The sequence below is a fragment of the Tiliqua scincoides genome, chromosome 5 (assembly GCF_035046505.1).
Source record: "Tiliqua scincoides isolate rTilSci1 chromosome 5, rTilSci1.hap2, whole genome shotgun sequence".
Classification (NCBI taxonomy): Eukaryota; Metazoa; Chordata; class Lepidosauria; order Squamata; family Scincidae; genus Tiliqua; species Tiliqua scincoides.
The window spans coordinates 60,920,054-61,163,846 of NC_089825.1; the positions used below are offsets into that span (position 1 = coordinate 60,920,054).

The window sequence follows — 243,793 nt, forward strand, 5'->3', positions numbered from 1 at the left end:
CAGGGTAAGGGCTGCTGGCCCCAATGGGTCTCCTCGGACCTGTGCCACCTCTGGAGGTGGCGCAAGTCAGAGGAGAGCGGAGCAGCTTGAAGCTGCTCTGTTCTCCACGGGGATGGGGGTTGGGATCGGGGATAACTGCTGGGCCCCAGCCCCGCCCGCGGCTCCCTGCACGCCCACCCCTGGGGGCATCCATCGCCTGCTCTCCCCCCACCCAGAAATGCCCCCTCCTGCCTCCTCTCCACCCCCATGCCTACCTTTGCTGCTAGTGTCCGTGCAGGCACGCCAACACAAGCAGTGGCAAGGAAGCCACCGCAGAGGCTTCTGCCGGTCGATGCAGTTTCCTCCCACGGAGGCGCAAACGTGCTTTATGGCACGTTTGCGACCCTCCTGTGCCAGCCCGAGGGACTTGGGCCGGCATAAGATGCAGTTAGGATTGCGCCCATAGTGACTCAAAGCAAAATGGGAAGAGATTTCAGTATAATTTGATGGAATACTGACCACTTCTTATATCAGCCCAGGTCACATTAAATACATGGTATCCAAGAGGTTAAGTGATGGTATTCTCATAGTACTTCAACCTTCATGTGGTTATGACAGCATGCACTGGGCAAAAGTATTTGTCCCCAAGAGAGATGTCCAGTTTTGTCAATTCCACTATAAAGGTAAATCATCAGCTGGCAAGAGATTCTGCAGCTGTTAATGACATTTTGCTTCCTCTTGTGCTTGTTTCAGCACCAATTTGAACAAAGATGTCTCAGTGCTATCAAACACTGTTGTTGGTCCACAACAAAATTTACAGGAAATGCACTCTGAAAAGAGATTGGAGAGTGGTGGACCATATCCTGCTCAATTCCCAAAGTGGACTGCCAAAAAATTTCATTGCTCAATAATTACTCTTGCCAACTAGATGCAAGAGAAAAGTATGGAAACTGTGGGAGGAGGAGACCTGTGCAGTGCAATCCTGAGCTCCTTGTGAGTTGGAGACGCGCCAGCCTGTGGAGGCTGGAATAAACCTCCATGCTGACGAAGGCTCCGAGTCTTGCTTCAGCTGAGCTCGGCCAACGCAAGACTCTGGGGTGGGTGAGGAGGAGGTGGGAGAAAGGGCGGGGAGAGGGTGGGTGGTGTGTGGCCCCAGAGACAGATAGGTGAGGAGCAGGAGGTGGGGCTGGGATCCAGCAGTTATGCCAGATACCAACCCCTGTTCCCAGGGAGTTCAGAGCGGTTTCAGGCTGCTCCGCTCTCCTTGGACTTGTGCCGCCTCAGGAGGTGGCACAAGTCTGAGAAGACCCATAGGTGCCAGGGTGGCTTAACCCAAGGTGGCTGAGCCGCTTTGGGACCCTATCCTGCACTGGCTTGCCTGTTCCACTGCAGGATAGGATTATGCCCTAGTTGCTTAATATATTGTAAACCAGAGTTTCCCAAACTGTGGGCCACACTCACTGGTGGCTCTTGAGTACGAGTGTGGGCTGTCAAATATAAATATTCTATGAACTAGAGTTCAAAAATCTTCCTGTAGCTTATTGCCAAGCCCCTTGGTTTATAAGTCAAACGCTGACGTATCCCCAGCACCCATATACATACCTACCTGCTTGCAAGTAGTTAGGGGTTTATTATTCAATATAATAGGAATATACTACAAGTGCTTCTGAGCACATGAAGAGTGCCATTTCCTTTCCAACGAGGATGTATAGCCTGCCCCTCCTCACTCAGTCTCAGGGAGAAATGCTTGTTGGCCGCCCCTTTCCATAACGGAAAACAACACATAGGGAATTGGTGCAAGATCTGAGTTTTTGTCCCCCTTTCTAGGAATCTTTGCTACACTGAACCCAGTTCTCATACAGGAACACAGAAGTTCTCATATCATACAGAAGAAAAACCTTGCTACCCTGTGAAGTTTGGCTTTCTATGAAGTCATTTTATCCACTTGTGTTGCTTTTGTGCTTTTTGAGAGAGAGAGAGAGAGAGAGAGAAAGAGAGAACGCCTGGCAACTTTAGAGTGAAAGAGAGTGGAGGAACACTTAAATATGAAACCTGTTCACACATCCTGTTCACACATTTGCTGTCATAAGCAGGAGAGAGAGAATTGCTCCAGCACAGACCATGCGTGTTCTTGGTGCTCAGATCATGCATGGGCTTGATGTGCACACACACAATTGGAGCAAATTCTTTTAGTCATGCTAAGCAAGGAAAGCTACCTCGCTTTTCCTTCCCCAAGTTGTCTGAGAAGAAAAGGAGAGATGGGTTCTTTTTTCTTAAGGCTAGACTTTTCAAAGAGAACACGGATTCTTCCCCCCCACCCCCAAACCTAGCCCTGGTTTTTGCAGCTCTCATCTAGCACAGCAAATTTCATTTGTCAGAGAGTTCCTCTCACTGATCACCACTTTTGTTGGAATCTGTCTATGAAGCCACATTTATGCAGACGCTTGAAGAATTGACTTACTGTCTACTTAATACAAATGCCTTTAAAATGGACTTTTAATAATTACCGTTATTTTAATTACATTCTTAAAAATTGTAATTGTAGGCTGACCCAGGGGTTCAAGGATAAAGCCCAACAAGAATGATTGTTCAGTGATTTGCTCACTTTTCTAGAAACTAGCATAACGTTGGGAAACTGTAACAATTAATTACAGCTTTTAAAACATTTCATTGTTTCACAGTAACAGCTAACTTTGTTTTTGTAATTTGCATAATTATCAAACCTGATGAAGATTAACTTTTTTTTTTTAATTGAATTATCTGTTCAAAGGAAACATATATTTTAAAGATGCTTGGCAATATCTCACCAGTTGACCAAATCTTTTCGTACTGGTTAGATGCCAATCCCAGAAAAAAAATAATGTTCCAGCTAGAGAGGTACTATGACAAAAGATGACAAAATAAGATGTTTTGTCTTGGATCCGAAAGTCAAAGAGAGGCCTTGGAACAAATGAGTGTTTGAAGCGAAGAAGATATGAACAGTGATGGGCAAAGGCTTCTGAGCTCAGTTTGGAATTGGGCTCAGAAATAATCAAGCTGTTTTCCTTTTTTTTTTTTTTAACTATGTTGCTCGCTGAAATTTCATCACTGAAATTCTTCAGATGCTTTTACTTAAGCAGGATCCTTCTCTCCAGTTTGCTTCACTATTTCTCTATTGGCCAGTGCTTCCCAAACTTCTGCAAAGGAGTTGGGAGTACTGTAACTTTGGGGGGGGGGGGGGAGAAGCTATGGCAGTCTCCAGGATCATGCTGCTGCCGGGGTGGGAGGTGCTTTTTCACCTTAACTTAGTGACTGCCATCTTCCACAGGAAGGGGTACAGGGAGCCTCTGTAATATTAAAAAGCTCAATTGAAAGCCACTTCTGGTTTTCGACTGAGAACAGGAAATGGCTTTCAATCAAGTTTTTTTTTTTTTACTGTTTTACTGCCCCTTAAGGGGTAAGAGCTAAGTGGGTTGCAACCCACCATTTTGGGAACCACTGCCTTAGGCAGATATGCAGCTCTCCATGGACTAGAACTTGTCTGCTGACGTGTTTCTTAAATGGGTTCTTATATCTTAAAGGATTTTTGCACAGTTTTTTTTCTGGGAGCTTCCTATGTTCCCAAAGCAGCTTTTATTTTTGGAATCTTAAGCCTGAGAAATAGAATGTCTCAGTGTAGAAGTCTAAACAAAGACAACAGAATCTCTGGGTCTGGGGACGCAGTTCATACAAACATAGACATTTGTAGATTTGACACTCAGAATTACGCTTTTGTAGGCTTGTCATTTTGTATGCTTTTTGTAGGCTTACAATGGAGTAAGATAGGGATGAAGCACTGACATAGTACAGAAGCAGCAAACATACATCTAGAACTTTGGCTAGTTAGCAGTCTTCCCAGTAGTTTAGCATACAGGGACGACAGTTGTTAGCAGATATGTTGATCGGGGCGTGGTAAATGAATTGATGGTGTGAACTGTTAGGAGCCCTTGTCCGTTTGAGCATAGGCTGCTGCCAGAAGCCTGTAAGAAAAAGCCTGGGTGCCTGCTCAAAAATACCAGTTCTCTATAGTCGCCAACTGAAGAATAATTAGAGCCAATAACAATTTATGATATGTACTGTATGGGTTCAGGATCTACAGATGCCATACAGTGTGTGGTTATTTCAGAAAGTTTAATCAGGCAAATTGAATATCCTTCCTACAGTGTAGAATCAGCACCATGAGTCAGCAATAACGCACTTATATACTGAGTCACAGTGGTGCCCTGAAGCCAAGATAGGAGGTGTATTCTTAAGGAGTCTAATCCCATGGCTCTGATGTGAGCCAGACTTTTATTGATGTTGGTGTATATACTAAATAGAGATTGGGGGTGTTGGTATCTACAGGCATTTTTGCACCAGTGACAGTTTAGTTGCTAAACCTCATGAATTACTTGCTGTTTTATAAGCTACAGCTAGTAAGGTTACTTTTGAACTGTTAAAATATTTTTGGTCTCTGCTCCAGCCTATACAAGATGAGGTGATGGTCTCATGTTGAAGGCCTAGTATAGCGTTCCTTAAAAAAATGTTTCATACCTTCCCTTATTCACAAACTGCAATTTTCCCTTGTTTTTTGAAAGCAGTAGTACAAAGGATGCACTGTCCCAAGACAGCACTGCCCAGATTTGTTTCTAAAGTACTGCTAAGGTTCCACTCCTGAGATTTTCCTTGAAGCTGACACATCATTCTCTATTCTGTTAATAGCTTCAATAAAGGAAAAAAAAAAATCAGTGGGTAATTGGAAAGTGTCACAGTTATCTGCAGCTCAGTCCATTATAAAAGTGGCAATTCTAGGTCACAGAATTTTCTTTATGTTCCAGACAATGAGAACACAAATTAATAATTTTCTTAAAATAACATATAGTCTTTTAACACTGCCTAATATGATGCAGGCAAAAAGCATAATGGAGATAGCTGGACAATTACATGAACACAGTAACATTTTTTTCTCTCAGAAGATACTATTGCAGCGAAGTGGAATGAATGGTAAAACACCTATATCTGGATATGTGTATCTTAGTGGCTTGGGGCTAGAATACCAGGAGGCCCGCCTTCTCTTGTATAGGCTGGTTCATCCCCCTAAGATCCTCAAAGGGGGCCTTCTTGTGTGCCACCCTAGGTTGAAGCAAGGAGGCAGCAGTGAGAGGAAGTTTTTTCTTGGTAGTGGCCCCCTGAATGTGGAATTCTCCCTTGAACGAATTCTGATCAGCCCCTTCCCTGGACACTTTCAGGAAGGGTTTGAAGACTCTTGTATCTCAGACGGCTTTTGGTGATGTCACACATGCAGCTGCAGATTATTAAACTGTATAGCATGTTGACATACCTGTGCGTGGGCTGGTGGGCTAGTAATGTATATTGTGGACTTTAAGGAAATGTGGGCTCTTCAAATGAAGGAAGACATGCAAGGGACCCTGAAATATTTGTATGCAAATATTGTATTGAAGGCACATCTACAAACTATGAAGGCACTTATCCAAATGATGGGGAAGTTCTGAAGATTCATGTCTTTTTGACCTCAGCCTCTGTATTTAAAAGTCCTTTTAGTTGAAACAGTTTTTCTTCAAACTGTTTCAGTGGCGTGGCTCAAGCACTGCTGGCATAATTTTGATATTTGGATTTTAAATATTGAAAAGGGTTGGATAGATAGGAGTCGGTCTCTCTCCAGTGGTGGAGCCAACAATAATAACAGCTAGCAAAGATACTTTGTTGCTGGGCAGCCCATTCCTGAGCATGCCGGCGGCCGCTGGAGCAGCAGTACCAAAGTGGCTACCCTTGGAGCAGTGGCTTCAAAGCGGCTACTGCTGTTTCCAGTTAGTCACCAGGAAGCCGCCGGAGGCCACCTCAGGGAAGGGGACTTTTGGCCCCTTCCCTGGGGAAAGCCCCAAGCTCCACAGTGGGGCTTCTCAAGTCTGTGCCAGCTGTTTTGCCAGTGCAGACTTGAGTGACTCCATGTCAGGCATTCCAGCCCTACACAGAATTCAGGATCACCACTGCCCAGCCTTGGTGGCAGTGCATCCTTCTGCTGGCGCTGGGCCCAGTGCTTGACTGGTTCAGGTTCAGGGCCAGCTCTCGCTAGTTGCCGGGTGCTGTAAACTTGCATTAAGGCACATTTACGGCTACCAGCACTGGTTCTAAAGCTCAGTGCCAGTGCTGAAGGAGCTCAGGTTTGGGCCCTAAGTCCACAAATAAATTCTGAATATATCTTGAAAAAAGTATAATAGACTTGCTGAGTTAAAAAGAGCTGTTTTAAACAGTCCCTTTTTAGTAGTTGACTCCTTTAGTGCATGCAAGAGAAGAAGTAGTATTTGTGTTTCAGATCTTCTAAAGATAATGCCTTTTATCATATAAGGGTAACTTTCTTCAGTTATTTTGCTTTGGGTTTTTTCCTATGTTGGCTGATTTCATTCATATTTTGGTAAGCTCAGTTTTCTTACTACTGCTGTCTAATGCTCGCATTTGACCTACCATTTTGTTTACACTTCCAAACACTGTTTTCAGTGGCTTTGGTAGTAGTAGGGTTGGTGCTGAATTCTGACCCAGCTGGAATTCGGGCCAGATTCCTGGGTTCTGATTAGGCAGGATTGAATGTTGAATCTGGAATCTGCCAATTTGTGTTGTGTGTGCAGTCCAGAAATAGCACAGTAGGTGCTTTCTCTACAGTTTTTTTTAACCAATTCTGGTATACGCCATTATTCATACATTCAGTTGTAGATTCTGTAACCAGATCCAAAGAGAACAGCTGCTTATGCATGTGAAGACTTGATTGTAGCACCCTGCAAGCCTTCAATACCCTAATAAATTTCTCCTGCAAGTTAGGAGTGGTCAGGAGCATCCTCTAATGCAGCATGAAGAGTTGCGGTTAGAGGGAAAAGGTTGGAAGTACCAGCTTATGGTATTGAGTGCTTATATACCTGAGTGGCTTTGAGGAACCTGGCTTGTATCACTTAACTCTTTCGGGACCCATTACACATTGGTCTGTTTCCCATAGAATTTCATATGCCTACCACAGAACATTTGCATGATGGGGAGAATTCTGGAGAGTGGTGGGTAAATCAGGTTGTTCTCCAACTAAGAGTTCATACTTGTGGGTCCACCTCCTGATCCTTCATTCACATATTCCTTCAGTCACATATTCCGTTCCCCCGATTTGCTGATGTGAAACGTGAGAAGAGCCACACTTGCAGTTGCCACTTGTTGCTCACCACTGGTAAGCTGGGTGTGTGTGTGTGAAGCACTGCAAGGTTGTTTCCCAGAGTCTTTAGCAACCTTGTGTTGATGCACGAGCGCCTTGGATCCTGCGGAGCTCAGCTCCGTGGATCTGCCTCTCTCCCTCCCCCACCTCCCCTATGCCCCTGGCCATGCCTCCCCCCTCCCTGGAACGCCTCCCCATGCCCTCACCTCCTGTTCTGCAGCCCGGCGGTCCAGGAGACCGTAGAGCTGTGGAACCTGGGTGACACCCGCTAGCGCTGGGCTAGCTTAGGCAGGAGCCCAGTTGTGAGCCCCACAGATGTGCCTTACGGCATGTTTGCGACTGAGGTCCGTGGCACAGAGCCGTGCCATGGATCTCAGGATTGGGCTCTAAGAGTGCAGCCTACAGAACTGTATTTAGCACTTCCCTGAGCCATATATTTCAGGAGAAGGTTGGTAATGATGAGCAAACATTTTAGAAAGCTTATCTGCCCTTACCGATTATTGTAAATAATGTGTATCACTTTTCAACAACAAAAAATTAACATGGTTTACATAGCAAAGTGATTCCCTATTGCAAAAGAGCTCACAATCAAAAAACAACGTACACACACACCCTAGTGGTGGACCTCGTCTCGAGGTGCACTGGGACAAAGGTCTGTGTCTACTCAAAAGTAAGTCCAATTGAGTTAAAGTGGGCTTGTTCCCAGATAAGTGTGTATAGGATTGCAGCCTCAAGGTCCTGGCTCATAGGGTAGCACTTAGCAGAGGCAAGTATACATATACACAATTGCTACTTATTGAGAACAATTCACAGAAACACAGTTAAGTAGCAGCATGCCTTATTAATACATCTTGGTGTCCAGAATTATAGCAGAAAAAGAGTTCCATCAAATAGGACTGAAGCACCTCAGTATCAAGTGTTGGAGGGGCACTGGAATGTTTTGTTACAGACCACCTCAAGTCTCATTAAATGTTCCATGCTAAGAACCCAGTTTGGAAATTGCAAAGTTATATAACCATCTGGTGGGTATTTATCAGCTGCTCAGCTTTGGGGGTTACGATTATTGAGATCTTAAGAGGATGTATAGCATAGTTCAATGAACCCATGAAGCATTTTTTAAAATACTCAAAGTGCTTTATGTACATGCAAACTGTATGCAGGGGAACTGTATTTAATCACTGTATTTAATCACATGAATGTGTATAATTCTGCTAGAACCACTGGAAATTCTTTGAAATCTTGACGTATATTTAGCATAGGATGTTTAAAAGAATTGGTGAACTGATTTGTGTTAATGAATGTCTTTTCAGTTCATTAATCAGATTCAAGTGCTTGTTGCCTCTGACTTAAGAATAACTTAATTGATCTTAATTTTCACTTAATGCAGCCTTGCGAAAGCTATGCCCAGACTCTTTGCTTTTTTTATATATATAAGCTTTCTTGTAGGCACCAGCTCTGGTTTTATTTGTTTCGTTGATGTTGATATTTTTATAGGCGTTGTTCTCTAGTCTTCAACATGTCTCATAAGGGAAATACCAAAACCAAAGCTCTTCACCATTACCTGGGCAGCATTATAGTGGCCTTTCAAGAGTGGTTGTGATACTGTGGGTATAGGACAAGAAACATCATAGTGAGACTTTCATGGCTAGGACAGGAATAATAGTTGTGAAATGTCAGCATTTCTTCTTCCCCCCCCCCCACACGTTTCATGACTGTCAGAACTACTTCTGACACTATAAAATTCAAGTTCCTCAAAGAAAATTCTCACCCAAGTCTACTTGCAAGCATATACTGTACAGCCAGAGTCTCTTTTGGTAGAGATACGTTAATATGCTGCCATCTTCACGTTGTTTTAACATTCAGCCACTCTAGTACATGTCTCTTTGTGCTTTTGTTCTTTTGCTTTAAATTGATTTTTATATGAGATTTTTATTGCTGCATTTTGAAAGTCCCATTGTACCGATGTGTTGTGGAAAAGGTAAGCTGTCTACAAGGGAGTGTTCGAAATCAAGTTGATCAAGAAAGAAATGTATTATTTGGACTTCTCATTTCCCTGGAAAGTACAAGCCAGAATTCATTACAGTGAAAAGGAGAATGATGGCAGTTCTTTGCTAGAACATCCATTTATAGAACCGCCTTTTCCCTTTTATTTCTGAACTTGTATATAAATAAATATATAAATAACATTCCAAGCTGAGGAGTTATTTAACTGTTCTTCCAAGAATGCAGACATCAGCAGGGAGCCTTGATGTTAATTCTCATGGTGCTGAAATATTTGGTATGTCCAAAGCTCTGAAAAATGCATGTCTTTGGGATGGGACAGGTGCAAGAGCCTTGGGTCGTGTAAGGTCTGAATTTTCAGACCTATCTATATATGAAAAAATTTGCATATTGTGTGTGTGTGTATATAAAAACATGCAAATATTCTATATGTATAATATGCAAGTATCAGTGGGCTGATATTCTTTTTACATTATTGTGAGCAACCATTGACATGGCTGAATCTGTTGAAACTTTGAGGCAGAGTGATGCATATTTTTCATAGGAGGTTTGTTTGTTGAGTCATTCATTCATGTAGTTAGGGGATTGTTATGGAAATATTTTCTGTAATAGGTGACAAGGTTGCAGTTAAAGGCTTTTATATGAAAATGTTTCAAGAAGGCAAAATTGACTGACTTTATGTAGTTAGTACACAACAGTGTTTCAGAAGCAGAAAATAGGCGTATCTGCATTTTTTTCAGAAATATGTTAATTCTTCCAGGTTTTGTCTTCTTTGTTTTCACAGTACTGCATAGGATGAGAGAATGGCTCTTAAGAACATGTTCCTTTCACCCATCTGCTAACAGACATCAAGAAAGTTCCCCACCACCTACCTTCATAGCTTGCTATGTACTTTCAGTATGTTATTTTTTTTATCCTTGCAAAATATGTATAAAATCTTTTTAACCATTTTAAAAAACTTCATTCAGATTTTTTGTTTAATTCCTTGTCCACTCTCTAACTCTTTCCTTGGGCAGTCAGTCCATACTTATTTCAGTGACTGTACTGATTCTCTTTCATCAGCTTAATCAAACTGGCATCTTCAGTTGTGCCTTGGTGCATAGAAATCATGGTAGGTTAAACATGATACAAGTGATGCACAGTGTACCTGGCTTTTTTACTTCTTTCTTTTCACCCCTGCTGACAAATGTACTAGTCAGTATTGCTCATTACTGATCTCAACAACACATAATCCTCTAACACAGCGCTTTTCAACCACTGTAACGTGGTGCACTGGCGTGCCGCAAGGCTGCCTCAGGTGTGCCACGGGATCAGAGGAGGCAGGCAGCAGCTGTGTGCCCGCGTGTGGGAGTGGCGGCCGCTTTGAGCCTCCTGCGGCAGGGAAAACAAGCAAGGGAGCAGCCAGGGAAAGGGCTGGTTTGCATCCCACGCAGCAGCTGAAGAGTCCGCTTGGAGCTTGCTGCTGTTACTGAGCACAACTCAGGCTGCAACCTGATCGTCACTTTCCTGGGAATAAGCCCCATTGGCTACTATGGGGCTTACTTCTGAGTAGACATGCATAGGGTTGGGCACAAAGGCGGTTGTTGCCTGCCTGTGTGCTGATTGCCCAACCAGAGAAGCCCGGAGGAGCCAGGAGGTGGGAGCTGCGGAGTGAGTGAGAAGAGGGAGCCAGAAGCTGCAAGCAGGTACACAGAGAGCAAGACTTTTGAGGCCCCTGACCTAAAGACTGGCTGGCTGAAAAGGGTTCCTGAAAGTCCCTTTTCCTTGCCAGTTTGCCTGCAATTCCCCAAAGCGACCCTCCCTGCACTTTGGGGCATTTAGAGGAAGGGCGCTGGGCCACAAGCCTATCCACACTTACCTAGGAGTAAGCCCCATTGACTATAATGGGGCTTACTTCTGAGCAGGCATGCATAGGATTGGGCTCTGGGGGTGCTATCCCATCCACACTTCACTGGGAGTAAGTCCCGTTGACTATAATGGGGCTTACTTCTGAGCAGGCATGCATAGGATTGGGCTTTTGGTTGCACTCTTTTTTTTCTTCTCAAATACGCAAGCAGGCAAAGTTTCAAAATAAAGTAAAAACAGAACCTAAGACTAAGACTTCCCTGACTTTAAGCTTCCATTTACAATAGAATCACCATCCTGGCACCAGATGGAAATATCTCCATAGGAGAACTCCTTCCTAGCTATCAGCATCATGACTTGCTTGTGTCTTGGCTGAGCTGGCATCTTGTAAAGCCCAACTCATGTCTTGCTATTTCTGACTGTGGCTTCCATCTGCTTGGACTCTGGATCTGGATCTGGGTGTAGTCTAGATCTGGATCTGTCTACCTTTCCTGGCAGTTCTCTTTTATCCTCATTTTAGGGAGCCTATCCCCTCACGATCCAATAGGCCAGTTTTAAGTTAATTGATATTCAAATTTCCTGATTCCAAGTCAGGTGGACTAGGTGTAACTAGGTTTCGGTCGCAGCTGTTGTCTAGAGATATCAGACAGTTATGGAACTCTATGAGGCTCTAATTTACTTATGAAGAGGAATGCTATGTGTGATACGTAACGTACAGCTCTAGTCAGAATGGAGTCATTCTGCTTCCTAGATCTGCTTTCTGGATCAGCCCCAATGTGTGCGGAGAGGTATGTGTGTGAAAGAGTTTTCTCAGGAGAGGGTCACTTGTTCATGACAGGCCCTAAATGATGATGGTTTGAGGATTGTGTGTGGAATATTGTGTAGGGGGTAGTTTAGTAATGAATTCGCTGTCATTGTCTTTTCAAAAGCACTGTTCTTTGAAACTTAATCATTTAGGGGGCAGGAGGAATATTCTAAAAGGAAGGAAGTACAGACGTGCTCTCTGCCTGGCCTGCTTGCTGTGAAATATTAAATGAAATATTCAAATGGAAATAATCCCCAGTGATGTTGCCTCTGGGAAGAGTTAATTAAGGGGATGAAATTGAATTAAAAATGACCCTTTGTGGACTGCCAGGAAGTCAACTCAAAATTTAGAAATATTCCAGTGATGTCTGGGCTTTTTTTTTTTTTTTTTAAAAGTAGACAAGGAGGAGAGAAGGATTGGCATTTCAGGTGAAATTATTTAGATGATGCAGAAGATTTCTAAACTGTTGAGGTAAAGAGAATGGATACCCTTCAAGGCTAAACTACAAAAGCCATCAAATTTTGGATGAGTAGGAATTTTGCATTCCCAAGATTTGGATGATTAAAGTGGTAATACTTAAATGTTGAACAGTTCCATATGTTGAAATGTTCCAAATGTTGAAAATCCAGTTTTAACTGTGGCACATTTTATGACTTGTGTATGTCTTAAGTGAGTCATATGGACAATAAGGCCTCATCCATTCAGACCATTATTGGGCTGATGACTCCCATATGTGCAATGGACTAGAGGGAGAATTCACCATGCTCCCCTCCTTGCCTGATGGAATGTGTGACAGAGATGTACCATAGAAAGACCTGTGTACATGATGGCCCAATACATATGATCTTTCCCCACTTTTTGAAAAGTGATTTATTGTGAAAATTGAGCCTTTCTGTGTACCTCTATGTGAATTGCCCATGTTGTGTTTTGCGCAAGGTGGAGGGAGGGATATGTACCTGATGCTGTGTGATGTGAGTTGGAGCCCCAGCCCTGTGAATTTCTAAGTGTGTTCCAAGGCGCCATAGTTGGTGTTGGATATGCTGACATACAGTGAGTACTACACTGTGCTACCAGATACATGCGTGATGTTACATCATCAGCAATCACTGTTAAAAAGAAAATTCTGAATCTACTTACCCTCTTAGAATTCAGGTTACCTTCACTAAGTGTGCATTTTTGTTTCTGGATTGTGTATCTATGAATTTGTTGTTCTTGTTGTTGCTATTACAACAGTGTTTTCTGTTTTCACTTGTCTTTTATTGGCTGCACAGATATCACATGGCTCTGGAAAGCACTGTAGGCTTGTCGTTCTCCCTTTTCTCATCCTAGCTTACTGAAATGCGCCATTTTGTGTAAATGACAGAATCAGGTTTTTCTTTAGAAAAAGCAAGTGCTATGCTCCTCAAAGTGATCCATCATTGTGTCTCTTACTACTTGAAGTGTTGTAAGTTTAAATATTTAATCTGTTATATCTTTCGTAAGGAAGCCAGTGGGTAATGGTGTTGTACTTGGACCTGGTTTCAAAACCCTATACTCAGGGAGAACTCTTGGGATAATTCTTGTCTTGTGGGCTTGGTGAATCATCTGAAAAATGGAAACGGTGGTCCACCTTGGAGGAAATGGAACCATAGCTCAGCAGTAGAGCGCACGGTTTGTGTACAGAATCATCCCAAGTTCAGTTCTTGGTATTTTCATGCTGGGAAAGATCCCTGTCTGAAACCTTGATGCTTCCAGTCAGTGTAAACAATCCTGAGGCAGATAGACTAATGCTCTGACTCAATATAAGGGCAACTTCATAAGTTCCAGGTAGCTGTGAAAGTAAATTGGTATTGGGTATAACTGAACGTTTTGTCAGACTGAGTAATTGTGTACATTACTACATTTGAGATTAGCATTTCTCAGGCTTTATGGAAAATTTTCCATGCCCTACCTCAGCTGAGAAATCTCAATGAGTATGACTGCACACCTCATGTACTGTTGCACCTTCATGTGTCCAGTTCTCTTTTCCTCTTCTCACCACCTTGCCTCCCTCCTGTGAACCTTCCTGCTCCATCCCTTTCTCCTTTTTCCCAGTTTCTCTGTACCTCATATCACTTCATCTCCAGTCTGAGGTAACTGGCCCTGAGCAGTTAGTGCCTCCCCCAGCCCCACATTCTTTTTCAACCATGTGTTGGAAAATCCTGAGCTTTCGTTGTTTATAGGCCAGTGGTTTCCAAAGTCCTTTTTGGATTTTGGGAACTCTGTAAATATTTGTGGGAGAGGGGACAGTAGCACCATCAGGATGATTCTGGGGAAGGAAGGTTATTTAAACTTACCTGGGAGTTGCCAAGGCTCTCCAGAAGGTCTGGGGAAGCTGCGACCCCCTCTGCAGCCTCCTGGCAACTTCAAACTCCTGTTTAAAAAAAAAAAAATCCTTCCTGTTTTTGTTGTGAAACTGGAAGTGGTTTTTTCTTTTTTACAGGAGTCTGAAGCTGCCAGGAGGGCTGCAGAGGGGGTCGCAGGCTCCCCAGACTCTCCAGAGAGCATTAACAACCCCCAGGTAAGTCTGAAAAACCTTCCTTCCCCAGCAGTAGCATCGATCATGTTGGTGCTGATTTCTGGGCCATTTCTCCTTAAAGGGTAATAGCCCTTTTCCTGTTCCCTTGGTGGGTTGTGTCCCACCATTTTGGGAACCATTGTTATAGACTCATTTGAATTAAGACATGTAGAACTGTTTGTACCGTGGATGGTGTGCCCTTTGTCACACGCTCAGATTGTGGAACACTGTATTTAGTGCATAAGATAGTGGTCTTCCAAAGTAAAGAAGGTGCCACAGAAAACAGTTACATATTTTTAAAAAATTATCTAATTTTTATCGACATCACATGCTATTTAAATGTAATTTCATAGCCCCCAAAGTGGATTCTGAAATACATTGGATTTATCTTGTTATAGCAAAACTGGAATTTAAGAGCTACGTGTGGAGTGAGAGCTAAAATACCCATTCAATGAAAGTTTCTGTATTTGAACTTCCTGACTCTTAAGTCACTTTCACTTGTAGTTTGGCCTTTGTAGTTTGTGTCTTTAAATATGGATCTGCCTGAATCACATTTAGAACAGTTTGAGAGGGGCAATTTAGCACAAAAAAGATTTAGAACAAAAGTCGAGGAGACTTGTGGCCCAGTCATATGGGGGACTTGCGCTACCAGAACTAGCATTCTGGCAGTGCAAGGTCCTTGACAGCTGTTGCAAATGGTGATATGCCATTCAGCGCAGCTGGGCTGCCACTGCGAGCAACTACAGCTGCATACCAACAGCATGCAGTTGGCATGTCAATGACCCCCAATGCCAGTAAGTCAGTGCAGGGGGGAGGAGAGAGGCAGGGTGGTCAGAACAGAGCAGGGAGAATTAGGTGAGAGTGGGGCAGATTGAAGCTGGGAAGGGGCAGTTTTGGCAGGAGCAGTGCCACGGATATCCTATTCCCCTTCCTAGACGGGGATTGCCTCCCTGGATTTATTTGGACTTGCTAGGGCAGGTCTGAATGGACCCAGCAGGTTAACTCCTGGGCAAGGGAACAAATGTTCCCTTACATGTTGGAGACCTTTGGGACTGCCTCTGCTACAAGATGCAGCATGTCCTCTGTCGGCCCAGCTGCATCTGTTAGGGGAATTTAGGTAGGATTGGGCTGTTAAACTCCACTCCTTCCTGCCACTTTCTCAGCATTCCCTACCTATGTGCTCCTTTTTGTGCTTTAAAATGCACCTCTCTCTCCATGTTAGTTGTTATTGGAACAGAAGTGTATTTGAAGAGACAGGGCTGCCATCATCATGTGTATTTTGGTCCTTAGAACCTATTCGCATATGACATTTTGCCTAAACTGGGAGACTGTAACATATGTACATTATATTAGCTTCACAAACAATACACAAAGGAGCAATTGGCAGAAAATTCCTAATATATTAACTATGTCAAAATAAACTCATACATGATCTTCACACATGGTAGTGCATTTTTTTCTCCCATGCACCCAATGTAGGTCATATATGAAAAGCCCCATAGGATTTGTCAATAAATCTCTATGAAGATTTGTATTTCAACAAGAAGCTGTTAACTTGCTGACTTGATCCTGTTGTGAAGATGTAATTCTGAATTGGACATAGTAATTTCCATGGCAACCCATATTCGTTTCCATGGCAACATAAGACTTTCACAACCAAGAGATTACAACTTTACACTACACTGTCAAACAATGGGTAAGCCAAGGTAGAGGAAAGTAGGTTTCAGCCATGTGTATTGTTTGAGCTGATGGGAAAAGATTAATTAAAGAACTTATTTCCCAAATGTAATTCCCTTTTAAAAGATCACGTTGGTCTTCAGATGCCTCTTTAGAAGCAATGATTCTATACATTGCAGGAAGCTGCTTTGCTAACAAGCCATAGCTAGTCATAATGCCTTGCCCCACATGTAAAGCATATTTCAATAGCTCAGAGGGTGCTTAATCATGGTGGGCTTCTTTGTTTCCATTATTCCTTGGCTAAAGCTTGTTGAGAGGTAGATATGGATGGAATCTGAGCGATAGGATAGCTGGCGCTGAAAGTACATCATTTGAAATCTCCAGTTTAATCTCTTGTCTGTGACCAGTGCTTTATGTACAGTGTGTTTAAAAAAAATTATGATTCTGTGTCATTGAAATCCAAATTCTCTGTCAAGAAAAACTGAATTCTGCAACCTATATAAATTATTCAAATTGAGTATATTTGCATTTTTAAAATGTTGCATACATTGTGATTTCACATTCTGCATCATTTAATAAAGAACTATGCAGGACACTGAATCTCTGCCATCAACCTCTGAATGTTTTATTCTGCCTCCCCTGCAAACTTCCAAGATTTTGACAGGTTCTTAACATATATTTTCAATAATATCTTTTCAGCCATAAAGGTTAGAAATGTGCTTTTTGGAAGAGGAAAAAAAGCTGAGATGCTCGTGATTATTTGTCTAGTACCACATTCTGTGCTTGTCCTGTAGCCCTATGGAATTGTTGCATACATGCAGAGCTGTAACAATGGAATATTTATTTAATATTTATTTAACGTTGACTATATACTAGGTACTTCATGGAACACAAAACTAATTTGGCCATACAGCTATCAGGGCTTACTGTGTACATTCACAATGATGGGGATAGGGAAATGTTAACTGACAGTGCATTAAAGAGAGTCCAGGAAAGGGAAAGAAATGGCTTTTGAAGGAAGATTGAGAGGGGGTGGCTTGAAAGAGAGAGGGGGTGAGGCTGTACTAAGCACACAGAGCCATATGGCAGAAGGCGTGAAGATGAGAGTTGGAGAATGGTTGCCAAAATTACATGAATTTGGAGCAGGCTGAGTGAGAAAGGGAAGATGAAAGAGGAGGGGTGCTACAAGAAGCTTACCCATTTTATTCTCTCCTCAACCCTGCTAGGTAGGTGAGACTGAAAGACAGTGACTTGCTCAAGGCAACCCAGGAGCTTTATGACTGAGGAAGCATTTGAACCCAGGTCTACCCTCTTCCAGAACATGGCCAGCGATCTATCTGTCTCCTGTCCCATACTGGCATATTTGTATTTCTGTTCTATCACTAGTGTTTGCACACATGTGCATATGTATAGTTGATCCTTGAAAAATGTTGTTTTGACTGTAGCTCTGCCCATTTCTCCTGATAGTTGTGCCTTGAGGTCATTGATGCATGCAACATGGACGGCACTTGGCTGAATTCAGATACGAGTTTGAAAAAATGTAATGGCAGATATAGTGCTCTTCTCAGAAGAGCAAAGGACCCTTAGAGAGAGCCTGTTGTTAGTGGTAGAGCACATGCATTGCTTTTACTTTTAAAAGGTTCCAGTCCAGTACTTTCTACTAATAAAATCCTGGGCAGGGCAGGGAAGAACTCTACTGAAAAACCCGGAGAGTTTCTTTCAGTTTGGGCCAAAGTACACATATTGCGAAGTGCATCTTTGTTTAGGTAAAGCCTCTTTTACTCATGAGTAGGAGCTGCACTGGACTGATTTGACTGGGAGTGCAGTACAGAAGTAGAGGATATTTAACTCTGTACCTCCACTCTGTTTTCTTGCTGAGAATATCTGCTTTTTAACCTTAAAAATACATAGTAGACTGACCTGGGTTAGATGGAGAGATTAACTGACTTGGTATATGTCAGCTTTATAAATTCATAAGAAAGCTAATGCAGCTCTGGAGCCCAATTTTTGCTTGGAAGAACAAATTATTCTAAGCATTGTCTCTTCTTATTTTGTGTGTGTGTGTGTGTGTGTGTGTGTGTGTGTGTGTGTGTGTGTGTGATTGCTACTTTTTTCTGTGTTGAAGTTGCATGTGGGTTGAATGTTATAGACCGAAAAGTTGTCAATAGATCTGTTGGAACGAAAGCTGTGATTCAGTGTTTCCATGTGTTGTGAGACAGCAAAGTCTCTAGAAGAACAATGAAGGGAGATCACTCATCAAGACTTTCAGTAATTTATTGCTCTGCTTCTAATTGCCGCCAGTGTCTCATTGGTTTTTCTTGCTCTTGTTCCTTGTGTGTGTATAGTGATGCTTCTATGATGGCTAATATTTTGTCAGTTTTAAAAAGGCAGAAAGGTACTATGTGGCTTCTCAAAAAGAGCTTTTAATGCATTCAGTGAGGCACTGACTTGCTCCATTGACTGCTAAGGGATATTGCAAAGGAGCAGACAGGTGACAGATACTCTGTGCTAAAACAGTAATACTGCTAGTGAAATCTGCACCCAGGCATGACAGATTGTGTGACAAGAAAAGCTGAGTTCTATGAAAATTGAGATTTGCTATTTTACATAGACTATTCTGTAACTTTTTCTGTTTTGTTTGTTTGGCTGGTTACGAGGTGTGGTTCTGAAAGCCTGAGCAGTTGAAATCTTATTCAGTCACGCCTTTGGTTTCAGCAGGCATTTTCTGTGCAGTGTAGTTTCTCTTTGCAGCCATAAGCACTAGAAACTTGCTTTGCTTAAAAGCTAAAGTAAAAATACTTTAATTCTTTGGAAGCTGAATTACGCACCCAATCTCACATCCTGAGATTTTTTCTATGCTCCCATGGAATTCCAGCATAATACTATACTGTGCCGCAGCCACACCTGCACTTCCCATGCATGGTCTGTGGTGTGATATCTGTAGTCACAGCTAAAAGATCAGTTTGAGATCCATTACTCTATTTCATAAAGTAGGATGAGGATTCAAAAGTGAACTGTTGCACCTATGTTGTTTTAAAAGGGATTTCAGAAAGAACTTTTTTTTTGAGGGGGTGTTAAAAAAATTCACTTCAGTTTGTAGAACTAAAAATATTATATTTTCCAGCCTTTTGCCACTCCTGGACACTTTAAATAGGAAAGAAGATGGGAGTAAGTTACTGTGTTTGTGTTTTGTCATTATTTCTGCTTATGTCCACCCACTCATACCAACCCTTCTCCTAGCTCCATTGTCCACCTTCTAGTTCCCGAGTGCTTGATTACATGTACCTCCTACTTGCACTAACATATAGGAACTAACAGAAGTGGTACAAGATGATCAGGTGTCCAGGTAGCTTCACATTTTACTGATTCTGGTATGGAGGTGCTGAACTGTGCTCCCACCAAATTAAGTCATCCTTCCACTGGCATGTGAGCGTGAACACCAGAACCCCTCTGCCAGCCACTCCCTCTCAACATCATGCACCAACCAGCATCCTTTATTCCCCTTCAGTGCTCCTTCTTCTATATTGGTGTTGGGGAAGATCCTGGAAGCAGAACCTCTCTGCTTCCAGCAAAAGCTGACAACAACCTGAGCCCCATGCCCACCTAGCTCCTTTTTTGTTTCATCTCCTGCTTGCTTGCTTTCTTGGACCTTTCTTCATGAAGAAATGAAGAGGGAGCTGATGGAACAGGGACTGATCCAGTGTTTCTGTTTTGGGGGGGGGCATGATAAGCACCAACCCTAGAGCCCAAGTCAATCAGGTGGGTAGACCTGGCCTCCCGATTTAACTTATAGCTTCCACAGCCAAGGTTTGCTGGGCGGGTAGACCTGGGCTCCCGCTTGGACTTTGAACCATTGGCTGGAATAGGAGTCCAGGTCTACCAAGTCGGTAGATTTGGACTCCAAGTCCAGGCAGTAGTCCAGGTCTACCCAGCTGGTAGACCTGAGCTCCCACCTGGTTTTGGAGCCCAGATCTACCAGCTGTGTAGACCTGGGTTCCCATTCTTGCCAGCACCCTGTCCAGTGGGCATTCCCCTGGTGCCTGATTTTACTCCTCAGCCTGGCGGGCACACTTCCCTGCTGGCAGACAGTTTGGGCCCCCCTTGGATCCACTCCTGCCCCGGGAGATAAACTCGGGAATACAACCCGTTCACACTTGGAACATTATAAAAAAAGTGGTTTATTCATTTAATTAATAAATGATAAAATAATGCTTAACAAAATAAAATGTTTCAGTGGGAAACAAAAAGCATAGAGATGTTTTCTAATATTATGGGGATCATGCCCAAATGTTACAATCACAGTTGGAATGACTTTATTCCTCTTAGATCTTTTGTTTAATAAAAACTCTAAGAAATGAAGGTGTACTACTGGTGGAGATTCTTCTATTACAGTGTAGCAATATGAAGAAAACTATATAACTGAACATTTACTGTTGCAGAGCTGTTCAGAAGACAAAAGCACTGTCTCATCTGAGATTGGGTCACCTTAGTCTGAGGATCTAGCTTTTATTTTTATGCCAGAAATTCAGGTGGTCAGCAATTTCACAGCAGTTTTGAATCGCGTCTGTTTGCCAGAAGTCTATATTGGTAAAGACTATGGTATAAGCCTACAGCACCTGGTATTCCCAGGCGGTCTCCCATCCAAGTACTAACCAGGCCTGACCCTGCTTAGCTTCCGAGATCAGACAAGATCAGGCATGTGCAGGGTAACAGTTGCTGTAACAGTTCCCCTGGGGGCTGGGGATAAGAATAGGCCCTCAGTTTGGCTGTACTTGTCGTAAGAGGCGACTAAACAGCCACCGGGTAGATGGGGCTCGTCAGCCTGGGAAGGCAGCTCATCTGAGAGAAGGAAAACTCTGATCCCAAACCTCCACTGCCTTGTGACTATATCCAGTTATGGAAAAGGCTTCAGGAGTCAACCTCGAGGCAAAATCCGGAGCCGGAGTCCCTGAGGCAGTTCATGGCTGAACACAGTCACGTTCTGGCAACTCCTGCGACGCCGCTGGAACCAACCGTATTGGCCTCTGCCTTTCCATTGGACCATTTCAGCGACGTGGAGAGGGGGGATTTGCTGCATGGGTAACAGCCTATCCTCCATACCTACTTTACCCAGGCTTCGCGCACTGGAGAGGACACTCTGTTCCAGAACCACCATTCAGAGTGTGACACCATAGTCTTCCGAGACTGAAGGATGCCAACTCAATATTGGTAAATCAGAACTCCAATGTTCCTTTAATTTCTGTCCTTTCACCACTCATATTAGTTGAGGGAAAGCTGAAACATAGTTATTTTTTAGCAATAAATTGTGCTGCTGGAAAACCCTTTTACCTGCTTTGAAAGTAGTCTCAGGCTAATCTTGTGATGTGTAGTAGTCAGTCGGAAAGCTGTATTGTAGCCAAAGAGTTATTTAGTTCTTTGCAAGAAACCTTCACGATTCCTGTCTGAAGGTTTTTTTCATGTGGAGTTCAAATGTATAGCTGTTATTTACAATTCAACACAACCTACACTATTCAATAACTTAAACTGATGTCTCTCAGACCTGACTCCTTCCTTCCTTCCTGACCTGTATGTATAACGGTATCTATGTGTATAAACTTTCTTCATCTTGACCTAGATAGTTCTTATTTGTATTTTTAACAGCTGTTATATACTAATGGAAATATCTATCATGTTGATCTTTCATTCCAGATTTTGATGTAGTTCATTTTTTTCTTTTACTGTATACAAAAAATCCACTCACAGTTACAAAAATAATCCATGGATACCAATCTTTATCCTTAGATATTTCAAATAAAAATGGAAGCATTAGCTGAGTAAGCTTATAGAATCAGCTGTATTTGAACTGCCTAAGCCAGGGGTGCTCACACTTTTTTGGCTAGAGAGCTACTTTGAAACCCAGCAAGGCCCGGAGATCTACCAGAGTTTTTTTTACAATAATAGCATTTGCCATAACAGAATTATCCTAGTTTCTCTCTCCCCCCCCCCCCCCAATCCTGTAGGAAAACAAGTGAGCAAATTGAAAGAATGGGGGCTTTGCTTTTGGATCTCCAGGGAAAATATTTGTTAAGGGGTGGGGAAAAGAACATTACTCTTTAGTTCTGTATGTGAGCAGGCATGTATGAGGAGGAAACTGGGGGCCCAATCCTATCCACATTTTCCTGGGAGTAAGTCCCATTGACTCTAATGGGACTTACTTCTGAGTAGGCATGCTTAGGATTAGGCTGCCAATTGAAATATTTTTTAAATGTAAAAAAAACAACAACCTTGTTAGGTTTGCAAGCCACCTTTTCCAGAAGTCACACAGCAATCCAAAGCCCCTCCAGCAAGTGGCTGTCTGGATCAGAGCCTCTGCACAACTTTGATGTACAAGCCTTGGGCTTTGGAGAAAGCAGCACTGGCTCCCCCCCCCCAGAGGAGAGAAAGGCAGCAGTCTGTTCGCCCTGCTGCTTGCTGAAAGGGCAGCAGGCAGAGAAGGGGAGAGACCAGCCTGGAGAGCTGATCTGAGAGGCAGCCCTCTTTCTCGGGAGGGGAGGGGCTTCTCCCCGCTCAGCCAGTGATGAGCGCCTGCCTGTGCCTTTGAAGTGCAGCGCTGCAAGCGCGCTATAAATAAAGTTAGTGGGCAAGAGGCGGGCGGGCAGGCACTGAGCTGGGCAGGCAGCCAGGGACAAGGCTTGCCCTGTGTCGGAAACATTGCGTGCGTGGAGTGGACACCCGCAGGCAAGGCAGCATCCTCACTAGGCAAAATGAGTCGATCGCAGAGCCCTTAGTCTAGTCTAGACTCTAGTAGTCTATAGACTCTATAGACTACTAGAGTCTAGACTAGACTAAGGGCTCCGCGATCGACTCATTTTGGCTCATGATCTACCAGTCGATCGGGATCGACGTGCTGAGCACCCCTGGCCTAAGCTGTATCAGACCAAGGATCCATCCAAGTGGTCAGCTAAATGCCCCTAGGAAGCTTATAAGCAGAGCATGATGGTGGCATGACCTCTATCCACTTCCTCTGGGACAAATGTTCTTCACCCTTCTCTCCACCAGCTAGCTTCCCTTCCTTTCACATGCTGTTGTTACATTGGCACCTACATTAACTGTGGTGAACACTAACAGGATTTGCTAACTAACCTCACTCTGGTTTCACATCCTGGTCAAGGGGGAATAATTGTTAGCCTTATCCATGATTATCAGAGGAGCTGATTTAGTGCTTAATTGCTGTTTATGCCAGTTGGAAAAAGGGGAGGGAAGTTTGAGCTAGAGAGGGAACGTGGGGTCCACAGTCTCTTCCTGTTCTTGTAACCATTGTGAAAATACTATCATTACTGCTTGTTATCTGTGCTGACCCAACAGAAATTCAGTAGTACAGGGTATTTGTCTTCTATGTTAAAAAAGAAGTGAGTCTTGAAGTCCCTTAAAGACTAATCAATTATTTCAGCACAGTCTTTCTTAGACTACAGTTTACTTCATCAAATGTATTATGTGCTTAGCTGGCAGGAATTATATACATGATATATAATGTCATCAAATAATGCCTATCAACTGAGATTAACATTTGATGCATCTGATGAAGTGAACTATAGCCGGCTGAAATCTTGTGTTGTAATGAATGTTTAAGGGCTCAGTCCTATCCAACTTTCTAGCACTGATGCAGCCATGTTAACGGGGTGTGCACTGCAACCTGGGGTCAGAGGGCAGTCACGGAGGCCTTCTTCCTTGAGGCTGCATTGCAACTACTTTCGTTCTGGAAAGTTGGATATGATTGAGCCTGGGCAACCCAATCCTATGCTTCATGGTGCCCACTGGAGCAGTGGAGCCAAAGCAGTTACCGCTGTATCTGGCAGGTGTCAGAAAGCCTCCAGGAATCTCCTTGGGGTAAGAGGACTTTCATCTCCTTCCCCCCAGGGAAAGCCCCACGCCCCACAATGGGGCTTCTCAAGTCTGTGCTGCCTGTTCTGCTGGCGCAGACCTGAGAGACACCATGTCAGGCTTCTCAGCCTGATGCAGAGTTCAGGATCCAGCAGAGCTCCGCTAGTCCCCTCCCCTCCCACACCAGTTCCTCCCCCCGCCCTGCCCTTGTTCCACCCTCCCTTCACCCCCCAGAGGCTGCACCGCCACCTGGAGGTTTCATTTAACCCTGTGGTGGTGTGTCTGCCTCCTGCTGGTGCTTGGCCCAATGCCTGATTAGCACAGACCCAGCGCCAGTGCTCCCTACTCGCCCAGTGCCATAAAAGTGCTTTATGGTACATTTACGGTATCCAGCACCGGTGCTAAGGCTCAGCATTGGTGCCGGGAGGGTTCAGGTTTCAGGCTTTAAGTTTTTAATGTGTTTCAAATGTATTTGCTACAACAGACTAACCTGGCTGCTCATATGGAAGTGAACTTGTATGTGGCTCATTTCATAGGTTTGGGATTGTGGAGAGGAAGGAGTGCTCTAGGGGGTTTAAGACACCAAACAGATGTCCTCCAAACTTTTTATCCCTGGCCTTGTACTGTGCAGTAGCCAACTGGAGCTGTTAATGTTTTTAGCTATCACTTTTGAAAACGCCATCAAAATGTTTTCTTTAACTGTAGGGATACACAATGGGACTTTTTTTTTTCTCCCTTAAAAGTTAACAATGCCCCAGAGAGATATTATTGGTGTACATTTTTGGGAGACAGCCCGTCTACAAAATGATAACATGCCCTGGGAGGGCAGTATATAGTGTGTCAGCAAAAAGAGACAACTAAAGCAATGTGTTTCAGACTATCACACAAGGTCCCGCCAGGTCAAGAGAAAACTCTCTCCAAATGCAAAAAGAAGGTAAAACCAGGCAATGCTCACTCTTGTTCCTGACTGACAGAAAGGTGGGTGCAGGGCACCAGGTGTGGATGGGTCTCAAACCTTCAATAGCCAGGCCCAGGCTTTCAGATAGAGGAAATATTTGACTTACCTTTATGAAACTAAAGTTTCTCATGTCCAGAAAGGTACTGCTGCTAATGAACCCAGTCAGGCAAGATCATCTAAGGAACTAATAAGAACTTGGTCGCTGTGACTTCAGGCTTGGTTGCTCAGTCTGAGCACCTTAAGTCACTATATAGACTACCTTGCTTTGTATTCTGGGCTGCCATCTTTGGGAATCTGACCTTGACTATGTACAGAAGTACAAGGACTCTGTACTTGCCTCTGCCCTTCCCCTTGGATCTCCATTCATGATTTCTGCCTAACCTGACTGCGGGCCCAGTAACCCAGCGCTGGCTGGTATTGGGCTTCTGCTGGGCAGCCACCGGAGCTTGTGTGGACTGGCGAACAGCAGAGAGGTAAGTGGGGGCGTGGAGGGAGGCGGAGAGAGGGTAGAGAGGAGGCGTTCTGGGAGGAGGGAGGGAGGTGGGACCAGTGGAGCAAAGCTCCACCGGATCCAGAGACTCGTCATCAGGCTCACCACCCGGTTCTTGATTTACCGCCGACCTTTGAGCTGGTGGTGAATCGAGTGGCCCCATTGCGGGGCTACTCGCTTTACCTGGCAGAAGGGGACAAAAGTCCCCTTCTCCCGAGGAGCTGTCAGCAGTTGTCCAGAGTGTGCAGGATGCGGTGGCAGCCATAATCGGCACTGCTGAAGCCCCACGCTCTGGGCAGCTCCAGATTGGGCTGAGCACCATCTGCATCCAACACCACTGTCTACTGATCTGGAAACTGATCTGACCTTCACTATTTATATCTGAACCGAGCTGGGGCCTGAGAGCAGATTGAAAAAGAATTAAGGTGATAGGGTCTACTGTTCTAAAGGGCTAGAGCAGTGGTTCCCAAACATTTTTGACGAATGGCTCCGTTGACCTACTGGGCCACTGGACTTGGCTCCCCATTAGGGCTACAATCCTATATACTGTATAGGGCAGTGGGCTTTTCATAAGAATTCTTTGTCTCCCCTGGCTGGTTTCCATGGCTGCCCGGGGAGCCCTGGCTCACAGTTTGGGAACCACTGGGCTGGAGCAAAAAACCTTTGGGAAAAGTATGTAGTTGCTACAGTGAATTAATTGCTTCTTCCCCAGGAGTTGCAACTCTGATCCCTGGTCAGTCAATACACCATATAGTCAAATACCTGGTACTGGAGCCTCCTCTGGATATTGATGACACTTCCCCAAGGTGATCTTCTTAGTACTTAGAGGACCATTGAACTATTATAGGAGTTGAGAGGAGGAAGAAGTTGAACCAACCTGCCCAAAAATCTCAGGTTCAGGTCACCTTCTAAATAGGGCTGTTGATTAATTAAGGAAGTTTTATTGATTAATCACATGGCATTTAGCTGATTAATTTTAATTAATTTGCATATTACCAAGACCTCCACATAGGCACCTTCTTGAGCTGTAGAAGGAAGCATGTGAGAACTTGAAATTTAATACATAAACGCCAAGGGATCAGAAGAAAAGGCCATCCTCACTTTTCACTTGATAAGCTTCAACTAAGTGCGTGACTGGTTTTCCCTGGAAAGCAAGTTTGAGATGATGCTGGCTGACATGTAAATCATCTGTGGCATTTTTTAAAATTTTTTTAAATCGACATTAAATATTAAACAAGGCCCTGTTGGCCATCTAAAGCCATGTAGCAGAATATAAATATAAAGAAATTCTAAAATAACAGAACCTCAGGTGGCTCTAAATTAATTGTCTGGATATTTTTAAAGACATTGGGAGAAAGGGGTGCAGTGAATTGCTTCTAATTGGCAAGCAGCCATAGAGTTGCTATCTTAGGGCTCAATTCTATGAACCTCTAGAGCAGGGGCGTCCAAAGTTTTTGGCAGGAGGGCCACATCATCTCTCTGACACTGTGTCGGGGAAAAAAGAATTAATTTACATTTAAAATTTGAATAAATACATAAGCTTACATAAATGAATATATTAAAGATGAACTTATATGCATGAATGCAGGTCTTGCAATAGCTCAAGGCCTATAAAAGGCCTTGCACAAAGCAAGGTTGGCCTTTCCTTTGCTGCTGCTACTGCATCACAGACATGAAACAGCAAGCAGTGGAGGGAGCCCTTGGCCTGCAGCTCACGCGAGAGGTCAGTCACCCTCATGCTGAGAGTAGTTGCGTCAGGCAAGTGCAGGCCCTTGCAAGTCTCCAGAGGGCCAGAGGCTCATTGGAGACTGGGGGCTCCCTGAGGGCCGCATTGGGTGTCCTCGAGGGCCACAAGTGGCCCCAGGGCCGGGGTTTGGGCACCTCTGCTCTAGAGGCATCACTGAGTGGAGTGAATGTGGAGTGGATGAATGCTGGGAAGAGCTTAGGGCAGCAGTAAGAACTTTTTTTTTTGGGGGGGGGAGGTGTTCCAGGTCATGAGAGGGTGGAGTGGGGGAGGAACTGTGGTAGGAGGAGGGTGGGACTGGTGGAGTCTTCTCCCCCCCCAGGAGACCTGTGGCAGCCCCAGCAATGCTATTGGTTACAGCAGTAGTCATTTTGGTGCCACTGTACCTGTGGCACCATCCAAGTATAGAACTGGGCTGCCCATTATCTGCAAATCCCAGGAATATGTTATGTTCGTGCTTAGTATTATCATTAGAAGAAAAAGTCTGTGTCACTATTACTCAAACATACCGTAAGTATGAAGTTCTGTCTTCCCACAAACTTTTAACCCTCTTTTATTGTACTGGATATCTAAGGGTAGTGCTGCAGGTTTCCACAAATTTTCTGCATTTCCACCTTGTTCTTTGGCAGTTGCATGTTCTCTGAAGCATGGGCACACATTTCTTAGCAGTATTAGGTCAGTGAGTTTAATATCTACTGTGAATGCAACAAATATTTCTCTTCTGCTAGAGGCCAATCACAAGATGTCAGCAGCTTACTAAATTGAGAACATAGGTCAAAATATTGGACATTGTGAAGCACTCTTGAAATGCATATTGGGTCAGTGGACTGGCTAAATATTGACCAATTTCTGCCCGGCCCACACATTTGATCCCTGTAGAGCAGGGGTGCCCAAACCCCGGCCCTGGGGCCACTTGTGGCCCTCGAGGACACCCAATGCGGCCCTCAGGGAGCCCCCAGTCTCCAATGAGCCTCTGGCCCTCTGGAGACTTGCAAGGGCCTGCACTGGCCTGACGCAACTGCTCTCAGCATGAGGGTGACTGTTTGACCTCTCGCGTGAGCTGCAGGCCAAGGGCTCCCTCCACTGCTTGCTGTTTCATGTCTGTGATGCAGTAGCAGCAGCAAAGGAAAGGCCAACCTTGCTTTGTGCAAGGCCTTTTATAGGTCTTGAGCTATTGCAAGACCTGCATTCATTCATATAAGTTCATCTTTAATATATTCATTTATGCAAACTTATGTAAATTTATTCAAATTTGAAATGCAAAGTAATTATTTTCTTCCCTGGCCCCCAACACAGTGTCAGAGAGATGATGTGGCCCTCCTGCCAAAAACTTTGGACACCCCTGCTGTAGAGTATATTCAGCGTTGGGCAGAAGTGGCTTAAGAGTACCAAATTCCACATCTCAGTCTACAAGATGATCCAGGCTGCTCAGTGGAAAGACTAGAGCAGTGGTATTCAAATTGGGGCGTGGCGATGCCCCAGCCTGTGGGTCCTGGCCTCTGCCCCCTTAAGGGGCGGGGGCAACCAGGAGACAGAGGGAAGGCAGCGACGCGATCCATAGGATCGCGCCGCTCAGGGGGGCTGCAGGGGCTTGGGTGCACTTGCCCAAGCCTCCTGCAGCCTCCCATGGGTGCGGGGAGCCCTGTGCAACCGGCAGGGCTCCCCAGGGCAGGAAAAGTGAGCACGATCACTCCGCTTTCCCTTCTGAGGGGGCTGCAGGGACTGGGGTGCACACTCCAGTCCCTGCAGCAGCCATCCCTGTGTGCGGGGAGCCCTGTGCGAGCACCTGCAGGGTGCCCCAGGTCAGGGAAAGGGAGAGTGGGCGATCGTGCTCCGCTTCCGGAGTGAGAGAGCCTGAAAGCCAGGGTGGTGTAGTGGTTTGGGAGGTGGACTTAGACCTGGATGATCCAGGTTCAAATCCGCCCTCAGCCACAAAGCTTCCTGGGTGACCTTGGGCCAGTCACTTTCTCTCAGCCTCACCTACCTCACAGAGTTGTTGTGAGGACAAGAAAGAGGGGAGGAGCAGCTGTGTAAACCGCCCTGAGCTCTTTGGAGGAAGGGCGGTATAAAAATGTGAAATAAATAAATAAATAAATAAATAAACAAGTATAGCATCAGGAAGAAGGCTAAGCTAGACCTCTTCTCCAAGATACACAGCTTTTTCTAGGTAGTGAGTCTTGATGTGGAGGAACGTTTAATCATGCAGTATCCCCACTGCATTTTGAAATGGTACAGCGAGGAGATTGTGTTATGTGCCTTTTCTGAGTGCTTACCTGATTAAAATGAATATCACTGATGGTCTTTGGAATGTATTTCTGACATAGCATCATAAACAAGGACAAAAGTTGCATTTTCTCAAGATCATGACATAAAACAGGCTGTGATTGTTTATGTTTATGATTAGTCTCTGCTTTTCTATTTGTTCCTCTGAGAAATCTTCATAATTTAACTTATTAAAGGGAAACACAGCAAAAGGGTTTTCTCTTTTGTTGAAATGTAAACAAAGTGTGCAAGGAATTCCATAGAGTGGGTTCAGCCACAGGAAAAATCCTGATCCATGTTCCTATCAGTCTCCCCTCCATGAAGGAAAATACATGAAGTAAGACAGTATCTTCAGTTCGCAGGGACTAGGGAGGGACATGCACTGTTTTCAACTGGAAGGCAGGGTATAAATTCTTAACAGAAAAATAAAAATGCATGTTACATTGAAAGAGGCAATGTGCACCCAGAAACAGTTGTGCGCACAGGTCAGTATGTAAGTATTGATTCCTTGAAAACTAGGAAAAAGAGATCAGTATATTATCCTGAGAAGGCATTGGCGAGTATACAGGATTTTTCTGTATACATAATACTGACGTAATGCATTTTTAAGCTCTAGTATTTCAGCTTTTCATTCTGAAAAGACTGTCATAGAAGAAGGCATTAGGGTGTTCAAAAGGAACAGATGCTGTTGGAATAGGAATGCGAATGGAAGTGAAAAGCATAAACTGAAGCTATCTTTGGAACAGATCTGAGCACTGCCATTTGGAGACACAAATTCATACCATCTAGGAAAGCAGTGAAGAAATTTGCACACTTTTTCCAATTCTATGACATGTTCTGAAGTGCAGGGTAGTGAACTACCTGAAGAAGACACAGCTTATGAAAGATGCACCATTCTGTTAAACAAATGTCAAACTACACATTGCAAGTGCACAACTGATACTTGTGTGAGCATTTTTATGCTTAATAACCATATGGACTGTGATCTGGATTAGGATCATGGTGAGTGGGGGAAGAGATATTTTAATGCTTGGACTTCATGCAACTCTGCTTTTTTCTTCCACTATTAGTGCCAGTTGGAGCTTTTTTGCTAGCAACTAGGGGAATTTTCAGCCATGGGAGAGTACTCCAGATTCAGACCACTGCAGAAAGTTGAAATCCTCCTTCCCTCTATCACAGTCCCAGATTGGATAGCTGTTGTGCAGCATAAAATGAAATACGTGCATGGCTAATCACGTGCTTGTCATAATGTATAGTTTGAACCAAAGAAGCCAGAATAACTTTCTAGTTTGCAGCAGTCTGATGCAGTGGCTTTCAGAGTTCCTCACTGTAGGGAAACTGTTCTACATCCACTCTTCCACTGATGACCCTGTGTGTTGCAAAGGATTCTGGAACATGTGCTAGGGCACATACTTAGTAAGGCAATATGAGTTTCCCTCCATTGACTCCTGGGTCCCCTATTTGATTCTGGGTCCAGGTATCCCCTGTGGCCCCCTCTCATGGGCCCTGGAGAGATCAGAAAATATAAGATCCCAGAAAATTTTGAGGGCTCCTCCTTTGGCTCTCAGACCCCCCTTTTGACCTTAGGCCAAGTATTTTTACTTTCTGGAATGCCCCCAAGAACAAAGGGCATTTACCCTTGCAAGATGTAATGTCATTCCATCTGAGCAATTATTTGGCAGATATAGGGGCATCCCATTTGCAGATAGAGTCTGTCCTTGCAGGCAGGGGAATATAGAAACACTCCCGCACATGTTATTACACTGTCCAGTATACCAGGATCTTCGCTTAAGTTACTTATTGCTAGTCTTGGCCACTCTCTTGGAGTGACCAGAATAAAATTGCCTACATACTCAGTGGGGCAAGTGAAGAGCTTGCTGGGGTGGTAGCTAAATATATAAATATGATGATCAAGAGACATGTCTCTATGATGGTCACAAATGGTTGAGCCTATGTAGTAAGATCTGGTTGGTTAAGGCTGAAGGTGAACTGTCTGATTCATACATCCCTCCATCCTATCTTTTGTTTTACATTGTTTGTATTTTAAATATGCCAATAAAGGTTTCTTGTACTTGACCTTGTACTCTGCTGTTACCCTGCACATGCTGGATTTCATCTGATCTCGGAAGCTAAGCAGGGTCAGGCCTGGTTAGTACTTGGATGGGAGACCGCCTGGAAATACTGGGTGCTGTAGGCTTATACTATAGTCTTTCAAGACAGAAGGTTGTCAACCAACCATTTGACCTTAGGCCTTGGGAACAATTTACCACCTCATTCTCCTCTCATGGGCCTTGGTAAGAGTAGTATATATTTTTAATAGGTTCAAATGTCCAAATATTTTCAACAGATAATTTTAGAGATAGTTCAGCATGCAATCATTGTGCGTGTTATGCTGGCATATAACTTGCAATTTCATTTTTTAAATGCTTTTAAAAATATTTAAATATTTGAGCTTTCATACCTTATGTTCTGTGATGCAATCAAAGGTACACTTTGATATTAATGGAATACAATGTTTGGCTATGAATGCATGCTGATCTTTCCTTTTATCATAAAACTGACTGCTAGAAGGTACAGTGTGTTCTGGATCAAAGTATCTAGTATCTTCTACTCTGCCTTTCCCATGAAATCAAGCTGACAGATATGTTCAAAATATTCTGTATATATCACTCATGGCAGGTACTTGAATGTGCTACTCTCCATTTTATACCTCCATTGACTTTCCTTATTATTTTTCCTCGGAATTACACAGTATTCTAAACTAAACTTTAGAATGGCATGCTACAGTTCAGCTACTTTTCTAACTCCAGTTGTGTATATAGGTCATGCCTTTTGGAAGATTCCATGCATGGAGGAATCTTCTTAGAAGACTGGAAGATTACATGCTTAGCAGAACATAACATAGGAACTAACTCCTTTGCAGTAGATCTGCAAATACAATAACATTTGTATTTTCCACTTATGTTTAAGGAGAAAATAGTATCATGATATACTATCATGAGCATTTTTCTTTGCCCCTCTGCGAAAGCCTATGTGTGTGTGCTACTTGTTTTGGACCTGTCAAATTTAGCTTGAAAGATAAAAGTTGCTCTTAACAACTGTATTGAGAAAGGGAATGATGGAGCTTTTCTAAAGGGCTGAAATCTGCATTCTCACTTTTATGCAGGAAGGTGTATCAAATATGCTGAGTACCCCAGTTCAGTATGGTAGTCACAGTGCTAGTGTGACATCACTATTTTTACAACCATAACTTGAAGTGCATCTGTGACCAGGTTCATGATGACTGCGGAGTCATGTGGTGAGTTGTAGGAAGCATCATAGATTAAAAAACTGCAAAGAGAGCATTCAGGTTTTCTCACATCAACTGCTTTTCAGGGAAGTTAGTTCAAGTGATGACAGATGCAGTGATATACAGGTGTGTGTGAACCAGTCCTGTGATCAGGAACTTATAGGGTGACCAGATACAATGGAGGACACCATGTATATACCTTTAAACATTGTATAGAAGAGGGAATTTTGGCAGGTGCAGTTCAACAGGGAAGGGTTTAAAAAGCTGCACCTGCCAAAGCTCCCTCTTCTATTCAGTGGTTAAAAGCAGGGGTCTCTAAACTTCTTTACCAGAGAGCCATATCAAATATCTGGCATGGTGTCAAGGGCCAGAAAAAAATTAATACATTTTAAATATAAAATTTAAATAAATACATTAGAAAGCCTCAGAAAACCTAAGGCCCTCAGGCGGCCCAAAAACGCCACTTATGGTTTTTCAGGAAAACCAGGAAGTGATTTTTTAGGCCTTTAGAAGACATTCTGAAGGGAGGCGCACGACCTCCGCAGCCCTCAGAACTCCCTTGGGACACAACTGAAGCATAGTTCTGGTCATATTTGGTTTAGCACACCCGAGGTTTGCGAGAGACCAGAGGCTTACCACGAGCTGGATAGAGGCTTGTTGCAGGCCCCTGGGCCAGGGTTTGGAGATCCCTGGTTAAAAGTATAGGCATGGTGTTCTCTATCTGCTCACCCTGGGCACATGATATCTGATGATAGGCACAGATTGGCAGGTGGATGCTTCACTGTATAGACATCCCTAAAGTCATTATGCCCCTTTCTTCTTACTTGGGAAAAGATGAGGTACATATCTGGCACTTCTCTGTAGCAGTGGTCTGCATCAAGCTACAAAAGAGTAATTTTTTCCCATGCATCAGCCTTGGTTCCTCATAACTTTTTTCCAATGGGACATCACCATAAGGCAGCGGTTTGCAAACTCTCACGGAGAGCTTGCACCACTGTAAGTTCTTGCGGGGGGGGGGGGAGGAGGAGGCTAGTGGGGCTGCAGGGACTGAGATGCACTCACCAGTCCCTGCAGCAGCCGTCCTGGGGTGCAGGGAGCCCTGCACAAACATCTGCAGGGCTTCCCAGGCTTCTAAAAGTGAAAATGGAGCTATTGCATTCCACTTCTGGTTTTGCGGAGTCAGAGCATGATCGCTCCACTTTCACTTTCTGCAGGCTGGGGGGGCCCTGCAGATGCTTGCACAGGGCTCTCCCCATCCCCAGAACGTGAGTGCATCCCAGTCCTTGCAGCCCTGTTAGCGACACGATCCCCAGGATCCCTGCCTCCTTGCTACCCCCCCTTAAGGGTCGCAACGCCCCAGTTTGAAAACCACTGCCATAAGGTGATGTTTCAGATACACTGCTCCTGTTGAGTCATCTTCTCTGACACTTCTCAGCTGCCTTTGTCTTCGCATGTTCCCTTTTCATATCCTTCCTTAGCTCTGCTAAGAGCCATGAGAATTGTCTTTTGTTCTGGGACATCCAAGAAATCTACATTACAACAAACGGCTTTGGGATTTTGTTTTGTAGAGTAGCAGGCATAGTGGCTAATCAGCCTAGTTGCTGAAGAGAGACATATCTATGAAATTAAAAAAAAATTTAGAAGATGCTTGTGATGTGCTAGTTTATATCTGTCCCCTCTGCAGGAAAAGAGTGCATGTTGAGAACTGGCCTCTGTAGCCAGAGCTGAGTTCATGTTTTCAACTGTTAATTGGTACAAGCTAGCTTGCCATCTTTGATTACAAAATAGCATCATCGCTATCAGGTACTGCATAAGGGGAAAAGTAATTAAGTAAATCTGTTCGGAAGAGCATGACTATCTATAAGTATGTTCTTTTTCTAATTTGCACAGTTTCTCCCAAAGATCATAGAATGTTATTTTTCTGTTGAGGAGGGAAAAAAATTCCTGATTATATGTTGTATGTAAATAAAGTTGATCGCAATGAAATAAGAGTAAACAATCTTCTCCTTTGATAAAATGGTCTTATTGTACAATCCTTGCATGTATTTTCAGAAGTAAGGCCCATTAAATTCAATGGAATTTACTTCTGGGACAGTGTGTATACAGTGTTGATGTGCTTGTTTTCTGAGAAGATTCCTTTTCCATGAAATAAGTTACAGCTAAATCTAATTTGGCTGCCCCACTGGCGGAAACAGCATTCCACTAGAGCTGGCTACTTCAAAGCAACCATAAAGCATTCTCCGGCAGTGCACAGAGTAGTGTGCTGTTAATAAGGCCAGCAGAGTGTTCCCACACACACACCACTGGATTGCTGGCCATCTGCTGGAGTTGGGAAGCCAGTGGGGAAGGGGATGGGAGAGGATGGAACAGGATAGGAGGGAGCAAAACTTGGTGGGGAGAGGAAGGAATGGGGCGAGGAGGCTGTGGGAGGGGGTGAATCCAGTGGCAACGGCACATGCCTGATTCTATCACCTCAAGCAGCAGGTTCCCTATCCCCTTTCTCTCCTCAGACTTGTGCCAGCTAGAGTTGGCACAGGTCCATGAATACCCATTGTGGAGTGGGTTAGAGATGTAAAGAGTTTTATATCCCCTTTCCTTTCCAAAGTCTTCTGGTCGCCTCCCCCACCCCCACTGCATACAGCATGTTCCTTTTTGATCTGGCTGCACCAGCAGGGGTAGAGGAGAAGGATAGGATTGGACTGTTAATCTATGATGTAGCAGCCAACTGTAAAAATGAATTTTTTAAGATCTTGTTTTGTTGTGGCCTACCTTGGACTCAATTGAAAAGATGCATGCTTGGCAAGTAAAGCAAATTAATGATGACCTAATATCATATTTATCCCTTTGAGATAGTGAAGATTCTAAACTTTGTAATTATTTTAATGTGTCTGTGAGACAGGGACATAGCCTGGTTATTGAACTTTGTCTCTGTTAAGGTTGAACTCGTTGCATAGCCAATTATTTACCCGTTTTAAAAGTTATATTCCACGTTTCAGACAAAATGATTCACCAGGCCAGGACTTTTCAAACCAGCCTGAAGGCACTGGCCTCTGCCCCCTTAAGGAGCAGGGGCAATGAGGAAGCAGGGAGGAGGCAGCAACGCAATCCCCAGGAACGCGGCGCTAAGGGGACTGCAGGGGCTTGGCTGGACTTACCAGAGCCTCCTGCAGCCTCCCAGGGGTTCCGGGAGCCCTGCGTGAGCATCTGCAGGGCTTCCCATGTCTTCAAAAGTGAAAGCACAGCGATCGCGTTCCACTTCCAGTTTTGCGGAGGTGGAGTGCGATCGCTCTGCTTTCACTTTTGAAGATCTGGGGAGCCCTGCAGACACTTGTGCAGGGCTCCCCGCACCCCTGGGAGGCTGCAGGAGGCTCTGGTAAGTCTAGCCAAGCTCCTGCAGGCCGCTTAGCGACGCGATCCTGGGGATTGTGTTGCTGCCTCCAGGGCTCAAACTCCCTTGGAGTTTGAGAACCGCTGCCCCAGGCCATTAATAATAACAAAATGGCAGCCAGGGGGTGCCTTCACTCATTTCTTGAGTCCCAGGACAACTAGGAATTGGCGCAGAATTCTTTGGCAGCAGGAAGAGAGCTCCTGGAAGCTGCTCCGTTTTCTGGCCACTGGTGGGCATCAGGCCGATCTTCCTATTGCCATGGTGTTCATTCTGGGAGGCAGTGGGAGCAACCAATTATAGGTTCATGGGGTGAGTGAGGGTATCTGAATCTTTGTTTTTGCTACAATAGGCTAACATGCTTTCTGGGGGAAACTAAGCAGATACAAAAGAAATAAAAATCCTGTAGCTACATGATAGATCTCGCAACAGCTGTGTGATAGATCATGATAGATACACATGTGTACTTTTTATTTTCTATTTCTGGCTGAAGACGATTTATTTCACTCCATCTTAATCTAATTCAGAGTACAAGAAGAATTGGGTTTTTAGCTGTCAGTGTTGATAGATATTTCAAGCACACAGAAAGCTTTATAGAATTTTCATTCATTGAAGTGTACAAAGAGGAAGTGTATGCAAATAGATTTGCAGTTACTAGAACAATATATAGGAATGCAGTTTTCTTTAGGAAACTTGCAGTGCAATTCTATGCTCATTTACTCAGAAGTAGGTATCACTGTGTCCAATGGGGCTTACTCTCAAGTAAGTTTGCATAGGATTTCATCCTTTGCATATTTGTAAGTACAAACATTAATTCTGAAAATTGGTTATAGATTCAGGGAGCAATCCTAACCTCTTATGTCAGTGCTTTCCAGCACTGACTTAAGGGCAATGCAGCTCTGAGATAAGGGAACAAACATTTCCTTACTCTGAGGAGGCCTCCGTGAGTGACACCCAACTGCAGGATGCAGCACATGTCCCATTGGCATCGCTATGCCAGTGCTGGAAAGCACTGACATAAGGGGTTAGGATTGCCCCCTCAGGCAGTTTCAAGCAGGGGTCTTTCACAATCCTTTCTTGGGGGAATTCCAAAGGTTCTTCGCATTCAAAATTTCTAAAACCCACTGAGCAACTATTTCGCAAGCAATTGGGAGTGTGGAGGACTGAACCCAGCCTGCTGCTCCCATCCCAAACAGCTAATAGTCATAATTTTAGCAGTTTTGAAAGAACTTTTTATTAGTTTGAGATGGGGACCACATGTGTAAGACCCAGTGAGCATGAGATTTGCCATCCAGCTAGGGATATATATGTTTGCACAAACTTTCATTTGCCCTACGTAGGTTGGGAGGAAACATGCAAGTTGTAAAAGTACTGCCTCAAATGTTGCTTTTTTCCGTAGAGCAAAAATATGTACATGTTAATGCATGCATGAAAATCATATGAGTGCCTGCCTTGTTGTGCTTTTGCACATCTTGTTTTGTTATTATAATTTGAGTAACTAACATTCTCCAGTCAGTATTAATTTTAATTGTGGTCCAATTGTCACATATAGCTGACTGTGGCAGCACAAATATGTCTCAACAATAAAAATGGAGAGATACCAGTCACTTTGGTTCATTTCTCATTCAAGTCAGAGTCACAACACATTAGCTGTAGTCATTGTTTACGAAAATGGGTTAATCAGATGGGATGGGATTAATCAGATGGGTTGTTTCTGAAAATGTTCAGAGCTGCCTGTATGAGATTCCCACTGGTTTCCCATCCAGGCACTAATCTGACCCTGTCTGCTTAGGTTCACTCGGGGCCCAATCCTATGGACCACGGCGCCAATGCTGCTGACCTGGGCTGTTGCAAAAAGTGCTGTAAGGCACTTCTGCGTCAGTCCTAAGAACACACCACCAGTGGGCTTTTTGGGGCGTGGGGGGGAGGGCAGGAAGGGGCAGAACTGGGCAGGGGAGGAGCAGGAGCAGGTCCAGGAGAGGGCAGAGATGGCAGCAGGCTTTGCCACCATATCCTAACCCCCCTCCCGGGCCAAGAAACACAACATGGGTCTCCACTGTTCTGCGCTAGCTCAATAGCAGGCACAGATAGGAGGAAACCCATTGGGGTCACCTGGGTGTTAAGGGAATGTTTGTTCCCTTATCCTGAAGAGACCTGTTCTGCTTCTCTGGCCCCATAGGATATAGCAGTCACCATTTTGGAGCTGCTGTAGCCCTAGGTACTAGGGAAGCTTAGGTTTGGGCTGTCAAGTGCTACAACTTCAGCTGTCCTCAGACCATTAATGTTTTTGGCTGTATATCTTTATAAATAAGTTTCATACAGATCAGTCACATGTTATATCACGAGTGGATTTTGCCTTTTGAAATATTTCTAGATGATGATTAAGGATACAATCCCACCCTGCGCTGGAGCAGGCAAGCCAAGAGGCTTGCGCTGTATCCAGCGCAGGATAGGGGCCCAAGGCAGCTTAGCCAGAGGCAAGGGAAAACTTCTCCTCTTACCACTGGGTAAGGCGCCTTTGCCCCAATGGGTCTCCTCAGACTTGCGCCACCTCCTGAGGTGGCACAAGTCTGAGGAGAGCGGAGCGGCTTCACGCCACTCCAGACACCCTGGGAATGAGGGTTGAGATCCAGCATTAGTGCTGGATTCCCAGCCCCACCTCCCACTCCCCCCACCTTTCCCTGGGGCTGCCCACTGCCTGCCCTCCCCCTGCCCCGAAACGCCCCCCCACCTTCTCCCCGCCCACCCCAGAGTCTTGCGTTGGCCCAGCCAGGCTACCGCGGCTTGTGTCAGCCTCCACAGGCCGGCGCATTTCTGAGCACCGGCCTGGCTTTCTCCCAGAGGAACATTTCTCTCAAAGAGGAACATTTCTTTCTCCTTACGGCTCGTTTGCAACCCTCCTGGGCCAGCGTAAAGGACTTATGTTGGCCCATGGGCCCCTCAGGATTGTGCCCTAGTAATTATATAAAACTTGCTTTATAGTGCAAAATTAAGTCTTTCAGTAGATTAACAAAAATAACAGTAACATTACAATAAAATGCATAAAGACACAATTAAATCATAAAATATAAAACACTAAAGCAATCATCAAAATAATTGGGTACAGAAAAAATTGAAGCTGCAACTACAGTAGCCCTTGGTTTTCCCAAAGCTCTAGTAAAGAGTGTGTGTGTTTGCATTTGTATATATAGACAGACATATACATGCACTGCCGCTTAGCAACCGTTCACTTAACAATAGACCGCGTATATGATGGTGATCAAAGCACAATAAAGATGCCCTTAATGAGGCAATTGCATCTCCCATAGCCTGCAGCAGAGTGTCTCTTTACACAACAGAAAAGCTCTTAATGCAAAGAAGAGACAATCTTTCTCCAGTAGCCTGTGTGGCCAGCTAGTGTCTGGTCAGGACTGTCTGTTTACACAACAAAGGCAATAGATTGGACTGAATGTTCACTAAATAACCTAATCGCATAGCAATAGGAGTCAGAGAATATCCCTGTAGTTAAGTGGTGCACAGCTCTATATGAAAATACACACCCATACATCTTCCTGAATGCCACTAGAGAGCAGGCTTAAGCACATCTCTTGAGGTTAATGAGATAAAACACCGACCATTATTGCAGATCTGTGAGTTCTTTCTGTTCAGTGCTGTAACATAGTAGCTGTAACATCAGAGAAGTCTGAAGGTCAGAGCTTGAGCTTCATTTTATTGAAATAAGGCTGCAATCCTAACCTATTTTCCAGCACTGACAAAAGGGCAATGCAGCTCCGAGGTAAGGGAACAAACATTCTCTGGAATGGGAAGGGGGGATATTTTTCACTGTGTGGGTATGCCCCTCTCACCCCATGAGACAGGGCTGGATTTGATTGGTGCTTCCTCCTCTGGTGGGAGGGCATCCCAACCCAGTCTGGTCCTGGCTCCCATAGGGACAGGTTGGGTTTTTGCAGTGTTCCAGAGGGCTCTGCTAGTTTGCTTCTCCTACTCTAGGCCTCTCTGCTTCCATGAAGCAGAACCAGTAGGCCTCAGTTGCGCAGTGGCCACCTGTCTCTGGTGTGCAAGCTGCCCGCCTGCAGCGCCATCGACGCAAGAGGCCTTGGAGCAGAGAGGAGGTTGCAGCACCCAGGTGAGTGCCCCCTGGCCCGGGCACACCCCCCGCTGCGCTCCCCCTCTCGCCTGCAGCCATTGACAAGCCTCACAGTCTGAGTGGCAGTAACAGCATGTGGGCGAGTGTTCCCCCACCCGGGAACACTCCCGCAGCTCTCCCCCCTTGTGCCTGAAGCCTCAGTGGGCCTCTGGAGTGGCCTTGAGCCCTGGAGCGTTTGGCGGAGCGGTGCAAGTCTCTTGTGCTGGCCCAGAGGTGACACGAAAGTGCTGTAAAGCTCTTTTGCACCACGGCTTGAAGAGGGAAGCTGTTGCATGGACGTGCACCAGTCTCCAGAGGCTGCTGACGCAAGGCCCAAAGCGTTAAGAACTTAAGAACATAAGAACAGCCCCACTGGATCAGGCAATAGGCCCATCTAGTCCAGCTTCCTGTATCTCACAGCGGCCCACCAAATGCCCCTTACGTTGGCAACTGTAAGGCCGCACTGGCCGAATCATGCTGGCGCGGGGCCTGGGGAGGAGGGGGAGGGCAGAAACGAGGCATTCTGGAGTGGGGGAGGGCAGGTGGCGGGTGGGCCCATGGGCAGGCCATGGCTGAATGGGGGGTGGTGCCAGGATCCAACACCTGTGGACACTAGTCCAGGGCGACCCAGAACAGCTCTGGGTTGCTTGGATCTGCACCACCTCCTGAGGTGGCGCAGATAGATTCGAGTAGCCCCATTGGGGCTGCTGCGGTGTTACCCGGGTAAGGGGAATGAATTCTCCTTGCCCTGGGCTGAGTGGCAACCAGCTCCAATCCTGTATTGGATGTGAGGCTGGCCAGCCAGCCTCCCTATTCCATTGTGGGTTAGGATTGGACTGCCTGTCCTCTTGCAAATACAGGTATTTTATACCATTGTGCAAAGAAAGAGGGAAGGTTATGACTGCTTTCTGGTTTTTCAGTCTTTCTTGCTCCTTTCCAGTTGTAGCAATTTTAGTATTGTATATCACTTTGTGCATTTTGTATAGAAAGGGGATATAAAAATTTTAAAAATTGCACTATTGTTTTTTAAACTGCTTTACATGTAGTAGTATAAAGAATAGTTGATGCAAGTGCAAAAAACATTTGGGCAAGTGGGTACAGCTACACAGCTCTACTATTTACTGGACAAAATGCCCATCAACCTTTGCTGTTGCCTGAAGATGGTGCCGTTTTGAATTGGCTCTCTCATTAGGACCAAATGCACCTAAGACGGCACTTAGTGTTTTGAACCATAGTGTTTTGAACCCAGCCTATTCCCTGCAAGATACTGGTGCACTGTGATCAGCACTGAGGGCTTTTGCTGGCTCAGCAGAGTTGCCAGCTGCTGTCGAGTCAGTGCTGGTTTTAGGATTGAGTCCAGCAACTGGCCCACTGCCACTGATGGTAGCATTGTACCAGCAAAGAGACCATTGTTCCTAATCCAGTGACAGAGCATTCACTTCCACAGGATTAGCCTAAACAGTCCTGCCTCTGCATTCTGCAATTATTTTCCATATTCAAAGTATTGAATTTTTTTAATTGGATAACAGATTTTGGGTAAGTGAAGATTTTTGCAGTGACAGCAGAGAAAGAAAACACTAAACTTAGAAACAAAAGACTTTGACACAAATCATAGTCATATTGTCTATCATAATTATTTTTATTGGTTTTGTTATTTTTAGAATTGTTAGTATTTTATATACAAGGTTGATATACAGGTAAACATTGCTTAGCGACGTTCTGATCAACGACGGACCGCATATACAATGGTCTGTCGTCAATCCTGGCTTTCCCAGCATAGGCTTCAGAATGCCTTAGAGGGTGTAAAAACATCTGAAAACCGGAAGTTGCATTTTTCTGGCTGAAACAGCCATTCTGAGCCCCACAGAGGCCGTGAGCAGATGTGCACAGGCTCTGCAGGGCTCAGAAAAACCTCCACAGGCAAGGGGAGCACAGCTTCTCTCACCTATGGAGGTTTCACCAGTGACATCTTTTAACGACAGAAGTTGGAAAACACACCCATGCCATTAAGTGACGCTCACCTGTATTATTGTTATAAAATGTGTGTATGTACATTTGCCTATTAAAAATGTATTAAGAATTATTTTCATTTGCTTATTGCTATTCCTGCCTTTCAGGAGATCATTGAATTCTGAACACTAATTATTGATTAGTGCTAGCTGGCAACCTTTTTTAAATAGCTGATGGGTCAAAGATGTACCAACTCAGTCTGCAATCCAATGCACACTTTCCTGGGAGTAAGTCCCACTGAACCCAATCTTCTGAGGAGATGTGCGTTGGATTGTGTTCTCAGTTACCCTATCAGACTGAAAGGGAACTGGCTGGCCTATGGTTTATAGTGCAGAAAAACTGTTGACACATTACACAAAACTCAGGTATGAATTGCACCTGTGTCGAATGTAAGAGATGAGGTCTGTTTCCAGTCCACTTTCTTACTGAGTTTGCCTTCTAACGACAGGGTAATGTAATATATAATTTGGTCCTAAACTACAGATTAGAAACTGGGGCTTCCCCTGTTTGAACCTTGCCTCTGCCATGAACTCAGTAGATGACGTTAGGCAAGTCACTCCCTCTCAGCCTCAGTTCCCCAGCTGCAATAAGGGAATGAATAATAATAATTCCCTTACGGCAGTGATTTTCAAACTGGGGCGTCATGACGCCCCAGCCTGAAGGCCCTGGCCTCTTCCCCCTTAAGGGGCGGGGGCAGCGGGGAGGCAGGGAGGAGGCAGCAACACGATCCCCAGGATCACATTGCTCAGGGGAGCTGCAGGGACTGGAATGCACTCACCAGTCCCTGCAACCTCTCTTAGCGACACGATCCTGGGGATCGTGTCGCTGCCTTCCCCCCGCCCCCACCAAGACTTACTGTGGTTCAAACAATCCCCAAGAGTTTGTAAACCGCTGCCTTATGGTGTAGTTGTAAGGGCAACATCAAGATGCATATGAAGTGCTTTGAAGGCTCAATAATAGCATAGTACAGTATTATTTTTCTAATGGGATAGTGTGAAACCTAGTTCTTCTGAAACAGTCAATAAAGTTCTGTACAACTAGAAAAATGACTTGGTCATGGTTGAATAAATGTTCTGGTCCTTAAGAATCTGGTGTGTCATGTCTCTGTGTACAGTTGGCACTTGACCTCTTGTCTGGAACAAGGAATCCTAGATATGCACAAGGCTACTAAGCTGATACACTCTTCAGTTGGAAATGAGGCTTTTCAGAGAAGTTTAGTAGAGAAGATAGTAAAAACTGTGAACATGGTATTTATTAACAGCCTTAGGAGGGATCAAAATGCTGCATTTTTCTTATTGTACAATCTTATTATGTCATTGAACTATGTGGAAATTTCATAACCCACCAATGCTGATGCAACGTCTGTCATATCCTAAGCCTGCCAGGGAATGCCATGCTGGCACTACCTTCCCAATATTGCTGGCACAGCTCTTCATAGGAAGGCTGACAACATCCATTGAAACCCCAGCACAGCCTGTCATCTACACAGCAGTATCCTAATAGTACATCATCAGTACATCATCTCAACATCCGCAGGGATTCTGTTCCCAGAACCCTTGCAGATGTTGAAAATCACCTTAAATGAAATCAATTTTTTAAAAAATGTTCCTTTACTCAGCTGCTTAAAAATAGCCTCAGTTACCACTGTAATGCAGGAGAGTGGTAGCAGGGGCAGGAAATCAATCTCTCTCTCTCTCTCTCCCCCCCCCCCCCCCAAGGGCTTAGAACAGCTGAAGCAAGTGAAAGAATGCAAAAAGAATGTGAAGTGGAGGTGGTGATAATCACTTTGCATTTTCTTGCATGCTTTCCAGGGGGAAGGGAGAGGTCACTTGTCTTGGAGTGAATTGAAATTTAGCTGTTCTAAGCCCCTGGAGAGAGTTTGATTGATTGCCTGCCTGCTGTCCCTCTCCTGCATTACAACAATAAGTGAGGCTGAGTAAAGGGACATTTTTTTGCCTTTAACTTGCAGTGCCCTTCTCATCGAGTTGAGATGAAACCATGGGTGAAAAATCTGTGGATAATTAGGTTATTCCTGTATACAAGTCCTACCTCCGTACACATCCCAGCCATCCCAGCATTATGTGCTGGCTAGTTATACAAGAGTGCATTTTTGTGAGTACCAGAAGTAGGGGCCTGAAAGGGCTGTTATGTGACTTAAGAAAGCTTTTCTCTTCTATGCCAGCACATAGGTGAGTGACAACGTCACATACTAGACATCGCTCTTGGTATCAGCCTAGACAAGCAACACAACTCCTCTCCCCACAACCTCTGCCGTTATGCTCTCTTCATTTTTGTCAACTTTTTCCATGGTTTTATTTTATTTTTAACTGTGAAAATTCACAGAAAAGCCCAATTTCCCTTCCCTTATGGTTCTTTCAATAGCAAAGAGATGAACTAGGATGTTGCCAAAAGGGTACTTTGGGAGAAGAACTGGGATGTAAGGCATTAACCCAGTTCCCCCTCTCATTGCAGTTGTTTTTCTCCTGCCCTCCGCTGCCAGACTTATTCCACATATCTGCAACCATTGCCCACCGTGGTTTGGGATGGACATTCTAATTCCCACTATTTTTTTCCACTAGTAGGGTCTACTTCCCTCTCTCCCCTTCTGTTCCAAAGACTCAATAGTTGGTTCTGTTGAATTACCCAGAGCAGGGACAGGTGCAAGATAGATGGTGACCAGTGGGGGGGGGGCTAACTGTTCATTAATCACCTTTTGCCTTCTGTTTGCTGGTGTTCTTGGAATGAATGCTCACCTTGGTGAATTTTAATTTGACCCAGTTTAATGCCTTCTGTTCTTAAGCAAAAGTACATACTTGGGATAATATAACACGGATTACTTATGCCTTAACAGTTAAGAAGCCATGCACACGCACACTTCTTTGAAAATGTAATATGGTTTGGTGGACCATGGGGATTTTAGCAATAATTAGACAATTCAAGACTGATACCAGCTCACTCCCAATTTAGAAGACTCACTCATTTCTCCTAGCTGAATTGAACTTATTTTTGCTGACAGCTGTCAGAACAGTCATTGCTAACAAATGGTGGTCTGGTGAATGTCAATGACTCTCAAAATTACAGAATTTTTTTTGTGAGGATGTTGTTATGCCAATAATTAAAGCTCTAGTGGCCCAATCCTATAATTGGACTACACTGCCGGAACTCGCATTCCAACAGCACAGCTCATAAGAAGAGCCCAGCTGGATCAGGCCGTAGGCCCATCTAGTTCAGCTTCCTGTATCTCTCTGTGGCCCACGAAATGCCCCAGGGAGCACACAAGACAACAAGAGATCTGCATCATGGTGCCCTCCCTTGCATCTGGCATTCTGAAATAGCCCTTTTCTAAAATTAGGAGGTTGCACATGCATATCATGGCTTGTAACCTGTGATGAATTTTTCTTCTAGAAATTTGTCCAATCCCCTTTTAAAGGCATCTAGGCTAGATGCCATCACCACACCCTGTGGCAAGGAGTTCCACAGACTAACTACGTGGAGTAAAGCAATACTTTCTTTTGACTTACAGCATCGCAAAGCATGACACACTGCTGCATTTTTGGCCCCTGCCAGAAACAGAAAATGGTTCTGGTTGCATGGCAGTGGATCTCCTGGATCCCCCAGCTCTGGTCAGTCAGCAGCGGAGGCAGGCTGTGGATGGGGAGGGAGAGGAATGGAACATTTTGGAGAGGAATCAGGAGAGGAGAGGGGGAGGGGGGTTGTGGATTCAGTGGCAGTAATATGCAGCAGAGCTAATCCCCATATTTAAAATCCTCCTTGCCCGTTTTCCGTCCTCAGACATACACCACCAAAATAGGTGGCGTATGTCCAGGGTTAGCTGGCTTTAGGGCTTGCATGGAGGTAAGGAGTGATATGGCAGAAGGTAAGCTGGAGTGCCTGGCGACAACTGTGTGGCTGGGGCTAAATGGAATTATATGTATTTAAACCTGAAGCATTGGCCTTGCCTTTCTGATCTTCTTGTTAGTTTAGGTTACTTGGTAGCACAGCAGTGGCTCCTCAACATATTTGAAAGCTACAGTCAGTCTGTTTTGGTGCGGCTACTTGTTATGGGGGGAAAAGAATGGGATTGGGATGTTGGTGATATTAGCGCCAGAGAGTAAAACTGCAGATGCAGTGACACTACATGTAGTGTAGCCATGTGGCTATACAGTTCTTCAGATCTTAGATGTTAGATCTTCATCCGATAGAAAGTAATAACTTCTTTAATCTGTTCAAAGAATGGGTACTTCAGCTAGTTTCTATCCAAGATAATTGGAAAAGGCCAGGCAATGTATTCAAATCCAGGTGGCTTCTCATACTTGACATTTTCTTGTATTCGTTTCATTTTTCCATTCCATTTCCTTCCAGCATTTTTTAAAATCTCTCTGCCTCCTAAACAGTTTCTCCCTTTTAATGGCATCCTCCTTTTCTTCATTCTCCTCACATTCCCCCCCACCCACCCTCTCATTACATAGTTTTATTTTCACCTTGGTTTTACCCAAGGTCTCATAAAAATCTTCTCTCAGAATGGCAATTCAATAAGTCACAGGAACTTAGGGCTTAGACCAGAACATACAGTCATGGCCTGAAGCTTAGGAGTCAACCTCAGCCTAAGGCTCAGGATGAGGTCTTGGACACAAAATCCTTAATGAACTGAACTGGGAATCTTTTCCTTAGGATAAAAGGTTTTCTGTAATCTTGATACTTTGGCCTTTAAGACTTCATAGCTAATTGGATGTTGAAGACATCAATACCTGCTGTGAAATGACATATTTCAAAAGAATAACTGAGAAGTGTCAGAACCCCTAGAGATTATACTGACTCATTTTTATTTTATTTGGAATTGTATCTATTTTTTAAGGCTCTCCAATATTGAGTGAATGTGCTTGGATTTATTTTTATGCCACAGCATTTCAGATCAATGCAACTCACTTCATCTTTCTTCTTTCTTTCTGCTTAGGTCTTGCCATTTCATGATTTGCCAAATTGTTACTCTGCAGTAACTAGAGGTACTAGCTGCAGTCCACTAGGTATGCTAATGCCTGTTGAGAAAGGGCGATGTGACTGGGTCTGCCACTGCTGCTGCAATACACTGCAAAATAAAAATAAAAAAAGCTTTTTAACCAAGCTCTATTGCATGGTTTTCTCAAAACCAGCAGTGAAGGACTTCGAGTTTTATTTAAAGTAAATAAAGCTGTAAATAAAGCTGGAAGCCCTGCACTTCCAGATTTTCAAAAACCATGTGATGAAGCACGCTAAGGAAGCAAATGCAGCTTTGCACTTGTTTTTAGTGAGCAGGAAAGGATAATCTGCAGAAGTCTGGAGGGAGGCAGCGGCAGATTTGGAATGAAGAGATCCACAAATCTGCTACATACTGGTATTGTGAGGAAATTCTGCGGACCAAGAAGAGGTTTTGTTGTTGTTATCAGCCCACCAGGAAAGAGATACATTCTGTACTTCTTGATGTGAGAGGGGTTGAGTCAAGATGGATTAAAGTCTTAAATCAAGTGGAAAATGGTCATAGTTGTTTGATGTCAATGTCTTGAAAGTTGCATCTGTGTTTTAGTTCCAATTGATCACTGTTCTCTGTAATTGTTGCACTTTTCAAAAGTGTGCTATGGGCATATTGTGCTGTAATTGTGGTTTATTCTTAATTGTATCTTAAGGAGTAGCTTCTTCATAAGAGTGCCCCTACCTATCCCCCTAATTTAACATCATTTGGTAATATATGCTAAGTGGCGGTTAAATTGAGTCAGGCAAAGCACAAAACCCTTTTTCATCCAGTCATTATAGAATACTCTCTCAAAAGAAGCTAATGAGAACCAAAAATTGAGAAAGTTCAAACGGTCAAAATGACATATTTTTTTGAGTGTTTTACTATGTGTATAGTGTCATATACATTGATGGTGCTATATTAAACAAACACACACAATAATTTGGGCACATAAATCTGTCTTCTTTCTGTCTTTTGTTTTATGATATATGTTGAACGTAACTGTTGACTATATTTTAATAAATTAATGTTTATAAGAAAAACTTTTCAGTCTCGTCCCTAAAGAAGGAAAGTCAGGTTATAAAATTGAGAAAAAAAGCAAACATAGGTAGTTAAATGTGCTGCATTTCATAGTCAGCTGTGATTAAAAGTTTTTGGTTTTTCTATCTGGGCTAACTATCTGTGAGTGCAATCCTAATGGTACAGCTTTACATGCTGTAAAGCACATTTGTGCCTCCTTGGGTGCTGTCTGGGCCAGCACAGGGATGTGTGCCGGCCCAAGGAGGCTGCATCCAGCCTCTGTTGTGCTGACAAAAGGTAAGTTTGCACTGGCCAAGCTCGGCTGGTGCGGAGGTCGGGAGGGCATGGGGAGGGCGGAGGCTTTTTGTGATGGGGGAGGGTGGGTGGCAGAAGAGCAGGGAGGGTGGGGCCAGGACCCGGCTCTTGTGCCAGATCTTGACCCCATTCCCTGGCAGTGCAGCGTGGCTGCAGGCTGCTCAGATTTGCACCACCTCTTGAGGTGTGCAGATCCAACTAGACCCATTGGGGCAGCTGTGGCTCTCCCCAGGGTAAGGAGAAACATTCCCCTTGCCCCCGGGCTGAACTGCCTGCTGCTCGAAACTCACACTGGGAACGGGGCAGGCCTGCCGGCCGCCCTGTTCCAACACAAGTTAGGATTGTGCTGTGTGTTTCGTACAAAACACATTTTCCATAGTTCAGATTAAATAGGAATCTGGTTTCTGACAAACCAGGAATGTAAGCTCTAAATTTTCTCCCCGTGCACATGCAAAGTGAAGGTGGTTTGCATGAACCTTAGGTTTATGCTACCTTGTCATGCAGTCCAGTTGCATCTGTACTGTACTGATGATATAGGGAATCTCAGTGGTGTACTGAAAATATATATTCACCCCAATGCATTTTGAGTCAGTGGTTCTTTTCAGGAACACTGGTTTAAGCCATTTCTGCCCAATATTGCATATATGCAACAGGGACCAAATGTGTTCACCTGTGGGTCAGGCAAAAATGGGTTAAACAAAGCAGTGTTCTGAGTTACTCTACGACAAGACAGAAGACTGCTTTTTTTTTTTTTTATCAAAGCCACTAAATTAAAAATCACTGACTTGAACTGCATTGGGCCTAAATTAAAATGTATTTCCAGTGACTATTTCAGGGATCTCCCCCTTGTTTCCGTGTTGGTGCAGAAATACTTTACATGTTCTGCTGATGTGGGTGGTTCATGCTGGGAGATGCCATATTGTCAACACCTTCATGCTTGCAGATTGAGTTGCTACTTCCACCACCACAACCCCCTGACAGTTGTTGGCAAGGATTAACTTTACCCTCTTCCCCTGTGATCGCCCTGCAGCAACAAAATCACTTGTAAACCCTTTCACCGGCTGCTGCTGAATGTGATTGTGAACATGCCCTATAAACAGGTGAACAGATAAAATCCCCAGAAAGTTTGGTTGATCTAAATCCTATTGATTCTACTTAAGCTGAAAAACACCTTATTTTCTCTGAATTGCATCCCTAATCAGATGTGAAGTTTGATAAGATTTCAGAAATATTGGTTTAAATGAAAACTGTATTCTGATGCAGTCAGACTAATCTCTGTCATTGCATCTTTTAATTAGGCCTATAAATAAATAATACTTGATATTGATAACAGTCATTTAGGGCCCAATCCTATCCAACTTTCCAGCAGCTGTGCCAGTGGGGTGCGTGCTGCATCCTGCAATGGGGGTGCAGTCATGGAGGCCTCCTCAAGCTCAGGGAACATTTGTTCCCGTACCTCAGGGTGCATTGCGGCTGCATCAGTGCTGGAGAGTTGGATAGGATTGGGCTGCCTGTTAAGTCTTTCTTGGGTCAGCTGAAGCATATTTAACTGTATATTTTTCACTATTTAAAACTTTTCTTTTTAACACTGCAGGTTTTATTGCATCACAATCAGCACCAATATGTAACTAGGAAAAGAATAAAAAGTTTAGAAATGGTTTTTCAGAACTGACAATGTAACTATATGCACATTGGCTCAGATAAGGTCTGTTTGAAAACAAAACACAATGTTCTGGTTTTTTTTTCATATATATTTATATATATATTTGTTTCTGTATTTATATGTCACTTTGGGATACATACTGAGTTAACCTCATTGAACTTTTCCCCAGGAATTGATGCACTTACAATTGGCGACTCATTATGCTGCTCCACCTGTGTAGTGTTAAGGTCAGTGTGTTTTTCTGATTATAAAAACCATCCATGTCATTCCATTATTAATCCACAACCATTCATAATGGAATGTGCCCTTAACCCAGAGCTGGTTACAGGTACCTCAGGAACAGACTGCTCAAAGGTTTGATAGAAACACCCAGATTGGGCATTTTGGATCTGTTAGAAAAGTGATAGGGAGCCTCAGACTTCAGGGACAACTTTAGCCTTCTCCCAGTTACACTCTGGCTCATAGCAGTTCCCCTATGGTTCCTGTTAATTAGGCCCCACCTCTGATTCATTTAATTTCAGCCCTCTTTGCATGTGGAGTAGGGTGGGGGCTTCTGAGGGAAGTCTTGGGGTAGTGGGTTCCAAGTACAGTATATATTAGCTGCATACTGAAGCATTTGTTTTCCGATCAAAGAATGTTTATTTAAATGATTTCTGCTATACAGTGGGCCCTGGATATCCATGGAGATCCATTCCAGGATCCCCTGTGGATACCAAATTCTGCAGATAGTGAAATCCACAGGAGAGGGGAAACAAAAGTGCCTTTCAGAAAACAGAAGTGTTTTAAAAAATAGAAGTGGGTTTTTTTTTCTGCAAACCAGAAGTGCCTTTCAGAAGCCCTCATGTTGGCTTCTGAGGCATGGGGAGGCTGTGTGTGACCACCCGCGCCTCAGAAGACCTCCTGGATGGCACTTCTGGTTGTGTCCAGGAGGTCTCTGAGGCCCACCAACTGCGGGCTCAACATACATGGATATTCAGATTCACAGATGCCAAGCCCATGCATAAGGACAGTCCACTGTACTTGGAATGTCTCTTTTTACTCTCGTTTGCTATGCCCCACCCTCTGAAGTCCACTTCAGTTTGTGAGTTCTTTTGCAAGCAAAATAGACTCCATTCTTATAGCATGGGAGCACTGTGACTGTCTTCCAAACCTCAGAGTCCACGTTAGCTGTGCATTTTGCCCTGGGCAGGTTATGCAAAACCCAGTGTAACATGTTACCTTTCTGTTTCAAGAGCCACTTCTGCTAAATCGGCAGATTGACTGCTCTAGGTACATCTAACAGCACAATCAAATGCATTTCTACTCAGAAGTAAGTTTCAATGAATTCAGTGGGACTTGGTCCCAGGAAAATGTGCATATGACTGTAGCCTGACAGGCCTGTGTGAAAGAGAGGACAGTGTGTGTGAGAGTGTGAGTGAAAATCCTTGTACAAGTGCTTATAAGAGTTCTTTTTTAAAAAATGTAGCCTAACTGATTTTATAATTGGCTCAGTGGGTGGCCTTTACACCAAAGATTCCCTATCCTTACATTATAGGGAGACTTTAAAAAGCATTCATTCTGAAAATGCAATTTTAAGTCTTAAATATATAAATGTCCTTTTTCAGTGTCCTCTCACAAATACATTAAAAAATTTTTTTTTGTTGTGACACTTATTATGCAAGGAACAGTGAGCAGCTTGAAAACTGCAGTTGCTCATATTCATACTGAGCCAAATAGAGAGAATGCACCTGCCACTCATGTCCATGTGGCATTTGTGAAAATTCACACATTTGTTAACCTTGACTTGCTTCAAAGTCATCACAGTGCATAAATCAGCCATCACAGTGTGCACGATGCATGAGTTCTGAAGTGTGTCAAGCAATTGGAATGAGTAGTGTATTTCTGAGAACCTGGGAGATGCTGAGCATGCAATAGATTTCTGCTGTGTACAGATTTTTTGCAGAGCTTGGTGCTTCTAAATTACTAAGTGTTTGTACAAACTCAGAACATGTGGTGGTGTTTTCCCTGGTGCTATTTCTGTCTCTGAAATAAAGTATTTTCAGATTTGTTTCTCACTGCATTCTCCTTCATTGCTGAATCCACAAAACCCTTTCCTAGAAAATACACACTTCCAAGAACTGCCTTGTGTTTTATACATATGAGTAGATTGTTATGTTCCCCAATATCATGGTGGTCTGTCTTCTGTGCACATGAACTTTTGGAGTTTGACAGTAATTTTTTGTTTTGCAATACCTCTCTTGTTTAGAGGTTATTTGCAGCTTGTCTGTTTGTGTGAACAAAACACTGCCATAATTGTTGAAGAAATATATGCAATCACTCTGCAGTAATTGCATCCGTATTTGCCCTACATTCTCCACCTTACGCATAGATGTTAATAAGGCACAGTCCCCTCTTGACCTTTAGAACATACACAGAAATGGGTAATCTTCATGGGTATGACAACAGTTACAGTTTAGTGGGGAATTTTCTGGTGCTGTTTTGCATCTTTGCTGCTGTGTTGTCCTCTGGTAGTGGCCAATGCAGTGTGCACTGAGAAGGAAGTTGTTGCTGCTGAGTGCTGACTGAGGGGAACTCAGCACCCTTAACCAGTGGCTGTTGTGAGGCATGTTCACTGCTAGGTCATCATTATTATTATCACTATCATTATTAATAAGTACTTTATTATTATTATTAACAGTATTTATATACTGCTTTTCAATAAAAGTTCACAAAGCGGTTTACAGAGAAAAATTAAATAACTAATGGCTCCGTGTCCCAAAAGGGCTCACAATCGAAAAAGTGTCACAACAGCTAAAAAGAAAAACATCAAACAGAGCATTAAAAAACATTAATTTTGACATTAGACAGTGGAACATAAAACAAAAAAGCAAAGAAAACACTAAGACATACCATTGAGCCATTGGGGGAACAAATTAGACCAGAGAAGCAGTCAAGTCACAACAGAATTTCAGAGGTGCAGAGGGCAAATATCCTCTTGTGAACCAAATGCCAGATGAAACAGGTATGTTTTGAGTCCTCGTCGAAAAGCCATGAGAGAGCGAATAGTTCTCAATTCTCCTGGAAGGAAATTCCATAGCTGTGGCACCACTACAGAGTAGGTTTGCCCCTGAGTGGCCACCCCATTCACTTGGGACACAGGCAGCACTTGTAGAAGAGCCCTCTCAGATTACCTAAGGGGGTGGGTTGGAACGTATGAAAGAAAGTGGTTTTTCAGATAGCCTGGACCTCTTTCAACATTCCGTGACAATTTGTTACTTCTTCTCCCCTGCTGCTATCCTTATCTGCATTCCAGACTCCCCTCACAATACATCTTGCCCACTCCCCACTAATACTTCAGTATTATTTCACTTGATATACTTGCACCTGCCCCTCTTCCTCAGAAATCCTGCCATTTTCTAGCAACCCCAACTGTTCTTAATATTACCCAGCTGGTTTTTGTTTTCCTTCCAACATCTTCCTGAAAGCCTAATTTGCCCTTCTGACTCCAGGTGAGCATCTCATTCTCTCTTTGCTGTTTCCATTAGCACACTGTAATACAAAGCAGTGTGGTCTAATGATCTAACTCAACAAAAGGCATCTGCGTGTGTTCAGTATAGAGTTATTGTCACCTTTCAGCAATTTCACAATCCTTTCAAAGAAACAGTTAAAATCGCTTTCAAATCAGTGTAGGTGTGGCCCAAGTTGTATTCTCCACTTACATAGATGCAATGCTAGCAAATGAGTTGGAGGCGAGAGACCAAAGATGTATTAGCATCCAGTTTGGCTCTAAGTCAGGAAAAACACTCAAATAATATGTAGGTCTTGATCTATGCACATCTTGATACATAGCAGCCTCCGCTCCAGTCTCTAACTGGCAAGATAATAACCTTTCTGTTTAGAAAGCCAGTTAAAAATGTAGCAGTGCAGCTCCTTAACACATACTTAGAAAATCCCAAACTCAAGCATTTAAAGCTAGGAAATGAAGTGCTAAGGACATCATAAATCATCTCCTGCCACCACAAAAAGCCAAAGCGTTGCTATTTATCAAGCATAAAGGGAAACATCTCCTTTATCACAACAGAACATGGCTGTCGAAAGAGGACATTCTTCAGTGCTGAGCTCTCTGATGTAAATTGGGTTGCCACCTATCAAGGTAATACACATCAGCTCAGAGAGCATTGCAAAGATCAAGAAATGTCTCTGTGTGGTTATGCTACACAAGAGCACTTGACTTCCCTCCCTGCTCTGGAGAGGGAGAGAGTGCTGATTTGAATACTTACTACTGCAGCATATGAGAAGCCAGATGCCCTGGAGTGAAGAGAAGGATTTATGTCACCTTGCCCTTCCTTCCATTTGGTCTTCCTTATAACATACTGTTCAAGATTCCTCAGGGAAAGGGCATGAGTGGACCACGGCTGCCTTCTACTCTTTGATGTGGCATTGATATCACAGAGTCAGAATATTTATTTATTTTAAAAAGTTGTCCCACCTTTCCAGATTTTTTTAAACTACTAAAGCTGTCTTACAATCTAAAAAACAATTACAGTAAACATAACATGAATTAGAACTTGACCCCAGCATAACCCACCAGGCAGTCAATAAAAATCCATATATTATACATAAAAGCATAACAGTGGATAGACCAATAGCAGCAATAAAAGCAGCAAAACAAACAAAACAGTAATTCTAGGCAAAAGAGGTGGAAATCTAATCCTTCTATCCACACTTGCAAGCCAACTGAAGCAGAAAGATCTTCAGACCTGACTGGAAAAGGGCTGTTCTTAATTTCTCTAGAAGAGGATTCCAGAGATGTGGTGCCACAACAGAAAAAGCTCTGATTTTTTTGTCACCACCCATTTCACCTCTGACAGTGGTGGAACTCTCAACATGGCCTTATCTGATAACCTAAGCGAACAAGCTGAACTATATGGAAGCAGGTGGTGGTGCCCAAGAAACCTCAGTGTTGGGTCTTATAGATCTTTTAAAGATTGACACAAGCACCTTGAATTGGGCTTGAAAGCAAATGGGCAGCCAGTGCAGCCACCTGGGCTGTCACATTCTGCACTAATTGTAGTTTCCAAACTGTTTTTAAGGGTAGCCCCACATGGAGCATGTTACAGTAATCCAGCTGAGATGTCACTAAGGCATGGACCAGTATAGCCAGGTCTGACTGACTCTGGTTTGACTGCAGTCAGCACACCAGGTGAAGCTGGACAAAAACCCGCCAGGCCACAGCCATCCTTCTTGTGATCTAGGAGTAGCTGTAGATGCAGTAGGACCTCCATGCTGTGCACCTGTTTCTTCAGTGGGATTGCAACTCCATTCAGAACAAGTCAATAATTAGTGCCTACATCATGATTTTCCTCACAGTAAGAACCTCTGTGTTGTCAGGATTCAATTTCAGTTTATTAACCTCCATCTAAGCCCTTACTGTGTCCGAGCAGTGCTCCAAGACCTCAGCTGGCCCTTTGTATGTGATGGAAAGGAGAGATAAACCTGCATATCAACATCGTATTGGTGTATTGGCGACACCCCACTCCATTTCCCTGGATGACTTCTCCCAGCAGTTTCGTGTAGATGTTAAATAGCATGGGAGACAAGATAGGTTTTTGTGGCCAGAGTGCTGAACAGGCATTCTACAGCACCACTTTCTGAGCCTGATCAACCAGGAAGGAGCAGAACCACTGCAAAACAATGCCTCCAAATTCCAACTCAATCAACCATCCCAAGGATGGCATCATCGTCAGTGGTGTGCCAGGCTGCACTCGTCCTGTTCAGTCACTGGCGAAGGTACCATAGATACTCACCTATAGTACTTAAAATTTTTGCCAAGTAATCAAGCTCCAATTATCACTGCGCGTTATCTCTGGTTCAATCTGAGGGCTGAGCTTTTCAACTCTGAAAAGTGTTTGTCTCTCAAGTAGCAAGGCTCATAGAAGAGATACAGAGATTGTTTCTACAGCAACTTCACTGGGAAATTCCAGACAGAGTTAACCTTTTATTCTCCTTCCTTCGTTCCCTTTTGCAAATGCTGCTGCTGCAGCCTGGTTCTGCTCTGCAAATGCTTGCAAAGCAGGTCTGGTTTTTTTCAACACCAGGATGGGATCCTCCTTTCCATTTGAAACAAAGTCCCAGGCTACAATTTAGTGCACTATTATTTAAGAATAACACCCATGGAAAGCAATGGGTCTACTTCTGAGTAAAAAGGGTTGCAAATATCTCATCTTCCTGCTATAAATTGAATTGCACACTCTCAGTTATGTGTTATGGGTTGTATGTTGTATGTAGAGCTTCTGGCTTAACACACTACACACCTTAAAGGTGGATTTGATTCACAGATCTCCTGCAGTGGTTCCTAACCTTTTTCACTTGCATATCCCTTGGCAGCCCATTTCAATAAATTGTACCATTCATATTAGCAAAATGCCTGTCATAATACAAGCCCTCATCTCCTCTCAGACTTCATGTATTCATTACATACTTTCTCTTTTCATCTGTTTGAAGAACACAAGACTTTGTCTTTGTACTGTTTTGCACCAGAAGTGTCATAAGAACATCCCCACTGGATGAGGCCATAGGCCCATCTAGTCCAGCTTCTTGTATCTCATAGCGGCCCACCAAATGCCCCAGGGAGCACACCAGATAACAAGAGACCTGAATCCTGGTGCCCTCCCTTGCATCTGACATAGCCCATTTCTAAATTCAGGAGGTTGCACATGCAAATCATGGCTTGTAACCCATAATGGATTGTAATGGATTTTAATTGTAACCCATAATGTCCTGAGAAATTCTGGGTGATTGATCACTTTCCATATTATATTTCAGCTTTTTTACTGTGCTGGTTTTCAATCACTGGATGAATTGATGACCGAAAACTAGCTATTGGTGGGGCTTTCAAAGCCAACTTTGAATTGCAAGTGCACCAAACTTCCTTCCTGCCTTGCAAGGCATTCTGGAGCACAACCTGCCTTTTTTTTTTTTTGCCATTATTCCATTTTTTTTCAAGTACCCCTAAAGGTCTTGTTGAATATCCTTGGGAGTACATGAATACCAGGTTGGGAGCCACTGTTTTACTGGTATGTTGTTTACAGTGCACTTACTCTGATAGCGTTTACAAAAAGGTGGTGAAGACCAGAATTTAAAAAGAATAAAAATGTATCTTATGATCTTTTACTATGTTTTTAATAAATTAGAGACTACAGTTCTTAGGTAACAATTAGTGGTAGGTTTTTCAGGATCTGGTCTCGGGTAAAATCAGACAAAACTATAGTCAGACACCCCCCTCAGTTTAACCCCCGACTTATCTGAGGGTCATAGAAAATTCCGTGATTGTTGGCTCAAAACCTTTACGAGCCATGCTGGGCAAGGGTCGGGGGGCAATTGGATGGTCTCATGAGCCAAAGATCTTGTCCACATTATCATAATAAAGGCATCACTTTCTGCCCCTACTATGAATTGTTGGTGATGATTCCACATAGTCAGTCATCTAACAATGTAATATGTTTGTCAACCCTCTCCAAAATGTTGTATGAGGAAAGTGTTTCTGTAGGATGCAAAAGTGCTTGGGAAAAGTGTTTTCCAGTTTTGGCTCAACCCCATCCTCTATATAACTGGAGAAAAAATTATGTAGGATACATTGAGCTCACAAGTAGAATATTTTCTGTACAAGCTACTAGCTAGGAGTTTATAAACCCAGAGTCCCTCATCTGTTCTATAGTCTGTTGCTCTGATTTTATGAGATGGTTCAGTTCATCTTGTGAAACTTCTTGATTCCCCTTGTGTTTGAATTGTGTCTCAACTTGATAGAATCTGCAGATTGAAACATAATATTCTGACATTTTCCAAAGCCTCTAGTGGAAAATATTGAATAAAATCATTCCCAAAAGAACTTTATGGAATGCTTCTGTCCACTTTGAAATTGGCCTTTTTCTGAACCATTTGTCTTCTTCCCTTTAACCAGTTTTTTAAAAACCATTTTAATGTGTTGATAGCATCTTTCCCTGTGTAATTTTCTGTGAGCTACTAATGGAGATTATTTGCCAATCCTAGATTTCAATTTAGTGAGTCTTATAAGCTTTTTCTTAACCTTGGATGCAATAACTTTATTTTTTTCATTGTATTTAGTTTTAATCATTTTTTAAAATCATGGAACTGTTCAACAATCATCTAACTATATTTTCTTCTGTATATATGTTTCCTTCCGCACCACACTGCTTTCCTTTCCTTACAGACTCTCTGATTTTACCCAAAATTCTGTTTAGTGGCACAATCCTAGGGTCATTTTTTTGTTTCAGTAAAATTGATCTATTGAATTGGGATACTTGACTACTGTGAAATGCATATGAAACTATTTTCTATGGAGTCAAACCATTATTGTCTATTGCAGTATTCTGCACTGATTGAGAGCAACTTTCCAGTGTCTCATTCAGGGGACTCTCTCAGCCCTATCAAGAGATTCCAGGAACTGAATGTGAGACCTTCTTCATACAACACTCGTGCTCTTTTAAGGAATTGCAAGTGGCCCAATAATGGTTATTTATCAAATTAGATCTGGACATCTCCTGCAATATTTTGACACTCTTGAACAGGCAGATCAATAATCTACATGTATATCAATATGGGGATAATACCCATATAATTATCTGATGTTTGACTGGCAGTGATGCATGAGAGGACCTTAGTCTCCTGTGAGGTGGGGCTGACTTCCTCTCTGCTACTATTTTGCTGCTAGTGCAAGACTATCTATTTCAACAAGTCTTCTCTGATATTTGATTCTTTTTTGTTGTTAATTTTTCCAACACTACCTAGGTCTCTTCTTTCATCTTTTTCTTTTTGACTGGTGGTGTTCTTGTTATTTGTTGCTGTTGTTTTAAATTGACTGCAGTAAGTTGCTTTTGGTCCCCTGTAGAGAAAAGTAGGGTATAAATTTTCAAATAAATAAGTAAATATTGTAGGTCCTTGCAGAGTTGTTGTGAGGATTACAGCAATAATATATGTCAAGGGCTTTGAACACTCCAAAGTGATACATAAATGCTGATTTTTAGTAGGTTATTGGATTTGGACCAGACAAAGCTGAGTTCACTCCCTGCTTGGCAGTGCAGAGGTGAGGTGACCTTGATAAGTCTCTATTGCTCTACTAAACCTGCCTCGCAGGTTTGTTAGAAGAAAATAACACCACCTGTGTCCTCCCGAGTTCCTTGGTGGGAGTTTAATCTGACAAATTGTCATAACTTTCTGATTTTTCAACCTTGAAGTGCAGTTAATGAATCTCATGGATCAATTCATTTTTACACTGGACTATTTGTTGAACCCCTTCAGTCTGTTCTTACTCATTGCTGAAGAATGATATTCCAACATGTTTCCCTTTGATTGGCTATGATTGGTTTTTTGTAAAGTTAGTTTCATACTCTTTGTTTTCTTTTCCTTGCACACACATAAATGTCATTCTTGTTTTTTCTCAGGAAACAAACCTTTGTTGCCTTTTATTCTGGTTGGACACTTTCAGTTCTATAGGCTTAAAGTAGGCTTTAAAAGTTTGCGGATAAATTCAGAGTTTATTCATTTAAAAGATTTTTACCCCTGCCTTTCCTCTGCCAAACTGGATTCCCAAGCAGCTTACAATTTCCAATTAAATATACAACATATTAAAACAATAAATAAAATCACAAAAATAAATAAAACCATTTAGAGGAGGGCATTTACAATCAAGGTGCTTCTGCAGAGGCACAGGAGGCAGACAACCCATCACCCAAGTGCCAGATGGAACAAAAACATTTTGAGCCCTCACCAAAATGCCACGAGGAAGGAGGTAGATCTTAATTCCCCCAGTAGGGTGTTCCGTAATTGTGACCCCACTTCTGAAAAGACTCACCCTTGTGCCACCATCCCCCTAACTTGGGAAAAAGGCAGCATTTGCGGGAAAGCCCCCTAAGAGAGACCTAAGAGAACAGGCCGGAATATATGGGAGAAGGTGGTCCCTCAAATAACTTGGCTCCAAGCGTTGAAGGGCTTTAAAGGTCAGTACCAGCACCTTGTATTGAGACTGGAAATGAATGGGCAGCCAGTGCAGTTGCCAAAGCAGTGGTCCAACGGAATCAAACTTCCTAGCTCCGGTAACCACCCTGGCCTCCTCATTCTGCACTAATTACAGCTTCTGAACAGTTTTCAAGGGCAGTCCCACGTAGAGTGCATTACAGTAATTCAATTTTGAAGTCACTAGGGCATGGACCACCGTGGTCAGGTTCAACTGACTCAAGTACAGCTGCAGCTGGTGTACCATCTTGGCCACTGCTGCTACCTGGCTGTCCAGGGAGAGCTGTGAGCCCAGCAGCACTCCCAAACTGCATACCTGCTCTTGCAGGGAGAGTGCAGCCCCATTCAGAGGGAGCAGATGACTCAGTACCTGCATCAAGGATTTCCTAACCAGGAGGACCTCTGTCTTTTCTGGATTTAATCTCAACCTACTGGCCCTCATCCAGACCCTAACCACCTCCAGACATTGCTCCAAGACTTCCACAGCCTTCCTGAAATGGGATGGTAAGGAGAGATAGAGTTCGGTCTCATCAGCATATTGGTGACACCCCTCTCCAAGAGTTGGTTATAAGAGTTTGACTGTATATAGCACTTGCCATGAATGCAGGCCAACCACATAAGATCTCTACCTTGAGAGGATTCTGATAGCTCCCAACCGACAGGCTGAGAACATTGAAGGGAATAAAAGTCTCACAGACACACATAGAGTGTAAAGACAGCAAAAAGTCTTGTGGCACTGTAAAGATTAAGAAGTTTGTTGTAGCATAAGCTCTCATGGAATGTAACTTAATCAGATGCATGAAGTTTTATCCATATGTATCTTTCTCTGTTAGCATTCCAAATCATACAGAGGAACTCTCCCCATACAAATCGATGGTAAGGCCACACCTGGAATATTGTGTCCAGTCCTGGTAGCCACATCTCAAAAAAGACATAGTGGAAATGGAAAAGGTGCAAAAGAGAGCGACTAAGATGATTACGGGGCTGGGGCACCTTCCTTATGAGGAAAGGCTACGGCGTTTGGGCCTCTTCAGCCTAGAAAAGAGGCACCTGAGGGGGGACATGATTGAGACATACAAAATTATGCACGGGAATGACAGAGTGGATAAAGAGATGCTCTTTACACTCTCACATAACACCAGAACCAGGGGACATCCACTAAAATTGAGTGTTGGGAGAGTTAGAACAGACAAAAGAAAATATTTATTTACTCAGCACGTGGTTGGTCTGTGGAACTCCTTGCCACAGGATGTGGTGATGGCGTCTGGCCTGGATGCCTTTAAAAGGGATTGGACAAGTTTCTGGAGGAAAAATCCATTACGGGTTACAAGCCATGATGTGTATGTACAACATCCTGATTTTAGAAATGGGCTATGTCAGAATGCCAGATGCAAGGGAGGGCACCAGCATGAGGTCTCTTGTTATCTGGTGTGCTCCCTAGGGCATTTGGTGGGCTGCTGTGAGATACAGGAAGCTGGACTAGATGGGTCTATGGCCTGATCCAGTGGGGCTGTTCTTATGTTCTTAGTGTTGCTCTTTGCAGACAAGAGCTGAATGTGTGGATCGTGGGGATGGTTTGGCTACCTTGCACACTTTCATTTTCCCCTCCACATATTTAGTGAATGCAGGGGAAATTCCAACCTTTGGAACAGGGTTATAGTCTGTGACAATTCTATGTAAAGCTTAAGATGAGACAGTTCACAGCAATAGTAACTATAGGTAACGAAAGCACCCAAGGCTTTACAGAGGATCAAACTGGATGTTATGTGTAATGTGTCCTAGAGTGTGTGGGATTTTAGAGTATTAAGGAGGCTGGAATGGATTGGGGGGGGCACGCTGAGGACCTTAGTACTTAGTACTTTGTTTTTGCTGTGGGTCTGAACTGATTGTTGCCCTGTACTATTCTAATTGAATTAGCTTCCATTGGCTTTCAGTGGAAAGTTTTTTTCAATTAAAATAGCACAGGGGGATCACAATCAGAAACATGGCAGGCACAAAGTAAAAAAGTCACATCCCCCTTTGTAGGGGGAAATATATCCCCCTATTTCCACCCCCTATGAACTATTTCTAGGGATGTGCTCAAGTCACTGAACCCGAGTCTTGAGTTGAGTTCTGAGTCAGCAACCCCTAGACTCAACTCACAAGTCATAGCATGTGGCTGTTGTGACTCAACCTGTGAGAAATTTAGAATCTCTCAAGTCGAGTCATTAGTCATTTCAAGAAACAAGTCTTGTGCAGCCCTCCCCCCCCCCCCCCCCGAAAAATTTAAGCCATCCTCCTCTCAGCCCTCCCAGACTCTCCTCCTGGAACTAACCTTCTCTGCTGTCTGGATTGCTCACATGGTCTTTTGGCACAATTCAGAAGCAGCGGGAAAAAATGTAAGCAATAACACACACACACACACACACACACACACGAGTCAGGGACTCAAAATAGGGACTTGAGTCATTTTGACTTTCAACTTGCTTTTAGAATCACTGGCCCCGAGTAGCGAGTAGCTAGTTGAGTCGGGGTCAGCAGTGTCGACACAAGTCAACACAAGTAATCCAAAAACATGTTTTTGGGCAACTTGAGTTGAGTCACCATGAGTAGAGTGCCCGCCCCTGACTGTTTCCAAAACTCGCCATCAGAGTACAAGACCATGTTACACATTTGGCCTACCAACTAGTTCAGCACTTAGTTAATTAACTGTGGAATCTGTGTCTTGAATTGAGCCTGAACAAAGAGAATCAAACTACCTGATAAAAACCAATTCAGCAGTCCCTCTGATGTGCTCTTGTTAAAGAATGACGATCTCCACGTCAACAGCAGCTGGCTGCCTTTCTCTGTCCATTGTTTATTTTCCCTTCTCTCTTTTGTTAGCAACCAATATTCCCTTGGAGTTGGGTGGGTAAGGAATAGAGAAAATTGGCTGTTGCAGAGAAAGAAATAAACTGTAGTGAAAACCAATCATGCCTCTAGCTATATTCTTGCTTTCTCTGCACCCTTAAAACTGGGTAGAAACATGATTGTGCACTTCGACCCTCACTCTAACATCCATACTTTCACACAACGGTGATAATGGATTCTGTCTGTGTTAAAACTCTATGTGCGTATCGTCTGTACTTTGGTATCATGCTGAAGGTCCCAATTGCGTATCTACACCCTGCTCATATAGTTATATGTGTGTAGATCCTGTTCTTCTGAGGAATGCTCAGGGATTAGGGGTGGGACCAGCAGGCATGATCCCATTCCTCCTCTGTACATTCAATCTTTGCGTGATATATGAGGATAGGAACAGAACTTCTCTGTGTGAATTTTTCCCCCTCCAGCATTCGGGTGGGGAAGCTTTCATAAGCCTTAAGAGATAGTACTGGTCTCTGAAAGACACTCTGGTTTTTCAGCAAACTGGAGGTACCTCTCAGAATGTCTGGGAGGCCTTCTGATAGGCGCTTCTAGTTTGCCCACAGCTACCCCCCTCCCCGTGGATTTGATTATCAGTGGAAATCGGTATCTTTGGGGTGTGTGTGTCCTGGAACGGATTCCTCATAGATACAGAGGGCGGGCTGTATCACATATAGTATATGTGAATTTGGACCTACCCAGAGCCCCTGAGAGTAAATTTGAGCCATGAGGTTTACCTGTAATGACTGAAAAGTCAGTGTCAGTCCTGATAATTTTAAGAATAAGTCTAATACAAATACCTAATCTGACATTAATTTTAAAAATTGCCTTTAAGTGAGGAATTGCCTTTAAGTGAGGAATAATAGAGGAAAATTCAGTTGACTATTAAATGAATATAACATGATTAGAGTCGTAAAAAGTACCAGAAGAATTAATGAGTAGGTCATTATCACAACACACTGTTAAAGCAATAGAAGTGTCAGATTTGGTCCAAATCTGGATTGGGCTCAGGCACCTTCTCCCTGCAACTATTTTTCCCTCCTGGAAGAAAGCTGCCATTGGTACCAATGTGAACTTTCGTCCTGTGGGAAATAGCAACTGCAGGGGTGGGAATGATGAGTTAGATTTTGGTTTGGACCATGGGGGAAAGTTTAAAGACCTTTTCCTCCACACTGTGGTCCTGATTGGATTCTCCCCAAGGCTGCTGTTTTTTGGTGGAGGGGGAAGAAATAAACTCGGAAGACTATTCAGTGCAGTTAACGTAATGGGTAGTTTGGGCCTTAGAAGTGGTTTAGTTTAGCTCAGTCCTCACTAGAAAACTGTTGGAGTTTTGTCCCATATTGCATGTTATGTGGAATGGATTGCTGAAGATCTGCATGATGGTTGGCTTTTGATGAAAATCTCTTACAGTTGTGCAAATGATTAGTTGAATACTGATCCCTGCATTTTTCCAAGCGAGTTGCTTTGGACTTTCTTTCAGCAGTCTTTAGATTTTGGGCCCTCAGTCAATATACAGTCAGCCTGCATCTAATAAAAGAGTTATGTTCCAAGGTCATGTGTAAAGCCAAAATCACATATACTGGTCCAGCTTTTTTATCCATGGATTTGGGAACCACAGATTCAGCTCACTGCAGGTTCCAAACTTGCAGTGGAAGGCTGGATCTGAGCTCCCGGTTGCGACCGGAGGTGTTCTCTGGTCTTGTCCGGGAACCTTTCTGAGACCCGCGGTCTCCTGAGATGCCAGAAAGGCCTCCAGAGATGCCCGAAAGGCACTTACAGTTTTTACAAAAACTGGAAGTGCCACCTCCAGAGGCCCGTAGAGGCCTTTGCAGGCCTCAGAACACTCTTGGAAAAGATCTCTGGTCACGTCTGGAGGTCCTGTGGACCGGATTCATGGATTTGCTTATCTGTGCATTTTGGTATCTGCAGGAAATCTGAGAACAAATACCAAGGTCCAATTGTAGTTGAAACGCCCTTGAGTCCAACAAATACTTACTGTCTCTTTAAGAACTAAACGCGCAGTACAATGGACATGCAGGAACTGTGATGACTCAATTTGCTTTCCAAATCTCCATTTGCTTTCTAACAGGAAGGTCAAGGAATTGTACCCTCCCACTTCCTGCTGCTCAGGAGCAAGGTTCCTTTGAGCAAGGTTATCACTAAGCTAAGGCGACCATAGAAATTCATGCATTAGAAATTTTGTATTACAGTTGGAGCCTATTTATCCGAATTAGTTCCGTTCCGTGACTCGGCGTGATTAACAAAAAACGCGTTGTGCTAAATTCCATAGCGTTATGCAAATACACTGTAGCCTGACACTTCCGGATGGAAGGAAACTAAGGCAGCCGTTATCAATCCCCTCCCCTCCGCCTTCCCCTCCTTCCCCTTTCACAGGTTTTAAGTGTCCAGTCCTACGTGTTTCTACTCAGAAGTAAGCCCCATTGTAGTCAATGGGGCTCACTCCCAGGAAAGTGTGGAGAAGATTGTAACCTAAATCTCATGCTTTGCTTGCTGGGAAGGCTTACTTGCTGGGCTGTTTTGTTTGTGTTGGCTGGAGCAGGAGAGCCTGCAGCATCTCAGTGGGAGGTGGGGGAATTTGGCAAACACTCCCTGGGTTTTTTAAAGCAATCCCCCCTGTTGCTACCGCACTTGCCCCTGTGTGTGTGTGAGTGAGAGAGACAGCGCTCCACGTTGCTGCACGTGTTCTGGTTACATAGGGTTTTCTGCCCCCCTCTTCAGCCTCTTTGCTGGCTCAGGGGCTCCAAGAGTGTTACTGTTCCTTTGCAAGGGGAACCTCTTCCAGGGCTCCAGGGCTATTTCCTTGCCTGTGCCAGGCAGAGCATTTTTGCAGTGTTTTGGGCTGCCTGGAAATGGATCAGCGCAGGGCAAAGGAAGCAAAGGTGTGTGTGACTTTTGGTTCCCCCACCCCATTCTCATTGAGACAAATCCAAAGATAAAAAATCCATAGATAAATAGGTTGCACCTGTATAAGTACCAGCTATCTATAGAATGAATGCTCCTTGCACTCTCTTCCTTTCACATGCATACAGGCACCCACAAGCCAGCCCTCTCCTCTGAATTTTCTGTAAAGACTCTTGTTAATGAAAACCTTTGAACTTTACACCTGCATGCATGTAAACAGGCTTTTGGCTGTCAGATATTTCTGAGCACCTAAATGGAATAGGGATACACTTTTGCTTATAGGTTGATCTATGTTTTTATCTACCTTTTTACGCCTGACATTTGTGTAGGAGTGAAAGAGGGGCAAGAGTGGGTAGAGGCAATACTACACATGACTATGAGCCAAATAGGTCAGTTTCTGCTCTCATGTACACCCACGCAATGCCTTGGCTTGCAGGGATACACGCTTCATCTGTAGGGTTTTGATTAAAATTATAAACGTAGCTTTTGATATCTGGGCTGATTTTTTTCCCTTTAGATTTAGAGCATTATAAATAATAAACGATGCCTGAGCACATCTTGCATGCTTATAACATCTCTATTCACACTGCAGGGCTTGCAGACTGGGATGTACAACACCCATCGCTTGAGCTTTGTTCTTGATCAAGGAAGTTGTCAAGAAGAGAATTTAGAGTTGCCAAATGAACTTTGAAGTGTCAGAGGAAATGCACTTAAGATTCTGCTGCACTGACACCTCCCATAATAAACTTGTTTTTCCACAATTTACAAAAACAGGACAACTGTCACTGTTAGCACATAGAAAGCTTTGGGCTGATGGAATTTTGCTTCACCTTGCATATTTTCTATTTCAATGGGTCTCAAACCACCTGCATAGAATCCTTTCTGTGTTGACTCATTTCCAAGAAACCTCTACAAGGCACAGAACTTCTCCATTTTGTAGAAGACTCAGGTCATGACCTGGAGCACATGCTCCTATTATGTTGGGCCCTGCCAAGGGCTCACTATTGTAAACCCAGAAGATGGCCAATAATGCACCCAACGCTTTCCTGGAGCTGTGTATTGCAGGAAAAGATAATCATGGTGGAAAGCTTATCTACCTTTATTGATACTCTCACTGAGAAACTCCTGATATGGTTTTTTGATCCATGGTTTCCTGATCCAGAGTTTGAAAACCACTGCTTTATTTCATGGTTGGCAACCTTCAGTCTCGAAAGACTATGGTATAAGCCTACAGCACCCGGTATTCCCAGGCGGTCTTCCATCCAAGTACTAACCAGGCCTGACCCTGCTTAGCTTCCAAGATCAGACAAGATCAGGCATGTGCAGGGTATTTCATAGGTGGCCTGCATCTGCCATGAGTGGCACAGGCACTATCCTTGGAGAGGTAGCTCTGCATAGAACAGGGATCTCCAAACTATAGCCTGTAGCTCACACCTGGCCCACCAACATGTTTTGACCTTCCTGCTGAGCTCAGTGACATTATAATGATGTATGCCCTCCAGTCCTTCACCTTTTCCCTCCACCTGTCACCATATGCCTTTTTTTCTCCAGCTGGATGGAGTGACTGCTGTGCTGGGTTGCTCTAATTGAGAATCCAACTGAGAGGCAGAGACTGCACGCAGCCCCACAGCTGCAAATAGTGCCAGTATTTTTTCCTGTTGCAAAAAATTCTTACAGTTTTGTATAAAATGTATATATTATCAGGGGAGACGCAACTTGGAGTGCTGCCTGACACCGGTTTGGGTCCATTGCCCCTGTACTAAACAACCCCCAAACCAAAAGCCTTCTTGTCTCCTTGTTCTTTGCCTTGCAACCCAGAAGTGTGGAACTTCTGGTGGCCAGATGTCTTGCACTTCCAGGTTGATTAAGGAGTGCACTAAGTAGGGGAGACTCATAAACTCTTCTTTCTGTGCCATTTCCCCAGTTAAAATCTCCTCATCCACCCTGAATGCTGCTGTTTGCCCCATGAGGAAGATATAGCTAATACATGTATATTTTCTATTGTCATACAAATAGCAGCTTCAGAGGATCAGATCTGATTATAATATTGGCACAAGAAAAAGAGTTAACCTTCCCATTCTCATCCCAGTGCTGTGGTCCCAGTCAGATCTTCCTTTGCAATCTTTAATATCTTTTAAAAATTGTATGGAGATCCTGCCATGGATTTCTCACGTGTGTGTGTTCGGTATAGAATAGGTAGAGAACATTGGGCTATTGGGATTTCTCACGTGTGTGTGTGTTCGGTATAGAATAGGTAGAGAACATTGGGCTATCACCTTCTTATATGGTCCTTTTAAAACCATATTGTTACATTTTCAGTATGGTATTATATAGTCATTAATACTTACAGCACAATCCTATGCTTGTCCAATGCATTAATACTTGTCCAATGCATTAATACTTACAGCACAATCCTATGCACAATAAATCTCATTGTGTACAGTGGGCCTTACTCCCAGGAAAGTGTGAATAGGATTTCAGCCTTAGGGCCTAATCCTAATAGTGATTGTGCCAAATGGAACCAATTTGAACCCATTTATGCCTGGCCCACAGGTGTACACATTTGGTCCTTGTTGCATATAGGCATCATTGGGCTGAAATGGCTTAATTTAACTTCTAGCTGATTGTGGAAATTCAGTGCCTTAACAGCATGAAAGGGCCTAGGTGTGAGGAAAAATCCCTTAATAGTCATGTTGCTTCTTGTAGAATATTCACCCATTCACACATAGATGGGCATTGCTTTTCAGCTTATCATTCAGTGGCTTGCTTGTTAATTGTTTCCTCTGAAAACAATTTTGTTTTAGGCGATGTGAGGGGATATGAAAGTTCTGTTTGACCTGAGATGGCTCTTCTACACAGTTCATCACTTGGGTTTATCACTAAGATTCCAATCTTATGCCTGTCTACTCAGACGTAAACCCCATGATAGTCAATGGAGCTTACTCACAGGAAAGTGTGTTTAGGATTGCAGCTTGAATGTTGCAGTTATTACATGATTTGTGAATTACAGGTGTGTGCCGCTTAACAGTTCACTTAATGATGGACTGCATGTATGACGATGGTCAAAGCACAGTAAAGATGCTCTTAATGAGGCAGTCGCATCTCCCATAGGCTGCAGCAGGGTGTCTCTTTACAAAGCAGAGAGGCTCTTAATGCAAAGAAGAGGCAATCTATTCCCAGTAGCCTGTGCAGCCAGCTAGTGTCAGATAGTGTCTGTCAGCTGGTGGCAGGGAGTGTCTGTTTACATAACAAAGGCAATAGATTGGACCGAATGTTCACTTTGGGCGCAATCTTATCCTGTGCTGGAACAGGCAAGCCACTTGTATCATGATGGAGGCCACTTAAAACTGCAACCTTATGAAGGCTCCATGTATTTGTGTAATGTGCATGATGGCTCAGCACATGGGTCAGCTATTGTATGGTTTCCTTCTCACTGTTCCAAACTATCAACTGGAATGTTTTGCTGTAGCATGGAGACATACCGCATTGCAGACAGATGTGGCTACCTGCTGCACACGAACAACTTATTGTGGGAAGTTACCACATAGTAATAGATAATTTTAAGCAGTCTAAGTATTAGAAGAAGGTCTGAAATTCTTAAACCCTTTTTGCCCTGACTGCCTCCCTCCCTCCCTCCTGTATGTGGCCGTGTCTCAAAGCTATTCAGAAAAAAATCTCCATGTAGAAGCAAGTGGCGTAGAATCAGCTATGGCAAGGTAGTTCAGCGTTTGGTCCAAAGAGGATTCAACTGAGATTTTCTGGCAAAGTTTAATACTGAGCACAGAATTTCATTGTGAATAGTTGCAGCTCAGGAGTATCAAGTATCACGAAAAGAGCTCAGCTGGCAAACACCAGTAATTTTCATGAAGGTGACTCTGCATCTTTTTGCAGAAGCAGATGGTGCATTTGGGCCAGGCAGTGAAAGCAAAGATGACTGCAATAGGACACAGTCTGGCTTGGTTGCCAAAGGCTGCTTATGGGCCAGTGAGAAGAGTTAAACAGGAATTTATTTTGCTGATGAAAGTTCTGTATCTTGTTCAATTCTAATGTACTTTTTGCAGAATGAATTCTACTTACACAAGACATGTTGGTACAAACTTATGTTGCCTCACAGAGATGGACAATACAACCAGTAACCTTAATAATTACTAGTCAATGGCAAATGCACGCCAATCTATAATAATTGTAAGCAGCTCTCTGTAGTATTCATGCCATGAATAGTATACGTGCCATGCTACCTTTGAACATTTTAAAGAGGTTTTCTGCCGTCTTGTACTCATGCATGGAGATTGCATTTGTTCACTTCCTTGTTTTTCTATTTTTTTAAATACTAATATAGCCACAATAACAGATTTCACAAAAATGGTTTCTGAATTTCTGTGACTCCTCTCTTTCATTTTGACAGAATCTGTACCAAAACAGGTTCCTGGGCCTGGCAGCCATGGCATCTCCATCTAGAAACTCACAGAATCGGCGCCGGTGCAAAGAACCTCTGAGGTACAGCTACAACCCAGACCAGTTCCACAACATGGAGATTGGGAATGGCCCCCATGAGACAGTCACTATCCCACGCTCTACCAGTGACACAGACTTGGTCACCTCAGACAGTCGGTCTACACTCATGGTCAGCAGTTCCTATTATTCCATAGGACACTCACAGGATCTAGTGATTTATTGGGATATAAAAGAAGAAGTGGATGCGGGAGACTGGATTGGCATGTATCTCATTGGTAAGTCAACCTTACCCTTATGATAACCTTACCCTGAAGATATAAAATGTAGTATAAGAATAATACTTTTATTCTGCCTTTCCTCCAAAGTGCTGGTAGCCCAAACTCACTTTTTTCCTTACAAAAATCCTGTGAAACAGGTTAGGCTGAGAGGCAGCGGTTTTCTCAAGGTCGCTCAGTACCTTTTTGGTTGCATAGGGGTTTAAACCTTTGTCTCCCTGGCCTTTTAAAAAAGAGACCAAAATTTGTGATATAACAAATTTTTTGTGATACGAATAAATTGTGATACAACAAACTAACCAGCCGTATGTCTTGTGGTTACAAGATGTTTGACAGCCACTCCACCACACACTTGCAGACCAAGACAGGAAATAAAAGTGAACAGTTTATTGAATTCCTGTGGAGCAACAAGACATGGCTGATGTGTTTGTATTCAGCTTAGTCAGTGAATGTCTTCTTACTTGTAATTCAGCTGTAAATATAGAACTTTGTTCGGTTGAATTCAGTGAGATTTACAACCCAAGCCTAAGCTGCACTGGTGTAGCCAGGCTGTGTGGCCTCCGCTGCATCCAACAGTGGAGGAGACTTGAAGTCTCCTCAGGGTAAGGGAATATATTTCCTCTTAACCTGATTAAAGCCCCAGCCATCCCCATGGGGCTTCTTGGATCTATGCTAGCTATTTAGCTGGCACAAATCTGGGAAGCCCCATGTAGGGCTCTCCGGTTGGGGAAGGCGGTTTGGATGCAGTGTGCACTGCCACCGCTGATCCCATCCCCCTCCCGGGCTTGATCCCCTGTTCTACCCTCCCCATCCAAAACCGCCTCCCTCCTTGCCTCCACAACGCTCTCCCGCCACCCTAACCACACCCCTGCACTGCCCAGTGCAAATTTACCTGTGCAGGGTCCGAATGTGGCTCTGTTTAGCTGGCTCAGGCCTTCATGCCAACCCAGCCAACTCCTGAGTAGCTGCAAAAGTGCCTTACGGCATGTTTGTGACACCCTGAGCTGGCATCGGGATAGCTACACCAGCTCAAGTAAAAATTAGGATTGTGCTTTTACAGTATATGCTATAAGTATAAGTACTTGTGAGAAGGCAGTCAAAGATTGGTTGTCCTGCTAAATCAGGCCAACAGGCTAAATCAGGCCTGCAGGCCAGTACAAGCCCCCTTCCTAGGCCTGAGATAGTGCAGTGCTTTACTACTGTCAGTGTTGCCCAGATAACCCCCCTTCCATGCACACAAAGGAACCCTTCCTCTCTTGTCTTCCATCTCCTTTCTCACTCTCATATCTTTAAAAAGGCAGAGGTTCTAGGTAACCTCTCTTATTTCCTCTACACATACTTCCTCTTCTGTTCCCCTTCCCTGTTCCCCTAAAGGCTTTTTAAAAAGTCACAGAGGTGGAGGTGGTAAAGAAGCCGGTGGTGGCAGGTAACACTAGCCCAGGCAATATAGGCTGGCAGTGGGTACAAGGATCCCCCCACCAATTTGTTTCTTTCTGCCAATCTGTCACTTGAGGTGTTACCTCATTAGCAGGCTGGTTGTATGCATCTGTTCTCCTTGGTGTGCCTGATTCAGACTTCGACCAGCAACAGCCGTGAATTGCACCCGTAGATACTCTTTACAGATCCCCATTCCTTATCACTTGCAACAGCCTTTCGAGGATCAGAGCTTTTTCCCTGCTTTTAGTCACCAAAACAGCGGAGAGTTTGATATCACATACTTCCTTCATAGGAAGGCTTCACAAGAAAGCTCTTCGTCTATTCTCAAATACATGTAGTAACTACGATAAAGCACATAAAAATCAGAAGCGGCCATGGTGTGATTGTTTCACAGAGTACTTCCTTGCCTTTCTTTTTCTTACTCCTACATGGCTACACATTCATCTTCAAAATATAATAAAAACATTTGAAGTGTAGATTGCCACAGTGATCTGTCACTGTACCTTTACCTCTGTACCTCTGATATCAGTGCAAACTACTAGTGTTGCTTCATGTGTCCCCAGAAGATTTAGTGAGTCAACTTGCAGAAAATTATACTTACCGTTTTCTACTGCATCTGCATAAACTTGTGAGATTGTGAGATTCTGGACTGTTGTGTGGCCCTTCCCATTGGTCAATTCTTAAATGCTCGTATTTTTTGAAAAGGATCAAGGGATGGTGAATGGTATAAAATCCTAGACACTTCAAAAACTGAGGAAAGTAAACATATATCAGACATTGACAGGAAGCAGGGACAACTGAACTGGATCCTGCTGCACCTGATGCCAGATCTGCTGTCAATGCCCAACAAACTGCAGTTACTTACCAGGTTCTTTTCTGTACCATTATTTTAGTCCAAACAGGAAGTGCAGGACAAGCTTTCTTGGGAACTCCCCGTGTGCACCACACATTCTGGTTTCTTCAGTGGGCCTGTAAGGAAGGATCCAGATAAGTGGCTGCTTTCCCACCTGCACTACATCTCTCCTTCCTCACACAATCCCTTTTAATATAAAAAAATTGTATGTGGAAGTAATCAAGAGAGTGAGGCAGATTGCCACCGCCCCCACATGGTATGATCCACTTTTCCTACCCACTCATCTCACACCTTTCTCATGTGGACCTTTTAAGTTTAAAGGGACTGTGTGAGGGAAGGAGTGAGGTTCTCACAAAAAGCAAGAGGGCAGTGGATTGATGTGACTCTGCAGTGAGCTGGAGGGAGGTGGTGGCAGACTCAGGGTGAAAGACCTCCTGAATCTGCTGCTGCGCCTGGCACCTGCAACTGAGTTGCATTATTTGCTTCATGGCTGAGCTTACCCTGACAGGGGGACCAAAATGAGGCTGTTTTGAATCAGTAATTGATTGTTGGTTATAACTTTCTAGAATTTTTCTAATGATATTGCATCTCTTCTTGGTGTGAGATATAAGATATAAAGTTCCCTCAATACCAATCATATCATATACCATGTTATACACAGGGGGACCCCAGTATCCACTGGGGGTGCTGCAGATACCTGAAACCATGGATACATGGGACCCCCAACCTGCAACCTGGACCCTCTGGAGCCTTGTCCACCCGGAGGGTCCAGCAACCCCCGCAGCCTGTACCCTCTGGAGGCAAGGGGAGCTGTGCTTCCCTTGCCTCTGGAGGCTCTTCTGAGCAGCACACAGACTGCATGTTGTTTTTTAGCCCAAAAAACAGTCACTTCCAGTTTTTCGACAAAATCAGAAGTGATTTTTTTTTTTTTGGCCTTAAATGGCCTTTCTGAGCCCTGCAGACAAGTGCAGCCTCTGCGGGTCTCAGAAGAGTCTCCAGAGGGGAGGGTGCACGGGGGAGGGGGCTGCATTCGTGGAACTGAAATTGCAGATACTGGATCAATGGACATGAGGGGCCTCCTGTACCAATTTCTGTGTGGTACGCATACTGTTTGGTGTGTATTACTTCCTTTTCAAAAAGGCCTGTGTGTCATAGGTATGCTCAGGCCTGGAACATACCTGGTGCAAACCAGCAAGGAGAAGTCAGGTGGCTGAGGGGTTTTGGGAGTGAACATGATGCCAGGTGTGTTATAACAACAGTAGCATACCTATGTGGGTTTCCCACATAGTATCATGTTTAAATCTGGTCACCAATGCAGCATACACCCTTACCATGAATTTCTGGTCTGCTAACACTGTACATGTGGGCATTGGTTACCATATCTAAATATGATTCCAAACATGTGAAATGACACGTGTTTACTTAAAAAAAAACACATTTGGCATTATGTTTAAACTGCAATTCAGATGGCAGACTTCTTTTGGAGACAAAGGCTTTCAAAGCTGGTTTGTCATATGGCATGGTGGTGTATGCTTGAACTTGCTGAAAGTTGGCGCTCTGACTCCCACCCATACAAACTGCTTTATAATGGCTTTTTTGTATGGCTGGGAGTCAGAGCGCTACACATATACAGCCATGCAATCTCTCTCTCTCTCTCTCTCTCTCTCTCTCATATATATGAGAACAGAACAGTGTCCGGAACAGTGTCCTTTCCAGTGCGTGAAACCTGGGTAAAGTAGATATGGAGGATAGACTGCTACCCATGCAGCAAATCCCCCCTCTCCACGTTGCTGAAATGGTCCAATGGAAAGGCAGAGGCCAATACGGTTGATTCCAGTTGCATCGCAGGAGTTGCCAGAACGTCACTGTGTTCTGCCATGAACTGCCTCAGGGACTCCGGCTCCAGATTTTGCCTTGAGGTTGACTCCTGACTCTCATATATATATATATATATATATATATATATATATATATATATATATATATATATATATATATATATATATATATGAGAGAGAATATATATTCTACCTCTATGTATATATAAGGTCAAATTTATATTCTACCTTTTCCAGCAGAGAAATACACAAGGAGGCTCAGAGCACTTAAAAATAACAATATAAAGTACAATCTAAAAGGAACAAAAGAGAGGTAGAACTGAAGCTGTCATATCAATAAAAGACCTATTGCTCAAAAGCTTTTCAGAATAAAAATGCCTGCCCCCCCCCCACTCCATGACAGGTCCACATCAAGTGGCCCAGGCTGCATCTGGCTTTGCATTTGCGTTGCTTGGGTACAGTCAGGGAACTTAACAGGTCACAATGGCTGTTCTTGAATAAAACAACAAGGAGTGCAGGGCACAAGCTTCCCTTTCATGTCCATTTGTCTATTGTTGCATGTGAGAGTAAAAGTGGTCTTCCTTGTTTCAATATCATTCTGGTAAAACCAAAACATTTTTAAAAATCTGATAAAAGTTCATTATGCACAAAACCTCTAGGGTTCAATTTCTAGGCTGTATTTGTTCTTTTTTATTATTCAGCCATTTCTTTCAAGTTTATATCAGAAATATTCTTGACCTAATTAGCTGCTGAAACTTTGCTTTTAAAACCATGTGCTTTTTTTCTCCTCTCTTTTGCCTTTAATTTTATTTTTGCCCTAAAAGGCAAATCTCTCTGAAGTTATGTGTAATTCCAAATATATTCTAATTAGTGAGGATTTTCTTGATGTACTTTAGAATGTATTTCTTGCATAAAGTCCTGATCCTGAATCCACAGAAGTTCATTGTAAAAGCAAGTGGATGAAAGATGAGCTTTGGATCAAGCTTTATATGTTGTGATTAGGCACAGTATTTATACTTTCTAACACCAGTGTGCAGCAGTGATGGTTGTGGAAAATTTTTTCCTTCAATTCTCCTGTCATAATAATTGTGCATTTGAGAGGCATGCTCTAAAGTACATTTAGTTTGTACAGGGCATGACCATGTCTGTTTAATTCACCTTTATTCTACATGAATTGAGAGTATGGGCACAATCCTAATCCCTTATGTCTTTGCTTTCCAGCACTGGCATAGCGGTGCCAATGGGACATGTGCTGCATCCTGCAGTTGGGTGTCACTCACGGAGGTTTCCTCAAAGTAAGGGAATGTTTGTCCCCTTACGTCAGAGCTGCATTGCTGTTATGTGAGTGCTAGAAAGCACTGACATAAGGGGTTAGGATTGTGCCCTATGTTGTAGAACAGCGTTTGTCATCATTTGTCCTCTGCAGTACCACTTCACATGGTACACATTTTCGAAGTATCACCAGAAGTAACTGGTAGTGACATCATTAAGAGTTACTTCTGGGTAGGGAGGCCAGATGCAGCACGACAAACACCTGTAAGAAGCTCATGGTGGACGGGAGGGCTTTTTCAAGTGCAGAAAAACATGCTTTGGAGCCTCCTACAACTGTTGTTGTGTCACACTCCTGGTCTTGCTGCCGGGTAGCAGGTGTCCAGAGGTTCCGCGAATACCACTAGCTGCCACTTCAAGTACCACTGGTTAAAAAACACTGCTGTAGAACAGACCACTGTGATTGTGCATTGGAAGGGGAGATTGACAGTGGTAGTCAGTGTGTCTGTCTGTGTATGATCATTGATTTTCTTATTGCAACACACTTGATATGGGGCTGCTCCTGAAGACCCTCAGAAAGTTTGAGCTGGTACTGAATGTTGCTGTGAGGTTGTTAATGGGGCAAGATACTGTGATCCTGTTATTCCAACTGCTGTATGAAAGTCCTGTATGATTTTCAAAATGTGTTTAGCAGCACTGATGCCTCTAAATCAGCAATTTTCAATCTTTTTCAGCTCATGGCACACTGACACTAAAATTGTTGAAGCACACTACCAGTTTTTTTAATTACATTAAATTATTTCATTTCAATTAATAAGTACAACTAGATTAAATTAATTAATAATTCAGTGTTAATAATTTAATTAAATCAGTACATGACAATTAAAGAAATCCGCAACATGCTGAAATAAAACTTCTCTGAACTTGAATAGATCTTTCTCATAAAGTTACCTTGAGGAACTCTATAATTGGAGAGGGAAGTGTATGTAGTTTCTGGAAAGGAGGAAAACATGTTTGTAAGTAAGGTAGTCACATTTTTATCAGAAGTGTTGGCAAAGAGATCAGACTGAGCACATGGTGTACTGGAGAAATGTGGGGTGAGGGGCAATGATCAGGCAAGATCAAAATGTTGGGGATTTAACAGGGGCGGGGGGTGAGAATGTGAGGCAAATGATTATGGACCTTTGGAAAGTGGGGATGATTGAGGGGAGGGACAGGAAGGGAGCTGCTTACTATGATTAAGAGATTTTAGGATGGGGGAAGGAATGAGTTGTGCATGTGGGAGGGAGTGGGCTGAGGTAGAAGAGGAGAGAGATGTGCCAGTTGCCTGCTTGTGTGTATGAGAAAGAGTAATACCTACTATAATGGCCAAAAAGTGTCCTGTCAATGGAGGCAATGCAGGGAGGGTCACTTTGGGGTTTTGTAGGCAAACTGTGGTGAGTCACCAGGATTAAAGCTGCATTTGATGGGAACATTCCATTGTTTGCATTCAGTGAAAGTTCTCTGCCCTCCCCCAGCTGAACAACTCTGAAAATTGAATAAAACAACAACAGGCAACTTGTGGCATGTGCCGAATTTGAGAGGGGGGCAGACAATTCACCAGACAATTTGCCTGTTCAAGCCTCACTGAAGAACTGAAAATATGTCAACTGTTCTGATTTCTTTGGGAGTGAAAAGCCAGCCAGTAGCCCTGGGCAGACTCCCACTTCATTTGCTTGCTTCTTACCTGCTGCCTGCCTTCTGGCTTGCTCACTCACTCGCTCTCACTCTCAGTGTGGCTCCTGCCTGGAGCTCCTTCATGCTTCTCCGGCTGTCCAGTCAGTGTGCAGGAGAGGCAACAGCCACATCATTCTTGCATGATAGCATGCGCTTCAAAGTGGCAGGTTCCACTTTTTGCTGACCTCTCTTTGCTGGTCTCTTTGCTGGCCACTTCTTTTACTTGTGCTGTTGTGTGAGGCTCAGGGCAGCTGCTTCTTCTCTTGTGCTGCAGCTGTCTGTCTTCTCTGGTCCTGCGGCACACTTGAGGCCCATTTGTGGAACACCAGTGTGCCATGGCACAGCAGTTGAAAACCACTGCTCTAAATCATGTCTCCGGGTATTGTTTTAGTTGGCATTATGCCCATAAGCAACTTCAATAACTATTATTTTTCTCTGCTTGAAAGTATTTTCTACTTCCCTCAGATATGTGAAATTTACCCTTTCAAAATTATCTTGCACAGGCGAGATTCAGTATCTCTTTTGCTTTGAAAATAAGGTAGGTTTAGAATTTAATAGAGCACATGTTCTATTAAATCCTGCTATTAAATCCTGCTATCCATACATCCTGCTATGTAGCAAAAATGATAGCTGAAGCTTGTTCTTAGGGACTAGCAGCTTCCCCTGAGGAGAGACCTTCCTCCTTATATTGCATTTCTGAAAGCACTGGAAGAATTTGTGAAGCAAATACTATTAGAAGGGAATATTAGGTGAACAATTTTTATTCAGTCATTGACTGGTGGACTTGTGTGTCCCACAGGGTGCAAAATGGAAATACATTGTGGCAGGAGGACCTCTTTTGTATGCACAGAGTAGTGAAATTGACACGTAACATGATCCTAACCTTGTCACCCATGTTTGTTAATATCTACCCCAAACTGCTTTGGGAAGCAAAGCAAACATGGGCAGTGTCATGTCATGCAGGTTAGGTTGAGGGTCCACAAGCCCCTGAAGGCCCACAAATCCATTTGACCCCTGAAGCACTTCAGAACCCATCTTTTATTGGTGTCTGTGTATGGGGGAACAGCAGCAGAGCAGTGAGACTGAATTTCTCTGTCATTGTTTTCTCCTCCTCTCCCTACTTGCAAATTGCTTATTTGAAAGCCCTTTGATGATACAGAAGCCTGCAAAAGGCCCAGTTGCAGATGTATGCCCTGAGCAGGGGATGACAGCAGAGTGACTTGCTTCATTTAATGAGTTGCAGTGTCATCTGTGAGAGGTTGAAAAGAGAGGTCCCTTTTCACCATTCTAGGGAATGGTTAGCAGTGAAAGAAGGGACAAGGATCATGCTCTTCAAGGCCTCCCCATTTCTCTGGCTGTGGGTGCAATCCTATCCTGCATTGGAACAGACAAGCTGTATCCAGCGCAGGACAGGGGCCATAAGTGGCTCAGTCAGAGGTAAGGGCCGCTGACCCCTATGGGTCTCTTCTGACTTGCACCACTTCTTGAGGTGGCACAAGTTCGTGGAGAGCGGAGCAGCTTGGAGCCACTTTGTTCTCCCCAGGAACGGGGGTTGGGATCAGGCATAACTGCTGGGTCCCAGCCCTGCCTCCTGCTCCCCCTGCCTACCCCCGGGGCCGCCCACCACCCACCCAGGAACACCTCCCCCCTCCTCCTCTCGGCCCCCCTCGCCTACCTCAGAGCCTTGTGTCGGCGCAGCCATGCCGATGCAAGGCACTCTGAAGAAGCTGGTACAGAGGCTTCCATCAGCCTCCGTAGGCCGGCACTTCTCTGAGTGCCGGCCCGGCTTCCTCCCGAGGAGGCGCGAATGTGCTTTATAGCACTTTTGCCACCCTGCTGGGCTGGCACGGGACTTGCCCTGGCCCAAGTCAAGGGCTGGATTACGCCCTGTGACCCTTTATTGACGTTAATCAAAGATTTGGGCTGAGTAGTCAATAGCACCATGATGACCCATCACCCAGCTGTATTGCTCATTTTTATATCTCTTAGGGAGGTAATGAAAACTCTGAACAGCTGGTTTTCAGCTTTGGGAATTGGATGGAGGAGATGGAAGTGCTCTTAGTTGGAAATTTGGCTGCTCTGGTAACCGTTGATCAATCTGTTCAGCACAAGGCAGTGTTCACCCTGAAGGATCACAGCTTGGGGAGTTCTCGTTAATCTGGAGCTTCTTTTGGAACGCCTTTTACCAGCTTTGTTTGGTGCATCTGCTGTGAATATTACTTGAAAAGTCAGACCTGGCCACAGTTACCCATGCCCTGCTCACTTCCACATTTGTCAACAATGTGCTCTATGTGGGACTGCCCTTGAAGAGCGTTTGGAAACTTTGGTTTAAAATGCTGCTGTGTGTCTGCTGGTCAGGGTTGCTAGTTGGAAACATTAATGTGTTCTGCATTGGCTCCTTGTTTCCAAGTCCTGTTCAAGGTACTGATGTTTACCTTTGAAGCCCAAAATGGCTTTGGGCCTGAATATCTGAAGGACCTCCTTCAGCGGTATGTGCCTCTCTGTACTCCACTCAGTATCTGAGGCCCTGCTCCATAGATCTTCTGGGACTCAATCAGCCTCCTCAAGGAACAGGACCTGTTCAGTGGTGATGGCAGCATTGTGGAATTCCCTCCCTGTAAAGATCCATTTGACCCCTGTTCTATTCCTTTCCGTATGCCCAGCAAATACTTTTGCAGAAAGCTTTGTCTGCTGGTTAATTTTTGTTATGCTGTTTTGTGTTCTCTCCAGAGATTGGTTCACAAATACATTGTTGACAGTTTTGCTGCTGTTCTTTTCAGTCATTAAGAGCCCAATCCTGAACTCTGAGTGCCAGTCCAGCACCGGTTCTAGCTCAGCACCAGCCACTACTAGGCTAGTGCCATTGGACTGCTGCTGCTTTGCAGTTGCCTGAATCATGGGGCAGCGGAGAGTTAGGTGGGGGTGTGGGGGAAGCGGGAAGGAGGCATTATGGAGCGGGGAAGGTGGGGGGAGGACAGAGAGAGGATGGGGAGGAGACGTGCTGGGGGGAAGGAGTGGGGCAGGAGGGAAACGGGACCCGCATCTAGAGCCTCCCTGTTGGGTTACCTGCCTGACTCAGAGGCTTTTGATTCTGTAGCAATCCAAGAGCTGCTGCAGAATCGAGTAGCCCTGTTGTGGGGATACTTCTCCCAAGGAGCCAGCAGCAGCTGCCCTGTTGTGTGCACATTGCCGCAGCAGCTGTTTTGGTGCTGCAGCAGTTCCGGCGCAACGGGCAGCTCAGGATTGGGCTGCCCAACATAGTTCTTGTAAACAGCAGATCACGCAGTAAGCTTGTTTTGAGTGTATTGTGTCAAACTGCAGATTTCAATTGTTGTAATTAATACATCCGGGGGGGGGGGGGTGATAATTCTTCCCCATTAAAAGAATAATGTCAGTGTCCAGAGAAAGCTAGGCTAGAATCCTTTGCCTGTGCATGGTAGTTTGATAAGTGCAAACATTTTTTTTTGTAGAGCAGGGGTGTCCAAAGTTTTTGGCAGGAGGGCCACATCATCTCTCTGACACTGTGTCAGGGGCCAGGGAAAAAAAGAATTAATTTACATTTAAAATTTGAATACATTTACATAAATGAATATATTACAGATGAATTTATATAAATGAATGAAGGTCTTGCAATAGCTCAAGGCCTATAAAAGGCCTTGTACAAAGCAAAGCTGGCCTTTCCTTTGTTGCCACTACTGCATCACAGACATGAAACAACAAGCAGTGGAGGGAGCTCTCATCCCACAGCTCATGCGAGAGGTCAAACAGTTGCCCTCACACTGAGAGCAGTTGCGTCTGGCCAGTGTGGACTCCAACAAATCTCTGGAGGGCCAGAGGCTCATTGGAGACTGGGGGCTTCCTGAGGGCCGCATTGAGAGGCCTCGAGGGCTGCAAGTGGCCCCAGGGCCGGGGTTTGGGCACCCCTGTTGTAGAGGGAGGAATATTCAGTCATGGGAGTGTATTCAGTTCTGAATTGTACAAGTCAGACCCAGGATTAACTCATTGCTATGAGTGAGAGCTAAGGTCTCTGGGAAATGCTTTCTTAAATACCAATGGTGCTAATATATCTACTTTCTTGCATTATGTAATTCTCTGAGAGCACCTTTGTATAAAACCAAAGATTCAACCCTAACAGCTGCCTTCTGGGATAGTCTATGGCAGGGGTCTCCAAACCCTGGCCCAGGGGCCAGATGCGGTCCGTGGCCAGCCTCTATATCTAGCTCATGGCCAGCCTCTTGTTCCCTGAAAGCCTCTGGCCCACTTGGCCGAACATGATTGGAGCTGTGCTCTGGAGGGTGTTCTAAGGACCAGAGAGGTTGAATGAATGAGCCCATTCATTCACTTATTCACTCATCTAAGTTCCATCTCTAATTTATTTATATAAATTTTATATTTAAATTTTTTTTCTGACCCTGTACACCTCGCCAGACATATGATGCGGTCCTCTGGCCAAAACGTTTGGAGACCCCTGGTCTGTGGTAAAATTTCAGTTTTCTTTCTAGTCTCAACAAAAGGCTAATCTAAAGCTTAACCTCCTCAGAATAAGTGTAAATATTTATCTTTGCATCTTTCTTTGCAGTATAAAATCAATGGATAATAGTCATCATGATTTTTAAAAGAGGGAGATTGTGTCAAGACACTTTCCATGATGAAACAGCTATTGACAAGCATTTTCTCCATTTTAGGGGCCAGCTTTGCTTTTGTTGTTACTTTTCTATTGAGCTGAGTCTTTTACAAGAGAAGCATTTTTTTAACATATTGGTTCTTTTCAGAATTCTTCTTCGTGACCGTTTTGATTTCTCTGAAAATAGTGGCTTTGTGTTCACAAGAGGAAAATCCATGACCTTGTTACTTTTGCAACTAATGTTGGCTATATTATGCCCATAAAGCATAACTAACATTCCAGGGTGATTCTTTGGAATTTTACTGTTTGATTTAATTTTAATGCTGTTGTTTCTCTGAACTAGGCAGGAGATATAGTATAGATAAATGGTATCTTTTAGTGGGCCAGCTTAGGTTGAGTTAGGTCTATACCACCTCTAGAATTCTGTTCAATAAAGAGTTGTGTGAAATTTGGAAATCTTCATATTCCTTATGTTTAAAGAGCAACACAATAGTCACTACTGAACTCTGAATTGGAAAAGGCATACTTTTAAAAACCTTGGGTATTTAAAAAAAATGCAGTGTCAGTGCTAGAGACTCATCCTTATAGAAAAGAGAAATAATTAAATATAATTTTTTTAAAAAGTAAACAAACTTTTGTTCCTCCATTGGCAGTGTCATCCAGAGACAGATTATACAAAAGATATACTGTGTTTTCAGCTCTTTTAGCTCTCAAATAATTGAATTTCTTTTACTAACTTTGCAGATGAGGTTTTGTCTGAAAATTTTCTGGACTATAAAAATCGTGGGGTGAATGGCTCTCACCGAGGTCAAATTATCTGGAAGATTGATGCCAGCTCTTACTTTGTAGAGGGTAAGTATTTTAGAGTGCTATTGCTCCATAATTCAGTGAAAATAGGAAGAGCTTACAGTCTGCATGTTCTTTTGGGAATTTCATGTGTGCAACTAAAAAAACCTGAATGTATGCTTTAACTTAAACTGTGCTTTGTGAACTATAGCAGCTAATGGTGCGTGAATGCGTGAATGCAGTGGGTGGAATTGCACCCATAACTCTTTATGTGGAAGTAATTAAGCATGAACACAATATCATACAAGGAGAGAATTTCATGATGGGTGCTAGATGTTTCAATGTTTGTAAGTGAGCTGATTCTCATGTGTGCTTATTTGACATCAGGATAATTAAATCAACTAGTTGATTTATGACTGAGCAGGTCTGCAGTTCAGTTGCTTATAGGATTGTATGATTTTCCTTTCTATCTCTTTTAAAGCCTTCTTACTTCTTCTTACTTTGGAAGTATCAATGTTGAATTAAGCATCTTTCCCTGTTTCTCCTTCCTGTTATTTCCATCTCTGTCAAAATTTAGATAAGCTGACCCTTTTGCTTATCTTATGGCCTAATCCTATTCAAGCGGAGCACTGGTGCTAGATAGATACTGTAAATGTGCAGTAAAGCATGTTTGTGGCACAGAGCGAGTAAGGAATGCTGGCAGGAAGGCCTGCACCATCCTGCCAACACCAGATCTGGAACTGTGGCTGCCAGCACTGGTGAGTGCAGCGCCGAATAGTGCAGAGTTGGGGAAGGGTGGGATGGAGGCAAAGAGGGGTTGTTTTGGGAAGGGCAGGGAGGGGACAGGATTAGCCGAGGAAGCCTACATTGAATACTTTTCCCCCTTCTGGGAAAGCCTATCACAGAGCTTATCAGGCTTGTCCCAATGATTTTACTGGTGGCGATCTGAGTAGCCCCATTGGGCAGGCTGGGGCTTGAAGGAGCGCAAATGTTTCCTTACTGTGAGGAGACCTCCAGCCTGCTTAAACCCAGCACTGGATACAGAGTGGGCTATGTGGCCCTGCTGCACCAGCGCTGGATAGGATTGGACTGCCCAACATGTTATTCTATAATGTTTATATTGCTGGTGCTGCACACTAGTATTAATGGTTTTCTAGTAGATTAGTATTGCTGCTGCTGCTGCTGCTGCTGCTGCTACTACTACTACTACTACTACTACTAGTAGTAGTAGTAGTAGTAGTAGTAGTAGTAGAATTCATATTAATTCTGCTTTTTGAGATTTTCTTTATCTTACACTCTGAAGAGTGACGTCACGTATGTACAAGATCAGGGGAAAGCTTTGAAAACTAGTTTCTTCAGATGCGGTAAAGTTTCTTCAGATGCCCTCTTTCCACATGAGGGCGCATTCATATTAAATATTAATTATATAGAAATGATGCCATAAAGTAACCTTTTTGTAGTTACTTTTTATAATTGAATATTTACTTGAGTATCAGGCTGAAATTAAAGCAGTTTACGTCTTTGACGTAGTTGTCTGTTTTGGCGTCAAATTCTAAATTTGGAAGTGTAACCCTTCAGTCATGAGATATAAACCATATATTTTATGTATCTGAGACAAAGTAACTTTCATTTACATCATGACGGAGCAGCAGAGAAAGAATAATACAATTTTAGATTCTTTTAGATTCAGTTTCTGAAATTGCTTCTAAATTAGGGGCTTAGAAAGATATGAGAGCTGATATTGTGGAAAAGAGAGTAAGATGTGTTTCAGTTAGCCTCCGTTTGAAATCAGTGTTATTTATTTTACTCAGAAGTAAGTCCATTCTGTTCAGTAAGGCTTAGGGCACAATCCTATCCTGGAACAGGCAAGCCAAGAGGCTTGCGCTGTATCCAGTGCAGGATAGGGTCCCAAAGCGGCTCAGCCAGAGGCAAAGGGAAACTTTTCCCCCTACCTACGAGTAAGGACTGCTGGCCCCTATGGGTCTCCTTGGACTTGCGCCACCTCCTGAGATGGCGCAAGTCCAAGGAGAGTGGAGTGGCTTGAAGCTGCTCCAAACTCCCAGGGTTTCGGATCTAGCATAACTGCTGGATCCCAGCTCCGTCTCCCACTCCCCACTGGCATGCCCGTGGGGCTGCCCACCATTCGCCCTTCCCCCGCCCAGGAACGCCTCCTCCCCACCTCCTCCCCGCCCACCCCAGAGGCTTGCGTTGGCCCATCCAGGCTGTCGCAAGCCTTACCGAGGAGGCTTGTGTCAGCCTTCATAGGCTGACGCACCTCCGTGTGCCAGTGCGGCTTACTCTCAAGGAGGTGCAAACATGCTTTACCACATGTTTGTGACCTCCTGGGCTGGTGCAAGGGACTTGTGCCGGCCCAAGAAGTTTTCAGGATTGCGCCCCATGTCTGTTAATACCTCACTGGTTGGCCTTGACAAAACCACTTGCTCTGCTGCAATATATTATTACCTCTTTACAGTGCAATCCTATGCATGTCTATTTAGTAATACATCCCATTATGTTCAATGGAACTTACTTCCAGGTAAGTGTGTATCATTGTATTCGAATACGCTCAGTCAGTAAGGGTCATGGCTGGTAAGCCAGTCTAAAATTATGAAACTGCAAAATCCTTTAGCCATAACGCAGCTGCCTAATACCTAGGAAGGCCATGATAGCCCTTTCAGCCTCAGTGAACCAAATTTTGAGAGTTTGGGAGATGTTTTCATAACTAATCTGCAGTAACTATTTTCTCAAAGATTCCTGAGACACTGGCTTTCCTGAGACACTGGCCAATTGCAGGAAGGAAAACAGCTACTTTGTAAGACTGCCTCCATCTCTCCTAGCGGAAGTGTATGAGCCTGTGTAAGTAAACACACATGCTCCTTGAGATATGCGGGCTAACCATATTTAAAGCTTTGTTCCCAAGACACTGGACCCAACAATGTGAGAGGACAAGGCTGTAAATATTGAATGGTATATATCAGTGTTTCTTTGGTTGCTACCTAGTGGTCAAACACAGCTGGGCTAATTTATTTAAGTTTGTTAAGACTGAGCATGCTCAGTCTTGCATGTGTTTGAAAAGTAGCTCCAGGATGAATACAAGACTCAGAACTGGCTTAAAGAACACATGCATACAGGCTTCCTTGAGGCAAACAGGCAAACTTTCAACATTATCTGTATTGAAGGCCTCCCTCAGTGTAGGTACTGGATGTAATGTTGTATCAGGGCAGAACATTGCAAATCTTGGCTGGTGCATGTCATATATGTTCCTGTGGTTGCCACCTAGTCGCTGCTTCCTTGTCACTTGCCCCCTCGCCATGAGAGTGTAGGGTAAAACACTGACAACTTGGAAGTGTTTTGGTTGGCCACATTTCTTTAAGAATCTTGGATTTTTCTCTAGATTCATGAATGTTTTCCAAATATATAGTTGGTATATTTTCAGTAAAAACAGCACACTAGCTGGTGGCACCTTAAATAGTTCAGGCATGAACGCTTTTAGATAAGAGCCTATAAAAGCTCATGCCACAATCAGTTTGATAGACTTTAAAGTATCACTGGATTCTATTGTTTTTGCTTTATGTTTTTCTTTTTTGGGATTACTTTGGAGGAAACAACTTCAGAGTTTGTTGATGTTAATTTTGATCTTTTCTTGGAATTATTAAACTGTCGAAAATGAAGCCACGCTTTCTGGGACTATGGAGAAATCAACTATATTTTCTAGAGTATAGGGTAGGAAGTGCAAGAGAAAGGCAATATTCTTGCTAAACTGGGGCAAGTTAGTGTCGTTGGATCAAATTTGGCTGCGCTTTTTCTATTTAGTGTACATTTTAGAATTAGAAGAAAATAGATCTTCACCTATCCAGCTTTTTTTTGGAAGTGAATTATTTCTGTGAGTCCCTGAATGTAGTAGGGACAGAGAAAAGTGGGTTAAGGAGTAAAAGCAAGGGAATCAAAGAAAGGAGGTGATCTCGAAGGCAAATGATCATGCAATCCTGTTATGGTCATTACTTTGGATACACAAAGATGGATGGAGTTCACAAAATATAATCACAGTGATTTGGGAGTGCCCAAGATGAAAGTGGCTTAGAGCACATTCACATGACAAGTCCCTGTACTGTTGGTTCAGCACTATAGTTAAAATCCAGGCAGGGATGGGGAGCCAGACAAACTGAGACCATCTGGAGACATAGCCCCACAGTGCAATCAACTCAGGCTTTTATTGCAAAGCTTGCCAGATTCTCAGAAGATGTGCTAGGTAGGCCTAGCAACCAATCCAGTTGTAGCTGGTCAACAAGCAATTGGTGGGGCCAAGGCATGAAAAACTGTCAAGATCAATAAAATCAATCCAAAAGATTCAATCCTGACAGATGTATCCTAAAATATATTCTTAGATTCTTTGCTCATGTAACTGTACATTCTGCATAATCACTTCAGCAGCAACATCCAGTATCTCTGAGCATGTATCTGAATTCCCTGTACAGTTTTAAAATGGAAATAAATTGCATATTGCATGTGTCTGTTTCACTCTGCTCAGTTCATTTGTTATGCTTAGTGGGCTCTGGGCTTGTGAAAAATTACTTCAATTTGTTTCTTTGCTCCCGCATAGTAAAAGCAAAGCTTTTGTTACTGCATCTGTGCTTGATGACATCATGTTACACATCATTGTTTGTTTCTTGCAGCACATGTGCTACAGCTTTTATGGGGCTACCATAGGGAGTTCTGAATGGATACTTAATATTCTGATATACTGGAGACTCATACTGGTAGTGAAATGTTATATTGCTCAGATTGACTGAAAGATAAAATGAAATGTTATTAAAGGCGAAGCATTTCTTGATAGGAAGTTTGCTGTGATGTTTTGAATAGTGTTTGGTGCAATCCTATCCCTCTTTTGCACAGTGGAGCGCACACTCTGCTGGCAAAGACTGTCACAAACGTATAATAAAACACACTGCTACAGTGCAGTTTCCAGACCTTTCAATTGGAAGGCCTGTGCCTTCCCACTAGCATCAGCACAGGGAGCAGAGCATGCTGGAGGAGGTAAGTTTCCACTGGACAGCACAGGGGAGGAAAGGGGGTGGAACAGGGTGGTGGGAGGGCAGCAATGGGGGTAGAGGTGGGAAGAATGGGGCCAGGAGGGGTTGGGACCAGCATGTGCTGCATCATATCCCAGTTCCCAGGTCTAATCTGTCAACCTGGACCAACTCGAGCTTGCACCAGTGACTTTGCTGGTGTGGGTGCAAGTAGACCTATTGTGCCAGCTGATGCTTTCCCAAGGGCAAGGGGATGAACAGAATGTCCCCTTACCTTGGGAGACCTCCAGCATGCAGAATTCATGTGTATTTGCCACTGCATTAGCCTGAGGAAATTTGCGCTGGATTGGGCTGTTGCTGAATTTGAGAAGCTTTCTGTGAAAGAGTTTGCAGGCCCTATAACAGAAGAGTGAGAGCTTTCCCATTTAGTAAGAACCTTGACATTCTTTGAAGGCTGACAAAGTTTCTTCTGTACCAGAAACCCAAATGAGATTTCTGCACCAAGCCTAAGGAGCCTAAAATGCAAAACTGTATCCCAGCAGCACTGATGTTGCATCATGGCTGGTGATGTTCCATTCTTCTAAAAGCATTGATGGAACAGTAAATCATGGGATTGAGCTTCTAGTCTGTTAAGTAAGCTACGTAGACAAATCCTTTACTGTGTAGAAAATGTACTTGCATGCATTTTATGAACCAAGAAATGTGTAAGGGCTGGTTAAAACAGTGTTGTTGTCTAACTATACTGTACTGTACTGTACTATACTATAGCACTTTGTTTCTGTGATGAAGGGGTACCAGCCATTATTTTAAAACAAATCTACTTTTTTAAAACCTGAAGTTAATGAACTCATCATTCTGAGCAATCATTTGTTGTGTTCTGCATTAATTAAAAATAGCATCTTCTGTGGCAAACAAACCTGCAAAAATGAATATTTATTTGTTGTGCTCATCTGCAGAGATTTTAATTTGTATGTTCAGATATGTTCAGTTACTACCCTGTTTTGGTCTAATCTATAACACAGCTAATTCCAGTTATTCTTTTTTCTGCTAATCCTTATGATCTTGCTGCAGTAAGTGCACAAGCTCTGGCTTCCATATGCACATATCTTGTTCCCAGATAGACTAATGGATATTTAGTTCTATCTTATCCAGTGTTATCAGTCACCTTGTTGCAATTTACTTCTGAGGAGAGAGCTTCTTTCTGGCTCATTGAACAAGGGGGCTGTGGGATGTCCTTGACAACTCCCATATGGCCTGGCTTTGAATCTGTTCAGGTAATTCCCTCTGAAGTCAGTCACAAGCACTCATCTGCACCAGCTTGAATATTAAAGCTGTTGGGTCCAGTGGGCAGTCAAGTGTAGTGCTGGCAGGTGCAGTTGACCCAGGTGGCCAACTGTGAAAACAAAGGATAAAACAACAAAGGTACAGCAAAGTCTTTGGAAGATAAACAGGAAGACTGACTGTGATTTTAGTGGCATTATTAATCATTAAAGAAAACAAAAGATCTCAGTTCACAAATGTAAGAAAAAAAATCTTCCTGTTATCTTAGACCTGATTTCAATGTGAAGCTATTCTTGTGAATCCCACAGGAAAGCACTTGTATGGTGGCAGTATTCCATGATGGATGTAAAATTTAAATCGGTATGTGTAAGCCAGCTGTAATTTTTGAACAGTCTTCATGGACAGTTACATATAAAACACATACAACAATCTAATGTTAAGTGGTCAGGTCTTTATGTAGTCCCAGGTAGCACTAGTGCAGAGATTCAGAGATAATGTGGCATGTTCTCCCCTGCCCATTCTTACCATGCTTGTTCCAGAACTACGAATATGCAGACATCCATTTTAACATGAAGGTCAATTCATTCTGCTTCTCCATCAGTTTATTTGTACATTTGGATTATTATGGGTAAAAGGATAATTGATGAGACTTTGTACTTGTTGACAATGTATAAGTACCAGTTAACTTCCAGTGGTGGGGGTAGTGGTGTTATTTAGGACTGCTTCCAAAGCTGTCTCATAGATATTCACCCCTGCACTCAGGCTGAGTGTTGGAATTGGGGGAACAGCCCCCTGCACTGACACACTCCATAGCCATGATCCTTTCTCTCGCTGCATTCAGAACTTGTCTACAGAGCAGTGCTTCACAAACTCCTACAAGGGTTTCAATGTGTGTAAGTGTGTGCAGGAAAAGGGCTATGGCAGCAACGAGATCCCCAAGATTGTGCTGCTGTCGGGGTGTGTATCCGTGTTTTCGCTTACCTAAGGGAATGCTGGCCTCCAGGGGTGTGTGTGTGTGGAACCCGACAGATGCCTCTGCAGGGCTCCCCAAGCCTCCAAAACAGTAAAAAAAATGAGATCACAAACCACTTCCTGTTTTCGATCAAGAACCAGAAGTGGTTTTCGAACACATTTTTTTTTTTTTACTTTTGGAGGCTTGGGGAGCCCTGCAGTGGTGTCTGTTGGGCTCCCCACACCCCCCAGAGGCCTGCACATCCTTAGGTAAGTGAAAACACCCCCCATTGCATTGCTGCTTTTTCCCCTCCCCATCTCTTAAAGGGGCGTAGGCCATTGCTTCCCAGGCAGGTGGGTCATGATCCAGCAGTTTGGGAACCACTGCTCTAGTGTCAAGTGCTGAGCCTTAAGAATGGTTCACTCCTTTCTAGAACTTTGGCTGGGCAAGATTCTAGAATGCAAAACTCTCCCTGTGTTCAGTCTTCCATCTGCAGATAAAACTTGAATGTGGGAGGAGCCCCAGGTGAGGCTGGCTGGTGCACATCACATGTTTAGGACTGAATACTTGAAGAGGGCGCAACTGGAAACTGTTTCCCCGCATAAGTACATCTGAGATCTTAGATGTCAATAACTTGTGCCCCCCACCCATAAAACCCCTAGTGTCCACTAGACCATGTCTTCCAAAAGTAGAAAATATGCTTTTGTTCAAAGCATTTTCAATATGTATATGTATTATGAGATAGATCACTGGCAGACCTGGGGTGGCAGGCGGGGCAAAAGCCCCAGGCGCTGGCCAGGTAGCCTGGAGAGGGGCGTTGAAGCTGCTCCCCCCCCCCCGTTTCACTTTAAAAGAAATTGTCACGTTGGCACCTCTTTTTTTAGAGCCTTGGTGTGGGGAGGGTGGATGGGGTTTCCTCTGCCCGCTGAGCTCACTGACCGCCCCCTAGCCACTGCCCTCCTATCCTGTCCTCCTATCCTATCCTGACACCCCACCTGCTCCTGTCTTTGTTCTTTTTGTTCCTTTTCAATTTTGTGGGCTCTGCTGAAGTCTTTGTTTTCTTTCCCTTTTCTAAGTCTCCAGCTGGCTCAGCCAATTACCATCCAGCAAGCTCCTGGTCTCTTTCTCTTGGAATGGCTCCGGGCACTTCATTGGCTGATCATCAGCGAATCATGAGCTGCCCTTCTTCTCCAGCCTCCCCCCTCACCCATTCATTCTCTATTCCCATCATGCTGGCTGGTTGCTCCTGACTTTCTGAGTCAGCAGAGATTTTGGGCACAATCCTAGCCAGGTCTACTCAGAAGTAAGTCCTATTTTGTTCAAAAGGGGCTTACTCTCAGGAAAGTGTGGGCAGGATTGCAGCCTTTGTTGCCACCATCTGGTGGAGGGTAGTTTAAAAGAAAACCTTCCTGTTGTAAGTACTGCTTTGCTCAATGACAATGGGGGGGGGGAAAGAGAATTGAATTATTAAACTTTTTCATAAAAACCACACTTATTTATATATATTAATTTTCTTGTTTGAGAAGTGAGTAATATAGCACCTGCTGGCCATTAGTATAGACCACTGAGCATTTATAATTTGGGGAGGAGGGATGCAGAACTGGATTATTTAGCTTTTTTTAAAAAAAAAATTATTTTATTGTAGAAAATTTTCTTATAGAAAATGAGCAGTGGCAAGGTCTTGCAGTCACCCCCCTGCCAATATTTCTTTACCCAGTGTGTAATTAGTCTGTGGAACTCTTTGCCACAGGAAGTAGTGATGGCATCTTGCCAGGATGGCTTTAAGAGATGATTGGACAAATTTCTGGAGGAAAAGTTCATTACAGGTTAGAAGTCATAGTAGGTATGTGCAAGCTCTTGGTTTTAGAGGCAGGCTGCCTCTGATTGTCAGATGCAGGGCACCAGGATGCAGGTTGTGCTGTTGTCTTGTGTGCTCCCTGAAGCATTTGGTGGGCCACTGTGAGATACAGGAAGCTGGACTAGATTGGCCTGATCCAGATCTTGGGGCTCTTCTTATGTTCTTAATAATAGAAGCCACTAAACATTCATAATCTGCTAAGAGGCAGGGAATTGGGTGTCTATTATTACTCTGTTGTTCTGAGCTACTGTTAATATTATTATTAACATAAAAATATATTTATATTATTATATTATATAATAATAATAATAATAATTAATAATAATAAACATATATGCAGTAAAAAATGAAGACCTGAACTTAATGAGTACTACTACTGATCAGGACCTAGGAGGGGGGGGTAAAGGGGGTAATTTGTTCCCGGGCCCAGGTTCAGAAAGGGGGCCCAGGAACCAGGGGCCCAGATAGTTCTTGGGATATTATGTTTTCCAGTCTCACCCAAACTCACTGCCTACACATGATGCTCGGGGCACAACCACAGGCATGAAGTGGCAACTGCTACTACAAGCCATACACACCGGGTCCAGGAATGCATCCATGACCCTCCCTAACAGAATCAAATCTGGGAGGAAACTGGCATGCTACAGTAGCTTTTTGGCTTGCCGGTCTGGAGAGATCCTTCTGGAGCTCCTCACAATCACTTCTGGTCTTCACCACTTGGAAAAGTTTGGTGTCATCTGCAAACTTAGCCACCTCACTGCTCACCCCTGTCTCCAGGTCATTTATGAAGAGGTTGAAAAGCACCGGTCCCAGGACAGGTCCTTGGGGCACACCACTTTGCACTTTTCTCCACTGTGAAAATTGCCCATTGACACCCACTCTCCGTTTCCTGGCCTTCAACCAGTTCGCAATCCATGAGAGGACCTGTCCTCTAATTCCTAAGAGGCACTAAGAGGCAATGGTGGAACAAGCATTCCACCAGCTCTAACTGCCTTAAGAAAGTTGTGAAAGGCAAGGTGCAAAGTCATGTACTGCTGAACATCCGATGGGAAGTCTGAAGCCTTCCAGTGTGTGTGTCAGAGGATACTCCAAGATGTACTGAGGCAGGTAGGATGGTGAAGGAGGTGGGGGGGGGGGTTGGAACAAGGTGGCAATGGGAGCAGGGGAGAGCAAAACGGGGCAGTGATGGGAACAGGGGGAGGACAGATCAGGGCCCAGGAAGAGGGCAGGTTTGGCAGAAGCAGCAGAATTCTTGCATCTTTCCTGGACCAAATCCTACACCAGCTAATTCAAGTAGACCCCTTGTGCTGCAGAGGCTTTGTTTCCTTATCTAGAATAGACCTGTGCAACTACTCCCCCCCTCTGGAATTCAGTGGTAGCCGCTTTGGCATCACTGCATCAGTGGGGGGGGGGAATAGGATTGGGCTGTAAATTATACAGTGTGATTTCATTATGCCACTTTCCCAAATGGACCCTTCATGTTTTGATCTGACTCTTGAATGTGCTGCCAAGCAACCTCTGATTTTTTAAAACCCATTTTTGCCAGGCTCACAGGTGTACCTATTTGGTCCCTGTTGCATATATACAATGTTGGGCAGAAATGGCTTAAAGTACACCTTCCCTCCAATTATTTTCTTACTCATGCTAGCAGGATCAGCATAGAACTGGTGTGGCAGTTACCTGCTCTGTTCAGAAAATTATCTTTGCGCTACACACTGAATGATACACAGCTGTGACCCTGTGGTTTGAATGGTTTTATTCTTCTCCACTTCATAGAGATGTAAACTTTCTGTTGATCTTCAACCTTTTGAGATTGGAGTTATCATCTTTTTTTTTCCTTCTTCCTAACAGAGGTTCTCTGTTTTTTAACAGTTGCATGATGGGGGGAAATTCAGCAGGAACAGCTTCCATCCATTACTGTGTTTCCCTGCTTGGAGTAACTGCATCTGTTGAGCAAATGCCTGTCAGAAAAGATAGCTGTATCAGGAAAGAAAAGGTGGAAGTCCTATTTGAATGTATGTGCGCATACCTGCAATTGTTCACACTCTGTGTATTGATTTCACTGAGCACTTCAGTCATTCTCACCTGATTCTGCAGTTCGAATTGCATATGTGGCTTTGTTGGATTTCTCAGATTCAAAACCCCCTGATTTAAGTGAACCTGATTTGCATAATCATAATTTTGATTATCTGTGTGGCACTACGGCCTTGTAGATCACTTGAGTATCATGAGAAAACATGGTGTTCCATCACTCTGAGCAGCCATTCTCAATGGGAGCCATATGGCCCCCTGCAGAGCCCAGGCTGATTTGAAGGAGGCCACAGACGGAAAACTGTAAGAAGTGAATTTTATGTTCATCTGTTCATGTTGTATCTTTGTTGGATGGGGTGGGAGGCTGGAACCTGAGAAGAGCACCTAAGGGGCAGTTGCCAAAAAAGGTTGCAAATGGCTGCTCTAGAAGATATTGAGTATTTCTTGGTCGGCAATATTCTGCATTCAGATCAGAATGGAAATATTTTCATCAGCTTTTTGTATGTTCATATGTGAACTTTGAATACCTTTATTTTGTATGAAAAATATTCTCTCTTTTACTGGAGTTATTAATGATTTACAGAGATTCAAACAGCTGGGCAAATGAACTCAGTATCCACTGTTGGAATAGAGGACACCAGAATAAGAAGTTTTGAGCTGGCTTTAAACTTTTAACAACCCATGCATAACATTTTCTTATGCATAATGAGGCAGGCTCACTGCCATGCTCTGACACGCAAAGAAATCTACACTGTATACTGGATTGCCTTCCAAATGTTTCTTCTTCCACTTACGAAAACTTATAAGAATTTGGATAAAGAATAAGATGGTTTCTCTTTTTTATATTTCCATAACTTAGGTGGCTTGGGGTAGAGATTCAGAACAGAACAAGGGAGGAAAATATGCTTTTGGTGTGAAATTTTTTATGCTGGCATGAAAGCTAGCATGCACGCATATTTTGTGACTAAGTTAGAAAACCATGAAAAGTGGGTTAATAAAGGAATCCCTGACAGCTGTAGACGCTTCCATAATTACTGCCTCACTGGAGACTGTAATGATGTTCCGTAGTATTCAAACTTAAGTAGTAGATGGAAAATTTCACAAATTGGTTCTTAAAAAATAGCTGTTGAAAATCACATTTTAAACTGTGCAATGAATGCCAGTAGATTTTTGATTAACCTATTTCACTAGTAGACTAGTCCCAACTGGGAGTCAGATTTGTGATGGAGGTGGTAATCAACAACCTCCAAATCAAAGATTGTTACCTGGTAGGTAAATGGATAGATGCAGCTTCCATGGTTACCGTGAGCTATCATCTCCTTATGCCAGGATGTTATTTGATTCATTCAGTTTTCAGGGAGCTTTTCACAATCTGGTACTCTGTGGGAGAAAAAAAATATATAGTAGGAGTGTTCTATTTTTCCACAGGCTAATTGCTGCTAATAGGAGTTGCACAGGTAAGCTGCTAGCATACTGTTGGAGTACTCTTAGAATACCATGTTCTGGGAACAAATAAAGTACAAAATTCCTGAGAATACTTATTGTGCAATAATTATACATGATGACTGCAGCAATCCAAACTAAAGATGTTGGAATTTCTTTTACTGTGTATGATCGATATCTTTTTCTTTAGTTTAGTCAGTTTAGCATCCCATTAATTGCCAGCCATCAGAAGGTGAATAAGCATTTTGTTTCATTTTTAATTTGTGTAGTACTTCTGTACATTGTACATTGCTGTACTTCAAGTGCCACGTTGCCATACATCAACAGCAGTTATTGCACACATGAACTGACCAGTAGAATGAGAGTAACAAGACTCTGTAAGAGCAAGACTTTGTTACTGCATCTCCGCTCTTCTTTTGTCCATGCTATGAGTGTTTCTAGCCAGTCGTGCAAATGGTGAGAGTCTTGCTAGTTAGGGCAAGTCCCTTGACTGGGTTCGAACCCATCTTACCTGGTTCTCAGCAGTGAGCTGAGCAGTCTTTGTGCAGTGAGCCACCGCCGAACCGCTTTGCCTAAGTAGTGTGGAGGCTCCCTTTGTGACTAATCCTTGCCCCTGGCAAAAAGTTCCTTCTAACTGGTGGAAGTCCCCACACAGAGTCAAACCCTTGCCATGGAGAGAGTTGTATGTTTCACATGGCTGTCCTCTAACCAGGGAGATATTATATTCTTGCTGTGTTCAGAAAGGCATTTTGTGAATGTGTGTGTTTGTGTGAATGGAATGAGGGAACTTGAGTGCAGGGTTTCCTAGCAGTTATTTGCTTTTGATACTTTGCTGCTGATGCTATGTCACCACCTATAGGTGGTGAGAAGGGCTGTAGTATCTTTGTGTCATGTGTTTGTGTGTGTCAGGTTGGGCTCTGTTGCTGTGTTGCTTATTCCTAGTGGCTAGCAAGGTGGTGTCCCCCCAATATTGGCTGCTTTTTCCCTGCACCTTCCCCTGCCCCCTGCATAGTTCATCCTGGTGATGCTTCTCTGGCCGTCAGTGTGGTGCTGATTGAATGTGGTGACTGGCTCCTTGAACATCACACTGATATCACATGGATGTCCCACTGATGACATGCTAGTATCATGGTGTTGGCACACAAATGTCACACTAATGACATGCTGACATCACACCAAAGACACACAGACAGCACACAAATTGCACGATAATCTCATGGTGACGATGCGCAGATGATGTGCTGACATCACACAAATGAAATGCTGGCATCAGGGTGCTGCTCCATGAATAACAAGCTGTATTGCTGTTTCCATGGATGCCAGGGGGGTGGTTTACTGGGAAGGGTTGTGCCAGTGTTGCTTTTCCAGGAAAGGCTTGGCATATGGCCCTTGTTGTGTGTCTTAGTGGCATTGCCAGGACATGTCTAGGATTGGTTTAGAATATGACAGATGTGCCAACTTCTGTGCACCATTGGTGTGGAATCCAAATAGAATTGGGCCATTAGTTTCTTTGAATATTTGAGGAACTCTGAGGTGAGATTTCTTGAGGCAAGCCTGTTTTTCATTCTGATGTGTATTGTCCAAGACAAGTGAATAAGTTGAGACATTTTTCATTACTGGTGCTCATGGTAGAAGTTATAACATGGAAAGTATTCATGCCCTATACCAGTGGTTCTCACACTTTTAACACCAGGACCCACTTTTTAGAATGAGTATCTGTCACAACCCACCGGAAGTGATGTCATGACTGGAAGTGACAGCATCAAGCAGGAAAATTTTTAACAATACAATCCTAGGCTGCAATCCTGCCCACACTTACCCAAGAGTAAATCCCATTTACTATCATTGTTAAAAGCGTATAGAGCAGTGATTTTCAACATTTTTCATCTCGCAGCACACTGACAAGGCACTAAAATGGTCAAGGCACACCACCAGGTTGTTGACAATTGGCAAGGCACACCATGCTGCCAGTGGGGCTCACATCTCCCATTGGGCCTATTAATAAATGACCTTCCCCCAAATTCCTGTGGCACACCTGTGGACCACTCATGGCACACCAGTGTGCCACGGCACAGTGGTTGGAAATGGCTGGTATAGAGAGTAACCTGTTCTATGTACATGTCTGTAACAGTTTCCCAAATGCAATCATGGACCACAGTAGCATCAAATCTAATATATTAAAAATAAAATATTGAAATGAATGGGGACCCACCTGAAATTGGCTTGCAACCCACCTAGTGTGTCCTGACCCACAGTTTGAGAAACACTGCCCTATACTGTCAGAAATCAATATTCAGAAAATTCAGGAGTTGCCATGCTTGGCTTGCCACTAGAAACAGACATAAATCTGTCCTTCATTAAATCTTTTGCCATTAATTTATTTCTGTGAACAAAAAGCATAACATGAGAAGTGACTTGTAACCCAAACGCATCTATCTTTAATGAGAAGGAACGAGTGCCACCAAATGATATGACAGAAGACTAGAAGATGCACTAAGTGCTGGGAAACAGCTTAGACCACTCTTTTGAATTCCCCAGCTACAGAGCTCTGTCACATCTCTTCTCAAATGGACTATTCCCTGCCTTGTTGCCATGGAAATATTAGGCTAAAAATATCATAAGATCTGTAGTTAAAATAAAAGATAAAAGAAATGCATGCATATTGATTCTGAAGGGTGATGAATATACAGTGATTAATAGAGCTGGCCTCTTTCTTCCCCCTTTGGTGAGGTTTTAAATGGAAATATTCACACTTGCACAAATCTGAGAGTGCATAATGTTGGCTTTAGTGAACATAGCTTCTGTCATGGTATGCACAAGTGCAAAGCGACCCTCAGCTAAAACATCTGTCCTTGACAAATCTGTCCAGTGTCCAAATCAATAAAAGAGAACATTCTTCTAGTCCCAGTACACGGTGCTAAAAAAATTGTGCCTAGAGCCAGGTTCACTCTGGTGACATATGCTTTAAATAGATTTCAGTTATTCCATTCTCCCTTGCCCAAAGCCTGGAAATGATAGAGTGATGCCCGCTGTTCTTTTAGTTTTCTCTCTAATCAACGATGTGCAAACAATGTACTCCCATGATTCATAACAAAGAACAAACACAAGCATGAGAGAAACATAGGCATGTGTGTTAACAGTTCTATTTTAGGCAACAAATGCATCTGCTTTTCAGCAATTTTTTGGGTCTTCTTTAAAAAAGTGTTTAAGTTGCACTCAATCTCAGTTGATGACAAGTGGGTCAGATAAAGGGCTGTGATAGTATTCCATCCAATACGTTATTTCTGGTTGGATGGAATATCTCTTGGGCCCAACCCAGAGAGGTACAAGACAGCCAGCAAGGAAAAGTGTGCCACTCAAACAGCAGCAAGGGGAGACAGTGGGGCCAGACAGTACAGAATGTTCACATGTTTTAAATGGTGGAATTAAAAAAAAAAATTCTACTCTACTAAAATCTTTTTATTTTTTTTTTCAACCTACTCCCCCATACCAGAAGTGGTGAAAATTCTAGACTGTCTCTTGTTTGAACTTATTTGGTGACAATTGTTTTGTGATGGTTCCTTGCTGTGAAGTGCTCTGAGCAGTGGTGGCACCAGGAAAAATATTGGAGCGGGGTACAGAAAGGGCAAATTGCTTTGGGAAGTGAAGTTGTCCCCTATGTTAGATTTCTGAAGAAAAATAATGGTGTATAGGACATTTGTGGTTGTACCCTAAACATCAATAGTAGGGAGCCCATGGGGAACTGTGCTGTTCTGATGCTTTTTAAAGAAAAGCACTCTGTGTGTGTAAAAAGTGCCTTTCTAAGTTACACAGGGGTACAATAATGGGGTTGGTGATAGCAACGAAGCAAGCTACTTATATGAGGTACTCACCCCACTCTCTGGTGTTATCCATGTCTCAGGAGAGGGGAGTATATTTTTTCTAGTTCATGTATAATAGATATGAAAAAACAAATATACGGGTATTTTACATTTTGAGAATGTGAGTTTCACGTGTCATTGTGATGGCAGCACACAATGCAGACATGTTGTCCAAGGCAGGATTTGAATAGAACTTCAAGTGGACTTTACCCTCCACACACTCTTCCTAATCATTGAATAAATTTTAGCTCTGAAATAAATTAAGAAATGATGAGCAATCATTTAAGAATTGGACAGAAAGGAAGCAGTAATTTAATCACATAGCAGTGATCGGTATCAGTGTCCACTGTAATTAAGGAATATGAAATAGTAATCTGATCATCCTGTATTACCACAAGGTTGGGTACAGTGCTGATTTAATTTATAGGACTTCCTTACAGAGCAACTGTCAAGCTGAAATGCAGCAATTTTCGGTCCATTTTGTTCAATTTGTTTGCACGTATATGCAAGCCACACTGTTAGTTGTCCTCTCGTCATTTTTTAAATTATATGGATACTCCATGCATGATCTTTGCTTACAAATCCAAATGCAACTCAATCTTTTGCCTCCAAAATATACAAAATTGATCATATGGAGGTGATGATATGGCATATTTCTCTGTATTTACAAGGAAATGCTTAGCTAAGGATCGCTCAGCATGTTTGTTAATTGAAACAGACAGTGCTATTAAGTAAGTTGGAACATTATTATAATACTAGTCTGTCCATCAAATCTCCCTTGAGGGATCATAGGAAAACACTGAATTGTAAATATGTTGGATGTGTTTCAAATAGAACAGGTTTTAGATGTCCTGTGTATTAGAGATTTGAGAGGATTTGATAATTCAGGAGGGGGAACTGCCTTAATCTTGGCATTGTTGCTTTTTATATCCAAGATAATAAATTTCCCATTCCAGTGAAAGTTAAGTCATAAGGCCAAGCTGACCTTTAAGCAAAAGAAGAGTAGGGAAGATTATAAAGAGCAAGTGGAGAAAGAAAAGAAGTGGGAGATGATATAAACAGGGTTCTGTGGCACAGTGATTCTGGGAAATAACAGTCAGTTCTCGTTATCCGCTAGGGTTGGGTTCCTGGAAACACTTGTGGTTAGCCAATTCACAGTTAACAAACCATTGATCCTATGGGATCAATGGGGTTAGGTACAAGGGGTACCTGAGGGAGGACAAGAGTACCTTCCCTGCCAACAGAAGAATCAGCAGAGACCCTCAAGGAAGCCTACAGAGTGCAGCAGGAAGGGCCAAAATGTCTCGGAATGTTGCAGAGACCTTCCAGAGGCTGCAGGGACCGTCAGGGACCCGCAACCAGTGCAGACCCCTTTAAAATGACAATTGAAAGCTTCTGCTGACCATTTTTAAGGGGTCTGCACTGATCACAAGCACCATTCTGGAGGTTCCTGAAGCCTCCATAAGGTCTCTGCATAGCATAGAGAACAGAGGTACAGATAATGAGAGAAGGTAGCGATTCTGCACCTCACAGATAAGTGTATTTGCAGATAGAGAATTTGCAAATAAAGAACTGACTGTAGTTATAAATGGGGGAAATTTTTATCTTGTGTCATGGAGAAGGACTACAAGTTGATCATTCTGCGTATTTCAAATAAAAGATCATTCACTATGCTCACCTGCATCATTTTTCTTATTTCTAGCAGAAAAAAATATAAAAGTACAAAGTACATCTCTGAAAGTCTGTGTCCCTGTGTTTCAGCAGAGGTTGAGACAATCGAGCATGTCATGTTCTGTGGCCCATTTTATCAGGGGATGCGAGATAAGTTTGTTATTCCCCTGAGCAGAAAATTCTTGGGTTTCTCACAAACAGAAATGGCCAAGAAACTTCTTACAGGTGCTAATTCTCAGCTTACAAGATCAATTGCAATTTTTTTGGCTGCTGCTGACAAAACCCGGATGGGCATTATTATTAATGAGAGGAAATTTTAATAGCTACTCCTTCTTATTTGTTCGTAACACTATGATGGCTATTTTATTGTATTTTAATGTTGAATGTATTGTAATGTTGAAATTTTAAATTCCGCCTGCTGTAGGGTGGTATTGTGTGTTTGTTTTTGCTGGTCTTTGACCATAACAATAAATACATACAGACACGGAAGGTGCTTTTCAAGTAACATAAGAAGAAGAAAAAAAACCTGATGAACTTACACAATGTAAATGTTGACAATGAGGGAGGCATGAGAGGGATGGAAGGGAAAAAACCAGAAAGGACAGATATGAATACATGCACCTACATACACAGGTTTCATTTCAGATCTGTTAGCTACATTCATGCCAGCAACTTACTGATGTATCCATCTCTACCGCTTGTGAAGTGTTTGCGCTTCACAAGTGGTTCTTCACTGTTTAATGCAGTTGGTTTATTGTCAGAAGATCCAACCTGAAGCACCCCAAGGAAAATAATACTCATGTCCGCAAGTCCTCCTCCAGATTCAAGTTATCCATTTTTCCTTGCATTTTTTTTGTTGATATAAAATGTGTTAAAGGCTGTAAAATGGTTTGATATGGCTGCAAATTGGAATTCATTTGCTTTGCCCTTGATACTGTAGAAATTGTCAGGCTAGTATGATAGCTGATATGCACACAAGTGCTTTGAACATTACATCATCTCCAGGGAAATGAATGGATTTGCCAACACAACTTTCTATCAGCGTTAATTGAAAGGAGACAATGACCTTGGCTACCTGATCTAGTGAACTCTTCTGGAGAAGAGAAACCATGACAGCAATAAGTTTCTGTACAATGACTGAACTATTTTTTTCAGGGATTCCAGGAACTTCAGAGTCTCACAGCCCAATCTTACTATAGCCGAAGCAAGTGTTCTGGCAGTAGTAGCTGCTTTATGGCAGTTGCAAATGGTGCTTCAGCAGCATGTGAAACCAAGAGCTTCCAGAATGCTGCCAGCAGGCCCAATGTGCAGAGATGGGGTGAGGAAGGCTTGCTGGCCCAGGCATGTCAGTTGAAAGGGTGGAATGGCTGGGCAGAATGGAGTGGAACAGGTGGAAGACTGGGGACATGACAGGCAAGAGGGTGCGGCACTCAGCGTGGGCAACTTGCGCTGGATCCTGTCCCCTCCAGGAGCAAACAACATGCCCCCTTTCTCTCCAAGGAGATTCATTGACAATTGGAAGGCTTACGGAAGGCTTCCCAAGCCTCCTAATCTTCTCACCCATATCATACAATGCAGCCCGTTTTGGTGCAGCTGCATGCTGTGGTGGGGTTAAAGATAAGATTGCGCTCTGATAATGGGATCCAGTTTGGTGAGTGACCGTGAAGTATCCCTTAGCATTTAAGGGAATAGAAATGAGCAGCACTAGTCATTGTGATTGACAGACAGAATGAAGCCTGTGGATTGGTTAGCCCTGGTTAGGCCTGGCATAAATATTGGAGCCTGGGTGCTAGCTTTAACTGATCAGCCTCTTCTTTGCTACATTTTAGACTCCATTTTCTAGTTAGGCCGTGAACCTTAGGAACTGTGAGCTGGAGCACACGCTGCACACCATTAGATATGGGTATGGCTGCGCCTGGTACAGCCCAGATAGGAGCCATGTTTATTAGTGACTTAGAAATTTTTAAGTTAAAATGAGTGATAGCACAAACATAATTTTTTTCCTTATATTCAAAGAATGGCTAGCAGCAATAATGTCTGGCATACAGATAGTTTTCTTGCTGAACTTAACGGGATCCAGGATGCTCCCACTATTGCAGAAACACTTGGTGGATTCTTTCAATTCATCATGGATTAAACCCATGCTGTTTCCAGGTCTGGGTAGTCAGCTCATGTGAAATTTCTCACAGGCGTGCCTTTTCTGCCATTTCAAACTTCAGGTTTAAGTTTTGTTTGGATTTTTTGGATGCTCTATTGAACAGAAGTAGTCTAATCCTAGGACAATACTTTAACATGTCTTTTTTGTAGTAGTTGTACCTCTCATTTTTATTGACATCTTCAAGTATATTCATATTATTTGGCATGTCTTGTAGCGCTTCATTAGCACTTCATAGTGCTTTGCAACCCTATGCCAGAATCCAGACAACTAGCTCTGCATGCCTAAGGGGTTTTTGGATTTCTGTTTCTGAAGTACAGCGTGAGATTGTGCTCTTCAAAGTAAAATGCATCTGCCCTGCCACAGGGCAGATGCAAGCTCTTGGGTTTGCCTAAGGCCTTTGGATCCAGGCCTTCATGTTAGTTATATTCACAGTACCACTATGAGATGGATTATTAGTATCATCCTACCTCATAGTGGCCAAGATCCAAAGGGCTACTTTAGGCATGCCTGAGGGCTTATGTGTGCCTATGGGAACTTATTTGCTTTGAACAGCGCATTATTTGCTATCCTGTGTCTCAAAATGTTTTTGAAACTGCCCTCAGTTTGCCACATGGAATGGGTAGTTGCCTCTTCAGCAGTGCATCCAGAGTCTCCTTGGAATAACTTATTTGAGGAGAAATCTTCTGAACACTTTTCTACCTTTTGTGACAATTGAGCTCCCCTTGTTCTCTCCGCCGCCCCCCCCTCCACATTCCCCTTAAGGGAAAGCCCAGTGTGAGGTTACCAAGAGAAGAAGATTCATGGAGACACTTAGGCTGCAATCCTAAAAGAAGAAGATTAATGGAGACACTTAGGCTGCAATCCTAACTTCGCTTTCCTGGGAATAAGTCCCATTGTACACAATAGGACTTACTTCTGAGTAGACCTGGTTAGGATTGTGCCCTTAGATATTTTTGCTACTGAAGAAAAACTGTGTGGTCAAGAAAACAAGTCTTTTTGTGTATTGCTCCTCTTTCTTGACTTGTTGCCAAAGAACACTAGATCCGAGCCAGCCCACCTGCTCAGATTGGCAAGAACCAGCCCATTGGGAACTCTAGCCCACCTGACCATGTCAGAGGTCAGGTAGGGATGTTCAAGTGCTTGTAAAACATCCAATCAGTTGGAGTCATGACCTTATCTAACAAAGGTTACTGAAGGTCAAGCCCAATTATTCTCCTGTGTGTTCTGATCTGACTCCTTCAAAGACAGTACCTGTGTATGGCTAGATCCAGGGCCTACCTTGGGGCGTTTGGGTGGCTGGGGCCCCCCACAATGGGGTGGCAAAAGGTGTCCTGCATTTTCAGCTAAAGCTGCCACCTTACTCTGTGGCTGATGCTCTGGCATAGAATTTTCCATGCTGACGCATCATGAATAGAGCGCGACAAATGAAGCTTTGCTGCCATGTGGCCCTCCCGCTTGCCTCTTGGTCCAATTGACCTCCGGAAGCATTTGACGGTGATGTTGTCACGTCACACCACCTAGTTCCAGGTTCCGTGCTTTGAGTGGGGTGCCATCAGCCCTAGGCTTGTCTCTGCTGCTTGTCCTGATGAGCGGAGTGAGGGGCCACAGGAGGGTGGCAGCCCAGTGAATATGTTTTGCATTGGACCCTGCAGCTCCCAAGGATGACCCTGTCTGAATCCAGAATCCTGTCTTCCAGAGTTTGAAAAAGTGTTATGGAGTCCAGAAAACCAGTTCCTGGAGTTAGACCCATTAGGGATCAGTGAGCTAGATGGGTCAGAGAATTAATTTGATTTGTTTGCCTGTAATCACCTAGCATTGTTTGTTAAGGTTTGTGCCTGGACACTTCCAAAATCCAAACCATTTTTTGAAAGTGTGCTTGTTCTTTTTCTTTCTCCTTTTGTATTTTTTTCCTTTTTATCAGCTCTTTTTATGTTTCAGCCTTTTACGTTTCAGCTCGACAACCTGTTGTCGGTTGTCAGTTAGTGCTTAGTCCATGTTTGCCTGGGCCACTGGCTATATACTACCATATTGGCTTTTGGGGATTCTTCTCATGACCGAGAGGTAGAGTTTCAAAGACTGTCTTTTTTTGGCTGGCTTTTATCTTCATAGTGGAAGCATAAATTATAGTCTTTGGCTCTGGCATAGAAGATCTAGTAGCAAAAGTAACACATCATTGTATGTTCACCAGCCAGTTTGATGGCCATGGGGGCAAATGAATCCAAAGACTGTGAGGGCAAAGAAGGACCAGTATGCCGTGACACATTAGTGTGCCGCAAATGATCCACAGGTGTGCTGTGGGAAATTGGGAGAGGATCATTTATTAGTAGAGTCATCGGAGGATGTGAGCCCCCAACTGGCAACACAGTGCGCCTTGTCAGTTTCCAAAAAACTGATGGTGTGCCTTGAGCATTTTCGAGCCTTGTCAGCATGCCATGAGATGAAAAAGGTTGAAGATCACCATGAAGTATCAGTTTTAAAAACCTTTTTAACTCTAACTTCAATGTTGTCACACACCTTGTCTCCTTTTTACTAAATGTGCCATTCCTTCTCGGTCACTTTGCTAGTCTCTTTAATGGGTGACAATATCCAGGGATGTCTCCACTTGTAAAATATCTTGAAGACAAAAGAAGCAGGCAAAATGCCTGCCAGTAGACTCGCTATTACTCTTCTTGTTTCCTATTATCATTTTTAACACATTATTGAGTTCTATTTACAACAGCAGAAATGTATTTTAAAAAACCCAACAATGTTCTAAGATATGATTATTTGTGGTATGGTTGTTCTGATATGTGAAGCAAACTTTGTGGCAACATGAATGGCAACATATGTTCCCACGGGGCTGCATTGTGGCTACACCAGAGTTGGAAAATTGGATAGGATTGGACCCTAAATCCATGGCCCCTTCACAGTACACATATGATAACACTGCAGAGTTAAACTAACAGCCCAATCCAGCTTAATTCCCCACATGGTGATTCAGCAGCTCCAACATGGCACCTGGGGAGTTTCAGGCTTGTCAGGTTAAGCCAGGGGTGCCCAAACCCCGGCCCGGGGGCCACTTGCGGCCCTCAAGGCCTCTCTATGTGGCCCTCAGGGAGCCCCTAGCCTCCAGTGAGCCTCTGGCCCTCCGGAGATATGTTGGAGCCCACACTGGCCCGATGCAACTGCTCTCAGCGTGAGGGCAACTGTTTGGCCTCTCGAGTGAGCTGTGGGATGAGGGCTTCCTCCACTGCTCGTTGTTTCACGTCTGTGATGCAGTAGCAGCAGGAAAGGGAAGGCCAGCCTTGCTTTGTGCAAGGCCTTTTATAGGCCTTGAACTACTGCAAGACCTTCATTCCTATAAGTTCATCTTTAATATATTCATTTATGTAAATTTATTCAAATTTGAAATGTAAATTAATTCAGCCCCCGACACGGTGTCAGAGAGATGATGTGGCCCTCCTGCCAAAAACTTTGGACACTCCTGGGTTAAGCAGATACTTGTTGGCTCAATGGGTCTACTCAGACCTGCACCAGCTCTGTAGTTGGTGCAAGTACATGTGGATCCCGGTTGGGGGACCAAGGCCAAGAAGGGTTTAGGATATTGGTGTATGCAGCTTCTGTTGATTCTGCTCCTTTCCTGCCCCAGCCAACCTCCTCCCTGCCTCATCTCCTTCCCATTCCTCCCCTCCCTGCTTCATTCCACCCCTCCCCGCATCCTTCCATCCCCCTGTGTGAACTTATCAGTGCCAGCAGGCGTCCTCAGTTTGTTGGTGCGCAGACCCGTATACTCTTCACTCGCAAATGGCTTGTTGCCTTTTGCAACAGCTACAAGGGGCCTTATGTTCAGTGGTGCAAGGCTTGATTAGGATTAGGCCATAAATTTGACAGCCAAGTAATGAAAACAAGAAAAAAAACTCAAATGATGTCTGGAATATGTTGCATGTGCCTTAGTCTAATGGGGCTCCAAATTTCTCCATTCAGGGAATGCATTCCATGTGGACCTCTAGTGAGAAATCCCCTGAACATCTGTTATGGATCCCCTCTCAGTCTCATTCTTCAGGACAACCTGTTGGCAGCTAAAGGGGTTTATTTGAGCACTGGAGAGGAAGTATTTATTTTTAAATGAGAATGTCTGAAGTAGCTCACAATCCAAAGTTAAAACTACAATGAATAGCAAAATCAGACTGACAATACAGTACTGTCAGACAAATAGCAGTAGAAGAAAGATAACATTTTTTTTCAACCACAGTAAACATGGAGATCCAAAGCAAAATATCCAACAGAGAACATGAAAATCAACAGCAAATCAGTGATGAGATTATGGAAACAAAAAGTCCTTAAGCTCCTACAAAAAATCAACTTCAAACAGGCCATCCTGATTTCATGTGGGAGAGAGTTCCATAGGCTGGATGTCACAATAGAAAGGTCTTTGTGCAAGCTGCCACCAGTCATGCTGTTTTCAAAATTCCTGTAAGATGTTCTTGGAGGGCAGGCAGACTCACATGGGAGGAGGCAGTCTTTCAAGCATCTAGGTGTCAAGCCATTTAGACAGTGTTTCACAAACATTTTAGTATAGGGACCCACTTTTTAAAATGAAAACGCATCAGGATCTACCTCCCTTTACAAACCTAAAAAAAAAGTGTTTCTCTTTACCAGCAGCTCAAGCCTCTGTTTTTATCCTTTTACTATACAAATGGGGCCTTATTATCTGCTGGGGAATCTGTTCTCATACTCCCCCTGCTGTTACCGAAAATTGCGGATTATGAAATCACGATGTTTGCCCTCTTAAGCTTCCGAAGCGTGCCGGTCTGATCCCCTCCAGAGGGCTTTTTGAAACCCAGAAACGCGTCTGCCTGCTGCTTCTATGGGCTTCAGAATGGCTCTTAGGGCTGAAAAAAAAAACACTACTTCCGGTTTCCCTTGGGAAAACCGGGGGACTCCAAGAGACTCGCTTTGAGCCAGTTCTGTGGATGTAAAATCTGTGGATAAACAGGCTCCACCTGTAGGGGGGCAGGGAACCACCTTCTGGAGCATTTGTTGAGCTCCACAGTCTTTTGATAGGGACCATTGTGGTGGCCTTGTGTTCCTCTTCACCTGGCCTTTGATAAGTGGTGAGGCCTCTTTCTGTACTTGTGAGTAAACACGCTTGTGTGACTCAGTTTCGCTTTCCATAGGGTTCAATATATTTTCCTTGTCAGCTTGGTGGGGGGGGGGGCTTCATTGTTTAGAATCTGTTGGAGCCTTCATTCCTTGGATCAGGACCATTCTGGTGGCGTTGCATTCCCCTTGGCCTTCTCTTCGATGCGGACCAGGGCTGTAAATGATGCCTGATTTATGAATGCCAAGGGGTGTGGCTATAGTGGTGACTGGGCAGCAGCGCTTCCCCCCAAGTAGCAGCTTGTTTAACCCATGATGCACATAATGCAATCTGCCTTGCCAGTTTCACGACCCACCAAAAATTGTTTGGGAATTGTCCCACAGTTTAGGAACCACTGATTTAGGGCATTAACTTGGTTTATTTAAGAACGTTATTCCATCTTTGACTGCCCTATATTACTGTTCAGGCGGGAGGAGTAAAAGACAGACTCGGATCTGATTAATTTGGAGAGCCAGTCTCATCTCTATTGTATGTGTTGCAGTTATTTTGATGTCATCAGCTTTTTATTGTGCCTGGTAAGTGAGTAAAAGGCTTGGCTGCTGAGCTGTTAAAATTCTTGTCGAGAAAATTACAAAATGAGAATTCAGTCTGAGCTTGCGGTTCAGCTGCTGCATGGCATGATCACCCAACTTGATTGCATTCCGGAATAGACACAACTCCTGCACGTGCACTTGATTGATAATTCTGCACCTAAGCTGCCCCTGTTTGAATGCTGTTTCAATAGGGGTGATTCTAGAGTGTTTCGTATTCCTTTTTCATCAGTGTTCAAAAGTAGCTCTCACTTTTGGCAGTTTCTTAGCAACTGATTGTCAACACGTTTGGGCTTGTTTTGAAGCTTCTTTTGGAGTTGTATTCCTCCTCCTTTTTAATCCTCTCATGCCTTGGGAGGGACCATAACTAGCGGTAAAGCACATGCTTTACATGCCAAAGATTCTAGGTTCAATCCTTGGCATCAGGGCCTCTGAGAGTAATTTTATCAGTGGGTACAAAGTTTTTTGGGGTGCCCTTTGCAAAGGAGAGACAAACAGGGTGGGGGGAGGTTAGAGACTGCTGGAAAAGTCTTTGGAGCCTAGGTCTACCAACCCATGTGGCATCAGTAGTGTCCCCAGCATCCCATGCAGGCAACAAGTCTGAGTAGACAGGAAAAGGTAAGATTCCAGGAAATTTCTGGGCCCCCTCCTTTGGCTCCTGGGCCCCCCTTTTGACCCTGGCCTGGGTACAAATTACCCCCTTTACCTCTCTCACCTAGACCCTGCTTGGCATCTCCAGGCTGGGCTGGGAGAGCTCTCCGATCTGAAACTGCAGAACTGCAGCCAACAGGTATAGACAAGACTGAGCTACATGGGCCAGTGTTCTGACTCAGTATAAGGCAACTTCCTATGTTCCTGTGCTTCTGCTTCATTTGCTCCTGCTACCATTTAACCCTGGTGGTTGTGGTGGGCTTTGGGATTTTATCCCTGACATCATAACTTGAAGTCATTGGGTGTTCACCAGCCGGTTTGATGGCCATAGGGGCAAATGAGACCAAAGACTGTGAGGACAAAGAAGGAGGAGAAGGAAAATCATTCTGAGAAGCAGCAGAAGTTAGAGGAACAAAAGGACACCAAATAATAATACTTGTTTTTGCAAGATGAGTGTGTTTTGGAAATCAGTTTGGCTGTGTCGGCCATACTACTTTCAAAGCAAATGTTAAAGATCATTCAACAGAGCTTTATGTTTTAAAGGCATCTGAGTCAATACTTTTAAGACAGGATCATTCTCCTCTGGAAACATTTTTCTAACATCTGATATAATTTATGAATATTTATTGTATTTCAATCAATTAATATCAGGCACAAGTTCTTCTCCTTTGCCCACCACCCCATAATCAGTTCAAGTTATTTGATCAGCATTATATATAAATGCATATTGATTTATTTCTATGTAAACTGCTTTGTGAACTACTATGTTGAAAAGCAGTATATAAAAATTCTTATAGATCAATCCTAAGCTGCCCCGGAGCAGGCCAGCCAGCTGGTCTGCGCTTCATCCAGAGCAGGTCTGGGCCAGATTGCAGCACAACTTGTAAGGGGAATTTATTCCCCTTACCCCATGCTGTGGGGCATCTGCCCCTATGGGGCTAGTCAGATCTGCGCCACCTAAAGATGTGGTGCAGATCTGAGCAGCCCAGTGTAAAACTGGGCCACCCATGAGGGGGGTTAGAATCTGGTCTAAATGCCAGATCCTGGTAGCACCCCTCTCCCAGGGCCTTCCCGTCTGTCTGCCACCCACCCTCCTCTCACCCTGGAACACCCCCAAAACACCCTCCCCCACCCTACCCAAACCCCTGTGCTGGCAGCCCAGCACCGGTGTGAACATACTTCCAAACAGTGTGGATCCAGTGCTGAGAGCCCAACGCACATCCTTGTGCCCGCCTACCCAACTCCTGAGTTGTCACAAATGTGTGGCATAGGGGAGTTGTGCCAGCCTAACCCAAGGTTAGGATTGCACTCTTAGGGTGCAATCCTAACCCCTTATGTCAGTGCTTTCCAGCATTGGCATAGCGGTGCCAATGGGACGTGTGCTGCATCCTGCAGTTGGGTGTCTTTCATGGAGGCCTCCTCAAAGTAAGGGAATGTTTGTTCCCTTACCTCAGAGCTGCATTGCCCTTATGCCTGGAAAGCACTGACATAAGGGGTTAGAATTTAGTAGTTGTTATAGTGCAACTATAAGGGAATACTATAAGGGAATGTTTGTTCCCTTACCTTACTGTACTTATATTACTATAAGGGAATGTTTGTTCATTACATCCCTGCTGTGGGTGCACTTGGGTGGGATTCCAGCTTCTGGAGGGGTGGGCAGCAAAAACCACAAAGAATCTTGTAGCACCTTAAGAAACTTCAGCAGAAACTTTTGTGGTCTAGAGCTCACTCCAGCAGATGCATGAAGTGACATCTTTACATAGGCAGTCCTGTGCCTGTATGCACATATAATGATATAATGAAGTGATCATTATTATGTATAGTACAAGGGGGCTCCCCTGGGGGCTGGGGGACAAGAATAGGCCACCAGGTAGATTTGACTTGTTAGCCTGGGAAGGCAGCTCATCTGAGAGAAGGAAAACTCTGATCCCAAACCTCCACTGCCTTGTGGCTACATCCAGTTATGGAAAAGGCTTCAGGAGTCAACCTCGAGGCAAAATCTGGAGCCGGAGTCCCTGAGGCAGTTCATGGATGAACACAGTCACGTTCTGGCAACTCCTGCGATGCCACTGGAACCAACCGTATTGGCCTCTGCCTTTCCATTGGACCATTTCAGTGACGTGGAGAGGGGGGATTTGCTGCATGGGAAACAGCCTATCCTCCATACCTACTTTACCCAGGCTTTGTGCACTGGAGAGGACACTCTGTTCCAGAACCACCATTCAGAGTGCGATACCATAGTCTTCCGAGACTGAAGGTTGCTAACATGGTTCCCTTACCTCAGAGCTGCATTGCCCTTATGCCAGTGCTGGAAAGCACTGACATAAGGGGTTAGGATTGCACCATTAATAATATAATCATGCATTTATTCTTACTTCCCTAACTACCAAGGTTTTGATCTTTGTTTAATTTTAATAATCCAGAGAAGTTAAGTCTGACTGTGCTTCAGTACAGATAGCAACACTAATTGGGGGAATGGTATAGTCCAAAGGAAGATAGTCATACTTAAATCCTTTTGATTTCAATGAGATTGAAACACAATTAAACTGTATTTAAGGATTGGGGCCTTAAATTAAATCACTCTCATGTTTGGCAGGAAGAAACACTATAATCTCAGAATTCAAAATGCAATGTTCTGTAGTATGGATTGATTTCATTCAGCAGATGGGGACCAATAGTTGCATATTAAACTAAGATAACCCTTTTGTTCTGTTTTCTTTTACTGATGTTAGCTGAAACAAAGATCTGCTTCAAATACTACCATGGAGTGAGTGGGGCACTGCGAGCAACGACCCCCAGTGTGACTGTGAAGAATAATGCCGCTCCTGTAAGTTAGTTCAGCTTCTTTCACCATGCTTGGTTTTCAGTATTGTTTATTCCCTGCCATTCATTGCATATAGCCCATCTCTTGATTTCACATATTATGTGATTCTGTGCAGGCACAGGAGAAAACACAGATTTTGGTATGAGCTACAGAATTCAACTTTCATATGGCATCTCATCTCCCCTCATAGTCTTTCTAACTGCATGAAAGTGAGTGATCCGTACTATTGGAATTGATAGTTAATATTTCACAGAGGTAACTGAAGGTCAGCCCAATCCTATTCCTGGTGGCGCCCCTGGGTGCAGCAATGCCAACGTGGCTACCGCTGAATCCAGCGCCACTGCTGGGGCCACTGGAGGTCTCCTTGGGGGAAGGGGATTTTTACCCCCTTCTCCTGAGGAAAGGTCCAAGACCTGCAGTGGGTCTTCTCAAATCTGTACCAGCTATTTTGCTGGCACAGACTTGAGAACTTCTGTGTCGAGCTTTTCAACCAGACACAGAGGATAGGATACAGCGGAGCAGGGCTCCACTGGTCCCACCTCGCTCCCACGCTGGTTCTTCCTCCCCACCCCAAAAATCCTTACTGCTGTCTGGAGCTCTTCCCTTGCTCTGGGTGGCTTCCATCCAGCGCTGGGCTCAACACCATCCGGTGCTGGGCTGGCGCCAGCACTCCCTCCTCTCTGGCTGACGCACACATGCCTTACAGCAAATTTGCAACACCCAGTACTGATGCTAGAGGTCAACGCCAGCTCTAGAGGCCCGTAGTATTGGGCCCTAAGAGTTCCAGTGATTGGGTGCCTGAGGTTCAGTGCCCTACATAGTTCCTTACTTCTCCCCATTATCAGCATGATGCAAAATAAAACAGAATATGGACATCTTAATTTGCACAAATTCTACAGGTTGTAGAATGCACCTTTGCTTGCCACAAACGTTGGGCTACCTTGGTGTGGAACCATTTTTTTTTCCTCTTTAGCATCCATACAACTCTGCTTCTGGCAATAAAGAGCTATAGGAGAGTAATTGTGGTGTGCTAGAAGCACAGACTTGTCAGTTAGAAGTACTCGAATACTCGAGTAGTTTGATATGTATGAATTCAGTCATTTTCAGATACAGAAGATCAATGGGTCCCATATTAAATTTAAAAATCTTATAATAGATTACAGCTGATTCATTCACAGGGTAACCCAATGTGGTGACCTGCTTATTTTAAAAGAAAATAATACACGTTCACTTCTGGGTTTCTCTGTATGAAAAAGTCCATGATTTGATAAATGGGAGAAAATGAGCAAAGCAAATTATACTGTTGTGCTAATTTGCTGTGTTTTGCAGCCAAACAAAGATTCAGAGACTTCCCTCTGAAACCCATATATTCTAACCTGTACACTTAGTACAGTACTTTCCCCCTTTCCCATTACTACTGTCTCAAAGTGAAGGCTCATTATCTTGCTCTTAGCTCTGGCTATGAGTCTGTAGCACCTGACTGCAGGCAGGAAGGCAGGAGAGGGGAAAGAGGAGAGAACTGAAGCCACCTCCCAAAGGTGTGCCCCATCCTAACCAGCTTTCCAGTGCTGATGCAGCCGCAATGCAGCCCCAAGGTAAGGGAACAAAGGTTCCCCTCTCTTCTGGATGTAGTGCGTCCCCTGTTGGCACAGTTGCATTGGTGCTGGAATATTAGTTAGTATTGGGCTGATACTATGTGTATTTAGTTTCCCTAGTCATTAGGCTAAATGGCTCTTACCACCCTACAGCTTTAGCTCTTGAGCTGCCAGTTGTTGAGCACATTTCTAAATGTGCTTTTTTTTGGATGCTTATGGCATCAAACACACTTAGCCTTACGCTCAGCATCTTTAGAGACACAACAGAACAATTGAACTTTCACTTGTCTAATGTTGCTGGCCAATTGTAGACATTGCACTCATTTGATGAGTTGCTTGTATCTCTTGACAGAAAATTGCTCTTTTGCTCAGGACTTCCATTGCTCATGTAAATATTTCCATAGCAGTCTGTTGTATTATACTGTAGGAGGCAGATGGATCATTTTTCTGTGGCACCATTTCCTTGTTCACGTATTCAGCTGTGAATGGTGCAGAAAATGTGGGGGATAATAGTGATGTGAGCTCCTCTTGTCCACCACATTGATAACTTTCAGCATGAACTGAGTCCATGGATGAATGATCAGACAGGCTTATCTTCCCATACTTAGAGCAGCAGGACCCAATGGGAGGCATTTTTGCAGGCCCCTTTGTGGTCCCCACTCACAAAGCAGCTGTGCACAGAGTGACCATAATGAGCCCAGGACTGATGGTGCTGCATGCAAAGCGCAGCATCCATAAATAGTTGGCGGTGACATGATGATGTCAATACCAACTGCTTTAGCGAGGCCCATTTTGGGCCAAGCAGACTCAGGGGTAGGTGAGAGGTCCAGACAGTGCTCTACATGCTGATGCTGTGTCCATGTGCATCAGCATGGACAACTCCATGTTGGGGCATCAGCTACAGAGCAAGCGGGTGGTGGCAGCGATTTGGGCCCCCCTCAAAGCGTGGGTTTTGATTTGGTGGAATCAACTGGATTGCCCCTAGGCCGGTCCTTCAGGCACACGAGGCTGAAGTTACACTGGAAGCTTCTCCACCATACTTTTTCAGTGCCAACACACTGAATGTATGAACCAGAACCTTGTAAACTAAACTATATGAAAGAATCTTCTGAGAAGATTGTAGGGTGGGGGTGGGGAGAGGTCTCCTGTCACCTCTAACAGAACATGTTTGTTTTCCTCCTATTTTTTTTTATGTACAATATCTAAACATTTGAACAGCTGAATCAGAATCCTTGGACTTTTAAAATAATCGAGTTTTCATAATAAATATGCATCTTGCAACATTCATCTGTCCAGAGTTAGCAGTGACTTATGCCAGATTTTGATTTCAATGTGGCAGCAATTTGAGATCTAATGCATTCAGTTGGGAGTGTGGCATTGGAGTGGAATATACAATGCAAACAATACAAGAAAGAAACTGGGATGATTTTTGTTTCCCTAATAGCAAAGAGAAGATAATTACCAAGGCCATTTGTTTGTTAATGGCTTGGATGCACACATGATATTGCTCAGCTGCTGCTCTGCTCAGATCATGTCTCCTGTTATGACCATATAACAGAGGCACTAATAGCCTGTACATCATAACACTGCAATCTGACAAATTATACAAAGATATGTGACTGCAAAGTACGTTTGTAATCTTCCATGCCTCAGTGGCTCCTTCTGATCCCATTATACCCATTAGGCAGCAAATCACATTTCAGTGGTGCTGGTCTATTGCACAAGTGCCACAAATATGGCTGTGCTTTATGACTGCTTAAAAAAAAATCAAAGTAAGATTCACTTACTAAATGATAAATCATCTGATTGTTTAGATGCTTGTAAAGGACATAGAGCCCTGCAGGTGAGCTCATTTAGGGGTGAAAATGGAAGAGAAGAGAAATGCTAGTTCTTCTCTAAGCCCCCTAAGCTCTTCTTCTCTAAGCTAGTTCTTCTCTAAGCTCTATAGGGTTCACTATAACAAATATATATTTCCCACCAGACCTCAAAGCCCCATTTTCTGCATAGGAGTTCTTTTTCCAAAATCCAAGAAGCTTGTAACAATCAGCAGCGGACCTGCAATTCACTGAACAGGACAAATTTCCTGGGCACGGAGGCTCGTGCACCTCTAGGACCACACAGGAAGCCATCTGAGATTCCCTATAAGGTCCAAAACTGTGATTCCGGTTTGCCACCTCAAGGGGAGGTCCGCCACTAGTAACAAACAATGCAGAGATCATTTGTTTCTATAGTAACCTTCCTGGGAAATTCCAGCCAAAGTTAACCTTTCATTCTCCTCCGTTCCTTTTTGCAAAAGCATGCATTTGGCAGAGGTCTTTTTTTTTTCCCAACAGCAGGATGGGATCCTCCTTTCCATTTGAAATAAAGTCCCAGGCTACAAGTCAGTGCACCATTATTTAAGAATAACACATGGAAAGCAGTGGGTCTGCTTCTGAGTAAAGGTTGCAAATATATGCAGAGGCATCTCTCTGCTGTGAATTGAATTGCACACTCCCAGTTATGTGTTATGGGTTGTATGTTGTATGTAGAGCTTCTGGCTTAACACACCAGACAACTTAAAGGTGGATTTGATTCATGAATCTCCTGTAGTAGTTTCCAATCTTTTTCACTTGCATATTCCTTGGCAGCCCATTTCCATAAATTGTACCCTTCATATTAGCAAACTGTTTGTAATAATACAAGCTCTCATCTCCTCTCTATGAAAACCCAGATTTCATGTATTCATCACCTAGGGCGCAATCCTAACCCCTTATGTCAGTACTTTACAGCACTGGCATATCGTTGCCAATGGAACGTGTGCTGTATCCTGCAGTTGGGTGTCACTCACAGAGGTCTCCTCATAGTAAGGGAATGTTTGTTCCCTTACCTCAGAGCTGCATTGCCTTTATGTCAGTGCTGGAAAGTACTGACAGGGGGTTAGGATTGTGCCCTTATTTTCTCTTTTCATCTGTTTGAAGAACAGAAGACTCTGCCTTTGCACTGTTTTGCACCAGAAGTGTGCTGAGATATTCTGGGTGATTGATCACTTTCCATATTATGTTTCTGCTTTTTTGCTGTGCTGGTTTTCAATCACTGGTTCATACATGAATTGATGACCAAAAACTAGCTATTGGTGGGGCTTTCACACCCAGCTATCTACCTCCCTTCCTGCCTTGCTGATCCTTGCAAGGCATTCCTGTCTTGCAAGGCATTCTGGAGCATGACTTGCCTTTTTCTGCCATTATTCCATTCTTTTTCAAGTACCCCTAAAGGTCCTGTTGAGTGCCCCTGGGAGTACATGAATACCAAGGTTGGGAACCACTGTTTTAGTGGTATGTACTTTACAGTGCACTTACTCTGATAGTGCTTACAAAAAGGTGGTGAAGACCAGAATCATTTGAGTCCTAGTCCTTTAAATGAAATTTGGGGATCCTAAATTTCGTAGAATTTGACTCTTAATATATCTATGGCTTTTTAAAGGATTTTCAGTTAAATAACTGCCAATCCTATCTAATACCCCCACCAATGCAGCAGTGCCAAAATGGCGACTGCTGCTTCCAGTCATTCCCTTACTCAGGGGTAAGCCTCTTTGGCACAAGAGGGAGGATCTACTCAGACCTGTGCTAGCTAAATAGCTGGTGCAGGTCTTCGTGGACCCACACTTCTGGAACGGGTCTGGGTTTAGTTTATCATCAGTACCAGTGCCACTGATTCTATCTTGGGCCCAATCTTTCTGACCAATTTCTGGTCATCACCTGCTTAATGACATCACTTCCAGCCATCAACAGGTGCCATTTGGCCTGCTGCATGCAACGAGATTGAAATCCCTACCTTAAACCTTCTGCACTTTTCTTCTTCGTGAGGTTTTTTTCAGTAAAATTCATATGTCTCCACTTGCTTCTGAAGAAGGGAAAGAAGGAGGGTCTCTCCATAATGTTCTTGAGTTTTTGCTAGACAGCAATGAGGCATAAAACGAACCTTCAAAGGGGCTGTCTTGTAGTCAGATCAGCATGCTGCCATTTTAACCTTAGCTTGTATGGTATGGTGACATCACTTTCCTACCATACACAGAACAGCTTTAGCTTCTTGAGCCTCCTCACCTAAGTAATATTGCTTAAATAGATAAATAATTTTGCAGTGCCGAGAAGTAGCCTTGAGGTGGAAAAAAGGAATCCTGCTGGCTTGTAGCACCCTTTCATATTGATTCAGGGATAGTTTTGATGGTGCCAGAGGGCCTTTCTGGTCTTCTCCTGAAAGACAGGATGGCTATGAGAAGTACCTAGCATGTTCTCTAAGGCACGTTGTGCTGTTTCATTAGATCAGTTTCAGAAGGGTTCATTGGATGGTTGCAAACCTGTCTTTACGTTGATTTACATTGAAACTGACACACATAATGAAAACCTCTTATGCAGAGGATGGAGCGTGCTTTATTTAATAATATATACAAGAATTACATTATCATACGCTTTACAACTAATGATTTCTTCTAAAGCAGTAACCTCTGTGTGCGTTTGCATGTGCATGCATGTGTGTGGAATTCCTTGGTCCATCTTCTCCATCTCCAATCACACATGAATATTTTTGTTGATGTTCACTGTGTTGCTTCCGGTGATAAAGCAGGTCAAATTCTTTTTCATGAAATTGATGGTACTTCATTTAGTGCAGCTAATGGACACTTACGAAGTGCTTGGGTGTGCAGAAAAGAGCTCCTTTTCCAGTCCTTAGAAACTGGTTAAATATAAAAGTTTAAATCAATGTTTTCCAGATCTTGGATAACTTGCTGCACAATTTTCTCCTGATTAAAATTATAGGCACACTTCCTTCTTGCCAAAGAGATACTTAATCCTTTCTCAATCAGATCCCCAAGTAATGGAACAGGCATATTCCTTGCAACTGTGGGCAGCCCACAGTTTCTAATAATTCTGCTTATTGGGGTTCTGCCCTTTCCTGGGCTCAGTCAATGTATTTTCAGGGCAATGATAATGCTTCCGCGATTCCTCCGTATCTGTCAACTGTAGTGCAGATTGCTTTGGAGATTACATCAGATGTTGCTGCTCATATTTTGAAGGAGTATGTATGTTAGTGTGGAGCTTATTGTTGCATAGAGCAGTGGATGAATTCAGCATGGTGCTTAAAGTTTTCAACTTCCAGAGGGTTAGCCATGTTACAGCCCAGTTCGAAAGCCGGCACCGTCTCTGGATGTAGTGGCACCAAAATGGCTAACACTGCATCCAGTGGCACCACTGAAGCCGCTGGAGGTCTCCTCAGGGGAAGTCAATTTTTGTCCCCTACCCCTGGGGAAAACCTCAGCCCCCCACAATGAGGCTTATCAAGTCTGCACTAGCTATTTTGCTGGTGCAGGCATGAAGGAATCCATTCAGGCCCTGCAGCCCAACACAGTGTTCAGGATCCGGCAGTGCAGAGGTCCACTGGTCCCACCTCCTCCCGTCCCAGTTCCTCACCCCGCACTGCCCTCCCCTTGCCCTGTTATGCCCACTCTCCGCCTCTCCTCTGCCCCAATACTACTTATTGCCGACCAGCTCTGCTGGAGCACTGGCTAGCCTTCCAAGCGATGGTGAGACTCAGCGCCGACTGATACTGGCCCAGCACCAGCAGCTCCTTCTCTCCAGGTGCTGCAGATATGCCTTATGAACACTTGCAACACCCAGCACCGGTGCTGGAGCTTAGCACTAGTGCTGCTACAGTTTAGGGTTGGGCCCTTAGGGCCCTATCCTATACTATTTTCCAGTGCCAGTGCAACTGTGCCTGTGGGCTGTGCGCTGCATCCTATGATGGGGAGGCAGTCACAGACGTGTCCTTAAAATAAAGGAGCATTTTTTTCCCTTACCTTTGGTTACATTGTGGCTACACCTGTGCTGGAAAGTTAGATAGGATTGGGCCCTTAGTCCGTTGCAGCAAAAGCAGCAAAGAGGCTTGTGGCACCTTGAAAATGAACTATTGTAGCATAAACTTTCAAGAATACAGTTTTTGCAGATGTTGTTAGTGAAATAGAATGTAGTCCACAAAAGCTTATGTGGTATAATAAATGTATTCATCTTTAAGGTCCCATTTAAGGACTTAATTTTTAGACACACTTCAGCCCTTCTCACAGACCAGTAGTTTCACAGAACAGAATTTGATAATTACTTGTTAAATATTTTGCAGCATATTCAGAATGAATATGAATTAGTTCTGGTAGAATGAATTCTGTAATTTTGTCTTAAAAAAACAAACCTAGAATCTTTTATTTGTCATAAAGCAAAAAGCAAAAGTACCAACAGAGAGAGATATCAAATGGAGGAAAACTTCTTTCTTCAGAGGGAATGGTACCTTTTGGATGCAGCCTGTTTTAGTTTCATCCAAGCTTGTGTCACTTGTAATGGCTTGAAAAACTCTGTAGGACATTCTGCAGCTCTGTTGCAGTATTGGTAAAACATATTAGTAGTTACAGAAAGAATGCAAAATGCTGCATTTGGAGAGCAAAATGGGCAAAGGCAAGAACCAGGTTTTATAAGATGCTCAGCACCGAAAAACTCTTTTAGGGAAACATCTGGCCAAGTTTTCAAAAATGCTGATCTTTTGACCTTGACTGTGCTTTGTTGGGTGTTTTAAAAAAATTTTGCCCATACAAGCAGCTCTTGTTCAAATAACAGCAAAAGAGCTGAATTAAAGCAAATCAAGCAAGCAATTCCCAATGGAACCTGGCACAGTTCAGCAACTTGGAGACGCTTTTGCCTATCACAGTACAGTCCTATGCATGTTTTCTGATAAGTAGGTCCTACTATATTAAATGAGATATATCCAGGAAGGTGTGTGTAGGATTGTAGCCTAAACTGCTGATGTGATTGATGAGGCACAGAGCTGGAGGTTGTATTTGGCACCTCTCTTACATGGCAAGCAAGACACAGAAGGTCCCTGTGTCCTTTGGAGGCACTAGCAGAGGCAGAGGGAGACTGGATCAGTAACTGCTGATGGGCCATCAGCAAAAACCTAAACCTGCTTTCCCCTTCCCAATCTAACATAGAGCTAGGGCTGGCCTTAGGAACTGCAGGGTCCAACGCAAAACATTTCTGTGGAGCCTCTCTGCCCCTGTGGAGGTCCCTTACTCACTAGGATGAGCAGCAGTGGTGAGGCACCCGGAAGCAAAATCACCACGAACTGCTTCCAGGACAGGGGTGGAGCCATTGTTTGAGTTGTGGGGGGCATGAGCCCTACCTTAACTCCAGAACCCAGGTCAACCAGTCGGGTAGACCTGGGCTCATGGTTGAACTTTGGCCTCTATGGTCAAGGTTTGCTAGACAGGTAGACTTGGGCATGCCTCGCCATGGAAGATTCCATGCTGGAGCGTCTGCTACGGAGTGAGGTACCGGCTGTGGCTGCGGGGGTTCCTCTCACTGTCCCAGTGCGGGCCCCCTCTAGGCGCAGGGCCCAATTTGGCCAAATTGGTCAAATTGCCCTAAGGCCAGTCTTGCATTGAGGATTCTCCACACATTGCCCTTTTAAAAAAGCTAACATTCTACCAGTCTTCTATGCACAGGAGATGAGAGGTGCTGGATTCAGTTAGCTTCATCCCCTTTCCCTCTCAAACTACTGGTGTCAGTTTTTCAAAAAGGGCCCTACAGGCATAGCTCCGGCTCTGTGGGGCTGTAGTTTAGAAATCCAAGGATTTTTTGATTGTAATATAGGAACCTGTATTTCAGTTTGTTAGCAGAAACAGTTACTCCCAAACAGAATAATGGGCAATAGTTTATTCTGGTGCATGCATTTATTTTTCTGTAATAAATGTTGCTTACAAACAGTAAGATAAGGGAATGCTGTTTTTATCAGCACTTGTAAAATGCACTATCAGATTATTGTAAATTCTAGCTTTCCCTTCCATTTCTCTGAGCAGAAGCTCTCCTGTGGCCTCTATTTCCCCTTTACTGGTAAAAGCATTAACTTGTCCAAGGAGTGTTTTGATCAATGGCTGCCTAATGAACACTTGTCATTGATTTGTTCTTGATTGTGGCTATAAGAATCATAATGATTGAAAATAGTTATTCTCAAAAAGGAGGAAGTGTTGATGGCAGCAGCTCTATTGCCCTTTTTCTCCTTCTAGCAGATTTTTAAAAGCATCACCAATGAAGATTCAGTCCAGGGCCAAGGAAGCAGAAGACTGATCAGTTTCTCATTGTCAGGTATGCCTTGATCAAACATTAAAATTGCTGATACATATAAGTTGTGAACAGAAATATTTGAGACACTTGACTAACACAAAATTATTTGATCTGGATTTATTCAACATGTTTGTATCCTGTCCTTCCTTCAATGACCTCAGGAAGTGTTATTTATGTATTTATGAATAATTATATACCTCTTTCTAACAAAAAAGTTCACATAAATAGCAGGAGTAATCAGAAGATGGATTTCTGTCCCAAAGAGGCTTGCAATCTTGAAAAAAAGAAATCTATATCAGTTGTTTAGAAAGATGAAGAATTTTCTTCAGTGGAGACTTTTAAGGGTGGATTCTGGTAAACAGAAACATGTAGTAGCTGTTTAAATGTGTTTTTAATAGTAGAGGGGAAATATTAGAGCAGTTAAATTAATAGGAGATTAATTAATAATGAATTAATCTGCTGAAGGTTTTGTGAGGCATAGAGAGCTCTTGTTCAGTGAAGTGCATTCCTGACTCATCTAACACAGGCCTATTCATCCCAACTGTACACCACCCATCTTCCAGGAAGCTTATTGTGCAGTACTTGATTCCCACACCCCTTCAACCTTAAAGACTAAGGGCGTAATCCTGCTCCACAGATAGGCTGGCGCAGGTTCCTTAAGAACATAAGAACATAAGAACATAAGAACAGCCCCACTGGATCAGGCCATAGGCCCATCTAGTCCAGCTTCCTGTATCTCACAGCGGCCCACCAAATGCCCCAGGGAGCACACCAGATAACAAGAGACCTCATCCTGGTGCTCTCCCCTACATCTGGCATTCTGACTTAACCCATTCCTAAAATCAGGAGGTTGCGCATACACATCATGGCTTGTACCCCATAATGGATTTTTCCTCCAGAAACTCGTCCAATCCCCTTTTAAAGGCGTCTAGGCTAGACGCCAGCACCACATCCTGTGGCAAGGAGTTCCACAGACCGACCACGCGCTGAGTAAAGAAATATTTTCTTTTGTCTGTCCTAACCCGCCCAACACTCAATTTTAGTGGATGTCCCCTGGTTCTGGTTCCTTAATGCACTTTCGCGCCAATATATGTGGGGTTAGACCGGTGCACGGACTTGCCCTGGCCTCCCCACACCCACGCGGGCCCCATCAACAGGGTGAGTTGCATCAGCCAAGCTTAGCTGATGCAGGGGTCTGGGAAGGATGTGGTGGGAGCCTTTTTGGGGTGGCAGAGGGCAGGTGGTGGGCGTTCCCAGGGGTGGGCGGGGAGTGGGAGGTAGGGCCAGGCAGGGCAGTCCCAGACTGCTCGGATTTCTGCCACCTCTTGAGGTGGCACAGATTTCACTAGCACCGCTGGGGCCGCTGGGGCTTTACCCAGGGGAAGGGGAAGCGATTCCCCTTGCCTGGGGTTGAACCACTTTCATCCCCAGTCCTGCCTTGGATGCAGCGCAGGCCCGCCGGCCTGCCTAAGGCTGATTACAATTGCGCTGTAAGGCAGTTAGACTAAGGAAGTAGTTCTCTATCCACTTGTTTGCTGAGGAATCTGGAGCATATTGTAGGGTTCACACTCTAGACAAGATCACAGGAGGCACTGACCAAGCCTGTAGGGCATCACTGTCTTCTTGCAAGGCCACACCTAGTGCTGCCATGCAGCTGTGCTTTGCTGAAAATCCTTAGTGGTAGATAAGCCGCCTATCAGGGTAATAAGTTGCACTTCTTAGCCATAGTCAAGAACGTCTGTGTTCCCTGCAACACAGTGTGAAATGAACTGGGTTAAGAGACAGCAAATGGCCAAAGTCACTTAGGACATAATGACTGAATGAGTATTTGAACTCTTATCCCCTTGGTGAACATTTTCTCTACTATTCCCTTGACTCTTGTTGGTGGCTGCATGGAAAGGCCACTAGAATCTTAATTATCTAATTTTCCCTTCTGTTTTCTTCACTAAGACAATTAAGGAATTGTTCTCCCTTTAAGCACTATGTGAATAATTAAGTATGTCTCTGCTTCTATTTGTGACCTAGACTTTTATTTTTCTCACATACATGTGTTAATTTATTGTACTCAATCCCCCATGGCTCTAAACGTTTTCCCCTTAGATTGTCTTTTCTTGTGAACATATTCCTCCCCTTGTAGCAAAAGATGAACCCTTAGTACTTTCAATAGTTTCTTTTGCTGCTATTTTTCCCCTTGTCTAAAAGATTCTACACTTCATTTGCTACATGATTTGCTACACTACACAATTCACTACATTTGACACAAGGGGTTCTCAAAACTCCCTCGGAGTCTGAACCCCAAGTTAAGTCTTTGCGGAGAAGGGGAAAACTGCATCAACGATCTGCAAGATTGCACCGCTGCTGAGGTAGAGGAAGCTTTTTCTAACGTCCCTTACCTGCTTCTGGGCTCCAGGGGGTGTGGGGAGCCCCATGAAGTGCTCTGCAGGGCTCCCTGTGGCTTGTAGAAAGTGAAAATAGTGGTTACGACCCACTTCTGGTTTTGCGATTGCAATCCAGAAGTGGGTCATGGTAGCTATTTTTACTTTCTACAAGCCGTGGGAAGGCCTTCAGAGTGCTCTGCGGGGCTCCCCACACCCCCTGGAAACCAGTAGTAGGTAAGGGATATTAGAAAAAGCCCCCTCTGCCCCTGCAGTGGCTTTCCCCTGACCCATGCCCCTTAAGGGTCAGAGGCTAAGGTCTTCAGGCTGGGGCGTGATGACATGGCGGTTTGAGAACCTCAGCTATACACCTTCAGGACTATACTTGTCCTTGTGCCAGATGTTACCCTTCTTCCCTGCCATATTTTTCATCTCTTGTCACTATATCTTGCTACTAACTATTTAACTTTAAGGATGACTGCCAAAGAATCTCGGCGCTAATGGGAACATAGGAAATTGCCATACTGAGTCAGACCATTGGTCCATCTAACTCAGTATTGTCTACACTGACTGGCAGTGACTCTCCAAAGTCTCATGCAGGATTTTTTTCTCTGCTGTCTCTGAAGAGTATTGAACCTAGGACCTTTTGCATACAAAGCAGATGCTCTTTGACTGAGCCAAAGCCACAGCCCACCCCACCCCAAATGTGTATCAGTTTGGTGAAGGTGCAGAGAATTCTTTTAGAGAACTGCAGTTCCTAGGATTCCCTTGGGAGAGGGAAAAGACCATTAAAACAGTTTATAGTATAGATACACTTTAACACTCCATAGCTCAACTGCATATGGTTCTAATGAAAGCACAGCCAGGGCTGCAGAAAGGCAATTTGAGACATGGCAGTATGAGTAAATGCTGCACAATTATCAATGCAGGCTGGCAGCAGCTGGAGACAGGGCTTTTTCTCTGGTGCCCTCCGCTGGTTGTAGAATACTCTTAATTGCAGACACTCCTATGGTGCTGACCTTATTAATATGTAGGCAACTTGTCAGACAATTGTATCATCCCAGGCATTTAAAAAAGGAGGCAATTGTTCTGTTCTTACTTGATTGACAGTATTTATGTAGACATTTTATAGTTACTTTTTAATCTTGTTGCCTAATTTGTTCGTAACTATCTTGAGAACCTCATGAGCTCAAAGGCAGGATATAAATATTTTAAAATAAATAAATGATGTAGTGTATCCTTACCTGCTATTAATGTGATGTAATATGCTCCGTTTTCTCCAGCTGTCAGAAGAAGACATACCAGCAATCAGTATATCCCATAAAGGTCATTTGCAGGTTTTTCTTCCCTTCATTTTACATTGCATTCTTGTCTCTTGAGTTCCCCTTCTTTTCATCTTTCTCCTACATTTTTTTTCTTGCAGGCTCAATTCAGTTTGGGACCTTGCCTTATCCTGTGGTTTCAGAGCAGGTTACAGAACCTGTATATTCTTAGCTTCTTTTATCTCCAGTGCAGTGAACTGGGGAGAGAAATCCTCATTTGCCCTGTAAGCTTTAAGGCTCTTCTGGGTCCTTTTTGCACTCAGATCCAACTCTCTGTCCCCTGTACCACAGTGCTTTATTCTAAACAGAAGATTAGTTTTATTTGAACCATTCTGTGGCTGTCACTGTCCCAATTCTCCTGTACACAACTGAGCCTTTGTAGCACTGTTTCATTATTTATATCTCCTAAATAAATAGAACTGCTTCCAAATTATTTCTCAGACTTCACAGCCATTAATGAATTTACTTCCAGGAAATAACTTACTCTGTGTTTCATTATGAACTTTGTACTACATCTGAGTCATTGAAAAAAATGGATAGAAAATTTTGTCAGAAATATGCTTGTTTTGCCTTCTGTTTCTTCCTTGTTTCAGTGATCTGTTTCTGAGAAATCACCTGACATTTTTAAGCTGATTGATATGCTCCACTTGTTGTGGGGAGCGCTGTGATTTATGAGCAATCAGAAATGATGTATGGCATATTAACATCGTTCATCAATAGGTTTGAGTTTTAAAAATATACACACAGAATGTTAACTGTTCTCTTGATACACTTCGATTCACATGTGCCCAAGAGAATGTATCGGGAAAACTAAAATGCACTGAACTCATTTGTATTTTTATTGGTAAAGAAAATTTTAGGTCTTTTGGAATTCATTAGCCTCGATGAATACATTTTCAGAGCTGTTTTGATCAGGTGAAAATATTTTCATTTGTGAGTTCAGAGTGCTTCAGGCTTCTGTATTTCTGTGGAAATACTGTGAACTGGTTGTGGGATACAAATGGAACTGAACGAGTATAGCTGAAGATTTCTTTGTTTCTTTTCTGAGTTTCAGGAGAGTAACCCAAAATATGTTGTATTTTTCACTGTGTTTGTGTTCTGTGAGAACAGGATGGAAATTAGCAGATTGGAGCAGCATCTTGTGTTGGTCAGAGGGGTGTGACCCTTTTGACTCGCATGGCCACACCCCCCCCAGCCCTAGACCTTAGGAGGAGTATGTGCTGCTATTGCCAGTAAGCCTATTGGCAGGCCTCTTGCCATAACTGTGTGATGGTGGTCAGGATAGATGGGGGCCAGAGGCAATGCATGTCATCAGTGGGTCTAGCATAGGGTTTTTCCCAGCCTCTGATCTGACAGCCTGGTGTTGACCCTGTTTGCAGGGCCCACAGAAGCAACTGAGGGCAACTGCTCCCCTAGTTTATCCTGCCCACAGTCTTGGGTAAGGAGGAAGGAGCTTGCACTTTTCACGTGTGCATTCATTTTCTGTTCCATTTGTACCCATTTCCATTAGTTCCCATGCTAATATGTTACAGAATAAAGGGCAACAAAATGGAATTCCCATTTATTGCCATGCATTTTTGTTTTCGGTGTTAAAACAGCCCTAACTAACTTCCTGTACTGTGATGCAGTGGCACTGGAATGGTGTCCACTGTATCCAGCACGAAAATAGAGACTGCTGGAGGTGTCCCCAGGGTAAGGGGACATTTGTCCCCTGCCCCAGGGTAAGCCTCAGTAGCCGCAATAGAGCTACTCGGGCCTGTGCCAACAAAATCACTGGTGAAAGTCTGAGCAGCTTCACGTTGGGGGATCAGGCCCAGGAGGGGGGATAGGATATGGTGATAGTCACTGTCACCAATCCCGCCCCCTCTTGGGCCCAATCCACCTGCCCTGCCCCATTACACCCCTTTTCCCTCTCCCCTGCCCCTCCACTAGCCTGCACAGAGCTTATCTGCTCTGGCACGCACTGGCCGTCCTGCGCCAACTGGCCAGCAGAGGCCTTCCCGCCACAATCTCCTATGTTGTCAAAATGTGCTTTATGTATATTAGTAAGAAGTTATTTCCAGTTAGAGCTCCACCTCACAGCTGTCTCCTTGCAGTGGCCATTTTTATTGGCCCTGTACCCTGTGGTGTAGCATACAGGTATAACCTAATTATCCATGGATAATTAAAACCTTCAGGTTTTATCTCAATGCGATGAGAAAAGCACTTTAAATTAAAAAAGAAACAAGTTGTTTAACAATAGCCTCGTTAATGCAGGAGAGAGCAACCCACTGACAATTAATCTCTCCAGGCGCTTAGAATAGCTTTACTCTGAGCCAAGTGACCCCTCCCTTCCCCCTGAGCACGTGGAAGAATGCAAGTGATTATCACTTCCTCTTTGCGTCCTTTCCTTGCACTGCACTCCCAGTGAAGGGAGGAAGTCGCTGCCTCACAGTGAAGCCTTTCTTAGTGTCTGTTGAGAGAATGATTGATTGACTGTCTGCCTGATGCCTCTGTCCTGCATTACAAAGGTCAGCAAGGTTGTTTTTAAATCACTGAGCAAAAGGACATTGTTTTTTAAATGGATTCCCTTTAACGAAATTTTTGGCATCCACATGGGTTCTGGGAATGGAACCCTCATGGATACTGAGACTCAACCTGTATTTAGTGGGCTATACAGGTAAAAAACATGACTTCCATAAGTAGTGTACATTGGCACCTGCATGCACACACAGTTTTAAACCAAGTACTAAAAATACAAAGGAAAGTGCTGTAAAATGGTAGGTAAGACAACTGTGATCGCTAATGATGATACTCAATCTTCTGCAGATTTTCAAGCATTTGGTCTGAAGAAAGGTATGTTCTTCAATCCAGACCCTTATCTAAAGATTTCGATCCAGCCTGGAAAGCATAGTATCTTCCCAGCTCTTCCTCACCATGGACAGGAGAAGAGATCCAAGATCATGTGTAATACTGTCAATCCTATATGGCAAGGAGAGGTAAGTCACCTTTGGCTTCTGACAAAACAGGTAACACTGCTCTATCCGCACCTTCTGTGAGTTTCTTACAGCAAATGTATAAAGTTATTAATAATGTGGTGCAAACATTTTTGCAAAGTTTAGCAGCCAGCCAGATTTTCTGGCTTGGAGGAAGGGAAAGGTGGAGAGGAGAGATCTTGCTGGTAGAGTGGAAGGGATAAAGTGTAGAATTAATGCAGTGTAAGAGTCCAATCCTGAGCTCAGTGCGCTGGCTTCCTGCCAGCGCGCACTGGGCTAGTGCCAGGCAGGCGCCCATCCTCCTCCGCTTGGCAGTTGCATAATCATGGCATGGTAAGTAGGGGTAGGCAGGGGCTTGGGGAGGAGACATTTTAAGGACAGGGAGGCAGGCGGAGGGCAGGGAGGAGGCATGATGGGGAGGTGGGAGGTGGGGAGAGGGCGGCCGGGAGGCATGCAGGGGGGAGGGAGGGAGGTGGGTCCGGTGGAGCAGAGGGATCCTGCGCATTCATGAGGGGCTCAGCACCCTACACAAACGCCTTTACCTTACCGCTGACCTTTTGGTCGGCTGTAACTTAAGTAGCCCCATTGTGGGGCTGCTTCCTTTCTCCCGGGGTGCCGCCCCTGTTACCCCGAGGTGCGCAGGATCTGGCGGCAGGCAAAACTGCGTGCCCCAGGCAGCTCAGGATTGGGCTGTAAGTCAAGGAATGGGGAATAAGCAGCCCATTTCAAGAGCTTGAGGGCAAAGGATAAAAAGAGAATGGACAGTAGTTAGAGAGGAAGGATGGATTGACAGATGGCTTTTTAAGAATAGGGGAGCCAGTGGCATGCTTAAATGCAATTAGGAGGAAGCCTAAGGAGAGGGACATCCTGATGTGTTGGAAACAAGGGGTGTCTGCAGAGGAAGTGGCAATCATGGGTCAATAGGGAATGAAATCAAAGGGGCAAGTGGAGAGATTCAATGAGGACAGCAGATTCATCGTCTAATCTAGTGAGATGGGAAAGAGGAAAGAGCTGAGGAAAGTTCAGGAGAAGGTGGGGGGAAGCAGGAAAAATCAAAATGGAGTCTTGGTCAGAGAGCAAGGAAGGGAGGAGCAGGTGGGCAGGTCTTAGAAGGGAATGAAAGGTAGTAAAAAGGCACCAACAATTTCTAGAGCTGATGTGGATTAAAAAAAACATGTTGTTTGACCAGGTTGATGGCAGATGAGAAGAGAGGATGAACTTGTAGTGCATGTAGTCAGCAAACTCTTTATTCTTTTCCAAAGGCATTCCACTGCACATGTAGAAATGAAGATGTAAAACAAAGGGAGTGAGCCAGGGTTGAGAATGAATGGAGCAAACAGGATGTATGCAGAGCAGAGCAAACAAGTCGAGCATCAAAGACAGGGAAGCATTGAAAGTGGGAAACTGCTGAGTCTAAAAAGGGTGCTGGGCAGCTGAAGAGATTGGAGAGGACAGTGCTTCAGAGAAACTCATTGCATCAGTGGACTACAGGTCCTGGAAAAAGAAGGAAGTAGAATGTGGGGACAGTGAATTATGAGCAGTGTTGAAGGAGATAAGGTAATGAATAGATGGGGGAATTCTGTAGCACAAAGGTCGGAGAAAGAGCACATTTTGATGAAGACAACATCAGGATCAAGCCAGGGTGTGGGAAGTTTGTCCAAAATTAGAGAGTGAAGAAGGAGGCTAGAAAGAGGAAACGAGAAGTACCTGAGTTGAAGGAATTGTCCACATGAATCTTGAAATCACAAAGGCAAGGGTCAGAAAGGAAAAGAGCGAGCCAGGCAGCAGAGTCTGAAACAGAGTTTGAGAGGGAGCTAGGAGGGAGCTCTGCAGCACTGACATGCAGAGAGGAGTACAGTCTCACTCCTTGCCCCTCAAAAGTGAAGGGTGGTTGGGCAGAGACTGGAAGTGGTAGAAGCAGAAGAAAAGACATGGGAGGGGGAGAGAGGTTTGGGTCCAAGAAGGGTACATAAAAGGAAGACCTAAGCAAATGTGGTGAAAATAAAGAATGGATAAGAAGGATGAGATATATAAGAGCAAGTGGCAGCCAGTAAGAGGTAGGAAGTTGCTGCCTGACCTTTCTAATAATCCACTTGCTAGTCAACAAGCCCAGTTTTTGACTGGTCAGGGTGACTGGGCACCTGGAGTTTTGTCTCCTTACCTTTATTATGCCTATTCATATGTTTAGTTTGATGTTTCTTCCTTGGCCAAATAATTATTTAATTAGTCACACTTAATACACTGAATTCTTTACATTTTAGCCACAATAGTTTAATTTGCTACCAAGACTGAGACTAGATTAGTACTTTTGGTACACATTGTATTTCAGAACAGTAATTTGCAGTGTTGGTAATTATTAAATGAAGACACAGCTTAGTATTACAAGAACAAATTAGAGGATTTGAAGATGCCGTTGTTAGATGCCAAAAAGTCTTATTTGGAAAAGCAGAGAACAAATGTTGCAGAACGTAATAAATTTAGCAAAGAAACTAAAATGTATTTCTTTCATTAACCACAAAAGTCCTCAAAAATGAGAAACAGCTCTATGTGGGTGGTATTAATAATTACAAAACAGCAAAGGGATACCCAAAGCTCTGTGATCCAAGCATAACTTTCTCCTGACATCCTCCAGTCTCCGTGATGCCCCACCCCTTTCATTTTACTATCTGCAAAGCACTGGTGCTTGAGGTTGTCACTAAAATTCAGGTTATGAAAATACAGACTGTATTACTGAAGCATCTTGTCCTTTTGTTGAATCTGTTGAACTTTCATAATCTATGAAGTTATTGCTCTTGTAGTGTGCTTTGCATTCAAAAGGTTCCAAGTTCAGTTCCTGGCCTGTCCAGTTAAAATGTATCTCAGAAGGGCTGGGAAAGTTCTCTGCATGTGGCCTTTGAAAGGCCACTGGCAATCGTAGTAGTAGTAGTAGTAGTAGTAGCAGTAGCAGTAGTAGTAGTAGTAGTATTTAGCATTTCTATTACACTTCTTGAGTTTGCAAAGCATGTCACAAATAGTACCCTGTAAGGTAGGTATAGCAGACTTAAGGAAATCATAGGTCTTGGTTCTGATCTTTTGCAAGCAACTGATCACTGTAGGCACAGTATTGAGCTTTTGCAGGGAATATGTATGATATATTGCTCTAGAACAGGGGTGCTCACACTTTTTTGGCTCGAGAGCTACTTTGAAACCCAGCAAGGCCCGGTGATCTACCAGAGTTTTTTTTTTACAATGTTCGCGCCATCATAACATTTATGTGTACAATGTATGTTGGTGTACCTTGAGCCCCACTGAGTATAACAGGACTTACTCCTGAGTAGACATGCCTAGGATTAGGCTGTGAGGCTGCAATCCTAGCCACACTTACCTGGGAGTAAGCTCCATTGAGTACAATGGGCCTTACTCCTGGCATTTCCTCCCAGAGGCACCTGAAGGGGGGGGGCCGGCACTCCGCGATCTACTCATTTTGCCTCGCGATCTACTGGTAGATCGCGATCCACCTATTGAGCACCCCTGCTCTAGAAGCACCTTGAATTTTCATCCCTTCTGAGAAACTTGAAGCTAGGACACTGAGACAGCCTCTTTCCGAACTTTGTCATTGTTTGTGATATAGCATTTACAGCATTTTAGGGCACAAGCCTAACCAGGTCTACTTAGAAGTAAGTCCTATTTTGTTTAATGGGGCTTACTCTCAGGAAAGTGCGGTTAGGATTGCAGCCTTAGTTTCACTATGCTGCACAAGCATAAACCAGTGGACAAAGGTGATAGTTATGATAAAAGGCAGTTAAAAAAAGCATGTCCTTGAGTTCATTAGGGACTGCAAATTTATTGGAATGATTTTTGTATACAGTTCTTAAGTGTTCATTTCAATTATCTTGTTTTATTTGTTTTGCTAATTTATTTCAATTGTGATGTGTTTAGTATGGGTTGCCATACTAAGGTTGGAGGAAAAGTCCATCATGGGTTACAAGTCTTGATAGGTATGTGCAAACTCCTGATTTTAGAAGTAGGCTACCTCAGAATGCCAGATGCAAGGGAGGGCACCAGGTTGCAGGTTGTGTCTTGTTTTGTGTGCTCCCTGAAGCATTTGGTGGGCCACTATGAGATACAGGAAGCTGGACTAGATGAGGCTTTGGCCTGATCCAGTGGGACTCTTCTTATGTTCTTCTGCCATTTACCTTCTTTACATTTTCTCTGAACTCAGAAACCAAATCCTATTATTCTGTTAAGGGTTATGTTCTGAATATTCAGTTTTTACTTTTGCTGTACTTCGGGAGAACATAACCCGCTTCATTTTCAAGGGTCTCCTGTATTTTTATCCCCATGTTGCAGCTGGGGATCTGGGGCTGTTAGGAAGTGACTTTCCTATTACCATGTAGTAAGAATTTATGACAGAAATGAGGTTTGAACAAGGGAAGCCCAGCTTGGTCTCTTAGCTATTACAGGACACCAACTCTCATAAATAGACAACACCAGGCTAGATGAACTAGTAGTCTGGCTCAGTATAAGGAAGCTTCATATATTCATATGTACCTGCGATAACTACAAACCAGATTTTTTTTATTATACCCAAAACAACCCCAATGAAATAATTGTAAACTGCATCTGATAATACCTGCAATGTGCACTCTGAGGCTGAATTTCAGTTTTCTGTTTCTAAAAAAGCATTAACTTATATAATTTCTTTTTACATTAAATCAGTAGTAGAATATAATAGTCCATGCAGATATTCACTTCACTTTGTGACTTCACGTTGCATCATGTATACACATCAGATATCCTTTGCTGTTTATAGTTGTTTCTGTGCCATGCCTTAAGTATGCTTGTAAGTGCAGCTGATGTGATGAAAATGTGGTCTTGAAAGTTGCTGGGAATCACAGAACATTTAAGAAGAGCAGCTAAGGGCAGGCAGCAGAAAGACAGGGGGAAACAAGAGAAAGCACAAAGATATTAGGTGAGTAGGGTCTGGGATGTATGAACCAGTGGATTTGGAAGCCAGTCAGAGATGCGGGACCTCAAGCTGTGGGTGGGAACTGTAGAGAGTTGTGTAGATTGACTGCATGGAGCCCAAAAGCCTGGTGAGTTTTATGTGGCTAGGAATGGACAACCTGCAGGAATATTTTGACAATTTCTGTTTTCCTGGTTGCTTTTATGTTTTCGTGGTATGCTTTCATTGTTTACCACATTCTCTTTCTGTGTCCATCCCTCTGGAGCATAAATTCTCCCTTTAAAGTTGGTTTCAGATTCTGTGTTTAGCCTGTGAGCGGTTAAATGCTGCTGCTGACATACTAATTAAACACAATGAGACACTGCGGGGGGGGGGGATTCATGCTCCAGAAAGAAGTCGGAGTGCAACCCTGTGGCTGGCTCCTGGTGGCTTAATCATGGTTAAACAATTAGGAGCATTGTATTTGCACTGCCCCATTAGGTTTTGAAACAGAGAAAGCCATGGAAAAAACTAATTCTTGAAAAAGATTTTAAAAAGGGCTTCTGACTCCTGGCTTTTTCAATTCATCCCCATAGGTCTCTGGTTTTCAAACTCTCTAGGAGTTTGAAACCCACAGTAAGTTCTTGCAAGGGAGGGGAGGGAGGCAGCGGGAACGGGGGGAAGGCAGCGACATGATCTCCAGGATCACACCACTCAGGGGGGCTGCAGGGACTGGGGTGTACGCACCAGTCCCTGGAGCAGCCTTCCCAGGGTGCAGGGAACCCTGCGCAAGCGCCTGCAGGGCTCCCCTGGTCAGGGAAAGCAAAAGTGGAGCCATAGCACTCTGCCGCTGCAAAACTGGAAACGGAGCATGATTGCTCCACTTTCACTTTCCCTGACCCGGGGAGCCTTGCAGAGGTTTGCGCAGGGCTCCCCGCACTCTGGGAAGGCTGCAGGAGGCTGTGGTAAGTGCAACCAAGCCCCTGCAGCCCCCTGAGCAGTGCAATCCTGGGGATCGTGCCATTGCTTCCTCCCTGCCTCCTGGCTGCCCCCGCCCCTTAAGGGCAAAGAGGCCAGGACTCAGAGGTTGGGGCGTCACGACGCCCCAGTCTGAAAACCTCTGCCATAGGTCCTGGTTGACATGAGTGATGCCTCCCTGCCCTCACAGAACCCTCTTCAGGGTTCCCCAAGCCTCTGATTTACTAAAAATAACAATTGGAAACCACTTCTGGTTTTATGACTGGAAACTGAAAGTGGTTTTCAATTGCTATTTTTTAGTAAATTGGAGGCTTGGAGAGACTGCGGAAGGCTCCGTAGGGCTCCTTGCACCCCCTGGAAACCAGCTGGACCTGCTGGTGAGTGAAAAAAAAACCTGGTGTCCTAGCAGTAGGGGATTGCGTCATTGCTGTAGCCCTGTCCCCACAAAGATTCAAACGGTTCCCTCCTCCCACAGCGGACTTTGGGAACCACTATCCTTGCATATTTGCTTACCTTCCATAGGTTGCATATTGCCTAAATAAACAAGTTGCAACAGTGGCAAAGCTTGAGAAAAGCTAAAAACTCGAGTATTGGAGCTTACTTTTCAATGAAAATATTTTTGCATTTTCATGCATTCACTCTGTGTGGTTTGTTAAGATATTCTGCTTGTTACTTTCTGCGAACCGGAATGCATATTTATCATATTTCTGCAAATCAGAATGCATGCCTCCTTCACCTTTTGCTGTAACAGGTGCAAGAGTTGAAGGTCAGGAGATGGGTGCTACACATACAATGCTTCGAACAATTGGTGGGATGGGAGAAATAAAGTTGAGGGAATGGGAAAAACTTAGGCTGCAATCTTCTACACACTTAACTTGGGATTAAGCCCCGCTGACAATAACCCCACTTACTTGGGAGTAAGCCCCACTGACAATAGTAGGATTTACTTCCGAGTAAACCTTCCTAGTCTTGTACTGTGACTTCTTAGCAGCACACAGAATATGCACAGGTTTCTAGAAACAACCACTCAGCCAGTTCAGGAAAACCTTTGGAATGATGTATCCATCTATAGGAAGAATCACTTAGGTCCCTTCCTAATTCCTTGCTAGTCTCTGTGCCAAAGAAGAAATTGAACCTGCGTGTCTGGCCCATCTGTTTTGTCTGTTGAGATTAATATGAAGCCAGCCCAGCCAGGAAGAGTCTTCAAGGTGGTGTCCAGGTCAGGCATGGGTTGATTGCCCATTGAAAGACTATTTGGCCAAACCCTAAAGCCCTGGAATGTCCACTGGTACTGCCCACTATTACCTAGTAAGTCATGGGCACGTTTACTGGGCAGTGATAAGCACTAGCAGACACTCTTTCTTCACCACGACCACCCAGACTCCTGCACAGAAGGAAGAACATCATGGGGTGAGGTGAATGCATGTATGTAGCTAGCACAAGTCTGAGCAGAAAAAAGGGGCAGGGAGACTTGAAAAAGCTCTGTCACACACCATTGCCACTGGATCCGCCATTTCCCCACCCCCTGTTCCTCCTCCTCCTTGTCCTCTCCCAGCCCTTCCACTGCTGCCTTACCTGGTTCAGCAGGCACATTGGGGTCCAGGGGCAGAGTTGGAGTACTGCCACCTGTTGCCACAGCGTTTGCAAAATGGCCACCGACTGAGCACTGTGCGCTCCATCAGCAGTTATTTTATGACAGCAGAAGACTCTTCTGCTGTCATAAAGCCCTGCCCCTGAAAGCCCAATTTTTGTTAGGATGTTAGTGGCACATTGGGATTTTGTGCATTTGGTCTTAATTAGCTACCTAGCTTGCTCTGCTGTGTGTTACTAGTTACTGTATTCAATTTATTATTAGTTATTGACAGGTCCAACCATGTTATACACGGATTTTTTATACACAGATTTGACTCAACACGAATGGCCACTGCAAATGAAAAGGGATGTGCTGAACCCTGGAGAAGGGGAAAAATGCATCCTTTTAAAATCACAGTTTAAAAAACTGCTTTTCTTAGTATTGTGGAGAGAGTTATGCAAGGGATTGCAGGTATAACCTAATTATCCACAGATTTTTCTATCTCAAAGCTGATGAGAAGAGCCCCTTAAATTAAAGGAAAACAGTCAATGCCAGAGAGGACAGTCGGCTGACAATCCATCAATCATTTTCTCTGCAGGCTTCACTCCTCTCTTCCCCCTGAGCACATGAAAAAGGCTAAATGGCATTGATTATCACTTCCTCAATTCCCCCTTCGCTGGGGCTCCTAGTGAAGGGAGGGATTGCTGCCTCCTAGTGAAGCTTAAGCACCTGGAGAGAGACAGATTGCCCCTGTGTGCATTACGAAAGGTCAGCAAGGCTGTTTTTAAATCACTGGAGCAAAGAGACTTGTTCCATACACCGTTGGATGCGGAATGGCCAGCGGAGTGCAATGCAAAAAACAATTGCTATAGCTCCTTTCGTTCAAAAGTTATGGCCAAGAAACTGGAAGGAAAAAAATGCATGGAGCCCTACGGAAAGTGAAAGTGAGCCGAAGCGCGTGTGAGTAGGCATACTTAGTACTCTGTCGGAAAGGGCAGGCTGAGAGGAATCCAACAACACCAGAATGGTCCCGATCCAATGAATGCAGCCCCCCAAAAACACCTGAGAAGCTTCCCCCTCCCAGCTGCGAGTCTGAGCCCGAAACCAAGTCACGTGGTTGCATTTACTCGTAAGTAGGTGGACTTGCCTTAGTCAAGGCAGGCAGAGAGATCTCCAAGGACATCAGAATGGTCCTAATCCAATGAATACAGCTCCCAAAATCATGGAGAAGGAGGTCCCCCCTCCCAGCTGCCAGTCTGTGGAGCCCTATGGAAAGTGAAGCAGCCTCATGTCGCGTTTACTTGCGAGTAGGCAGACATGCCTTGGCTGATGGTCAGGCTAGGCAAAGGCGAATGTGAGGACATCAGAATGGTCCCTATCTGATGGAGCTGGAATGCAACAAATGTCCAGAGACAGCCTCTCTCTCCTTCCCCCCCGCCCACTAAAAAGGACAAAAATGTGGCTTGAACTGGTAAGGGGCATGCTTTCTATTTTGCACTTGAAAAGCCAGGAGGGTCTTTAACTTGATGTGCCTGAAATAGAAGAACTTTAAACAGGGCACTGGGGAGGGCTGGAAATCTCACTGATCCCTTTGGGGGGGGGGTGTTACTGCAGGCAGACTACAGAGTAAGCTCCATTGACCACTATGGGACTTACTTCAGAGTAGACATGCATAGGATTGGGCTCACAGGCTGCAATCCTACCCACACTTTCCTGAGAGTAAGCCCCATTGACCACTGTGGAACTTACTTCAGAGTAGATTCACTTGGTGGAAGAGGACTTGCTCCCCCTTATGTAATTATTTTATTTTAATTTAATTATTTATAATTATTTATTTTAATTTGCTTGATGATGTCACTTCTGGCCATGACATCACTTCCAATGGGTCCTGGACAGATTGTCATTCTAAAAAGTGTGTCCCACTGCTAAAAGTTTGGGAACTGCTGCAATAAGGTGTTAGTAAGTTGACACGGGGGGGGGGTGTATGCGTGAGACTCTAAAAGTTTTCCAAATCACTAAAATCAGAGTTTGGAGGAATAAGACCATCATGTTTTATATCAATCAATGCGTAATTTCATGCAGAATGCAATGAAACAAACCATGTTGAAATATCTGTGTTATAACAAAAGGTACAGCCAAAAAACTGGTGGGGGCGGGGCAATGGTACATCACCACACCCACCTGGGGCATTGCCCCGCCCACTATATGGGGTGAGGCGCAGGCCTCCCGCACCGGGTGACTAGAATCCTAGTGACGCCACTGCATCTGATTGCTCATGGGTGCTACTGTGAATTGATTTTTAAAAAGAAGTCCTGTTATTCTGTACTTTCCTGTGAGGGTTTTCCCCCCTCCTCTGCCTCATCTCTTTAGTCCAAGATGCCAGCAGCAGCAGACAGAGCTATCAGCTTCCTTCTCCCATTCAAGCAGCTGACCCAGTCAAAGGGGGAAATGGAGAGCAGGAAGGGCTGCAGGAGCACTAAACACTATTCCTCTCATTCAGCCCACTTTCTCTGGCCTCTTTCCCTGACAAAGGTATTCCAGCATATGTCAGCTCTTGCCTGTTTGATTTGTCAGTGTTTCTCTATAGAACTGTGATGTTCATCCACCAGAGAGAGCTAGCTTGCTATTGTTTACATGACCATGTATCTTGAGAATGAAAGAGGAGTGAATAAAGACTCTCTGATCTTGAGAAGGATCATAGGCTTTCTTTCAACTTATTTCAACCTGCAGTTTATCCACTGATTGAATATTAATGCAAATCAAAGGTTGAAGTGAGCTCAGCTGGAATAGACTGCTTATGTAAATAGATCTATGTGCAGTAGCTCTCTCATTCAGATGAATTGAACCTTTTATTGCTGAGTTTAAAATAACAAAATGAGAGATCTGAATTCCTCTCATTGCCTGCCCAGCAGATATCATATAGCATAGTGACTAATTGCCCAGTCCTATGAACTGCTCAGTGCTGAGCAGAGTCTTGCTGTCATAAAATGTCTTCTGGGGCTGTTTTTCAGTCTCCACTGCAAAGCAGAAGCAGCAGCATCGGAGGCGCGTTGCCATACCTGGCAATCTACACTGGAGCAGGTATGCCAGCAAGGCAGGATGGTTCGTAGGCAGCAGGGTAGTAACAGGGCATGTTGGGTGACGACATAAGAACGTAAGAACAGCCCCACTGGATCAGGCCATAGGCCCATCTAGTCCAGCTTCCTGTATCTCACAGCGGGCCACCAAATGCCCCAGGGAGCACACCAGATAACAAGAGACCTCATGCTGGTGCCCTCCCTTGCATCTGGCCTTCTGACATAGCCCATTTCTAAAATCAGGAGGTTGCGCATACACATCATGGCTTGTACCCCGTAATGGATTTTTCCTCCAGAAACTTGTCCAATCCCCTTTTAAAGGCGTCCAGGCTAGACGCCATCACCACATCCTGTCGCAAGGAGTTCCACAGACAAACCACATGCTGAGTAAAGAAATATTTTCTTTTGTCTGTTCTAACTCTCCCAACACTCAATTTTAGTGGATGTCCCCAAGTTCTGGTGTTATGTGAGAGGGTAAAGAGCATCTCCCTATCCACTCTGTCCATCCCGTGCATAATTTTGTATGTCTTAATCATGTCCCCCCTCAGGCGTCTCTTTTCTAGGCTGAAGAGGCCCAAACGCCATAGCCTTTCCTCATAAGGAAGGTGCCCCAGCCCCGTAATCATCTTAGTCGCTCTCTTTTGCACCTTTTCCATTTCCACTATGTCTTTTTTGAGATGCGGTGACCAGAACTGGACACAATACTCCAGGTGTGGCCTTACCATCGATTTGTACAACAGCATTATAATATTAGCCGTTTTGTTCTCAATACCCTTCCTAATGATCCCAAGCATAGAATTGGCCTTCTTCACTGCCACTGCACATTGGGTCGACACTTTCATCGACCTGTCCACCACCACCTCAAGATCTCTCTCCTGATCTGTCACAGACAACTTAGAACCCATCAGCCTATATCTAAAGTTTTGATTTTTTGCCCCAATGTCCATGACTTTATACTTACTGACATTGAAGCGCATCTGCCATTTTGCTGCCCATTCTGCCAGTCTGGAGAGATCCTTCTGGAGCTCCTCACAATCACTTCTGGTCTTCACCACTCGGAAAAGTTTGGTGTTGACTGCAAACTTTGCAACCTCACTGCTCAACCCTGTCTCCAGGTCATTTATGAAGAGGTTGAAAAGCACCGGTCCCAGGACAGATCCTTGGGGCGCACCGCTTTTCACCTCTCTCCATTATGAAAATTGCCCATTGACACCCACTCTGTTTCCTGGCCTTCAACCAGTTCTCAATCCATGAGAGGACCTGTCCTCTAATTCCCTGACTGTGGAGATTTTTCAGTAGCCTTTGGTGAGGGACTGTGTCGAACGCCTTCTGAAAGTCCAGATATATAATGTGCACGGGTTCTCCCGCATCCACATGCCTGTTGACCTTTTCAAAGAATTCTAAAAGGTTTGTGAGGCAAGACTTACCCTTACAGAAGCCATGCTGATTCTCCCTCAGCAAGTCCTGTTCATCTATGTGTTTTGAGATTCTATCTTTGATGAGGCATTCCACCGTCTTCCCCATTATAGATGTTAGGCTGACCGGCCTATAGTTTCCCGGGTCCCCCCTGTAAATAAAGTTGTTGTTATTATTATTATTATTATTATTATTATTATTATTATTATTATTATTATTATTATTATTATTAACAGTATTTATATACCGCTTTTCAACTAAAAGTTCACAAAGCGGTTTACAGAGAAAAATCAAATATCTAAATGGCTAAAAATCAAATATCTAAAAGTTTGGGAACAGAAAAAATTTCTGCCAGGTAAAAGATCTTTTAAAGCCACTGCTTCACCCTTTGTAATTTCATGATGGTACTTACAATTTAACATCTGACACACCCATCCCCCTTCACCAATTACTGGGGAGAACACAAGTATTTTTAAGCATTCCAACACTGGCTTACATAGATCAACTACAGGGGTTAGAGACTGCTTTCCCATGTGCATTGAGAACTGTAGAGTCCCTAATTCTCCCTTATTTAGCCTGTTCAATGCTTTTGCTGGTAAAGCAATGTCCTGGACTTTATGATCTTGAAAAACTTTACTCCCACTCTCTGGACAAGAAGGTACACCCTCACATCCCCCAAATGCCTCTTGGGCTAGTTCAGTAGATCTCAATCCTTCTGGCAATAATACAGGTTCAGTCATTTCATAACTGTAAGGGAATAATTCATTTGAGAAGGCTTTTACTTCAGTTTGCCACAAAACAGACTCCAATGGACCATCCACACCTGGAAACAATTCTTCTGAGTAGTCCTTTGCTTCAGATTGTGTTAAGGAAAGTCCAGACAAATCATCAGTGTCCTGGAATAGATCTTCTTCCACAACTTGCTTTACAAGAGACAAACAAGCAGTTGGGATACACGTCTCTATCTCCTTTAACTCACTGAGCCCTTGAGAGGTACCTTCCTGCCTAGCAGAAGTAGAAGAGAATGCTAATGGCTCAACAGCTGCAGCCACTTCCACAGACTCCTTCTCTCCTGCACCCAACACAATCTGTTTAACCTCTTCTTTCCTGGAAGCCTCCTTCCCACTTTCACTTATGTTCTCTTGGGCCACAACTTGGATCTTAGAAGCAACCATTCTGTTTCTGTAAGAGTTCTTATAGTCAATTTCCAATTGCATCTCAGGCAGACTTGCCATCTTTTCTGTAAAAACTGCACTTGGTTGCCAACATTTGGTATAGTCTAAACCAGACTTATGCATTCTCTCCTTTGCCAACTCCACGGCATGCAGCTTCTTCACTGGTTCTGATTCCCCCTGCTCCACTGGTTGCCTCCAGTTTGCAGAATCAGATACATCCATTCCAGATGCTGCTTTTGGTAACTCCAATATATCATTAATTGGTTCCATCTCTCTTTCTTGCCATTGCAACTGTGGGAAAGTAGCTTTGGCAAATTTCTGCCACTGGACTAGCATTTGAATTTGATTTTTCAACATCTGCCTCAGAATTTGTACTCTGGCCTCTGACCCTTGCAAACTAGTAGCAGGCATCAAACTGTCCACTGCCGACATCATTACACCACCTTCATGCTTCTGGGACAGACAAAACTCCAAGCACTCCGTTTTGGGTGTAGGAAAATTCCACAACAACTCCCAATCACTGACAGGAAGCTACACCGCTTCTGGGACTACTTCAGCAGCTCCCTTATCTGTCCTAATCTCTTGTTGCATTCCTCACTCCACGAAACAAAAAACAGCTACTACAAATGCATGTTAACCAGTGCAAATTGACCAAGGACCATGTATCATTCGTTAGCACCACCCAGTTCTATTCCAAGTGACCAACACCACTATTCCTTCTGTTAAGTACAGGTGTGCATCACCAAACACCCTGACTCACCACACCCACCTAACAACTCACCACTGGAGGTACCCACCACTAATTACCATGCCAGACACTTAGCAGAATCAACTACTATTTACCATGTCAGGTACTTAAGAACCCTGGCTGCCACCATGTCACAAACATCACCCTTGGGGTAGGGAAGGACCAGGGGAGATTCCCCAATCAACCAGGATTTAACCCTCCTCCACCTACACCATCCTCCACAAACCCCCAAGAGCAATGTTTATTTATTTAGCTTACTCCAAGCCCCAGGTCCTATTAACATACATGTCCTTGGTTAATTATTGCACTCAATTTTCATGTAAAAGATTTTTATTATAGCTTTAAGGGAGCTTCAATTGCTCCAATAACATATCTACATGAATTACAGTAGCTTAAAAACAAGAAAAGATCATATCTAAAAAGAGGCTAAAATTACCATCTTACAGGTCTCTCAGCATTGCTTCCAGTATAAAAGCTGTTAACGCTCAGCTCCCTTCCTCCTGCTGTCTGTGTTTTCAGGCACCCATGCCCAGGTTTTATTCTTTAAATTACTAATGCACTACACCTGGGTAACAAACACCCAACTTAATTCACCTTAAAGGGAAAGGCACTTGCCCCACCCCGTGACACCCCCTCTTTCCCTTTTTAAAGATAGGCGTGACATTTGCTATCCTCCAATCTTCTGGCACCGTGTCCGTTTTGAGGGACAAGTTGCATATCTTAGTCAAGAGATCTGTAACTTCATTCTTCAATTCCTTAATAACTTAATAAGTTAATAATAACTTAATTAATTCCTTAATAACTTAATAAGGACCTGGGGGAGGGAGGGGGTGGACCCAGCAGCAGTCATGCATGTCGGATCTTATCCCCCATTTTTCTGCCCACCCTGTCCCCAGCACTCAAACTTTTGACAGCTTTATAGCTGGCGTAGGTCTGAGAAGACCTACAGGTGATCAGACAGCCTAACAGGGAATAAGGGAAAAAATATTCTTACTTACCTCCTGTAGACTGATCTCCCCGCCGCTCATAACATGCAGTGCAGTATCCATTGGCATGGCTGCATGCCATAATGTGGCGGGGGACAGGATTGGGGCCTAAGAGTTGGAGCTGGGAAAGACTCAGCTTGAATTTTACCTTAGCCATGAACTTACTTGGTGGTCTTGGGCAAGTCTGTTTTCCTTCTAAATGTAAATTTATGTAATACAACATATTCTGAAAAAAAGTCCTGAAATTTGAAATTCAAAGATCCTGAAAACAAGGTTAATACATATCTTGTTCTTTTTGATCAGCGTTTTCCAGTTTGTGTTTTCAGGAACTCGCGGTTCTCGGAAAATTCCTAATTAGCACATCAGTCATGGTAGATCAATTTCCCTGAAAGACAGTTTGCTCTTCATTACCAGTCTTTCCCTCCAATGTGCAGTCACAGGGTAGTGTTGCCTGAGTTTTAGGCCACATTCTCATTTCACAGGAGACAATAATGAGGCCCAATCAACCTTGACAGTGTTTTGCATGAATCGAGTATCTACCCTAGAACGTGCTCCATACTCTTCTATAATGTCCAAGCATTCCATGGCAGATGTGCTAGAAGTGCTTGATAGATAAGTCAATTTTGGAAGGCTTCCGTGAAGCTGGAACTTTTGAAAACCGCTGTCCGAGGTCATTGCAAAAGGTAGAACCTAGGAAAAATTAAATACTATTGAAATGATTCTCTGGTTTGCACCAAATACGAGGGTCGCCCAGAAAGTAATGCACCACATTTTTTTTCTTCAACAATTATTTATTGAACACAATGAAACTTACACACAAGAAAGAATGATGTTTCTTCTACACTCCCTATTTTTCCACATAATCTCCGTCCAGTTCTATGGCCTTCCTCCAGCGAGACACAAGGGCATGTATGCCCTGTCGGTACCACTCCTTGTTCTGGTCATGAAGCCATTTCTGTACTGTGCGAATCACCTCTTCGTCATCCTCAAAATGGCATGCTTTAATGGCCCAAACAAGTGGAAGTCTGAGGGAGCTAGGTCAGGGCTGTAGGGTGGATGGGGTAACACAGTCCAATCCTGTTTAGTGATGTGATCTGAAGTCCTCAAACTTGTGTGAGGCCAAGCATTATGTTGAATCAAACATTCATCTGGGTTATTATGGCGCCAAAGTCGCTGGAAGCGCTTCTTGAGTTTGGTTAATGTCTTCACATAAGCTTCAGAATTAATGGTGCTGCCTCTTGGCATCACATCAATGAGTATGACGCCCTCACAGTCCCAAAACACAGTGATCATGACCTTACCGGCGGAAGCAGTTGCTTTGAATTTTTTCTTCTGTGGAGATTGAGGATGATGCCATTCCATCGACTGTCATTTTGTTTCGGGCTCAAAATGGTGAACCCAGGTTTCATCACCTGTCACAATCCTGGACAAGAATGCTTCCCCCTCATCTTCAAAACGTTTCAGCAACTCAGAAGAAATGTTTTTTTCGGAGAGATTTGTGGTCCACCGTAAGACAGCGCGGAACCCATCATGCACACACTTTTGAGTAATCAAGAGCACGGATGATTGCATCCACACTTCCTTTGCTGATTGACAGCTTCAGCGCCAACTGCCTAGTCGTTATGCGTCGGTCCTCGCAAATGAGCACATCAGCAAGCTGCATCTTGTCAGGTGTGACAGCCGTGGATGGCCGCCCCGAACTCTGCAAATCTTGGAGCACTACCAAACCGCCTTCTAATGTCCTCACCCTCTGTGCCCAGCGACTAACTGTACTTCTGTCGACTGCAGATTCTCCATAAACTGTACACAAACGTTTGTGAATGTTCCCAACAGTTTCTTTCTCCGCAGTGAGAAATTCAATGACGACACACTGCTTGTAACGTACATCACTTACAGATGCCATTTCGAAACACTGCTGCAGCTACGCTATCTGTCTGAAGAAACCAAAAATTTGTGTGCGCATTCCTGAAAATTCAGATAATGTATATCTAAAGTTTCGCATTCGTACCATTACTGTAGGCTGAGAAAAAAAATGTGGTGCATTACTTTCTGGGCGACCCTCATAGTTCCTGTAAAACTCCTTCTTTGGTGTGTGAACATTTGGTGTAGGCCTAAATGTTATGATACGTTAATCAAGAAGATTTTACAGGCTAGGTCACAACATCTCCCCTTGCTTGCTTTTTTTGCATGCCATTCAGAGTCATTTCTTTCCTCCCTCTGAAGTTTCTAAACCTTTTTGAAAAACATGGGCTTCCTTCTCCAGTAATCCCAGCCAGTCTGGGCCATGAGATTATGTCATTCCATTCTGTAGCAAATCAGATTTGGTTTTATGATGTCATCACAGAGCCAAATCAAGGTGAGGTCAGTGTTTTCGATTCTCAGTCTGAATAAGTGAACATTCTCACCCCATTTCGCAGCTTCCTTCAAACAATCATTGAGGGGAGGGTGTTCCTGGAGCATGAAATATTTTACAAAATGTGTCCTTGTTTTGGCTTAACCTTAATTTCATTTAACTGTTTGGTTTGCTGAAGTCTGGTGGTTGAAAGGTGATTTGCAAATGACTAAAGGCTTGGTATTAGTGAGCAACCTCATTTTGTACATGGCTGAGAATTCTTATTCTCAGAGCCACAGAGCTCTACAGCATATCGTGTGGCCTTAGGCAACAAGGAAATCAGGTCAGCATTACAAGACTGCATGGCCCAATTTCTTTAAACTGAAAGACCAGTTTACTGACAAGCTCTTATTTCCCCAGAGTATGTTGCTCAGTCTAGAAGCAATACAGTACTATAACTTAGTAAATAAGAGCAGCATAGGTAGGTATGTGTATTTACTATAAAATATACATCATAACATGTCATAAAATGGAATGCCATACCTGTTGTTACACATTTCTTTCCATATCAGTTCTTTCATCAGAGATCATTTTGGCTAGTGACAGTCAATAGTTTTTAAGCGTAGAAAGTGATTTGAAAGAGGTTTCACTTCTCATGCTCTCATATGCACACACATGAGATGTGGGAGGGGGAGAGAGAGAAAGAAACTGATGTCATTGTGTCTGGTCAAACAGATTTGCAAAGGCAATTCCCAGTCTGACAATCTGGAGAAGGAAAGTATGGTCTTTACTGCAGTGGTGTGGCAATGGGAGTAATGCTAGGTTAGCCTCTCCATCAACAGAAAAACAGCCCAACAAGCCCAGCAGTGGCAAGAGTCGGAAATCTGGCTGGCTCTGGGGATGGGAGGAGGGAGCATGCATGACTGTGTGGCTAACATGCAAATCTTACCAGAAATTTTCAACTAAGTTTTTCAAAACTGAGCTTTTTGGGATTTGGAATATTTTAAAAAGCTGAAGAGTGGGGGAGCCATGAAAGATGAGAGCTGGTGAGGTGTGCTGAGCTAAGAATTACCAGCTACCACAGGGGGGGGAGGGGAGGAATGGTACAGTCTTCACCTTTTACCAGGGGAAAATTTGTTCAGTTTGTTGCCTTTTGATATTTTCTTCATCTTCAAAAGGAGTATGTGAAGCCTCCCTGTGGGGGGAGGGGAGGGCCTGCCTGGCCTTTCCGAGGGGGACCCCCTTTGTGGAGGCCTCAGACTAGTTCACCAGAAGAAGGGGGGGTTGTGTCACCCAGTTCCCCCTCTTTGGGTTGGCAGCATTTGCCAGAGTCAGGAGCAGGGGCTGCTAGCAGCAGATCCTCCTGCCTGCTCTTCTAACTCCCAACTACCTTGTCATCCCTGGCCTCCAGTTTTATGTAGGGCAGGCCCCTCCCCTTTGGCCCCTTCCTTTCCCTCACAGGAATGGTACAAAAAGGGCCTGTCTCTGAGATTGCCCTTCCCTGGGTTTACCAGCACTCCTCCCCTTCCTCTCTCTGTTTCCCTCTCACCTCCTCTCACCTGGAGCTGCCAGGGTTGCTCCTGAGATGGCTGGGAAGGCTGCTGCCTCTGCTCTGGTCTCTGCCTTTGGAGGGGGGTGGGCTGGCCCTGCCCACCTGGGTCCTGTAGCTCTGCAGACAACTTCGGGAGGTCCAGCTGTGGGCTCCTGATGTCACAGCCAGGTGCCCTGCCTGGCAAGGCAGGTCCTGGCTGGCCGGCTGGCCAAGGGAGTGCTCCCCTTCTCCCCGAGACAGGGGAGGGGTAGCTGCCCAGCAGCCGAATGGCCTGCGTCCTGCATCCTCCAAGGCGGAGGGAAAAGCAGGGGGTTCGGCACGCTGTGTTCCTCTGCTGCGCTTTGCCACCCACAGGAGTACCCAGGCAGCGTATGGGGAGGTGGCCCCATGCTCCACCAGTTTCCTCCCCGATCCTCTGACCCAAAAGTCGTCTCCCTGGGTAAGTTGGGGACCTGTGGGAGGAGGCGAACCCCGACAGAGTAGAAGCCTGTGTGGTTTAAAAAACTGAAAGTTGGGTGTTTATCAAATTACTCAATTCCGTGCCAGTATAATCAAATTCTATGATTATAGGTGGGCCCCCATATCTGCAGTTTTGGTACCTGCAGTTTCAATTATCAGTGGATCTGAGGGGGGGCATGTCCCCCACCCATTAATTTAAATGCTTACAAAACAAAAATGTTCTTGTTTTTCAGGGTCACTGTAAGCGTACAAGCTTATAACGATGTGCAGGCTGCCTCCTGGCAGCCTAAACCTTGAAAAGACTAGATTTGGGTTAACAGGAAGCTAGGTAAGAATTTAAATAATGTTAATAGGTACACGGGGAGAACAAGGGGGGTGCTGACACAGGGTTCCTCATATCTGCGGTTTTCGTATCTGTGGGAGGGGGGGTCCCTGGAACTGATTCCCCATGGATATGGGGGCACACCTGTACACAGCAATCCCTGCTCACACTCAGTGACATATACCCTGCATACACATTTTTTTGTTTTTATGTTGTTGTTAAGAACATTACTGAATAAGAAATAAACTATATGGCAAAAATTGCATTTCGTTTTGGAGTGACTTTTTTCAAAATATGATAGCCGTTCTTACTCTCTGAGCTGGCTTCTTCTCATTCATTCAATTTGTTTTCTTATCAGTGAGGTTGATATCCCCAGGGAATAGGTTCCATGGGAGCATTAAAAATTGGCTGGTGCTTTCATTGTGTTTAAGATAGTTTCAAGCACTATCTATTAAATGAGATGCACAACATTGAGCCTGGCCATTTATGGTTCCTTGAAGGGCAGCTGAGCATTACATACTCACTAGATTACAATTCCTCTATATACCATCTGATAATTTGTATAGCTGCACTTGACCGCTCTTGACTTCATTTCTCAATCTGTTAAGAGTTATTTTGTTGTGTTTCTGATGCAGAAGGGTGGATTCAAAGGCTGAATGCAGGTTCATCTGTTGAGCAAATTAGAATGAAACACATGTGAAATGAAAAAGGCTACAGAAACCCAGAATTCCACGCTGTCTTCTGCTCACTTTACAATTATGATGAGCCTTCCATGTAACATATATACAGAGTCAACTGCTTCCCTCTGTTACACATTGTGTACACACATTGTGTACACAGGAAGGTCCAAAATATTTGATTCCGGATAAGAAGTCCTGTCTAATAACTTTTATTATGCCATTAAAGGTTGTTGAAATTGAAGAAGTTCTGTCTAGTTCAGCAATGTTTGTTGTTCAGTCCTCCTAAAGTTTTTGTACTTTGCCTTCTTACCCCTGCTGTTGCAGGCATTTTTTTATACCGTCCAAATCATTATTCTTCAACTGTTGTGATCTATGAATTGATCACACTCCATCCTAAAGTGGGTCACGTTTGTGGCACCACCACAATATTCTTCTTCTTCTTTATTAGGAAGAGAGTAAGGGACTGACACATACGGTAAAAAAAAAAAATTTAAAAGTGGAGCCAAGATGCAAGTTGGGATAATGGTGGTTTCTAGATCTGAAATGGATGAAGACTTGCTGTTCAAATGTTGCTTAATTTTGGATTCTACTGACATCATCATTTTTCATTTTTGTAGACCAGCCATTTTCAACCACTGTGCTGTGGCAGACTGGTGTGCCAAGAATGGTCCCCAGGTGTGCCGTGGGAATTTGGAAGGTCATTTATCAATAGGATCATTGGGGGATGTGAGCCCCCTTTGACAGCACAGTGTGCCTTGTCAGTTATCAAAAAGCTGATGGTGTGCCTTGACCATTTTAGTGTCTTGCCAGTGTGCCGCGAGATTAAAAGGGTTGAAAATCACTGCTGTAGACCATATTTAACTGACTCCTTCCTAGGTTTTGAAGGTCTCTGCCAGTGCATACTATGGATTGTTATACAGTTGCTAACTAGCTAATGTTTAGTTTGTGGCAGCCTGTCAAACAATGACTTGAACAGTATGGCGGAAGCAGGAATCTTATTATGAAATTGCTTCCCCTCCTGCCTTCAGAGCAAAATGTTTGCCCCAAAATGGTAGGCAAATCTTCAGCGTATCCCTAGCAAAGTAGTCATAAGGTGACTCCTACAATTAGCATTTTCTTCTGGATGTCCTTTCATTCCTGGAAAGATCTGAGGTATGCTACATCCTGGAAAACTTGGATTGCTAACATATAGCTTATTTCAGATTCTCCAGGTGGGGGTGCTGTTGGAGGATATTTCACCATGCGACATGTCAAATATGAATGGGATAATTGAACCTTCTGCTTTTAAAAATCTTTTACATTTAAAATTGGGAATAATGTGCTTGAACATAAACCAAAACTTATAGTTTAGCTTAATAAAAAGCTAAAATAACAGTATTTAATTGAGAAGGATTTACATATACTTTTGGCAATGCTTCCCAAACCTGTGCTTGCCAAGGTAACATGAATTTGGGGAGTGGGAGGGTGGAATAGGCATTGGTATAGTGGTCTAGGTGAGAGAGAGAGAGAGAAAGATGGCACATCAATTCTTCTTGGTAATTTTCCCTCCTACAAGGTCATTTTTCCTTCACTAGGCTATTTTCCAGTGCTAGAATCCAGTTAGGGAAGAAAATGGTTTAACATGGTCAAGGGAATGAAGAAAAGAATCAATGGCTGCAATCCTAACCTCAGTTTCCTTGGGAGTAAGTCCCACTGAACACAGTAGGACTTCTTTCTGAGTAGATATGGTTAGGCTTGTGCCCAATGTGTTATAAAAATGGTTAACCCATTTCTGCCCAACCCACAGGTGTGCACATTTGATCCCTGCTGCATACATGCAGCTTTGGACAGAAATGACTTAAGCATCTCCTCCTACTGCCTGCTGATTTTCCCCTGCCAGTGCCCATTCTCTTCCATATTTACCTTAGATTTACCATGTTTACCTTGTAGCATGAAATTCCACAGCCACAAATTAGGGCTACCAACATTTTCTGGGCAAGCGGTATTATTTCAGCTGCATGACAGGTAGAAATTCAGCAGGGAGAGTTCAAACTGGTATGCAGAGGGAGTAATTTAAAGGGCTGCACATCTGATGAATTTCTATTTGTCTCACATCTCTTGAACGTGATAGCCCTTTAAAAGAAAAAGAAAAAGCTTCCACACCCTAATTGTACAGGCTTGCCCCCGTATCCATGAGGGTTCTGTTCCAGATAGCTGGACCCATGTCTACCCTCCACGGATAGCTGAACCCATGGATACAAGTGAATGCCCTCTCACCCTCCAGAGGCGAGGGGAGCTGTGCTCCCCTCGCCTCTGGATGGTTTTTTGAGCCTCAGAATGACTCTGAGAGTGAAAAAATGTGACTTCCATTAATGTTTTAAGAGTGTTATACAGCACTTGGAGGCCCAGGGAAGCCCTCAGTGGCTTCCCCTGGCCTTCTAATGCCTTATAAGGCAAAGCTGTCCTTGTCTCCAGAGAGAGCATGTGGGAGGGGGGCAGAGGGCCCCACGGACCCCATCCATGGATACATGAAACCATGGATACAGAATGTGTGGTTATGAATACCCCCGTATCCCCCCTGTAACACTAGAGTTTCTTGTTATTTCCTTGAGGAAACAATTGGCAGCAATGCTATTCTGAGAACAAATCAGCTAGTATGGTTTCTTTGTACCTAAGTAGACTAGAGTGGATTTACTGTGGCTCCTTTTCATATACTGACAAGTCTAACTAAGACTTCATGTTCAAATGATAAATTTAAGGCTCAGACCTATCCAGGCTGGCTGTTGCCAAAGTGGATCTTCTGCTGGCACTGGCTACCGTACAGCAGACAGTGCCAATTGTAAACTGTTTTCCAGCACCTGAGTATGAGGACAATGGGGGGAAGACCAGAGCCTTCCCGTGTGCATGAATGGCTCTCCCATTGCCTACCAGAGCAGGTACATCAGCAGGAGAGGTGGAGGGTGGGGGAGGGTGGAATGGGGGGTGGGAAAGAGGTGAAACGGGAGTGGGGAGACTGCGGGATGGGTGGATCCAGTGGTGATGGCACACATCAGATCCTAACCCCTTTTCCTGCAGCCTCCCTGTCCCCTTTCTTGCCTCAGTCTTTCACTAGCACATCTGGTGATACCCATTGTGGAGCAGGAGGCTTACAGAGGTATAAAGGAATTTAAATTCTCTTTAGCCTCTGAAACTTTCTGATCAATTCCCTCCTCCCCGCTGGATATTGCTCACCTGTATTTGGCACAGCCGCACTAGTGTAGGGGTGATGGGGAAGTGTAGGACTGGGCTCTCTATATCAGCTTCAAATAAAAATAATTTTTTTCAGTGAAGCGTTCAGTCTTCTGAAGAAAACTAGGTGCGTCATCATGAAATCTAGGTCTAACTTTCCATAGTCCTTTGGGACCTCATTATGCCTTGCTTTCCCATAAACAGCCGTACAAAATGCAAAAGGCATGAACTTGATTGAGCTGTACACAAAACTATAGTCTACAAGGCTGTAGCTTCTGAATATATGATGAACTGTAATCCTTAACATCGGTTCCCTCCAGGATCTGGTTAAGCTAAGAAATATACGCATTGAATGGTTGCAGTACTTTATTCCAGTAAAATATCGTGTCAGCCTTTACCAAAGCACTGTGTAGATGTTGCTAGTCATAAATATCTTTAGTATCTGTAGTCTCCAGAGCATAGCTAGCATTTCATCTCTGAAATAAGAACAATAGGGCAGGGGGTGGAAGAAAGGAAAATCTTTATTTACAGATGAAGTAGTGTCAATCATGATAGAAGGGGTTATACATAAAGCAGGTGAGTAGCTGCAATTTATTTAGTTGTTTTAAAAATGTATAAGCTGCCCTTCAAAGGAAGCACTTTCCACGGTGGCTGGCACATGCAACGTTAACAATACAATCTATAAAATATAACCAACTTAAAGCAAACAAAGCAGCAAATGAAAGCTCCATGACAGAATCCAGCAGGGATTAAAATCACAGGCCTGGAAAAACAAAAAGGTTTTCAACTGACCGTAAAATAAAGACAAAGTTGCCACAAGTGAACCACTCTGCAAGCACATTCCACAACTGAGGCACCCCCACCAGAAAACTCTGCCCCTCATTGCAACTTAACTAACTTCAAATACAGTAGGTCAGGGGTACTTCCCCACACTGTGGCCCACCTGTTCTGTGATGGTGGACACTGCGACCCACCTCCTCTGGTTCCAGGCCTCAGAAAGCATCCACAGGCCACTAGAAGCAGTGGCATAGCTGGCAGGGGGCGGGGGGCAGTCCGCCCCAAGTACCACCCATGGGTGAAATGCCTCAATATCGCTAACATCGCGGAGGTTTGGAATAACCCCATTATGCTATATACCATTGGATGCTGAATTTCCATCGGAATGCAATGCAAAAAACCGGATTGAAATATCTCCTTTCCATCAAATGTTATGACCAAAAAACCAGAAACAAAAAAAATTCATGGAACCCTATGGAAAATGAAACAGAGCCATATTGTGCGTTTACTCGTCAGTAGGCGAACTTACGAGAGTACCATAGTTCGTTGGAAAGGGGAGACCGAGAGGAATCCAATGACATCATAATGGTTCCTATCCAATGAAAGCAGCCCCCCAAAAGCACCCAAGAAGGAAGTCCCTCCCTCCAAGCAGACAAATGTATTGAGCCCTATGGAAAGTGAAAGTAAGCCACATGGTCGTGTTTACTTGTGAGTAAGCAAACATACCTTGGCTCCTGGTCAAGTCAGGCAAAGGGGAATGCAAGGCTAGCTACATGGTCCCAATCTGATGAAAGTGGAGCTCAACAAATGCTCCAGAAGACAGCACCCCCCAAAGAGTAAAACAGAGGCTTCAGCTGGTAAGGTCAATTTTATTTGTTTTTAGACTTGCAAAGCCAGGTGGGTCCTGATAGTGCTATGCTTGAAATATAAGAATTTACTGGGCACTGGGGAAGGCTGATAATCTCACTGATATTTTTTTTTTGGGGGGGGGGGTGTTCTTGCAAGCAGGCTACAGAGAAAATTCACTTGGTGGAACAGGGCTGGCTTCCCCTTATTTAATTATTTGTTTTTCTTTAATTTATTGTGCTTGATGATGTTACTTCCGGCTATGACATCACTTTCAGTGGGTCCTGGACAGATTGTAATTCTAAAAAGTGGGTCCCAATGTTAAAAGTTTGAGAACCACTGCCTTAACTCAAAACAAGTCCATTAGACATTTTTTTTTGGGGGGGGGGTGACACCCTAGTGACCAAAATTCTGGAAATCATTGCTTTTAGGAGTAATACCATCATGTTATATACCATTTGATGCTGAATTTCATCCATTGCTTGTGAGGCAATATTCACTGAATTTATTTTCTGACCATTCTGGCCATTATTATTATTCGTTTCAAATCTTGAGCTGCTTAGAGGAAGGGTGGTATAAAAATGTGAATGCATGAATGAATTAATAATTAAATTCACTATCATTAATGAATAATTAATAATTAATTAATATAATTTATAATAATATTAATTATGTCATATGGGGTGACAAAAATTTATGGGCCCCGGCTATGACCTAACTACGCCACTGACTAGAAGCAACCAGAAGTAAACCAGAAGTGACTTTCTGGCTGCTTCTGGAGACCTGCGGAGGCCTTCTGATGCCCGGTACAGTCTCCAGTTGCATCTGGAGAGCTCCAATTTGTAACCAAACAGATGCAAGGGAGGGTGGGAGAGCCCAACCCAGGACCCACCAGACATTGGGTCTCAACCACCGTTTGAGAAACCCTGTGGTAGGCGAATATGTCAGAAGCTTTTCAACCAGCTAAACCAACATTTATAAAATATTTTTGGTAAAATTGTGGGCATAATCCAATATCTTTGGGGGCTACTGTGCCTACTGAAGCGATTGCCATGAGCCCATTGAGCCCCCCCCCTTCTCGTTCATAGGTATGTACTCAGAACCAGTCATAAGGACCCATTTCAGAGAAAGCAGATCTAAGGGATCAGAATCAGATGCATAATCCAAAAGCAGGCAGAAGAAGACAGGTCAAAGTCAGAGGGGCCAGAAGCAAGGCCATAGTCCAGGTCAGGAAGGACTGTGGCAATGATACCAGGCAGGAAGTGTCCAAAGGGGATGCAAGGTCAAAGACAGACAGGGTTCACAATCTAGGCAGCATATAGTAAAAGGGAGCAGGTGTGTCGGCAGGCATCACAATCTAGATGTGGTGCTCAGACTGAGGGCAAAGCTCTGAGGCCCAGACCTATAGGAGTTGGTGAATAACGATGGGCTTGCAGAGTCAGCTGATAATATTCTGGCAGGCTGAATGGCTGAACTACTGATCATTTCACAAAAACTTCAGGTATTCATTCTGTGTGTTTATTCAATATTCACTCATCAATCCGATGCTCATTATTAATGTGTAATTTTATATGTTTTTCATATTGACTTTTGTTGAAGCTTGAGGTCATTGAGTCTAAATGTTTGACTGATTAAGGCTGCAGTTTTATGCACTCTTATGTGGGACCTACCGAAATCTAGAGAGCTATGTACCAATTAAATCTGAATTTGAGATTCCTTTTAAATCAGTCAGACTTTCCAATGCTAAATGCATGGAAGTAGTTTCTGGCTATTAAACTGAATGTTAAAACTTTATAATGAAAGCAATCTCATATGATGAGCAAATGAACTCATGCCCTAATTGGTCTTGGCAAGCTAAGCATTTGTCAGAAAGTTTTAAGTTTGATTATTTTTTTTAATTGAAGTTAAATTAACTGCAAAATCTGAAAATAGCTGTCTAATGAAATATTCAGCCAAAGCCAATATCCCCAGTGCTGGCCCATCCATGAGGCTAAATGAATGGTGGGGTGCAGCCATTTCTGTCTGCCTAATTGCCTCCATTGCTTCTTCTCCTCTTCCTGTTCCCTGGATTGGAAAAGGAAATCTGGGACAGACAGGAAGAGCAGAGCTGGACATATTGTTGGGCAAGGAGGGCAGCATTTGGCATCAGGGACGTGTGGCAGAACCACCCTGTCATAGTCCATGGAAAAGCAGTGCAGCACACCAGCATATGGCTTCCACTGTATCCTGTGGGCAATTTTCAGTGCTAGAGGTCCCCTTGGGGTAAGGGGACATTTGTTCTACTTGTCGTGGGGTAAGCCCCAGCAACAGCTGTGGGGCAACTTAGACCTGTGCCAGCTCAATCATTGGTGCTAGTCCACGTTGACTCTGGAAGGTGGATCAAGCCCGGGAAGGGGCTTGGAATGCGGTGTGTGGTGCCACAACACTGGCCCAGTCCACCCATCCCCTGCCCAATCTCCTCCTTGGTCTGCCTTCTCCCTGCCCCAATCCACCCACTGCACCATGCTACCTGCTCCAGTAGGACTCCTGACATCCGCCTGCCAGCATGTGTGGGAAGACTCTGGTCTTCCTGGCAGCATGCTGGCAGTTTGCACTGTCATGAGTGTGTTCCACCAGTGCTAGTCAGGGATGAGACTGGGTCAAAATTTGTTAATGTTTAAGGTGCCACAGAGTTGTCTTAACTTAAACTCCACTCCTGTACTTTCTTATTCTTTTTTCCTACTGTTTAAGCATGCTTGTCCTTCTCCAGCTTTATACAGCTATACTTTTGATGCTTTGAAAGAATTGTTTTGCATGTTATTTGAACCTAATGAGGGTTAAGGGGCTCATTTTTTATTTTTTATTTTTATAAAAGCACATTCTTGGAACTTCTCATTTTTCAGGAAGCACAGGCAGGCATTTTGCGTTTCACTTCAGTGGAACCATTGAAGTCTATTATCCCCAAGCCCTCCCTAGAAGAATACATACATTTGAATTAGTTTTATTGAGCTTCTCCGGCCATCCCTCAGAGTCTGTTTTAGGGAGCTTTCTCATTCAGGTGTCCTTCCTGTGCAATCCAGCCATGCTGGATCAACTCTTTTTGTGGTGGTATCTTTCCTGACGTGTCAAGTGTGAATATTTCAGCCTTGAGAGAGCATCTGTTTTGTTGATGGACATCTCACTGAGAGTTTTGATGCTGTTTGGATAAAAAAGACCCAAGTGATCAGTCCCACCCACATGTTTATGTGTTACTGTACATAAGAATCTCATTTAAGTATCACCATTAACAGACAGAGATGGGATTACCTTGGAAAAGCCCCTCTCCCTAGATACCCAAGAAGCCCCTAAAATCCTTTGGATTGCCCTTGAACCTAAAAATAGCAAAACTGTGATGGCCTGAGGAAGCCTGTGATCTTATCGACACTTACCAGTGAATAAGCCCCCTTGACCGTAATGGGACTTTTGAGTACACACATAGATTTGGACTCAAACTGTGGCAGCTTGCCCTTTCTGAAGGCAGGTGAAATAGTAAAAAATAGAAAGCAACTTATTCAGAGCAACACAATTTTTTAAAAGGCGGGTTGCAAAGGATCAAAGCAAGCAACATATCAAAAACCGGCAGAAGTGGCAAAAAGATGGGGTAGGGTGGCAAGGAGATTAAAATGCAGGCAGCAGATAAAACAAATTCTGATGCAGTCAACCAAATTCAGGGAAGCCAGACAAGAGGACAGTAAAGCTACATTTTGACCTTGCTGCCCTGACATATGTGATGTGATGGTGATGAATTCAAAAAAGACAATGGCTATTGCAAGAGGATGACTCAGCTTTTAGACACCAAGACATAACAGATGCCTCAGGGATGGGGGGTGGAATGGAGGTATCTAAAACATAGGCAAAAAATATAGTGAGGGAAGCAGGAGTTTTCACCATAGTTTGCAATGTCAGAAATGTGCCCGGCATTGAACAAAAATGGGACCCCCATGTATGCATGGAACTCTGGATTAGAGCCTGATCCTGCAACTTGTATCTCAAAGACTACCTACTCTTCGAAGAAGGAGGAAAAAATTACAACATAAAATAAAACCCTTTTCCCCCAGAGGTACCCCAGATGAAGTACTTTTGCTGTACAAAATGTATACTTCAGCAAAGATTTTGAATTTGGTGGTGTGGTGAGAATAATGAAATGTTGCCTTGGGTTTCAATTTATGAGCAATCAGCAGGATGGAGGCAAATGGGTTCTTGTAGTTTCTAATTGCCTTGAACTTCTGTGTTTACTTCTCTGTATTCTGTACAGCACTTGTGGGTCAGTTTCCATCAGTCACAATAAGATCAGTCAGGAGAGCAAGAGTCAGCTCTTTCTTTTATTGGCAAGCACTTTATCTATAAATAGACTGCTAAAGCTGGATTTAGTTCCTAACACAAGCATTTTTGGATGGGTGCCCATTTTTTTCCACTTGAGATTCCTCCTACACACACCCGTACGCATCCACCTGCATATAAGAGCCTTTGACATCTCTTCTGAGAAGGCTGAAGTGATAGGAGAGTTGTATTTCTGTAAAGTTGAAAGTAGGCCATATGCAGCAGGGATTACTGATGCAATCGTTGTTTCAAGGCTGCAGCTGAGGAAAACCCTCATCCCGTATAATGAAATAAAAATTTACCATTCATTCCAACAATAAAAACTGATAGATTCTTCTCAGGTATTCTTTTTTTTTTTTTTTTTTGGCAAATAATTTTTGTGCTGTATATCAAATTTGGGAACCTTTTTTTTTCCTTTAACACTCAACAAATGCTCAGAAATGTCTACACACCCTTATAAACAACAGAGGCAGCAGTAGATCCTTGCAAACAAATGCTCAAAAATAACTGCATGTCCACATTTTTTATTTTTTGCATTTATTTCCTTTCCTTCCCTCAAAAAGTGTTTTACTGTGCAGGTTACATCAGGTTAAAAGGATACTTCTGGATGAGTTTTATCAAGATTTGGAAAAATCTCCCAGGTTTTGTTTGCGGAAGTCTAATAACACTAACATCTCTCAGCCATGCAATTTTTTAGAACAGAGGTGGGCAAACATTTTGGCAGGAGGGCCGCATCATCTCTCTGACACTGTGTCGGGGGGGCAGGGAAAAAAGAATTAATTTACATTTCAAATTTGAATCAATTTACATAAATGAATGCATTAGAGATGGAATTTATAGGAATGAATGAATTTTACTAAGCTTATTTATAGTACACATGAAAAATATAATACAGGTGTGTAGAACCACATGAGAACTATGAACTATTTGCCACGCACCTCTTACATGGTGAAAACATACAGACCAAACCAGACCAAGCCAGAAACACATGGAGACATAAGTTGTTCAGAGGCCAGCGTGGGCTCCAACAGACTCTGATAAGCCAGAGGCTCCTTGGAGATTAGGGGCTTCCTGTGGGCCAAATTGGGTGGCCTGCTGGCTGGGGTTTGCCCACCCCTGTTTTAGAAGATGGAAGCCCAGGAAGCAATATGCTTTTGCTATGGATTGCCTTAACTTTAGGTGCTGTGCAAAGTGCTTGGATCAGAGAAGATTGGAAATGTGATATGTCAGAGCTCGATCCTGAGCTCTGTGCACCGGCTTACCGCCGGCACGCACCATTGCAAACGTGCTATAAGGCATGTTTGCGAGCCCTAACACTGGGCGAGTGTCCATGCTAGCCCAGTGCTGACTGGAGCTGAGCGAGCGCTGGGTGGGCGCCCGGCCTCCGTTGCTCAGCAGTCACACAGACCGCCAAGCAGCGGAGAGGAAAGCGGGGGCATGGCGGGAGGAGGTATTTTGGGGAGGAGGGTGGGGAGAGGGCAGGGCGGGAAGGCAGGAGGAGGGGAGAGGGTGGCGGGAGACACGCCAAGGGGAAGGGAAGGGAGGGATGTAGGACCAGTGGAGCTTTGCTCCACTACATCCAAAACCTCCGTGTCAGGCTCACTGCCCGACATGGAGGCTTTTACTTCGCCCATTGCGGGGCTACTCCTTTACCCCGGGGAAGGGGACAAAAGTCCCCTTCTCCCAAGGTGATGCCAGCAGCTGCCTTGGGTGTGTAGGATGCGGCAGCAGCCGTTTTCTGTGCCGCCGCAGCCGCACACCCCGGGCAGCTCAGGTTTGGGCTCTCAGTAGTGTTGGGGATGGATAGGCTTGCTTACAATCCGTGGTAATGCTAGAAAGGAAAAGTATCAGGAGTGCAAGGAATGAGCAAACTGCATTTCTAAGCTAAGCTTTATCCTGTATGTTAAGTTTCAGAAAGAAAAATAACACTTAACATTTAACATTAATTCCTCCATCCTAAACATACATGGAAGAGATCTCACGGGGATCCATGTTTTGTATAACAATGATGTGCATGTGGGCATGTATGGATTGCCAGAAAAGCACTTCAGGTATGTGAGAAATGACTTTCCTTCAAATCACCCAGGGTCCAAGAATTCAAGAGTATGGCAAGAGGCTAAGCTACTTGTTGGGGGTGGTAGTTCCCCCTTCCTCTCTCCTTTGGCATTGTCTGTGCTCGTAATTCGATTGCGTATTCAAAAACCCCAATAACAGAGGTCAAGGAATGGTGGGATAATAGTTGGGATGAAAGGTGTTGCAAAATGTCCTTTTCCTAACCATAAACAGTACTACGATAAGATTGATATCTGTTTTCTTGAGAGATTTGTTTTAGCATTCAATAACTTGAAAGTGAAGTGCATATTTACATGGGACATCAGAATGGTTGCAGGTTGCACAATCTGCCTGTAATGGAACTTGGAACAAATCATATGAAATTGGTTGATGTACTTCATCAATGGAAGGGCCTTGCTCAAATTGGCTATGACAGAGATGAGCAGATGAACAGTGTTGTCTTTGTGACCCTGTTCCTGTGGTTCTGAAACTTTCTAGTCTCCAGAGCCCTGTACACTCTTAAAAGGAGTCTTGGGGGAACCCCACCAACACATGTGTGGTGTCTTGGGGAGCCCTGGGGCACCAGCCCATGCACTGGGTGGCATAGTGCCAAGCGCAATACTGAATTCTGGTAAAGTACCAGAACAGAAGGGAAATGAGAAAGGAGAGCAATGAACCTGGGAGGCAGGAGGGACAGATGAGCAAACTGGGCAGCAGGCAGATGGCGGCCACTTATGCTAAGCTTATAGAGCTCCTGAAGGAGTCTCAAGTAGCTCGAGGGCTCGTAGGAGCACATTTTGAGAAGTGCTGCTCTATTCTATTTTAATCATGTTGTGTTCAAAAGTTTGCCAACAGAGTTTGACTCTCATAAAGAAAACCATTTCCAGGTTGTAAGAAACAGAGACGTGGCTGGTTACTGTTGAAAAAGGGATTGTGAACTATATGGACTTCAGTCTCTTCCAGTAGGGGGGCTATTCTTAGACCACATCGTTTAATGTGGCTTCCCTCTTTTATATTTTGTATCCAGTGCCTTGCCTGTACTGAAATGTGAACACTCCATAATAGGTATTGTTGATTCCAAAGGGCATTGTTAGTGAAGGCAGCCACCAGTGGTTTAGAGCAGCACATTTGTCAAACTACTGCCTGGAGAATAGAGTGGCTCCCAAGAAAGCAGAAGCAGGCCATTCCTGGTCAAGGTGTAAAAATGCATGAGTTTGTGTCCTGACATTCATGCATACAAAGTTTAAAAACCGCTCCCTTTGAATCATCTACCAGTTAAATAATTAGTTTAATGAGCTGAGAACAGAATTAAAAGGAAGCTGAAACTGGAATAATCTATGAAATACAAAGAAGGCAACCATACATTTCTAATGCTTTCTTCATGAAGTCAAATTTTTTTTAATATCATAATTAAACTCGCACATGCACACACCACATGCAGCTCTTGGGATGAATTATTCATTGCAACACAGCTCAGTGCGCACTCAAGGGTACCATATAATTCTTAATTAGTTGTGTTTTTTTTTAAATTCACAGTTATGAAGCCTGAACTGTCATAGCTGCTGCAGGAAACGCAGACACACTCAATTCAGACTGGATATTTGATCTGAGCTGCCAAACAATAGACAAATGAAAAGGAAGTATGGTGAATTGCAGTGTGTAGTGAACAAGTAATTCAGATAAGCTGATAATAGTGGAAAGCAGAATGAGAGCCTCACGTTCAGAGATACATTTGCTGCTAAGGGTGAAATTAAAGGACTAGATTTTGGATCATGCAGAATTAAGGTGAAATTGCACATCACAAAGCATGGGCTTCCCCTGTAATAATGGATAGGGAAGTATTTGCAAGGAGGTGAGTTGGGATGGGTAACCCTTCCTACAGCTGCCAATTACACAGGCCTACAAAACTGAGGGTCAGAAAAGTGTTTCCCAAACTTTATGGTGGCTTGAAATGAATTTCGGGTGCTGATTCAAAAAATGGCATCCGTTTTGCCCTATCACGTCTAGTTTGGAGATATAGTATAGCCTCAGTGAATGGTTCAAGCAGCTTCCACATGAGGAAGCCATGGTGTAGGCTTTCTCATGAGGAAGCTACTTGAACCATTCACTAAAGAGGCTATACTATATCTCCAAAACTAGACATGATAGGGCAAAACGGATGCCCTTGGAATCGGCACCCCAAATATACCCAGGAATTGGTGTAACGTTTAAGGAAGCAAAATGTGAGTTGGCCTGTGTTACCTTCTACAAATATCTGTTTTTGTTTTAATTATTTCCACCCTGGTGAACTCTGAGGCTGAAAGAAGCCTGATAGTAGGAGAAATAGTCAATGCACCTAATGACTGCAATAGTAGCCCTGCCTTTTCCCACCATTCTCTCCCCTCATTGCAGGCCAGTACTATGCAATTAAATAAATTTCATTTATAAAAATGTTTTTCCCCTTGTTTGTATACACATGGCTGCCATAATTCATATAATCATCTTCACATGGAGATACTAGTTGTTACAAATGGTGCCATCGTGTGAGTGTTGTTTGTCTGTGGAAGCCACCATGAATTTCTGAGACACTCACATGACAGCTGCTCATAAATGTGATCTGGCCCTAACTATAACTGTGTTTAGTACAAACTCTCCAACTGGGGACACATGCATGAAACATCTGAGTTGAACTTGAGCAGCTGCCTTTCAGGCTCTCTGTGGAAATGTTCAATTGAACTTTGTGGTTTGTTTTATTTATTTCTCCCAGCATTTATGGAACATCTGGATGGGACTTTCTGGACATACGCCCTATGTACTGGAAATCATACAGTAAATTTCTAACCTGTTTCTTTTACTTGTTCTTTTTTTACAGCTGTTCAGTTTTGTTTCCCTGCCCACTGATGTCCTGGAAATAGAGGTGAAGGACAAGTTTGCAAAGAGTCGGCCGATCATTAAACGTTTCTTGGGGAAGCTTTCCATGCCAGTGCAGCGGCTGTTGGAGAGACATGCCATAGGGTAAATTTGTTTGGCACGTCCTCCTATTATTTATTATTCTCATGATGAGGAGGAAAGTAACAAGTGCTAGTGAAATGACCCTCAGTTTTTAAAACGTGCTATTTTTATTTTTGGAAAGGAAATTATATTGTACTGCCTTGATTATTATGTTCTTTATAGAATGTTTAAAGTGGAAGATTTTGCAATCAACTTTGTAGCAAATGTTCTAGATGGGAGCAATGTTTGGTGTATCATATACACCACATGGTGTGATTCCCAAATGGGCGGGTCGCAACCCACCAGCCAGGAAAGCACTCCTCTATGGCCCCTTAAGGGGAAGGATGGAGCAATGGCAGCAATGCAATCCCCAGGATCGTGACATTGCCGGGGACAGAAGGCTTTTTTTTTTACTTACAGATGCTGGCCTCCAGGGGGTGCAGGGAACCCACAGATGCCTCTGCAGGGGACCCACATATGCCTCTGCAGGGTTTCCCAAGCCTTCAGTTGAGTGAAAATAATGCTCAGAAACCACTTCCAGTTTTGATTGTGAAACCAGAAGTGATTCCCAGTCATTATTTTTTCTCAGTCAGAGGCTTGGGGAGCCCTGCGGAGGCATCTGTGGGGCTTCCTGCACCGTTCCCCAAAGGCCAGCACAGACGACTGTAAGTTGTTTTTTTTAAACCCTTCTGATCCCAGCAGCAGTGCGATCCTGGGGATTGCATTGCTGCCATTGCCCTGCCCCCGCAAACACTTAAGAATATTTTTATATGACTTTTCAACAAAAAGTAGTTCACAAAGTGAACTATTTATAGTACACAGTGAAGTACAAGCTATGTAAATAAATTTTGATTTCACACAGTCAAGCCATAAAATTATTCCTGCAGTTGATGTATGAATGGACAGTTAGCTTGTGTTCTGATTATCTACATTTCCATTTCATAGGATGTGATTTTCTTTCTCCGTCAGTGGGGCTGTTGTCATCCACTGTATATGCTGTAGAAAAAATCATGGCCATACAGTGAAGAATCCTGGGACCCTAGCATTTTTAAATCTATGCAGTATGCTATCTCCCGCCTGTTTTATTGGTTCACTCGCAAAAGCTGGGAGAAGCGGGGGAAAAACATTTTAAGCAATATGATGCTTAAAAAGGTTTTCTCCCTTCTGTCATGACTATCTTTCTGCTTCTACTCTGACACATTGTGCGGTCAACTGAAATCACAAAATAGCAATGGATACAGAAATTTTCAGCATTTTTTGTGTACTAGAAATAGAGATGTGTACAGTTGTCTAGTTCGACCAAGCCGTGCTTTGCTATCCTGCTCCTTCCAAATGCAGAAGAAGGTGTTGTTGAGCAATTTACAAGGTTCCAGAATGACCCTCCCCGGTCGTGCTGTCCCTACACCAAGCATGTCACACTGGTTGCACTGTAATGCATCGGGGCATTCATTACAGGAATCTCTGAACAATTGCCCCGGGAATCCAAGGCACTGCAGAGGATTCTGAGACATGTTGTAGAGAGCCCATTCAGTTTCTGTAGCCCATTGACCTTTTGAACCTCCTTGTGGATCCACATGGACTGAATGTTACCTGGAATACACCAGCATTCCTCTGTGGTATTTGTTGCAAGGGAAGATTGGTAGTGGGTAGGTAAATTAAGTTTCAAAAAAGATTGTTTGCTATTACTGATCTTCTATTTTGGGAAAATCCCTGTTAAGTTTTTAAGAAACTCCAGGGGGCCCCAGGCCACAGAATGAAAACCACTGCTCTAGATCAAATTATTGTAATAAATAATATTAATTATTTGTAATTCATTTATTTGTGGTAGTAATACGACAAATGATTATAAATAATCTACTTGATTTCTTACAGGGACAGGGTTGTCAGCTACACTCTAGGACGTAGGCTGCCAACAGACCATGTCAGTGGCCAGCTGCAGTTTCGATTTGAGATAACTTCTTCAATCCATCCAGGTATTATCTTATAATTCTATATATAATTCTCTATAACAAGGGGCCAGACTCGGTGATATGCAGATTGTGTGACTGGGACCTGTGTATTTGGTTTTCTAAATATAAACAACCATACAGGGCCCTTTTCTGAATCAGAATCATGATGAGAGTAGAATATTTAACCCTTTGCCCCCATCATGTTTTCAGTCTGGATTTGTGTTAACCCCCCCCCCCCGCAGCCACCTCTAGGCTCAGGGGGTCAAATTAAAAATACTTAATTAGGAAGAAAACGATGTTTTTTATCTACCTTTTTCTCATTCATGTGTGTGAGGAGTCCCTTGGTTCTGTGCATGTTTAAGGTGGAGAGCATCTGACACCTTCTGTGGGTGTTTCCCCATTATTTCTAGGATTTGTAACAGCTTTCTTTTAAAAGTAATTAACGACCCAGTCCTAACAGAACTACCCGCACTGCAATACAGTGGCACCAAAACGGCTGCTGCTATGTCCTGCGCAGCTAGAGAGGCAGCTGGAGATCTCCTCGAAGTAACATTAATTCCCTTACTCCGTGTCAAGCCTCAGCAGCCTCCGTAGGTCTACTCACAGCTGTGCTAGCTCAATTGCTGGCGCAGAACAGAGTAGTCCCCTCTATGACTTTTAGGCCCATGAGGCAAGTTAGGATGTGGCAGAGGCCTCCTTCTCCGCCCTCCTCCCAGGCCTGAACCACCCTCCTCCCCACCCCATCACACACAGCTGGTCTGCATTCCTCCAGCCACCCGCTGTAGCACTTATCCGGGTTGGCAGGTGCAGCTCCAGTGTCAGTGCAGGTCTCTTCAGTGGCCACAATGTGGTTACTGCACGTTTGCAACCATGCACATGCCTGTCCCACCAGTGGGAGCCAGTGTAGGTTTGGGCTGTAAGGGAACTTAGAAAGGTGATAAAACAAAGGAACAATAGAGAGTAGGTAGTCTAAAAAACATATTACAGCAGAATTAAACATTAAAACAGTGGCAGCAGGAATCAAATCTATTGTTTTGGGAAGGCCCCATGAAAGTTAACAGTAACTGGGGGCCAGGCAGACCTCTTTTGGGAGACCATTCCATATTCTGGGTGCCAAAGCTCAAGCCAGTGAGTGTGCTGCACTTGTGCTTCACCCAGCAGCAGCATTTAGTGAAATAACTCATTTTCTTTTTGCTTCCAGCAGATGACGAAGAGGTCTCTCTTACTGCAGATCCTGAGTCAGCTGAATTCCAGGAAAGCCCCATGAATATCTCAGCAGAGGAAATCCTTGGTGAGCCTCCGTGCACGAGCACAGTGAGCTCAGAAAGTGCAGCCCCAGAGAAGCTACATGGATGCCGGGTGATCTGCATCAATGTTGATAACTCTGGTGCCGGGGAGCTCACCCAGAACAACTTCTTAAAAGAAGAGCTAGCAGGAAATGGGGAAGTGGATGCAGTGCCAGCAGACATGGCTGATCCCTTGGAATCCATCCCAAGGGAAATGATGCCTTCCCTGAGTGCTATGGACCTCACCGAGCAACTGGCTCTGCTGGTGTGCACGCCCCCCGAATCTGAAGTTAGGGAAAATAAGGTCAATTCTGTAACTCAGGGAGACAGTGACATCTTTACCAGCATAGAAGCCCTGTCTATTGATGAGGTGAGTGGAGATTCACAAGTGGTCAAGGATCTAGAGAAGAGTCAAGATGATGAAGGGGCTTTGGCCCAAGAGGAGGAGGTGGCAGAGGAGGAAGAGGAGGAGAACAAGCTACAGCTAAGAACGATGGTGAAAAGAAAGAACAGGCCTTGCTCTTTGCCTGTGTCAGAACTTGAGACAGTGATAGCATCTGCCTGTGGGGAACCCGAGACTCCTCGTACGCACTACATAAGGATCCACAATCTCCTGCACAGTTTGCCTTCAGCGCAAATGAACAATGATAACGGAGAAGGAGAGGATGGAGAAGAAGAGGAGGGACAGGGCAGTGTGGAAAATGATGAAGAATTGACAGTCAGGGAAGTGTCAGAAAAGGACCTGGTCAGCGAGGCAGAAACAGTGTTGGCAGAACCTCCCCTGGAAGCCAGTGTGGAAGAGAACTTTGTCCGTGGAACTGTACCTCGTAGCACCTCCATTGAGCATCTTTCTGACTTAAACGAACAACTGCTGGATGGTGAGGGACCAAGAACTGAAAGTGAGAGTGAACTGAGCCCAAGACCCAATGGTGACACTGAGTGCGAAATGTGTGACACCTCCTGCTACAGCCCATCCTGTTACAGCACATCCTGTTACAGCACTTCATGTTATAGCACTTCCTGTTATAGCACTTCCGGTCAGGAGAGTACCAATCGGTTCTCAAGCCATACCCGGTTCTCCTCTGTTGAGAGCGCAAGGATTTCTGAGAGCACAGTTTTTTCTTCACAGGATGATGAGGAAGAGGAAAACAGCGCTTTTGAGTCAGTGCCGGACTCGGTGCAAAGCCCTGAGCTTGACAGGGAGCAGGTGGATGGCTCCACCCACTGGCCTGAGGAACTGGTAGCTCATGGAGTGAATCTGCAGAGAACAGCAGAAAGTATAGAGTCTCCAGTAGCAGGCCCAAGCAACAGAAGAGAAGGTTAGATTTGGAGAAGCAATACCTTGATTATCTATCCCAGGCATTACCAGAGATAACAAATAATCAAGGTGTGATCATTCAAGGGATGCTGTGTTTCATTTGGGAAGTAAGACATAAAGCCCTACTTAGGAAGAAAAGAATTAAATATTTGTGTCAACAGTTCTTTTTGGATAAAGCAATAGTGGTAGGCACAGCAAAAGATGGCCGAGTTGAACTTCTAAAAATAGTCCTTTCATTGAAATATGCAAAGGAGGAAGTGAGCTCCCACACACATAGCTGAATATCATGCAGATCGCTGCAGGGTAGATGCAGAAATTTAGAGTTCCTGCCTTGTAATCTGGTCATTCCACACATACCTTTTAAATCTCCAGATTCTTTGGGAGAGGAGGCAGTTTTGCTGCCTTTCATCCTTCCCTGGTTCTGGTATCCACCTCTCATCTTCAACTGCTGCATGGCACACCTGGTGCCTGCTCAACACAGCAGATAGGGGAGGGAGGTGTGTGGCAGAACTATGGAGCAAAAGAGGGTTTTAGAGCTGCCTCATCTCTCACAGCTTCAGATTTAAAGGTATGTGTTTGGTTGAGACAAGATTGGAATTGTCAGGACCCCCAAACTCTCTGTTTATTTCAGTGGCTCCCCCTCCCCCCACTTTATGTATAACAAATTCCACTTCATCTGACACATCAGTGTATGTGTATGGGGGGGGGGATGGAAAGAGAGATTAGTAGCCCAATCTGAACTAACTTTCCAGCACCAATGCAGCCTTGCATTGAATGCACACTGCATCCTGTGGTGGAAGGGGGGCACTCACAGAGCCCTCCTCAAGGTAAGGGAACATTTGTTGGGGCTTGCCTTGGGGCTGCATTACAGCTGCATCGTTGCTGGAAAGTTCGTTAGGATTGGGAGGTAAGTGAAGGGCTACATCCTCATCTGGTGTATTAAGCTGCTGCAGTTTACAATGTGTGAGGATCTGGCTCAATGGAACTTTGTGTGCCAAATCTAAATTCTTTTGCGTATTTGGAGGCCTTATTCTTCACATAATGGAAACACCATGGGTGCTGAGACTCTGGCATTGCAGCAATAGGTATATAAATTGATGGTGAATTGAGCATACCTTGTATCATTGTGGTGGAATGCTGGTCTCTCCAGCTTTTGGACATTAGCAGTTATTATGCCTCTACCTTCCTCCTGTATACCTTGAACTCCATTCTAGTTTCACCAGCAGTAAAATTCCCTCAAATTTTCATTTAAGCATTCAAAGGAGTTCCGTAGAACTCCTTTGTTTTGTCTTAATTTGTTGTTGTACTTGTGTATTGAACTTCTCTGATATTTTGTTGATTTTGTTAGCTGTCTTGTCTATTCTTTATAGAAAGGAAGGCAGGGTAATTTGTTTGAGAAACAATAAAAATAAACATTGACTGCAATGTTTGTTTTGGATTAATTAAAACAAAGGACATGACATCTCCTTAGGTTTTTATCCACTAGTGAATGTCCAAGGGCTGATTCAACATAAGACATTGTTCATCCACACAAGCAGTCCCAACCATTCTTGGGTACGTGCTCTCTAGAGCAGTGATTTTCAACCTTTTTCATCTCGTGGCACACTGACAAGACATCAAAATTGTCAAGGCACACCATCAGGTTTTTGACAATTTACAAGGCACACCATGCTGCCAGTGGGGGGCTCACATCCCCATTAACCCTACTAATAAATGATCTTCCCCCAAATTCTTGTGGCACACCTGTGGACCACTCATTGCACACCAGTGTGCCACGGCACAGTGGTTGAAAGTGGCTTCCCTAGAGAGTTATACTATATAAACCAGGCAATCACAGGTATGAACTGCAGCAACTCTCACAAACATGGCAGCTGCAGGAGCTGGAAGGCAATTGGCTGCACCCAAATGCATCTGGCTGGCTGTTAGAATGTGTGACTTGATTGCACTTCATCTGATCTAGCAAGGCAGTTGCAATATTCTTGCATGTCTACATCATGACTGTGTCTATGATAGCCTGGTTAATCATTATATTTGCCCATATATCTATGCACCCAAAAACAGTTTAGGACTGTTCACATGGATAAAAGTGTATTTATCTGTTCACTGTGCACTTTGCACTCCCCACACCAGCACTGATACAGTTTTCTGAGTATTAGCTGTGGTGTGGGGAGGAGCTTCAGCTTTGCTTCTCCATTCTGGTGCAAGGGTTCTCATCTCTGCATTACAAGACACAGTGCTGCCACAGCTCTCACACCACTGAAATAATATGAAAAACCAATCTAATTTGATTAGGGCCTGTGGTTTTACTGTGGTTAACTATATAAATAAATGGCAGGCATGAAGTCTGGTGACATAATGGTAAATTTGAGTAGGAGTGATAGTTGTGACAGATCTTAAAGCTAAGGTTTATTGTATCACACTTTTTTCAGCATGTAAAAAAGTGCAACGCACATCTATGTTTTCTTTAGTGAATTCTACTTAGGTCATTCTTGTGGTTGTGATATCATGGAAGATCACAGAACTATACATATAACTGGGGGGGGGGAAATAGAGGCCAATTATTTTATGTTCTTAATTTTTCTGCATTCTATTTAGGTTTATAATTTCTTTATATGTAATTACAATTTTATATTGTTTAAATGAATAAGCACCAGCTATGGCTGTTCGAATTTTTGATATGATGCTAAAGGACAACAGCTTCATTTGTTACAAACGATCTCAAGTCTATAGACTGGAAGCATTTTGACGTAAAGAATTTCTAAGCCAGTAATAATTCTGTTTTAATTTGCTTAAGAATAACAGTATAAAGCTCTGTAGTGATGTCACAACTAAAAGCATTTTTTTCTTCTTTATGTTTTTTATTTACATTTGTCTTATAACATCCTGAATTAAATAGGGAGAAATGACAAGCAATGGGATAAAATGAATTAAACTTTGGGATTGGGAAAAAGTTCACTGGATCCTTGAATTCAAAAAATGCTCCATTATGGGTTTCAGGTTCTCACAGTACTTTTTTTTCCCATTAGGAAAAAAAAAAAAGACAAAAACAAAAGTGCTGTACTATCTGAAAATAGTTGGCGTTCCTCATCTAAATTCTAATGGTTTCAGACATCATGAGTGACAATTTGCTTATGTCACCAAGGCTTTACCAAGGCTTTGAATGTTAGCATTCAAAAAATTCTTCAACCTCTGTTTGCTCTGTATCTCTTCTGTATTTCAGCTGACTTCTTCTTTAACTCAAGTCCCTCTGTGTGTCTTTCTGTCTTCTGCTGTCCTTCTCCCATCTCGTTCCTTCTTGTGCCCTGATCTTTCTCTCACTTTCCTCTGTCTCTTCTTTTATAGAACACCAGTGTGTATCTGGAGAAGTTGGGGACTGAACCTAACCCATCATTCCTTAATTGGGGTTAGATTGTCACCCATCATACCTTACTGTGTATTAAATCCCAAGGTCTTTTCTTTGGCTTCATGTTTCAATAGCTCTTGGCCGTGTGCTATATTTTATTTCAAACAGTGCTTCAACATTAAGCTTTGCCAAAGCAGCTAATATACCAGATTTCTGTGAGCCCTTATCTTCCAGTCATTTGTGTTTGTTCTAGTGCATTTATAACCACTGTGTGGCCCATCCATGAATGAATATGAACATCTTGACTGTCTTATCCATAGGTGATTGCCCTTTACTCCATAATTCTCAACCAATCAACCAGCTTCCTTCCCTGAGGCCTGACCACCATCACTACCCAACCATTGATGAGCCTCTTCCGCCAAGTAAGCTTCAGTTTTAAAAAAATATTACTTTTTGCCTCCATTTTTCCTGTTTATCTAAAAGTTTTACCAGTATTCCTCTGTAATCATCGAAGAACATATAAAGCCTCCCTGTTCCCTCCCTGGATATATTTCACTAGCCTTTTTGAAACTCTGATCTTTTGCCTGAGGCAAATTTATTTTGAATTTAACTTTATGCAAAACAAGTTGCTCACACTGAGGAGTGAAGCTAGAGGTTTTGTGGGCCTAGATAGAACCCCACTGAACATTTGTGTCTCCTGATTGTTGCTGAGGTGGTATCCTGTCTGGGTCTGTGGACTGGAGGCAAGTGGATAATTCAGTAGGTGGTCAAGCAGGAGGGACATAACCAAATATCTGAACAGATTCCACACTGAGGAACCTACTTACCTTTTCCTGCCCAGTTAAGGTCTGCTGGCTTCACCCAGATATGTGTAAGCACAGATAGTCACAAGGGTGTGGGTCCTGGAGTAGAATCCAGATGTTTCAGTTACATATGTATAAGTGAACACTTACCTTTCTGCCACTTTTGACTTGCTTATACCTAAAGGAGAACCTAGTGGGATGCGTTAACAGACATTGTCCAACAGAGGGCGTACTTATAACACAGAACACGGTTTATCGCCTTTCAAGTTCAAGTTATTATTAATTGGTTGTAGAAAGAGTCCATTATAGAAAGCGTCCAGTGTCTTTAAAACCAAGTAAGTTTGAAAAAATAGCTCTATCGTTGCTTTGCAGCCTGTGCAAAGGGTTGATTTACTTGGTTTTCTGTGACCTTCATAAATAATTCGTCGGCCAACTGAGCTGTTGGTATTCCCCAGCTTCGTTGCTGGGTTTGATTCTGACCTTGTTGACGGATACAGGCAGGAGAAGATCTCAAGCACCTGGAGTCCAGAAGGCCTACTAGAAATTGACTGTATGTTAAGAGGGAACAAAGAAATAAGAAAAGTTTGTATAATAGGCAAATATTTCCCTCCTTCGTAATCTTTTCAAAACATTTTGCAGATGAGGGCAAATTAAATTTCAGATTACAGCCAGATAACCTGCTGTTAAGGCTGCTATTGAAGATGAATATTAAATATACTCTGTATGGATTCTATACCTAAATCTGTGAAGATTTATGTGAGTTCTATGGCTATTTTGCGACCTGAGAGCCCTTCAGTATGCCCTTCTTCATCCACAAACAGACCAATAAGAAGTGTTTATTAAGAAATTTAATCAATACAAAACCCTATTGTACTATTGTTTATCAACATGAGCATAAAGAGGCCTTCACTACAGTACTGCTATTTACGTCACTATTCTTCCAGTGGCTCTATATTACATGACCCGGGATATGTTTTTATAGTACCAATTGAATATTTGCTGCCAACATAAAATTATTTAAATCTCCACTTGATCTGAAAGTCATGTGGAAGCAACAATTTTCCATAAGACGAGCTTTTAAAAGTATGAGCTGCCATAAGATTGAAGGATTTATTTCATTTTTCTGCTTTTTTTATCCCCGATGCCTGCATTGCTTCCTAACAACAAATAAATCACTCTTAAGCAGCTAGAATATTTTTAAATCAGAAAGTGTGGACACTATTGGATCCTTGATTTCACAGGGAGTGAGTTGTGTCAATCTGAAGTTATTTTCCCAGTAACAGCCTGAGAATTGTGGTCAGCATAATGGAAACCCTCCTGAAAAAAGTCTGATCATTTGGGAGAATATATAAGACAACAGAATATTCACAATAGCTACGGTATTTTGGGTCAGAGCCATGAGAACAGAATCTTACTATATCTTCTAGAGAAGGCATTCTGATATATCCACAGGCCTCAGTCCAACTAAAATGAGTTGTTAACTAGACCCAGTTGAAACAAACAGTCTCATTGCTTTCAAGGGGATTTAAGCCACAGTGCTAAACAAAACTTACATAGAGAATAAGACCTTTTGAGTAGTGGAATTTACTGATGAATAAATAATGCACAAGATGAGGCTGTTCAACTGCAGTTCTGTACACAGTTACTTGAGAGCAAGCCCCATTGAACTCATCAAGATTTGTTTCTGAATAAATATACATAAACTTGGGCTGTAAATCATGACTAGGTAGCTGCAGTGCTTAATATATGGGCAAAACAGCAGCAAGGGGTCTTTAATGAAATCAACAAGTCCCTGACTTCTTTCAATTTGTAACCAAATCATGTTCTCTGTAGCCATATAAAAACAGTTGCTGAGGGGCTAACACAAAAAATAAGGGGACAGATATCCCCTGCCCTCTTTTGGTCACTTGTGATCATCTTGACATGATGTTCTGCTTAACTCACAGGCATACATACCTGGCTGCCAGTATAGTCCTGTTTAGGTGCTTCATATGTTATATATTTCCTACACGCAAACAGTCTCTGTGTTATACATGAAATGGACCCAGACCAAAGCTCTTTTTTTGTCACAAGTATATTGTAATAAGTTCAGGTCTTCAGTGTTTACTAGTTGTGTTTTAAATAGGTACATGTAGCATAATGTATGGAGTATATTTACAATCCTTCCCCACTGCTTGTCATGCCAGTATGGTGTTTTCCAATTAAGCTAGCAATTTCTAGCTTTAGGCTTTACAGTTGGCATTAAAAATTGTATGTGACATGTGAAGGCTTTCTACATGATTCATTGTGTAATTACACATAGTTATAGGCTGGCTGGCCATAATAATTCCCAAGTGCTTACTTTCGAGCAGGGGTATCCAAAGTCTTTGGCAGAAGGGCCACATTGTCTCTCAGACACTGTGTCGGGGGCCGGGGGGGAAGAATTAATTTAAATTTAAAATTTGAATAAATTTACATGTTTACATAAATGAATACATTAAAGATGAACTTATGAATGAATGAAGGTCTTGCAATAGCTCAAGGCCTATAAAAGGCCTTGCACAAAGCAAGGCTGGCCTGTCCTTTGCTGCTGCTACTGCATCACAGATGTGAAACAACAAGCAGCGGGGGGAGCCCTCACCCCACAGCTCACGCGAGAGGTCAAACAGTCTCCCTCAAGCTGAGAGCAGTTGTATTGGGCCAGTGTGGGCTCCAACAAATCTCCGGAGGGCCAGAGGCTCATTGGAGTCTGGGGGCTCCCTGAGGGCCTCATTGAGAGGCCTCGAAGGCCGCAAATGGCCCCAGGGCCGGGGTTTGGGCACCCCTGCTTTAGAGTCTGGGTAGGAAATGGTGGGAATTAAGATCCAAAACATTGCATGTGTGTGTGTGTTTTAAATAACAAAATTACTGATTTGGAGCTCCAAGTATTCCATATGGTGGCTTCTCGCTTTCTATATATAGCAAATTATTTGTCTTCTCAGTGAATGCTCTGCATGCTCTTGATTGTCTGCAAAATTTACCCTTAAATTTTGGAGTGTTTTCACATGAATCTTCAAACTCTTTATGAATAATAAGGCAAATAATGGAATCCAGCATCATTTCCCAGATTTCTTGATGCCATCAAAATTCTGCATTATTTAAAATATATATATATATACACATAGTTTTGACACACTAGTTTAGATCCTGGAGCAATTTGGACTTGCAGGATCTCCACTGTATATGCAGAGTTATCATATATACAAGAATTCAGTTTCAAAGAAAGGGCAGCTTCACCACCAAGTGCTGTTTGCTTGTGTCCTTAAGATTGAGGATTGATTCAAAAATACAGAAAGTACAATTGCAAAAATGGTGTTAGGGTGAATCTGCACAGGAGAGCTTCCCCTGAGATTAGTTTTCCTTTCCCAGCTCATCTGAACCTCCCATTCCACCTGGTGACACCACCTGAGCTTTAGATCTGCACTGTTACTCTGTCAGCACTATAGTTATCAGTAATGGCAAGGCTAGTGCAGGTGAGGCAGTGCACGCAGTCCTGGTAGGATTTTGGCATCATATCATGCCAGCTTTTGGATGGAGCATCGCCTGTGCCTCTGGATTAATGCTAAGGTGATGAACTGGAAACGCAGGTGCTCCTTTGTGGATGTGCCCAAACAGTAAGTTGCATGGAATTCTGTCACTTCTTAAATCTGACTTTCACTTAGAGACTTGCTTTCATAGAAACTCTATAAATGTACTGTGTGATAGATGAAGCAGGTTTTTTTCCCCTATATGAATGCATTCTATTAGCTGTATGTTTGGGGGTATAAGATATACATTTCTGTGTTTCCTTAATAGTCTGGATTTCTGGGTACCCACAGATCAATTACCTCCAATTTTGTCTTTTCTAATTTTGTAAAAACGTATAATTCAAGACTGGGAAGCTCGAATAGACAGCCATGGACGCGTTTTCTACGTAGACCATGTAAATCGAACCACAACTTGGCAGCGTCCCACTGCGGCAGCTACTCCTGATGGAATACGCAGATCAGGCTCAATCCAGCAAATGGAGCAACTCAATCGACGGTAAGTTATTTTCCTCTGAAGCTCTGGATTATGCCAGTGGGCATCATCCAGTGAAGGATTTCCAGGACAAGCCTTTCAACATAGTAGCATCAAGACTCCCTACTGGGTTGTGCTACCTCTTCATTGCTGTCATTTCAGGGGAAAATTGTTCTCTTTCAGAAAGTCCCCTGTAAGGCCTGCCTGAGATCCTTCAAATTTTCAGTGGTGGTTTCTGTCTTATAGGTTCAATTCTATTTTCTTCTTTTTTTGACCTTGTTGGTTATTGTCTTATTTTTTATATTTTTGTTTTTAGAGTTCCCACATGTCCAACATTTCATTCCACCCTTCTGTGTGCTGATGAGTCTACATAGGCATACAGTCAACAACTCTCATTCATGAGTAAGATGCTTAAAAAAATAATCCAGGCATTACCAAGGCATCGAAGAAGGCATTTTAATGCTGTTCATCCACATGGGATGATATTACGTTTTAAAAACCCATCCCAAAAGCAGGCATGATCCTCCAGCATACGGCAAGTTAATAGCAGAGTATCATTGAGATAAGTGTGTGCATTAGGAGGTTTATCCCTGGATTTGTACAAAAAAAATCTTTCATTGTCCTCAGTCCAGGTCAAACGAAGCAGAGAGGAATAAACAAGTATGCGTGCTTTTCTCTTTCTCTTTTTTCATGTAGATTTCATTTTTAAACTGCAACGTTATTCTTTACCCCAACACAGGAAATGTTTTTATTTTCTCTTCCTCTCGCTTACTAAAATGGTATCATTTTCCATTGAAACAACCAGTTCTGGATTGTGTCTCCTCTAATTATGCACCTTAAAAGAGTATTCTAGCTAGCTGAGGTTTGACTTGTTCTTTAAATATGTCAGGTGGCTATCTTCTGGCTGCCAAGTGGAAAGGAGACAAAAAAGCAATGTCAAAATTTCTGCCTTCTAAGACAGTCAAAAAGAATGGGAGTTCCTTGGTATGATGTAGGAAAGGAAGCCACACCAGAAATTTAAGTAATTTCCTGTAACTGCCCATCTGAAAATATCTGTTCTGCATCAGGAATCATCACAGCAAGGAGGACTTCTCCCAAGCACACTAACAGCAAGTGTCTTATAACCATGGGTGCAATCCTAACCCACTTTCCTGCACCAAGGGTTATACAACTTTGAGGTAAGGGAACAAACATTGCCATACCTTGAGGAGGCTTCCATCACTGCCCCCCCCCAACTGCAGGATGCAGCACATACTCCACTGGCACAGCTATGCCAGTGCTGGAAAGTTGGTTAGGACTGTGCCCTATTTTTATTTAATTGGTTTATTTAATGAACTCATACCCCATCTTTCCCCCCAGTAAGAGTACTCAACTGTAGGTCTTCAGATTGCAGCTAGGGCTCCACATCTATAAAAATACACATGTATACCCCACAGGCACCATCATAACATATCTCATATGAATAAATGTTAGGACGCCATGGTCAGTTCAGGTTCCCAGCACATGTACATGTGATATAATAGGTGTGCACCCTTCGCATGATGGTGTGCATCATCATCAAGAATATTTATATACCACTTTTCAACCACATGGGGTTTAATAAAAATATCATACATGAAGCAGCTCAGAGATCAATGGAAAAACAGTTATTTTGCCTTGTAGAAGGTAGGACTCTTTATTTTTAATTCTTTTTTGTGCATGTTTTTGTTTTGCCCATTTGCTTTACTGCATATTGATTTAATAAGTAAAACGTGGTGCGTCATTCTTTTTTCTAAGATATTTTAGGGCAGGGTTGTCAAACTCAAGGGTCAAAAAGCATTCATGATGCCTGCTGAGGGTCAGCAGTGACCATTAAGCAGATGGCAAGAAATAAGCACTTTGTTCTCACACAGATACTCACTAGCTGCAAATGCCAGAAGGGAAAATATGCAAATCTGGATCATATTTTCAAGAAATGCAAGAGCAAAAGTGGCAGTCTGACTTCTACTGAGGTGTCACTTCACAGCTCAAAAACTGGGAGGTATTCTGCAAAGTGACATCTTGGTGGAAGCAGAGCTGCTGAATGGGCAGTCCATGTGATAATTGGGCTCTCCCAGCACCTCAGCAGTGTCGCCCCTTTTGTCGGGTCCTTCCCTGATAGCATTCCTTGCTTTCTGAGCCTCCTTCTGTCTCTCTGTCTCAGAGCTTCAGCCAGGGTGACTGGATACAGTGGAGGACAGAGTGCTTGTAAGCTTAACTATTGTATAGAACAGGGGTGCTCAATAGGTAGATCGCGATCTACCGGTAGATCGTGAGGCAAAATGAGTAGATCGCGGAGTGCCGGCCCCCCCCTTCAGGTGCCTCTGGAAGGAAACGCTGGGAGTAAGGCCCATTGTACTCACTGACTAGGCATGTCTAGTCAGGAGTAAGTCCTGTTATACTCAGTGGGGCTCAAGGTACACCAACATACAGTGTACACATAAATGTTATATGTTATGATGGCGTGAACATTGTAAAAAAAACTCTGTTAGATCTCCGGGCCTTGCTGGGTTTCAAAGTAGCTCTCGAGCCAAAAAAGTGCGAGCACCCCTGGTATAGAAGAAGGGATTTTGACAGGTACAGCTCAACATGGAAGGCTTTAAAAAGCTGCACCTGCCAAAATCCCCACTTCTATACAATGGTTAAAGGTATAGGCACTCTGTTCTCCACTGTATCTAGTCACCCTGGCCTCAGCAGAAGCAGTGCTGCTAAAAGGGCAGCACATGGAGACACCAATCATCACATGGACAAGAGAAAGAACATCTACGGGCCTTATGCAGCCCACAAACCTTCTGTTTTACACCCCGTTTTAGGGGATATTATGTGCTTAGGGCTACCTTTTGGCATATGCTTTTCATCATGTTCAGTAAGAGATTTTCATTAGGGGCTATTTTCTCAGATTGGATTCCCCAATGGAATGTAAGCACATTACAACTGAAAAATTGTCAAGTCCCATGGCTTCTTTGCACAAAGAACTTTCTGCTAATTCTTTAATCTGTGTTTTAAAAGATGTAAATAGCTAAAAATAGCAAGTAGGCCGTCAAGTCTCAGGAGTGCCCTGCTTGAAATGGTAGAGATTTTCTAGAATGTAAGTGAATGGGTCTCATGCTTGGATATTGCATCCAAGTTTGCCAAAATGAAGTAGGAAAAAATTATATAGGATAGATGAATTATGTGTAGAAAGTTATCGCATGTTAAATGCGTTTCCCTGAAACCAGCAAGACTGATCTGGATACTTCCATATGATCTACCCATCACCCATCCCATGAAAATCCTGCAGTACAGTATGGAATCCAGCCTTTAGAAAGCAACAGCCGTCTCACACCAGTAGCAAATACATATCTTGGCTTGGTCAAGATATAGTCAGTCCTGGTTGCTGGAGCAAAACACCTGCAAGAATTTGCACAGATAATTCCAGTCTCTGCTGTTTCTGGTGTACATTTGTCCTTTGCTGCAGAAGTATATGGTCTTGGAGTTCTTCAGCATTCAGAGTTGCTCCTGGACTCCTGTGTGTTAGTTGTAGTAAGGAGCACCTTGTTCAGTCTAAAATTTGGAGCCTTTGCAGGTACAGACTTCATCACAGTTGATAAATCATTTTTCATCTTCAGCTTGTACTTTTGAAATCTGACTGCTTTGGGCTGTAACTGTCAAAACTAAGGACACGTAAAACCTCCAGAGCAATTTTGTTAGTCTTACAGAAATTTTTTTAGCTTCTCTTGAAATTCCTGAGTAGGAACCTCCAAATTCACCTCAAAACTTTGCTTGAGGCAAAATGTGGTGGTGACTCAAGTTGAAGCCTTTTACCCAAAAGACTGTTCATCTGCTTGTTTTCAGACTCACTTTATGTTGTCTGCACACGAAGCTAAATAGCTAAAAAGAAAGATGATCTTTTGACACTTCTCTCCAGAACTCAGCGCCTACATTTTTCGAGCCTTAGAAAATGCCAGAACAGGTTTTTAAATTCGTACAGTTCTTCTTTACCTTTTAATGCCCTTTCATTTCAACCAGGAAGTGGAATATCTCAGCACCAAAAACACTCTTCTGTGGTATTTTCAGTCCAGCTAAATTTATGACATATTACAAATGTGTATTTGCTTGGGTTTCCTAGACTGAAGTTCCCATTATTGCATTCTTTCTGTACTTGAATGTCATGCTGAATAAAATTTTCATTCTGTTGGTCAAGGAATGCAATTGGGACTCCACTATTTGAGTATTTTAGAACTAGTGTGGAGCAGTCTAAAATTATTCTTCTGAATAAAACAATGTTTTTGAAGTTGTTTTTAAATATTTTCTGATTTAACTGTGATCGTGTTACTTTTTTCCCATCAGAACTACAGCTAAAAGCAAACATTTTTAAACAAATTAAAGCTATCCACTCCTTCACACAAGCTTTTTTTGTGGCAGAGACATGATGAAGTGACTTTCCCCCTCAAACTTTATGAGATAACGTGTTCTTTTTAAGCATACATGTGATAAACAACATATTGTCACATCCAGAAAATAAATATTTTTCTAGTAAAAAAGAATTGCTGATGAATAACATGGCTCCTTCCTGTACTGAACGTGACCTTCCCTGAGACTGGTTTTGCTTCTGGCATGAGTTCTTATATGCTGTTAATGTGCATACCACTTTACAAGAGGACACACCACCTGAAAAATTGTAAGAAGTCTGTCCCTGCAAGCTTACAATCTAAAATTTGACACAAGGAAGATTATAGAGAAAGGGAAGGAAAATGAATGCAAGGGTAAATGGGGAAAATATCCAGGCTTAGTTACAGTAGGTATGGGGACTACATAGTTGTTCCGAAAAAAATAAGACTGTTCTTTACACATATCAGAGCAATATAGGATCTAGCTGCAGATAAACAGCAACTGCGCTGCTCTCTAATGTATAATTAGTAAGGCATGACTGAAGGTGATATTTACATAATGGGCAGCCCAATCCACTACAGCTCCTTATGTAGTGGCACCAACGTGCTGTATCCTACAGGGGAGTTTTGGTGTGTTCAGGTGTCCTCTGAGGAAGGGAACATTTATTTCCTTCTCCCAGGATAAGCACCTGCTGCTGCCATGGTTAACTCAGACCTGCACTAGCGATATTGCTGGCACAAATCTACATTGACTGGTGAAGATAGATTGGTCTGGGAAGGGGGGGGGGTCAGGATTTGGTGGGCACTGCCAAACCTACCCTCTTCCTTGCCCTCCTCCCCACCTCATCTTCTCCCTGTTCCACCCAGCCCCAGCCCCCTTCCACCCCCTCCCTGTCTCCATCCAACTCCCTTCATAGCCTTACCTGCCCCAGTGAACTCAGACACCCCCTTAAATTTAACCTCTGACTTATCTGAAGGTCATAGAAAAATCCATGATTTGGGGTTCAAAACCTGCCCTTGACTTATCTGTGAGGGCAGGTTTTGAGCCCAGAATCGTGGAATTTTCTATGATCCTCAGATAGGTCAGGGGTTAAATTTAAGGGGGTGTCTGAGTCTGACTAATTTTATCTGATTTTATCCAAGGCCAGATCCTGAAAAATAACCTACCTCTAATTGTTAACTAAGAACTGTACAGTCTCTAATTTATTAAAAACACAGTATACAAACATAGTATATATAGTATGTATACATAGCATAGCATAGCAAAATCCATATTAAAGTCTCTAATTTATTAAAAACTATGATCTATCTCATAGATCTATTTCAGGGGTCTCCAAACTTTTTGGCAGAAGAGCCACATCATTGCAGATATTCTTCTTTGATAAAAACATGGGAGTGAAAGAAACATGAAAGAGCACCTCCTGCCCAGGGAGAGATGCTGCACACATGGGGAGATACAGATGCATATAGGGTTTCATTTCCTCAAGCAGGGAGTCAGATCCAGAACGGGGGGGGGGGGGAGTGAAAGAAACTGGAAAGCAGCACCTGTTTTACTCAGAAGTAGATCCTCCACAGGAGAAGGTACAGCAGTGCCTCCTCAGGGTCTTGTGTGGGGTTGCGGGATTCTTTGCAGCCTTGCCTCCTGCCCACCTATACTTGGCCAGTCCCCCCATTGCATAAGGAACCAGATGAGCCCTGGAGGAGGCAGGGCGCTGGGGGGACAACCTGCTGGCCCGGCGCTCCCTCGCACCCCCTCAGAGCCTGCTACATGGAGTCCTGACGCCTGTGGGGGCAGCGAGCAGAGCGGGGGCGTCCTGGCTCCTGACAGCACTGCCATCACCAGACCGATGGGGGTAGGGAGTGTGCAGGGAGTGCCCTGCGCTTCCTGCTCCCCTCCAGATGCTCCCCGGCGCGGGGGCAGCACGCCTCCTCCCTGCCTGCCACAGCCGCAGTCATATGCTCGGGCTCTGAGTGGGTGCGAGGGAGCGCTGGGCCAGCAGGCTGTCCCCCCCACCGCTCTGCCTCCTCCAGGGCTCCTCTGGTTCCTTGCACAATAGGGGGACTGGCCAGGGATAGGCGAGTGGGAGGCAAGGCTGCCAGGAATCTCACAACCCCACACAAGACCCTGAGGAGGCGCCGCTGTCCCTCCTCCTGCAGAGTCCCTCCCTGACCCAAGAAGGGTGCAAATGGCCCCCTTGCCCCCTTTGTCTGCCTGTGTGACTGCAGATAAGAAAAGGTGGCGATTCTCCATCATTTTCAGGTGCAAATTTATCGCTTTATAGGCAAGTATCTACGGTAGTTTAACGTTAACCATGGTTAATGTTAAACCTAGTGCAGCCATAATACTTCACCATGGTGGCTTTGAAAAAAAAGGCAGAAAAGGATGAGAGGACTGAATCTGCTAGGTGTTCTTGTTGTCATAACTCTGGTTAAGTGATTAGAAAACACTGTCTTTACACTAGGCCCCAAATAAGGGATAACTAGGCAGAATTGGGGGAGCTACTGGAATTTCCCTCACAGGAAAATAAATAAAATACTAAACTAAATGGTTACTATAATACACTGGTTTTGAAATTATATTGCAAAACACCTGGGACTCCTCTATCAGACATTTCTGTTATTTATTTATAAAGAGTGAGAAAAAAACCAAGTGTGAAGAAGTATATCCTAATTACTTGTAACATATGTCGAAAAAATTATACAGGTCCAGCCTTGTTATTCACTGATTTTTTATACACGGATTTGACTCAACACGAATGGCCCCTACAAATGAGAAGGAATGTGCTGACCCCTGGAGAAGGGAAAAAATGCACCCCTTTAGAAATCACAGTTTAATAAACTGCTTTTTTCTGTTGCAGAGAGACAGTCATACAAGTGATTACAGGTATAACCTAAGCATCCACAGATTTTTCTATCTCAAAGGTGATGGGAAGAGCCCTTTAAATTAAAGGAAAGCAATTTAATAAAGTTTAATAATGCCAGCAAGGGCAGCCTGCGGACAATCCATCAATCATTCTCTCTGCAGGCTTCCCTTCCCCCTGAGCAAGTGAACTAAGGCTAAATGGCAGCAATTATCACCTCCATTCTTTCCCCCTTGCTGGGGTTCCTGGTGAAGGGAAGGACTGCTGTCTCCTAGTGAAGCCTAAGTGCCTGGAGAGAGACTGATTGCCTCTTTGTGCATTATAAAGGTCAGCAAGGCTGTTTCTAAATCACCAAAACAAAGAGACTTTGTTTTTTAAATTGATTTTCTATAGTGCAGTTTTTTGCCACCCATGTGAGTTCTTGGAACAGAACCCTCACAAATAATGAGACTCAACCTGTATATAAAAAAGAAATATATCTCAGACAGCAAAGAGTATTTATCAGCTTACCAATTGTTTCTCTTAGAACCACTCTGTCAGAGGTTTCTCAATGAGAAGCCTAATGACAACAGACCACTTTCACCCAATGAAAGCTTGCCCCTCATTGTTATCTTCCCCTTCAATGAGAAGTCAAGGGCAAGCATTTGGTGTGTTCTAGAATGCACTCTCCATGACAGTGAAGTTGAATAGGCCTGTATTAAAAGGTGTGTGTCCCCGAACACATCTCGGAATGCTCTGCAGGAGTCTGGTGTTCTGTGTAGGATGTGCCCCCGCACATCTTTTTTGAGAAACTAGTCACTGTGGAAAGGTTCCCTGCATTGTTTGAAAAGTTTGAAAATCATTGTTATAATGCATACTGTAACTATGCATTACAATTAGTTTTTGAGAAAGACCTAGTTTTTCTTTTATAAGTATATCCCTATAAGTACTTTCTAAGATGTTTTCAGTTATGTTGGCATTTTTTTTAATTTACTGAAGATTATTCTGCGTAATTGAGAGAAAAAAGTAGCACTCCCTTGGCCCATCACATCAGCTCTCTGGCATCATTTACCAGCAGGGGTGGTTCTACCATATAATTAAATAGAAAGCTCATGTATATATCCTTCTGAATAGATGAACTACTTTTTTCTGTGCTGCTGTTGCATCGGGGGGTCATAAAACGCATGCTATATTGGAATGGAAAGTTTGTTCAGTCAGCTTGCTGTGAAGTGAATAAAAATGTTTATAGGTTCTTATAAAAGACAGAGTGGGGAAAAGTAGAGCTATGTTAATATAGTTGTGAATATAATAATTTGATTGTAAGGGACATACTTAAAGTCAAAGTAACAAATCCCCAGTTCTCTTGGGGTTTTTTTTAAACTTAATTTTATTACATTTTTACTTACTTGCTTCTTTAAAAAATACAAACAGCTTTGATAATGGAGGAAATGAATAACACAGGGGACAAAAATGTTCAATAGTTTTAGTCAAGCACACATCTGTTAAATTTTCACACCTTTATTGTTAATTCTACTTACTTTATATATTTTATTTAAAACCTTTTTACCATGGCCATTTTTTTTCCTTTTAATCAAAACTAAACCTACTACTTCCAAGAGAGTAGAAAAAATCAATCAAAACATATTAAACCCAATAAACTCATGCACAGGCATCTCTATACCATCTATTCTTACATCTGTCTAAGTTATGCTCTGCCCCCTCTGCTTAGAACCAGACCCAAGATTCATGCTGTTACATCATTACAATAGAACACTCCAAAAATCACAAAAATCTAAGGCTGCAATCTTATACACACTTGTCAAGCAGTAAGTCTCATTGAACTCAATGGGCCTTCTGAGTACATTAACCATATATAGGACTGTGCCAAGGCTTTTCAAATTGGGATGTCACGACGCCCCACCCAGAGAGATCAGGCCACTTTCCCCTTAAGGGGCGGGGGCAGGAGGGAGGCGGCGACCCAATCCCTAAGATCACGTTGCTAAGGCGCTGTAGGGACTGGGATGCACTCACCAGCCCCACAGCAGCCTGTCGGAGGAGCGGGAAGCGCTACGTGAGTGTCTGCTGGCTCCCTGCAATTTAAAAAGTGAAAGTGGAGTTATTGTGCTCCACTTCTGAGCGTGATCACTGTACTTTCACTTCTTAAGCTTCAGGGAACCCTGCGGAAGGCCACACAGGGCTCCCCACACCCCTGACAGGCTGCTGCAGGAACTGGTGACTGCATCCCAGTTTCAAACCCTGAGAGTTTGAAAACCACTGGATTATGCTGTAAGATACCTTAAACATCAGTTTAATGAACATTAAAAATAAGAATCATAAACTGTTATGTTTAACATGGCAGAATTATAACTACTTGTTATCTCTGTGTGTCATGGAAAAGGTTGTCAGGACAATACTTTTGAAGTGATTTTTCCTGAAGCAGGGCTAAGTGCTGTGCTTTTTTTCATCAGAAGATTTGGTCCAAAATGTCAGTGCAGGGCAAGAAACTCCTGCGTCATACTTCATCTGTTTTGATTTTCATTTCTTATTACCTCTCCCAATGTTCTTTAGAAGCTAGGCATTATTGTTCTTTTTATAGTGGTCTCAATAATAAGAAATGCTTATTCTTATTTTGGAGTGTAACTTACTGAGAGCTATCCAGACTCTGCCACTTGAGTGATCAGATGCACCATTTTGGTCCTTCAGAACTTCTCGCTGTGTGTGTATAGTGTATGTCACCAGATTCAGTGCCACATTTATCAACAGTCATGACCTTGATTGGCTGTGTTTTGTTTTCTCAGTCTATGTATTCTGGTTTGCATTTGGTTTTAAGTCCAAGGCATCATGGTAATTTTCCTTGCTCCTCATTGGGGTTAAGCAGGAAGCTTTCCCAGGAAATTTCTGGGGAACAGCATGTATGTCTTTCCCCAGAACACTCTATCTCCAGACTGTATAGGTCTACAGTAGTCGCTGCCATCTCACTCTATTCACTGCCCACTCCATGACCTGGCAGGGTGCAACAGGGACATACAGTGCAGGGATGGCAGGTGAGGCAGAACTGCCCCATCATTGTCTGTGGAAAAGCACCACAGCTGCCCTGCCTGTTTGCTCCTGAGCAGGCTCTCCTTACACCCACTTTCTTGGGTGTAAAGAGAGCCTCCTCAGGTGTAAGTGGGTAGGGTGGCTGCCAGGATTTTCCATAGACTACAATGGGGCAGTTCAACCTCACCTGCCATCCCTCGGGTGCAGTGTCACTTGAATCTCCCTATGTGGGTTAGAATCCCCAAGACAGTACATCTAGGCCCTGCCATTTGAGTTGCTTGATAGTTTACAGGAACATACATCTAGAACATGCGTCGGAGGCAGCGCATCACTTGGCAGGGCAAAGTTCCAAACAACACAGTCCTGGAATGAGCTGGAATCCCTAGCATGTATGCACTGCTGAAACAGAGATGCCTGCGTTGGCTCGGTCATGTCATGAGAATGGATGATGGCTGGATCCCAAAGGATCTCCTCTATGGAGAACTTGTGCAAGGAAAGCGCCCTACAGGTAGACCACAGCTGTGATACAAGGACATCTGCAAGAGGGATCTGAAGGCCTTAGGAGTAGACCTCAACAAGTGGGAAACCCTGGCCTCTGAGCAGCCCGCTTGGAGGCAGGCTGTGCAGCATGGCCTTTCCCAGTTTGAAGAGACACTTGGCCAACAGACTGAGGCGAAGAGGCAAAGAAGGAAGGCCCATAGGCAGGGAGACAGACCAGGGACAGACTGCACTTGCTTCTAGTGGGGAAGGGATTGTCACTCCCGAATCGGCCTTTTCAGCCACACTAGATGCTGTTCCAGAACCACCATTCAGAGCGTGATACCATAGTCTTTCGAGACTGAAGGCTGCCAACAGCAACATCTAGAACAACCAGTCTATAGGTTGCAGTCCTAAAAAGTAGCATGAACTGCAACCTTATCCAACAAAGAGGTTGAGTGTCTCCTCTACTTATGTGCAGGCAGATTAATAAACTTTGGGCATTCCGTAGGCTTTTGGAGCACCTAAAAATGTCCGATAATCCTGGTGTTGAGTAAATCTGTGAAAACTTTTTCTTCTGTACAGCTAGTATAACTAAAAGCCTACCAAGGAAGAAGTTTACAGGCTGCTAAGCTATTAGCACCAAAAGGGGGTTAGCTCCACTAATCATGCCCTAACCTTCTAAGTTAATAATATATAAAGTCTTGGATTCTGTGGTTCTTTCTTCTCCAGAAGACAATTTCAGCACCTAACATTGTACAAAACATGAAACTTCTGCTTAAACCATTGTGAAGACATGTGTGAAGACATTTAGCACCTTTTAGGACCTATCTGTGAACATAAGAACATAAGAACAGCCCCACTGGATCAGGCCATGGGCCCATCTAGTCCAGCTTCCTGTATCTCACAGCGGCCCACCAAATGCCCCAGGGAGCACACCAGATAACAAGAGACCTCATCCTGGTGCCCTCCCTTGCATCTGGCATTCTGACATAACCCATTTCTAAAATCAGGAGGTTGCGCATACACATCATGGCTTGTACCCCATAATGGATTTTTCCTCCAGAAACTTGTCCAATCCCCTTTTAAAGGCGTCTAGGCTAGACGCCAGCACCACATCCTGTGGCAAGGAGTTCTACAGACCGACCACACGCTGAGTAAAGAAATATTTTCTTTTGTCTGTCCTAACCCGCCCAACACTCAACTTTAGTGGATGTCCCCTGGTTCTGGTATTATGTGAGAGTGTAAAGAGCATCTCCCTATCCACTCTGTCCATCCCCTGCATAATTTTGTATGTCTCAATCATGTCCCCCCTCAGGCGTCTCTTTTCTAGGCTGAAGAGGCCCAAACGCCTGTGCTAATATTACATGTGTCTGAACTGGGTTTTCCCCTTCCTTGCAGCTACGTTCATCCATTTTCAGAGAGAAAGAGGCAAAGTTCACAGGATGGTGGCAGACTTATCTGAGGGTCTGCCCCAATCATGTATAAAGTGGAGGCTAGCTTATGAATTACTGAGCAAAAGGGGCATGTTGAACTGAATTGGACCTTTCCTGCAGTTTATCCTCTTTGCATTCTCTTGTGTCTTGCTATTTTCCCTTCAACCAGATACCTTAAGTGAGCCTGACTGGGAGAAAAATGACTTCAGGGAAATGCAGTTATAGGGCAGGCAGCCCAATCCTAACCTGTGCTGGAACGGGGAGGCTGGCTGGCCTGCCTCATATCCAGAATGGGATTGGGGCTGCCTGCAGTTCAGCCCAGGGCAAGGGGAACGCATTTCCCTTACCCCAGGTAATACCACAGCAGCCTAGAGCTGCACCGGGTCACCCGCAAGTGGGGTTAGGATCCGGTCTTAGTGCCAGATCCTGGCCCCACCACCTGCTCTGCCCCAACCCACCCATGGGTCCACCTTCCCCCATCCCGGAACACCTTCTTTCGTCCCTCTCCCTGCTGTCCCCAGACCCCTATGTTGGTCCAACACAGCCGGCATGACCTTACTTTTCCTCCAGTGCAATGATGCAGAGGCAGCTCTGGAGGCCAGCACATGTCCGTGCACTGGTCTCCCAGCTCCCAAGTCATCGCAGAAGTGCCTTACAGCACTTTTGCGACACTCCAAGGCCAGCACAGGGGACATGCACCAGCCTAACTCGGAGTTAGGATCATGTTCCAAATATACATAAGTATATCAGGCGTGATGAAGGAAAACTTGGAGATATATGGTAATCACATCAGCCACTGGAGAAGAACACTGCAGTTGAACCATTTGAAATCTCATTGCACCCATCAGTATAAATGGGCATCTCAGAAGCAATTGTCTATGAATGTTGATAATTCATTCAGGCTAAACTCAAGTGTTGGTAATATAACGGGTTTATTAAACAAGTTGTCATGTCTCTGACACAGACCTGCAGCAATATTACACTGAGGACAGAGAGGAACATTGAAATCTGGATATTGAGCTGTACTGAAGGGAGCAGTGCACTGTATTCTCTGCACCTGAATACAGCATAGTTGTAACAGAAAATTGTTCCGCTCTGCCCTCTTATTATCCCCAGTTTCCCCCCTCTGGCAGCCGGTCCATTGGGAGGTCATTATCTTCTGGGCCTTCCTGGGTCCCTTCACTGTCTTCTGATGTGGGCTCTGTGATGCAGCTGCACAGGCTCAGCTTGGCTAGAGCTCCCACAGTTTGTGCAGGAACCATCTGAGCTGGTGTTTGCTGCTTCTTGTGCCATCAGGCTGCTTCCCTGGCTGCTGCCGTGCTTCCCAACCTGATGGGCTCGTTATGGGGTCACTTATTGCCTGCCCGCTCAGCAGCCTTCTCCTCTCCCTGTAACTGAGAAATTTTTATAACCTGAATGCTCGTATCTTGGGGTATGACTGTACTGATTCTTTACACCTATTTAGGTGCAGAATGAAAACTTATTCTCCCAGTTTTTTAAAATTGATGTGAAGGCATTGGTGGAGGTGGTTGTTGATTATGGTTGTCCGTTCTATAAGTTTTGTGTTTATTAATTGTATACCACTTTGGGTGCATTTCCACAATAAGGGTGATAGATTGATTTTTATAAACAAGTAAATAATACTGCCTATAATGTTGAATTTTAATGCTTTGGAAGTTTCAAACGTATCACCGACCCATGTATTTTTCTTCCTCTCCTTTTCTAAAATTAAGGTACCAAAATATTCAGCGGACTATTGCTACAGAGAGGACAGAAGAGGATGCTGTTGTCAGTAACAGGGTGGAGAGGCTCCCGCCTGGAGGTGGCAGTGATTCAGAGGCAGATCCTTCTCAGCCAAATTCAGGTAAAACATTTTACATGAGTCAATACTGAACCAGATGGCATTCTTCTTCTGTTAGCACTACAGATATCAATTTACAACAAGGCATGTAATGCAAATACTCTTTGACTAGGATCTAGTTCTCACTGAGGTCATGAAAATCTGGGTTTAGGCAGTGCCACTTTAGGCTGCAGATAGGGGTTAATATGATAGAATGCTACTTTGTACAAAGAAATCCCTCTGTATTGGAAACTGTATGTAAGGGAGAGCCTAGACTTTTCCTTTTTTTTTTAGTGCACAGTATTTATTTTCTCTTGAGAAACACTTCATCACGTTAGCCTTGATCTGCAGTCTGAAATGATACAACCCAAACAGGGATTTATCATCTCTAGGAGAACTAGACCTAATAATCAGTAGACATATGTGTCTCTCAACTCCCAAATTTTCTAGGTCTGAACATCCTTGGGCTTGCCCACACCCTTGTGTAGGAAGTATCCTATGGAAACCCAAGTGTGTGTGTGTATCCTCTTAAATATAATTGCATGACTCAAAACAAAGCAATCATCTCAGCAGTCACACTGCACAGTAATCACAGCAGTCATCTCTGTTTATATGGACACCTCTTTCTTCATGTGAATGCAAACACAAAATAGCTCAAAGATATTTGTGTGTGAGAAATTCAGTAGTACCGCCACATGTATGAATCAGTCCCAAGGGCATTTCTGTTTTTTTTTTTCTGCAATTAAAAAAATGTGTAAGTATTATTCAATCTGTGTTAAGATTTTGCTCCTTTTCTCTAAACTTGGATTGCAGTATATTGTATTGGGGGGAAAAATGTTTCACCAGTTAATTAATTCATCTCTATTAGTATCTACATGTAGAATTTTAAATAGTCCCTTTTGTACTCACAAATGGGTACAGTGCTAAATGGCAAGCAATCAGGAAGTCCAATGGGCATACCAGAGGAGGAGAGGATTTGTTTGTGATGTGTGTATTCTTTTGCTCTGTTTACATGTAAACCGTTTAACTTTCAGAAATTAGAAGAGAAGTGTCTGTTTCACCCGTGAATTCTCAAAAAATCACCTTGTTGCTGCAGTCTCCAGCTGTAAAGTTTATCACCAATCCAGAGTTCTTCACGGTGCTGCATGCAAACTATGTAAGTGCTTGAGGCTCAATTTCTTACTCTGGTAGCAATGTCCCAGGTGGCAGTTCAGTTCTCTCAGTGCAACATTCAGAATTTATGCCAGTACTGCCCATTCTTAAGGTTGCTTACTGTTCTTGCTTACTAACATTCCAATTCTAAGGTGCCCTTATGCTACTGGAACTACTGTTCCAGTGGTGGAAGGCGCTTTATAGCAACCCCTGCTAATTGGGTAAGAGGCACTTTTTCAAGTGGGTGCTCCTTTTTTTAGCAGGGGGAGAGTAACTGGCCCACCTCACCCCAGCACTGTCTGTTCTAGTGGCTATCTGCTGGTATTCATTTGCATCTTTTTAGATTATGAGCCCTTTTGGGACAGGGAGCCATTTCGTTATTTGATTTTTCTCTGTAAACCGTTTTGTGAACTTTTAGTTGAAAAGCGGCATATAAATACTGTTAATAATAATAATAATAATAATAATAATAATAATAATAATAATAATAATAATAACCTGACAATATAACGATATAACACAAGCTGCCATCGGAAGTAGAAGAGTTGCTTCGATGACCTGCCAGCAGATCTGATGCACCCCTGGTACTGGTAAGGAGGCGGAAGGTGGGCAGAATGGGGCAGGGAGGAGGAGATGGGACAAAACAGGAACAGGAGGAGATGGGACAAAACAGGAACGAGGACTGGGAGCGGCAGTATCGGTGGCAGTAGTGCTGCCAATATCCTATCCCCCTTGTCAGCCTTGATCCACTGTCCCAGGCCCACGCAGACTTGCACTAGTGAAATCACTGGTGCAGGTCCAAGTAGGCCTCTTCTGGCACCAGAGGCTTACCCCGAGTAAGGAAACAAATTTCCCTTAACCAGAGAAGACCTCGGAGTCCTCCCACAGGATGCAGCATGCAATCCTGTGGTGCAACCGCGTCAGTGGGTAAGGGGAATCCAGAAATCTGGAAGTGTTGGGTAGTGGTGGTAGTTTCTCATAGGTTCCTCATTGAGAAAGGCAGTAATGGCAGACACTTCTCTAAAAGATTGCCTGCTTGGTACTGCAGTTCTTCCTCTATAATGTGCAACTCCTGGGTGTGTTGTTTGTCTTCTAAGTTGCATGTTCATTCTTGCAAGGCAGTGGTGAAGACCAGCATCTAGCCTTGAATGAACTGACCGTATGGCTTAGGACATGACTCAGAATAATCTTTAGTGCCTTGGGGTTCCATTGCAGATACTCAGGGATTCCTTAGTGGACAAGTCAATGTGGAAACGTTTTACCAAAGGTTGACAGTTTGAAAATAACACCGTCAGAGTTTCAAGAAAGCGCGTGTAATTTTTCTCCACTCTTGTTTTGACAGATGTATGCTTTTTGCATACAATTGGCTATGCAGAAATGAAACAGAGTGAACCAAGATCATTTCACACTTTCTCAAAGAAGGATGTTGAAGTACCTCATGGAGACATACCAGTTTCCCAGAGATTCATTTTTGTGTAGTTAAAAGATCCAAATACCATTCAGAAAATATCTTTGCTTGATCTGGATATATCTTTTGAGGTTTTTGTGGTTTTTAATTTGTATGCATAGATCTTATATCAAAAGGTATGCCAGATGAAGTTGGATGGAGCAACCCCATTTGTTTTACAATGCTAAATCTGGATTCTGCCAAAGAAATCAGAATGACCTGCTGAAAACATCTGTTAAGGCAGTCATACAAATTCCACTTGTGTAAAAATAACATACCACATAAATACAGGATTAATGTGGTTATAATATTTTAACCGAACTCTCCAATTAAAATTTAGAAGCATTAATTATTGCCATGAAATTTGAGTTGGAAAATATTATCCAGCGGCTGGAGCTGAAACAGAAAACAGACCTCCTGTTTCCTTGAAGGCTTGAAAAAACCTGAGAAATTCTTGGTTTCTGTTAAGGTCACAGTGGGCTACTAAAATGGTCAGCTAGCTGGTAGTGGAACAGTTTTTGTGCTAGTAATGTGCAGAGCTAAAAACCTAAGTTTCTTGCAAATGGCCTTATGTGCAAAATCTTTTCTAGGATGTAATCTCTCTGAATGTGTCTAATTGTAGATATGTAGTTAGTTCAGGTGCATTGTGTGACTGCCCTGAGACATTGAAGTAATGTGGGAACTGTTTCCATGTGTATGGATCCTCAGCCACTCCATTAATACCTGTAGGAAGGAATCACAAGGGTCAGGCAAATCATGTCATTCCTTCCCATGCCAATATCAAAAAGTGCTTAAAAGCCCAATCCTTTATTGACACTTCGCATCGCATGGACCCCTGCATAACATCTGCAAAAGACAGCTCCCTTGCAAGAGGGTAGTCATGTACCGCAAACACAGAAGTCTCTCCATGGCAAAGGTTCAGATCCCTGTGGAGTTATTCCCCTCATGGAATAAACCTTTTTGCCAGGGGAGGAAGTGGGACAGGTCAAAGGCGAGCCTGGTTGCTCACTGCTCAAGGATGGCAGCTGGGAGCCAGGTGAAATGGGTTTGAGCCCAGCCAAGAGACATACCCTAACCAGCAAGGTATGCACCTTTGACATTAGTGGCCAGAAACACCAATGTCAGTGACAAAAAAAGAGAAGGCAGCAGGTCTAGAATTTGGACCAGCTCTCTAATAACCTAGCCACAGCAGAAGGCAAGCAACATGCACCGCCTCCACGATTTAACACCTTGCATCACCACAGACAGGCACACCTGCCTAGGAGGCCATAGCACATGAACCTATCTGAGGGAGCACTACGTAGACTGGCATGTAACACGGGGTGTTGACTGTAGTTACCCACCCATCTGGCCACACCCCCGCAATACCCGTGCCCTTTGCTCATTCTCTATTACCTGCCAGCATGAGAGATGATCTAGTATCATTACATGGCAGCATGGGATTCCTTCCCTCTTTGCATACCTATTGCGGTGCATCATCCTGCTCTTGTAAGAGTCATGAGGTAAAGGTCCCAGTTGGGTGTTCATGTGTGAAGTCCTCCTGTGGCAGAGTCCCTGCAATTAGAGTGCTGAGAGGACAAGAGTTAACACAATTATCTCTCCATACATGTTGTAAGGGACAAGAGATTGTTTGTGCAAAGTGCTCCCTTCATTTGGTTTTTTTGCTTGGATGGCTTTTATATTGTAAACCATCGTACAGGCCAAATTTGGTAGGAAGAGCAGGGTAGAAATGTTTTTATAATTAAAAAATAGACAAAAAAAAAGACAGTTTAGCAAAGAAACATGTTATTCACGAGTGCCATGTGGCTCCTTCCTACAGATATAGCTAGAAGGGTATGGGATCCAATCAAAAAGAACCTAGTAAGAAACTAGTATGGGATACAATCACAGAGAAGCTAGTAGAAGTTATAAAAGAAAATATTGTGCAGCTAGTGTACTGTAGCTAGTTTAGGGAAGAAGCTTCCTTCAGCTTGATTAGGAATTGACTCATTATTAATGAGCTTTCTTGGTCAGCACTTAGAAATCAACTTTTTAAAATTTTCTTCCAGCTCATAACATTTGTTTCTACATGGTAACTGTGCAATGTACATGCACAAATATCTCATTGTCCCCTTAGGACCTGCCCTCGACCAACCAACACAACACCAGCCATTTTGGAGAGCTGCTTCAAAATTCAATTGTCTCTTCCCCAAACACACACACCTGAGAATAAGATAGGTTTTCAGATCTGAATGGGAGACACTGACCACATAAAACATTTGAAAGAAGCCGGGAAGAAAATAGACCCAAATAAAGAGAGACACTCACTAAGTGAAAGACTCCTTAGTTGCATGGTCTGGTCACACATTTCACAGCAACCGTAAAATTTTGACAGTAAAGGGCTGACATTCTGCATATGACCCTACAAAGCAGCTGGCTCTGTTTTAACATTAAATAACTTCTACACTTGTGCCAAAGCAGGTGTCTAGTTTGATGCATGCCAACATGTGCCTGTGCAGAATCTCATTTAACATTCTGAACCAGGGTAGAACTGGGGAAGCGGTGCTCAATTCATACAGCCAAGCATTGCAAGCTGGATAAATGAGTACTTTGAACCAGATAATTATGAACTTCAGCATCATCACTCTTGGTAGCATATAAATGGTGCTTTTGCTGGCAAGGGCAAGTGTTTACCCCTTTTCCAGCCAATGTGGTTGAAATAAAACCATTTGCAGTTCAACTCCTGGCTCATTAGTAGATGCTTTAACTTGGAAACAACTGGATGGGTATGACTAGTAACAATAGCATAACATTGGAAAGCTGCCTTGTGTGAACAGTAGTGATCTGTGAAAACTGTAATGGAATGCAATAGCCCTAACCCCGAAGGGGCTGCATTGTTCTAGGATTAGCATGTCATTAATGCATGCCTCATTCTCTGTAATTAGAGCCAGACTCTGGAATCTTGCAATTCACAACTCTTTTAGACAATAGGTGTGTGGTTAACTTTTTTAGACAAGATTTTTTCACTTGTATGAGTCATACTTGTTCTGCAAAAGATATTAGCATTGACTTATGCCTGCAATGTATAAATACTGTTTTGCTGTTTTCCTCTTGCTTTTTGTGTCCAGAGTGCCTATCGAGTCTTCACGAACAGCACCTGCTTGAAGCATATGATCCTAAAGATCCGCAGAGATGCTCGAAATTTTGAGCGGTATCAGCACAACAGGGACCTGGTGAATTTCATCAACATGTTTGCTGACACACGCTTGGAACTTCCACGAGGCTGGGAAATCAAAACTGACCAGCAAGGCAAGGTACAAGAGCTGTATGAAAGTGATACAGACTTTTCAGTGAGTTCATCTGGCTTCTTTTCTGAGGATGCCATTAAGGCTTGCTTTATCCTCACATGTTCAATTCTGATTTAACACTTTATTCAGTGGAAAACACATTAGAACATTCTTCACATGACTTTTCCAGAGCCAGATATAAGCAGTACTCAACTGTAAGGGCTGGTGGTCTGGAGGCAAGTGAGTGGTCAAGCAAGCATACAGCAATATGCGGTCCACAGCTAAATGAAAGCTTAGGCCAGAGCAGAGTTGGCATCCAAGGATGTCCAGGCTACACACAGGCTGAGAGCCCTCTCTACTGTCCCTTGAAGCCCCTCAGTACTCACCTGGCCCAGCAATGGTATAAATGAGATCCCTCCTCCATGTCTCCCCAGTTTCTGGGCAGGAGACAGAGTTCTCCTTCACGGTGCCACTAGCATCCCTGAAACGGCTACTTCTCCCTCCTTTTGCCCAGTAAGTGTCCCTACAGCTTATTGGGTAATGGGAGTGGGTGGGAAGCAGCACCTGCAGCCAGCTGTCCTCCCTTGTACAGGGTGCCATTTTACAATTCCCTGATGCAGCAGAAGGGGAACAGCAGCTGCACAAGAGAGAACTTTCCTCCCTCTACTGCTCAGTTGGAGGCAGATGGAGGTAATTGACATGTGCACATGCACATGTACAAGTGAGAGACCCCCGGGGCATGTACCCAAGGGTCCTCGAAAAGCTGGTGCTGAAAAAGCAGCTCGCACTAAACAGCAAATTCACACGACAATGAGGAACTTCATTAGCCTCATTATTTAGCGTGTGTGCTCTTTCATTATTATTTACTTATTATTTTCCTTGCAGTCCTTCTTTGTTGACCACAACAGCCGTGCAACCACTTTCATTGATCCCAGGATCCCTCTTCAAAATGGCCGCCTACCCAATAATTTGACCCACAGGCAGCATCTTCAGCGACTCCGCAGCTACAGTGCTGGAGAGGTAATTTTTCCTGCTGTGCTATTAGTGGCTCAGCTTTAACACAAAGCATTTAACATGTGCATGTGGTGAAACAGGTATTGTTTACAACGGCCAAGAATGATTGTAGTTCAGCTCATCTCTCCCACCAAATAAACTGTATGTGACTGTCTACCTATTTCATTAAAATATTTCTATACCACCATTCTGTACATGTCTACACCGAAGTGAGTTCCATTGGAACCTACTCCCAGGTAAGTATGTATAGGATTGCAGCCTATGTATTACTTTGTATTCTAATACAAAGGCATAAGTGGCTTTCGACCTGGTCAGCAGGGACGGCCTCTTCAAGATTCTCCTCAAGATTGGATGTCCACCCAGGCTCCTCAGCATCATCAGATCCTTCCACAAGGACATGAAGGGCACTGTTGTCTTCGATGGCTCCACATCAGACCCCTTTGACATCCGAAGCGGCGTGAAGCAGGGCTGTGTTCTTGCACCAACCTTGTTTGGGATTTTCTTCGCTGTCCTGCTGAAGCAGGCCTTTGGAACTGCAACAGAAGGCATCTGTCTCCGGACTAGATCAGACGGAAAGCTCTTCAACCTCTCCAGACTGAGAGCAAAGTCCAAAGTCCAGCTGAAATGTCTGCGTGACTTCCTCTTTGCCGACGATGCAGCTGTCACTACCCACTCTGCCAAAGATCTCCAGCAGCTCATGGATCGTTTTAGCAAGGCCTGCCAAGATTTTGGACTGACAATCAGCCTGAAGAAAACACAGGTCATGGTTCAGGATGTGGACTTACCTCCCTGCATTACAATCTCTGCACATGAACTGGAGGTTGTCCATGACTTTGTGTACCTTGGCTCAACGATCTCCGACACTCTTTCTCTCGATACCGAGCTAAACAAATGCATCGGTAAAGCAGCTACCACGTTTTCCAGGCTCACAAAGAGAGTCTGGTCCAACAAGAAGCTGACGGAACATACCAAGATCCAGGTCTACAGAGCTTGCATCCTGAGTACACTTCTGTACTGCAGCGAGTCATGGACACTTCGCTCACAACAGGAGAAAAAACTGAACACTTTCCACAGCTGCGATACAAGGACATCTGCAAGAGGGATCTGAAGGCCTTAGGAGTGGACCTCAACAAGTGGGAAAACCTGGCCTCTGAGTGGCCCACTTGGAGGCAGGCTGTGCAGCATGGCCTTTCCCAGTTTGAAGAGACACTTGGCCAACAGACTGAGGCTAAGAGGCAAAGAAGGAAGGCCCATAGCCAGGGAGACAGACCAGGGACAGACTGCACTTGCTCCCGGTGGGGAAGGGATTGTCACTCCCGAATCGGCCTTTTCAGCCACACTAGATGCTGTTCCAGAACCACCACTCAGAGCATGATACCATAGTCTCTTGAGACTGAAGGTTGCCAACTACTACAAAGGCATAAGTGGAGAAAGACTTTTGTTATCATTGTTAGAAAGTATAGCTCATCATTATTTAGCAAATTCAAGATGGCATTCAGAACCACGCTTACGATAACATAACAACAATAAAGATAGTTTAAATAAATAAACCATGAATAAATATGGTTAATGGTAGAAATAAATGTAGCAAGACTAAAGAGAGAGCAGAAGGAAGATGAGCGTTTACCCAAATGTGACACAAAAGTAAAACCTGCTGCAAGCAGGAACAGCAGCAGGTACTAGGCTTCAGAACAGTATTAAATACACCTGTAATGGATTTTCTTATGACTTATAGCTGCATCTTGGAGCACCGTCATGCTTCTCCCATCATCTGATTGCCTATGTCATTTTTGTAATGGGGGAACTGCATGTCCAGCACCTAGTTACACATGCAGAAGGCCATGGCAACATAGTTTCATGGACTGTATAGCAGGTTGAAAAAAGTCGGACCAAGTTTGTTTAGGAGGGAGGAGGAATAATACTTTTCCTCCTTCTGTGTAGGAGGAAGTGAGGTATGATTATAGTAAGCAATATGGCTGCTGAGGCTTTGGTGCTTATGAACGTTTTCTTGGAGAGCCTCTGAGATCTGTCCTTCTCATGCACATTCATCATCCAGCATCAGGTTCATAAGGTTTTCTATCAGCCTTACCTCCAAAGGTGAAGCCTGCTCCCCACTTTTCCCTTGAGGTAATTGACTCCAGTTTTCAATATGGAGTTTTTTAAAAAGCCAGAGGGGAGTTTTGTTTGGAGGCCCAGACCTTAGCTCTAGCAAGCTTTCTAGCACGCAAAGCTGAACATTGTTCAGAAGAGCGATCTGCTTTGGGGAATGGGCTTTGTTAGGCAATCCCCTACAGCAATCTTCATACAAATTTGTTAATCACTTGAGTCCTGATCCCTTCTATAAATCTGTCCAGATGCAGTGGGGAATAACTCCTCTGTGATTGATATAACTATACCCAAAGTGTAAAAGAAGAACAGGCTATTTTATTTTATTAGCAAAAAATACACAGCTGGTTTATGTTTTCAGTTACAAACAACATTTAATTAATGACTTTAATTAGTGTCAGGCTATTCCTAGTTTAACACATGTATTGGTATATTGGTTGGCACTCATTACCTATGTGCCACTTATATGTTCTCCTTTTCAGAGGTGACATTTAGGTCACATTTACCAGGTTTTTTGTTTTCCCTTTAATTTATAGCCAGTTAAAAGAGCTGGCACTTGGCTGTGGGACTCAAATTGAATTGGCACTCATCTGAAATTTTAAATTCAGCTCTAGCCCCTAGTTTCTCATTGCAAAACTAACCAAGCACTACTTTTGTTTTAATAGAGTCTTTGCAGCAATTATGTAGATCAGTTGTCCAGTTGGGAGGAGAGGATAGGGTGATCTAAATCCCATCCATCTCAATTTCTTACACCTTTCCAAACATCTGATCGGTAAGGTTACTGCATTTTAAAGTGGCTACATGCACAGAGAGTAGCTGGATTTGAGGAGGGGAACTGCATGTCCAGCACCTAGTTACACACCTAGTTCGTCATCTAGCTAAGAAGCACAGATATTGTACCTGCCTGTGATGAGTGGGATATAGGAGCAGATAACAAAATATTTCTGAATTGGAGTCAATAACCATCAAACACTTTCCCGCTCTGCCCACACAGCCTTGGCAGCCTAGCGTGACCTACCACATTCACACCAAAATTTAAAATGATTATTATCGCTAGAAACCTTCCTACAGTGCCTCTTTTTCATTCTAGGCATCAGATGTCTCTCGAAACAGAGGAGTTTCTCTGTTGACCAAGCCAGGCAACAGCTTAGTAACAGCCATTCGAAATCAGCACCATCATGAGTCTTTACCTTTGGGTATGTACAATTGCATTTGAGTGAGTTTACCCAATAACTTTTTTTCAAAAATGTCTCTTGAAAAGTTGGTAATTCCTTGTATTTACTTTGTTGTATATGTGTGTGCTCACATGGTAAAACAGAGGTACAACCAGTGGCTCAGAGGCTGAAATAAATCCCTCAGCCCATCTGCAGGTAGGTGAGAGTTGCAGAGGAAGGAATTTGGGCAGAAGGGTTAAGCGTTCCTCCCCATCTGCTGCTTCTTGACTGCAGATCACACCCTCCTTCCCCCCTCTCTACAGCAGAGACCCAGACTTCCAGGTGATGGTGCTGTTGGCAGCAATGGCACTTCCAGGTTTGCACCGCCACCAACAAAAAAGGCTTTTTGGACTTACCAGTGTTTGGCGGCAGTGAAAACCTGGGTTTTGCAGTGTCTCCAACCACCGCTGAACAACAGTTAAGTCCAAAAGTCCTTTCTTTTCTTTGGTGGTTTCAGTGGCTTGGTGGCAGCGTGAACCCAGAAGTGCCATTGCCACTGACAGTGCTGCCACCACAGGATCACCAGCCCCCATAACATGTCCATATAGACTTAGCATTTCCCTTCTTGTAAAAGTTGGGAACTATTGCCATAGATGTATATATCATTAAAACTGAACTTTTATACAGGTGGAGCCTGTTTATTTGCAGAATTTCTATCCATGAACTGGAAGTGCCCTTCTAGGAGCTCCAGAGCCTTTCTGAGGCCCCCGAAAGCCTCAGAGGACATTTCTCTGGAGGCTCTTCAGAGGCCCATGGAGGCTGTGCGTGGCTTCTGTGGGCCACAGAAGGGAGAACCCTGGAGGCCTCAGAAGGGAGAACCCTGGAGAAATGGCCTCTGAGGCTTTCTGAAGCCTTTCTGAGGCCCATGGAGGCTGCGCCCTCAGAAGAGCCTCCAGAGGTGAGGCTCTCAATCCATCAGGATTGGGCCATCAGTAATACACTGAAGCTCAGCCTCAGCTTCGGTCGCCTTCGGAGGACTCAGGTGGGGCTTAGTCTGACTCCATGTGGGTCCTGGGAAGCCATGTTGAGCCAGATTTTTGCCTGAAAACTGGCCCTTCTAAGGACCTCCAGAGGCCATTTTGAGACAGCCTCCACAGGCCTCAGAACAGCTCCAGACGTGTTTGGAGGAAGGCTCTGGTCATGTTCGGAGCTTGGTGGACCCCAAATTTCGTGTGACTTCGTTTCACACGAAATTCAAAATTCGCGAGGGTTCTAGGAATGGAACCCTCGCAAATAACAAGGGTCCAGATGTACAGTTATTAATACAGGCTTTCCATTGGTTTATGGCAACTTGGTTATTTAGAGTTGTTACTAAAAACTATTCTCAGTCTCCTAATGTTTACTTTTCGGATGAGAGAGAGAGAGTAAAAGTTATCTTTCCTCAGAACACCTTGTTTCTCTTCTGCCTGTGTTTCTGCTGAGTTACTGAGTGTGTAACATGATTGGAAAAAGGCAAGGTCAGAGCAGTGACTCCTGCAGAGATGTGGTAGTCAGCCTCCATTGTGGATGAATTATTGAGACTCAAAGGAGCCTTTAATGATTTCATTTATTCATTTCTGACTGCACCCTAGCAAGTCTCTCACAGCGCCCATGTGCACTGGGACATGGTCTTGGAATTAATGAGGCAATAGGATGGGTCTACATGTCTCACAAACTAACCCCTTTAGGGTATTCTGGTACAGCCTGTTTCTAGGACATATTAGACAGAGACTGGCTAATCACAGTGTACAATATATGCAGTATCATCATATCTTGATGAATCCTGGTCACCTGCATTGCTGTTATAATGTATCATTACTTGTTAAGCTAAACTGAAAATTCCATGATTTATTTTGCTTTCCCATTTCAGCATATAATGACAAGTTAGTTGCGTTTCTCCGCCAGCCCAACATTTTTGAAATGCTGCAAGAGCGTCAGCCAAGTCTGGCAAGAAACCATGCACTCAGGTACTGCATCCTATGGCTAAAGCACTTTATACTTTTAATGCAAATGGAGTGGAGCCTTGTAGGTTAGTGGCAGAGCACATACATATAGTCACAAGTACATTTGCTGACATCTGCAGTTAAATAATCTTAGATAGCAAGCCTGGGAAAGATTTTTGCCTGATCTGAAAGTCACTGCTGATCCAAAAGAGCCTTTAAATAAAAAACCACTGTATGGCCTTAACACTGCTTCATATGCATTCATTTCATTTTACATAATAATGTATTTGCATCCTAACTCCTGGAAGGAGTTTGGCTGACTTCATTATATCAAGAAAGGTGAGGCAAGTTTTCACATAAATGGCTAGAAATGTACTTTAATACATTTAATACAAAGACAGGTACAGAAATAACTTTTATCAGTTTGCTCTTTGTGGTTAGAGAATAAGCACTCTTTAAAGTTGATATAAACCTCTATTAAGCTTCATGTGAAAGTAGCTATTTAGAGAGCAATATTGATTACTAATACAAACATTTTAGTCACTTGAGATAGTGGCAAAACATTGTTCTGAAATACTGGGTGTGCCAGGCTCTTATAATAGCACAAGAACCGCCTATCTCTATGAACTTCTTGAACTTGGAAGGTAAATATGACTTGTCTATCACTGAATTTGGATCGGTGTCAGAAATTGTGACTCACCAAGCCTAATGCAGTTTGGTGGGCATGTAATGTGGTTGCCAAATTCTAGTCTTGATATCCTTGTGGATAAAATGGTAACATGTAGATTAGATGGTACTATTGTTGGGTGGGTTCAAAGCTGGTTGGACAAACAGCTTCACATTTGCCTGGAGAGATGTATCGAGTGGGGTTCCACAGGTGTCTGTCTTGGATTCTATACTATTCTACATTTTTATAAATGACCTGGATGAGGGGAAAGAGGAAATGCTTGTCAGATTTGCAGATGACACAAAGCTAGGCAGGATAGTGAATACCCTGGAAGACAGAATCAGCATTCAAAATGGTCTTGACAGATCAATCACTGGACCCATATCAATCAGATAAAGTTCAGTGAAGACAAAAAGAGTTCTGCACATAAACACAAACAATCACAGACACAAGCACAAGTTGGGAGAGACCTGGCTTGGCAGCAGCATGTGTGAAATCTAGAATCTGGGCGCCTTACAGCACAATTCAGTGCATGCTTAGAAGTAAGTCTCAGTGGGGCTTACTTCTAGGTAAGTTAATATCAAATTGCAGCCTTGGATCACAAGCTAAATGTAAGTCAGCAGTATGATGCAGCTACATAAAAATCACATACAGTGCTGGACTGTATAAACTGAGGCATAAAGTCCAAGAATAATTCCATTCTATTTTGCATGAGTTCGACCTCATTTGAAATACCATGTCCAGCTCTGGCTCCTACATTTTAAGAAGGATATGTATAAGCTGGAATGAGTTCAAAGCTGTGAACCACACAACAAGGTGTGAAAGGTCCAAAACCAAGTCCTGTGAGGAGTATTTCAAAAGAGTTTGCTATGTTCAGCCTGGAGAAGAGAAGAATAAGGGGAGATATGATAGCCGTCTTCAGGTATCTGAAGGGCTGTCACAAAGAAGAAACTGAGGACTTACTCTCTGTGGCTCTTGAGGATAGGACTAGGACCAGTAGGACTAGGACCCATAGGTTGAAACTACTGGAAAGTAGTTTAGGCTATAGTAGATTTAGGCTAGACATGAGGAAGAATTTCCTAACTGCAAGTGCACTGGAACAATCTGCCTTTTGTAGTAGAGGGCTTTCTCTTGTTTGAGATTTTCAAGATAAGGCTGGATGGGCCATCTGTCAAGGATACTGTAATAGGTACCTGTGCTTAGTGGAGGGTTGAATTAGATAACCTTCAACATCCCTTCCAACTCTAAAATAGGATTCTGTAATACTCTGTAATATACATGTGGCATATATGTTTATATATATATATATGTTTATGTTAAGTGGGGTGGCCGTTTATGTTAAGGAAGGGATAGAATCCAGCAAAGTAGAGATTGAAGGCGGGTCTGACTCCACCGTAGAATCTCTGTAGTTAAATTACCAGGCCTGTGGAGCAATGTAATACTGTAATACTGGGGGCATTAGAACAGACAAAAGAAAATATTTCTTTACTCAGCATGTGGTTGGTCTGTGGAACTCCTTGGCTCAGGATGTGGTGATGGCGTCTGGCCTGGACGCCTTTAAAAGGGGATTGGACAAGTTTCTGGAAGAAAAATCCATTACAGGTTACAAGCCATGATGTGCATGTGCAACCTCCTGATTTTAGAAATGGGCTATGTCAGAATGCCAGATGCAAGGGAGGGCATCAGAATGAGGTCTCTTGTTATCTGGTGTGCTCCCTGGGGCATTTGGTGGGCTGCTGTGAGATACAGGAAGCTGGATTACATGGGCCTATGGCCTGATCCAGTGGGACTGTTCTTATGTTCTTATACCTTACCACTCCATCCTGACCCCCTGTTCTGGTACCAGACAGCCAGTAAAAACATGAAGTTGATTAAGTCCTGTGTGAGATGCTGTCTGTGGTTAGTGGCAGTTTGGAATTTTGTAGGTCACAAATTGAATATGCCAGATCTTCAAGTGACAAAAGTCGATGTTAAGTTGTTGACATCAGTGAAGGGCATTCGTTTGTACCAATTCTATTGTATCCCAAGCAGTCAATAAATTCTGCTTAATAACAGGCTTAACATAGCAAATTCCCAGTGGGATTTACCCCACTCAATATCCTCTCTCTCCCAGGTCTTTTTTTTTTCTGGCCTTGCTGACAGATCTTATTTAGCTCTGAAGACTAGACAATAGAGTTTTGAATTTTTGGTTGCAGAGGATTAAACTTGACCCCAGAAGGAATAGAAATCTACCAACAAAATAGAAACGATATAATGAGGGGGGAAATGCCTGCCATATTTAAAATATATTTCTGTAAGTAAGATTTTTTTATTCGCACCTTTAAGTATTCTGGAATTTTTAAATTAAAAAATTACAGAAAAAACTGCCTAACTTGGATAGGAAGGGATAGGAAGAAAAATCTCTTTTATCTTCTTTTTAGACAAGAACAGACTTTACTGTTACAGCACTGAGACAGCTTAGCTGGTGTATAATGGGATTTGTAAAAAGATCTATTCATCTTTAGGTCATTTTCTTCCATTCGCATCTGAGCTCACTGGTGGCCAAAGACTGCCCATCCTCTGGTCGTCCAGCAGACTTTGGTTTTAATGAAAGTTCCCACTGGCTTGTTATTTCCAGGGCACACAGCGCATTAATTCTGAATTAAGCAAAACCAGGGATTTAGGTGCCTCATATCAATCATATTCTTAATAGTTCAGTTCGTGTGGTTCCACAGGTTCACTGCGTAGTACTCCCATGCTGTGAGCCAAATGGCTTGATAGGCTGAATGTATTGCTTTGTGAAAAAGAACATCTCCAAATAATTAGGGCCAAACTGCCATTGCTTGTAGCATTAGCCCAATGGTCATTTCCATGCTCCCAAGCATTCATCCAAATAATCAGTTAATCCTAGAGTTGAATTTGTCCCCCAAATATTGGTTTTGGGGTGAGTCTACTAGGCCATATGATTATGTTCTTAGATTCCAGTTAAAATCTAAAGTGGAAGTAAATATTCAACATAAAAAAAACTGGGGGGAAAAGATCAGGTTTACAGTGTTCAGGTTTGGATTTTGGATTAATTTGGATTCAGTGAATGTGTCTTCACGCTGACATTTCAGTTATTTTTGGAGCTCTGTATTGTTACCAAACCAACGAAGAGGTAGCAACATCAATCTAACAGCCCAGTCCTATGCATAAACAGTTTTATGGCTGTTGTAAATGCTACAGTGCCAGTGAGTGTGGCCTGGCTGCTGCTACAAGCAGCAAGCAGCCAGGCCCCCATGATGATGGACACTGGATGCCTGCTGCCAGGGGTAAAACCATGCAGGGGGCAGGAGGGAGGTGGGGTATGGGAGGAACAGGGCCGGGGGGATGGGCAGAACAGAGAGGCAACAGCAGTGGGAGAAAGGCAAGTCCTGGGAAGGGAGCAGCTCTGGAATCCTAACCCCTTCTCAGTCTCAATCTGCCTTCATTGGGCTGTAAGTTCTACACAATGAATTGGCAGGGTGCTGAGGACTAAGGACGCAATCTTAACCCACTTTCCAGCACCAAGGAAAGGGCAATGCTACCTGCTTGGGGCCTCTTTCCAGACCTCCCTTGCTTTACGGAGCTACTCATGTCTGTCCCTAGGGCTTTCATGAGGTTTTGATGTCTGCCAAATTGACAATTTCTCCTTCTCTCACAGCATCTGGATTAAAACCATTCTGGCATCCCCTGAGCAGCTGGAATGTTTTGTAAACCAGTTAAGCCACTTGGTGCTGAGGCTTCACTCCACAAGCACAATACAATATAAATTATCTAGATTAAAACTTGGGTGTCATTTATAGAAAGCAGATTGTGTGTCAGCCCTAGTAGTTTTTTTTACTGCCTTTCCAGACAGAAATGGAACTGAAATATAAGAAAATGTTTATATTTGTTTTTCCTTTATAGTAAGACAACTACTTTGGTGTTTATTTTTTTAGGGAGAAGATCCACTACATTCGAACAGAAGGCACACATGGGCTTGAAAAGTTGTCCTGCGATGCAGATTTAGTAATATTACTGAGGTAATAACATGAATACCTTTATTCTTTCTGTCAAGTTTCTGCGTCTTCTCTTTGAAAAGCAGCAGCTCATGCTGTGTAACAAGCCACACCCCTAACCCAGGGGAATTCCAGTAGTGTTATCACGTACAACTGAGAGGCTATCAGTGTGGAGTTTCTTATAAGGAAAGACTGAATATTTCTTAAATGAGTGCAAGTAGGACACAGCTCTGGCATTGCCTCTAATGGATGTTTGCCAAGCTGGCTGAGGAGAAGAAAGAGCTCCAGCCTAAAGCCTTGAAGGCTTTGACTGCAGGCTGTTAGGGTAATGCAATCTTGAATTCCTCCTGCTGATATCTTGCTGCTTACCTTTGGGGTGACTTCTGAGACTAGTGGGAGCTTGAAACTCTCACACCGGGCTATAATCATATGAATACACTATGCTAAAGGCAGAAGCCCTCACCACATATTCTTGAAGTACTCCGCATGTTCACACACAGAACAGGGAGCAGCATCTCAATGGCATGCTCTCCACCACCATAAGTGTGGTAGAGACCCAGCCTCAACCCAAATGCCACTTGAGGTGGGTGCACATTCCACACTGCCACTGCTGCTACTGGCCCGCACTCCCCCTCCCCCAAATAACCGCAGGGAAGCCGATGATCTACTTCCCTATCCACTCACCTCGCTTATTTCTCATGCAGCTCATACAGAGCTCATTCAGAGATGGCAGAGCTGCCCCCATGTCCCACCTGTGTTCGTTGAATTCACAGGCAGCTATCTGAATGTGTGAAGAAGTAAGTGATAGGCAAATTGATTTTTCTGTGTAGATCAATCAAATTTTTCCCATTTCTCTCCCTGTCAGCCTTTTTGAAGAAGATATCATGTCCTATATACCCCTTCAAGCAGCCTTCCACCCTGGCTACAGCTTCTCCCCTCGCTGTTCACCCTGCTCATCACCTCAGAATTCTCCAGGTAAGGGCAAGAAAATAATACTCTATATTATCCATTGTGTCTCTGCATTAACGACTAAGGATGCAATCCTAACCCCTTATGTCAGTGCTTTCCAGCACTGGCATAGTGGTGCCAATGGGTCACATACTGCATCCTGCAGTTGGGTGTCACTCATGGAGGCCTCCTCAAAGTAAGGAAATGTTTGTTCCCTTACCTCAGAGCTGCATTGCCTTTATGTCAGTGCTGGAAAGCACTGACATAAGGGGTTAGGATTGCGCCCTAAGAAATATAAATGCTGAATAATAATAGGATAACCCTGTGGTTCCCAAACTGTGGGTTGAGACCCACTACTGGGTTGTGACCTGATTTTTGGTGGTTAACGTGAGGGTGATGGAAAGATCAGATAACTAATTGCCTCAAGCCCTGAAGTTATTCAGAAATTAAATAGCTGCAAATTACCCTGCAAAGACTTCTGCTCCTGCAGTTTGCAGGATAGCTGCTAGCTGCTTTGCAAGGATCTGAGCTCCTGCAGTCTGCAAGCATGTGTAAATATTGGGAGATAAATGTTTGGGAGTCTTTTTCTAGTTATTATCCTTGTAAATAAATAAATAAAATATTATTTCTTTCTAGATTTACTTTTATCTAAAGTTTGTTAAACCTAGGTGGGTCCCGACAGAGTGTAGTTTTAAGAAGTGGGTCTTGGTGCTATAAAGTTTGGGAACCACTGGTATAACCTGTATGAGCCTCAGGGATTTTAGCTTCCATGAACGATTGCTGTACCTTGTAAACTAAATAGTCCAGATCTCTGGGATTGTATAGTATTCTTTAAACTTTTGTACATTGCAATCAGCCCACATTTTACATGGAAACTACATTCCAAGAACAGCACATAAATCCAAAATCTCATATACAATAACTGAAAATCCTTTAAAGCTAAGAAATGTGTACCATCTCTTTAAGAACTCAAAGCACAGTAACTGAGGGAGGGAACAGCTTTGTTTTTTCATTTCAGGCTCACTTTTGGGCATAAACCAAGTACAGGTAGAGCCTATTTATCTGTGTCAGTTCCATTCCGTGCCTCGGCGCGATTAACAAAAAACACGTTGTGCTGAGTCCATAGAGTTAGAGCCATAGAGCAAATAGGCTGCAGTCTGACCCTTCTGGTTGGAAGGAAACTAAGGCAGCTGTTCTCAATTCCCTCCCCTCTGAACTCAGCCCTCCTGTTGCCAGCTGTCCTGCTTCTTTCACATTTGGAATGGTGAGCTTACTTGGGAAGCCTCATCCTCTGTGTCCCAGGCAGCCTCCCAACAGCGCTGCAGGTTCTCCTCCTCCTCCTCGCTGCTGCTGTTCCTGCAACCCTCCCAACCACCATCATGGAAACTCCTCTGCCCCATTCTGCGACTTGTTGTCCAGCTCTCTGCTCACCGTCACCTGTCTCTCCAAGGCTTCCCAAGAGCCTGCATGGGGGGGGGGGGGAATTCAGCAAACACTCCCTGGGTTTTTTAAAGCAATTCCCTCTCCTGAGTCCTCCCCGTTGCTAGCTGCCCAGCTTCTTTCACAGGTGGGATGCTGATCTTTTAAGAGTCCAGCCCTATGCGTTTCTACTCAGAAGTAAGCCCCATTCCAGTCAATGGGGCTTACTCCCAGGAAAGTGTGGAGAGGATTGGACTGTAAATAGCATGCTTTGCTTGGTGGGAAAGCTTTGTGATAGCCTGCACCATCTGAGGGGGGGATTCCGCAAACACTCCCTGGATTTTTAAAGAAATTCCCTCTTCACTTTTAAAGCAATCCCCTCTGTTGCTACGGCACCTGCCCCTGTGAGTGAGTGAGTGAGTGAGAGAGAGAGAGAACATAAGAACATAAGAACAGCCCCACTGGATCAGGCCATAGGCCCATCTAGTCCAGCTTCCTGTATCTCACAGCGGCCCACCAAATGCCCCAGGGAGCACACCAGATAACAAGAGATCTCATCCTGGTGCCCTCCCCTACATCTGGCATTCTGACTTAACCCATTCCTAAAATCAGGAGGTTGCGCATACACATCATGGCTTGTACCCCATAATGGATTTTTCCTCCAGAAACTCGTCCAATCCCCTTTTAAAGGCATCTAGGCTAGACACCAGCACCACATCCTGTGGCAAGGAGTTCCACAGACCGACCACGCGCTGAGTAAAGAAATATTTTCTTTTGTCTGTCCTAACCCACCCAACACTCAATTTTAGTGGATGTCCCCTGGTTCTGGTATTATGTGAGAGTGTAAAGAGCATCTCCCTATCCACTCTGTCCATCCCCTGCATAATTTTGTATGTCTCAATCATGTCCCCCCTCAAGCGTCTCTTTTCTAGGCTGAAGAGGCCCAAACGCCGTAGCCTTTCCTCATAAGGAAGGTGCCCCAGCCCCGTAATCATCTTAGTCGCTCTCTTTTGCACCTTTTCCATTTCCACTATGTCTTTTTTGAGATGCGGCGACCAGAAATGGACACAATACTCCAGGTGTGGCCTTACCATCGATTTGTACAACGGCATTATAATACTAACCGTTTTGTTCTCAATACCCTTCCTAATGATCCCAAGCATAGAATTGACCTTCTTCACTGCTGCCGCACATTGGGTCGACACTTTCATCGACCTGTCCACCACCACCCCAAGATCTCTCTCCTGATCTGTCACAGACAGCTCAGAACCCATCAGCCTATATCTAAAGTTTTGATTTTTTGCCCCAATGTGCATGACTTTACACTTACTGACATTGAAGCGCATCTGCCATTTTGCTGCCCATTCTGCCAGTCTGGAGAGATCCTTCTGGAGCTCCTCACAATCACTTCTGGTCTTTACCACTCGGAAAAGTTTGGTGTTGTCTGCAAACTTAGCCACTTCACTGCTCAACCCTGTCTCCAGGTCATTTATGAAGAGGTTGAAAAGCACCGGTCCCAGGACAGATCCTTGGGGCACACCGCTTTTCACCTCTCTCCATTGTGAAAATTGCCCTTTGACACCCACTCTCTGCTTCCTGGCCTCCAACCAGTTCTCAATCCACGAGAGGACCTGTCCTCTAATTCCCTGACTGTGGAGTTTTTTCAGTAGCCTTTGGTGAGGGACCGTGTCAAACGCCTTCTGAAAGTCCAGATATATAATGTCCACGGGTTCTCCCGCATCCACATGCCTGTTGACCTTTTCAAAGAATTCTATAAGGTTTGTGAGGCAAGACTTACCCTTACAGAAGCCATGCTGACTCTCCCTCAGCAAGGCCTGTTCGTCTATGTGTTTTGAGATCCTATCTTTGATGAGGCATTCCACCATCTTACCCGGTATGGATGTTAGGCTGACCGGCCTATAGTTTCCCGGGTCCCCCCTCTTTCCCTTTTTAAAAATAGGCGTGACATTTGCTATCCTCCAATCTTCTGGTACCATGGCCGTTTTGAGGGACAAGTTGCATACCTTAGTCAAGAGATCTGCAACTTCATTCTTCAATTCCTTAATAACCCTTGGGTGTATGCCATCAGGGCCCGGTGACTTATTGATCTTTAATTTATCAATGAGGTCTGAAACATCTTCTCTTTTAACCTCTATCTGACTTAACTCCTCGGTTAGGAGGGGCCGTTCGGGCAGCGGTATCTGCCCGAGGTCTTCTGCCGTGAAGACAGATGCAAAGAACTCATTTAATTTCTCTGCCATCTCTAAGTCTCCTTTTATCTCCCCTTTCCCTCCCTCACCATCCAGAGGGCCAACCGCTTCTCTGGCGGGTTTCCTGCTTCTAACATATTTGAAGAAGCTTTTATTATTCCCCTTAATGTTGCTGGCCATGCGTTCCTCATAGTCTCGCTTGGCCTCCCCTATCACCTTCTTACATTTCTTTTGCCACAGTTTATGTTCCTTTTTATTATCTTCATTCCTTTTTATTCTCTTCATTAGGGCAAGACTTCCATTTACGGAAGGAAGCTTCCTTGCCCTTCACAGCCTCTCTAACTTGGCTGGTTAGCCATGCGGGCACTCACCCATGCGGGAGAGAGAGAGCTCCACCTCCACCTCACTGCACTGCACGTGTTCTGGCCCCCCCTTCCCCTCTTCAACCTTGGCTGGTTCAGGGGCTCCAGGAATGTTACTGTTCATTTGCAAGGGGAACCTTTTCCAGGGCTCCAGGGCTATTCCCTGCCTGGGCAAGATGGAGTCTTTTTTGCAGTGTTTTGGGCTGCCTGAGTTTCCAGTTTCCAGTGCAGGGCAAAGGAGGCACAGGTGTGTGTGACATTCAGTACCCCACCTCATTCGCTTTGAGACAAATCCGCAGATAAAAAATTTGTGGATAAATAGGCTGCACCTGTAAGTGGAATAGCAGGCAGAGTTACTTGTCTTATAACTATTGTTTCTGGGAGGGAGCAGATATACCTGAATGCAAATGCCTTGTGGAATAAAGCCGTCTGCACTTCCAAGACCCCTGATGAATGAGGCTGGAAAAAAGGCCTTCCATGAAAGAAATGGAAGGTGAGGCAGAGTTCAGCTCCTCTCACTTTGTGGCCCTGTGAATATAAAAAGTCGGCCCCCCAGACTGTTGGTTTTTATTTGAAAGAGGCACATACATGAGCGATCGGCTGCCCCAGTCACATCTGGTTTGGTCCTAAAAACTGATGGGATGTAGCCTGAAGAGTCTCATTTGGGAGAGAGTTCTTCAGACTCTTGGGGTTGCTTTCACTAGTTTGCCACTGTCAGTTAAAATTTCCCAGTTGAAGCCGTCTTGAGTGATAGGCAAAAGTAATTAGTGCCTTGGCAGTGAATTTGATAATTCTGTGGAAAATAGGACCTCTTTTTTTTCTTTTTTAAAAAAAGCACTTTGCAAGCAATGTTGTACTCATAACACCTTTTTGTGTGAGGCACTGACAAATATGACAAAACAAAAGAGGCTTTGCAAGGGGTTCTGCCTGCACAGTGTTTGTTTCATTCTTTTTTCCCCAGAACATATTATCAGTAACCTGCCATTCTCTGTTTGAAAATGAACCTTCTCTAATACTTCGTTTTTCTACCCACTATCAAGACATATTTGGTATTATACCTTCCTGTGAACACTCTGCCAAATATGACTTGTTTTCATTATTTCCACAAAACGAGATGAGGAACTAGAATTTCATGGCTCCTTTTCCTTTATTCTGACTTTAGTACAGTATTCATTTGCAGAAAAGAACTAATCAGCTGTTTTCTTCAAAGCAAAATGAGTCCCAAGTTGCTGAAGATCTGCTTTTAATGGGGATCTTGATAAGAAAATGTGTTTTTCTCGCTCAGAAACAAACTCTCTGTACAACAGGATTTGTTTTTTATTGTTTATAGCTCAAAATATAAGCAATATAGTTTATACCATACAGTTCAAACTATAAACAAACTATAAGCAAAAAAGAATGTTGTTAAGAACTCTTCTCTAGGTGCAGAGAAGTGTTTACAGAAGACTCAGGAACAACATTTGGTTGGCAACCTTCAGTCTCGAAAGACTATGGTATAAGCCTACAGCAGCTGGTATTCCCTGGTGGTCTCCCATCCAAGTACTAACCAGGCCTGACCCTGCTTAGCTTCCAAGATCAGACGAGATCAGGCATGTGCAGGGTAACAGTTGCTGCAAGGGCCAAACAAAATTGTACAGTGACTAAAAATAACCTCCTTGACTTGCCTTCCAGCATCTGGGACCCCTTTTCCAGGCTCTCATGTGTAACTCCTCTCCTGTTTTGCTGGGAACTGGGAAGGTATGAATTTTAGGTACTTTAAGGTGAAATACAGGAGATTACATATGAAAGTAAATGTAGTCAGCTTCATTACAACAGGGAATGTGGCATTAGGCATGAAGTTGGCATGGCCAAGGAGCAGGTTATACTTGATCCCTAGAAGAGCTACTTTGCATTCTGTTATTTGTGCCACTGGTATTGCATACATCATCATGGGCATTTCTGTAGCTACACAGGTGTCAGTTTACACAATCAACAGCATCATGCAATCACAATCTGACCACAGGCCCATCAGTAGGTGCCCGTGTTCCTCCAAGTGATCCTACAGGAGCTGCCAAGCATCTAAACTAGGCCCATATAGTAAAATGGGACAAAATGTGAGTTGTGCAGAAGGGTCCTGTATGCATCTGGCCCAGTAATCCTGAAAATATGATTTCTTGCAGAAGGGCATTAAAAAACTGCCTGTGCAAGTAGCACGGCCTCAGAAGAGGCTCAAAACAAACACTATTTGTTTTCCCTCCATCAGGCTTGCAGCGCGCCAGTGTGAGAGCACCCTCTCCTTACAGGAGAGATTTTGAAGCCAAGCTACGTAATTTTTATCGAAAACTTGAAGCCAAAGGATTTGGCCAGGGTCCAGGCAAGATTAAGTAAGTATTTTATTACTGATCCTATTGATGAGTCATCCTAACAGCATATGAAACTCCTTTTGCTGAGTCAGACTATTGGTCTGCCTAGTTCAGTACTGGCTGAGTCTCAGGACAAGGGGCTTTCTTAGCTCTACCAGGAGATGTCAGGGATTGCACTTTTTTCTGCATGTTCTCTACCATTAAGCTACAACTCCTTCGCAGATAGGTAACTGCTTCATAAATGTATGAAAAAATGATAAATGCTATCTTTTAGAACAGGGGTGCCCAAACCCCGGCCCGGGGGCCACTTGCGGCCCTCAAGGCCTCTCTATGTGGCCCTCAGGGAGCCCCTAGCCTCCAATGAGCCTCTGGCCCTCCAGAGATTTGTTGGAGCCCACACTGGCCGGATGCAACTGCTCTCAGCATGAGGGCAACTGTTTGGCCTCTCGAGTGAACTGTGGGATGAGGGCTCCCTCCATTGCTTGTTGTTTCATGTCTGTGATGCAGTAGCAGCAGGAAAGGCCAGCCTTGCTTTGTGCAAGGCCTTTTATAGGCCTTGAACTACTGCAAGACCTTCATTCATTCATATAAGTACATCTTTAATATATTCATTTATGTAAATTTATTCAAATTTGAAATGTAAATTAATTCGGCCCCCAACACGGTGTCAGAGAGATGATGTGTCCCTCCTGGCAAAAACTTTGGACACCCCTGTTTTAGAAAGAGGTAAAGGAGAGAGAACAATGAAGAAGACAACCTATATCATTGTAAATGGTGATCTGTGATAATTCATAAGAGAGGACACTCTCACCTCTTAATCTAGGGACAGAGCTGGTGCAGAGCATGTGGAATGCCACAGTTTGGGAACTGTGGTCGGTTGCTTTGGGTGAAGGCAACTCCTTTCTCACAGAGGCTTTGGTTAATTGAGGAGCAAGGGAGGCAGGTTACTGGCTCTGCCCCAACTTAGCATACCAGACTTTCTTCTTCCCCAGTCAAGTCTGTTATTAACACATGCACACTTGTGTGTTCACTGCTGGGAAATTCTTGGAGATTCAATATAGAGCACATGTGCTAAGACTGGGCCCCAGTTCAAGCTAGCATGCTAAGTAAAATTGCTACTGGTAACATTTTCTCAAAACATTCCTTCTTTATTCAAAATGTGTACTTAAAAAAAATTGTGGTAGCCACATCAGATTTCTAGTGCTTGCGCAAGTTACTGGCAACTAACCCAGAAGTTAAAATATATTGTTATATGCATGCTGTCTGTTTTGGCTTTCATTGATTCTTGAATTTGCCAAATTACATATTACATGCAAGAAGTGTATGTAGAGTTGCTTCTTCTAGGGACAAACATATTTGAGAGCAGCCAATTTTCAACAGAGAAGTGTCAAGAAGTGTGTGTGGTTAACTCTTTCCCTACCTTCAACTTTCCCACTGCAAGTCCCCCACTCCTCCACAAGCCACTACCTCCCCTCCATCCCACAAGGATGTGCTTTCAGTAGTAAACCACACTTTGAAACTTGTAGAGAGAACCCTGTTGATGAGTTGTCGCAAAAATTGGAGTCAAGGAAAGAGGTAAGCATCTCGTCCATGCCCTTATCTCTTCAGTAGAAATAGATCCCTCCCAAATATGTTGTCTCCCTAGGGCAGTGGTTTTCAAACTTGGGCATCGCCACACCCCAGCCAGAAGGCCCTGGCCTCTGCCCCTTAAGGGGCGGGGGCAGTGAGGAGGCAGCATCGCAATCCGAGGATTGCGTTGCTAACGGGGCTGCAGAGACTGGAATGCACTCACCCGTTCCTGCAGCAGCTATCTGGGATATGGGGAGCCCTGCACAAATGTTTGCAGGACTCCCCAGGCTTCTAAAAGTGGAAGTAGAGTAAACTCCCTGAGAGTTTGAAAACCGCTGCCCTGGGGGAAGCAATCTTCAGGTATGAATACATACAATAGAGTGTAATGTATAATTTCACTTTGGCCCTTAAAATCTCTCCCAATCTTATTGGGCTTTAAATTAGAAATATAGGCACCCTTCAGTAATGCAAATGAGATCCTCTATTTAGTTTTTTGTCCCTAAGTATTTCTTTCCATACTTTCCGAATATTTTGAGAGCTAATCTCTGTAATTTGCTGCTGCTGCGTTGTGCAGTTCACATTCCAAGTGGTTTGGCAGCAGGCTTTCCTCTTTACACTCTTTTCCAAGGGATGGTTAGAATAGTGCTCCAGCCTATTCTTCTAAGGTATTTTCAGGGTATTTGGTTGACTTCAAAGTTCAAGTTGGCTTCAATCCAAAACCACTTTTATTGTGGAAATGGGTCTGAAATCCAAGCAATTTCAACCAGACCGTCATCATTGATAGAATATGCTGCAATAGGCTCAGGAGAAGCCTTAGTTGCTTTCTTGCTCACTCCATCTAATCTTACTAAGGAATTATATAGGGGGTGTTCCAAAAAAAAGGCTAATGGTCCAATCTTAAAAGTGCATCATTAACTGTATCATTAGACTCAATCGAATTAAATTTATACCCTCAATCCCGTCCATTGCACAATAGGGAGCACAAACACTCCTGCCCTCCCCACATATGTTGCATGCCGAACCTGTTTCAACAGTCCATGCATGTCTTTGCAAAGATAGATCTTGTACTAATTCATGTGTACAGACCGATATCCCATGGTTGATTCACTTAACCTTTTCAGGAAGTAGAGGTAGGGCTAACCTGCTGGGTAGGTTGAAAAGACTGGAGCATGTTGCTCCCTTCCATGGATTATTGAAAAGTGGATATCATCCAATGCAGTCCATTATTGAACAGTATAGTGCTTTTACTGGTGGTGAGCTACAAAGAATATCTTTACTACAATATTAAACATAATTATTTTTTCTATACATAGGATATTGTTCAGATAATTTTCTGCTCTTTCTTTAAAACGTGTCCATTTGTAATTTACCTTTTAGAATGTTTACATGTGTGGACCTACAACTGGACATGTTTTCTTTGACTCATGTTTTCTTTGACTTCAGGCATTCATTGCATTTGGGGAGGATTCCCAGCTCAGTATAAATCTTAGGGATCTTACATAATGGTTTTTCTCTCTCTCCCTCACCACAGGGAAAAAGTAACAAACTGAACTGCATTTATTTGAATACAATATATCTCTTATGAAACTTGAGTATTGAGAAGATGCAAAACAAGAGGAGACAAGTGATCCAGTGGTTGCAGAAGGTCCTGGGGCAAAGCCCTGCACTGGACCTCCCTGCCCCATGATGCTCCTGCCCTTGCCTAGTGTTGATGCACTGGGTGCTATCGCTGCCACCACTAATGTTGGTCCAGGGCCCTCTAATGGGCTCTCTAATGGCCCTGGGTCTGGGTCCTCCCAACCTGACTGATCTTCTCCAACTCCCTGAGCAGTTCTAAACCATATTTTGCTTAGTGTAGAAACTGCAGAAACTTTTTTGGAGTTAGAACTTTCCTATTCTGATGCATTTTCCTGCTGCATGATCAGATATGATAATAGCTGTCCTTGGTCAATTTGTGAGAAATAATATTAATTTTTAAATGTCACCTGTCTCAGTCTTCAGGCTTGCTTGACATTCCTCTGTCCCACTGCAGGTTAATAATACGGCGTGACCACCTGCTGGAAGGCACTTTTAATCAGGTGATGGCCTATTCACGGAAGGAGCTCCAAAGAAACAAGCTGTATGTCACGTTTGTTGGAGAAGAAGGGTAAGTAGCCATCATAATGTATTGTGAATGCTGAACCCCCTGATTTGCTGAACACCATAGTCAAAGCTGTTTACCTTCTACAGTTCCCACTGGACTGAAATTCAGATGGACTATAGTGCAGAAAACAACTGGTACTGAATCTGAATTTTTTAAAGGCAAATTCCTAGTATGGTAGAGTTGGTGATTAGGCCATGATTTAACCAATCTAGAGGCCATTACAGGTATGAGAACTCTCAGTGCTCACATGGACCCCATGGCCTGCAGCAGCTTTCCCATTCATTTCAAAGGAAGGAGACTGTGTATATGAAGAATCTGTATGTAAATGCAGTCCCTCTTTTCTTCACTTCACACTTCCATGTTGAAAATAAATGGAGCTTTGTGAGGAATTGCTCACTAAAACAGCTTACCATATGGAGCATCACCTGTGTGGTTGCATTTTTAAGTACCTACCACATCAGTCATTGCAAACCTGTGCCGACCTCTAAGCGTGCAGCAGCTGTGGCCATGCAAGGACCAAAAAATGAGAGAAGTAAATGAAAGGTGAAGCTGCCAGAAGCCACCTTTGCTTCTGCCGATTCTACTGCTGTGTGTTATTTTTACTACTCCTACTTGCTTGCCGGCAGACTTAAAAAATGGCCTCTTAATGTAGAAACAGAGTAGTCTGGGGTTCGGAGGAATAACAGAAAGATTCTAAATATAACAATTCTGATTGGCTGTGGCATCATGACCATACAGGCACACATACAGCACAGAAAACAACACATTTCAAAATCATGTTTTCCAGAAAGTGAAAAAATTAACAAGTAGCAAGCTCACAAATTAAGCAAACAGTTCACAGTTCACTGACACTTTCCAAGTTTTATAAATAAAAAACATGTGTTTAATTCACCAGTTTGGGGAGAGAGACTCTCCAATGCTTTTTCAAGAACTCAGAATACAGTTAAAATCTACTCACTATTCAGTGTATAATAAAATATGTAAAGGCACTTTTACAGTGCAAGTTACTATGAATAGTAACTGTGTTCATTCTGTGTGTTTACTTTTCAGCTTGGACTACAGTGGTCCATCGCGAGAGTTCTTCTTCCTTCTATCTCAGGAGCTCTTCAATCCATACTATGGCTTGTTTGAATATTCAGCCAATGACACTTACACGGTACAGATCAGTCCTATGTCAGCGTTTGTAGAAAATCATCTAGAATGGTAAGCTTTCCCACCTAGGTGCTATGGGTAATAATAAATCCAGTTGGATATTTATAAAAAGTGGTGTTGGTTATGCAGGTTAAAATTTTAAAAACACTGTGTATGTAAACTGCAATGCTATTGACATTGAGAGCATGTGAGAATCTATGATAGTGAGAACCTATAGGCATGGGTATTCAAGAATACAGGATGGGTAGACATTTTTTAAAAATAAATTTTTAAAAATAGAGAATCAATTTGATAATTTTTAGACAGGGCTCAGTGGAGTTCCAGTTGCCTATTTGGTGTGTTTATTTTTTCCCTTTGAACAAAAGCACTTGTTGGGATTTCTCAGTGTTACCTGAGAAACTTTTTGATGCCTTCTCTCTCACCCCTGCCAGAAGCAATCTTGGTAACTGGCATCAAAAAATTCATTTTCTAAGAATTTAAATCCAACATCATTTAAAGCTAGACTTGCACCCAGTTATGTGGTTAAGGTGGGTTGAAATGAGTAAGCAGAAGCAATTGTCTTCTGTTCAAGGTTACCATCATAAGCTGTTTGTTTTTATGCTGTCTGTGGTAATGGGGAGATAGACCCACACCCTGTGCATCATTCTTCTCATGCACTCTCTTAGTTCCTCAAAGGAAGGTGAAAGCACAGCATAACACCCAGGTGCAGCTACTAGTGCTATGTCCCAGCCTGACTCCCGAGGATAGTTACTCTGCTACCAGAGATGAACTGAGTTGCCACCTCAGGCCTTTTTTTCAGCCAGGGGTTAGCCACTTAATCTAGGCATCCCGCCACACTGGAGCCCATAGCTGGAGGAGAGAAAGTAGTACTTTTCTCTCCTCCAGCAACCGTCCTCTCCTCACTGGCAACTACTGCTTCTGCTCCTCTACACATGCACATTCACACACACCCAGGGTACTTATAGTGCTGACCCCAAGCTGTCTACTAGACAGCAGATAGGCAATTAGCTCTTAGCTCTTGTCTTTAACCAAAAAAACAGTGTTAATGTAAAATACCAACAAGTATTTATTAGAAGGAAAAATAGGAGAAGTACAACATGAGAAAAAAATACACACACACACACACACACACTAACACAAAGTGGAAATGTAGTTTCTCCTCCATACTAGATGATGGGGCAGATCTACTTACAGTTGCCTCTGCTTTTCCAAATGATCCCACTTCTCCTAACAAACCCTCTGTTTTTATGGACTGTTGAAGAATTGAGTTTCACCCTTAATCCCTGGTTAGTCCGGAGGCAGAAAACCCTAGCCCAAGAACCAGGACTTCCCCTAAACTAAACTACGGTCAGTTGAGAGGACTCAGCCAATGGGCAGGGGTGCGACAGGCTTGTTTTTCTTTCTTTGCTATTGTTTAAGAGAGTATTGGGGCCAGACAGGCTGGAATTTCCCCACATACCTTCTGGAGGAGCCATCTCAAGGTGTTAGCAGACCAACTAGCTTGGATAGGAAGACACAAGGGGACAGAACTCATAATGGAGGGCTTGAGCCAGCAAGTCAGAGCCAACTTCTTTGTGGATATTTATTGTTAAGCTGTACCTGAATACTATTTCACATTCTTAAATGCAAGTACAACTTGTGTACAGCGTACACAGTTTATTGATCTGTAAAACCGAAGCCAAGCACAGTCATTTGCATAGAAATGTGCATCATTCTTCCCATGGAAACAGACAACTGTACTCAGGTGCAGATACTTTGTACCAGGGATGTGCTGGAGTCACCCAAGTCGAGTCAAGAGTCTCCACCCCCCTGACGCAACTCACTCGCAAATCATAACTGGTGGCTATTGTGACTCAACCTGAGCCTTTTTAAGAGTCATTTGCTGTACCCACCTATAGCATCATGTGTGAAGAGCTCTGTTGAGGTTGGCTAGATAACCAGTGGTTCACAAAATGGCAGGTCCTTGCCGCAGGGAGAATAGGTGCTTGCCACTTTTTTCTGACCCAGGAAACCTGTTGTTGCTTCTTGTTGTTTTTAATTTCCAACCCACTTTTTAGCTCACAAAGAGCATCCAGGATGCCTAGCTGCATAATAATATAAACAAATTGTTCAAATCCAAAAATGAAACGTATATTAACCGTCCTGTAACAATCAGCATTCAAAGTGAATCAGTGATCACTCTCTGAGGAGCGGAAGTACCAAAAGCCTGGCAGAATAAAAAACTTTTTACCCCTTTGTGAAAACAGTGAAAGAGCTGGCCTGGTGGCCTCCCAGAGTGGCAAGAATTCTGAATCCTGAGAGACACTATCTTAACAAAGACCCCAAGCTGCATGTATACAGTACCAGCCTGCTTTGTGGTGGCAGTGGAACACAGAGCAAGTTCTCCTCTGCTTGATAAAGCTGGGATAACAGTTAACATATTTTGCTCATACTTGAAGAACTGAAAAATACACTTTATTTTTCCTTGACCTCAGTCATAACTTACTTTATGCTGTCTTCTTTGGTTGTTTTCTTTTTTAAAAAGCATTCCAGTTCCAGAATGGACAGATCAAAGCACAGAAAAGTCTGTGCAAACTGAGTGAAAGCAGAGGCATAATGACTGGAAAATATTTTGCTTTTCTAGAGAGGCTGACTTTTAACACCTTTTCTACAAAATTTCAACAGATGAGTAACACAACCTTCACTTCTCACCCTGCACTGCATTCAGTTGTAAAAGGTGAAATACACATACATAATTGTGTTAAAAAAAACTGCTCCTTTGAAGAAAAAAAGGAGTCATTTCAAGTGACCTAAAACCATTCCCTAGATATTGCAGGTGTCTCTTTCTCATAGAAGGAATCTGAAAGTTTTCTCTTATACTCACATCCAGACATTCCTGTTCTGCAATTCCTAATCACCTGCTAATTTGAGTAGATTGAATGAACTGGACAGGAGCTTGTTGTTCAGCTTGTAAATCAATTTAGTGAATGAAAACAAATAGCAGACATTGCCCATTAGCAGTAACTGACCCTTTTAAATATGTATGTTTTAAATGGCATGCTTGCTGGATCCTTTATCTTATCTAACTGATTACATGTCTTGAAATCTTATTAACTAGAGAAGTAATAAGAGAAGTAAAAAATCACTAGATATCCAACCATTTTTTAACTTGAAATAAGATGGGAGATTGAATTGGGGAAAACTGTGGAATTATATAATGTTCCTCCCCCATGCTACCACCCCAATTCATTTTGGGATCCCACAACTGTACATAAGCTTTTTAAAAATTAGGAGATGTGATCACAGATTTCCTTCACAAAGAAAGAATTCCTGCACTAAGACTTCCTGCATTTTTGCTCTAGACAAGAGACAAAACTTTCTCTTTTTATGCCAGGAAGAAGAAGTGACTTGCTGACCTCCTCTGGCAGAGAAACTATCAGAATGACCAGACTACTCCTGTCTGGAACAAAGTGTTCCAGTCTGACTGTATCCCTAATGTGACACTTCTGGTATTAAACTGAATGTGATCACCACTCTAATGATTAATTTCAATCAGATAGGCAAAGGCAGAATGACTTTGGGTGCAATCCTAACCAACTTTCCAGCACTGACATAGCTGTACCAATGTGGTTTGCACTGCATCCTGCAGTGGGGAGGCAGTCAAGGAGGCCTTCTCAAAGTAAGGGCATGTTTGTTACCTTACCTTGGGGCTGCATTGTGGCTAGGTCAGTGCTAGAAAGTTGGTTAGGATTATGCCCTTTGTTGCCTACATCCAGAAAAAGTTATGACCAATTGCGATTTTCACTTCAGTATTAGAGGTTCACACTATCCAGAGTAATTTTCATAACTCTCTGCCAGCAAGGCAAGGCACTTAGAAAGACTTGTGGCCAAAGTCTCCACCCTAAGCCACAGAGCTTGTCTTAGATCTTGTTTCAGGCATCAATAGCATCTTCTTTGTCAGCCTCTGCCTTGTTTTGAACTGCAAATGGAGTCAGGTGAGGTCATGGCATCATCCAACTCAGAGGGAAATGTTTAGCATTTAGTTCTCTACATTGAGGTCAAAGCATAGTTAATATGGTCAAACACCATCTTTTCCTGAACTAGCAGATACAATCTGGTTGGTCTTTGAGTTATTTATTTATTTAAAATATATTTGTATTTTAAGGCATATTTGCAGGCCCTAGCATTGGTACTCTGCCTGAACTCCGCTGCTCAGCAGCTGCGCGGACCGCTGAGCAGTGGAGAGATAGGTGGAGGTGTGTGAGGAGGTGTTCTGGGGAGGGGGAGGGAGGATGGGGAGAGGGCAGGGCAGAGACGTTCTGGGAAAGGGAGAGGGATGGGAGGGCAATGGGACAAGTGGAACTTCACCGGATCCAGCGCCTCTGTGTCAGGCTTGCTGCCCGACACAGAGCCTCTTGATTCTTTGCGGGGCTACTTGCTTTACCTGGGGGAAGGGGACAAAAGCTCCCTTCTCCCGAGGAGCTGCCGCCTGCTGCCTGGAGTGCATGTGATGTGGTGGCAGCCATCTGCAGCCCCGTGTGCCGGGTAACTCAAGATTGGGCTGCCCAACAGCAATAAGCTAAACCAAATTTTTGAACTAAACCAAGCAAGAACCAAATCAGCGAAATACCTGGAAGGCAGTAAGGAAAGAACCGCTTTGATTTTCCTCCATTCCTCAGCACAGGGGCTATTATGCTATTATGCTAAAGGCCCTGTTTTTTGCGAACCAACTGGTTTTTTGCAACCAGTGCTCTGATCTGCACAATGACAAGACTTCAAACAGGGCCTGACCTAGAGCACAGACAGCATAGCAGCTCATGTCAGGAGAAGCATTCACTATTGTGTGTAGATTCAAGACTGTGGAGGGCTTTAAAGATAAGCTCTAGGATCTTGAATTGTGCTGGGAATCCAACAGGAATCAAATGTAATTACCACAACATTGGTTGAATATGATCTCAATGCCTTATTTATTTATTTATTTATTTATTGGGTTTCTACCCCACCTTTCTGCCACAGATTGGGGCACCCAAGGCAGCTTCATATCACTTATCACTTCATAGTTCTGCAAAGTGTCCATATGGTGTAGATCAGGGGTGTCCAAAGTTTTCGGCAGGAGGGCCACATCATCTCTCTGACACTGTGTCAGGGGCCGGAGAAAAAAGGAATCAATTTACTTTTAAAATTTGAATAAATTTATATGTTTACATAAATTAATACACTAGAGGTGGAACTTATATGAATGAATGAAGGTCTTGCAATTTTTCAAGGCCTATAAAAGGCCTTGCACAAAGCAAGCCTGGCCTTTTCTTTGCTGCCGCTACTGCATCACAGATGTGAAACAGCAAGCAGTGGAGGGAGCCCTCATCCCACAGCTAACGCGAGAGGTCAAACAGTTGCCCTCATCCTGAGAGCAGTTGCGTTGGGCCAGTGTGGGCTCCAGCAAGTTTCCGGAGGGCCAGAGGCTCGTTAGAGACTGGGGTGTCCCTGAGGGCTGCATTGGGAGTCCTCGAGGGCTACAAGTGGCCCCAGGGCCGGGGTTTGGGCACCCCTGGTGTAGATGATCAGATTTGCGACAGATTTCTGTCATTTGTACTCACATTTCCCCCAGCTCATTTCATGACCCCCAGTTCAAACATTTGTAAAATGTCCTTGTGGGCCCCTTAGTGGCTGTAGGATGTTCATACCCTTTTCTGTAAAAGGAGACCACCCTCCCTTCGCATCATAGACACCTAAAGATAAATATGTATGAAGTTAAATATACAGAATTACTAGTCACTTATAAAATAACTGTGGCCTCTGTCTGTTGCATCTTTAAAATTAAGGAGTAATAATGTTTAGTTCTCCCCACATGCATTTCAGGTTCATTAATATTGAGAATTATGTTGAAAATCCTGATGAGAGACACCATAAAAATACATGCTCATTATTTAAACATGTTAATTACTAGCATCAACAACATCCTATTTTAAATAAACCATGTTTGAAGGAGAAGTCTTCAGATATATGAAATTCTGTGTTGCATGTTTATGTCTTGTTATTTGTTAGGCTTATTCAGCAGTGTAGTTACAGAGGAGAGTGCATAGCAAGTAATTCATGCACTGTCATCAGAACAATTTCAGGCAGTGACGGCCACACACAGGAGATATTATTTGAAGTGCTTGTGCATTGCCTTCAATGCCCAGAATGGTTGTGACTGCAAGTGGGAGGGACCCCTTACACGGTTCATTGTGGTGCCTGCAGTACTTACCACACTACCCCCCCCCGGAGCTATGCCACTGGGCTAATTTTGTTGTTTCACAAACCAGCTTTTGCTGAAATACAGCTATGAGATTTTCTTATTGCATCGTTTGTACTCTCATAAATGCCACTTCAGGAGTGATACTGGGAAGGTCCATGGCAATTAAATTGAGGAGGTTCCAGGCTGTTGTTGTTGGCTCTGTCCAATGTCTCAAACAAGACAAGATGACAAAGGAATCTTTAGCCCCTATCCGGGTTAAATCCCTTAACAGAGACTTTTCTTTTCATCTCTGACGCTTACCATCATTTGCTTGTGCTTTGGTTCACATATGGGACTGAGCGGCTGAAGTGCCTAAGAGGGGAATTCGTACAGTGCCACTGTTTATATTAGGAGATAAGGGTTTAAAGGGCCCTTAGTATGTTGACTTTGGAGAAAGTGACCAGAGTACTTAATAGGTGAGGGAAGACACTTGGGATTAGATTCCTTGCTTGCTCCATGGCTCTGTGAAACCTGGCACTGCCCCAATTGCCTTTTTGACCCCTCTTCCCCTCTTCCCTGACATTGAGCTGAAGTAGTGCTTCAGCCTAGCATTGCCAGGTTCACCTCCCAGTCAGGTTCAATATCTGACTTATTTGATCATATCATTATAGAGCTGCAGAGGGTGAAGAGAAAAGGGATGGAGTCAAGCAACAAGCTTTCTCTTTTTCTCTTTTTTATTTTGATTAAACCATTTTTTTAAAGTACTGAGATAAAGCAGCCTGTTGGACTGAAAGCAACATTTATAGAAAATTAATTACAGAAGAAATCACTAACATGTTATCAATCCAGAGTAGTTTCATTCAAGGTTTTATTATCGTAGGCTATTAATCCTTCTCTGAATGTTAGTGTGCTGGTTAACTTCAATGCAAAGAAGATAGAGGGCTCCTTCTAAAACCACATTTTGTTCATGCTCTGGTTATTGCACTTTCTGTGTTCTGGCTGTATTATTTTTAAATGCCTGTATTTGAAGACTTACCCAGGAAATGTATCACCTTATGTATATTACATAAATCTCCAGTCATTCCTCAATACTAAGAGTCAAGGGAAATAGAATAAGGAGAAAATATCCTTTTATTGTACAGCTACAGTCCTTCACATGCTTATCTGGGAGTAAGCCCCATTAAACACAGACTTACTTCTGAATAAGCATGCACAGGATTGGGTTGCACATCTGTGTAAATGGAAACATCCTAATGACTTGAGTTGAGCAAAAATGTATTTGTAATTCCTTCAAGATGCTGGAAGAGTTATGGAATAAAAGAAGCAGGTGTGCACAGAGAGCTTTTTGACTGGATTCAAGGTGTCAACAAGCAGTCAAACTAGAGCTGCAGTCACTGTTCAGCTCCCTTGCTCATTTTTTCTCTTGCCTCTGGTAGTTCAGGTGCTTGGGTTGTCTGTTTTGTACCCACCCTGCTCCTGTGCCTTGCAGTAGGTAAAATAAAGTAGGTGAAATGTCATCTGCTAAATTTCTGCATATCAGGCTGACTGTTGTCCAAAGAACTGAAGCAGAGTCAGGAAGAGTTGGCGATTACGCTTAGGGCATGCACACGTTTTGAACTGTGGAAGGCTCAATTGATGTTAGCACGCCAGCAGACCAGTAACACTGCACTGCCTGCAGCTTTACCTTATGAAAAATACATACATTTTTCCCAGTGTAGAAAGCAGGAATAGCTTTACATTGTGCTCCAATCCAAAAGATCATAGCGTATGCCAGGGGTGCTCACACTTTTTTGGCTCGAGAGCTACTTTGAAACCTAGCAAGGCCCGGAGATCTACCAGAGGGAAGGAAGCGTCTGACAGACACCCCCTTTAATGTATGGAGCCCCTGCTGGAGTCTAGTCAGTTTTGTTGCTGCATGCCTGAAGAGTAGCTAAAGTGTCAGTTTCAGTGTCAGTTTAGTGTCAGCTAAATATGTCAGTTTCGTCTAGACATATTAACAGTTTGGAGAGACAGGGCTCCGCGATCTACTCATTTTGCCTCGCGATCTACCGGTAGATCGTGATCCACCTATTGAGCACCCCTGGCGTATGTGTTTAAAACTGCAAGTGCTAGTCTCCTACAATCATATCTTTATTATTAACAGTATTAACAGTTTGCAACAGTTATATCTTTGCAAAAACAAGTCCCAAATTGGCACTCCTAAGACCATTCTGTTGGAGCAGACCAAGGATTCATTCATTCAAGCAAGCAAGCAAGCAGTTTTTTTAAATACTGCATTTTGTCCCCCAGGGAGTACTCCATGTGATTCACAAACACAAAATAAAGCAATATTTATGTCTCAATATAAAAAATAAACAGTTAAATAAACAATTAAAATACCTTAATACTGATCAAAACAAAGAGCAGCAGGGAGGCATAGAGACCAACTCATCAGAGCATGACCAAAATCCTTGGTGGAGCAAAAAGGTCTTTGCCAGTTGCTGGCAAATAGTGAGAGGACCAAATGAGCCTCCAGAGGCAGAGAGATGCGTGACCTGGGGCAGATGACCCTATTGTGCATGTTTCCAACAGCAGTCAGCCAAATGCCTCCAGGAAGTTCACAAGCAAGGCATGATAGCAATCACACTTCACCATGATTTGTTCCCAGTTCCTGATGTTCAGAAGTACGCCTGAACAGATTTACACCTGATTTTGAGATTGTCATCACGAATAGATATTGATAGATTATCCATAAGTTTGCTTAATCTTCTTTTATGGCCATCAAAGCCAATAGTCCTCACACAAAGGGCTCTGTCATGGAAGGCATTTGAGTGTAGGAATTAATATGTGTACAGTGCGACGTGTGCTTATTCTACACATGGGTTTTTCACACTCTATGCATGGGCTTAGAATCCATAATGGAACACAGCTTTCCAGCATGTATACAACAAAAAAGGGTTAAATCCTTATTTAAAAGCATCAAATGTAAGAGCAAAATACACATTTACATTTATTCCTATAGGAATGTGCATCTGTGTAGGAATTTGGCAGCATGCAACATGGCTCTTACCATACTTCTTTCCCCTGATTTCCCCCACTTAGAGTCCCTCCCCCAAACATTTCATGTTCACTTGGAAAAATAAACAATACCAGGTGTAACTATTATCATTGTAAAAGTTTCCCTTTCAAACATCTTTTTTCTAAACAAGGTCAAACAAATATATAAGTGCATCAAAAGCTAGTACAAGAACAAATAATTTTGCTGCCTGCTTTTTTCATAAATTGCTGCATCTTTATCAGCTGTCTAGTAGAATGAAATAGATCAATAAGGGCCTAATCCTATCCAACTTTCCAGCACTGGTGCAGCCACAATGCAGCCCCAAGGTAAAGGAACAAATATTCCCTTACTTTGAGGAAGCCTCTGTGACTGCCTTCCCACTACAGGATGCAGTGCATGCCCCACTGACACAGCAGCACTGGCAGTGGAAAATTGGTTAGGATTGGGCCCTAAGTCTAGTTCTCCCCAATATGCAAATGACTTGAAATGGTAAAGTACTTTGTCTTTACCGTTTACAGGAAGTTGAATTTCTTCCTGCTACCTATGTGCTGAGTTCATGTTATCTCTACAATGTCCTGGAAGCTGGTGTAGTGAGGCTGCCCTCACACCACTGCCAATAATATTTGAAGTACAGGTTAAGTCTCATTATTCAGGAGAGTTCCAGCTTGACAGAAGGTATATGTTCTTTGGTAAGCTCTGAGCATTTACTTGATTGGATGGAAGGAGTCCCACCTTCTTTGTTTTTAAAGTATTTGCTTGTGGTTGATGATGCTCCAGAAGCAAATGCATTCAGACATTTCAAAACTGTCTCAGAATAAGAGGGTGGATTAAAGTATAACATAGCTGAGTAAATTGTGAAGCTGAAGGATTTAACTTTACAAAATGAAATCACATTAAATAAGTTGTATGGTAAATTCACTAGGACAACTTTTATGTGTTAGGAGAAGCATCAGGGGAAATAATCTTGGTTTCACATGTCATTTATTATATATTTTTCCTGTGCCAGGTTCAGGTTCAGTGGTCGTATTCTTGGCCTTGCTCTTATTCATCAGTATCTTCTTGATGCTTTCTTCACAAGACCGTTCTACAAAGCACTGTTAAGGCTGTGAGTATTTGCACATTTGTGAGTTTGCTGCAAAGGTTGATTCACAATTGTACTTCTTCTTTGAAAGGTGGGAGCATTATTTGTGGAGGATTTTTAAAATATATTTTCAACTCTTCTGTCCTAATACAGTGTGTATTGTGGCTGTAATCCTGTGCCTATTTATATCTGAGAATAAGTTCCCATTGAACATAGCGGGTCTTGCCTCCAAGTAAACATGCGTAGACTCAGACTGCATCCCTGAAATTCTGCTGCAGGAATTAGTATGTGGTATCCACCTCCTACACTTCAGATGAAGCATGGAGAAGCATGCAATCCAAGTGACATGGGAAGGACTCAGCATTCTGGAGTGTCCCCATCATTTTGCCAAACCTCATCCTTCACAGCAGATGTTCAGGGGCATCATGTGAAAGAGGGACATGCAAGAATGCAACATACACTAAGATGCTGGTACCACAATAAACTGGATCTGTTGCTGTAGTTTATTGGGGTGCAGCTGCTCACTTTAGATGTGCATGCACCTGGACACTGTGGCCAATTTGCACAATACTATCAAAAAATGCATTACAGGTGTGCCCCCATATCTGCAGGGGATCCATTCCATAGACTCCCCTGCAGATACAGAAACCACAGATATGGGGGTGCCTGTCTCCACACTCACCCCATCCCCCGTCCGCCTATTACCGTGTTTTTGAGACTTACCCCAGTGAAAGTGGTCTTACTTAACAGGGTCGTTACAAGCATACAAGCTTATAGCAACATTCAGCTTTCTTTCAGGTTAACTTCTACTTCTTGTTAACCTTGATCTAGTTTTTTTTCCACGTATCCAGTGTGCTAGGAGGCAGCATGACCATCACTATAAACTTGTATGCTTATAACAACTCTGTTAATCAAGACCATTGTTGCTGGGAAAGTCTCAAAAACACGTTAATGGGGCACAGGGGGCGCATCTGCGGATAATTGAAACAATGGATATGGGATCCACAGATATGGGGGCCTGAATGTATTTTATAAATAAAATAAAAAACCATTCAAATGGATTGCAGTTGACATAGACCACCTGTAGTGTAGTGATCTACTGGAACAGGGATTTTCCCCCCCTTTAGAAAAGAGATTGCTTGCTTTTTAGTACGAAGTAGTTTAATTGCAGAAACTGTACTGACAGAACATCTTTGTAAAATATTGCAAATTTCTGGGAAATATGAAGTGGCTACTATGAGGTTATTATTAATTCATTTTTTTAATATTGATCTACGTATTTTAATGTCCGAGCATTATGGTCTCTACACTTTCTGTTGCATATATTTGGATAATAAAAAGAAAAGCACAGCTAAATTCCAATGAAATTAATTAAATTTAACTAGATGGGTAGGAAACAAACCTACCTGTGGTGTCTGCTTATCAGAATGAATGTGAATTTGCTTCAGTTTTTGGTAGATTAATGACCCAATCCTCTAAGCAGCTGAAATCTTATTGCCTCTTCCACTGGCACGGACTGCCACAAAGCAGTCAGCGCCATTGTAAAAGGTGCTCAGTAATATGCTGGCAGGAAGGCATTGTCAGCTCTCCTGCCTCCCACTGGAGCAAGTTAGAGCCCAATCCTGAGCTCGGTGCACCAGCTTACAGCCGGTGTATACTGTCGCAAATGTGCCATAAGGCACATTTGCGAGGCCTAATGCCAAGCCAGCACCTGTACTAGCCCAGCAGGTCCGGTACTGGGCTAGCGCTGGGCAGGCGCCCGGCCTCCACCACTGGGTGGTTGCATGGACCGCCTAGCCAAGGTGAGGAAAGCGGAGGCAGGGAGGAAGCGTTCCAGGGAGGGGGAGGCAGGCGGAGGGTGGAGGGAGGACAGGGATGTGGCATGACCAGGAGGCAGGAGGCGGGGAGGAGGCGTGTTGGGGGAGGGAGGGAGGCGGGTCCGGTGTAGCTCCGCTTCACCAGATCCAGAGCGTTCGTGCGGAGCTCAGCGCCCTACATGAAAGCTTTTACCTGAGTAGCCCCATTGCGCGAATTGAGTGAATTGAGTAACCCCATTGTGGGGCTACTTCCCTTACCTGGGAAAAGGGAACAAAAGTAGCCTGAGGCATGCAGGATGCGGCGGCGGCCATTTTTGGTGCCACCAAAGCTGCATGCCACGGGAGCTCAGGATTGGGCTGTTAGTCAGCAGGAAAGGGGGAGGGGGCAACATGGGCAGTGAGGAGATGAATCTTGCCAAGGAAGGTTATAACAGACTGGGAGGCTGTGAGAGGGAGTGGATCTGGTGGTAATGGCACATACTGGATCTGATCTCCTTTTCCTGCAGCCTCCCTGCTCCCTTTCTCTTTGACCCATTGCAGTTTGGTAGGCTTACAGAGTTGTAAGGGGATTTAAATCCCCTTTTGCCTCCGAAGTTTTCTAATCGTCCCCCTCGCTAGTTACAGTACACCTATTTTTGGTGCTGCTGCACCAGCGGGGGGGGGGGGAGAATATGATTGGGCTCTAACACACTTCTCCCACATGTTTATTGTACAAGTTGTGATGGAAACTCTTTTGTCTGCTTTTAAGGAAATCTATATGGTAGTATTTGATGTAAATAAGACCAAATAGCATCTGCTTTGACAGATGAAAATGCTAGCTATGTTCCAGTATATTGGAACTATAAACACAGACAGGGGTTCTCTTTTGTCTGCAAATGATAGGGGAGAGCCAACCATGAGTCTATTTAGTCTAATATCCTGTTTCCAACAAGAGATCATCCCTATTATTTGTCCCCAGCACCTGATATTCAGCAGTATGCATATTCTATTTAGTTCTCATGACTAAGATCTATTCTCCAACCAACTGGAGGAATCTGAACTTTAAACACTTTGTGTTATGTATGTTAAATCATCATTCTAGTAGCCACAGACATGCAGCATTATCTGTGTTCTGTTGTACAATCAGACCGTGTGACCTAAGTGACTTGGAGTATCTGGATGAGGAGTTCCATCAAAGTTTACAATGGATGAAGGACAACAACATCACTGATATCCTGGACCTCACTTTCACAGTTAATGAGGAAGTGTTTGGACAGGTAAGCAAGCAAGTTTTTGTGCTAAACTATCACAAAGTTGGGAAAAAAAATAGATCTGAAACAGGAAGACTTATAGAACACCATCATTTGGGCACTTAAGCTTAAGATTGGGTTTGGACATAAAGGGAATAAGAGAGTCCAAGACAATAATACAGGTTGATTGTAATACAGGTTGATAATACTGCCCTCTCTCATTAATGAGGCTGTTGTTAAAGGACTGTTCAGTTTTTAAAACTGATTTTAAAGGGATGCATTTTTCCCCTCCTCCAGGGATCAGCACATTCTTTCTCATTTGCAGGAGCCATTCGTGTTGAGTCAAATCCGTGTATAAAAAATCTGTGTATAAATAGGCTGGACCTGTAGTTGAAAAACAAGGCAGAGATCACCATAGGTTGATGCCATAACAATACAGTATGATGATACCAGAAGGAAAGGGGAGATTGGCTGGATGGGGCAGAAAGCTCTCATTAAAATCAGTAGGGAGGGAGAAAAGGTGAGAATTATGAATCTCTAAAAGATAGTTTCCACCACAGAAGTGATTTCAGTTGTAAGAATTCAAAGAAATATGCAATGATGGGGAAAGAATATTGACATGGTTGCTTGCCAGTACTATGTTTTAAGAATCATTCATTCCATCTCCTCAGGGCACCATAGGAGAAACAGATAGTTGCCCTTCCTGCAGTGAACTGAGGCAGCATATATGGAGGTTCTTGCATTTTATCTTCACAGCAACCCTGATGTGGATTATGATGAGAGAGAGGGAAGGGGGGGGAGAGAGAGTACATGGCTGGCTCAAGGCCACCCAGTGGGTGAGTGAGAATTCAAACACAAGTCTCTGGGTTTGGACTGTTTCAACACTCAGTTCACTATGCTGCACTGGCTTTCAAGGTGTCAGAAGCGTCAGATGAGACTTTAAAACTTATTTTGAGAGATGAAGGTGAAAATGAGGACCGAGAGTTCAAATACATGTTTTTATGTGGTTTCCCAGTATGAAAGTTCAACATTATAACATTTTCTTCTTTTGTGGCTTAAAAATAATCATTAAGCATTTCTGTCTATCCACATATGTAAATTTCAAACTAGACTCTCTTAAATTTTTTTTTTTTATCCAGCTGCCCATTTGTATTCCTCTCTTCTCCCAAAGAGTTCAGGGTGCCATATGCAGGGTCATCCCACTGTATCCTAACAACAACTCTGTGAGAGGTGTACAGCTGCAAGGCAACTGTCTGAGTTTCATGGATTCACAGGAATTTGACTCAGATCTTCTTTTTCCAAGGATGACTCTCTCTTTGTCCATGACAGCACACTGCCAGCTGATAATTTTACATTAAATACTCAACGTCCTTGGAAAACAATGTTATATGCTTAAAAAGATCATAGAAGCCAGGATGGTGTAGTGGTTTGGAAGTTGGACTTAGTCCTGGAAGATCTAGGTTTAAATCCCTGCTCAGCCATGAAGCTTCCTGGGTGACTCTGGGCTAGTCACTGTCTCTCAGCCCCACCTACCTCACAGGGCTGTTGTGAGCACAAAAGGAGGGGAGGAACTACAAGGGTCGCCCAGAAAGTAATGCACCACATTTTTTTTCTCAGCCTACAGTAATGGTACGAATGCGAAACTTTAGATATACATTATTTGAATTTTCAGGAGTGTGCGCACAAATTTTTAGTTTCTTCAGACAGATAGCGTAACTGCAGCAGTGTTTCGAAATGGTGTCTGTAAGTGATGTACGTTACAAGCAGCGTGTCAACATTGAATTTCTCACTGCGGAGAAAGAAACTGCTGGGAACATTCACAAACGTTTGTGTACAGTTTATGGAGAATCTGCAGTCAACAGAAGTACGGTTAGTCACTGGGCACAGAGGGTGAGGCCATTAGAAGGCGGTTCGGCAGAGCTCCAAGATTTGCAGTGTTCGGGGCGGCCATCCACGGCTGTCACACCTGACAAAACGCAGCTTGCTGATGTGCTCATTCGCAAGGACCGACGCATAACGACTAGGCAGTTGGCGCTGAAGCTGTCAATCAGCAAAGGAAGTGTGGATGCAATCATCCATGCTCTTGATTACTCAAAAGTGTGTGCACGATGGGTTCCGCGCTGTCTTACGGTGGACCACAAATCTCTCAGAAAAAACATTTCTTCTGAGTTGCTGAAACGTTTTGAAGATGAGGGGGAAGCATTCTTGTCCAGGATTGTGACAGGTGATGAAACCTGGGTTCACCATTTTGAGCCCGAAACAAAACAACAGGAATGGCGTCATCCTCAATCTCCACAGAAGAAAAAATTCAAAGCAACTGCTTCCGCCAGTAAGGTCATGATCACTGTGTTTTGGGACTGTGAGGGCGTCATACTCATTGATGTGATGCCAAGAGGCAGCACCATTAATTCTGAAGCTTATGTGAAGACATTAACCAAACTCAAGAAGCGCTTCCAGCGACTTCGGCACCATAACAACCCAGGTGAATGTTTGATTCAACATGATAACGCTCGGCCTCACACAAGTTTGAGGACTTCGGAACACATCACTAAGCAGGGTTGGACTGTGTTACCCCATCCACCCTACAGCCCTGACCTAGCTCCCTCAGACTTCCACTTGTTTGGGCCATTAAAGGATGCCATTCGCGGAAGACATTTTGAGGATGACGAAGAGGTGATTCGCGCAGTGCAGAAATGGCTTCGTGACCAGAACAAGGAGTGGTACCGACAGGGCATACATGCCCTTGTGTCTCGCTGGAGGAAGGCCATAGAACTGGACGGAGATTACGTGGAAAAATAGGGAGTGTAGAAGAAACATCATTCTTTCTTGTGTGTAAGTTTCATTGTGTTCAATAAATAATTGTTGAAGAAAAAAAATGTGGTGCATTACTTTCTGGGCGACCCTCGTATGTACACTACCCTGAATTCCTTGGAGGAAGGGTGGTATAAAAATGTGAAAAGTAAAAATAAATAAACTAGCCTGATAAGGCAGCTAATAGCAATATGTAAATTAAAACTTTTGGGTTAGCATTTTAATTTTGAAGCACTTGCTGTGACTATTGCTCTTGCATGGCTGCACAATATTTGAGTTTGTTTACTTATTGTTTGCTAGGTAACAGAAAGAGAGTTGAAGTCTGGGGGCTCAAACACACAGGTGACGGAAAAGAATAAGAAGGAGTATATTGAGAGGATGGTGAAGTGGCGAGTGGAAAGAGGTGTTGTTCAGCAAACAGAAGCTCTAGTCCGTGGCTTCTACGAAGTAAGTGTCAGTGTTTGGTTGGCTCAAATTGCCAGAGCCACAGACCTGCCTTGCATTTGGTCCAGAAAAATTACTGATATAAAAGTAAATGTCTGTATAGGTTGAATATACATGATTTGATCCTGCACAGTGGTTATGCAAACAACCATTGGCTGCATTATTCCTGTAGCAGATGGATCCTGCGTATCAGCATTGCAGGTGAACTGCATGGAAGCAGGACTTATTAAAATGCATCACTACTGCAAGGATTGTGACAAAACTTTCTATATATTTTATTCTAAATGGGTTTGAGGATTTTTGATACTGCAAAGAAGATAAGGCTCAAACTACTCATCTCCAAAGTGCTATTCTTTCTACCAGCTATGGGAGGGGAGCTATTACTTTGCAAACACAGAATAGCAGAAAAAAAATGAGCTCAACTTGCTAGCCCCAGTCTACTTCTGGTTACTCACAGCTATTTGCATTCAGGAACTAGTTGCTCCAGATGGGGACGCTCATCTTCATTGAAAGAAGCATCCAACTACCTGTTCAGTGATGCCTTGGTATGGATGCCCATCCAAATGTTCATCTGTTTCTGCACACAGGTATCCCTTGCTGGATCTGTGTGACTATTTTTCCTTTCCTTCTCTTCCGTGATTTATTGTTTTTCCATTGTTCATTCCATTGTTAATTGTTTAATGTGTCAGCATTGTTTATGCTGGGGAAAAAAAATGGTTTACCAGTAGCTGATCAGATTAGGCATTTGTTACTGTGTTTTTGCTACATAGTGGATATCAAATGGGTAAGTAGTTAATGTTTTGGAAAATGTTTTGTAGGTTAAAGAGATGCAAGCAAATCAAGGTAATTCAGAGCCTGATAAATAAAAACTGTGTGGCCGGAAAGCTTGGTTCAGATTTCTGGTGCTCAGAATCCATTTGGCAGATATCTGCCAACATGCCATAGCTTTCCTAAGAGACAGTTGGACTGTGTTTCTTTATGACAAGGCAACTCAAGGGTTTTCTGCTAGCCACAGGAAGTACTAAAAATGTGGTTTGTCTTTCAGGTTGTAGACTCAAGGCTTGTCTCTGTTTTCGATGCCAGAGAGTTAGAATTGGTTATAGCCGGCACTGCAGAAATAGACCTTAATGACTGGCGCAACAACACAGAATATCGGGGTGGTAAAATATGCAGTTCCTTTTCCTTACCATCTTCCATTTCATGATGTCCTGTCTTCCTGGTAGAAATTCTCGTTGATTTCTTTAAGGAGGACTGTGTGTAAAATTATTTGGCCTGCAGCAGTGGTTCCCAAAGTCCTACTTGGAATTTGGAACTGCAGTAAGTCTTTGTGGGGGTCCCTGCCCTCTTAAGGGTGGGGCAGGGGGATGGTAGCAACGTGATCCCCAGGATCGCACCACTGTCAAAGCCAGGGAGGCGCTGGCCTCCTTGGGGTGTGGGGACACCTCCACAGGGCTCCCCAACCCTGTAAATAGTTAAAAAGTGCAATCAGAAACCACTTCTGGTTTGCTATTGCAAAACATCCACAAGGCTCCCCACACCCCCAGAAGGCTGGGGCTTGCTACTGTGAGTCTAAACAACCACCCTCTGACTCCAGCAGTGGCGATCCTGGGAATTGCATTGCTGCCATCCCCCCACTCCACACCTTAAGAGGGCAGACCAGTGCTTCCCACAGTTTGGGAACCACTAGGCTATAGAGTATGGGATAGTCCATATGTGCAGCAGCACTGCTGAATTTTCTCCACATTATCATACTTACCAGGCTTATGTGCCCTATTAGCACTTGTCTGTGGGCTCATACCCACTTTCAATTACATAGGCATACTGTGGAGAAAGCACATAATTCTAATCAGGCACAAGACTAGTGATTCCTCCACTCACAGGCAGATCTTTATGGCCCTGCAGCATTCACAAGAATTTGTGCAATCCCATGCACCAGTATATATCCTTTGTGCTCATATTCTGCAATTGAGGATGTGTCCAAGCTTAAAATTGGGCATGCATGCATCTGATATGCTTACAAGGAGGACTTTGGTGGTGCTGCTGTATGTTTGAATTAGCCCTGGGCTGCAGAACAACCAGCTATTTTTATGAGCTATTTTTATGAGTGTGTGACTCTATATATGTGTATTATACTTCTACTCAGTTGATTTTCAAAATTTGATTTAGGGAAATTCTGGGGTTCTTGGGAAAACTATCAAGTGTTCCTTAACAAGAAGATCAGCAATGGCAGACAAGCTTCCCCAAAAGACAGCTTGCTCACTATAACCCACCTTTCCTGTCATGCACATCTCTGTGCATGTTCTAGAGTGCACACTCAATTTATGCAGCATGATAATGAATCTTGTCAGGCCTGGCAGGTAGCCTGCATGAGATGAGTGTGCACTCTTAGACTCATTTCAGAATTCCATAGTAAACCACAAAAGTTCCAGTCATCGTGAAAAGCACTCCCTAAAGGCAGAAAGCTTGAAACCACTGAGTAAGCTATACCATTAGCTAGAGCTGAAACAACAAACCAAAAGACATTCAGCACCTCATACTACATCAGTTCATCATCATAACTCATTGTGGCTTTTCTTGGTATGTACTAATACATTTCTCAATCACACACTTTCTGTTTTAGGTTACCATGATGGACATATCGTGATACGATGGTTCTGGGCAGCAGTAGAGAGGTTCAACAATGAACAAAGACTACGGTTGCTACAGTTTGTCACAGGAACATCTAGTGTGCCATATGAGGGCTTTGCAGCCCTTCGAGGGAGCAATGGGTTACGGCGCTTCTGTATAGAGAAATGGGGCAAAATAACATCCCTTCCAAGGTATGCTTGCATGTTGAGTGGAGACAGTGGGTTGTATTTGGAGTTTAGCTTGTGATGAATAAGGAAGTTAGTCATGACTAAGACCCAGTGAAATCGGCATGCCTTCACTTAAGGAAACATTCATTACAAATAGCTGTAATTAAGTTTGGGAAAGAGATTTGCCTCATTTTTGCCACTGAGCCAATTCTAGAGGGTGGTGAGATTGGACATTTCCTAGGACTCCAAGATCCACAAAGAATTTCCTGCGCTCAAAGCACTGCCATTCTCGATCCATTCCCATGGGTGAGATAAGTATCAAAGGTGGTAAGTTATAGCCCAAGAGAAGACTCCGTTTCTTCCTTATGAAGAAACAAGTTATGGAAACTGTGATCTGGTGTCTGGGGCAGTTCTGGTTTGGATGAGGATGAGCAAACTGAAACGCGTGTGCTGCCAGGGGTGACTCCACAGGTGGGGCCTTACCAACTCCTGAGACAATGAGTGCCCAAGGCTATTGCTGCTGACCACCACTGCCTGGCAGACCAGAGCCGATGGGGGTGTTTACCAGGTGATTGGAGGGGAGCAGTGGCAACAGTGGGCTGTCCTTTTCTTCTTCCAGAAGTTTACAATTCTCAGATGTCCTGTGCACCAACACTGTGCTGGGGCTGGGGCATGTGGGAATTGCTAGATAGCATCAGGGAATGTAAGAGGACTGTCCACTGTCAACCCGAGTCTACGAGCAAGATTGGTTTAACTCTTTGAAAAGGAAATTCTTTGATCCCCCATAGCCCAAATTGAGTTCCTTTCAGGACATTCTGCAAGTACCAACCATTGCCCCCAAGTTTGTGAGAAGTGCACATATTTTTCACCAAACATACTATTTTCAAATTGTATAGAATTCCTGTAGAAACCAGAGTTTTTAAGAGATGTCCCGGGCGTTTGGCCTATTAAGTATGAAAAAGGTGATTGGCTTACTTCGCTCTTTTAGATAAGGTTTATGACCTATATTCAACCAGCTAAATTCTTCCCCCAAAGAAACTTTCTTTCCAAAATTAGATATTTGGGACTTTCCTGCATTTCAAGTTGTGGTTCAGCCACAGAAGCAACTATTTGCTTTCTCATTCCTGAGTAGAAGCATATTGTTGTGAGTTTGCGGTCTGTTTACTGTGTGGTTTTACCTCAAGTGACTTCGAGGGAAGATTTAATTTAAAAAATCCCTAGTGGCCATATATATTTCTAAATGGGTACCTGAAGGGGTGGTTCTAAGACAAGTGTATGGCAGGTTACATACAGGTTGAAACAACACTTGGCAGCTTTTGAAGTTTAAGAGAGAGACAACTGTGACTTGGAGGATGGTGAAGTAAGTACCTTGCAGGAACTTACTCTGGAGATCTGATATGGGGTAGTGGATATTTGACCCCCTGGATATTTGACAGGAATGGCTGTTTGACCCCCTGTATTCCACTTGTACATTTGTAAATAAAGCAAATACAGGCATGACCACTTATCCGTGGGGGTTCTGTTCTGGAACCCCCCGCAGATAACTAAAACCACAGATACAGACTAGTGCACTTCCCCACTGTCCCAGGGGGCGGGGGCACCTTTGCCTCCTGAAAGGCCTCAAAGCTCAGCAAAGGCCAAAGACGTCTGTCCCGGCCTCTGCTGAGCTCAGACTGAGCTCTGAAGCTCAAAACATGTCTGGTTTCACAGAGAAACCAGAAGTGACATTTTTAATGCCTTATAAAGTATTGGGAGGCCAGGGGAAGTCCTGCAGGGGCTCCAGAGGCATTAAAAAAGTCACTTATAAGACATTAAAAAAGTCACTTCCTGTCTCTCCATGTTTTTTGTCACGTGTTTTGAGCTTCAGAGCTCGGTCTGAGCTTAGTAAAGGCCGGGGACAGACATCCTCAGTCTCTGCTGAACTCAGACGCTCCTCTGGAGGTGAGGGAAGCAGAGCTCCCCTCGCCTCTGGAGGGGGTGCATATGTGGGTGCGTGTACAAGGAGGCCCAGATCCTAATTGCAGATAAGTGAATCTGCAGATACAGGATCCGCAGATATGGTGACTCCCCCATATTAAAAAAAACACCTAAAGAGCCCAATCCTATTGGACTGCTGTGTCAGCAGAACGTGTGCTGTCAAGAAGCCGTAAAGTGTGCTTCAGCAACGCACGCTGCCAGAGTGACAGTGAAAAGGCTGGAGCCTTCCCCCACATGCTGGTGGATCTGCAGAGACTCACTGGAGAAGGTAAGTCAGTGCAGGAGATTGGAAAGAGGCACGTGTGGGCCAAATGGGGAAGGGGTGAACAGAACAGTGTGGTGACATGGTGGATCAGGCCTGAGAGGGAGTGGGATTGGCAGTGTACACCAAATCCCAAGCCCCTTCCCAGTCCTGATCCGCCTTTCCAGGGCAACATGGATTTGTGCCAATGATTGAGCTGGCGCCCAATAGCGGTTGCTGGGACTTACCCCAGGCAAGGGGACAAATGTCCCCTTACCACAAGGGAAACTTCCAACAGCCAAAATTCTCCTATGGGATGCTGCAGAAGCTGTGCTGGCACTACTGCATTGCCACACTGGGAGCTGGATAGCATTGAGCCATAAGTCTGCAGAACTCTCTCATCTGAGAAAACCAGATCTAGTTGCCTTGCCCCTAAAGTGTCTCACTGCTCAAGGAAAAGTGGACCACTGACAATACCTTTCAGTTGCTTGATTTAGAAGAAATATTTAAAGAAAATATTTCTTTACTTAGCGTGTGGTCGGTCTGTGGAACTCCTTGCCACAGGATGTGGTGCTGGCGTCTAGCCTAGACGCCTTTAAAAGGGGATTGGACAGGTTTCTGGAGGAAAAATCCATAATGGGGTACAAGCCATGATGTGTATGCGCAACCTCCTGATTTTAGAAATGGGCTATGTCAGAAGGCCAGATGCAAGGGAGGGCACCAGGATGAGGTCTCTTGTTATCTGGTGTGCTCCCTGGGGCATTTGGTGGGCCGCTTTGAGATACAGGAAGCTGGACTAGATGGGCCTATGGCCTGATCCAGTGGGGCTGTTCTTATGTTCTTATATTCTTAAGTCATTTAGTTCAGAGCTGCATGTTCAGTGGCTAACATGAGATTCCTGTCCCATGTTTACTGCCATTTGGCAGAATGGCAGGGGGGTGGCACTTGCAGGGGAGAAGTGGCAGGTGGGAGATGAGGTACTTGCTCTTCCCCAGCCCCATTTGCCTCTGCAACCGTTCCCCACCCCTTTTCTTTCAGTTAGGTAGGAATCTAAAATGTGTTTGCCATGGGAAAAGCAGGTAAGAGGAGGAATTAAATAGAGAAAAGAGTGGGTATCAAACTCTTCCCCTACAAATCCCTTCTCCTTATCACAGCTTTGCACAGCATCAAGCACAGGATTAGAAATTGTGCATTTGCCACCTAATGTGTAGTTCCAGTCTCACTCTTCTTGGAAACTCTGTTATGCAGATTATGCAGGTTGTTAAGTATTTCTGATTAGGTTGCTACTTCTTAATGAAATGTACATGTAGTATTTTCACTTTGCAGGGCACATACGTGTTTCAACCGCCTGGATCTTCCACCCTACCCATCATATTCTATGCTATATGAAAAGCTGTTGACAGCTGTTGAAGAAACTAGCACTTTTGGACTTGAATGAGGAAATTCAGGCTTTTCAGATGTTTTCCTGGTCAGTGACATCACCCCCTTTCCTTCCCTGCTGCCATATGATTTTAGTTTTCTGTGTTTTTATTTCTGGGGAGAAAAAAAAAATCAGGACTGACAGCAGCTGTGCATGAAGAACAGCCTTCGTTTAAGAACTAACCTTCATGCTTTCATCTTCAATTTCCAATGGACAACTAGCCTGTATGCAATATAAACAAAAAAACAACCAACTGTCTCAAGGTCTCTGTATATCTCCACATACCTCCATTAGTAACAATGAAAAATATGAATGCAAGTTATGCTATACTTGACCAAATGTTAAATGTTTACTTCCATCTACGTTGATTAAAAAAAAACAAAAACCATCAAGCATTCCAAGCTTTTATATGCTCATCTCTTTGCAGTTAAACCCACGGTTAATCTTGTGTCTTAACGGCTGTATCCACTAATGGGAGCTGTCCAAGAGTTTGTTTCACTCATCCTTGATTTTGTTGTACATACTATGCATAGGTGAAAGCCACCTGTGAGCAAAACTGGATTTTTATACATGAACTCCTAATCCAAATCAACTACAACAGCTGGAGCTGGGCCAGACACATGGTGCAGATAAGACATTAAAAACAAAACAAACCTGTAATGCAACATGGAGTGTGCCAGTTATTGTTAACTTTGTCAGTTACCAGTAATGGAGGGAACTTGCACTTCTGAGATGTTCAGGCATGGGGGGGAGGTGATGTTTGTTGTAATGGTTTGCCACACAAAAAGCACAAATCTGTGCACCCAAGAAAAATGTCTTATCATGTAACATAATAGACAATGTCACCTTCTCTAATTATTGTATATAGCAAAAAAAGTAGTAAGAACGTTCTCTCTTTTCTTAATATCTTCTAGTTCTGTTTACTGATTCTTTGTTTTATGAATATTTAATCATTTCCTTTCAGAAAAAAAAATACAAATAGACAATCCTGCACCATTGGAGGCCATTGATTATTTCAGGTGTATTGATTGGGCAAGAGTTGTGATTTCCTTTCATTTCTCATTAAACCCAAATTCTCCATAATCACAGAACCAGTTCAACACAAAAGGGTTTAAGTGAAGCTTAGTTATGTGTGAAGCTGCAGAGAATGATGGTGCTGAGGCAGGATGAATGTGAGTGTCATCTGTGTAGCTAAACAATTGAAGTAGTTCCTAAAGCCCCATTGGTCTTCTGACATGTTATTTATTGGGGAAATGTCTGGCCTCTTTTGAAACTAGATGAACATAGCTTAATGAGAAAATGAGAAACTTTCAGAGTACTGGGAAAGGTGGCCCGAAACATGCATAGATTGATGGGTTCTGCTGGAACTAATTGGAAAAAAATCAACCACAAAATAATAATTTATTTCTACTTCCCTGATTTTCTTCTACTGTGAGAATTAGGCGGCAATTCTTTGCACACTTACTTGAGAGTAAAGTGCATTGAACTCCGTGAGACTTCTCAATGAATATGTTTTAGGGCTGTGAACATGTTTTGTCTTACCTAAGAATAGTCCTACATGTATATCTTTAAAAATTTGCTACTTTGGGTTTTTTCTCAAAAAAAGAAAA

At 43.6% G+C, this 243,793-nt stretch overlaps 1 protein-coding gene and 2 pseudogenes across 2 annotated transcripts; 1 reads left to right on the plus strand and 2 right to left on the minus strand.

The window, feature by feature from the left end:
• Window positions 1–20,654: 20,654 nt before the first annotated feature.
• On the minus strand, window positions 20,655–20,774 carry LOC136654751 (5S ribosomal RNA; annotated as a pseudogene).
• A 49,612-nt stretch (window positions 20,775–70,386) lies between these two features.
• Window positions 70,387–242,201, plus strand: HECW1 (HECT, C2 and WW domain containing E3 ubiquitin protein ligase 1). 2 transcript variants are annotated; one of them, XM_066627949.1, is made up of 27 exons: window positions 70,387–70,705; window positions 83,187–83,294; window positions 112,563–112,657; window positions 122,330–122,405; window positions 128,890–129,059; window positions 163,350–163,492; window positions 165,341–165,441; window positions 166,622–168,022; window positions 171,685–171,786; window positions 176,058–176,208; window positions 190,098–190,228; window positions 191,239–191,360; window positions 195,911–196,096; window positions 196,955–197,089; window positions 200,280–200,385; window positions 202,253–202,349; window positions 206,931–207,014; window positions 207,856–207,965; window positions 214,172–214,292; window positions 217,873–217,986; window positions 219,034–219,186; window positions 229,375–229,473; window positions 232,393–232,522; window positions 235,607–235,753; window positions 236,796–236,910; window positions 238,371–238,569; window positions 242,090–242,201. In XM_066627949.1, the coding sequence occupies exons 1-27, from the start codon at window positions 70,417–70,419 to the stop codon at window positions 242,199–242,201; spliced, it is 4,797 nt and encodes a 1,598-aa protein (XP_066484046.1). In that variant the 5' UTR covers window positions 70,387–70,416. The 2 variants fall into 2 exon arrangements, with proteins under 2 accessions (XP_066484046.1, XP_066484047.1); XM_066627950.1 differs by lacking the exon at window positions 171,685–171,786.
• LOC136654626 (5S ribosomal RNA) lies at window positions 213,428–213,547 on the minus strand (annotated as a pseudogene).
• Window positions 242,202–243,793: the final 1,592 nt, after the last annotated feature.

What these genes read in the sequence shown, in the direction of transcription:
- HECW1 (XM_066627949.1), top strand. Translation starts at nt 70,417, where the DNA reads ATGGCATCTCCATCTAGAAACTCACAGAATCGGCGCCGGTGCAAAGAA. An exon ending in GATTTAGTAATATTACTGAG is followed by an intron (nt 207,015 to 207,855) that starts GTAATAACATGA and finishes TCTCCCTGTCAG; the next exon opens with CCTTTTTGAAGAAGATATCA. An exon ending in CAACACAGAATATCGGGGTG is followed by an intron (nt 236,911 to 238,370) that starts GTAAAATATGCA and finishes TTTCTGTTTTAG; the next exon opens with GTTACCATGATGGACATATC.